The following is a 226897-nucleotide window of genomic DNA, read 5'->3' on the forward strand; positions in this document are numbered from 1 at the left end:
AGAATGGTTTGGGTTGGAAGGGACCTTAAAGATCATCCAATTCCAGCTCCCTGCCATAGGGGCTTTGGGTTGGAAGGGACCTTAAAGATCATCCAATTCCAACCCCCTGCCATGGTCAGGGACACTTTTCACTAGATCAGGTTGCTCAGAGCTCCATCCAGCCTAGCCTTGAACGGGATGAGGCATCCACAGCTTCTCTGGGGAGCCTGTTCCACGGCCTCACCACCTCCACAGGGAAGAATTTTTTCCTAATATCTAATCCAAACCTACTCCCTTTTAGTTTCAGTCCATTCCCCCTTGTCCTGTCACTCCAGGCTCTTGTAACAAAGTCCCTCTCTGAGTTTCTTGGAGCTCCTTCAGGTACTGGAAGGCTGCAATTAGGTCACTCCAGGCTGAACAATCCCAATTCTCTCAGCTTTTTCACATAGGAAAGGTGTTCCATCCCTCTGATCATGTGGAGGCCTCCCCTGGAGTCACTCCAACAAGTCAATGCCCTTCCTGTGCTGGGAACCCCAGTGTGAAGCATCCAAAGCAATCGGGGAGGGCAAAGATGTAAAATTGTCCCCATCACTCCACTGCAGATAGGCAGAGCTGCTCCCAACAGGCACATTAGACTTCTAACCAAGAGTAAAGCTTGCAAAATGTTAACTTCCCAGGGATATGCCGCTCCAAATTTCAGGATGCGATTTTGGAACAATCAAAAATAAATCAGCCCCTGGGAGAAACTCTGAGGTTTGTCATTGAGCCTCACACATGGCAGAAGGGAGCTCTGGAAGGTCAGAGCTGTGTGAACCTCCCTTCAGCACAAACACAACCAATTCTATTCCGTATCATTAAATATGGAATTGTGGCCTTTGACTTAGCTCTTGGAATGCTCCTCAGGAGGCCATTTAAATACCTTCCACAGCCTTTTATTAAAGCAGTAAAGATCTCAGAGCTTGTGACTCAGCTCTGCCTCCTCACTTACCACCAACCATACGTAGAACTTGCCATGGTACCCTAGTATTGGTTTCTCTGGGTTGGGATTGAAGGCACTTGAGGAGGCAGCTCATGTTTGGACTCAAGTGTTTATTATTTCTTATCAGTGAAACAGCCTCACAGCCATGAGTTCTGCAGCCTTTCATTAGCAAGGTACAAAATGGCTAACTAGCTCTTGTTACAAGGTCTTTTAAGGCTAAACTATCAAATTAAGAAAGGAAACCTAGATTATTTTCCCTTTTAACCCAATAACTGATCCCTCGAAGCCTGCAATGTGGACTTTTCTATCCAATTACAAAACATCACCCAAACCCCTGAAGAAGAAGGAAGAAGGTAAAGAAGAACAACCTGCCTCTGCCCTAAAACCTCCATCTTGCTTCATATTTATTACTGTATTCTAAAACCCCAAACTCTGAGTTTTCCACCCTGTGATATTCCACACTTCTAACCAACTACACACCCGTAATCCCAGGGCTATCAATCCATTTTGGAAGCCTTCTTCACAGCCTCAGGTCAAATGCAGTGTTCTCTTGTGGGTCTGTGCCTTTAAGCACAGAAAGTTTAAAATTCTCAGCATCCAGGGTTCCAACAGCCAAGGGTGGCTGGGATTGCCCCAAGTAAGGGTTGGCAAGCCGTGCTTTGGGTGGCATGACTGGTGCTCCTTATGCTGCAGCACCAGGAGGTGTTGGTGGGGTTTCAGCTCAGAAGAGCTGCTGAGCTGTGGGAAGCCCAGCACAGGCTCCCTGGGAGCCCAGCTGCTCTCCCAGGGAACAGGAGGTGCCTGTTTCGCTGAGAAGTTCCCAGCTTCTATCCCTGGGTGAGGACACAGCCCAAACACCCAACTCAAAACCCAACAAAGAACAAGGTCAAGCAAGAGCCCAGCTCTCAGTTTAGCCTTGCCCTTGGTGTTCAGTGCAGACAGGAGGTCAGGAGCAGATTTGGTGTTGACCAGAGAGCTGATGAGAGCAAATGGAGCACTGGAAGCTGAGTATGCTCATGGAAACCAGACCTTCTGAGTGAGAAACTGGAAAGGGGAAGGGATGCTGTACAAATCCACAGTCCAGATTAAATCTCATCTTTAAACCCTGAGTTCCAGTAACAGTATCTGCTTTAATGCCCACAGGCCTTGCTTTCCTCAGTAATCTCAGCCATCAGTCTCCTGTGACTGACAACAGCAGGAATGAATCTCTTTTGAAGCTGACAAAACTCACTCTGAACTGATTTTCTCTTGAGCTGTGTTTATCTGAGACTGAAGAAAGCAGCTCTGAAGCAATCACAGCCCCTATTCCCCCCAGATCTGCACTGATGCAGCAACAGTCACCAAGTGTGGCCAAGGCCACTCTTGGCAAGCGCAGCACCCGCCAGAAGCAGCCCTGCTCATTTTCTGTGCCCCAGGCCCCTTCCCCTCTGGAAGCCAAGGCTGTGCTGACATTACTTGGCTGATTCCCAAGGGACCAGGGGCAGGCTGCCTGGCAGAGAGGGGACCCCAGCCTGAGTCACAACAAAACAGTTGAAAATATTCTGGGCGTCTGTTTACAGCCCCATAAAGATTTTATGCAGTGCATTTAGCCTCATATCTCTGCATTCATCGTGTTAAATGCTGAACATTTTACTTTAATACCACACTGGCTACAAGCAGGAATACTTAATGTCAGTAAATAAGAAGTAATCACATTTTCCCAGTGAATGGATCAAAAATAGCTACTGGGAGAGTTAACCTTCTGAAGTCAAAAGCCAGGAGCTCTTGGTGGAGTTTCTAGCAAACTGCAGACCCTGCGGGGCATCTCCAGGAAAACAAAATAATTAGAAAAATAATGGTATAAATAATAAAGCTTATGCATCTTTTAATTGAGGAACTGGTCTGTAAATTGGGCACAGCACACTCATGCCCAAAAGCCAATATTATACATTCAAATGCAGGCAATGGAGGGAAGAGGGGCAGAAGCAGACGGACTAAGACTGCATTTGTGAGGAAAATCTAGCGGAAAAGCACATTAGAGCTCCTTGGAAACTGGAGCATTTCATGGAGAAACACACACACAGAGAAGAGGGGCTTCTCAAGTGAGCCCAGATTATCACAACAGACTCTCAGGCACGGTTCCTGCAGCTCTCTAACCAGCCCTGTCTGGGCTTTGGGCACATTTCTATCTACCTGGAAACTCCAGGCTCCAGCAGCAGCTGAATTCCTCTGGATGCAATCAGTCCTTCCTTGAGGTGGGCACGTGGCCAGCTCACAGCCCCACGCTGCCCCACGTGTCCCCTGTGGGGAGGGGCTCAATGTCTCATGAGACAGCAGCTCCAGTGTGGCAGCAGATTAGCAATATATTAATTATGTTTGAGCTATCTCAATTGAAATGATGCTTAACAAGAAGGTCAAAATCTACCTGAATGTCTCATGGCTTTACCTTAACTCACCTTGGCACAATGACAGGCTGCCCAGAGCAGCTGTGGCTGCCCCATTCCTGGAAGTGTCCAAGCTGGACAGGGCTTGGAGCAACCTGGGCTAGAGGAAAGGAGGTTGGACTGGATGATCTTTAAAGTCCCTCCCATCCAAACCATTCTATGATAGGTTCACATTAGGTTTCTGTCACTGTCATATTTTATGAAAAATCCCTTCACCAGGATTTTTCTCCTGAGAAGCTGAGAAGCCTCAAAAACGGAATGTAAACAATGATTATCTGATTGCTTGAATATGGTTTGGAGGTTGCTTACCAACAGGTGCATCTTTGATTAGTTCCATGTGAATTGTTTTTACTTAATGACCAATCCCAGTCCAGCTGTGTTGGGAGTCTGGTCAGTCATGGGGTTTTTATTATCATTCTTTTTCTAGCCTTCTGATGTCTCCTTTCTCTTTCTTTAGTATAGTTTTAGTATATAATAGAATAGAATAGAATAGAATAGAATAGAATAGAATAGAATAGAATAGAATAGAATAGAATTAATATAATATCAGCCTTCTGAGAATTTGGAGTCAATTCTCATCTCTCACCTCATCCTGGGGACCCTCAACACCGCAACAATTAATAACCACAATTGGTGACGCCGAGTGAGTGACACCCCAACAGGTTTCTATATTATATGATTTTCTAAACACACCTCTCCTCCACTCCCTGCCTCTCTCTAGTTCAACCTTCTCATATAAAATTGCCCCTCCCTTGTTTCTCTCCAACATTTTGTCATTATTCTACCAACCAGAAGAGCAGTTTAACTCCTTTGCATCTCAATTTAACCACACTCTCAATCTGTCACTCAGCTGTCAGCAGTAATGTTAGGAAACAACATTTCAACACCTTTCACACATCACTCCTAAGTCTGAACTATTGGCTTCTCTTGGTACCTGGGTGCATCACTCTGGTCTAAATCTAGTCCTTGGCTATAGAGAAGGCCCCCCCAAAGGGGTCTGATCTCCAGGTTACTCTTTCAAGGGCACAGGTGGTGCTGACACCAGCAAGCCTGATGCACATTCCAACAGAACTTCTTGTCCAGCAGATGAGAAGAGTGGGGCAGGCAGAGACGATGCCCAGTAGAGGATAATGCATGTCCTTATCCAAAACATCCTTCCCAGCTTGTTAGATCCTGAAACCACAAAGATACTTAAATAAAGCTTCTTCAAGGCTCAAGCTATCAGCTCCTGAAAACTTCACTATGCAGCTCTGGAAGCACAGACTGACAGGGCTGATTCACAGCTGTCTTCTACAGCTTTCCCAGTCACAGAGGAGCTGGGAATTTGGTTGTGGGGATAGAAGGTGGGAAGCTCATTTGCTTTCTCCACCTCAGCCTTTTTTTCTCTCTTGATAAGCTGTCTACAGGAAAACAGCAACTTTGAAGCTGACAGCCAGACACCAGTGCTGTCCCACAACTGGTGGGCCACCACAGAACATGACAAGATGTTCCATTTCCTTCAGCAATCACAGAACTTCCAGAAGACCCTTGATGAGAACACCTCAAGTCTACAGGATGTTCCACAAGGTCTCTTAACTGCTGCTTGCACAACATCCCCCAGAACTCCTCGCGTTCTCCCTTTGAAGTTCTGACCTGATTACCAAAAGCAACGTGCTGCAGATGTACCTCTGCAAGCCAGAACCACCAGGGGAAATGAATATATTAGTATTTATCATATTAATGCAGATCAAGCTGGGTATTTGTTCTGACATTTCAATAATAGCTTTTTCTATTTTTTTTTTTTAAGCAGCAGCTTGTATTTTCTTCTCCTTTAAATAATTCATTGTTACATTAAACTTATTTTAAATTGGGGTCCTTTTTTGATCAAACTGAAACCTTATTTGGATAGCCAAAGGGGAAAAAAGGTATAAATGAAAACTCTCATTTTTTTCTCTCCTCCATTCTTTCACTCCTTCTTTTTTCTCTCTTGTTAAAAGCTCTTAATCAAAGTGACAATCTGTCTTTCCCGGGAAGGAAGCTGGTGCCTTTGAACAGTGCTGCTCTGAGAGCTCTGTGCTTTGATGTGGGATTTAACTTCTGCCCGTAGCAATCTCCAGAGTCTGTGCACCATGCCCTGTGCCAGCGTGTGCCCGTGGGTGTTCTCGTGTGTCCTTGTACCCAGACAGCCTGACCCACCTTGTGGGCAACAAAAATAAATCAAATGGCAAGGGGAAACAAGCAAATGCCACCACCATGCAGAAGAGTGATGTGACCATGTGGAGCTACTGCTGGGCACAGCTCAGAGGGGACTTTGTTCTTTGCCTTCCCCCCAGTGACACCATCGAGCACCATCTGTGAACATCAGTGCACACAGAGCAGCCTGTGACGGGGCTGGCACCCTGCACAAGCTCAGCTGTGTCCTGGGAGCCCTGTTCCTGCAGGTCATAGTCCCTGGGCCATGGCTGCACCCTCTGGGTGATGGGACACAGCCTGGGGCTGTCATGCTGCTTGGTGTCCTTTCCCTTCCCTCCCTCAGCTGCACTCCCTGCTCTCAGCACTGTCTCCCTTCTGCTTTGGAATTGTTTCCCTCATCCTTTCTCTAGGCCCAGCTGACCTCAGGAGTGGCTCTGGGGGACAGTGAGGTCTTCACCTTGTGTCTTCTTTGAGGACAGAGCACAATCAGCAGATTTGACCTCAGGAAACACAAACCCAGGCTTGGGCAAATGGGCCACCTCAGGGGCCTGAGCCCACCTTGCTTCCATGGGTCACTGCTGCCCTGGTCACACATTCTGTTGTGGGATGAATGTCACAGAAAGCAAAACTAGAGCAGAGTTGCTGACATCTTCCCATTCCACAGGAGGAAAGCTCCCTCTCTATCACATAAGGAAGCACCATCACTTGCTGCTGTGATTTTACAGCAGATACTCATCACATCATTCCCAAAGACCTCTGCTCTACTCCTGGCAAGTGCTTCTGGGATTTCAGCCAATCCTTCAGGGATCACCTTTCCCATCAGTGTTGGTACCTTTGTCATCCTTAAGAGAAGTTCTTTGTGTGAGCCAAGCAGAGCTCTTGGTTTTGTGTACATTGAAGATTTTACAGGTGCTTCTACCTGTCATCCCCAGTGGTTTTCTGGAGCAGTAGGCCGAGTGCACAAATGCTTTACAAAATACTGAACAACACAAACCTCAGAACTACAAATCTCCAAAGCAGCTTCAAGTCAGAGAAAACAAAACCTTGACAACAACAGAATCCAGCACTACCTCAAGTTTCTTGTACCAAAAAACAATCTTTAGAGCAAATCTGGTATCAGTTCATAATGCCATCTATCAAGAGTCTGAGGGATTTTTGGAAGTTTAATGTTTCAAGTTTTCCCCACGTTTCTCCTCTTTTAAAAGCTTATACACAAACACACACACACAGAACTTTCTTCTGCTGTAAGAACTAACACACATAAAAACACATTAATTTTTTCAGGATCTTTTCTTTCTTTTATGTGTGTCCCATTCCTCACCTCTTCTAAGTAATAGCAGAGTTCTTGTTGGAATTGTCTCACATTTCTGTAAGCTGTGGGGATAGCATGGCAGGAAATAAAACTGAAATTCTCCCTACTTGCATGCTCTGGGAACCTTTGCTGAGATACTGCAAATTCCTGCAGTGCTGGGAAGAGCTCACACCTTGCCCATGGTGACCCAAGAAGGACATGGCAGAAGAGATCTTTCCAATTTCCAGTGGCTGCATTGCAAACAATGCATTATAATCAGGACAGAAAACAATGATAGTTACAGAGTAGGAGGACACAATTCCCCAGACTCCATCTAAGCAGTTGCTGCCCCTTTGTGGTTTTTGACAGAGACTCTCTGGTCAATCTCATCTCTGCTGCAGGCCTGCTTTTCTCATCTCCATGGTACTCTTAGGTTCATCTCCCTTTGCTTGGAGGATTTGTATTCTCCTTGGCTTGAATACTTTCAGTGCCCTCCCAAGGGCATTATATCCCACTAAGCACATATTGCTTTCAGAATCTTTTGTTCCCCACACCAGATCCCCTTCACTGAGTATCTGTTTCTGAACATCTTTGATCAGCCAAAACCAAGGGTTCTACCCTCTCCATGGAGGAGTGAGGGAACACAGCAGCTGACTCTTAAAAACCAGGGGAGTCTGGAGAGGCCAGTGATGGGCTGCCTACATCCAGGGATGGTGGCAAAGGACACAAGATGGGCTTCAGCTGGAGACCAGGGTCAGGCTGCTTGGGGGAGGAAACACAGAAGAGGAATAGAAGAGACAAAAAGTGAAGGGATAGTGACAGGGAATGGGAAGATGTTTTACAGTGCACATGAAGCATTTGTTTCATGTGGACCAGGAAGCAGAGAGATCTCCAGGGAGGTTTCCCAGGCATTTGTTGTAACTAGAACACACAGAGGAAATTTCCACCCCCAACTTTTGTAATGTTTGACGTGGGAGGTAAAGTCTGACAGAGGTACAGCTCTGAGCTACCACACTACCACTTCCCTGTCTGTCCTGACCCCTGTTACATGGACAGCTCAGTGCATCCCAATACCCCTCCCCTCTCAGCCCCTGCCTTCCAGGGCACAGAGCATCCCCAGCCTCCTGAGCACCAGCACGCCTGCTCAGAGCCTCAGGTTTTTTCGCTTGGGGGTTTTGTTTGGTTTTTTGGTTGTAGGTTTCTTTGGGTTTTTGATTGTAGGTTTTTTTGCTTGGGGTTTTTTTGGGTTTTTTTGTTTGTTTGTTTTTAATAATGGTACATTTGGATATATAGATATTTTGCCTGAGTTACAGAACAGATCTCTGTGCACAGCCTCGGGCCATGGGGCACAGGATAGGGCTGTGCCTCTTGCTGCTGGTGCCAAGCCCATTCCCCTGTGCTGCCCCGGGTATGGATGATGCAGCTCTGCAGTACCCAGTGCCCATGTGCTGCCCAAGGAAAGAGCCAGAACAGCACCTCTGCAGAATCCCTGTGCCATTTCTAGCAGGCAGGCAAAGCAAAAGGGCAGGAGGAGCATTTCCAGGCAAGAACACCTGTGCAGAGAGCCCTGCCAGTCCAAGGGCACCTCTGCTGGTGTGGAGACCCTGGGGGGACATTCTCTGGTCTAGTGAGACACAAGAAGCTTCCCTCAAAAAGCTCTGTTAGACCCCATTGGCTCATTCCCCTGTTCCTATGTCTGTTCCTATGTCCCTGAGCCACACCTATTCCCTATTCCCTGATTGCCTCTCATCTTTGTACTGCCCTGAGACCAGGGTCAGCCCCAGGTCCCTGTGAGAGTAAGCTCGACCTTCGGTGTGTGGGAGCTGGAACCTGATCATCTCACTGTGGGGCTGAATAAAACATCTGTGGATATTATGCAAAGGTCCTTTTTGCTTCCTTACCCTGGACTATGCTAGCAACAATTCAGACTGCTACATGTTGGTGCTGCTCCCTAAAGCCGAGCCTAAAGCCGAGCCTGCTGGCTGCATCACTGTGCCGCGCTCCACATGCCGCCTCTCTCCTGAGATTTGCCACCAGCTTAATTGAGTGCACGTTGGAGAAGGTCCCCCCGCCCCTACCCTCATGCATACCCAATCAGACCTCCTGATTATGCAAATTAAATACAGCAACATCATCGCCACCTATACACACACCGCCACCGCCGCCACCTCCCCCCCTCCCGCGCTTCTACCCCGCCCCATTCCAGCACAAAAAAGGGGGGGGTGAAGAAAAGTAACAAACCCTTCATTCATAACCAGAAACATTAATTATATGTAATGATGGGCAGTCAACTCCCTGAAGCATTTGCATAATTACTAATGCTAATGGATTCAGAGTGCCTCTCTCCTTCTCGTGGAAGAAATTTAATTGGAAAATGCATAAAAGCATGAGGAGGGAGGAGGGAGCTCTGAGCGGTCTGAAGTGGCACAGGCACAGCACAGGGGCTCTCTGGCAATGGAGGAGGAAACCTGGGCACTCCCTCCAGCTCCTGCAGCCCGGCTGCCTTTCCTCCCTTGCCTGCCCAGCATCGCCCCCATTCCTGGGGAGCAGGCACAGGACAGATCGAGGGGTAGGATTAGAGAGCACCCAGGTCAGTCACCTTGATCCCAAGGGGATTATAAAAATAAGATTGAATGAAATTAGGGAATTCTCACCTAGGTGCCCCAAAGACAGTGAGTAATAATGCATGGCACCTGCCTGGCAGGAGGATTCCCTGGGCCCTCTGGCCCCACAGATCTCCAGTAGCTGTGTCTTTCTCTGCTCCCCTACACCTGCTGGTGCCTGCTGAGGTTTCCTGAGGCAGAACTTGCTGCTTTCTCCCCACTGCTTGCAGTTATGGTGCCACAGGCCTCGGCTCCCTTCCCAAGCAAAAGCAACATCACAGCAACACAGCCAGAGCGAGAACCCCTCCATGCCCTGAGGGAATGTCTTTTCCTCCTTCCTGGCTACCTAATAATGGCCAAAGGGGTGTCAAATCTGGGACTGGGCCACCTCCTGTGATCTTCTCAGTCCCCAGGCTCACTCTCACAGTTCTCCAGGCCAGTGCATCTTCATGGCCAGAATTTGGGAAGGGGTGAACAAGAGTTCATGCAGCCATATGTTTGTTCTTCCACTTTTTCCTTGCATTTATTCCCCATATCTCTGGAGTTTGGCACTGGGTCTGGGTCTGTGCTGCAGCCAATGCACAGGAGGTCAGCTGTGCACCCACTGCCCTTGCCCTCCTCAGGGGGCTGAGCTCCTTAATGGAGAAAAGTTTTGCATTGCACTGTGAGCAGCTGGTGAGGCAGCAGATGGCTGGGAATCTGTAAAAGTTAAAAAAAATGTAGAAAGTGCCTCTGTCACAGCCCCAGGTATTGTTCACTCATTCCCAGTGCCACCAGACTCCCAGTGCATATCAAACAGGCTATGTGCCCTTGGAATCATCATCAGAGGCAAATGTGCACACCAGTGACAGAGCCACTGCAATGTCCCCAGCCAGGAGGACACGCTGTGACAGTGAGAGAGCTCTGCCTCAGCGCAGAGGGACAATCAACCCTTCATGCTGCCCCTCTGCCATCCTTCAGCAGTGGCACAGCACCCCAGGGACTGGACACCAGTCATTGCTTTATTGCACTATAAAGCACTGTGCACACCTTTGGCAGTGCATAAATAACAGCAATAATGTGCTCCCTTGAGCAAAGCAGCATTTCATCAGCAAGGAAATTGTCCTCTCTCTGCCTCCTAATGTCCCACTGGGTACTTCTGGCAGTGCCTGGCTCTGGGAGGGGTGTGCACCTCTGCTTCCCACTGCAGCCCCTGTAATTCAGGGCAGGGCTTGGCTGGATTTCATCTTTCTCCTGTCAAAAAATTGTGGTTAACTTTTAATACTTGTGAGGACCAGAGCCAGGCAAAAGGCAGCTTTGGCAATGAATCTCTCTCCTTCCAACTCCTGACTTGCCTCAGCAGCTACTCCAAGCCTGGGTCCCCATTTTAACACCAGCAGCAAGACAGAAAATCCAACTGGCACCTCCACACTCCAGAACCAGCGCCTTAGGCAAGCCTGAGATGGAAAAATGTTTCAACTATCCTTGTCCTCTTTTGTCAGCTCACCAGGGACCTCACTGGAGACCTGCTGAATTCAGTAGGAGCTGCAAGTTTCCAGCACCTCCACAAAACAAATGAACAAAACCCCTCAAGGAGTCCAGCTCGTGGCATGGACAGCCGAAGGATTGGTGCACACAGGGACAATATTTCCTACTCAGGCCTGTTTGAGTGAGTGATTCTTTCTCAGAAACATTGCTTTAGCTTTAAATGATTCAATGGTAACAAATTCTGGATTTTACCAGTATACTTTGTTCACTGTAGACCCCCCAAACCTGGGGGAGGGTTAAACTATTTTGCTTAGGAGAAATCCAAAGTCTAAGCTCTCAGGCTACATTCCCTTTACTTTGTGGTTTTTTTTGCTTGGGGGTTTTGGTTGTTTTGGGGTTTTTTGGTTTTTCTGTTTTTGTTTTTTTTTTTTTAATAATGGCACATTTGGATATATAGATATTTTGCCTGAATTACAGAACACTTTGAAATCTAGTGCACATTTGATCCATTTTCCCCATACAGTAGAAATGGACAGAAACCACAGGGTACATTTTCACTCCCTCCAGCTAATCTCAATGCAAAAGTAGCGCCCAGCATCACTTCTTTTAGAAAATATCCCTTTTTTATTCATTTATCAGTAGAGAAAGGAGAAGATTGAAACAAAGAAAAAAAACCTGCAAAAAAGCCCACAAAGCAGTGTAACTGTTGATTAAACCTTGTCTCAGTTGAGAGTTCAACCTGAACGTATCTCAAATTTTAGCAAAGTTAATCTACGCATTTCCATGGAGAGAAAAACAAAGCTTTTGAATGGCTGTGTGAAGCCTGCAGCAGAGCAGAAATGAGAACCATGAAGCTGGTTTTGCTCCATGCTACCCCTGAGCTCTGCTCCTGGCTCTGTAAGCCCGCCAAAGGTGAGGAAGAACAATTCTGCAGGAGCTCACTGAGACAATCAGAAAAGCAAACAACTGCCACACCAAGTATTATTTCATTTTCTTGCACAGATGGAACACTGTCATGTACAAAATGGGTTTGAGGGCACTCAGACTATTTAAATGGAGGCTGCCCCAGAGTCCTGGGACAATATTTGCCCAGGCTCAGCTGCCTGTGTGTGGAGGGAAGCTCCATCCCTGTGCTGGGAGTTCCTGGCTGTTCCCAGAACAACTCCTGCTCCTGCTGCAGCCCAGCAGAAATAATGAGCTCTCTTACAGCTCAGGATGAGAAAGGGACAGGAGGTTTTGGGGACAAAAGGGAGGAAGATTTCCTCAAAAGCCAGCACAGGCCCTCCCTCCAATCCTGCAGCGAGGTTAGAGCTTGGGAATGGAGAAAATCAATGAGTACAAGTTGAAGGACTGGAACTGACTGAGAAAGGTACTTCAAATGCTCACTCCCCCAGAGACTGTGAGCAGTGACTCAGGCTGTCTTGCAAAGCCTGCTTCATTTCCCCAGACTTCCTTGTTGTTTGAGATCAAGGCTTGGGTAAGTGATCTCAAACAGCAGTAGTTCATATTTGTACAATTTCCTCCAGACTAATGGACCCTAAAGTCTTCACAGATTTAATGCAGAAATCACCTCAACTATCACAGCAAGATTTTTTAAAGCTAAATTCACCCAGATTATCACATTTTCTGAGCCTGTTGATCTCTAAATATCATTTTCTCCCCTATATTTACCATGGCCTGAATCCAAAGTCCCACTGTCTGGAGGGTTGCTGGCCCATGAACCAGAATGACTTGACACAAAACTATAGAGATCTATAATAAAAAATTAATCTGAGAATTATTTACTTTCCTTTATCCTCCTCAGGTAACAACCTCAATGGCACTGCCAGCAGCACTACAGCAATAACTCACCAGAGATCTCCTGGAGATTTGGTGTTTTCTAACCTGAGCAGAGAAATTACTTTGCATGAATCATTGAAGGGACCAATAATTGTCACAAGACCCATGATAGGCTTTGCAGAAGTTTCTTTGTTGCTTGTGGTGGACTCAGATGAGAGACAGTCCACAAACAAAACCTTGTAAAGGTTAGTACAGAACATTTCTGAAATGGATTATTGCCTGCAAATCCAGAGTAACAAAGTGGCTTCTGTGAAACCACAAAGGCACACAACACCACTATTTAGTTGTTTGCAGAGATCTCTTGAATCGGTAGCAAATTAAATAATGTTGTTTCTACAAGATTAACTTGTAGCTAAAATGCTGCATCTTCATAAGGCAAAATCTTTGTTTATTGACAAAAATATATTAACTTCTTTTTCAGTACAGGAAATAAAGACATCCTAGAAAAGGACAATTTTATTTGCTCTCTCTACGCTACAACCTTTGGATATATAAAAATATTTTCAATAATCATTTATAACTCCAAAGCTGAATAGGAAGCAACCCATTGTCTTCATGATGACTTTGAAAGCAGGGCTGAAACTCCATTTGGAATATTTTTAGAAGTTAAAGATTTACTGTAATGCAATTATTTCAATATTGGCAAAGTGTCTCCACTTGTAACTGGTAACGTTCATTTGTGCACAGAGTTGTAATTCCCAAGGCCAATGGAATACAGGAATATATCATACAGCAAGTTTCCCATGGATATATCATCCTTTGATCAAGGAGGCTGCATTGCAAAGTTTTAAATCTTTTTAAACATCTCCCAAAGTGATTCAGCTTTCCCACAGGGCCCTTGCATATACTACATTTGAAAAGCTTTTTTTTTTTTTAATGTTCTTAAGCTGCTGGAAGTGACTTTGGTGCAGGGGAAGAGGATCAGATTGTTCAGCAGCAATGTTTAAGCTCTTTCAGGCTGTCCAACACAGGAAGGCACTTCAGTACCCCACACTAAGGGTCCTTTCACAGAGTGCTAAAAGCTTTTTAATGGTGGAGTTTTTAAAATTAAAACAATGGCAAAACACATTAAAGCTAAGTTACAAAATTGAGTTGAAGAGAAATTATTTGACCATAACAGCAACTTTAATCCCAGAACACATTGTATCCAAAAGAAAGGAAAGGAATTGCATTCAGCATTATGCATTAGCTCTCAAATATCTGCCTTCACATTTCAGTTAATTCTAGTGCCTTATTCCAACTCAGCCACTGATAAAAACTGTTTACTTCTCAGGAAACCATGAGCATTACTACTCCAAGGCCAAAATGTCACAAAAAGCTCTGTGGAGCTGTACCCTGACCACAGCACATGCTGAGAGCAAGCTGAAAGCAGGAGCACAGGCTTCAGAAACCCCCCACTCACAGCTGGCCAAAGTCCCTGCAGCTCTGGTCTCCAGCTCTAGCAGGGTTCCTCATGTCCTTCCCTTTGCTGCAAGAGAAATAACATTTTCCTTGGGAAACAAGCTAGGGCAGATTGCAGAAATAGTCACTCTGTTAAATTAAAGTCAATTTCAATTAGACATGTAAAGAGTTTTGTGAAATCATTTCAAAAAACAAAGTTACATTGAAATGCATTGGGACTGCTAGTAAGTATTTTATATTAGATAAAAATTGACACTTAAGAAAATTGAATTTTGTACTTGCAGACAATAGAAAGGCAAACTAGAAATGTTAAGGAAAATAGTTCTTTAAAATCTCACTTAAAACAATTAGCTAAGCAAAGTAGTTGTGCTAATTCTGTGATATTAGGGCCCAACTGTGTCTGGTTTCCAGTCAATGACAGACAAAACTGTTGTACAGCCAAAGAGAGCAGAGGACCTGGACACTGCCCAGCTTTCAGCTCCAGAGAAGCCATTTCCACAGCTCAGGTAGAGCAGAGCCACAGCCCAGGGACCCTCCTGAGCTGGCACAAGGGATTAGTGGGAAGGTCACCTTTCCTCCAGACCACTCTGGCAGAAGGAAGCTCCACAGGACAGTTGTTTTTCTAGCTGGCCTCTACTTCCAGCACTCACTGTGGGTGGCTCCCATCACACATAAACCTGTGCACCTCAGAGTGCTTTTAAAACCTGTATTTTGTCATAACATTTCAACATGTTGCAACAGCACTATAAACATTAGCTTTGATGCAAAATGTGAGGCTCTCAGCTGCTTCTGAACATCAAGGCCCACACAACAAAGCACACCAGGCACAGGACTGTGCTCTTCATCAACCTAAAACCAGAGCAATCACCACCCTTTGTGCTTCCCTGCTCAGGTTTGTGTAACACACACCCAGTGAGAGCCCAGGTACGAGCACCAACCTCTGCACCTTGTGAAGGCTCTGTCCTGGAGCTGCTCAGAGCTCTGCAATTCAGGTCAGCTGCCCCTTGGAGCTGCTCTTTGCTTCCTGTGCCTTCATTCCAGCACCCAAAGCTCCTCACTCAGACCAGGAGGTTCCCTGCAAATCCAGCTCAGAACTGCACCAGGCTCACACACACACAGGCAGCATTCTCACACTGCCTTCCTGAATGAAGAGCCTGGGTTAGATGTGTAAATAAACCCTGGGAAATCTCTGTGCCAGGTGTGAGTCCACCACAGGTGCCTGTGTGACCTTTAGGAGGTCATTTAAGCTCTCAGTAAAATAACTTCTGTATATATCTAGATATATCTATATATATAGATAGATATATATGTAAGATACACTTCTATCTGCCTTGCCTGTTTAGACCTTATAAGTAAGAGACTCTCTCTTACTGCACTGAGTCCTCTCAGGATAATTCTCTGCCTTGCAGCAATTAACAGCAACAATGCACACAGCAGTGCCTGGCACAGGGATGCACCACCCCAAAACACTGCAGAGGGAAACAGGTACAAAGCAGGAAGTTGTGGATGAGCACAACAGGAATATTATTGAATGCAAACTTATTTTTGAGCTCTGTGATGGAACTGGGAGGCAGGTTTGGGGCTGTAACGGAAGAAATCCTGTTATTAGCCACTTGCACAGCCTGACAGCACAGCCCCATGCAGAATGCATGAAAGCTTTCCCTTTCTATTATGCTTAGGGGCTGTGATGGAAACTCATTTTTTCTTCTTTTCATAAATAAAACCATAAATGACTAACAGTCTGGAAAGGCAAAATCTTGCAAGGGGGGAGCTGCTCTCATGTTTTATCAATGAGGAAGCAGAGTTCTGGGCATCATGATTTGTCTGTTTGCCTGTTTTCATTATCTTTTTAATGTTAACATTAAAGCCTTCTGGAGGCTGTATTTAAAAATCTGGTGTCGAATGACTATTTGAGTAGAGATGAAATGCACCTTTGAGAATAGCAGGTAACAGCAAGGCTTTGCTTCTGCCTGGGAGCTGAGAAATGTGCTGTAATGTCAATGCTGGGTGCTGCTGAAAAATTCTTTCCTGCTCCAGGTTCTCTGGGTTGTCTTATCTCCTTTGGCCTTTGCTCAAGAGCAGCCAAAGGAGAGCTGGGGCCAGGGGATCCCAAAGAGCAGCACTTCTGTAAGAGCGACCCAGAGGCTGCTCTGACCCACTTCAGGCTGGGAGTGCTGCCCCAGCACTGCCAGGCTGCTTCCAGGTTACAATCCCAGCCCATCCACTGGGAATGCTCTGAATACAAGGGAGGTGTCTCGGGTTTCTGTGGTGGAGATGACACCTGAGGTTTTAGAAAGTCTCTTTTTTCCCAGCCTCGCGATTGAAGAAGTCGAGATTCGTTGGTTCTAATTTTAAGGTTGTTTATTTTTTCTTATTTATTATTTTCTTTCTCTGACCTGCTGAGATCTGTCCAGCAGGTTGGGTTGTGGCACAGTGCCTGCCCTTGGGGTGGTGTTAAATTTTTATACTAAGAACTAGATGTACTTTATTTACAATAATTTTCCAATCCCTATCACCTATGTCAGACAGTCTGTCTCTACTCTAAACCAATCCAAAAGTGCCACCGTGACAGCAAAAGATGGAGGTCAAGAAGAAGAAGAAGGAGGACAGGACACACCTAGATTCTCCATCTTGCTTCTTGAACCCCCATTCTAAAACCCCAAATTTCTACTTTTTCACCCTGTGACAAATTCACTATCATGCTACTCAAACCCTTGTGGCTTGTAACTCCTCACACAAAGTTGGCAATTGTTTCCATGGACTAAAATCGAAGGCACAGGTGTTTCTGACTCTGTGCCAAGGTCTCTGAGCCCCTGCCAGGGTCTCAAATCACCCAGGGCAGCCAGAGGGACATCCTGGGTCCCCACATCAGTGCAGAGGGAAAACAGCTCTACTGTTACAGCCCCTTTTGTGCCATACACTGCAGAGCCTGAAACCCTCAGACCAGTTTTTGTTTTCTCGATTTTTAAACTTTAGTTGGTTGTTTTCATTCCTGCTCAGGGCTTTTTATTAGACATTCAGGTCTTGTCAATTCTGTTTCTCTGGAAGATTTTGTGGATGGGTAGAGAACTAATAGGTTTAGGATATCAGAGCAAGCAATAAATTGCAAAAGCCCTAAAAAATCACAAACAGATTTTTATCTAAAATGAGGCAGTTGCTTAAAGGGTACCACAAAGATGCATTTTACTAACATAACAAATGTTCAGACCAGCTTTTGCTTAGCAGGAGGTGCAGACTGCTTAGGAAATTTGCTTCACAGCCCACCCAAAAATGCTAAGGCAAGTGCAAAACGCACACACACGCGTGCTCATGTGCGCGCACACACAGGGATTTTCAACAAGGAGTAAGCAACTTTCCTGTGAATTCCTCTGCTCCTCTTACTGGTTTCTGACAGACTCTCCCTGATTTCACCAGTGCATTCTGTGCAACAGCAGCTGATAATTATCCTCTATTGGGCATCGAAGCCAGAAATGATGGGTGAGATCATTTATGCCACATTCCCATTTTTCATACACACATATATGTTGTTTATGGCACAATTCAGTCCTTTTGTCACTGCTCTGCTACAGAAATACTGGCAATGGGGAACAATTATCTGCTTGTGCCCTTCTGTCCCTCCTGATGGAGACGGAAAAAACAATGGAAAAGAGTGAAAAAGATGTACCAAACTCTCTGAAGCAAACCTGCCACCTCTGAGCCTCAGAGCAGTTATTCCCACGTGTGCAGTGTACAGATGAAGGAAACTATTTGATTCCAAAGTCCAAAACCTGACAAAATCTAAGGGAAAGTGAAAACACAAGAACCCAGGACATGGACCATTAGCTAACTGTGAGTGACAGGATGATTCCATTCCTGTGTTTCTTCCCTGCCTTCTTTACCAAGGCCCATCACAGACCCAATTCCTATCCAGGAGCAAGGGTGCAGGCTGGATTTCCACCTGACCCCACAGAGAAGCCAGATGGTCATGGGGGAGCCAGATTCCCTGTGGAATCTGTGATTAAAGATGCTGTACCCCAACTGCACTCAGGCAGGTGCTTATCTGCCCAGAGAACTCATTAAGTTGATAGTAAAACTGAAAAGGAAATCATTGGGATCTAAAGTGCAGGCCTGGAGATGAGCACAGTCCCCAGTGTGCTCCTGAATCAGGGCCAGGGTAAGCAAAGAGCAGAGAAAAGGGAATTATTTCAGCTTTTTTCCCTTCTGGATGCTCCATATGCTCCAGCCAGCTGTTCTGGGTTTGTTCATACTCATTACAGTGGGGATGTGTGACAGACTCTACCTCCCTTCAGAGTGACTCAATCAAACAGAGTCTCAGCTGGTTTGCTCCAGGCTTTAAGGCAGGTTGTGTCCCCCAGAGCTGCAGAGCCCAGCTCTCCTCCTGTCCAAACCAATGGCTCTCAGGAGTCCCACCTTGGCAGGGGTGCTTAGAGGAAGCTTTGGTGACTGCTCTGTCTGTTCAGCCATCCTTTCCTGCTTCACCCTCTGCACACCTGCCATCTTACACACATTTAGTGAAGGGGCTTCACTAAAGCAACGAAAGTTGTTTTGGGCAAATCAAATTTATAGCTGAGAAGCTGTTTGGAGGCTTGGAGCTTTCATGGTCCCAGAGCCTGAAGTGCTCACCAGTGTCACAGAAGCACCCCCAGGTAGCTCTGCCTCCATGTCACTGTCCCCCTGGGAGTCCTCAGAGGCTCCACCAGTACCCCAGCCAAGCTTTGCACAGCACAGGGCTGTGATAAATAAGTAATTATATGGTTGACTCTCATAATTAAAGGACAAATATTATGTATATGCTGAGAGAAGTTATATAGATTTCTAGGTTTATTTCCTTCCCTTTTGCATTGTTCTCATGGGATGGCCAGGGAAGCCAGGGCATTTGGCAGGGTTGGCTTATTACTATTGTCAGGAAAATTAACCCACAAACACCAGAGGTTTGTGTCCAGAAAAGAGACAGAGGACTCCTTTGACTTTATTCAAATAAAGGGAGAGGCCATGGGGCATTCCCCTGGGGCCTTTCCAATTTTTGGAGCACACAGCCTCCTTTTTATCCCAATTTCCCAGCCACATTTCCCTTCTCTCTCTTTCCCCATTGGCTGAGGTACTTGAGAGGTTCAGACTTCCCAAAACTCCTGGTACCAAAGATTCCCCTCTAATGTACAACCCTCCCTTTTAATTTTTAATTCTCATGGAATTTAGGGGTTTTCCCCATTGTTTCTTTCATCTTTCAATATCCAATTTCAATTATCAGCAAACCTACAGTTTATTTGTAAAAGCAAATATCTTTCTCCATTCATCAATCAGTGGAATCCTTCCCATTGTCTCTTTTATCTCTTGGTGCCAGTTTGATCTACCAGCAGACCCACAGCTTGTTTGGAGAGACAAATCTGCCATTCCTCTCACCATGGCAGCTCCTGACCTCCAATCAAGATGTAAGAAAGTGATCCACCATGGAACAGCACAGAAGGAGTCCATTGACCAGACTTTGGGAGGAGACAAAAGGGTTAAAAGGTGGAACATCCATTGTGTGGGTGAGCACATGGTGGGAAAGATCCTCTGCTCCCAGCACCCTAATATTTTCTCTAGTCAGTCTGCTATTGTATTTTTTATAAGAGTTTAATAAACCTTTCGCATTGTTTGAAGTGAGTATCATTTCTCACAGGGCCAAACCCTGAGCTCTGGGCTGAGGAGGACCTCAGACATCCAGCAGTGGTTGGCACATCCCAGGATCAGACCCCTCCTTGTCTCCCCAAGGAGAGGGGCCCTCTGCTAGTGGGGTTTAGTATTCTGTCATTTCAAAAACTTCCCAAAACTGCTGTGCCACTCGCCCAGAGTGGTTCTGAAACATGGTGACAGGAGAATTTGGCTGTTTTCCTGCTACTGTCCCAAACAATTATATCTCCAAAACACTTGCAGCCTTCTCTGAGCCTTTCTTTTCTTATTACTTCCCCCATTCAAACCCCAGAAATCCTTCCCCAGCGTTTTTTTTCCAGTAGATTTCTCTTCCAGTGGCTCAGAGTGGGTCCTCCCACTGTTCCCCCACATGTTGTCTCTCAGCTTTAATCAAAGTCACTTCCTTATTTCCCATCTGATTACCCAAGTGCTGCCTGGCCCTCAGCCACCCTCAGAGCTGGCATAAGCAGGTGCAGCTCTGACAAAGTGACATCAATCTGTGTGCACCCTGAATTGGAGTTGTCTTCCTGATGGAGACCTCTTGATCCCAAGCATTTCTGAAAGCTCGGTCGCATGGTTTGCACATGTGACTGAAGCACAGGAGAGGAGGCAGCTCTTGCCTCTTTAACCTAGCCGAGGATCACCAAATGAAGAATCTGCCTCATTCTGCACACCTTCTCCCTCTCTTTGAAATGTAAATGCACTCTTTTCAGCATGGCTGTTGGGTCAGAGGGATTGATGAGCCTGCTGAGATTTCCTGTGGAATCAGCAGAGCCTTCATTTACATTTCTCACAACCAAATCATTCTCTGTGCTCTCCCTCGCTGTCCCATGTGAGTCCCTTCCCAGCCAAAAGGCTGCGGTGCTCCCTTCAGCTTACTGCAAGGGTATTCTGAAAAACGCCAATCACTTGTTTTTAAAATTTTCAAAGTTTAACAGTAATAAAATGGCTATAAAAATAGCAATATAATTAGAGTAATAAAACTTTTGGACAATTTGGATTAGGACAATATGAGACAATAAAAACAAAGAGTTACGGATGGTCTGGGCAGCCTAAGCCTGAAAAAGGACCCACGTTAACAGAGGATTAACCCTTAAAAACAACAGCCTGTTGCATATTCATACACCTCATACATGATGCATAAATTCCATCCAAACACAGGATTCTGTCTGGTCAGTGTCAGCTTCTTCCTCTGAATCCTAACGGTGTCTTCATGGCTGAGCAAGGCAGGAAGAAGTTAGTTTCTTCTGATAAGAGGGCAATAAATTCTTTTTTTCTGAAAGATTGAGGTGTCCTGTGGCTGCTGTCTCGCTGGGAGTCCTTTCTTTAAAAAAAGTATCCTACATAGCATAGTTTCTATTTTAACATTATGTTATAACCTAAAACTATATTTAACCCACTACTTAAGAAAATTAATACAGCATAACTTCCTAACATAACACATAGAATATTCATTTTAATGTTTGCGAAAAGCCAATCAGAAAAAAGGCATTTTTCACAGGTGTCAAGCACACAATGAATGAATGTCTGACTTTTCTGCACTTTTCAGCATTGCACAGGCAGCAGGGAGGGCAGACACAGCCTGTCCCTGCACCCACAGCTCAGAGCTGCAGAAGGCACCCGTGCCTGCACTGCTGCAGCAGCTGTGGCCCGAGAAGAAGAGGAAATTACTGCCTCTCCTTGCTCCCAGCTGAGAGGAATAGTGGATTTGTCTTTCCAAACAAGCTGTGGGTCTGCTGGTAGATAAAACCAGCACTGGCAGATAAAAGAAACAGTGGGAAGGATTCCACTGATTGATGAATGGAAAAAGATATTTGCTTTTACAAATAAACTTTAGGCTTACTGATAAATGAAATTAGACACTGAAAGATGAAAGAAACAATGGAGAAGGAAAACCCCTAAATTCCATAAGAATTAAAAATTAAAAGGGAGGGTTGTACATTAGAGGGAAATCTTTGGTATCAGGTGTTCTTGGAAGTCTGAACCTCTCAAGTACCTCAGCCAATGGGGAGAGAAGGAAAATGCAGATGGGAAATTGGGATAAAAAGGAGGCTGCGTCCTCCAAAAATTGGAGAGATCCCAGGGGAATACCCCATGGCCTCTCCCTTTATTAAAATAAAGCCAAAAAGGACTCCTCTGTCTCCTTTTTGGACATAAACCTCTGGTGTTTGTGGATTAATTTTCCTAACACAGCTGACTGAAGAAATGCCCTCTGCAGATTCATCTTCTGGGAGCTCCCAGCGTCCCAGAGCCCACGCAGACACCAACCAGAGGCTGCTTTTCAGGAGACATATTTGTGCCAGAAGCCTTGAAAGTATTTCTAAGCTACAAGCAACACTCTGCTGACTCACACTTCCACAGAAAGCCATTCAGGTTTCAGAAGCATCAAAGATATCTGCTCAGGGAGCTTCCTCTCTTTGAGTTATTAGGTTTGCTTTACTAGAGAAGACAACACAAAATCCTGTGTTTTGGGCACCAACAGGATTTGAGCAGTGGAACTCCTTGTTTCAGGAGCTGGATGTTATAAATTCTTGTAAGCTGAGTGACTGAACAAATTCAAGGGAGAAAACCCCATCTAGAGCTACTGATTGTAGGAAATGACTTTGGCTAAGAATGCCAAATCTCTGGAGATGGAGAGAATATATTAAGAGGTGTCACTGCATGCTTATCCTGTTCCTACATTCATCCTCTATTGTAGGCATCCACTATTTACCACTGCAGGAGAAGGAACACTTGGCTGGCTGGCTGGATGCTTTTATTTGGGCTAAGGCAAGCAAAGCACCCTCAAATACACCTGTACACCTAAACCACCTGAACAAACCTTCACAAGGCTGCCCACCATCACCACATTGCACCAGGAGCTACAGCAGAGAGCCACAGTGTCATGATGAATGGTTTGCCTCTTGATACACTTCAGAGAGAGGGTCAGAGACCTGCATTTACCTCTGTTAGCTTCAACCCCCAAGGGAGGAGCAGAGAGTAGTCATCCCAAGCTCATTTCCAACCAGCAAGTTGGAGAGCATGGCCAGAAGGCCACTGGCCTCAGATGGGCTGATTTCCCTCTCTCCCTGAGAGCAGTAACTGTGACACCAGCAAACAGAGCTGCACTCACAGTTTATCTGCATTCCTCAGTTTGGATGGGATGAATCCCAACTTCAACAATGTACACAGAGAACAGAACCTGCACCTCAGTGCCCTGTGTGATGAAGTAATGCACTGCTGCAGGCTCAGTCTTCCATCAGAATTGTTTTTGAGGAATGCCAGGACAGCATCTCTGTGAACACCCTGAGAAGGGCTGCTCTCAACCCTCCTGTGTCTTGGGCCACTGCAGGCAGGTTCCTGATCAAAATAACCCCTGCATTTGGCAAAAGGAAAAGCAAACAAGCTCAGAGTCCCACTGTGATTCTAGGGAGGAGGATGTGCAAAGAAAGCCTCCCAAGGTCATGGCTGAGAAACCACATCCACAGCTGCACCAGCAGCTGTCAGGCTCTGCTGAGATGCCTTTGCTCAGAGGTCTCTGGGACATAAAGGACACCACTGAGCACAGGGACAGTGATGGTTCAGGCTCCTGTGGCCTGGGCACAGAGAACAAAGCCCACCTGCTCATTCTCTAAAGGCAGAGCTGTGCAGCAGCCCTGCAGATACAATCCAGTCTCATGCTGGAAAAACCAAGGGAGGTGCTAAAGGCCAGGGCCTCTCCTTTTTTCCTTGACAGCTCTGAAACACCAAATATACCACAGCATCTGGCTAAGCAGCCTGGCACAGGCTGTCGCTCCCTTGCCAGGGAGACTGACTGACAGATTAGATCAGACACACAGATAATGGGCTGGGACATCTTGAAGCCCCATCTCAAGCTGATTCCTGTTTGCAGCATTAATCTCCAGTGACAGAGGGCCCCCCAACATGCAGAAACCAGCTGTGCAGCACTCTAAGTAGGACATCATGTCATACATGCTAAGGGGAGCATGAGGGACTTCTGAGGTGCCTTGGTGTGTGCTAGAGCAGAACATCCCAATGAGAAACTCTGCCACTGAGAGGAGGAAAGGCTGAAATGGCTGCTGTGAACAGTGAAGTGGAACAGAAGTCCCAGGATACAGATGGGAGGGTTGAAGTCTCCCTAAAGACAGACTGTACGTAACCCATCACTAAGCTTCCTACCAGCACATGTACAAAGCACTTTCCTGTCACTGGGAGATCTCAGATATCTTTAAATGAATGCCAGAGCAGCCGCAAATTAAACCCTAATCAGGGAGGGTCATTCCCCAGCACCTGCATTGCACGTGCAGTGATCCACAGCCCTGATCCATAGCCCTGATCCACAGCCCTGATCCCACAAGCCCTGATCCCACAAGGCCTATCCACAGCCCTGTCTCTCACTGCTGGCTGCAGCCACAGCCTCTCCCGCTCCCCCACGTTCCAGGTGACCTCTGCCTGATCTCCTCTTGCAATGCTCCATCTCCAGCCCCTGTGTCTTTCCTGGTGGCACATCCAGCCTCTGCCACAGAGCTATGAATCATGATAGAATAATAAGCTCGTTGATGAGCTGCACACAAGCCCAAAGGACCAGAATAAATCGCCACAAAGCTGTCTAAGCCGATTTATTCATTCAACAGTTTTTTGCTTTGACTGCAGCCTCCTCCAACCGGTGTCCAAACATTGTGGCAGTACAACAGCAAAAACAGCAACTTTCTTTCAAGAGGTTCATTACTTTTGTCTTTTGGAGATCAAGAGATGAACTTGTAGAGGATTTGCAGCCGGCCTGCCAGCTGAATGCATCGCTGCCCTGGCTGACTGCCAGCTTGCAGGGAGCCGTGGTAACATGTAAATGAACTGCTAGCATGGGCTTGCAGCACACAGCTGGCCAGGGAAAGATACTGCCTCAACTCCAGGGCCCTCCTGCCCCCAGGGCAGTGGGTGAGGATTTAATCCTGGGCCTCTCTTGGGGCAGAAGGATTTGCAAAGGTGAACACGGCCGTTTGCTGACTGCTGGTGCAGTACAGTGTCAATAAAGGGGACTTTGCCCTTTCTTCACACCAAGCATCACTACACTCAGCACATACCAGTCCCCCAGGCAGAGCTGCAGCCATGTGACAGCTGGGAATCACTCACCATGTATCCAAACAGGAGCCAGAGGCAAGGCAGGCTGAACACACTCCAAGTCTGACTTTCTATGTAGGTACAGAGCTGGGACAAGAATCTTCAGATTCCTCCTAACTGTCCCTCACCATCTTAGCTCCCCTCTCACCTTTCACCCAAACCCTCATGCCAATAGCTCAAGTCAGCTTTGTTGTTTTTTGCCTGTCTGTCCTTCAGGCTTACCCATTCCTGGGCTTTCTCCCCCTAGGCTCCCCAGGATGCTGGTTGTAGAAGTTGTGCTTCTGTAGCTTTTCAACTTTGTCACAGCTCAGGTACAGAGAATAAACAGAGCATGTGGTCACACAGGGTTTTCCCTTTCAGCAGCCACGCACAGAAATCCAGGTGAGTATCCAAGCCTAGAGTTGCCCCTTCTTAACCTCTCACACAAGGAGTGTGATCTACTATGACACACATGACACAGCAACTGGAGATCCCTGACCTGTTTCTCTATCTGCCCTTGAATTACCTGAATGGCTCAGGTAAAAAAGTGTTTTTTTTTTTTTTTTTTTTTGAGGTGAGAAAAACTGTGCAATGACTCAATAGTTCAGCCCAGTGGAACATTCACCTGGGATACAGAAAAGGGCCAGGGTCCCATGGCAGACTCCACTGCTGCTCCCTAAGCCTGCCTGTGACTGCCAGGTGCTACATGAATGCAGAATATTGCTCTCTTACAGATGATTTGGACAGGAACTATGAGGGGAGAAGCAGCAGGGCACAGCTATAAGAGAAGTGAGCACAAGATTAGCAAGCAGCCAATTTAGTGACTACCATAAACCAGGCTGTATGAATAAGAGACATTAATGGAGCTCTCACAGGCCTTTGCTATCACTTTTTCACATGAGCATCACAGCAAAAAGGAAGTCTTGTAAGTTGAGTCCCTTGATTCATTACTCCCTCCAAAGTCCTAAAAGCCCCACAGTGAGATAGAAAGCACCAAAACAAACTGCAAGCAGCTTTCCCCTGATCCAGAGGAGTTTTACCCTTTAGGAGGTAGTTGGCCATTTGTACTGATGTCCTCCCTGCCAAACCCACAAGATTTTCTGAAATCCCTCTGCAGAACAGTTGGCTTTCCAACTGTGTTGCCTTCATGCTGAGAGTATCCCTAATTTATCTCCATGGGAATGAGAGGAGCCAAGAGAAAGGAATCCAGGTCTTGTTCAAAGGAATCCACCTTTGCTTTCAAAAAAATCCCAGGATCTCTCAGTTGGCATTTTTGTCCATGACTAAACTCTGGTGGAAGGTGTAATGTGTGGCTTAAAGGAGCAGCTCACTATCAGTACAAAAAACTGCCAGGCCCACATTGCCTCTGCTTTGCAGGACTCTGGGCTTTGAAAGGCTTTTCCAGCTCCCTCTCTTCTACATAATTAAAAGGTGATTAGTTTTGCAGTGCAGGATGGAATCACATTCAACATCCTGTGGGCAGCAAGAAGCTAAAGCAGGGGAGAGAGAGGCACATTCTGCAACCAGAGGATAAATGGCCTTCAACAAATTGTGGAGGAGGAACAGAAATTGCAAGGAAAGGAGAGGCTGGAAGTGAGAGGAGGAGCTATTCAAGTCCTGTAGGGTGCAAATTTTGGCAAAGTACTTGCTTCAAGATCAGGGTTGAGGTCCATTGAGCAGAGCAGTGGGGGAGAATGAAAACTAAATTAGCAAAGCCAAGGAATTCTCCCCTGTGTGCTCAGTGCAGGCTCAGCTCAGCACCCACTGCAGCCACTGGAAATCTTCAAAGGACTGCACTGACCCTCCAGGCCAGGCCTGGGCTGGGAATCACAAACAGGAGCTGTCCAGGGCCCAGGCAAACCTGGAGTATCCCACACACACAGGAATGTCTCAGCCCTGTGGGGGACAGGTCAAAGCCTCCTGCAGAGCAGGTGAAGCTCTGATCAGGACAGGAGAAGTGGCTGACCCCTGTGACTGCATGCTCAGTGTCCTTAGGAAGGGCAGTACCACGTCTTTCTTGCACAGAGGGAGAGCAGCGTGCCTGGCAGCTCAGGGAGCAGCAGGGGAGGCTGGCAGGGCACAGCACAAGGCACAGCTCAGTCTGTCCTGTGCTGCCACCCAGCCAGGCTCACCTTACCCCAGCATGGTGCTGGTGGAGGCTCAGCAGTGCCTGAGCTGCCCACAGAGCAGGCAGAGCCCACTTGTGCTGCCTGGGAGAGCTCCTGCAGCAAGGCCACTCCTTGCATGTGAAACAGCCAATTTAAATTGGGCCCTTGCCTGTTTTCAAGAACAGCAGCCTCAGAGTGATCACACTGTACATACAGAAAGTTTTCTTCCTTTTTTTTTTTTTATCTTTAAAGCAGCTCTGGCACTGATTTCAAAGGCATGCAGGCAGTGTGGTGCTTTCAAGAATCCCTTGGATTCAAGAATCAAGAACCTGACTGTTTTGGGACACTTACTAAGAGCCCACAAAGTGCTTTTGAACCAGGGACTTGGCTCCTTGAAGGCATTTTGCTGCTGTGGATTTTACAGCTGGATGGCTTCAAACTGGTTCCATAACAGAGATTGATCCAACACCTCATGGTATTCAGTTCAGACTTTTTTTCTCTCATTTTCACAGGCAAAATAACCACTTAAATTTGACTTTGCATCAATAAATTGCCTGAGATAATGGGATAGATGAAAAGAAAAGCTGACTAGCAGGAAAACACAATAAAAAGGTGCTTGACTGCATGAGTCAGTGCTGGCCTGTGTGTCAGCAGCACAATTAGTCCTCCCCTTGCAGGCCACATGGTTTCATGTTGTATTTGACAGACAAATCAATCGTCCCCTTCTTCTAAGCACTGTCTGATGAATAAATCAACAAGGTCACTGGTGCTGCTGCTTCGCCCTTTCGCTGCCAGGCAGCTGGGGCTGGACCTGCTGCCTGGCTCTATCTGCTGTGCTTCCAACAGGATCCAGGTGTCCTCCTGGGGAGCAAGAGGAGCAGGTAAAACACACAGCTGGGCAGCAAAAGTCCCTGGGTTTACTCCTGACTGCTGCGTTGTCTTGGACAAGTCACAGCAACCCTTAGGGCAAACAATGCATTCACTCCACAGACCTGGGCAGGGGAGCCAGTGGGAGGAGAGGGGGAAATCAAGGAACAAAAACCAAAGGACATGGCAGGGAGGGCAGGAGGACACACTGCACCCCAGCCCACCTCAGCCCAGAGCCCTCCTGCCTGGCACAGCCCCTGCAGAGCAGGCCCAGGGCTTTGCTGGAGAGCCCTCAATGTGCCATAAAGCAATTGCTGAGATGATCAGGGGCCCTGAGCTATTGATGCAATAACAACAATGGTGGCAGTCATTTACTCAGCACCAAGTCTGCTTCAAGTGCTTGCAAAACACACTGGCAGATGAGGCTGCTGTCCCAAAGCACTCCCTGTGAATGGAGAAGAGGGAGAGATTGGAAAGCACACACAGGGGGATGGCTGAGAATGGCAGCGCATCTGAGACCAGCAAGTGAAGCTTCTGGCAAACCTGTTACAAACCCAGCTGTGCTTGCTTTTTTTGTTTCACCCAAGGCTGTTCCCATGATGAATTTACCTCAGAACTCCATACAAGACCAGCATCCTCTCCACTGCTCCCCCAAGTAAAGCATTCACACTTCTGACCTTGTGGAGAGGATTCCCTGAGAGAAGAGCACATATCCCCTGCCCAGGCATGGGCAGCAGTGCCATACATAGGAGAAGCATGTCTGAGCTGGAAAATGGCTGAGGGCTCCATGTGACAAGACCCCCACCCTCAGAGGGAGGCATTTTCTCATTCATACTCTCTCCCTCATGGCCCCTGACACTGCCAGTCCATTCCCCAGCCCACCATGCCCAACACTGGCTGTCCTCCTTCCCAACCTGCTTCTACCCACCCTCCCTTTTCCCTGCCAAGTTGACAGGCTGCTTCCAGCACCCAGGGAGCTCCTCCCCTTTCCTAGGCAGTGAAGTCCCTGGAGAAAGGCCCTTCCCTTCCCTTCCCTCTGCTAGCTCTGAGGGCCTGTGATGCCATGGGAGCCAGTGGCTGCTCCATCCCTGCTTCTCACCCACACATCCATATGATTTGTGGATGGGCTGGCACACAAACACTTAGGAGAGCTGTAGGAAACTCATGCAGGGCTAACCCAGCAGCCTGGCACAGCAGGAGAGCCCTGAATACAAACAGCTGTGAGGGAAAAAAACCCATTAAGCAGAACAGAATGGAGAGCAGAGGCAGGAGGAAGAGACAATGTGGACTTGCAGGAGGAACAGAGCAGTCAAGCAGTGCACCTCAGTGCAAGGCAAAGGATCCAGCAGGAGAAAAGTAAGAGCCTGATGAAGTCCTTGGGGAAATGATCTGTAAATCAGTCCCTTTTCCTTGATATTAAAATGAGAATGACACCTCAAAGTTTGGGGCACCTACCACTAACTCTGTCTCCTGGAATGGGCCAAGAAACCCTGCTCCTGAGGGAACTTTGTGGCTTGGAGAAGTGTTTGTGTGTTCTCCATACCAAGGGGCCACCAAAGGGATAGGAGTTACTCCCAGGAGCAGCAGCAGGACAAACCCTGTGCCTGAGATGGGCCAGCCAGAGCAGATCTCTGACATCCTCCCTGAGGCATCCACAGAACGCTCCATTTAGATACAAAGCAAGAAGAGGAATGCTGCAATGCCTTCTGTGTCATGCAGCAACTGAAACCACTTCTGCTGGAGCCCAAGAGCTCTCAGAACAGCTGGCTGCCCTCACTGGCTGTTAGCCACAACATCAAAGAAAGGCCCTGCCAGCTGCTGAAGAGAGAATGCCCATCCAGTAATGAAAGATGACTAACTGTTAGGCCATTGGTACAGATATTAATTACAAATACAGCTTTCTGCCATGCAGGCATTCTAGTAATCATGTAAACAACAAGTTCAACTGCCTCTTTCCATCAAATTGATGGAATAAGAAGGCAGTCCTCTGGGCTAGCATGAATCACCAAAATGCAGCCACCCCCAGGGTGGGATGCAACTGTGTGCAGTGACAGCCCCTAATCTATAAAGGCAGAAACAAGCATGACTGTACCAGCCACAACAGGAGACAGAAGTGAAAAAGGCAGCGAGCACCAAAATTCCTCCCTGCCACAACCTTCCTAACATGAGAGGAGAGAAACCAAAAGCAGGGCTCTTGTTACTAACCCTGCCCCTGGCCTTGATGCACAGTGACCCTTGCTGGTGACTCCAAGGGCTGAAGGCACCTCAAAGGCTCACACTCCATCTTGAAGACATCCCCATTCCCAACCCTTTGCACCTTCCTCACAGGTGTAAGTGTGCCAGGGGCTGAGGATGTTGTAAGGACAGAGCAAAGCACCAGGAAGATGAGGAGCCTGTTGGACGTGGCACGAGGCTTTGCTCCACACCCTGCACTTGTACCATCCCTCCCCACACAAGCCAGGAGCTCTGTGGGAGCAGAGATGTCTGCCTGCTGCTGCCTTGTTCTGGGCTCCCTGCACTGCCTCCCTGCTCACCCAGCACTGAGGAGCCTCCTGTGTGTCAGCTTCAGCACACCAAGGGGCACAAAAGCTGCTGCCTTCTCTCCTGTGGGTCTGCTTGAACCCTGAACACCTCCCCCTCTCCTCTCTTTTACAGTCTGGGTGTAGAGGTACTCAGCAGATGCTGAGCTGTAAATCCAGTTCCAAGACAATAAAGTCAGCTTGCTGAAAACACACACTCATTGTCAGTGAGCACAGGAACCCAGGGTTTTGCAGACAGCAAGGCTATTAAATGCTGCTGTCACAACAGGTTTATTTGACTGCATCAGCTTCTGTAGATATAAGCAAAATGGGATTTAGTCCTACTTGGGATCACCCCCAGCACAGCAGCCTGGGAGTACAGGCAGTGGCCACTGCCTGCCAGCTCACAGCTGCCTGCTCAGGGGCAGAACACACAGCACACTCATCAAGCCATCAACAGAAGAGTAAAACCAGGCCCCAGGTCCATGAGCAAGACTAAGCTTTACAGCTGGTTTTTGTCCATATCAAACTTGAGAGGCAGAACTACTCCAAGTTGAAGCTCTCAAAGGAGTGTCAGGAAACAGCAAGGTCCTGCTCTCCCATAAATGCAGGCAAGCCTGCAGGCAGAGGTGTGGACAACAACCTCCCCAGCAGGAGGATATGGTCCCACAGCACTTGAGTCAGGCAGTTAAAAACACCTCTATTAATAAATCATCAGGCAAGAGTAAGATAACAAATCAGGTCTGAGGTCAGTCCAGGAAATCCAAACAAGGCTCAGTTCAGGAAAGGGCTGGAAGCAGATACTGTGGAGCTCAGGAAAGGGCTGAGGCCCAGGCCTGAAATGGTGCTCCAGGGCTGATGAGGGCGATCAGGGCAATTAAAGCCTGTTAGAGCACACTGCCCTGCCAGGGAAACACTGTGTTCTAGGGCACAGCTCTGCTGCCCTGTTCCTCAGGAAGAGTTTTCTGAAGGGAACAGAGCTGCTTGAACTTGTTCCCTCCTTCCAGAGTTGCTGTCAAAGAATATTGAGCTGAACATGATGAGGAAGCTGCAAGAGATGGCAGACTCTGAAGGAGGAAGGGAAGATGAGAGAAGGGAAGGGAAATTAAGAGCCAGAGAAGGCAGAGGACAGATCATAGCCAGTGGACAGAAGCAGGAAATCCTTGCTGCTCACACATCCCTTTCTCCAGGCCCCACTGAAGTCCCCAGTCAGCCCTGCCATGCCACAATAGCAGCTTCCTCTCCAGGGTAGACAGGACAGGCAGGCAGCTGGGGCAGCCCCTCTGTGACCCACTGATCCCATTTCCCACTTCACTCTTGGGATTAAGAAAGGGACAGCTTTAAGCAGGCAGCATACTGGGAGCCTCTATCTTGGGACCACAGAGGCAACATCTCCTCTGCTGAGAATCCCAGGAAGAAATTTTGCTGCAGGACATTTAGAGAGGTGACCCAGATCCCACAAGGATGCCGAGCAGATGCCCTGTTACAGTGACCAGCTCTTGCTGCAGATAGCTGAAGTTTATTCCTAGCAACTTCCAGGGGAATTTGAAGGAGATTTTCTTGTTTCACACAGCTTACTTCACTAAACTAGAAATAAATTGGTCCTTGTTTTCCTGGAGCATTCAAAACAAAGTCAAATTCCCCATGTGCCCAATGACCATCGCTTCACCTGCTGATCCCCATTCTTAGAGTGAAATCTGGGCTCTCTCTGGATAAAGGATTTACCTTGCAGGAGAAGCCCAGGATCAGTTTCTATCCCAGTGGAAGCCCTACAAAGCCACATCACTGCTTAGTTACACAGTGATGCAGCCCCATGAGACTCACTGCCAGGTCCTCCCAAGCTGGAAAAGCCAAGAAGTTATATCAGATCTGAGTGCAAGAGGACAATGAGAGCAGCATGAAGCACTGGACTGAAACGAGTGACAGGTGAATCAGGCCTTGCATGTGGAGGCATCACAATTTTTAGAATCTCTGCAGAGCTACAGGCAATAGAGCTGGGCCCACAGGTGGGGGGCACAAAGAAGAAAAACACTAAGCAACATGGGCAACACTTCTGACTTCAGCCAGGTGCCCACTAGACAGATACCTGGCTAAGCAGAGCACATCATCCAGCAAAACTCCTCATTTCTGCTTTTATGAGATTTCCAAAGTTGCTGGGAGGGGATTTCTAAATTCCACTTTAAATTAATGTGAATGAAGTATTGAAACCCCTATGGTAACTTGGCAAATCTCTGCTTTAATATAGAGTCTGCCTGTAATTAATATCTGATTGTGGAGCTCTGGGAGGTACTGCAAGGAGGTCACTGGAGCGTCTCTGGCATTTTCCTGAAGGCCTCAATTCAGGCTGAACAATAAGGAAATCCCATGGGGCAAGCACAGCAGTTTGTGCTTTCTAAAGGACACAGCCTCCCTCCATACCAGCTTACACAAGGAGGGCTCAGCCAATGCTCCTCATGCCCCTGGGAGCCCAGGAATTACTTTTGAATTGTATTAGCAAGCCCAGTGTCAGGGTGCAGAAGTCATTTTGCAGCATTCAACACCTCCCTTAGGAAAGCTGACAAGGTGTGCCAATCAAAATTGAGTAGGAAGACATTCTCAGTGCATGCTCCTGCTGCAGCAGCTCTGTTATTAGCCAGGCCAAGGGCCCAGCCACTGCTGTCCAGCAGAGCTGGCTTCATTTCAGTGTCTCCACACACAGCTACCACAGGATTGAAGTGCCCCATTGCCCTGCCAAAGCAGAACTGGCAGGGCACAGTGAGCCTGGCTCCTCCCCACAGCAGAGCAGCTCTCTGAGCTCCCTCCCCAGCCAGGGCTCCTGCAGAGAGCAAGGTCCCCCCAGAACTGCACGTGGGCCACCCCACAAGTACCAGGCCACAGATCTGGGATATTCCCAGGGGAAATGGTGTGAGCAAGCCACTGTCAGGTGTGCTGTGCAACTGCAGGTTACACTCACCCTAAACAATGGCTGCCTTAAATCAACAGCAAATAAGATGCTGAGAAGCAGACAACAAAACAATGAGGAGTGGATGAGGAGAGAGCAGGAAGGAGTACTTGGAGCTTCTAAATAAATCTGACAGGGAATATTCGTCTTAAATCAGGGCTGCCACAAGCTAGCTGGAAATCTGCCTGGCCAATTTTCCTGTCATCTTGCCAGTTGCTGGGGAGATAGATGAATTTGCCAAGAGTGGGTTTTTTAATATCCAAGACCAGGATTTGTTGCACAAGCCCAGACACACTGTACATGCCCAACTGCAGTGACAGCCTTGGTTCTGCTCATCTCAAACTGCTCTCCCAACAGAGCCACACAGGTGTTACATCAATTCCCAAGATAGGCCCAAACTTAAGTGGAGTCAGGAGAGCTGTGCAACTAAAGCATGGACACAGTGCGTGCTGCACCCCCTCTGACCCAGGATTTAGCATAAAATCACCACAGACAGCTCTCAGCCCCAGCCTGGACACATTTTTGTTGTGGGTGTGAGCCGAGGTGAGATGCCATCTATGCCAAATCACTCCCATCCTGGTAGCCTTCCAAAGCCTTTTCATGGTTTCCTTTCAAGAGCCACACTGGCCCACAATTGGCCACAAAGCTCCCACAGCATCTCAGCACAGAGAACCATGCAAAAACCCTGAATACACCATACAGCAAGGGAGAGCAATCAGGAAAGACTCAGGATTGCAGGTGGAATTTCCAGGATGGACACTTTTAGCAGACAGACAGCGTGACCCAGCCTAGGTACCAAGCAGGCTGTGTCTCCCCTCAGACAACTTTTAACACATGTCAATTAAATTTTGGCAATCATGCATAACCTTGTGAAGCTAAGGCAGCAGATGCTTTAAGCTCAGAGAATGGGGCCACCAGCACTGACAGCTGACCTCAGACAGCTAATCTGGGAAGAAAAGGATTTTAACTGGTCAGAAACTGATCTTTTTCAGGGAGGAATGAGATTTTTCCAAGGCGTTCTGCTCCAGCTTTATTTAGCCACTGGGAAGCCAAGATTATAAACCAGCCTCAGTAGGACCAAATCCAGATAACCTTAACATATCCAGAAATCCAAGTCCTCCCCAAAAACATGCCCAGCTCATGGAGAACAAGGGTTAAGAAGAAAACAGCAATTTTCTGCCGGGCATTTGCATAGTTGGATTCTAGCCTGGAAATAAAGGAATATAGAAAAACACTTGTAAAAATACAAACATGATGTGTTCAAATCATGCTTCCATTGACTTTGAACAGTGTTATGCCTGGAGTGAAATGGCTCTGCTGAGCTTAAGCTTGTCCTCAGAAATGCATTCTGAGTTCTCAGCAATGCCATGGGAACCACACGGGCATCTCCAAGGGAAGAATTTGGCCAACTCCATTTAACTATTTAAAATTCCAGGGTTATTTGCAGAATACAGGCCAGAGTCCCATAAAAGCAAAACAATTTGAAGAGAAAGATATTGCAGAATGACTGTGAAATGGCAAACTGCACCCTCTCCTCTCATCAAAAGGCATCCGTTTACAAAGTGATCAGCACGGGTATTGATTCAGGCAAGGAAGAGGCAATATTTACCTAAGCACCTGCACTTACGATGTGTCAACCCACCAAACAGCCTGCAAGCCCAGCAATCATTTACCATGGGAGAGGAGGCTCTACCATTTCAGCCTTAAAAGAGTCATGAAGCAGCAGATAGTGTACTCCAAAGTGTGCGTTTTGGCAACGTGGGAATAAGTCATTCTGTGCTGGAGCCAGAGCCTTCTGTTCTGAGTCACGTGGACTCCAATGAGCTGCTAACATCCATTCTCATGTGCTCTTCTCCCTCTTGTCACTGTAGTCATCTCTTAAAAATCCCTGTGCCTGGGACTTGAGCAGGAATTTCTCTCCCAACTTTCTCACAGGCAATAAAAAGCAAGCGCAGAGCTCAGCAGAGAAAGCACAAAAACCATTTATGCCTCTTCCCACACTCTTGTCATGTTTCTCCCACAGCCCCCACCTGCTGAAGCCAGCCTGGGTGTTGTGAACAGCAGAAGAGGATGAGCAGGGGTTTAAGCTCATCCTGGAAAGTCCCCAGCCCTGCACTCATGTGCTACTCAGTTCAATCCACCATTGCTAACTGAATCCTCCTATTCCCACATGCCAACCTTACAACCAGTTGTTTAACAGCTAACTCCAGGCATAAAAGAATTGGACATGTAAGGAATGAGACTGGGCCTCTCAGCAGAGAAATCTGCAATATCAGGGATCAGTTTAAAGGGCCTGAACCACCTCCCAGAGCAGATATTGATGTTTCCAGAACACGGTTTCCTGGGCTGTCTTTAATAGCATTTTCCAGAATAACATCACTCCTCTCACATGTGTTCATCAACCCCAGCATCCTACACTCCCTGCAAAGGTAAAGAGGGGTGCTGGATTTCAAACACCATTAACCCAGAACAGGGCTCACTTTGAACCTATTTTTTTGGAAATGCTTTTGTGGTGAATGGCATCTCCTCACCACTAAGAAAGCCAATCTAAACCCCAAAGAATTCTCAGCACAAGGCAAGCAGGTTCCAAAAAGCACACACTGCCTAATGGTGATTATTAGGACATTTTATGTGCCACTAGGTAGTGTTTGGAGGTTGATACCAGATAATGCACACAAACAATCCACAACCAGCACCTCCAGCCTCTGTGCTGGCAGCAGGGAAACCCAGGAATGAAGATAGCAAATGCAGATGTAAAATGTTCTATTAGTTCCCTCTTGACAGTGACTGGAGCAGAAAGGACCTCATCCTGAGAGACAAGCAGAACATTTTCCTGCTCGGCTTACACAGAACCTTTTGGATTCAGTCCCACCTCAGTTTTGTCACCATAGCAGGACTCACACAGACACACTGCAGGACATCCCCAATTTACCATTCTGCTATGCCAGGGCTGGCTCCTTGACAAGCACAGCCCAGCAGAACAGGACAGAACCAGGGCACAGCTTGTACTCCTTGACAGGCAGAGAAAGCATTTCAAGGCCCCCCAGAAGAGTCTTACACTTCATCCCCTCTCTCAGCACAAGCACTTTTCAGGGGAAAGACTGGGTGCTTCTTTCCTGCCAGCCCTGGAATGCCCAGGCTCCATCAGGCAGTGGGACAGCTGGGTCACACACAGTGGCACACAGCTGGCACCACAACAATAAAGACAGAGTCACCTCCGTGGCACTTGGTGGCAGGGATGTGTGGGATGGCAGCACAGCTGTGGCAGAGCAGGGTGCCCGTGGCTCTCAGCAGATTTGCAGCAGAGTGCAGTGGCCAGTGTGCCAGGCAGGAGCTGGCACACCCTCAGCAGGCATGGCCACGAGACACTTCTCATTCCCAGGCCATTCCAGCACACTCTTCAACAGCTCGTTCACAATTTCATGTGTTCCCAGAGCTGCAGAGTTTTGAATCATCTCTGAAAAACCTCTTCAGCTGCTTGTGAGTTACAGAATGATGAAAAGCACACTTTGTGGTGGGAAAAAACCCCCAACAAATCTCAAAAGCCTTGCAGCCAGAAAGTGTGGCTGGTGCTTGAGACCTGACACATGGAACCCCAATGAGGAGCCTCTGCTTCCCTAAATTGGAAAAGGTTGGGCTTTGATTTAACCAAGTTATGAGTGGATGAAAATTGCATACTTGGTATGCAATGTAGTAGAAGCCTTTGTGCAGTCTTAACTCTGCATTAGCATATTCTAAGTCATTTAATTAAGTGTTGCAAATTGTTTTTCTGTTAATTATTTTGGTATTGGACATTATTATTTTCCCTTTTGGAAGACAGAATCTATTTCATGAGGGTTAATAATCCTGCTAACTCTCTTTCCCTTAACTGTTCATTGCTGCTGATAAGGTTCCACATGCTTTTGTCAGACTGTAGGCTTCTAGCTCATTTATAATTGGATACATCCTGTACCCAGTATCTCTAGAAGTGCTGATATGATATCCCAGATGGTAATATTCCCTCTTTTCTCTGTGTGTAATTTCACAAAAAGGCCTACTGACAGCTAGTGTTTAAAGGAAATTCATGTAAGCAGACATGGTAGGTGATCTGATCTGCTTTCTATTAGGGATGGGTAAATCCATTCCGATGAGGAAGAAGCAAAGAAGAGTGAATCAGAGCCAGGGAGAGGCACCTGGGAGTCCTGGGCTTTATTCCCAGCACTGCCACTGATCTGTTACAGAACCATTAAACTGCTCCACCTCAGACTTCCTCATCTAAAATGGGCTTATTATTGACTGTACCTACCTGGTAGGTGCCTAGTGGGGATTAACTAATATTTGGAAACACTTTGAGAACCTCTGAGGGAAGGTACAATATAAATGCAAAGCAGTTGCACTGCTGCTCTATTAACTGTTGACAGCCTGCCCTGCTCCTTTTTAACTGCCTGCCCACAGACCTGAATCAACAATGAGTGCCAAGAATTAAGATGAGGAACAGCCCCAATCAAAAAGTCATCCAGAGGGGAGTCCCCATGTCTTTTCCAAGGAGTGTGTCTCCCATCTGCCTTGCTATTAGTACACAAAAGCAAAGCTCTTCATGCAATAAGGGGCTGCTCAGCAAACCATAAAGAGCTGAAGGCATTGTCAGGACTAAATACACATTAAATTCTTCTCCCATAACTTATTCAAACATTACACATCTGCAAAACTGAGCTGGGAATCTCAGAAGAAGGATCTTGCTCTCTGTCCCATGGTACTCTCATCTACATCTTCTCACAAAAATTTATTTGTGACCTTTTAGCTGGTTTCATTCCTGCAACCTGAGACCATTCTAAACCTCTGCAGGAATAAAAAGAACAAAAGAACAAAAACCCAGTGAGCACAATAGTTCTCAACCTTCAGACAGCAGCTGGTCCCTTCCTTCTGCAAAATCATCCACATTCCCCATACAAGAGCAACAAAGCACAGGACAGTAAGGCAGTAATTTTTCAGAAGGCCTATAGGCTGGCCCTGCCCTGAGAAAGAATAACAGACATTGGACTAGAAAAACTAATGTATTTTAACCTCAAAGCATCACATAAACATTAACCTCATCAGCTTGAGCTCTAAGATGCAATATTATTCTTTCCATTCTGTAGAACAGTCTAAAAGATTGAGGAGCACCTTGCTCTGAGCTGCACTCCAAGCAGCCAGGAAAGGCACTGCCCCTCTTCAGCCTCCTTCCCTCTCTCTTCACCCAAAGGTGTTTATCTTTCTCTTAAACTCACACACGTCCCAAAGTAAATTAGAAGGGCAGGGCAGCAGGCAGGGCCAAAGGCTAGCACATGAATTACTGCGCTGTCTCCAGTCTCCCAGCAGCCTTTCCTGAGTCCTAATAAAGATATCTGAAACAAGATGCTAATGCTGGATTATCCAGGTAATCTCCCAGAGTTACTTCCCTGGTTTGCCTGGTTATAAATAATGAATTAGGCCTTCACTTATTATTTCTCCTGCCCTTTGGGGTCGCTGTGAGGCTAGGGAAGGAATGCAAATTTAAGAATATTAGATCCATTTATTAATATCAATTTCTGCCAATCCTGCACGAGAGATGTCCCTCGCCCTGTGCGTGCTGCTGATACTCTGAAGGGGCTGGGATGTTAATGGCATGGATCTAATAGCTATGAACTGGCCCAGCCTTACTCACCATGCCCAGAAATTGAATTTTAAAAAGGCAGATGGGTGCTTCATAAGTGGAAACAGAATCATGTGCCAGTTTTCATTTCTTTTCCATTCCTGAGCACTGGGGAAATGAAGTCTCCCCACTAGCTTTGTCCACATAAGCCTGTTGGACCAATTTAGTGCCCATCTTTAGAGCCCCTGTTATTCCCACACTGGATTTCTAAAGCACCACCTTAACCCCTTCTCTGCTGAAGAGAATTCAGCAGCACCCATTCAGCTGAACACAGCCACAGCAACCACCCAGGCTTCCAGGGATCCTTAGTGTGAGAGAACAAGATCTGTCCCACAGCCCCTTCACTTTCTCCCTCTTGCCTTATTCCATCTGCTCTTTGATAGAAATGTAATTAATTCCAGCCATAACTATGAGCATGCCTGCAGCACTCACTGTGCTGGAAGTCCCAAGCTGAGCCTGTCTCAAGGGACTGGGATTAATTTCACTACAGCCTGAATGCTGCTGGGCTCCTTAGTGCACACAGCTTTTACCTCAGCCTGCCCACGGGTCCTTTGGCAGCACCAGCAATCACCAAGAGCTACAGCAGTGAGCTCACAGGTGTCAGCATTCCCCACAAACCCAGCAAAATGCTGCTCTTCCCTTCGTGCACCAGTGGGAACATGAGCACTCCTGATAGGCTCCAACCATTTAATTACCTTAATGAGTCTCTTAATAACTTCAAAGGCCTCTCACTAAAGGGATCAGTCACCAACCATCAGCTGAAGGGAGTAGAAGCCATGGAATGAAGAGTGTTAAGTTTCTATAATTTGAATGTAGATACATTTTTGAGAGCCCAGAACTGCTCAGAGCTGGGCTGGGCAGGACATGGTGGGATCACTGCTGAGCAGTCTGCATGAGCTCTCCTGCCAGACACAAACTGAGGCTTCAGCAGGGCCCTCCCCAGCGTGCATCTCTTTAGCAAGAGGCTCAAAGAGCAGGCCAGGAGCTTCAGGCACAGAGATCACTTCTGTGCTGAGATTTTGGGACAGAATTCGAGTCTTCATTCCAGTCTTCAGGGTTTGTTTCAGCCAACTCTTGAACTCCAGGCACATCCTCAGAGAGGCCAGGCCAGGAGCAGTCACTGTCCCTAGCTGTGCAGGGAGGGCACCCTTGTGAACACAATTTCCTCTGGAAGCCTCCCCTGCATCTCCCTCCTGCAACACCTGAGGCTTGCCCAGTGAATGCAGCAGCACACTCCACCACATTCTCTCTTCAGACTCCAGATTGTGCTCATGTTGCAAAAATAATTAGAAATCTCAGCCAAAATATATGAGGAAAGCAGATTTTGCAGTGCAGAGTTTCTCTAGGTTTCAAAATACTTCTGAAATCTTTGTAGAGTCAAGAAATGTGCTGTTTTCTTCCTTTCCCACTTTAATGTCGTTTCATCTATGCCTTTGAAACATGGATCTCCTTTCTTAAGTATACACACAGCTCCTCAAAGCCCTCTTATGCTTAAAATGCACTTTTCAATATCAGCCACACATTTGAAACCAAACAGAGAGTGCTGAATGGCTGCACTGGAGGTTGTTAGCATAGCTAAAGGGAACAGGCCTGAGTGATGATGCCCAAGCAATGGGCAATTGTTACTGGAGATGTTTCCCTGGAGCACATTTCACGGCCCTCAACATTTGCAGCTGTTTCCCATTTGCTCATGGACCCTCTGGAAGTCAATGGCAGAAATCAGAGACTTCCTCTCCTACAGAGTGCAAGGCTGGCTCATGAGGAAAGAGCAGGCTGCCACAGCCCTTGAATTAGGACTTGACATTGCCTTTGAAGCACAGACCATTTGTTCCCCTTCTCTCTCAGGTGGCACACCTGAGCCCCTTGGGGAGGGCTGCTAAAGGGAAGTGAGGCTGTGAGCAAACAGAAAGGCAGATGGCTACAACTGAGGGCCAAGCCAGATGCACTTCTGAATTCTGCTGCCAACTGAAAGCCCATCCCTTGGAGCCTGGGGGATTTCAGCCATGGCCTCAGTGTGAGGTCTTAACAGTGGATATCCTCTCTTTTCCAGGCCTAGGTGATGGCCACAGAGGAGCTGTCTGATCACCACACCTGAGGCATAACCCCCTAGGACTGTCTGGAGACATGCTCACCACCCATCCTGAAGGTTTCCTTGCAATGTTGATGTATTTGGGATTCCTTGAATTTGCTATGAAATTGTTACCTTGTAGCCTTCAGAATCCCACAGGAAGCTTGGGGAAGATCAGAGGGAAGTGTGGGAAACATGGAGGGCTGAACACTGTGGTGTTCATATCTTGTAGCCCAGAAGAAAGGAAAGTCTCCAGACCAGTTCTACATCTCACTGACAGCCAATATGAACGTTTTAAACCTGATGTTGATCAGCCAGAGCTGGAAAACAGTGAGAATACACATAAATTGCTGCTGCTTCTGGTGAATTTTGTATGAAATGGGGTGATCTCAGAGGCCTATGAATGATGTATTCAAAGGGCCAGTCCCAGACCCCAGAAATTCAGGAGCAAGCAGTGAGATGCCCGTGCACTTGGGAAAACAAGAGCAGGCTGAGCCTTGCCATGTTTCTGAGGCAACTAAAACAAAACAGGCAAAGGGAGAGAGATATTGAGAGAGAGGGGGCAGGAATTTCCTCACTGCACATTAGAAATACTACAGAAAGGTTCAATTTTAAACCCACACACCACAGTGTTTGCCATCATTCTTTGTGGATCACTTGATACCATCCCACCAGCCACGGCATCTGAGATCAGCCTCTGCAGAGCAGCCTGCAGCAACACCAGGCTTCCACCTTTTCACAGCCCCAGAGGTAAGGATGTGCAAGATCCCTGTCCAGTCCTGGTGGGATCCTGGTGGGAAAGGTGGCAGCTGATTATGCCCCTCGTATCACTCATCTGGAGACATTTCTCATGCAGAGGAAAACCCAAAATACAAAATACATTTAACTGCATGTTGTCTGCTCCAACTGCTCCTGGAGTAGCTACACTCAGCTCACAGCCACCCTTGTCACCTCAAACTGGCTGCAACCACTGTTGGCATGGTGTGAGAGCAGGGCAGGCCCACAGCAGGGCCAGCTCCCAGCTCCCCCTGCCAGCTGAAGCTAGTGGCATGAGGGGGAGGATTTTCTCCCTTCTGTGCCCTTCAGCCACATCATTCGTTCTCTGCCCAAAAGTGGCAATAGTGCAGATTTTCAGGCATGGCCAGTTTATCAGTGGCTGCATATGGCTGATGGAGTGATCCTTGCAGTGTAAGGTCTCTGTTCACTTCTGTAATATTGTGTCACACACTCCTCTCCTGAGCACAGGTCAGCTTTTAAACAAGGACAGAGGAAAAGCAAGTTTAGATGCAGAGGATAAGACTGAGGCAGTAGAGATTAGAGCAGGCAGAGGAAAGCTGAAAGTCATTCTGTGGCATCCCATTGCCTTCTATCTGACAGACTTGGCTTTTAAACACCCCTCCCATGTGTCACTTTGGGCAGTGACTGCTCCATGAAGTTATTTACCAAGGCAATCCAAGAAGAAAACAAAGGGAAAAAAGAAAACCAACAGGAAGTTACTCCGATTACAAGTCTGCACAATTAGAACCTTGATATTTCTGGCACTGTAAGACAGAGGCACATTAATAAATAATACTTTGCTCTTTTACAGCACTTTTCCTCTAATGATCTCCAAGCAATTTACAAGTTTTTGCTAGCTGAGCTTCACCAAACCCCTGCAAGGCAAAGCATAGATAAATTGAGTCCCTTTGCTCCCAGCCAAAGTTAAGATCTCTGGGAGGGAAACAATGTGATCCACCAAAGCAGCTCTGCCAAATGCATACAAGTACAAAAATAAGCCAAGTGCAGCATTTTTAACTGTTCAGCAATACCTAAAATACCAGCTCAAGCTGTGCTTCACCATGCTGGGCACTGCCTGACGCAGTAATGATATTTCTTGAGCCAAGGACACAAGACATGCAAAGAATAAAAGAATGTGGGGTCAGGACAGATAGGAAACCACCCAAGCAATGTGTTGCATGCATTGCAGTGCTCTAATCAACACACAGCATGCCCTGGCTGCTGGGGCTGGCATTCTGTGCAGGAAGGATATTTTCTGAACACCTGAGCTACCAGGGCCTGGGCTTCCCTCAGGAAGGAGCTATGGCAGCATCTCTGGCATCCAGGGCCCAGACACAACAGAGGCCCAGGGCAGCAGATGGCAGCAGGGCTGGGTGGCAGCCAGCTGGCTGGGTTACATGGAGCTCTTTGGGCAGCTGACCAAAGCCTCCAGATGACAGGAATGTCACCCAGGTGAGGACTGCAGAGCTGAGCAGATTCACAACTACCCAGAGGAGCCTGGAGCTGAAGTGGCTGTAGGCTTCAGTCCCTGTATCACTCTGGAGTCCTTCCTTCCACTCTTTTATCCTTGTAAAGTGTGAGATTGTCTCATGCACTCTGACAAAGGAAAGCCCTTCCTCCTGGAAGCAGAAAAAGCTGCTGGGTTGGACAGGGGGACCCCAAAGGCTGGAATGCCTTCAGGCACAACCCCTGGCTGATCCCTGTGGCCCTCACACTAACACCATGATCTCCCTGAGCTCCTGGGAGCTGCAGGAACCTTCTCTGCCTGTTTTGCCCTTAAAGTTCAAGAGATTAACCTTTGCTTATTCTTTCCCAAGCTTGTTAGAGCCAGGTCCTGAGAGTTCTGACTAATGATGGCCGGGTTTAGTGCAGACTAGGCTGTGCTGCAGTCAGAACAAAGCCTGATGCTTGTCCTATGCGAGGAGGGGTGCAAAGGCAGAGAGATCCCCATGGTTTTTTGCACAGGTTGGCTTCTCCAAGTCCAAAACTGCAGGGCAAGCACAGCAGAGGGGCACTGCACGACTGCTGGGTGGGCTTGCTGCTCACTCTCTGGCCTACTGCCAAAACCAGCTGATTTACCACCCTGTCAAGAAGAGAAATTAGATGCCCTGCTTAGAGGTTTATATTTATTGGAATAGAAAAAAAAATTCAACAAGAACCTACTTGGTGACTGCTAGAAATATGTGTAAGCCAGTTAAACACACTTTATAAAACCTTACAACAATAATACACTTTTACTGAAACAATCACAGGAGCAATTTCACCTGTACTTACTGTCCAGTCATCTGAGCACAAACAGCCCTGAGATTTATGTGCAAGTGGAAACATAATTTCTATTATCTCCCACATTAAACTTGGCAATGGAAAATCCCATGCCTGGAGTGCAAAATCAATTTCAATAACCAGAATAGCAAGAAGTCAAAGGCAGGACTTGGAAAGGACATGAGTTTTTCAAAAAGCCAGCCAGCTTTCTTTATAATGGGAATGCCACTGGGATAGGATAGGATGGGCAGTTGGACATTTTGGCTGGATTTTCTCTCTCAGCATGAAATATTGCTGTAGTTACATGAGGCAGGTTCTGGACCACAGTGGTGGCTCTCAAACTTTGTTTTTGCTGTCAAACCCCACACTTGGGGCCTACAAGACAGGAGAGCAATGACTGGGCTGCAGGATTTAAGGCTGCTTTTCACTGGACCCAGGCCTGAAATGCAGCTAGTCCACAATGCTGGCTCTGAGGCAGGGCCAGGTGTGTCAGAACAAGATGTGCTCATTCCTACAGGAGGTGATCTGCCCCCATCCCAATCCCCACTGCAGCAAAGGCTGGTGTGAGAGGTTTCCCGGCTGACAAGGGTGGGGCTGGTCCTGCCTGGGAGAGGGCAGATGAGTCAGGGAGCCTGCCAAGATCCAGGCCAAGCTGATTTGCTTCAGTCACAAGACATCGCCTTCACCCTGACACACAAACTTTATATCTCTTCCACTGTTGAGGGTGACAGAAGGGAGTTGCTGTAAGTGTAACAACTCTGCCCTCCCTCCTGCCAGTGAAGTACCAGCACACTCTGCAAGCTGGGGGCTTGTAATATTCTGCCTTAGAGGCAAAATGCTCAAAGCTCTCTGAGCCCTGAAGCTACAGACACCTGAATTCAGGGTTTGCACCAGCTCAGAAGCAATGGCAGCAGCTCCAGAGGTTTCTGAAGCCATCGTGCCATTCCTAGAAGTACCAGCTACAGATGGGGAAAGCTGCAAGTATGGGCTTAGAAGTGATGCCTTCACACACTCACGTTTATGCATTCTCTTTTAGGACCTCTTCACTGGGGACTGCTTTACAGAAAGCTGGAGTGACAGTACTGCTAAACCAAGCACTCAGACCCTCACTGCACCCTTGTGCAGACAGCACTTCAGCTGCCCCTTGCCTCACTGCCTGTGCTTTCCAGGCAGTCATGGCAGATTTTAATCCATTTCTCCACCCTCTGGGGACCAGGACAGGCTTGTACTAGGACACCTTTGCCTTGCAAAGGCAAATCTTTTTCCCTCACGTTGCAAACACTGTAGGTCCCCCTCTGCAGTAAATTCAAGATTCAAGCACAAAACCAGCATTTCAAGTTTATCAGAAGACATACAGACACAAATACCTTCTAAAAGAGGCAGTAAAAAATTAAATGCCATCTTCAGTACAAGAATATTCACAAGTCACAAAGAGCTGAGCCTCTGCCATGAGCTACAATCAAGAAATGAACCCAAGGTATGAACCTCCCTCCCAGCTCCCCTCACTCATGTCTGCGTGATAACCAACAGCCAGCGCTGCAGAAAAGGAGAGAGACTCCTGAGTGATCCTCCCTAATAGATTCGTCTTTTATCATGTTTTCATGACCTTTGTAAAAGGCAATTTAAATTCTAATTGTCCTGTGAGCGCCACAGGAATCAATTAGTGACAAGAGATGTTAATTGTGCAGACTGGGAGGAGGCATTGCTGGGCTGCTCAGCCCCAACACGGGGTTAAGAGCCCAGGGGAATGCTGGGATGGCTGGGGCTTTAATCAGCCCTCCCTTTCTAATAGTTTCCATGTTGTGCTGCAGTTGTCAAGGTCCATTAGTCTTCTGGAGCACTGAAGGAAGCAGTGGCATCGCCTCCACTCCTGCACTCCCCAAGCACATGCACAAAGGATCAGAAGGAACTGCCACTGAGAAAGCAAATCCTAAAACCTCACTCTCCTTTTGTTCTTGCTTCCCCTCTCTACAGACCTGCACAGAAATCAGGTTTTGGGCACTGGCAATCACAAAGCAAATGCTTAGTGTTGGTGGGTTGTCAGGGAGGTGAGTCTGGTCCTGTCACCTCAAGATCCCGCTTGAGCTGTGTGTGAAAAGGAAACTCTCCTGGTTTTGTACTAGGGCACAGTGCTTCTCCATGGGGACCCTGGCACTGGTCACACTGACCCCTGAAATGCCAGACAAAGGGCAGGCTGGATGCCCAGTATTTAGACTACACAAGCGTGGACAGTGAAAATTTGTCTGAGCCAGAATGAGAACATGCAGCTCAACAGATGCCCAGGCCATCCTGGCACAGGTACCTCTCAGAAAAGAGGACCTGGCACAAGGACTCAGGTGCACCCTGAGATACAGCATTTGTTACCTGCTCCTCCTCAGGGCACAGCAGCACCACCCTCACCTGTCCCCCCTGGCTGGCACAGTCACCCAGTGGCTCAGGAGTCCTCAGCATCTCCAAGACGTGTAGCATGACTTCATGCCAGGAAAGCTTGTGCTGCGCCAAGTCTGGGATGGTTAAATCCCCCAGAAATAACAACCCAACCCCTGTTTTCTATTAAACACCATCACAGGCCACTCTCACCACCTAAATCCTTCTACATTACCCACTTGGCCAGCCAGCAACCCTGGGAGCTGCCTTGGGTAGGTGCTGTGCCTTAATTGCTTCTGCTCTGCCTGAAACAGAGTAAATGCTCTTTCTTTCTCAGCAAATGTTGCTCTTGGGAATGCCCTCCCCAGGGACACAGATTGATTTGGGTTTTAATTCTATTTTATTTTTTAAATGTATCACTTTCTCTGGCCTCTGGAATAGGTGTTGGGAACCATTTTCTAAGGAGCACTAAACACAATGGGAATGTCCCATATGACACTCCATCACATATCCTGTGACATGATTGCCACTTTCTAAACTGAGCTTTAGGCACCCCACCCAGAAGAAACGAGAAGAGAGAAGACCTCAGAGTCTGTGAAAGTCTTGGTTCTGCTCCTTGGTGGTGGCATCAGAACCTTCCCTTAATATATGAGCATAAAGCTGAGCATAGCTTTAGCTCCCTGTAATTTGGAAGAAATAGTTAACCTGCTTACCAGGGATCTTACATTTTTATTGCAAATCCCACATGCAGGAAGTTTCCTGAGGGCGCAAGGCTTGAGAACACTGGGAAGATACTGGCCTAGGTCAGAAAGGTTGCTTAGGGACTAAGTAAGGCAGAGGGAGCATGTGGTGTGGCCAGGTTTGATGTGCAAGCCAGAGGGGCAGGAAGGAGCCTGGAATTAGTGTCACACTGAAATTTCTGAGACATATCCTCTGCAGGGGACCCAGAGCTTCACACCAGCACAATGGGCTCCTGTGGTGCAAACAGGAAGAAAACCTGGCAGGTGTGAAGCGCAATCCTCACATGAGGTTCCTCCCATCCCTTGCCAGAAAGTCCTTTCCAGCTGCCACATCCATTTGCCTGAGCAGTGGAACAAAGCCGGTTTCACTTCCAACAGTACAGAATTAGCAATTTCTGTACTCAGCCTCTGCCCAGCACATCTACAGAGCCTTTTCTGAATTTCCATTAAAAATAATAATGCATTTCGTTCTGCTTCACCAGGCCCATTGGTCACCTGCCTGTATCTCTTTCAGACTCCACTAGTTCCTCCTTTCTTTCACCAGCATAATCATTTTATGCTCTCATCTTTTCCTTCCATTATTTGGGTGATTGTAGACACGTTTTTATTGCTGAGATTTACAAAACAACTCAGTCAACCCTTGCACAGCAGAGCTGTCCCTGCTCTAGCAGAGGGAAGCAGTGATTGTGGGAGTTGATCCCCAGGCTCGTGAGGTGCAGCTGCTCAGTCTCACATCTGGGCTTACCTGAGCCCCCCTTGGCAGAGCCCAGGGCTGGCAGGCACAGTGCTGCACTCATGGGAGGGGGTTTGTTTGCTTCCTCTGCAAGCTTTGATGCCCTCACACAAAATTAGCAGACAGTGAACCCAATCTTTTAAAACCAAACAGGAAATAAGTGCCTTCTGAAGGGCCATGACAGAGCTAAGTAAAACAGGCTCATCCATCACAAGATTCCCTGAGGCACCACTTGCCCGTGCCTAGGGACCAGCTGAGCAGTGAAACTCCCTCTGGAGGCTGCTAATGCCTTCCTCTGCTCTCTGAAAGGGATGACAGAGGCAGGCTCACTCCTTCCTTTCCCACTTTATTCATTCCCCAGCATCTGCATTGCGTGCTAACACAGCCTGCATTATCCCTGAGCATTCAGGGAGGGCAGGAGAGCTCCAGCCAAACCCAGGGCCTCAGCGAGGGCTGCATTCACAGCCCAGCGCTCAGCTCGACAGGGAAGCCTCGTGTGGAAGCTGCTCCTGGACAGGAGCTGATATAAAGAGCTGCCAGAGGAAACATTTTCTTGGCACAGCAACCTCTAACACTTCCATAAATCCAAGGAATTAGTCTGCATAACATCTAATCTGCTAATAACATGGATATTGTATATTATATGTGCACATGCCATAGATATTAAATACAGAGGTGTTAATATTAAAAATGATGAAGTGTATCTTACACACCTAATTACCAGTCCTTGCTCCAGACAGAGCCAGTTTTGCCTCTGCCTTTATCTTCAGCATGAATTGAGTGTGCCCTAGGGGTCCCAATTTTCCTAATCCTAATCCTAAATGTAATCTTTAACCTTCCTTTTAACCCTCCAAAATTGCTGCCCTGAATGCATCCTGTGATGCTGTTACTTATTCACAGTTAAAGGCACCATTATTTCAGCAGCCCATCTACCTCTTGCTCTCCTGATTCTCTCTATTCACAGGCAGCTTTGCTTCTTTCTTTTTTCTGTTCACCTGGAATAGCCTGTAATGGCTCCCCCATGGATGCTCACTACCCACCTGCCTCAGCCCAGGCAGGACAGCTGGAATCAGGGGCCTTGCTGAGAGCAGGCACTGGTGGTTTTCATGAGCTGAACTGTGCCCAAGGTAGGTGTTAAAGCTTCACCAACTTTTGCTTTTTTTTTTCCCTCTGGTCCTGCAAGACTGGTCCTATACAAAAGGAGAGAGGCCCAAGCACAGGCACCTTCAAAACCACACCAGATCCTACACCTCAGCAACCAAACATTTCTTCAACCACACACTAAAAGGAAAGAAAGGGAGTGAAAAACAAGTAGCATGAGAACTATGCTACAGTAGCTGGGCTACTATGAGAACTGGGCTACAGAGAGTGGCCATCAAGACTGAAATTTCATTTGCCAAGTAGGAATTTTAACTTATTGGCTTCTAGTACCATGGAGTGAATGTTGACACTAATTTGACTTAAAAGCCACTATTATTTTTCAAAGCCATTTTCCCCAGCTGCCGGAAAATACAGCCACATCCAAAAGCTACAAGAAAACATATCAAGTTTCACCAACTGAATTGCAGCCAAGGTCTCATGATGGCACCTGGCATTAAAGTCAAGCCACTGAGTCCAGCAGCAAAAATGCTTCTTGTTTACTTTACTTATTTTATCTTTGTAGCACCAGCCATGCCTGTACCAAGTCCATATAGCCCTGAGGCTACAGATATAACTCAGCCTCCTGCTGCCAAAAGAAGAAGAAAATTTGGGTCTCTCAGCACCAACTCAGACCATTTGTGTCTGGGCAGGGACTGCTGATGGAGCCTGGCACAAAGTCTTTGTCTGGCTCTAATACACTCATTCCTGTGTCTGGCCATCAGGATGCTTTGGTGGAGCTGTGTCTGCCTTGCTGGGAAACATTAACATCTCCTCCAGAGCTCTGCTAGAAACTCCTGCCCTTTTGTGTTCACTACAGTCTGATGCAGAAGAGAAAGCCAATGTGTTCCCTCATTCCTGGGTGTCTTATTTCTTCCCAATCATAGAATTGTGTAGGTTGGAAAAGACCCCTACAATCATCAAGTCCATCCATTTGCCCAGCACAGCCAAGGCCACCACTAAGCCATATCCCCAAGTGCCACATCCACACAGCTTTTAAATCCTTCCAGGGATGGTGACTCCATCTCTGCTCTGGGCAGCCTGGGCCAGGACTTAACAACCCTTTTGATGAAAAAAATTCCCTAATATCCAATATAAAGCTCCCTTAGTGCATCCTGAAGCTTTTTCCTCTTCCCTTGTTGCTTGTCACCTGGGACAAACACTGACCCCCATCTGGCTACAAGCTCTCCTCAGGTTCTATCTGATGCAGGGATATTGTAGTAACTGGTCACTTGCTTTTCCCTGTTTCCTGAAACAGAATTTTCACAAGGAAAACATAACATTGTGGGCAGCAAACAGTACCTCATGGGACCTGTCCCAGCTCTGTATTATACAAACTGATGGTCTCTGGACAGCATCTGAAACAGCTTCTCCACAGCTGAAACACCCAACCTTTTTCTGGAATCCAAACTGCAAGGAAATGAAAGCACTGGGAGTTGACACAACCACAAACAGCAGCTGGCTTTAAAGGTTCCTTTACTTACATTTGCACAAATACAAGAGCAGAGGGGCTTTCTGTGTTGCTGCTGGTGGTACACCCTGCTAATGTTCCTAAAACTGGCATTCTCTATCAGTTTGAGAGTCCCACGTTTTGCCAGGCATTGCTGAGCTGGGGAAGAGTGCTGGGGCACACGAGCCCTGGCTGCAGCAGCTCCTTGGGGGGGCACGGGGGTGTCTGTCCCACCAGCTCCATGGGGAGGCACGGGGGTGTCTGTCCCACCAGCTCCATGGGGAGGCACGGGGGTGTCTGTCCCACCAGCTCCATGGGGAGGCACGGGGGTGTCTGTCCCACCAGCTCCATGGGGGGGCACGGGGGTGTCTGTCCCACCAGCTCCATGGGGAGGCACGGGGGTGTCTGTCCCACCAGCTCCATGGGGGGGGCACGGGGGTGTCTGTCCCATGGCAGGGAACAGAGCAGGCCCTTCTGTGAGTGAGCCTGCACTGCACTGCCAGGGGCAGGAATCTGTCATTGCAGCCCTGGCTGCTCTCAAAGTCTCCTGTGTCCGTGGGAAGGGGGGGACAATGTGCTGGCAGAGCAGGAACGTGGGAAAACTGGATGCGAGCTGAAGCTAATGGGAGGAAACAAGATTGTTTTAACAGCGGCAGCCACTGGGTGGTAGAGTCTGCCACCGAGAGAGGTGGCCAAGGAGGTGCTGCTGCCAGGGGCCACGGTGGCCCGCGGAGAGCAGGAATTACTAATTCAGGGGTGCCCTAAAAATCCTGGGTCAGCTCCAGCCCAGTGGTCCTGCCAGCCCTGCTCTCCCAGATCACAGCAAATCAAAGCAGAAGGAGCATGTCCTTGGGCAAAAGGAGGGCACAGGGTTACACTGAACCCCCCAATTAAACTGAGGCAAGATGGATAACACAAAAGTCAGCTCCAAGATCAATATTTCTATTCATTTACAAGCATAACAAGGTTAGAGAGGTGAGCAGAGTAAATAATTAACTCATTTACAGGATTTTGATTTTTTTTCAAACAGAGTCACTTTATTCTCCTGAGAGATTAGCTATGCAGTTGACATTAATCACAACTGCAGCAATTATTTGAAGTATTTGATTAATCAATCCAGGGAAAAAGAGAGCTAGGCCAAACTAGCCTTGCTGCACAGCCCTGCTGGTCAATCAGTCAATACACAGGTGCTGGCTCTCACAAAGGTGTCACATTTCCTGCAGGCTGTAAGGAGCCCTCTGGCTGGCTGGATCCAGCAGTAAGATGGATATCAGACTTCACATGGGGAAGATGCAGACCAAGATGCTTTCCAGCTGAATTAAAGAGTATTTATTAATGCTAGACTTGCTGCATTGGGAATCTCAACTTGGGGCCCCTCCAGCTACTCAAAGACAAATACAATGCAATGCTTGCCCAAACCTGATGATACATGTGAAAAATACCATCACAGAGCAGTGTGTGTCAGCCAACACTGGCAAGGGGCTGAAATTCCTAACTCTTTCCTTCTCACCTATAATCTGAGAAGTGATTTTAATTAAGGAATAACAAGAAGCCTAGAAGGTGGTATATATAGGTGGTATTTATAATAATGAGCATTATTATTAAAAGATCAGGTTGGAAAAGATCAGGTGTATACTTTCTTTTTCTTGCTATTTTTCCTTCTAATAAAACATTCCTGGAATTTCTGTTTACAACACCTACTCCTGGTGGCAGTGATCTTCAAACTGAATTGGAAGAAACTGCAGACTTGGAAAACCACTGAAATCAAGTTTCAGCACCTTTCTGACAATTCTCACACCTACTGACAGACAGCTGGTAATGTGCTATATTATAATACATTCTCATCTGCCTTTGCTCTGGATTAGGCTGCTGCTTTCAAAAATGCAAATGTTAACTCCCAGAACAAACTTTGCTTGATGATGTTAAGCTTATGTGTAAACTGAAATGCAGCAGACTTTCATTACAAGAGCTCAACCATTTAAAAAGATGAAAATTACAAGATGGGGCACATTTTTAAAACAAATATTAGAACATTCAACCTGTATTTTATTGATTATGTTTCCCCATCTAACACTGCTGCATATAAATGAAACTAATGTTTCTTTAACACAAATACTATAAAGGATCAAAAATCTTTTGGACTGCTACAGCTCCTGGAGGGAATTTGCCTCATGATCATGGCAATGTGAAGCTCTGCTGTGTGGCTGCTGGTTGCACTCTCTTCTGGGCACAACCCAGGTGGAAGAGAAGCTCTCCTGTGTGCAAACAGGACACCAGAGTGCCAAACTCCCAAAGCTTCTGCACACAGATCCTTCATGCACCAAGGCAGGAGGTTCCCACTCCAGGAGAGGACACACTGCAGGAGGAGAGGCAGGGTCAAGAATAAGGCACTACAGACATACATGCTTTTGGTAAGATCAACCACTCCAAGTTTTTTGTCTGCTCCTCAAGCAGCATATTCCTTACATCTGGCGTGCAAAATACTGTAATAGTGAAGAACATCCCATTTTGATTTAAATGAATGCATTTCTTTCCAAAAGGGAGACCATAAGTTAAACAAACACATTTCTCTCTTTGCACATGAAAGCATTGTTTTGTCACAGATGTACAGTATAATACATTTATTTTCTCAATTGTTTTGTATTTGTAAGGCACTGCCAGTTATTTGGATGGGTTTGTAAGGATGAAGCAAATTGCTCTGTGGGGCTCTATTCAGGGAACATAACATTCCCACAAAAGCACCATAATTCTGCATGCAGCAACACAAACTGCCACGACACTGCAGCAGCTGGCAGGGTGGATAGAGTTAGCATTATCAAAACCAGCATGACAACTCCACTCCAAAAGCCCCTTATATGCATAAATTAATGATGAATGTACATTGATTAGCCCCCACCCAGACTCCAAGGAGCCCTGCCTTCCTGCAATATAATTTGGAGCCTCACCACGGTTGCTTTGTCCACTCATGAGGCCTGGGGAGCACTGTAGCTTGTCCTTGGGTGGCACTGGCCTTGGCCAAAGCTCTGGAGCCCTGCTCACAGGTGAGCACTGGGGCACATCAGGGGCTGTGCTGCAGCCCTGAGCCACAGGGAACAGCCAAGAGCACAGAACAGCACCAGCACCGTGCCAGGAGGGGCATTTTGGGAGCTCTGCCACACACAAAGCTGAGAGCAAGAACATCCTGCCAGGGATCACGTCTGTGTTCCAGAAGCCGGGTATGAATTCAGCTGCACCTCCCCTTCTGAGAGAGCACCTCCCTTCTCCAGACATGCAGGATGGCAAACAAGCTGTCACACAAACACTTTCTGAGACTACATTTTTCATCACAACTACAGCAAGCTGGAAATGTGCACAGGCCCAGTGGACATTGCTGCCCCCAAACTCTCAAGCTTCTCCAGCTATTTGCCAGCTTCCTCCACAGGCCTAACCAGTTCCCACTTGGCACACTCTGGCTTCCTGAAATTTGACCACAGAGGCCTTCCTATCCATCTCTAAGTCCTTCTGGTTACACAAAAATGGCTTTTAAAAACCAAGAAAATATGTGTTCTAAATACAGGCTGACTATCCCACATTACTTAACTCAGGATAAAGCAGGACTAAGGCAAGGCAGGTTGACCTGGAGGCTCAAGTAAAACAATGTAGGAATTCACATTTCAAGTCAAATTGTCTTGTTTGATATTGAACCTGAATGCAAAGCTTTTAGCATGCACAGGTACATAGGTTTGTACTGAGTATATAAGACAATAATAATGATATATAGTCAGAGTAAATACCTAGATCCAATAGGGAAGCCTCCTGTTCTGCTACTACCTCTCTAAAATATCCCTGCATTTGCCTATGCCAGGTGACTAGACCTTTAGTTAAAGGCACTTCCCTCACTTCCTGGCTAGTTTCTGTGGGGCTGCTGAAGCCAGGCTGCTCCTTGCATACTGATGGCTCCTCTCAGCCCAGGAATGTGCTTTTGGGTGCTGCTGCTGTTCCCATACACAAGCTCAGCTTGAGAGAACCCAGTGCAGCCTAGTTTATATGAGCAGGTGCACTGAAATTGAGCAAGAGAGGAAAGTCTGTGTCAGCAGGAAAACTGAGAGAGGAGCAGTGCAGGGGGGCCTTAAAGAAACAACCACCCCTGGCTTTATACTCATTGTCTCCTACAAACAGCAGAGCTGGAAGTTTCATGAAGAGGTCCAATGGTGATTGAGACATTAACTTCAAGGTCCAGTCTCTACTGGAATCCTTTATCCAGAAGTTGTCTGAGATCCCATGGTTCTTCTAAGCCAATCTTTCCATCAGCTCTTTGCATACAGCATCATTAGCAGCTTGTAACAGCTCATGACCTCAGAAAATTTACTACTTAGAGCACTGACAGATAATAATAACAATGCAGAAGGGAATTTGGGCAGAAAAGAAATCTCAGCTTTCTAGTTTTTTTGCAGGATAGTGTTAGTTTTGATCAGTCAGCTCTAATGTGGAAGCCAGGAAAGAGCTGACTCAGTGAACACACAAAGTGGTGATTTCACACAGCATCCTAATGATGACAATGATGATGTTGTGGTAACTTGTGCACAGCTACTGAGCAGCACTGGGACAGGAAGAAGAGCCCTGCAATATATTGCTGTGATTCCTAATAGACCAGTAGAATTCCTGCTGTCTGAGTCCTAAGGGAGGTCTTGAACCACTGCTGGAGCTGGGAGGTGACAATAAAAAACAGTGTCAGCAAAAACCAGTGTCAGCTGAGTTCTCTAAGCTCTCTGCAAAGGTGAGTCAGACCATTATCCCTGTTTTGCACACCTCTGTTATTAGCTCTAAGTGACTTACCCCAAATGAGCACCCCCCGAGATGTCCAGCCCATCTTTTCCAATTCCCAGCCTGTCATTCATCAAGCTACAACAGATCCTTGGAAGACCACAGTCCCTGACTTTTGAAGTGGCAGTGGCTAAATCTCATAAAGAGCATGAGAGCTGAGATGATTTTCCTGCTACTGGTTGGTACCTAGGAACATTCTGGAGAACACTGTTCTCACAAACAGGACGGGAAGGCAGTGCTGTTGCAGAGCCAGGACGTATGCATTGCATGGGTGGGTTGGTCCCTCTGCCAGCCACAGCAAGGGGAATAATTACACAGAAATAACTCTGATAGGAGCAAGCAAATTATCTGTGCATTTGCTAGTAGGTTGGATAAGGGTGTTGCAGCATCACAGAAGGGTTTGGGTTGGAAGGAACCTCAAACACCAACTCATTCCAAGCCCCTGCCATGGGCAAGGACACCTTCCACTAGAGCAGGACAGTCCATGGCCTCAAACACTACCAGGGGTGGGGCATCCACAGCTTCACAGGGTCTGCCAGGCCCCAGTGCCAGAGCCTCAGCACCCCCTCAGGGAAGAATCAGGTTCATTAATGGCCTTCACCAAATTGAACTACACTGGGCCGGTGGGGAGCAAGGGAGAAGAGGAAGCCACTGTGGCTGGATGGAAGCACAAGGACAGGTCAAATACATTTACAAAGAGTTTGAAGTAGGAACTTGTCAGCATAAGGCAGCAGTTGCAACAAAATACACCAATATCACACAGCAATCAATACAGCAATTGAAAATTGTCTCAGCTTTACAAAGCACCTCCCTATTTCCAAGAGGATCATTAAGAAACAAAAAAAAAATGCAATTATTCAATGCCGTTAACGCAGCTGAATCTGTGTTTTATGTCTAGAGCTGAAGTCATGGCATGACTTCATGTCTGAAATGAGCGAATGGAAAAGCACACGTGGAAAGATGGCTGGGCTCGGGGCTGGGCGCGCTGCTTGCCCGCTGCCCGCCAGGGGTCCCCCGCGCTCAGTCCCACCCTTTGCGGGGAATTCTGTCCTGCAGGATGTTTGTCAGCCCAGCCATCCCTTCCCCCGTGCTGCCCAACCAGCCCACAGCACCCTGACAGCAGGCCACCGACACCTCCCAGCTCCTCACCAGGCTGAAAGCAGCGGATAATGACACCTCTGGGGTTTGTGCACGTAATCCCACAGCAGCCATTCCCGGGCAGGAGCCACAGCAATGAATCCACAATTTGTCTGCATGGGTACAACACCTGTACACGCCTGAGATGTGTTCACATGGGCCAAACACGCCTCACCTAGAAGCATACACATCCTTGCTTCTCAGAGGCTGCAGGCACTGCTGTGATATCAGATTTCCCGGGATGGATTTGAGCCTTACAAATCCACATGTGAGAATGCCAGTGGTTACAAAGCATGGACTGTAAGTAACTGCTGGGTAATTATGAAGGGATGTGTCCGTGTGGCTCAGGTCCAACATCAACAGAGGGAAGAGCTCTGCCTATTTAGTCACCAACAGCATTTCCTTCCAGCCCCTGGGTTTCCCGACAGGTCCCCTCTGAGCTACTGCCAGACCCAGAGTGGCTAGGCTCATAAAAGCTGCTGAGCTCACAGGGAACAGGGCTCCAGGCCCCCACAGCCAGGAGAGCTCTCCCGGCCACCACTGTGCTTCAAGGACATGGTGTCTCACCAGCCTCTTTATTACAGCAACTGAACTGAATAGCAGCAACATCCCAGTCCCAGCCAGCATAGAAGCTCCATAGATGCCTGCAAACAAGGGCTACAGGAACCACACCAGAGTTTTAGTGCCCCATCCCTTTGGTTATCCATGAGTCCCAAACTGTCCACAGCCCAAGGGCCCCCACACAGAAATGAAGTCAGCATTTCCTCTGTATTGTCATCTTATTGCAAAAGTTCCACACCTTCTCAGTGATTTCTCATGGGTAGCTCCTCACAGCGCTGACTCCTTCTTCTTCACAGCACAGCCAACAAACTCCAACTCCCTCCTCACCCAGCTACCCCACTCTTCTGTAGCACTTGTCTTCTTACAGGACACAGCTGTGGCCTATTAAGGGCAGGCCTGTTCCTAATCTTTGGTGATTAGTACAGCTGCAACTCCTCAGGTGTGAGACTACCTTCTGCACTATCTTTATTTTCTTACATTCTATCCCTCCACACCTCTGCAGGAAAATAATTTGGCTAATGAGAGATTGTTAAATTAGAGGAAGATGTTTCTTAATCAGAGACCAGATCCCATCAAAGACAGCAGAAGTGTGCCAGACCCTCACATGATCACAAGGGCAATGAATACACAGGCATTTTTATTTTACCTTTGCGGTGTGCAAGGTTACCTGAATTCTTCTACACTTAGTTATTTTCTGCTCTTTGGTGTAGACTTTTCATTCACTTTCTAGTTTGTCCTACTGCTTACTTCTGGTTTTCTTCTTTTTCTATTCCTTTCTCAGTTTGACATTTTAGGTTCTGTTTCTTCTATTGTCCCCATCCCTTCCAACAGAGCTGAGCAGTGAACATATGCTGATGTGTCTGCTCCATGTCATTCCCCACTATAACTTTCACTTAACAGATTTGTTAGCCCCATAAAATAGCCACTGAAAAGTTTCCAACAATAAGAAGGACGTAGGACTCTAAAAACCTCATCTCAGTGGATCAGGTGCCAGACCACATGAACAAGCTAAAGCAACTGGTTTGATGGAGACCAGAGGGTGTCTGCCAGGCTTCTGCAGTAAAGCATCTGCTCTGCTGCCTGTGGGCTTTCCTGTGCTACTGCAGCAGCACCTTCACATCTCTACCAGAGCAGAGTGACTCCCCAGGTCTGCAGGACATCTGAAGACATTTCTGAAGACCAGATAAGAGAAAGCTGAACAATTCAGCTTCAGAACTGCATGTATCTCTGGAACAATAAATGTTTTGAGTGATCAGCATTTCTAGGCAGTGAAACAAACGAGCGTTTCCATTCCCGGGGGAAGTGGGAAGCAAGCAAACTCCATTCCCCTGTTCTGTAGCGTGCAGGAAATCACAGTGATTGATGGCAGCAGTAGGGAAATGCACATTCAGCTCATATTTCCAATGTAAATGACTTGCCACCTCACCCTCTGCTTCCTGTTCCTTCATGTAGCCCCCACACTCCGGCTGGTGGTTGAAGCATGTGTGAATCAGGGAGGAAAAAGGAAACAGGACTTGTTAGACTGCTTCCCCCCAGCCCAATTGAAATGAGAAAGATGACATGGTAAATCAAGGGGCAAACAGCTGTTCAAGCCTGAGCTCTTCTTGCCCACAGGCCCAGGGTGGTGACATAGGGCTGGACTAAGGAATCCTGCAGCATTGTTGGCACACCCCATCTGTGCCAGGTGCAGAAGGCCCCTGCTTAGAGAACATCTCCTTGCACTACAAAGGTGAAAGCAGAAGGCAAAGAGGCTTTTTAGGATGCTGCACACCATCTGTGGGATCTGCCTGGCTGGCAGGGATGCTGAGACACAGGAAGGCCAGGGCAGGAGAAGGAGCCACAGGAACATCGCTGCGGGAGGCGTGGCCCTGCTCTTTCCCAGGCAGCTCACTGAGAGGTGCTTATTTGTACAAAGCAGCCTCTGACATCCTAAAGAACCAATGCTGTCCTGGTGCCCTAAACCAATGAGTATGTGACCTACTCATTCCCACTCTGTCCCTTGACCTTTTCCCATAGCATTCTCCAAAAGCATCACATGAAAAATAGCCCTTCTCAGCTCTCCAGAGGCTTTGGAGACAGCATCAAAGCTCTGTGCTTATAAACAATTCCAGCTAGGCCAAAATGCCATTCCAGCATCAGGGGTCCCAGGATTTCTAAGCCTGTCACAAGGAACTGGAGGCAGAGGGGGCAGGGCAGAGGCAGCATGTGTTCCAAGGGAAGGGGGAAGCGAGGGCCAAGCAGCTGCAGTGTGAGCTGAGCTCCAGGAAAGCCCCTGGGCAGGGACAGGATCTGCACACACACCTGAGGCCACACAGGATCCTTCTGCCTCCTTGCTTATTACAAACAGCTCTCTTAGCATAGGCAGAAGGATCATTTACCTCACTGATCCTTCAACCTGATCTTCTTTTCCCCCTTCTCTCACCTTGCTCATCCACTAACACTGCAGCGTCCATTCTGGAGAGGAATTCACAGCCCAGGTGAAGACACAGAACTCAACAGACTGCAGAGGGGCAGTCCTTGAGCATCAAGACCAGTTATTTGTTAACTCCTCAGGCTTTGAATAGCAGCTGTCCAACAGATACTTACAGGAATCCCTGTCAGCTCCCTCTGCTGTCTCACACCATCCTTGGCACACTCCTACCTTTAGCTGAAGAAACTTCAACTCCCAGTTTTTGTGTTTCCTGATTGTCACTCTAGTTTTTTGAAATTTTCTAAGCTTTCTGATGTTGACATTCTTGTAGTGAACTTTCTCACACACTTTCTGTAAATAAGTCATTGTTTTGCATTCCTTTCGGGAGGAGGAGAAAGTTGATAGACCGATGAGTTGACCAGTGTCATTGGAGAGGTGGCACTGTCACCCTCCAATCCGCTGTCACTTTTGTAAAACTATAAATATCAGAGTCAGAAATAAAACTTCCCTTTTTTCCTTCACCTTAAGAGCAGTGTAGTGTGTGTGTTCTTTCGTGTCCTATAGCGACACCTGATAGCTCCAGATCTAACTTCCCCTGGCAAGAGCTGCACACATTCCTTGAACACCCTCTAAAAAGCAAATGCCATAGAAGATGCTCCATAATTGAGTGAGACTTTTTCCTCAACCATCATCCTCTTCCTGTACTTTCCATTTTTTCCTGTATTTGTTCCTCCACAGAATAATAAGAGCTACAAGGGAGCCACAAGGATCCTCAGGTCAAACTGTTCAGTGAACAGCCCAGCCAGGGTGCAAACCCACAACCTTGGTGTTATTAGCATGCTCTAACCAGCTGAGCTGATGATCTCAGGGGTTTTGTCCTCCTGTTCCTGCCACAGATTACAGGCAAGGCCTTCAGTTGGGCAATCCACAGCAAAGGTTGTTTGAGGACTAATTACAGCTCCCTGTCCCTTGTTTCAGTGCACTACTTTTTGTCAGGAAAAGGGAGACAAAAAAGGGGTAAGTTTTTGTAACCATCTACCAGAACATCACTACCTCAGCCAACTGGAGCTTCACCAGTTGAGTCTGGGTCCCACACTCCCAGTGCAACCCAGCAGCTAAGGAAAACCTTTTTATGTCTGGATACGTGGAGTGCTGCTGGTGGCAGCCAAGCAGGTTTGTGTTTGGGTAGCTCTTACGTGGCAATAGGGACACTGCCCTCTTACAGGGCAATAATTTCAGTCCCAACAAGGAAACTGGGTAATTACAGAGAAAAGCAGCAGGCACTTCAATCACTCCTACTGTGCCAGGTCTTTTAAAATGTCATTGAAAAGAAATGGTGGGATAATGAATGCCTTAACTCACTTTGAAAGCACCTGGCAGGACAGACAGGAGGAAGCAACAAGGTTAGGAGGGCTCCATCATCCTTCCTGGTTCCTGGGGACTGACCCTAGAGGGTGGGAGATCTGGGACAGGATGGTGTGACCATAGGATGGCATAAAAACAGCAATACAGTCACGTGAGTTCTATTGCTGTAGACGTCTCCAGTGTAAGAGCAAACTGCCTGACTTTATTCTGGTTGATCTTGTTCATTCTGTATTTTAGTTGTGGCCCTTCTTCACCATTTCCCCTTTTATATAGCATCAGAAAAGCATTAACTCATGACTTTGTTTCATTCCACTGACATAACTGCTTAAATATCCTTCCTGATGTTTTGACATACATCACTTGGACAGACATTTAGAAATTTAAACCATGGAAGCTCCAGGACATTTTAAAAAATTAGAAAATATGTGGACAATTCTTCTGTTATTTTAACAATATGAAGACTCAACACTTGGGTAAGTCTGCCAGCAAATGCAGGGAAATATGTGCTTACCTGGCACAAATATTAAACTGAGCACATAGATTTTTAGAGCTATGCATTTACTACACACATACTCTAACCCCCACATTCACAAAAACAAATTTACAGCACATAAGGCAGGCACAGATGATTTTCAGTGCAAAGCACCTTTTTCTACAGGCAACAGGAGCATGTGTACCAAGGGAGCACACATACACTGAGCATGCAGACAAAACATCCATTCATTCCATGTAGCAAAGATTTACGTCTACCAAATGAAGAATTGCACCTGTATATCCATTTAGAATAAATTTAACATTAGCAAATGTACAATTGCTGTGAAAGGAAATAATACATCTGATGCACTCAAAAAACCACCCTTAATTGTTCAGCCTAGAAAACAGGAAAACAGAACAATCAAATGAAATGCCACACACACAGGCACTGTGTGTACACCGGGGAAAGCACTCCCCACCATAAACAAACACAGGATTCCCAGAGGACTCCTCCATACACTTCTGTTGTGCTCAAGTGCACATAGGCAGATCCTTAACCATACACTCACCTGCACAAATATGGATCAGAAGAACAAAAGCCCATTACACATAATAAGGAGTCAAAAATGCACACTTTAGAAATGAGGAACACGCTACACAAATACCCAGTTCATGCATATAAGTGTTATATATGTGCTGCACAGAAAATAATTCCTAAGTCTCAAAAGCAGGCTGCAGTTAATAATCCTCACACACTGGGGGCTGCATGTCACCCTGCAGCTCAGAGCACAGCACTCAGAGCAGTGGGGTGAGGTCACAGCTGGCCCCACACAGCTTCAGTGCCTGCAGTTCATGTGCAGAATTTCATCTTCTCCCAGAGTAAGCACCTGCACTGCTGCTGTAATTCCCCAGAGCCATCTTACAACTACATAAGCTACTGTGTCTGGACTGCCAAAATCCATTTGGAGATTCATTGGCAATTCTCCCATTTCTCCCCCTGTCTAGGGGGCCCAAGAATTCGATTTTATGGAGGGTAAACTAATGCAGCCCTCACATGGGCATCTCAATCAGCCCTGTGTCCTCTCACCTTACTACCTCTACAGCTGCAGTGGAGGGCAGCCACTGGTTCCACTACAGCACCAATCATGACCTGAGCAACAAAGCAACTGCTGGAGGTGGAGGATAAAGGCATTTTACTCCCTTTTATTGCCCAGATAAGACCTCTGATAATTTTACAGTCAGACTGTGGAGTACCTAAACAGGAACAAATGCACCTAATCAAACACACCAGCAGGCACTGCCAGAGCAGCCAGCCAGGCAGGACTGGGGCAGGAATCAAAAGCAGGAAGCAGAACAGTCTGAACAGTCTGCTGCCTGCTGAGGCCTGCAGCCAGCCTTCCACTGCAGAGAGCCTTGCACACAGACAAACACTCCTGTTCCACAGCTTCTGTCCACCACAGGCTGCATGGGAAACCCCAGGGACCCACTGGGAGACACATTCTGCCTTGCAGCTTCAACACCAGACTCTGCTCCAGCTGCTCCACATTCCAAACCTACCCCAGCTATGGACACACAAAGAAATCCTGTGGCAGGTGATTCATTTAATCTATGGCACATCATTTAAAAGTGCCCAACCTAACCCCATCATAAAGGCTTAGAAACAGCAAGGCACATGCACAGCATGTTTGTTTCTGCTTCCAGAAATGCACATTTCTCTCTGCTGTGATGAAATCTAGACTTAGATACAGCTGTCCACGTTAAGTGAAACAAAATGCCTTCCACATCTCTCCTTTGGTCCTTTCTCAGGGAAATGGGAAACAGCACTGCTCCCTTAGCTCTGCTGAAAGCTGCAGTATCTCTAAATGCTATAAACTTGCACAGTACCCCACATGCAGAAGGATCTCACCCTGCTATCACAACCTGATGGCACAGCCACAGACACAACCCGGGGTCTGCCTTGTCCCTCCCATCAACTCTGGCCAAGTAAAGGTTGGGGAAACCCAGAAAAATGGGGAGTATCTTTTCCTCCAGGTGCTCTATGTGGTAAGCAGAACAAAACAAAAGAAAAACAAAACAAATCAGGAGAGACTAATGAATAAAAATAACAGACTCTCCGCTTTTCTCCTTGTAATTTCCCCACCCCAGACAGCTGTAATGTGAAAAGTATTGAAATTTAAATCACACCTCAGCCTAACCTCAGCTGACAGGCTGCCAATGCAATAATCTCAGCCTGGCTATCTTCTCTCAGGGAGAACGACAAACCAACTACAGCAAAGTGATAAATTTTCAATTTTATTTTAAAATATACCAGATGGGAGATTTTATTGGAGTCATAAATATGTCAAAAGCAATGTTGGCATATGATTGGAGATTGCCCCCTCCAAGGGAGCAGCTCTCCTTGTTTAGAAGTGCCATCAGATTGTTAATAAGAGGCTCCAGTTCCACCGCAGCAAAACAGTCCCTATATTAAGCCAATTGAATGTCTATTTGCCAGACGTCTTTCTTCTCTTCTCAGCCAGCTCCAGCTTCTTAAACAGGAGAAATGAGGGTGCTGAGGTCAGACCCAAGCATCACCAGTTTGAGTTCTCATTTTGTTGTTGGAAAATGGCTGAAAAGTATTTGATTTCTCACCAGTATTTGAAAGCAGAATTTCATGTCAGTCAGTGAAGCTCCCTTTGATTTCCTAGAATCCCAACCAGCAGGTGTCAACCAAGTTCAGCCTCAGATTTAAAGCAAATCGAATTCAAACCCTTAATCCTAACCATGGGTCAACCTCAAATTACAGAAATAGCACTTGGCCTCAGTCCCAAAATTTCATGTGAGCTAAAACCAGTTCTAAATCCCACCAGCCACTTCCAGAAATATGAGCTGCCTTTTGTAGCCTCTGCACCTCTCCTCCTTCTACCACTGGTGCTGTGACAGATCACAGTAGTCTAACAGGAAGAAGTCTGATATTTATGCCTTTTCATCATTTCAAAGGTTTTACAGACTGGCTGTACCAGCTATGTCTCTGAGCATGATTCCCACCTTCCAGCTTACTCAGGAAATCCTCATATTCTCAATCAACTCTACCACCACTGATTCCCATCACCACAGAATCTGCCTCACTGAAACTCTGACACTGAAAACTTAATGCAAAGCAAGTGAAAAACAACAATAATCTGTTATTTTATGGTTTTTTCATGTAAATGCTTTGCAGATTTAATCTTTTAGCCACAAAGCTGTAAAAAGGGGATAGAGAATTAGTAAGAGAGCCAATACACAAAATATTACAAAATAATATCCTGCAGTTATAGCTAATCTGGCAGTAACAGCACCAAAGAGGGTAAAGAAAGAAGGAAACATAAGCCAAAAGTGCCATAACTTTGCACAGGTTAGAGGTCTGGGGTCTTTTAGACATCACTGATTCCTCACAGTCAAAGGAGTGCTAGATGCTCTTTCAGTATTCTCTCTAACAGATTGATCATTTGCTGTAGAAGGCTTTTAAAAAACTTTGTGAACATAAAACACCATCAGGTACATTTATCACAAAATATCATCCTCCTACCCACAGCCTCCAGTCCTGGACATGCCATTCATTGGTCTTGAAGCAGCAGATGCAGCAAGACAAGCTGAAGCTTTTAGCAGCTTTTTAATCTGAAGGAGCAGATTGAAATAGAAGAATCATACCCATCAGTCTCAGGCTTAAAATATTTTGACTTAATGTACTACACAGTGAGGCTGGCATTCCTCTGACTTCTGCAGTGTTTTCGATGGGGACTTGTACAATTCATCACTGATTGGCACAAGGTCAGGGAAACCTGGTGAAGTACAAACCAGCCAGGAAAGAATTCAGCTCACATTGTAATGCTTTTGACAAAACAGAAACCATGCTGGGGACATGAAAAAGGGTGGCCTGGCTCTACTCTTCTACCCTCAAGAGGACTCACTGAGAAAGCAGAATTGGCCTGTTCCAACCACATTTGAAACTATCATTTCCCAAGATTCTGTCTAACAAGCAGTGATAATGATGGAAGAGCACGGACAAAGCTGAATTCAGGAGCACTGCTGCCTTCACAGGTTAAAAGGTCTGCAAGGCCATTTCCATTACAGAACCTGTGGCACTATTTGGGGCACTAATGCCTCTCAGGGTGCTCTAATGGGCTGATGCACAATAGTACAGCCAAGCTGTGAGTCCTCCAGGACAGAGACTGCAGCTCTATGTCTGTGCAATATTTAGCACAATTGAGCTTCAGCTCTAATAGCAGCCTCCAAGTGTAACCATGCTACAACAATGGGCAGTGTTAACTTAGATAATAAAAATAACATAATGCATCAGGAGTATCTATGGCATAATTACAAGGTTTATTCAAAGCACCTAATCAAATTGTTCAGCAACTTAGCATAAACAGGGACATGGAGGCAGGTACTCCTAGATTAAGGAGCAAATTATGATTAGTGCAGGTATAATTGCCTTGGAACTCCCCACACTTTCAGTCAGGCCAAGGACTGAGTAACAGCACGTTCAGGCAAGCACACATTTTTCCTTGTGGAAGATAAACCCCAAACACCTGTTTAAGAGCAGTCTGAAAATGCAGGGATCCTTGAGTTCTGCACCTCTGAGCCCAGGAAGAACCGACCTCAGGCAGCTTGGTTAGCTTCAGACTTACTTAAGATGTCTTCAGGGCATTCTCTAGTTAAGATGGTGCACTAGTAAAGCCTATTTAATGATTTGAATAAACTTTACTATTTAATAAATCACTTAACAAAGGAGTGAACTCATTTAGGTATTGACTGGTTAACCTACCTGGCAAACAAGTAATATCCAGGCAAGTAGGAATGTTACTTCACCAGGTTCCTCAGTTTCCAGTCCTTCCAGTAATGGGCAAAGCTGCTGTCTCACTGGAAAGCTGTCCCATTAAATCACTGCAGCACACAGAATTACAAAGGTCTCAGGAGATTTTACTGTACTCTCACATTTGGCAGCCACGTGACACCAGTCCATACAGAAGGCCCTAATAGAATCTCAAGAATATAAAATGCTGACATCCAGCATCACAGGATCCCATCTAGCACAGGATACCCTCCTGTCCAACACACCACTGAACATCCCTCCGGTGCTGTCAGATGTCACACAAACTCACTTGTGCTCCTGCTGCTACGTGTCCTTCCTTTTACCTTCAGGAAAAATCCAAGCATCAATTCACATGTAGAGCTGGAGGCCACCTTTAAATGAGGCAGCAGCACCAGGAACAACCCACAGGGATGGGAAATCAGAAAAAAAAAAAAAAACATCTGCAACCAGGTCAGCTCCCATAGTCCTGCCAGGACCCCTCCTTTTTGTTTCTCTGATTCTCTTCCCATCCCAGCATCACATCAGGACCTGGACACATGAGCAGATACAGGCTTCCCTCTGGTGCAGCAGCTACCTTATAAATTATATAACAAATTAAAATGACTTTACAGTGATAACACCATCATCTGTGGTGTTCAGGGGTTAATAAATTGTGCCCATGAACGACTATGTGCTGACTCACTAACTAAGCTGCAAACAAGAGCTGTTCATCTCCTCTGCAGTACCCTGAAAACCAGCATCCCCCCTCTGCCAGGGAATTCATTTTCCTTGCTTTGGAGAGGGGAGAAGGAGGGAATTGCTTCCTCTTGCTACCTTCCCGCATTAGGAGAGCCCTGGAGGTTATTTAAATGGGAACTTCAAAGGAGGTGTATGATGGGCTGTTTACTGCTGGAGGAGGCTCATTTTACACAGATTTAAAAGCCTCTCTGACTCAGAGGCAAAGAGCATCACTTGCAGGCTTCGAGCCCCTCAGATACAGGCAGCTCAGGTGCAGGGGGCCAGCAGGAATGGGACAGACAAACAAAGGATTTTTAAAAAAATGTTCAGGAAGGACTTTCAGGCTCGTAGGGAGTGATAGGGAATGGTTCTCCGTGAATAGAGAGCCTAAATGCTCCAAATGGGGAGTAAGAGGTTGTTTGGTCTTTAGGACAGTATGGGAAGGGAATTATGGAAAGTGGTTCTGAAGCACACAGGCAGTTATAGAGGGGAAAAAAATCAGAGATTCTCATGTACTGAGCCTCCTGCACACTTACCCACCATGTCTTTTCATCAGGTCTTGAGGCTACCGTGTAAGAGCTGCAATTGGTTCCTTCCATCACTCTTTCCTCCTGGGAATGGCTGGGGGTCAGGCAATGACTTACCTTGGGAAGCCTTATTAAGCAGATTCACTAGTACAGAAGGAAGATTAAAAAAAAAAAAAAAAAACCAACCCTGCTCCTGGCACTTGGAGTGGAAGTGCATTTGTGATGTGTCTTTGTTCTCCTGAGCACTGATTTCTCAGTCTGACATTAGGGTGGATTTGGAAGGGAGATGAGGTTTGGAGATAAGGTAATTCCCCCAGCACCAGATTAGATCCAACCAGCACAATGAGCAGTCCATGTCACATCAAGGCAGCTTAACTCCACCCTTCCACAGTTCCACTTAGCTTCGGCCACTGAGAACCTACCCCACACGTGGAATTTAACTGGATAATTTTAATCATGTTTGTAGGTGTGGAGTTTGGGGTTTTATTCCTGGAAGCAGAGAAAATCTCCTCACCTCCATCTGTTTAGGCAACCAAGCACATAGAAGAAGCAGGCAAGAACAAAGAAACCATCTCCCTGGAGAGCCTGTAAGTAGAATTTGTAAATTCAGGAGCTTCTGCAGCTGGGCATAAGGACTTGTCCCTAAAACTCATGCTGGCCAAACCACAGAACTATGAATTTTCAACTAAACCTATACTTTTTTCCTCCCCACGGGCATAACTAAAATGGAATCTTCTGAGAAAAAGCCATTTAGACAAATTTTCCGACACATTCTCCCTAATACTGCCTACAGCAGGAAGCAGTAAGATTAGCATGGTAGAAATACCACCTTGTGGGAGAAATAAGCTCCAGGTAATGCCAGCACTTACATATGGTTGGCTATAACTGCTCCAAGCATATTTCAACTTCTGTCTCCATCAGGCTGGGAAATTATTGCATATATATTCATTTGATACAAAGAAAGTGGGCCCTTGGAAGGATTTTTTTTTTTTGCCCTGTGAAAAATAAAAAAGGGTTGCTTTAATTAGAATCTACTAGCTAAAAGCCTGGTTTTGGAGCAATTGCATCAATTTTGTTCCATTAGCCACCATATGGAGCCGGATCAGGAAAGAACTTGATATGTAGTTGGAAAAAGAAAGTAAATGAGAACAGAACAACAAAAGCCACAGCCTAGAAGCAATCAAGCACCCAAGAGTATTGGAGGGGATGAGGAATGCATCCCCTTATTGATGTATTTCATGCCTTTTCCCATGACTGCAGTGCAGAGGAAAGCAGAGGAATGACAGCCAGAGATGGTGGGCTCAGATGAAGCACAGGTGCAGCTCTGGTGAAAGGCTCCATCCCAGTGATCCCTGCAGCTCCCAAGCAGCCACTCCAGATCCCCACAGGTGTGTGACAGATGTGTTTGCTCTCTCCCAGCTTTACCAAAACTGTCTGTACTGAGAGCACTGCCTGGACTGCTTCAGTCTCTTGAGGCAAAACTGTTATCGTTCCACCTGCACCTCCATCAATTGCAACGTATTCAAGGGTGCACAGATCAAACTTTTCCTCAAGTTTTAGATTATTCAGGCTTGCATGTGACAATGGCTGTGTCTTCAAAGTGTTCTGAAAGAAACTAGCTGGAGGGCATGGACATGTTAAACAAGGGATTGTTTTTGCAAAAACTTTCTGTCAGTTTATTCAGACAGATGGGAAGGCTGTCCTCTGTGAAAGGCCCTGTTCTAGGAGCTCAGAGATGAAAAACAAAATGTAAATTCAACAAGTGAATATGCATAAGATGAAAACTTCACAAGACTATTTTATATTTAGAAGCCTTTGCTTGAGAACATACCTCCCAACACCAGACATTTAAACTAATGAACTATCCAGACTGACACTACCTCTGAACCTCCTCATCACACCAGCTCAGCAAATTATGTCTCTTGGGAGATCTGGAGTTGACAGGAACCCTTCCCTCTAGGGCAACAACCTAGCCAGCTCTAGATCTACCAGTGAAGCCCAAATCTGATCTGTTCTCTTCTTCAAACGTCAGACTGGGCTAATAAAACAAGATTTCTTTAGCTGAGCAGCACTCAGTGTTCTTCCCTCTCCAGTCAAACCCCTTGGGTCAGCCTGTCATTTGTTCTAAATCTTAAAAAAAAAACAGTAGAAACACATTTCACACTGACTCAAGTGAGGAACAAGACTGAAATTCAGGAGAAATTAAGTAGCACACGAAGAGAAAATATAGATTGTGGAGACTGGTAAATTTAGGACCCTGAGAAACAAATTTTTTGCAATGGTTATTATTTACTATGCACAGTCTTGTCTGTAGACATCAAACCCAGACAGGGCTCATTAGTATGCTAAATAAATAGGTTTTAAACTGATACAGTTAAATTATGTAGTCTATATAGCTACTGATTTTTATATTGGATCATTTTATTAATGTATCCACAGCAAAATTAAGAATTTTGACATAAATGTATGTCCACACAGACTACACTCTTATGGTTAAAGATGGTGTAAAATCCCACTTCCATTATACTGATAATTTCTGGTGAGGTGAACAAGCCCAGGCAGGAGGTTATTTCTGGCTGCTGCACTCAGTCATGTCATTCATTTTCTCTTATCCACTATTCTTTCCTGATACATTTTCTGACTACTCTGTCATGCAGACAAAACAGGACTGTTTTCAGAAGGCTACACAAGACCTTTGCCACCTCCTTGTATAGATACCAGTTCCACTTGTGTTCTTAAAGGTCAGAGCTTGAGAAAGAATAATGAAAATAAGATTCAACTGCAAGAGTTGCACTATTTCAGGCAGTACAGCTCAAGCAGAAAAAAGACATCACAAGGCTACTTTAAATAATAATTAAAAAGCCTATAAGAAATTACTATTTCCAACCCCAAATCCTCTTAATCATATCCAAAACTATCACTGGAGGTAGATGAATTAACAGAACAAAGCCTATAGACTCCTATTCAGTGGTAGTTCCCGGATACATAGGCTAAGACACAGCCCCCTTTTCAGGCAGCTCTGTCTGGAAGGATGATGTTTACTCTTTTCATTTGGACAATGAAGAACTGAAGCAGACCAAAACCAGCCCACTGTCCAAAAACTCTAGTCTCCATCAGTTTTTCTAACATGATCATCACTGAACTGAGTATCTTTCAGCAATTTGTTGACTGGACCATGAAGCAGAAATAGAATCTGTCACAGAGAGAGCCTGGAAAACAAACCCAGAACCTCTGGATCCAGGCTGAGTACTCCCACCTCACTCTGAGAACACCTTAATTGCATTTGCCCATGGTAGTGAAATACTGGATTCAGTGAAATTGCTAATGGAGAATTGCTTGGGAATCCAACTGAAATTTCCCATCATAAAAGCAAAAGTAGCAGCAGTGACAGAAAGTAACAGAAGTGTTTCTTTAAGTGACAGGACTGACATTTTGGTGATGTGAAGCCCTCCCACTGCTAGGATTTTGAAGTGCTGATATTTTATCATCAAATTGGAGCCCAGCTAGTAAGTATCAATAACATGAGAAACTCAGCAGAGAAACAGTGACCCCATTATATGTGAAAGAGCAGTGCTATTTTAGCTGAAGAAACATATGCTTTGTCAGCCTGGTAATACATTGCAGGAGTTCCTCCTGGATTTTCCTTAGGAAGAACCCCCACACAGACTCCTCTGTGAAGCTGCAGGATTACAGACACTGGATGAGTCTAGGAAAAGCTGGAGACACAGTTTCAGCTTCCATATGGACTGATAATCCATAACCACACATATAACTGCTGAAGACTGCAGATGAAATCCTGGCTCCAGCAATGTCAATAATTAAATTTTCATTAATTTCATAGGGGCCAAAAACTTTCCACTGAAGCTTTGGCTTTAGAAAACAGTTGATCTGATTGTGAAGTGTTTCCTACTAGACAAGTATGACAACAAACTGAACTGAGACCTGATATTTCATATTAGTTCAGGCAAAGTTGTGCTTTAGAAGTCTGCTGAAGTTACTGCAGTCTGTTCTCCAAAACACCAGGCACAAGTGACATTGTGTCTCTTTTCACACTAAACACATTCTGCCCAGTAATTTAACATCCAAATGCTTTTTAATGTTCATGAAACTGTTGTCTGTGCTTTTACCATAGGAGTTGTAAGACCACCTGTGTAAGAGGACTGAACAATTGAGCTTTGTGTCCTGAGGCATCAATGCTGATCTACACCATCCTCCCTCACCAAACAGCTGCATCTGACAGAAGTCTTTATAAAAGTCTGTCATCCTGCACAGTTTGTCCACTTTAAGATGATATTTTATCTTTGTCTTTGATTTTTCCTCTTTGTTCTGTTAGTGCTTCAGCATTAGAGGAACCCATTTCTTTAACATTATAAATGTCTTAGACTGTAATTCACTTTAGGTTCTGCTGCAGTACCACTGAACTCAACTACCAAACAGCCTCGTTTGTAAAATCTGACTTCAGAATCCATTCCTCTTATGCTTGCCTGTACTGCCAAGAACATTTGACACAGACTTGGGAACAGACCAGATGCACTGCCTATGGATCTATTTCCTCAAAGAAGGGAGATAACCCTCAAACTCAAAGCAGGACTACCAGGAAAATGCATGCAAGAGATGTGATGAAGAAAACAGAAACCCCAGAATAAGGTAAGCGTGTCCAGGCATCACTGCCAAGCTCAGCAGGTATGGTACAGAGCATACCTTCACTTCATCTGGCTTCAAATTGCTCCTTTTGCAGGCAATAAAATTACTGCAGAAATCCCAGGGAATAAACTGAGTTAACACTCCATTAAATAGAACAGACTTCCAATCCAAGGTAAGGACGTGCCCAGATTAAGCTAGCCCTGTACAAACTGGCCCATGGGTAACATACATCACTTCTACTGACTTATGGTCTGAAAGAAAGAAAGAAAAGAAAAAGCTGAGATGAATTTCTACAAGGTAAGAAAAGATTTGTTCTTTGAAGCATGCTTAAACAGCACAATGTATTCTTCCATAAACATTCTTTCTACAGCTGAATGCACACCCCAAGGGAGAAAGCCTGGAATTTGTTATTTTACATATTTTCTTTTATCAGTAATGTGATCTTGCCCCTCATCCCCCTCCCCCAGATTAGGCAGTCTTGATTTTATCCCTTCAGTTTCTTTTGTCAGTATCTGGCTTGGAAACTGGTACCAGAGAGACAAGCACTGTTGCTGGGTTGATTTGTTGCCCCTGTTTCCCAAAAGACAATTTAAAATACTTATTTCTATAATTTTGCCTTTTCTAAATACTTCAATTACAGTACTTGTGAGCCCCTCCTAAGTCCACTGGAAAGTGACATTCCAGTGACATTCATAAAAAAGACTTTATAAAAAAATCTTTCTTGGCAGAGCCACCTAAGTCAATTTTTAGATGGTTTTAAGCTGAACAGCTCAGCACAAAGGAAGAGGGGAAGAGAGAGAAAGAAAGGCAAGACATACAGAAAAACATACAGATAAGGGCAACAGCATGAAGCCAGGAGTTATATTTTGATTGTCATGTATTTACTGACAGCCCTAGGTGCTGAAAAGGAGGTAATTCTCTACAGTCTGTGCTCCCACATCAATTCAGAGTGCAGTCTCATGAAACTAGGAGCCAAAATGCAAGCAGGATACCTCCAGCAAGGAGCTCCTGCTTCCTTTCCTCTCCTCTCTGATCCTCTTGCTCACTTCACAAAAACCCTAGTGCTTGCCAGACTTCTACAGCAGCTCAGCCAGTGCACAAACCACAGACAACGTTTTACAACAACCAAAAGCTGTGTAGTTTTTTAGTATTTTGAGGCACTAGTGAAGCTCAGGGTTGGACAGGGGCGCTCCTGGCTGGAGTAAGGCCATAGAGAAGCAGCTGCCACCTTGCTGTACACCTGAGAGCTGGTGGGGCTGATGAAGTGTGAAGCTGCTGCAGGCTTCCAGAACAAAAACCAGCTCTGCAAAGACACAGTACTGTGTAAATACCAACAGCTGCAAAGCTTCCATTCCACGGATTTATGTATTCATAGCTCCTGCTAGCTCCAAGTCAGGCAGGCTGATTTTGCCAAGACACAGAGACAGCTTTAGCCAACCAGAAATCTTTATCACAGCCATCCTTGCAGTCAGAATGATGACCTCAAAGACAAGCTAACTCAGGTCACATTTTCTATGCTGCTGTCCTTGTAACACAGGAATACTTGCTAAACCACTTTCACCCTGACAAGCTCTCAAAGAGTAGTAGGAAAAGAATAATGTATCTGCATGAAACAAAGACATGAATCCATTAAAAAAAAAAAAAACAGATGCCAAAACCCTGAGAAACTGCCATATGCCTAGAACAAAACCAGGGAACTTACTTAAATTTTCACATTCAGAAGCTCTGGCCTTCACTGCCAGGCTTTCTCACTCTCATTCAGAGATACCAAGATGGATCATCAGAGGGCACTGCTCCCCCCAGGAGGAAATTGGTTAAGTGGATAGAGATTTCAGAGATTTGGAAATGCACATTTACCATATAACTGTGAAGTCCTGAAACGACAGTGCAGCTGGAATTTCATTTTACATTTGCTACTCTTCTCCTCAGAACCACTTCAAGAATGTATGGAATTTGCAGGTCTGAATTCAAATTTACTGAGGCTGAAAACTCAACCATTTCTGTACTGGCAGTAAGTGAACATTAACCTCAAGAATAAAGGCAAATTCTGTTCTTGTATCCTCTTCTTCTGTCCTTATCCTACCACGCCCCTTCACAGATTTTTAACAGGGTGAAGATAGAAGGCAATTCTTGCCACCTTCATCACAAAAGAGAAAAAAAAAAGACGGTAAACAGAATTTGTCTCTGTGCATTTACATATGTCTGAGCCACTCATCATTAATAAAGAAAATTTAACCCCTTCCTCCTGCACATCAAGTTCATACATATGCCTAAAAGCCACTACACAGAATTACTCCTACAGGAGCAGATGCTTTGCTTGGGGAAAAGCAATTTCAGAGAACTGAAATAATTGGATGACCATGTCAACACTCTCCATAACCAGCTGTTAAACACAAGGAATGCAGCCTTTGTTTTGCTGCATGTACAACATTCATCCTAAAAGCACTGCAGTCCTTTCTGGGAAAGGTGTTAGATTAATTTTCCAGAGCTTTTCACTCTCCTAGACTCAGCCAGCCTGCTGGTCCGCACTTTTGATACATTTCCTGCTAATCTGCCCCCAGTCCAAACAGTTTACTTCTCTTCCTTCAATATTCAAGGCACAAAACCAGGAATCTGAAGTGTTATTGAGAAAAAGGAACTTCCTCTGAGAAGAATCCAAATACTGATACAGTTGTTAACACCCACTTTGAAGGGGGAGGTGTTGAAACAGTGTTTGTAGGCCGTGAATTTCAGCTGGGGATTTCTTTGCAAGTGTCTTGGGCTTAAGCAGTATTTCAAATAAATTAGATGAGGGAATTCTCTCTTGATTAACACTAGAACAGATTTAATAAAACTAGAACTGCTGATATGAGATAGAAAGAGAAATCCCACAGGGCTATTGCTTCAAAACAAAAACTAGAACTCTCTCTCTCTGATTTCCAGCAAGTCAGGTATTCAGTGGGAGTAACACTGTTCCACTCAATTCAAGGAAACCAGATGGTATCTAGCAGCCCAGGAGTTGGACAGATAGAACTCTTTTTCATTAAGGTTTTAGAGTCCAAATTTATAAACAAAAAGATCACACGGACTTCAGTGCACAGACATATTTCTAGGGGAAAATGAGAATGCCTTTTGCCTTCCAGAGCATGCATGACCATTCAAGTAAACAGAACATTTAACAGCTTTAGGGGAAGAGCCATTTCATCAACAGGAAGAGACAGCAGAGACCCTTACAATTACATCTTAGAATAACTTGCATTTTTACATCTTCAGACACACAAACCATTAGTGTTTGCACAGTAAATAGCAAAAACACTCAAACTTCCACAGCACAAGAATTATAGGTTAATTAATAAAATCCATAAATCAGTTAAGTATAAATGCTATGCCTTGTATTACATAATGGATGTGGATACTTCACCACACACAGAATGGTACAGTTAATACAAAAGCCAGAGATTTTACAATTAAGATAGCAAATCATTAATATATTAACGTTTTAAAAACCTCAGTACTATCAGCAATGAAGGAGAAAGAAGCAGCAAAACTCTTGATGGTTCCCAAGCAGAAAGATTCTATGGTAAAGGAGAGGCATCAATGTACTCCTGACTCAGAAGAATTCAAGTGAAATGAAACAGAAGGTTAAAAAGACCCAATTTCAGATTCCAAATGAATCCACATTCCACATTATCAACAGGAACCTGCCTGAGCAGACAGGAAGTGATCTCTTCCTCTAAGGAGCCCGAAGGCCTCAGATCCCCCCACTTCCCTTAGATGATAATTAATCATCAGTCCAATTGCCCAGCTGCAGAGTAAACAGGGGGAACAAACAGGAACAAACAGAGGAAGTATTACACCACATTGCTCAAATTGAGCATGATTTACCACCATCTGCTCCTGGTGCCACAAACAGGAGCACAGGTTACAGAGGAATGAGGTTTTTCTCTCGTCATGAACTCACTGCTGTTCTGCTCTTACTCTTTCCTCTGGGTGTGCACCTGTCTTGCTGTTCCTGTCTCCAGCTCCAAACCAGCCAGTGTCACATGGCAGCTGATTCTCCTGTGCAGGTTTTCCCTACATTCCTTCTACTTTTCCATCTTTACCATTACACAATTAGTGGTTTAAAAAATCTCAAAAGCATTCTAAATCTCAAGATAGTCTGTCCCAGGAAGAGGACAGTACCAAGCCTGTTGGTATAGACAGACCAGGCATTAATCTGTCAACCAAAATAATGAGATGTGACCACAAAAGTAGCATAAAGACATGGCTGCTCACAGCACTGTGACCTCAGAAAGAGCATCAGCAGAGGTAGAAGTCATCCAAACTCCTCCACAGAGTACCTACACCAAGTACAAATGTCATGAAGCTACAGTTCACTTCATTCTCAGCCAGCAGGTGGGTAAAGAGAGGATAAAAATCTAGTAGGGTAAAAGAAAATCAAGTGGGGAGTTATGAATAGTTATCAATAGTTATGATACAGAAGGTTCTTAAAATCACTATGATGGTGGGAAATTAGGGAGGATAAAGGAAGACAAGGATGTAAAAAAAGGGCTGAGTGAGAGATATGACATTTTTAAAGTTAGTCAAGTTGGGGAAAGACCCTGGCAACCATTAGCTATAACCAAAAACTCTGATGCTTTCACCACTGTAAGTAATTACCTAAATTCCTTCAGCTTTTCCACAGGAAGGCACTTAGGATGGAGAGGTGGAAGAGGCACATTTCTGTTCAAAGGTTAACGTGGAATTGCCACAATCTCTGATGAGAGATCAATGTAGTAACTGTTTTTTCATGAAAATGCAGTTAAAATTGAATCAGATTGGATTCAGCGTTGAACAATTTTAATGAAGCAGTGTCAAACAAGCACATCAACTTCTTAGAAACCAAGGGGCTCCAAAGTTTAATTACAAAAACATTGTACAGAAAACTTGGCATTTAAACAGTTCCAAACACGTTAATCCAGCAAATGGATTCTGCTTTCATATATTTCTCTTAACATTTCTGCAAGTGACAAAAGCATTTTATTCCTCTCTTCTCCTTGACACCCACTTCATTTTTTTTTAATCCGTCAACACTGAAAACTGTAAACTGAAGTGACACTCTGAAAACACTGGAAAGACAAAATCCATTTTTATGGGGTTAATAAACATAAATAAGAAGCTTCTTAATGAGACAAAACATCATCTGTCACATCATCAGTGAGCAAGAACTCAGTCTTCTCCCAGCTGCTTCAAGATGGATAATCCACCCCACCTCCTTCCTTGTGGGAAAAGGCAAGAGATTTGTCAGCCCCCAGCTAATAATATCACCTTAAATTTCCTATCCCACAACACTTGCATGCTTCTCAGCTGAGATGGATGAGCAGTATCCATGAGCAGATTTCTGTAAGCAGGCAGCCTGAAGCCATCTGACCCTACTGATGGATTGGATGTGTTACAGCCTGGAACTGCATCCTACATTACATGGAATTTCTGGAGTCTTTATAGGATACAACTCCAGGTATTAGCTAGGATGCCACAGACAGAACTTCAGGATTTTGTAAATCAGTTTTTGGCTATGCAGCGCATTTTGGCCACTTCAACAGAGAGTCAAACATCACCAGTTCTAAAAAACCAAGACACATACATGAGATGAAGGTGTAGGTGCTTCTACTGGAGGCATTAACAACCTCTAGGATTTACAACATTCTTTACAGAACACACTAAAAAAGTTCATGGCAGCATCAGCTATTCTCATCCATGCTAAGGAGAGTGGAAGTCAATGCAGCAAACTGAGGTTCCTTTTTGTGAAGTCTTGAAAGCAAAACAGATAACAAGAGAAAGGAGTTTCCTCCCTGAAGGAAGACTTGATTTACATGGAAATCCTTGCTTCTTGGCTACAGCAATAACCCCAGGAGTAAGCTGAGACCTGGCATAAAGGTGCTGACCTGAAGATGGCTCCAGGCCAGCATGACGTCCATGTGTACAGTGCAGGAAAAGAAGAAACTGGTTTTTAATCTTCAAAATATTCGTGTCCAGGTACACGAATGTGATGCTGACAGCAACACAAACAACCTCCACATCACAACAGGGAATCTTAACACATGTCATGAGCAGGAGCAAAGAGATTGTCATGTGGGAGCAAGAGCATTTCAACCACTCCCATAAAGCCTAGAGATGCCCAACAAGTGCTGAGCCAAAGTCAGAACCAACAATTGGACAGGAACCAAAGGGCAGGGAAAGTTTTGCATAAGCCAGTGCAGGCAGTGGGTGCCCCAGCTCTGCCAGGAGGTGCGGTGTAGCTCTGCAAGATCAGACTCAAACATGCAGAGCTCTATTCAATGCAAGTGAAAGGCCATTTAGGTCAGCTGGAACATAAAATTCTGAATGCCATGGGCAGTACTGGACTGTACAAAAGGTGAGAGCAGAAACAAGCTGCAATGCTGAGTTCTGTGGGCTATGTGGACCTAGTTGCTAATAACCTTCTCTGCTCTAATAATTCATGCAAAAATATATGTGCTGCTTCCAGACACACTGATTCCCAGCACAGCAATTTCAGGAGGGCAGGGAGGGAAAAAAATGCAATCCCTGTGCCCATTTCTCTTTTTATAGAAAACTGCTTTCCCCATGAGATCATTCTCTCAAAAACAAAGCAATAACATTAAATTAGACTGAACAATGTATCAGATGAAGGGCAAGCTTTGTGGGTTTAGTCTAAACTGAAGAATCCCATCTTCCCTGCTGGGAAGAACTAATGTTTCACTTTCTATCTTGATTTCCACTGATCTTTGTGATAGTAAAATGCTCCAGCAAACGTTTTCAAGAGATGACAGGAGACCTTCACAGAAGAGCAGGATGCAATGTGCAAGAGAGGTGCTTGAAGAGAGGGGAGAGAAGTCTGTCTCATAGTCTGTCTCATAGTAGACTCAAGTCACAAAGCATCAACCACAGCCAGTCTCTAGCAGGGGCAAACTCACATTGTAGGAATTGCAGGCTAACACAAAAGAACCCCAGGATTTTGCCTAAGAAAAGTTCCTATAAATACAGCAGGAGGACAAGACAGTGCACCAAGAAAAACTCCCAGTTAGAGCAGAGAACACAAGCACTGCTATCCAGTACTGCAAGAATTAGGGAACAAGATCAAAAGAAGAGAACTGAAGTGAAGGAAGGTAACCCCTCTTAACAGGATAAACATGAAAACAAAATAAAAGACACTAGAAGACATTAGGCAATATAACACATCAAAGTTATTACTACAACATATACGCTGACTCCATTTCACAAGCTGAGATTTCATCTCCACAGCCAGCCAGTCCACAGAATGCAGGCACCCTCACACCCAGCAAAATCCATTAAAAAAATGTAGATTGCACAGAAGTTGCATGCTCTTAAATGGTCACACAGAGGACAGTTCCAAATGCTTAGTGGGTGATGTCCGTGGCTTCTTAACATCTCTTAATGCATTGATCTGTTTGTCTCCCTGACAAATCAACACAGGCAGGGCCCAGCACAACCCTGCCATCCTGCCTCCCACCCCAGGCTTTCCCCCATGGCTTCTTATTCCACACTGGCCAAAAAATTTTGTAAAGCTTCCCCGGGTCACGAGACCTGCAGACGAAACAGAAAAATAAGGGTTAGAAGGCTACGATCTGCCAGGACCAAACAGGCACTGTGACAGGGTTTTTGGGTGTTTGATCTGAAAACACAACACTCAGGATAGTAAAGCAGCCTCTAGAGACACAACCAAACTGAGTTGCTGTTTCCATCCAGTGCTAAATAACAAAACCCCTCCTCTTCTCCCCATATACTGTTTGCACAAAAAAGTTTTTACCATGCAGTACAGAAAAACCAAAATATTGACCAGTATAATCAAATATCCCTAAATACAATGTACAAAGCCACTGAAACCCACCTCAGATCTGTGAAAGAGTTGTTTTCAGGAGCATTATGGCACAGTTGTCTGTGGTATTGATTTGTGATGTGTCCCAACCTCAAACAGACCACTTGGCTGACAGAGATTACATTCAGCATTAATATACACATATGCACATTAACAAAGGAACACTGGTGATGACAGTTTGTTGATACAGTTTATCATGTGCCAGGTGAACCTTTTATCCAAAGCTTCATTGTTTTCCAGGGAATCTCTACCATTTTCTAGGTTTGCATCCAACAAAACCCAACCTTCTTCCTTCCAAAATTTAGACACAAAATATAATCAATGCTAAGTGAAAGTCAGTGTAATTAACAGTCCCATTAATTATTTGATCATTATATTCCATTACATGCATGTCATTATCCAGTGAAACTATGTGATTATTAATCCCATTTTTGACTGCCTCACACTGTTTTGCTGCTGAAAAAGGGAAGGCATTGGTAGGAAAAGAAAGGAAAGAAGTACTATTTTTCAAGTAGAGGTTAGAAGGAAGAATTTTAAAGCAAGAATTACTTTTTCTAATTCAATTACAGCTAAATCTAGCCTGTCCAGGAAAATTGTATCCACATATTCAGGAACACAGGAATTGTCCATCCTTTAGGAAAGATAAAGCCACCTGGCAAGAGAATGAAAGTCTAGATTTTAGTAGCTTTGTGATATGATTTTTCTAGCAAGGTGCTTAAAGGACAAATATCCATTTCTGGGCCTGGCATACCCTTCTAATAACTGATGGATGAGAAACTGCTCTCCCTGTTAGCCATTCTGTAAAACCTCCCCTCCCCATTCTCTCTCTGAGCCTGAGAACTAACTGAAAACAGTATACAAAAAGGAGGAGGTTGATGAGCTGCTGAAAAATCCCAGACCTGGATCCACAAGCTGTTCCCTTCACAAATAGCAGCAGTAAAGGCACTTCTTTATTCTGCTGGGAGCTCAGTCATCTCTTAGAACTACAGTCCGTTCCATCTGGCTACCCTCCTGAAGGACAATGATCTCCCAGCTAAAGCCACTCTATAATGGGAAATGTGTAATTAACTGTTCTACACAGCACCACAAAAGGTCAGAACCAGAAAGGATGAAAAGCCCTGTCTTCATATTTGCAGATGGCACAAGGCAGCTTTATTTGCATTTCTAAACACTATTCAAGACATGTACAGTAGATCTCTACATAATAAATGCCTGAAGAATGAAGGTATGCACTTTGTTAAAATAGAAATAGGCAAACTCCTCATGGCTGCCTAGTGCTGTGCATCATGGGGAAGTGGGGGAGTGAGAGGTGTGGGAAATGCAAAGCAGCACAGTAATGCAGAAAGACTGGTATTTACTTCTTTGTTAATTTGTTTTTCTACTCTGTTCTCTATCACAATTTTCCAAGCTGTTAAACAGCAGCAAAAATACAGAATCATGAGCTCAATAATAATCTACGCACATGCCACATAAACATTAGTCTCAGCAAATGCTATGTACAGCTTAAACCATACCTCAGTGTTCCATTTGCATCTAAGCCCTCCTCATTCCAACAGCTTGACTACAGGTGCCACTGAGTGGAGGTAAAGCATTTTCAATTTATAACAGAATTGAGTTCACCTGTAACCTCTTGAGACAAACAGAATTTCCCCATGGCCATCAGTTTCTACAATTACTACTAAAATCTTCAGATTTACTTCACTCAAGAAAGGAACCTTCTTCTAAATTAGTCACCCTGTTACCATTCTGTCAGAACTCTTACTCACCTTATACAAATACATAAAGATCTTGGAGTTAAAGGGAATTTCAGAGCCCTTTAATGCCATGGAATCCTTTCAACCCAATTTGACTTTCATTAAGACAACCTGCTCCTGCAGCTTTGAGGAAGAAACCTTTTTGATTGTACAATATGGTGATCAGCAGAGGCATCAGCAGCAGAACAGGTGCCAAAGGCAGGGAGCAGGCACCAGGAGCAGCCTGGGAGAGAGCACTCACCCTGTGACTAACGCTCCAGCCTGTTGACCACGTCCCGCACGGTGGCGATGAGGTTCTCGTTCTCCTGTGGGTTGGCCAGGATGATGCTGTGCAGTCTGTTCATGTAGGAATCGATCGTTTCCATCGTGGGGGTTTCCCCGCTGCCTACGGTCAACACAGTGCAATGAGCCACAAGGTGCTTTGGTGACCACAGCAATTCAAAAAAGTTAACACTATGCTAAGGGTAATTTGTGCCAACACACAAACTGCTATAGGAGGTGATTTTGCTATGCACCACCTCTTGTGACAGATTCTGCTAAACAATGTCCTCCTAACTCCACAAAGTGAGTAGTTCCAAGGATATCAGGACTAATGAAGCATGGCTCTCTTTTATTTGGGTCTCATAGTTGATTATAACAAACTCTTTCAGCTGGGCATTCATAGAATCTAAGTGGGTTCCCTGGCAGCTGACAATACAGACACAGCCTTTATTTTAATCAAGGAACTTGCACGTCCTGTCTATTCTATTCAGTAACATTTTCATAAAACAAGTGAAGGAGAGCCAGGACTGGATATGTGTCTCACTTTATTAGGAAGAGTAGGAGCAATAAGAAAATAAATGTCATGTTGAAATAAAGCACTGACTCTACACTTCCCCCTGCATGCGTTTTAGTATTTCATTATCCCATGCAACAAAAGCTTAGAAATGGCCAAGAGTACAGAAGTACAAAAGCAGCCTGTGGTGGTGTTCACAGGGGTCTCAGGACAAGGGAAGAGATGAGAATCTTGACTCCATGTTTCAGAAGGCTGATTTTTTATTTTATTATATATATTATATTAAAAGAAAATTATATATTGAAACTCTACTAAAAGAATAGAAGAAAGGATTCATCAGAAGGCTAGCAAGAAATAGAAAGGAATGCAATGATAATAAAATCTTGTGACTGACCAGAGAGTCCGAGACAGCCGGACTGTGATTGGCCATTAATTAAAAACAACCACATGAGACTAATCAAAGATACACCTGTTGCATTCCACAGCAGCAGATAATTAGTGTTTACATTTTGTTCTGGCTGGTTCCCTCATGGTGTGATGAGGATGAGGGTGGGGATTAGGGTGGCTTCAAATGCGATGCAGAAGAGCAATAATTCTGAGGCCGAGAAGGCTAGAAGGATGAACAGTTGAGCTAGGATTACTGTTGTGGCAAAGATTCGTTTGCGGGCGATGGGTTCTTGTTCTAGGTGGTTTTGGCTAGCTATGATTATGAGGGGGAGGAGTCAGCATGAAAGGACTAGCAGGGGGGAGGAGATTTGGTCAATAGATGTTCAGGGGGTTAAGCCTTTGTTTGTGTAATATGTTCTCAGCTTCTCACGAGAAAAAATCCTAACAAAAGGATTTTTCATAAAATATGTCTGTGACAGCAGCCCACATGTTCTCAGCCCAGAACATGACATAAAAACGAGCAGTTCCATGTCCCAGACCTACCTGGCAGCGGGACTGCAGCGAAGCTGCTGGTGAGGGCCTGCCTCAGGCTCTCCAGGTGCTGCTGCAGCACCGTGTTGCGGCTCCGTTCCTGGATCACGTCCACCTCCAGCTTCTCCACGGCCGTGCGCATGCTCTCCACGTGCTTCTGCAGCGCCGCGTTCCTCTCCTCAAACTCCATGTTGGATTTGCGCAGCTGCCGCAGCTCCGCCTCACGGGCTGCCAACATCAACCCATCCCAGAGAGTCAAAAAACTGCTACAAACATCTCTAGGACCAGCAGGCAATGAGACAGAATGTTCTGGAGTGCTCAGCTGATAACTACAAATGGTGCCGCTGTGGTTTATAGATAAAGAGCATCACATCATGGAGTGACAACAGCACCTACAGTGGCACTTTACAGGAATCATTCCTAGAGAGAGACAACTAAGAAAACATTCAAAGCATCAGAATGGAAATGAATGGGGGAATTGATCAGGGAGGAAGACTGCAAGACTGATTTCAAATGCAATCAGCATGACAAAGTTTAGCAGCTGTGCTAAGAATCCTGCAATCAAGATACCAGTTACAAAAATAATCTTCTGTTGCCCATAGAAAGTATCTGAATCTAAATTCTGTTCAGTCAAGAAAATCTTCAAGAAATCTGGCAAAAAATACTCAACTCTTGAGACACACAGATATGAAAACTAAACAGAGTAACAGAAAATATATCAGTGTAATCTTCCACATATGGGGGGAAATAAAATACTGCTAACCAGCCTGAATCACTATCAGGACACATTTTAGATATTTCTTAGTTCTATAGAACAGTAGACAAACCTTGAACTGGCTGGAATAAACACCAGAAACATTCTCAAAAAAGGTTAATTTGGGAAGACAATGCCAGGAAAAACTGCTTTTCAGCCATTGTGTATATACAGAGGTAAGGTAATAGCAGAAACTATACCGAAGTCATTATGTGAGCTGAGATGGGAGGGGTGCAAGGATTCTTCAGCTGGACAGCATTTGCCAAGAATTTTGGAAAAGCAAGGAGGAAAGTATCCTGGAAAAGTTAAAATTACCTTTACTATGATTCAGGAACTCTTCTGTGAAGATTGGGATATCAAAGACAGATCTCTCCTTGGTATCTGCTTCTTTCTACAACAGAACAAGTAATAATGTAGCTAAACGGTTTGTTTTCAGGAATTCATTTAACTGTTTTGAGCATGAGAACAAAAGGCCAAGGAGACCAAAACCTGAGGCAGCTAAAAGCTGTATGGATTAAAGACACTTCCAGCTCCTAGAAGGCCAAAGGAAGTGTCTTAGATTTTTAAGATATAGGTTTAATCAAACCATCATTAAGAAAGAACATACAACATACTAAAATACACTCTTTCATCCTAGTGGCATTATACCTGAGGATTATTCATTATTATTTTAAATTATTATTAGAATTATTAATATATTATTAGAATTATTAATACTTTTTAAAAAAGACTATCTGAATGCATTCATATTTTCCACCATCAACCAAATGACACATTCTGAAATAGTCTTTACAGGAATATCAACAAACAGGAGACAGAGTGAGCAAAATGCACAATAGGTTTCAAGGCTCTTGGCCTTTCAACACCAAAGCGAAAAAACAATAAACACTTTTAAATCAGGAAATGCTCTATAACTTAGTCAAAAAACTGTAAATAATGTCATTTAACTCAAGGCAAAAACCCCTGCTATAACATACTTCAGTCACCACTTCTAAATCAACAGGAATTAATGCTTATTGTAGCACCTGAATCATTATGAACAAAGGTAACATAAATCTGGTTTGATAAATTGCAGCAACTATGATCAACCTGTAACTTAACACAGAAATAAAGTTCAGCAGGAAAGAGTGTCTGTGGAGAACAAAAGCTTTTCACAACTCTCAAACACCATGGCTGATAATGTATCACAAACTCATCATCCAGAATTGCAGTGTTACACGTGACTGGTGTCCTCCAGCAGACAACCCCAATGTCTGACAGCTGATAAGGGAATTCTGGTCCCTGAGTTCAGATCACCACGGTGCTGTCTGCCACAGAGGGGTACCTGAATGGCAGCTGACAGCCAACCAAGACAGACAGGACTAGATGGAACTACAGTTACTCTGTTTTCTCCCTGAGGAGACAGACTGTCCATTGACTGCCTTTAAAGATAAGCTAGCTTTTATTGTGTGGCACAATTACAGCTGAGGAGCTCTGTATTTACTGAGTGAGAATTCAAACCTCACTTGGCCTGAATCAGCTGGAGACACGTGAGAAACAGGGAAGACTGGAGGGAAGGGTAACCCTTCCCAGCTCTGTGAGGCACAGTAGGATTTATTTAGGGTTTATGATCACACGTGCTTTTCACTGAAGTTTTTGTACATGCTGCTACAGGGCAAATGTCTCAAGAGTATATTTAGAAAGAGAAGACATACACAGAGGTGTGAATAATGCATTTGTTTTGTCTGAACACTGCCTAGATGGCTAAGAATTAATTTCACCCCAGAATCCAGGATCTCAACACTAATGTGCACTAAGAAATGTTGGCAGTCATGAAGCTTGGTTAGAACACTTATAAAACATCAATTTTAAACATTCTAATTCATGCTCACTGTTACTACCTGTGTGCAAAGAGCCACTGGCTTGGATCATCACTGGCTCCTACAGAATAGATGGTGGAGGAGACAGTACTGCCAGGAGAAGATATTCTCTTTGCAGTCCTAGGTTGCAAAGGTTCTTCAGATAAAAACCAAAAATATTAAGGCTTTAGATATAACTGCCCAGCTTCCAAAGGGCAAGAAATTCTACTAAGCAGAAGAGTGATCATTAAAACCACCAGCACTCTCTCATTACAAAATACATTACCCAGCACATAAAAGATCCTCTTGAGAACCCTGAAGTACTTAAGCCACTCTGAGGTTCACTGAAGATTAAAATCCTAAGGCTTTGATTACCTCCTACTGGAAAGGACCTGGTCTGTTCAGTTCACGTATCATTTAGTCATCCCTCAAACCAAAAGAGAATCAGAATTCTTTCTATCATTTACCTTAAATAAGACTGAGATGCTTCAAGAGTCAACAATTTCATCTGGTTATTAAAACTGAGGCTGAGCTCTGAAGATTCTGCAATGAATCAGGCTTGAATTCTTAGAGACTTGGTGAAGTATGGTAATGAGACAGCTGAGATTTTGGGGGGTTTAAGCTCACCTTTGCTGCCATGGTCAGGCTGCAGACAGTGGAAGGAACAGACATAATAAATATACTACTCCATTAAGTGTTTTCAGAGTAGGTACCACGAGGCAACCCCTGCTCTCCTCAGTCTGTGTGCACAAACCTTTGAAAGCTTTCCAGTAACAAGTGTAACTGAGTAACATGACGCCAGACCCACCTGGAATCAAGCAGCTTGAGGAAATAAACAATAACAGAACAATGGAGAAAAATTATCCAGGGGTTTAGTCACTACTGATGACAATAGTTCCACTGTATATTGCTATATGTGATATTTATGAAACTAGAATTTGAAGGAAGAAAAATGTTCTATTTCATGCATATAGATGAGCTCAGGGACAATGTGTGCATGTTTTTCAAGGCAGTAGCTATTATAAGTTCTCTCTCATCCTTTAGTTATATTTTATTATAATCAGTATTTGAATTGCCCATCATGAAATTCTTTAGAGGTCAACTCTACGTACAATGTTGAAAATATCTTCAACACCAACTCTCAGAAACTACATCAATAAACACTTAAGTGGAGGAAGGGAAAGGAAAAAAGCTTTCTTTGACCTTATTTTCTTATATTCTCTCAAGAAATAATTTCAGCAGCTTGTACGTGCTAATCACAAACACAGCAACAAAGTCAGTGTGGACAGGAGAAAGCAGCAAGATGACAAAGAGCTTTAGCCTCACTTCCAGTAACAACGTGAGCAGACACTTCTAAAAGCAATCTAAGCTTTTCTGCTTATTCCCCACCTACACAGGATTATAATACTTGACTTCCCAGCACAAAAGATGCAAAAGCACATCAGGTGATAAGCATGTGGGATTTTATAAATATAAAGGTGAAAAACACCAAGTAGTCAAAGGCACAGTTCAGAGTAGGATGTCTGACTGACAGACAGGTTGATGTTTGGCTGTATCTGATGAAGCTTAAATGTCCTACAGGGTGAGGAGAACTCATTTTTTACTGCATTTATGATGTGAAACATCAGCAATGATAGCTTGAATCAGAAGGGTAAGAGGGAAGACTCCAAATTTGTAGTTTGCCACCTGTATAACTTAAATGTTATATAACAGTCACAGTCAACCTAGAATTTGAAGCCTTCAGTTTTTGTACAATGAGAGACAAACTTGGATTCAGTGACTGCAGAATCAGAAAACTTGGGGACCATGCACTTCTAAAGGATAATCTCACTGCAAGCACTTCCTTTAGGAGTTAATAAAAGGCATATAAAAAACATGCTACCAAAACATTGTCCTGAAAGTGAAAGGTACTTTCCTTCAAGACCAGTAGCTGCCTCTCAGCAGTGCTCAGCCTTGTCACTATTGTAATGAACACATTAGAAGCAAACTGGATTGCTTTCCCAAGGCAAAAAGCCTCACAAAGAAAAACAGATCTTTCAGAAAGCCCTATTGCTTACAAGTGAAGAGGCTGTGTATAATCAAGATTTTTTCCCTGCTCTTTGTTTGCAATTTATTGGTAACCATTACAGAAGCACTGTGGCCCTAGGTAATACAACTGGAGAAAGCTGCAGTGTTTCAAGGAGAGAAAAACCACAGTCAGCCAGGACACACGAGATTTGTGGTAAGATGCCTGTGCTGTAGTTGATGAGCTCCAGGCATTATCACTCTGACATTATATGCAGAGGGCAAGGGAGTGCAGGAGAGGGTTTAAGCCAGAGATTTTCCAATTATTTGGTTGCTTTACCCATTTTCTTCTCAAGGAAGCCACAAGCATTTGTGTTACTGCAAAAAATTAGTATCTGAAAACAGCCACCTAAAGGTGCTGACTTGGCAGGCCTATGGAGGTCTCACACTATATTTAAGTTCTTAACATTGCATTACAAAACAGACCAACATTTTAAGTGTATACTATGCCCCATTCCATCATTTGTACTGCCCAAGACTCATCACATTTAGTTTTGTCATACCGATGAGTGCACGAATACTCAGTCATTTCTAACTTTTCAAAACCTGCATTAGGAAGAGTTCCTTCCTTACTACCCTGCATTAGTAAGGAAGAATTCACACTCAAGTTCTGATAAACTGGGTTTTGACTTCACTAGAAGTTTTTTTTTCACCTGAAAGTCTACCCACTGATGTAAATGTAGAATTAAGAGGTTTACCTCATGATCATGAGCTGGCTGTCTTGCTCCATCTGAAAAAGAAAACAAGCAAGAAGTCTCTCAAAATAAACAAAATTTAAGAAAACAAGAAGCAAAGAATTAAGGCAGTTACACAACCCTAATTACACAATAATTCTAGACAGACTTGTGCAGCTCTCCTACAAAGCCACAGAGAATCTGTGCCTAACTCTGATGCTCTTAAAGCATATCCTCCAATACAATCTAGCCACAGTTAAATTCACCTAAGTCTAATTCCCTTTACACACAGCTGAGGTAAATGCCACAGAAAGAACACTTTCACTTTTTAACCAGTCTCTAAATCCAAGGCTTTCAAGGAGTGTCAGGCTGCATGGCTGGCAGGGAATCTTCTATTGTTCTAGCTAGGCACATACTTTTGTCCCATTCAATACCTTGTCTGTGTGATTTGCCTTTTTGTCTGTCCTGTGCTTTCCTGCTGAAGACTTTGTAGGCTTCAGTCTTCTGATACTGCTCCAGCTCCCGCATGTAGCGCTCCTTGTCTCTGTCTGCTTCATCCAGGTAGCGCTGAAACAAAAAAGTCCCAGGGTTTCAGGGAGTTCCCTCCCCTTCAGGAGGAAGGGAAGAAAAACAACTTGTCAAATGAAGTGCTGATCCATTTCACCTATGCAAACAGGAGAGGAGTGAAGAAACAATGAGGTACAAAGACATAAGATCTCTGGATAAATTACTGTATTCTGGTGTCCCATTTTCTCTCTCTTTTTTATAATAACTATTCTCTTTTTTTTTTTTTTTTTCTAGGCCTAGGAGTAACTTGCTACTCTACTCAACTGAACATTACCAATATGTTACAGACCAGACACTTCAGAATTCCTGTTCTGTGGCCAGGAGGAAGTGCTGCCAAACAATAACATCTTATCAGATGATAGATCAGATGACGCTTTATGGTTCAGACCCAGAACAGTAGAGTTCCAAATATACACTTGTTTTCAGGCCCCACAGACAAAAAGCACCACCAAAAACTTGGCACACCTGAGAGGTGAACAAAACACCATGGCTATTGCAAAAAGCAGTGTAAAGATAAAAGAGTCTGGTTTTAATTGATATAATCTATCTGCATTTTGGTTAATAGAAAACTTTTTAAAATTTATATAATCCATCTGCATTTTGGTTAACAGAAACCTTTTTTTATTAGCCTGAAGGTATTTCACACATCTGCAAGACAGAATGAGCTTAGCTGGAAAATTCTTTAAGGGAACTGATGAACTGAAAAACATTTAATGAATGGTCACAAGGCTTACTAATGGGATCCTTTCAAGAAAAAAAGTCGCCTTCCCAATTTGTTCTCCAAATGAGTTTAAAATTCAATGAATGTAAGAATTAAATCAGTGAACCTCAGTCACCTGGAATTCTGTAAGCCATCATGGCAATACCTGTAAGTTTTAATGTTTTAAGTTTTTTTTTTAATGTATGATTTCCATACATTCGGAACACAGTTTTGACCTGGCTGGTGACAATAGTAACATTCTGGATTGAGGTGCAAATTTGGTGATGCTTTTGGGTTGGCACTGCTTTTGGACATGTTATTTCTCTGTAAGATATTAATTCTTTTTTTCCACCTCCAGCAATGTGTTGCTGAAAGGGCTCAGCAGTCTTCCCTTGACCTGCTCTGAGTTAGAAACTTACAGCTTTACTCAAGGACAGATTCCCTGGGGATTTAAAATGCAGCATACAGAATAGAGATTTGAACTCAATTTCCTTTTTCAGGTTAAAAATCTTCCTGAGACATGATAAGAATATGTTAAAGTGCAGGGGACAGAGGGGCAGATGTCTTGTACCCTTCTCTCGCAGCAGACATTTTCATCACCACAAGACATCCTCTCCATGGATGTAAATTTCCAACCTTACACAAGAGCAATCCTGACTTTTCTCTAAGCAACATCATTCTCACTATCCCTGCTACCAAATCAACTGCTTTGCCTTGCCACATATTTTCCATTATGGTTCAATCACAGTGCCTATGCACCATTTTATATCACCTCTGTAAGTGGTACTCTACAAGCTTAGTAAAAAGCAACAAAAGGAAATTTTGGTTTTTTGTGTCATCTCATTTTTCATTACACCCTTGAAGTATTTTTCAAAGTTCAAATATGAAGATTAAATTCATATGAGAGCATCCAGTAGCACTATGATTTAAAAACTGCTTTTCAGTAATCTAGAACTGGCAATCAGGAGTGGACAGTAAGACAGTAATACATTAATTAGTAATTAACCCATTAACAAGGTTCACTCCAGAAGGCCCTAAAAACCAGCCCAAACATGGCCTTGAGCTTCATTCACTTGTCAGATAGTGCAGAAGGCCACAGAACTCCCAGTTAGGAGACATCACATTCCAAGACTTTGGCCTTACAAGTCTCAATGTATCTGAGTTGGTACAGCAGAGTTACATCCAGATGGATCACACAAACTGTGGGATGTCTCATTAGAGCAATGCCCCCATTCTGGATGTATTCTTGCATTACCTACAGGACACAGCTCTCAAGTCACCCCTGGAAGAGATGCCACAGCCCTGCCAGGACCCATCATGTGAACCTGTGGCCCTCATTTTGAAATATCCTCCTAAACACGATTTCAACCTACAGCCTGTGTCACCTTCCTCACTAAACAACATTCCCATGTAGCAGCAAGGACAAGGAAGTGCAGTGGTACCCGCTTCTCCTCAGGGGGCAGCTTGCTCCACTCATTGCCCAGCATCCTGGTGATCTCAGGGAAAGGCACCTCCGGCCGCTTCGCCCGCAGCTGCTCCCTGCGCTCGTTCATGAAGCGCACGTAGCCGGTCAGGGGCGACTTGGGGGCATTGCTGTCCCGCAGGGGTTTCTTCCTCTTCCTCCCCTTGGCCCAGCCTCCTCGTTTGGTTCTTTGCTGCTGCAAGATGAAAACGAAGGTAATTCAGGCTGAGTGAAAATAACCCCCTCTGGAAGGAATAAAAAACTTCATCAGGAGTACATGGCTGCAGTCCTCTCCACGGATGCGGCTTTCAAACCCTACTTTAGAGATATCCTGACTGTCATCTAAACAAAGCCAAACAAGTCTCACTGTGAAAAGTAGCTTACAGCTTCTCCCAGTCCACAGGGACAACAAAATAACATTGGCATCAACTTCTGATTGTAAAATCACAGGGACTGATAATCCACAACATGATCATCTCAACTAATGCAACTGCAAATATTCTTTTATTACTTGTTTGCTTGGTTTTAGTTATTCTCACCCTCACATACCCTCCCCTGCAAGTCATTTACTTCAATAGGTTTTTTGGAGAGATTTTGTGTACTAGTTAATAATAGATAAGTAGTCATTTTGCACTTTCCAGATCTTTGTCCTTCAGGCACAATGTGCCCAAAACGTGGCTGTAAAGACAGTAAACAAGCTTTTCTACTCTCATCTGCTAAGTAGATTGCCTTTCCCAGTAACCACATCCAATGGAGCATCAAACAAACTCCAAAGGAGGGAAGGAATATTCTAAGATGCGTCTGGGGCACACTTGTGAGTTCACAGGAATAACAACATTATCACTCATCCTCTTGGCTTCAAATTATTTCTACAGCAAGCTCTGGACAACACTATTTTCTAATGCTATGTACATACAACTATTTTCAGTACTTCTAATCTTCCCCCAGATCAACATGATCCTGCCATCGTGTTACTTTTTGTTTCCCTCCTGGAATTTTATTACTCAATTAAAAAAGGACCTCACAGCTGAAAACAAACTACAAGGGAGAATATCAGATGCATCTATCAAAAAAAAACCAAACCAGAAAACCCCAAAACTACTTCCTAGTGTAACTTCAGGTCCTTCATGATTTAGTCACCAAGAATCAGTGTTGGATGGTACACAAGGTATAGTCTAAAGCAGTAAAAACATAATGGTTTTAAAGACCTCAGTTACTACCAGAACATTACAATGGTCTCACTTTGCTGGCTCACAAGAGAGAAGATAATTTGTGGCCGTTGAAGATTCAGTCCTGAATGCAGCATCAGCTTGTGGGCCCCTCTGGCTAAGCTGAGACCCATGTGCTGCTCTCTGCACTGCCAGCTATCTGTGTGCAGCTGTGCAACACAGGAGGAAATTAGGGAATCAGAAGACGAACATGGCAAATGGATAAAAATTTGTGATCCTATTAAAAATAAAATCTGAGCAGGTAAGACAATAAAATGACAAAATTCTATGCCTTTGCTTCATTGAAAAGTTATTATTATTTCATCTCACCTCCTCCTCAGGCTTCTGCTCAGTGGTTTCAGCAGCATTAGAAGACTCATTTTGCTGCTGCTGAGCCTGTGACAAGTCCTCCACCGAATCTGGGTTATTCACAGGCTGTGAAGTTCCACCACTGAATGAACTCTCCGAATTAGCTAATCTGAAAAAGCACAGAAGTGGAGAACAAAAAATTTAATCATCATTCCTAAATCATTTCCTCCCTAATCTTCTAAAACATGTAAAAATGTTGCAAATATATTCATTCTCACACTAGCAAGAAAAATGGGATTTAGAAGTGATTTTTGAAGAACTGGCTGTTCCATCCAAGCAACCACTAAAGCTACCACAGCTCCCATGGACTTTCAGACCCAGTTTGATTTTTAAAGTGGTATTTTGTTTCATTTTTAGTGAAGCATTAGATCACACAAACAACTTGCAGGCAAGTGAATGTTTGCATCAGAAACAAGTCAGCGTGAATCTATCCTTCTTCAAAAGTACCATAAGGAATTTGAAATTAAAAGTTTAATCATCAACCAAGATACACCTTTCTGGATGTATTTAATATATTTCTGCACAAATACATGTAGAGATCTGTGATGGGGTATGATCTTGGCTTGAACTTCATTCCACACACTCTCCTGTTCATACACATGGGTATTTAAACACAATTATGACTAGGTCCCAACAGGCTCCAGAATGGCCATAATTTAATTTTGCTGCAAGAGCTGTATCAATCTACCTTACTCCAAAAAAGGGCAAGATGGCTGCAGGCAAAAAAGAAGAGCAAACATACAGAAATACTTCTGAAGGTAGACTGACAGTGCTGAACACATATTTTGGGGCAACAACCCCATGGACATTCTCAGCCCCGTGCTCAGTAGGCAAATTAATGTAAAATTTTTGGACTCATCTCAGATTCTAAACCCTTCTTGAGACTAAAGAATACTTGGCCTTACCCAGTTACATTCATGAAAATTCCTTTAACAGCAGGATATGCTTCAAGTCTCCTTTGCTCATTTATTCCACTCTAAAGCTACTATGGCAAATTTTAAATGTTCAAAATAACTGTTCCTATTAATGTAGACTACAGCTATAAAAAATTGATATATATTAACAGAATTGTTATTTGAATGCTCATGGGAATATCTGTCTTCAGAGAGAACAGCATATTTTCATTACTCACTACAATCAGCAATTGTGACATAATTACTGGTAAAGACAAAAGGGCTGCAGAGATCCATGGCTGACTTTGAGACAGCAGATTGAGCTCACATTACTGACAATTAGAGAGGGACCAAGGGAACAGAGCAGACATCCTCCCCTAAGTTAATTATATTTGGTATGTGTCAGAAAGAATAGGAACAACACAGCTCTGGATTCACTGTTAGGGTTTGAAGAGTATTTCAGTTTTCCTCTCCATTCCCCCTTAGCAGAGAAGTTCTTTAAACCACACTTACAGGAGAAACTTCATGCGATGCAGCCATTTGCAGCAAACACTGATGAAAGTTCAGCCAAAATATTAACACCTCTTAAACACAAGCCTCATTTGAACATGGACCTCGTTTGGCACCAACAAGTTTGAAGTCCCAGATAAGTAAATCCAAATTCAGACCTATTTAGAGTGAAAGTGTTTACATTCATTTTTACAGGGCTTTACCTGACTGAAAAGTCTGAATTTTACGGTTTAGTGCTTTGCAAAATGGAAAAAAAGCTTTAATTATAAAAACATAGCAAAAATTCCATGTATTCTTAAAAGAAAACATCTCTTGGCAATGTGATTTTAAGAGGTCATTGCTGCAGTTTCTAAAAGCAGAGTCAGACTGACAAAAATGAGATATCAGTGTCAGTGATCAGTTTCAGACATCAGTTTCAGAGATCACTGATGAACATTGATGATATCTTTAATTGAAATCATTTACTTAGCAGAGACCATTACAGCCAACAGATACTTCCTCCCTCTCTGTCCCCTTAATGTCACTTTCTTAAGACTGAAATTCTAGGGATTTACTTTTTAAAGCTAAGAGATACTAAAGAACAGTTTGTGACCACTTCCATCAGTTCAGAAGAGTTCTGGTTTCTCCTAAACACAATCCTGTGACTTCTATCAAGGCCAAGGGAACGTTGCAAAATGGAATTCTGTCGGGTTTATTTCTCTTATTTTTACAAATTACTCAGAATGCCCTCTTCCACTGAAACTATTTCCCTGACAAGTGCAGAGATAGTATCTACCAGCTGAAGGTGAAAAAGGAGTTACTTACCCAGTTACATTAATTTCAGCACCTTCCTTAGATCCATCCTCATCTGTAAAAAGTGGAGGAAGATTGGACCCAGCTACCAAGTTCTCCATACCTCTGGGGAAAAAAAACCCCAAAGATAAAAAAGGTTAAGTTAATTTTGTCATTATTTCCCTTCAGCAGTCCTTCAAATTAAACATCATAACACAGCAGGGATTTTTTACCCCATGAACCAATTGGCCAGTCCCAGCTGATGGCTTCAGGACAGATCCTGTGCTTAGGGACAGAGAACAAAGACCATAAATGACGCTTCAATTCTGAGTTTCCATTTTAACTGAGCTCTGCGCCAGTGCCACAGTGCTGCTGGAAATCCCTGCAGTTCTGTTTCATCCCTCAAGACAAACCCTATTCACCATACTCAGCACACAGGTAGGTAGATCCTGCTCTTCCAGTCCACCTGCCTGCTCATTCCTCACAGTGCACCCTTCACCAGAGGTTTGTGCTGACCCCAGAAGAAAACTGAAACCAAATCCCCCCTGAAGTTTCAAATTAAGATTGTACTAATAATTTCTTGTCCAGATTTTCACAATTAATCTATGTGTGCATGGAACACAGCTATTTAGAGTATTTTGCCTTCAATCCCACAGAACTGTTGCTGAAGCAAATGGTTTAAGGACTGTGTATTTCTCATTAAATACAAACTACCCCCAAATTAGAAGGAGTTCCATTTGTAACCCTGCGGCCTGTCATGGGAATTTAATGTGAGAGATGAAATCTAAAACTTAATTAATTTATCCCCTTCCTTACTAAAATACAAAAATGTTGTATTTTAGTGAAAATAAAAACAAACAAAACCAAAAAGGCTTAATAAACTCACTCTACAATTATGAGTTGCCAGTTCAGGCCATTTTGAAGGGCCATACTACTTAAATTCCTGTTCCTTCAGTTTCAGAATCACCTTTGATGAGCAGCAGATACTCCACTCAATTACTGCTGTCCATTTTGTCCAGAACACTTGGGCTTTGGGCCTGGAGGGACTGAGGAGAGCCATGTCCCTGTACTGCTGTCTCCTGGGTTGGTGCTTTCCACCCAGCACTGAAATCCAAGTGATCCGAGAATAAAATCCTGCTCCATGTTTTGAATATTTGATGTGTTTTCCCCCATCCCACCCCAGTTCTAAAGGTAGATGTTTTCTACAGACAGAGGTAGAAATGCTTCTTGCATCTTACAGATTTTGCAGATCTTTATCGCAAGTACAACATGGCTGACATTCATCCTTTTCTCTTCTGCTTTTGCAGCTGCTGAGATCCTTAGAACCACCCTTAAGGATCCATTGTCCTGACTCCTCATCTGGAAAATAACTAAAGCTAAGCAGACTCCTCCTGAGTGGTACAGGCACTGATCTCTAGCAGAGGAACACCTTTACTTGTGTACAGGAAAGGTTCATGCAGGAGTGAACAAACTGAATTCCTGCTCTGCCACTACAAACCAGGGACTGGTCCAGTTTTGGGGCTCAGCCTTAGAGCTGTGGCACAGCTGGAGACTGAGCAGCAAGAGGCTCCCGAGATGCTCAGGGCTCTGAAGCAGCTGGCCTAAGGGATGGTGGGGAAATGGGCTTGCTCAGCCTGCACAGGAGCCCAATCTGATGGAGCCTAAAGGTACTGGGGGGAAGTGGGACAGGGGACAGAACCAAATTCTCCCCAGCTCTATTGGCTTTGCAGGTTGAGGCTGGACACCAGGATGTGTTCCCAGAGAGGTGGAGTCTGTCCTGGCAGATTTTAAATGCTAAAAGCTGTAGCTGACTTAAAGCAATGTTGGCAATAGTCTTGCTCTGAGTGGGAGGCTGGACTAAGATGACCTCCCTCCAGATGTCCCTTCCAAGCAACATCTGCAGTTCTATGAATCACAACTCCACATTACGGGTTTTTTTCAAATACCAGCATCTCTGACAGGAAAAGAAAGACAACTCAAATAATATAATGCTGTGAGGAAAAGTAGTGAGATACTCTGCTGAAACAAACAGGATTTAAATCCTTAAAGAAGGCAAACAATACTTCCTCACACATGGATAAGAATCTACACACAGAGAAAAGAAACTACACAAAGGCTGGGACTTTATGTATAACAAGAAATCTGAAAATTCAACTGATTAGAAAATTATGCTCTTCACTGCCCAGGAAGCTCTTTAAGCACAGCTTCTAAACATACAACATAAATTGCTTCATGCAGTTATCATCTAAGAGGGAAATTAAGTTCTGCTTCATAGTGCACAATATTAATCAGTCAAAAATCCTAAATTATGATTTTCAAAAAAGGAAGCCTAAGCAATCATACCCACTGTGACCTTCTCACCAGGTCCTGATCTGTCTGCTCACATCTGGCCCAAGCTCACTTTCAAACTGCAGGGAGGCAGCTGGACACCAACCTTAACAACATATAACCAGAACACAAACACAGGAAGCCAGGAGAAGATACACTTTTTTTATTTAACCCATATGCTTCAGACAGTAACTCTTTCAGAGGACGCAGACCCACATCCTAAAGAAAAAGTAACATCAGTGCATTTACAGTGGCTTCTAATCAGTTCCAGAGAGCAAGAAAACAAAACAGCTCCCCTAAAACTCACTGAGAGCAGATGAGAACCTACACAAGCCTTTCAGTCCCATTTCTCAGGGATAACCTCCCATACCTCTGCTCCAAAATCATTACCCACTTAATTTCAGCCCCACTGCAGAGCTCCAAGTTTATTGAAACACATTTAACTAAATTCAAGGCAACAGAAACAATGTACATTTAGTTTCCTAGTGGCTCACACATATACCCTATTTTCATTTTTAACTACATCTACCCTAATGCAAAAACTAAACTGAAACTGCAGTTAAACCCTAAACCCTACCAGCACTACAGGTCAATGCAGGGAAGTCCCTCCTCCAATTAAAACTAATTCAAACTGGAGCAGCTCTGGGTTTACTACTGCTACACTACTGGCTGTGTTGGCTCAAGAAAGCAACCAGCTACACATTAATAGAGAGACAGATTTATTCATTTACAGCAGTATTTGACAGGATTTCAAAGGTTCAACTAACACATACACGGCATTAGTTAAACCTCTATATGAGCCTAGAAAAAATCCTACATGATCAAAAAAGTGGCTTAATTTAGTTTTTCCTTTCCCTCTCTTCCCTGAGCAATCATGACTTCCTGACACAGAAAGTGGACAACAGTATTTCATAACTTTCACTTTAAATTTTTCAGCTGGACACTTTGGTTGCATGCCACAGAGATCATACTTATACAAAATGGTACAGAGTGTACCAACATGGTCTGACAGAATTACTCAGGAAATGACAGCAAAACTTTTACAGCATAAAGATTTAAGTTGCTACTACACACATCAAGGATCAAACAGTGGGTAATTAAACACCATTCAAAACCAGAATATGGTTTAAATAATCTTTCTTAATTTCTTCTCACATTACCTTTTGTAGGCCATGATATGTAATTATTATTCTAGTAGTAAAGTAGCCGAGTTACATTTTGCATAGACTGAAAGCTACCGTGTGATCAAATTTCTAATCACATTTGTACAGCAGAGAGGAAAACTCAGAAGCAGGTAGCTTTAAAATCAGGGTGAGAACAAATCCATGGCTGGAGCTACACAGAATTACTCACTTTGCCACAACATTACTGTGGCTGCACTGTTCACAGCACTCCTATAGGGCAGCACATGTAAGGACATGACAAAATTCAAGGGCCTTTTATACATGCTATAAATGAAGGGGAAAATTTGCCCACAGTCAAAGCATCAGGAACAGCAAAAATGCCATTTAAAACGCGCCAACAATTTTATCCAGCAGAGTCTGGCTGCACTGCTGGGTGTCAGGAGGCAGCTGCAGGGCCACAGGCAGCCCCTCCTGCCCCTGGCTCACCCCCCTGAAGCCTCCTGCAGTGCCTGAGCACAGCAGTCACTGCACCCCCAAAACGTTCACTGCTTCCACAAACAACACCTGCTGTGCCTGGGCAGTCACACCAACAGGGACAGGGCTGGGCTCTGCAGGGTTTGCACAGCTCTGGTCACCAATAAGTCACTGGCACTGCAGGGTGTGTGCACAGCCCTGGTCACTGGCATTGCAGGGTCTGTGCACAGCCCTGGTCACCAGTAAGTCACTGGCACTGCAGGGTGTGCACAGCCCTGGTCACCAGTAAGTCACTGGCACATGCACGCTGATTTCCTTCTCATCCCAAGGCCAGGCCAAGCCTAAGAGATGCCCCTGAACACTGGGAAAAGGGAGAACAGTCTTAACAATGTTGCCTTTTCAATGGCTACATTACAACAGATAATCTTATGAATAATAAAAAAAAATAAATTACTAAACTCTTTAGTCATCCAATTACATGGTAAGATTATTTATTATGGTTAAGCATATTTAAATATGAAGTCAGCATCAGAAATCCAACTTACAGGCTGATTATAAAACACTGCAGGAGTTCCAATTACCTCATCACCAGCTCTAGTTTTAGAAACGTTACTGCTGAGTGGAGAATTTTTCTCCTCAAGTCTCTCATCCTCCTTTGCCAGAGTAAATATGTCCAAATTTTACCATTCAGAGGCTAACGGATTACAAAAAAACAATCAATCATCTGCTACATCACAGAGGAGTCACAGTATTCCTTATCTCAGCATCAGAACCCAAGCACTTCAGAATGCAAAGAATCTAAATTCAGATTCACTGAGAGAAAAACCAAAAACCCACAGGACCATCACTTCCTCAGCCTTTCCACAAGTAACCAGAACATGAGAAAGAAAACTGAAGTAAGTCCATCTCCTATTAAAACCACAACGCTTTTGGAGCTGTCAGAGGAAGTTCAGATCCCTCTGACAGAGCCTTTTCTTCAACCAAGCTGTAGCAGAAGCTCGATATCTAAAATACTTCACTGCAAAAAATCAGATTTTACTTTTTCCCTACAGGTAACTCATTAGACAAAGGTTTTTGTGACTAGGAAAACTGCAAGCTCAACCTAATGGGATGAAGGTTTTTCTGTCAAAAAAAGTTTTTCTCAGAAAATACACACCAGAGAATAGCCAACTGCTTTTATTTTTACTTCTTGCCAGTAAAAACAAAGAAACACCACAGACTAAAATAGAGACTTGTAGGAAAAAATGCAGAGTCCCACTGCATTTCCAAGCAGCTTAAGGAAAGAAGGGAAAGATGTAAAGCTGAAGTTTATGTTTAGTTTAATTGGGTCTTTGCAGCAAACACTAACAAAGCTATTCATACTCTGACCTTAGAAACAGCTGTCAAACATCTGCAAACAAGTATTTTAAAAACACAAGTGTTCAATTCTGCAGTTGACTCTAATTTATATAAAGTTTTAGGATGAGGCACATACAAGACATCTCTCAGATACATATAAATATATAGATATATGTGTGTGTGTAAAACCTTGCTGTTCTCTGGAATGAAAGCCACAGGAAAGGAATATACTCAACTCTCCAGACAAAGGCAAGAACAGTCCCACATTGATTCTCTCCCTTCAAATACATGAGTGAAATTTTGCATTAGCAATAAACCAGCTTTTAGATCACTTCAGGGAAAACAAAAACCCACAAACAGATGAAAACTAATTGTGCCATAGATCCCTGGATAGCTAAAACCAGTAACTGTGGTTACCTCTGGTATCCAGTGGGAATGCTTTGCTATCTAGCCCTTCACTGCAGGTATTACATACCTATGGATTAGGATAGTTCATCTTATTCTGAATTAACTTTTTTCATGATAGCATCAATTGCCATTTAAACTAATACCATTAACAAATACAATTCTGCAAAATTAATTTAATTCTCATGTTACAGATCTCACATGAGAAAACAGAAACCATTCAGATAACAAAAAATAAGTCTCAAAATAAATCTTGAGAATTTTTTATTTTTCAGTAATCACTCTACCTAAAGCAAGTCCAATAGATGACTACCAGGGATGGGAGCAGGTTTTGTAATCTGCACATAAAAATGCATTCTGAATTTCCAATTACTATAGGCAATTCAGTCTTCTTCACCTGCTCTGTCACTTGAGAACTCCTCTGGGAGCTGAGGACCTCGTATTTCATGGGCCAAAGTTGTCCAACAGCTCCTTTCCCATTAAGGAGGTACAAGGGGCACCCCATAAACCCCACAAGCAGCAGCTCCAGAGTGTCACAAACAGTGCCTGGAACACAAACACTTCCCACAGCCCAGCAGCCAGAAACCACCCAGCCCTCCCCAGCAGTGAGCAGAGGTCACGTCCCTTCCAAACTGGAGCTCCATTCCTCTGATCATTTATGTCTGCAAGACTCAATCACTCACTGTTTGTGCAATGCAAACATAAAAGTGCCATAAGCAAAGCAGTTATTAAAAAATGTAAATGAACAGACTGAAGTTTTTCATGGTGTTTACCCAGTTCAAACATTTACCAGCATCACACCAGTGAAATAAGAAACAGTATTAATTAATGCTTGAGGAATACTTTGATTTAAAATGCCAAACAAGTATTCTGAACTAGAGATAACTGAATGTCAAGGAATCCTGATTGGAATTGGCCAAAGAAATGCAAAGTCACATACTTGAAAATAAAATAATTGAAGACTGCATATACCTGATGAGATTGGAAAGTCATTTTAAAGCTATTTTAGCACTTCTGCTCTTCCTCAAAGCTTTATTCATCACAGAAGTTGTACAGGAGTAGAGCACATACTCCAAGCTCACTTATATTCTGCAAGAGGAAGCTCTGGCTGCTGCCACAGAGGAATACAGATTGGAATTTTTCATGCACATACCCAGCAAAACAAGTCATTACGGCCATTTACAGAATATGGGGTCGAATACTTTGGATGTGAGAACGCACTGAGAAAGAGATTGAGTATATGCTTAAAAGAATGACTCACCACAGGCATCATGACCCAACACAAAAGCATCTACTCTGACCTCAAAAGCCACAGACAGCATGGAACTGGATATTTTAAATGCACTGATATGGGTACAGGGACAAAGGTTAGAGGAAATGAAGTGTGGGAAGAGTCAGTGATTCTCACACAAAACAAGCGACTCATTCTGCCTGTTTTCAGAGAAGATCCATCTTTAGAAAAAAATATGACATGTCAGCTTCCATACATTTTTGTTCTTATTTTCTTGCTGTTGCCATACAACATAAAACAAGTATGGCATTTTATTCCAACATAAAATGAGTTTGAACCCTCAAACCCATCATTGTAGAAGAAATCACAATTTTTAGCCTTAGTTGTGCAAAAGAACAGGCATATAAATCTGAACAACAGAACTGCTATTAGCAAATACTTTCTAATAGCAAGAATAGTGAAGAACTGAGTTGGGCTGTTTGTTTCTAATCTGGCCCTAAAACTCTCTGCTAATAGTTTAATATCTATCAGAAATTAAAGTTTGGAGGTACATCACATGAAGTGAACCAAAATCCCTTCTCAGCCAAGGCTCTTCTTGCAGTCCCACAGGGTACCATTGGTATCACAGGGTAGAATTTGTAAAGGCCTTGGAAACACTCTGATGGAAAAACTAATAAGGAAAGTGAGCACAAAGGAACAGACAAGAGGTTCATGTAAGCATCAATACATCCATGGACACTGCTTACAAAACCTTGTCTGGATTCCTGAAAAGAAAAGAAACAGAAAAGACAGCCCAGTCCTGCCAAAGCATCCTCTCCAGGAACAGCAGTCAGATTCTTTTACCACTGTTAACAAGATTTGAAAGCTGTCTGAGTTCACAGACAAAATGTGTTAAAATGGATACAAGAGGAAAAGACTACACCAATAACAAAAATTCAGGAAAATATAAAAAGACAAACTTTGTGCTCTAAACTAGGCACATTTCAGGACACCCTCTCAGCACCAAAGGGAGAGCTCACAGAAATTTTAAAATCATACAAAACCCCAGTACTTCCATGGCTCCATAAAAGAATCAACTTAAATCAACAGCAGAATGTAGACAAGTTAGAATAAAGCTTTCCCTATACTCATCTTCATCCAAAAGCAAGAGATAAAGACAATAGTTAGAATCATGAACAGAAAATAAGGGAAAAAACCAACAAAATCATAAAGCCATTGGAGTGGTCTGACTATTCTCCAGTGCTAAGCAATGCATAACAGATCCAGAGATGCATGTGAGGGATGGGAATATGCAGGCAGAGGGCACATTTTTAACACCTGTAGCATAAGTAATGAAAATAGTTCATTTTGGAGCTGAAGTAGCATTGAGAAAAAAGCATCCATGCCCGCGGTGTGCCTAAATATCCTAGGCTGAGTGCTTGGAACAACAGCAGCACATTTGCAATATTGCACCTGATCCTCAGACCATCTCCAGCAGCCCAAAGAAACTGCTCAGGGCAGTGAACTTCTCCTGCAGCCTCTTTGTGCATCTCCTGTCACAGCACAGGCAAGAAGGCAAACGAGGTGAGGGAAAAACCCAAAAGAGCAGAGTATCACAGCCTAGGGCCTGGAGCCAAAGAGCAAAGAAGAACCTGGCAAAAGCAAGTCCAAGACTTAATCTGCTCTTCCAACTCCCCTCTTCCACAGCTGCTCCTCATATGCTGGAAAAAAGGAACTGCAGGTGGGAAACATGCTCAAGCTTTGAAAACTAGAGTTGATCAAAGCACTCAATAAATTTAGCACTAAAAGAGAATGTAAATCTTCTCAAACAGGTTGATGACTGAACAGACATGAGGATGGGGGTCTCACACAACACTATGTCTTCAAGCACTTGCACTTGGAAAGATTCCTAATTTATGTTTAGTTACAAGTGTTCTGAAAGATATCTGGCATTCAGGTTTGAGTATTTACCATATTTAGCAAACAGCAGATTTATACTGCTTTTACATTTCTTTTGCATGATTTCATTTCTATATATATTTGTTAAGTAAAAATGGTTCCTCTGAGCTAAAGCAGAAATATTATCCCAATACCCCTATATAGGGGTAGAGATGCACAGCTGGTTTAAAGGTCATAAAGAAAATCTCCCAAAGGTAAGAATACAACCAAACTTCAGAAAAACTCTGAAGCACTACCAATCTTAACCTTTATTTTGGACAGCTCAACTAATTGTTAGTCTTTGCTTGGATTCTGAGATCTCAAGTCATGCTGAGACTCTGACCTGAATACACATCATGCAATTCTTACTGCAAAGAGAAATAAGAACTGAAGTCCTTGAGATCCTTGCAAAAGGTCAGCAACACTCTGTTTTACACAGCATTAAACAATGGGAAAGTGGAAAAACATTTCTATTTTCAAAAGTGCTACAACATGGATTTCACCTCAGTATAATATCATAACCTGAAGTTCATTGCCTTGAGCAGAAACAAAGCCAACTGGTGGAAAACAAGAGTTCAGGCACTACTGTCTTTTTTGATTTGTGGAGCCTGAACATTTTACCACAGAAGTGCAAGCACAGAAAAGTTACATTCTTTGATTACCTTTTGCACTCTGTTAGAAGTAAGCACACAGATTAGCTGAGGATCAAATACCACATTTAATCCCCAAAGTTAGCTCAAGAGCTTTCTGAGTTAGACAACTGCCTTCTCAGTCACCAGCGCTCCCTTTTCATTTAAAAAGACTCCTCTGAAAAAAACACTCATTTATATTTTGCTTCTCCCTACTTCTCCCAAAACAAAGGCAAAAAGGGGTGATATTGCTTTTTAAACATTATATTTTTAAAAGTAAAAGGTCTTCAGATTTTATGAAAACTTCAATCATATTTGAGCTTATAGATGTCCCAAGATAAAACATTTATTACAGTAATGGAAGCTTGTTTTTCCTGGTCTTTAACAGTCTCCAAAACCAGCATATTCCCACCCTGGAACTGTTTCCTGACCTACAGAAAGGGTCATCTATGTATAACACAGAAAAAACATGGCCAGAGCATTCCAAAGCTCCGTGGTAAGAGCACCAAAAAGAACTCAGCAGGTTCAGTTCACATCTGAACTCAGCTTTGTTTTTCATGACAGAACACTCAGAAGGAAGGATTAGGTTTGAGTGAAGCCTTACCTGGCTGCTGTAAGCAATGATCCTTCAGCAATGAGGACATCCCCAAACACACATCACCAGTCCCACTGCTGCCTGATCAGGAGCAGCAATGAGGAAACCTCAGAGCAGGTTGCACTGTGTAAATAAAGAATCCTGGCAGAAGACACTGCACCAATCTCTACTTAACACCTCTCATCCACAGCACAGCAAGCCCAGGTCTTGGAGTTTAGCATGTAGGAAACAAACAGTTTATTATTTGAAACTGTGCCAAGTAACCAGGCTGAATAGGAAATCCTGTCTGAAATTTCAGTTTGTAAAAATTGTGGCTTTTGACAATTGAAGTGTATTTCATTTACAGCTAACAGTTCAATTAACAAGAAGTAAAAACATTCATTCACTTCACAATTAAATTTTCTTCTACTCAAGTATCCATGTCTTAATCAGCATGAAGTCATTTGTATTCCTATTTAAAATGCCTTTGTCAATAACACTTGCTGACATCACCCAATAGTTACACATTTTATACACAAGTATCCCCTAAGCATACAAAAAAAAAAAAATCTGAAGATTCCAAGTAGTTTTGCTGATTAAGATCCACCCAGCCAAGCACATGCCCAGCCACCACAGTTTCTTTGTCAGCTGCCCCTGCCCAGCTGAAAGGGAAAAAATGGAAACAATGTGAGAAAGGTCCACATTTTCTGCTATACCAAATTAAACCTACTCCCAGAAATCAAGGAATACATCTCTTGCATCATTCAGATTTAGTGATTCCAAGTTTAGACTAGAAGTGGCTTCTAGAGGTCATTTGATCCCAACACCTAGTCAATACCAAGGTGAAGTCATCTTTATGGCAGACACCATGTTACACTGTCTGACTCAAATCCTGATCAACAGTGATTTAAATCATCAAATGCCCTCAACCGCTTTGGATTTTTGCTAGGAAGGTTACCAAGAGCTGAAGAATTAAGCACTGCTTATTTTCAGGACACAGACAATGATGGATGGAAGACAGGACAAAAGCAGTTGGAAAAGCCGGTAGAGTGGCCATAGGAACACAGGTGTATCAGACAACACCTCCCCCAGTCCTGACAAAGCTGGAGGGACAAGAGAATAAAACAGCACAGGAACAGAGAGAAGGTTTTTACTGTATTCATCTATTAACCAGAAAATCCATCAAGAACAACCTTAGCAAGGAATCCAGGATCTTCTCTCCAATTTGTGAAGCTAGAGCTGGACTTCCAATACTGACCCTAATCAAAGACTCCCTCAGCCTTTGAGTGAAGCTCAGATTTACTCTCAATTCTGAGTATAATAAGCAGTATTTACCCCAACTCAAACCATTTCAACAAACTAAAAAACAATTATGAGCTGCCATTTCCAAGAAAGTCCCACATTAGGCTCACTTCACAGAACCCAACTTCCAGTGATTTCAAGCAGGTTTAACTCAGTAGCAGCTTTAAACAGGTTCTTTTTCTTTTCTTCAAATGGAGAGCTTAGCTCAGGGCTGCTGTGTTTGCCACTCCACTTGTTCAATCTGTCCTTCAAATGGAAGGCACAGCAAAATGAGCTGCACACATTTTCACAAGATGATAGGGACAGATGACTGAGGGACCAAGAAGATACTGTAACATCAAGCCCTTCATCGCCCATGAGCAAAAAAAGTTCTCATTTCTAGCCTGACGGAGGATATATTGTTATCTGCATGACAAAAGGGCTTTAAATCTTAAAAGAAACAGTCAGCACTATATGAAAAATTGAAGAGGCATTCTGTGCCAAAGCTGGATTATGAATCACCAACTAACACTCCTGCCACCAGCAGCATGAACCCATCTCTGCAGTGAAACTCAAGCCCTACCTGAATAACTGCTGCAGTAGTTACACACTTGTAACCCCCTCTACATTCACCACCCAAACAGCAACTGATTTGTCAACTGTTTCACTGATTTGACACTTCTCTATTCTTTCAATAAATTGCCATTCTAAGTCTTGTCTGGTTTTGTCGATGCTGTTGTGCTTCTTTGCACTTCATTCACCTTTTAAATGCTAAATTATTTAGCAGTCTCAGGTCACAGCAAATGCCAGGAAACTCCTTTATCTGATCTGCAAAACCTCCAATTGCTCAAATTTCTGTATTTTTAGTTACAATGGTATACAAACACATCCACAGACCTGAGATGCTACAAAGCGGTTCAGAAGCAGAGACACTCAAGTCTCAAAACTACAAATATGACAGACATTTCCTATTACAGACTGACAACTGATTTGAGTAAAATTTATCTACAGGACAGACCTTTTCTAGGTTAGAATGCATTGCTGCACTACCACAATCCTGACTCATCACTTGCCCAGAGTCTTCTACTGATCAGTCACTGAAAACACCAAACCATGCACCAGAGCTAGAGAGCAGCAGGTCCCTGCATTTATAGAGCATCACTCAAATGTCTCCAGGAAAAGTATAAACACTGAGCTGACAAACATTAATGATCTCAGACTTGTGAATAAGGAATTGTCTCAATAAAGAAATTGTATCAATAGAGAAAACACACTTTTCTAAAGTAATTCACAGAAGTCTATAGTATAAAGACACTAAGATAAAAGCTGAAGGCTATCTTTTTTAAAATGTATCCAGGCTTTAGTATGCATTTGAAATCTGTCTTCCCACTCTTCCTCACTATAAAAATGCAAACTCTTTGTATGTGCTTATTTGAATACAGTACTTTTCCATGCAACAGCAATGTGAGAACAAAAACCTGAAGAACATGCTGAAAAGTTCCTTGTGATCAGTTATTTTCTGCATGCCTTGCAAATCCTTCCTGATGAATGTCTGCTCTGTAATTCCCTTCAGAAATACTTTGTTGAAATGACTTTGGGACAGAATGCATGTTTTTACAAGTGGCAATAAAATGATATAAATAACTTGCCTAAAAAAACCCAAACATGTAAAGTGTATTTCTAATAGAGAAAACTGAAGTAAGCCATCTGTAACAGAGTTCACAGCTTTTCATACTTGCAATGAACTTTAAGTTTTTTAAGGTTAAAATAATATTAACAGAAAAGATTTCTCAAGTAAGAAAAGTATCTTTGATATTTGGAAAATTTTCACATCACTACACATTCAAAACACTTCACATGAAGTCTCACAGACGAAGTTTAATATGCAGTTAATAATGCTACAGGCTTTTATATCCAAATGTAAACAGAAGAACAATCTTATGTCAAAACAAAGACCACCTGGGTTAGTTTAATACAAATACCTGCAAAGTTTTTGTACTTTCCAAGAATTTCCTGGGCTGGAATTAGAAAAGCTTATTTCCTTATAAAAAAAGCTGCCGTACAGCCACAGGAACAGGCCAGAGGGGATGAGTGTGATCACTGCAACCCATTTAACACCAGGCACTACCCTCTGCTAAAAAACAGAAACACAGAGGAGTTCAAAGCTTCATCATGGTTTTAAAGTAAGAAGCATCACTACAGCAGCTGTCCCACGTGGCACTTATGCACACAGTAAATTTGTACAACTTCTTACTGCAGCTGTCATGGAGATTTTGTTATGATTTTACAGGTTAGACCCTATAAGCTAAGAGCCTGTATCAATAAACTCTGATTAAATTGTTATTTGATAAATGTATCATTTCAAGAAGTTAAACAAAGCTGCACCTGCCTGTATTTTTAGGAGTTAAAATATGCCTTAAACTCATGTTCAAACGGATCTTTCTCCAGCGTGCTAGCAACCCTTTCTGAATTCCAAAGCAGCTGTAGCAGTGCCAGTGCCAGCTGCAGCAGACACGTGTTCTACCTTGCCTGTTCAGATTCTTCTGTACTCTTATTTATACCTAAGCCTTAGCTGCTCAAGCTTCACTAAATGCTAATGTTCCCAAGCTGGATTATCCTGTCACCTCCAACACCTCCTCATGTCAATGCTGCCAAGGAGGCTTTCCCAGCCCACACCTGTCCAGAGCTGTGCTTGTTTTAATGGCACCAAATATCAAGTCTGGTTTGCTTGAGTACATTCTTTAAAAACAGAAAGCTGAACCAGGTTAGTCAACCACAACTACTGAAAAAGCACTTGTCACATTACCTCTCCACAAATAACCCAGAGGTTTTAAATTGATGGCATTTTGTTCAAAACCATCAGCAAGCAGTATGAATCATGCACTATCTGTTACTTGAAATTGACATTTAGAAAGCAGGGATCAAACTAATATGATTCAGAAGCTTTCCTCTCACCTTCTTTTTCCTATATTCGGAGCTTTAAGAAGAAAATATTTGTGCTTCTGCATTACAAGTACATGTTTGGCGTTAGTGAACAATTTCCAGAATCCTGATGATGTCACACAATTTATACACAGCTATCAACTGACACAGAATGGGAAACCAGCAAAATACTGGTGGCCTAAGATGGAAGAGGCCTGAAAATTGTATTTCTCTAATGCTAAAGCTTTGCATATTTTGATACAACCTAGATTTTGATAGTTTACAAAGCAGTAACTTGCTGCTGCAAAGAGGAAGGTCTTGCCCTCTCCTCCTTTCTCAGCTGGTTACAGCTTATTGGACATTTTACAGAGCTACTTCACTCCCTAACTCTTCCCTTCGGGAGAATCCCAGGAAAGTGAGGAGGCTCAGCATCTCCAACTAGGCACAGTTGAAAGGAAGGGCTCAAAGAAATACCAGAGCTAACTGAAAAAGAATGTGTATGGGAACTCCCACTGCCATGTGTGGTAAAGTCGTATCAAGCTTGAAGAGCCACCTCCAATCACCCAAGATAACTTTTTGGATTCCTTCTGCCAGCAGTGGGCTGTAGTTCTCACAAGACATCAAGAGAAGCATCCAGAAAGATCCTCTGGCTACATGAAGACAAGCCAGGTGCTGGAAGGTGCAGACACCAGCTGTCCACTGCCTAAGGCTATGGTTTCACTGCAGCCTAAGCCTGTTGAGCTACCAACTACTGCGAGAGCATCATCTTTCAGCCTGGCACCTGTTCCCTGGACAAATCACATGGTGGTTCAGCATGCTGAAGAAACAGAAGAGCATTTAGTTCATTTACCAAATTAGTTTATGCCAAATGAAAGGGTGAAATGGCTCAAAGGATCCAACAAGCAGCTGGCAGAAGAAAAAGGGATGTGAGTAACACAGCCAGGAGTTAGTGATGTACATTGCTGTAACTCCACAGGCTGCGATTCAGCTCTCCCTAAAATTCTACTGCTGCCAGAAACGAAGAACATTTGAAGCTATTCCAGTAACAGAGGGCCCCAAAATAGTCTTAAGTGGGACAAAATATGATTACCAAAAAAAATTAGGGTTATATCATAAACTGACATGACTTTTTTCCCCCCTTTCCAATCTAAAGCAAATTCTCCTGATGAAAGATGAGATTCTTCCCCATAAGTCTGGAAAAAGAACTTCAATTCTACAATTCTGATTAATTTCTTCTTATTATTTATTATACTGGCTTGCAATATCTTACATGAATTTCAGCAATTTCTTATCTTAAGCTCAGCAAAGAGTAGTTGGAGTCTATTCTGTCATGTTTCCCACATATTGAAACAGTGAGGATTTAGTCAAATGTTGGTTATCTCAATTTCATTTCAGCAGCAGCATGAGTCATGTGCAATAGCAGCTACAACATACTGCAGTAAATGCACCCAGAGCCAGCACTCTGCTCCAAAAGATTTTAGGAGGTTACCTATGATAGTTACTGACTAGATGTCAGGGCTGGAAAAAAATGCATTCCAATATGCCAATATTTCAGGAGTTTTGGAGACTCTGAACATTTGCTCCTCTGCTCTAGAAATTCCACAGAATTTGTGATTATTGAGATATTCTAACAAGATGTTTGTATATTTGAAGAGATGGTAGCATTAAACTGAATAGCCTACTTCAGTAAGTCTTACTTTTTTATCCTTTAGGTATCAGAAGGTGTCTTTGTCAATGTCCTGGATAAGTGAAAATTCAACCAAGGCAGACTGCTCTTAAAGCAAGACGGGGAAAAGTGGGGCAGAAGAGCAGCACCATATCCAGGGTAGAATACAAGTAAGGAAACAACACCCCTAAAATGACAATCTACAAAGCTTGTACTCAAGCTTTCTTCTCTCACCTCCATGTGCCACTATCCTGCACTGGGTACTCCTTCCTGGCTCCCCAGTTTTCCTGGCAGAAATGCTATGTTAGCAAACTCCAGATTTGGAAGTGTGACAGAAGATTCACAGTTTACTGCTTCCAGCACTTTGCTCCGTGTTGATCTGTTTTCTGTCCTGTACAGTCTCATACTATTACCAGAACTTGTTTTGCCACAGCTCTCTCTCCACTGCTTTCCCAGCTATGGAGACTGACACTTCAATACATTGTTAGGCACAGCACACCCTCCATACTGGTGTGGGACACTAATTCTGTTACATCAGAAACTCAGCCTTTGCTGAACACATCATTATGGCCTGGACACCAGCCTGAGATTACTTAGCCTATTCTTACACAAAGTCCATTCTCCCCAAATCTTTTTCATTTCCATTACTAAATGTTTTGCCAATTATTGGATTTCAGCAAACAGTACTCCAAAGTTAAGAAGAAATACACCACCTTATATACAAGGCTTCAAAACAGCAGCCAAGGGAATTCCAAGAGGAACAAATCGTTTATTTCTTAAGTAACAAACACAAAAATTCACAAAAACCCCACTAATTCGTGCCATACTACTTACCTGAAATAAAAGGAACTACAGAACAGACACAGCCAAGTCAGACCTGCTTTAACCACCATTTGGTTAAGACTGAGAGCCCCTCCCAACAAAGCCTGGCAAGTTCTACAGATGACATTTTGAAGGGCAGTTGAAAACTGCTGAATTTCTTTTGGCTGCAAACAATCCCTCAGACACCACCATATAATTAAAGCTATGAATTTATCACCTTTTCATATTTGAACACAATAATAAAACAAAAGTAGACTTTTCCCCTGTTAAGTCACTAAATTGCTGAGAAATCCTCTGTGTTTTGCACTTGTTAGGGGAAGAAAAAAATGGAAAAAAGGATCCAGAAATAAATCCTGTCAGTCTTAAGCCTCTTGAAGTCAACTAATAACCAACACTTTGACTACCCCATTCTCTTGTGCACTTCACACATTTTTGTTGTCAGCAACAAAGCCTTCTGCCACTCAATCTTGTGACCAAACCATCCTTTGCCATTTTCATGCTATCCCAGTATCCTGAACTGCAGGCTAAGGGTGCCCACTGCTCACCTCATTACTTATCCCAGCCATAATGCACAAAAAGCACATTCCAATGTCTTAGATTTCCATTCCCTTTCACCTGAAGAAACGGTATAAACAATCCAAGTCACAGGAATTTCAGAAATAGTGAAATATAAGGTTTATTTTGCAATTCACTTTATGCCAGGAGAGATGTATGGTCCAAAAGACTGAAATCAGCCAAAGTCAGCTCTTGCCACAGCCTCCTGCAAAACAGTGCAGGATTATTTGTTTCTAGGATAAAATCATTAATGAAGGCAACATAGCACAGGCTCTTTTTAACATATTTGCTGTTAAAACACTCCAGCCAATAATGCTCCTAATGTTTCTGAAAGACAGGTTTTTTTCCAAGTACATCAGAACTTGCAAAAGTAAGGTCTAGGAACAAAAAAGATTTCCTAACAAATGTAGAGGTTGGAAGAAACTTGGAAGGTGTTCCACAGTTAAATGGTTTTGTTTCCCTGTAACACAGAATGAAGATTTCTCACAAATAAACACACTCAAAAGCAGATGCAGCTGGAATTCATCAAAAGCTGTACTTGTCAAAGCGGTACCAAGTAGAGCTTCAGAAATCAAATGTCAGTCTCAGTTTTGCCCCTAACAGCTATGAACAATGCAAGTTATTCCTTTAACAAGAATTAGTCATCTGTGGGATTAATGTGCATACAAATAGCTTTACCATATACATCCCAACAATCCCATTATGCAAGAGATTAAAACAGACTAGTGTGGTAATGAAATGCTTATGACCAGACCTGTCCCACTGGCAGTGCATGCACAAACCCACATCTGGCTGCTTTGCCCTCACAATTCCAGGTCCAGTATCAGACTACAGGTTTGCACCACAGAACATCTGATTTGGAAAGGACCACAAGGACCACAGGTCCAAGTGCAGCAAAAACCAACAGCTGCCATCAGAGCCAGCAGTGCTGCTGATGGCACTGGACAGCAAGAGCGACGCCACCACAATACGGCCAACACTGCCCATCCTGCCATGGAGCCTGACCCACAGCAATAAAGCTTTAACTTGACTGTGTATTGCAAATAGCCATCAACTAGCCTTACCTGCTTCCAGAAACCAATCCTCTGGAAAAACCAGTGGCTTCTGAAAACCAACTACACTTAGTAATTCATACCTTGTGAACACTTAAGAGTTGAAGTGTGTTTATTGATTGCTCTTCTTGTCTTAAAAATAGCAGAAGCTTAACAGCTTCCTTGAACATAAGAAACATTTTCCCTCTCTTTCTAAGGGAAAACATTGAAGTAAAAAAACCAAAAAAGCTAGAAGGAATGCAGAAAGCAACTTCATTTTGGGACTCCCAAGCCATTCACATTATAGACTGAAACAGCATTTTATTAAAAGGTACATGAACAACTGGGAAAAAAAAGACAACTTTTCTGTATTCACCTACTGCCCTCAAAATTGTAAAGGCATGTTCCCTTGAGTCACCCATCTCTCCCACAGATCACTTATCCAGAGTGTCTCCATTACTTAATTCTCTAACAACTCCTCACAGCACATGCCACAACACCCAAAAAAACCCAGCACACCTCTGTGTGCACTGCAGCCATGCTGAGCAGGAATACCTACAATTTTTCAGCCACAGCCTGGAGAGGGCAAGAAGTACAGCAAGAATTCAGAAACTTGGATGAGCCAGTAAGCTTGAGAAAAATCCCATTGAACAACTGGTCCTAAAACAATTTCAATTTAGTCAAGGAGCAGCAATTAGCACTGAAGGCTGAGCTGCTGTGGCAGGTGAGGAGACACACCTGGATACTGAGTGACCCTTCATTGAACTTCACTGGAAACAGACACCAACAAAGGTTACAAAGTCAGCCCCAACACATCCGTGCACAATTTTCTCCATTCCTGTGCCCTGACAGTAACACTGTGATGCCACACAAGCAAAAGCACAGCTCACAGTCAGGGAGCTCAGCTCCCAGCTCTGGGGCAGGCCTGGCCAGCCATACCCTGCAAGCCTGAGCTGGGCCAGGGAAATCCCCTGCCAGAGCACACGGTGTAAACAGTGAGAATCTCTCTCCTGGTGGTTCCTCTACTGCAGAGCACCAGAAATTGTTACAGGCACCTTCTAACAGTCAGGTACACACAGGAGCTGGACCCAAGCCTCAGGTACTAAAGGAACATGATTCTCTCCTCCCTTTTCTGAGCCATGAAAGGTCATCACCACACACCCTCCGTGTGCCCCACCAGGGGCAACCACAGGAACAAAAATCCATTTATAACCAGGACAGTGTGGTCAGAGCACACAATCTAACATTTTGCTGGGATCCAATATAAGAGTTAACTTAGGATTTCAAAGACTAACCCAAATACTTTAGGCACCATTTCTAAGCCAAACTTCTCAACTTCTATGTCAAGGCATGCCAGATTTCTAAGGGAAAAAAATTACCAGTTTCCCTCAATTTCCTGAACTCTGAAGTTACAGTATCTGCCACCAAGTGACATAGTTCCAGAAATAATGAATATTGCATCCCTTCTAACAGGCATATGATACTGGTGTGAAAAATCCAAGAGAAGGTAAAACAGCATTTCACTGTCTTCAAATAGGTTGTGTCCCTACACACGTGGCCAGGATTAAAAAAGAAAAGTTATTAAAAATAAATTATTTGTTTTCATCCACAGTTTATGATTACACTCCTCAGAAGTTACGAATGGTCACTTCAGAACAACACACATGTGCTCTAAGAGTGGTCAAGAGGGTCACATGCAAGGTATATAAAAAAGCTACATCTTTTGCAGCCTTATGAAATGTCCTAAATTACTGTCTATTTTACTTTTGTCTTATTCTTTCTCAATTTCTGTGTCTGAGTATGTTTCATAGCGTAGATATCCACACAGTACTACGTGCAGATAACTGATAAACAAATAAAATTACCTACATGAGAGATGCATGATAAAAAGTGTTTTTTATTGACAGCCAAAAAAGCTGGAGGCCACTACTTTAGAGAGCAGGAGTTCTTTTATTTCTATTTCCCCTGTCCTTGCTCCTTCTCACCCTAGCGCTGGTTTTCCAGAGGATTGGAATGAATGGCGCCTCGCAAGGCACGAGGCCCCGGTGTCTCCAACCCCAGGGCCGGGGCTTCTTTCTACCACCTCGGAATAAGGGACTTGGTTCCCCAGGAACGGGAAACTGAATGTGAAAACCAGGAGAGAAGTATCAGAAACCCCCGCCATAATAAATCACCTGCTTGACAAGGCAAGGTTAACGGACCTACAGAAAAGATAAATAAATAGAACTAAGGGAACCATGAAATATCGCTTTGGGGGAACCGTGGAAAGATATATAATGGAGAACACCGAAAGCCAAGCACTTAGACCCTCATCCGGTTCTTCCCCCTCACCCCCCGTGAGCTCCGGCGGCTCCCCCAGCCCCCCTCACGGCGGGCCACGGCACCCGCGGCCGCCCGCCGGCTCCTTGCCCGCCGCGGCCGAGGACGGGCGGCGGGCCCGTCCCTACTGACCTGCCGGCGGCTCTCGGCCACGGCCGGGGTCGCCGGGTCCCCTCAGCCGGGTCCCCTCAGCCGGGTCCCCTCAGCCCGCGCAGCCGCCGCGCCTGCCGCACGCGCACGGCCACCTTACAGCCCCGCCTGCTGGGATCTCTCCGCTCCCGCCTCAGCGCGGCCCTCTCGCCTCCCACAGAGGAGCCCCCCGGGAAAAGGCCCAGCCAAGTCAGGAACACTCGGGGCTCGGCGGCCGCGGTTCCGCTCCCCTCAGCGGCCCAGCGCGGGGCTGGAACTCAAACCACGCAGCGGGACTACTTCACCACCGCAGGCGGAAGCACATGCTTTCTGCACACGCGCGCGCGCGAACTGACGGAACGCATTTAAAGGCCCGCGCGCGGTGCACGCCGGGAGTTGTAGTCGTCTCTCTGCCGTTCGCCTGGCCGCCCGAAGACCTCGCCCCGCCCCGTGGTGGCGCCACGCCCGCTCGCCGCCGGCAGCCAATGAGCGGGAGAGGGGCGGGGCTTCCCGCCGCGGTGCGCGCGCGGGGGGCGGCACCCGGAGTTGGTTGTTGCGCGCGGGCGCGGCGGTCGCAGCCGCGTCCCGGGAGCCGCGTCCTCGCCGGGGCCCGGCGGGAACGGAGCCCCAGCCCGAGCCCGCACGGAGCCTCCGGGGCGCAGCCGCCGCCTCCTCGCGGGAGGCGCCGTGGGGCCGGGGAGCCCCTGCCAGGTGAGGGACGGGGGGGGGTGACGGCCCCTCACGCCGTGAGGGGAGGCCGGGGGGCGGCGGTGGCGGTCAGCTTTCCTCAGCGGGGCCGTGGCGGGGGCAGCGAGCCGGGCTTCGGCGGGGCGCAGCCGCCGCCTGCCCGTCACTCCCTCCCTTGGGTCCCCGGGCTCCCCTCGCCCCGCCGCGGTCCCGGTCGCAGCGGCGCCCGCAGAGCCCGTCTGGCGCCGGCAGCCGCGCCGGGGGCCCCCACGGGGCCGAGCGGCGCCCTCGCCCCCGGGCGCGGCGCGGGGCCCCCGGGTGCTCGCCGGCAGCCCCGGGCGCTGGCCGAGCCCGCAGCGCGGCTGGGAGCGTGCGGCGCCATCCCGCGCCCCGCTGGGGAGCGCCTGCCGCCGCGCTGACACCTTCGAGGAATTTCCCGGGATAGAGCTGCTGTGGGTGCCGGGTGGATGCTGTTCCTGGCGGGGCTCTGTCCCTGCTCTGTTATTATTACGAATTACTGACTTGAAAGGCTTTACGTGTTAGCGCGTACGTGTGTAGCTGCATTCCATCCTCTCGGCCCTTTCTCTCGAAGGTTGTTTTGGATTTGTAGGTGGGTCGGTCTGTTTGCCAGTTTTTATTGAGGGTGAAGTTGAGGCTGGGCTGGGAAAGCTGGGATTCGCGTGGGACAGCAAGTGAAACGATGTGAATACTTTGCAGTTGTCTGCTACTTGTGGAGCAGCTGATACCTGATGCAGAATGGCCAGGCTGCTCCGAGGTGAGCACAGGGGCAAGGAGGAATGTCTTCTGGGGGATCTCTGACCTTGGATTTAATAGGGGCTCCTTCTCAGATAGTGTAATTTCTGTTTACTTTAGGTCTTTGCCGTTTACTTTTGTAGAGCTCATTCTTCTTTAACCGCTTCGTAAGTGCCTCCAAAGTTTTTCCCCTTACTCGCTGTGGCTTAAAGGCTATCTGATGTCTGCTAAAACATTTTATTCCCAGATATTTACAGAAAAAATAACATATGGAGATATATGGGCACGAAGGAAAGAACACGCAGTTGTTTCAGGAACCAAGACTTTATGGAATTCCAATAATTAGGTTCTATAGTTAGAAAGTTTACTTTAACTTGCTTAAAGTTGCCAGCTGAACAACTGCCTTTGTGACAGACTGGATCTACTTCCTTCTGTGTGACTTTAGCTTGACTTACAACCTCCTCTAGACAGTCTGAATCAAGGGGTGTAGCAAGAGTGGCAAATACTTGTGGAGATTTTATTTGGTTGTTTGGACTGTTAGAGCTCTTAATCTAGCTTCATACTGGCTTAAAAGGTTGTGTCTGTAAAGTAGCGAAGTTGTTTTATCCAGATGAAGCATCTTCCTGGCAGAGTTACTGCTTAGTGTGTTTTCAGGAAAACCTTGTTTTATTCTCTAAAATACAGAACTATGTAAGAAGGAATTACCAGTTTTTCCATGAGTAACTTTCCATGATTAATCTTATGTATTCATTTCCTGATGGCTTTACCGTATTGCTAGGATATCCCATGTAGATAATTGAGTCACAGATTTCCTAAATTACCTTTTTGGACAGACCTCTTTGGCTCAACTACACTTCCCTCACCTGAGCAGTGGCAGGTGGGGCTCAGGTGATTCCTGAGCCTGGGCAGGAGGTACCAGCTGCAGAACAAGGAGCCAGCAGGCTTTGCTGCCTGCCTGGCTGCAGGTAGGCACTTTCACTCAGCTGCAGTTCATAATGGATGCAATGTTTGCATTTCCTTCTGCTTTAGAGCATACAGTTAGTTTGAAGGAACAGCATTTCCTACATATCTGCAAGTCTTATGGCTCTTTCAGTGAAAGAGAGCAAAGAGGCAAAATACCATTTCCACTTCTTGGGTAATTTGTTTCTGACTTTTCGGCTCTTCAGAAAATCCATTTCCAGGCATGTTAACTAATATATGTATTATTTCCTGTTTACTTTCCAAGTAAAGGAATTGGTTGGAATCAGAAGGGGAGGATGCTATTTGGCTAAATGACTCCTAAATGCTGACTAACTTATTTTTCCCAAACAAGATAGTAAAATATTATAACTATTGTAATCTATTGATAAGGGTCATAATATTGACAGTTATTATATCGTGCTAGCGATACTGTTCTGTATCGTGCTAGGAAAAATATGTATGTGAAAAACTTACTCTAAGTTAACTTGTATCATGTTTTTTCTACCTTGTTCCCGAACTTACACTCCTGTGTGTCTCCTTTCCTTTTCCTGTTTAGTCTTTGCTCTTAGGCTCCCTTTTCCCTCCAGCTGCCTCTCAGCCCGGTTTAGGATCGCACTATCCCATCCCTGCTAATGGCCCATGTTTTCTTTGCCCTTTTCTCTGAAGGGATCTGCAGCTTTCCTCCTTGTCACTGCTTCTCTTGTTCTGATTGCTCTCTGATGAGGTTGTGTTTCAGGCAGTGTTAATAGTCCTTTCTCTTTTATTTTTTGGATTGTGAGGCTGTTGGAGCAGAGCCCCCAAGGATTGCCAGGTGGGCTCCGAGGTGAGCCGCGCTGTCCCCTGGCCAGCCCCGCGCTGTTCCCATTGCTGTGCCGAGGAATCCTGCCGGGAATCCTGCCGAGCTGCTCCCTCCCGTGCAGTCGGTGTGTCAGAGCTGACATTCGGGTACGGGCAGGGCATTGAAATGCAAATGCCTCGGCTCTGACGAGGAGATGGTGCTGAGCTGGTGGAAAGCGCTGAGAAGGTTGTGGAGTACCTGTGGTGTGAAAGGAAACAACTGACAGGGGAACTAAAAATGTAACTTTCTTATCTTTCTGCTATTAACGCCTCCAGATGTTTTTAACCTACTTTGAGTACAAAAATAATAACTTGTAGAGCATGGTTTGGTTTAATAATTGAAGCAAAGTTCAAAGAGAGAATGCCAAGCTATTTGCAGCCATATATAGAATTTACTGGCTGTTAGTGGCAGCCAAAAATCACCAGTGAGGGAAATTCCACTCTCTGTGTATGTAAAGTCCCTTGGATTTTGGAGGAGGAGTTGTACAGCCCCAGACCCACGGGAAAAGGCTTTGAATTCTCCATGCTGATACCTGGAGGGGTGGAAGGAGCACGTTTTGTGAGTGCATTACTTGGGACAGGCTGCTGCAGGGACCTTGTCTGCAGAGCCTTACTTGGCATTACCAGTCTTCCCACCTTGCTGTGTGCTCCCACACAGCTCCTGTGTGAGGACCAGGAGTTGCACTGGGATTTACATTGGCCCAAGGCTGAAATACTTCCATTGTTTCATATGGATCAGCACAATAATGCAGAATTTCCATTACCATACACTTTTAAATCTAGAGTGGAAAAATACAGGCTGCAAACTGGAGGAAGAGTTGCTAGTTGACTTTCACTGTTTTAAAGCAGGGTGAAGTGGAGCAAGTCAGCAGTGCACACTGGGGAGAATGTGACAGCTTTAGAACCTCTACGACATCAGTGACAAGGATAAATGGCCTGGTTTTACTTGGTAATAATTCTAACTGGTTGTCCAATATTTGAGCTGCAATTTCCATAAATTGTGGTTTAGCACTGTGGGCTCTGTGTTTTCTAAATCAAAAGCAGAAATTATCAACTGTGTAAGAAATTTTCAGTTTTCCTTTTGCCTGAGATAGATAAGCAGCTGAGTGACTCAAGCAATTTCTTTTCCCATATCTCTTTAAGTGGACTGGGTTGATTTGAGATTGCCTGATAGTGCAAAATGTGGATAGAGGAAAACTACACAGTGGGTGTAACTCTGAGGTCACCTTCTTTGAACTGAATTTCTTTTGGGATGCATTCAGCTATTATAAAAGTTATCATGGTAGCTCACCAAGTTACAAAATGGATTTACCACAAATGTTTTTGAGTTTGTCTGTTCAGATGACAACAAGAACAACAGGATTTCAGAACCCCTGGGATCCTCAGTCATCATTTATCTCATCCTAGTAATCACATATTGCTGTGCAGGATGAAGACAAACTAAGTTTTGAGCCATACCTCTTAGAGAAGTGTTTTGTAATCAATCTGTAATGGATTTCCTTTTTCAAGTCTTTGGTTATGGGGAAGTGGGGGGCGGGGGGGGGGAAGTATTTTATCTACATTAAGTGTAAAAAAATATAAATATTGTCTGGGAAAGGCATTTTAAAATCTTTCCATTTGTAGACTTTATCCCATATTTTCCTTAAGAGTAATATTTCAGTTATAAAGCCTTACATGTGCTTAAATATAAATGCTGAAAAATGCTCAACTGTCTTAATGCAGTCACTGTTGACTGCAGGAGACATTTTTAGCAAAGTTTTTGAAATCACAGTAAACAAATGGATAAAAATCATGCCAGGCTAAACATTGTAGGCTTCTAGCAATACTTGTTTTAGTAACATCTTGTCTGAGATGCCAGTTCAGTGTGGTGCTAAAAAGTAAGATCACTCACTTGGTAAGTTAGTGCTATTTCAGAAAATACTGCTACTAGCACAGAATTTGCCAAAGCAACGTTATTGGTGTTCAAACAGATTTGGGTTATTGTATTGTTGGCTACAGGTTCTGTAGGAAGCTGTTTAGTGTTCACAGTTTGACCTTCCATGTTTTTGTAAAACTGATCTCAATCCTAAATGTTCCCTCTTGGATGCATGCCTATATTTACACAGGCCCCTCTACAAAGCTCCCCAGAGGAGGAAGACAGTCTGTAATGCAGGAGATGTAAGTTCTGCATGTATATATTTATATCCAGTCTTCCAGCTCCCAGGGTCTTGCTGTCAGAAAAACCTTCAAACACATTTAAAAGACATTTAAATCTTACAGTATAAACATGAACAAATATAGACATCCTTCCACACTGGCTTCATGTATATTCCCTCCTAGCATAAGTCTCTGTACATATCACAGATGCTCTTATTGTTGTCCCAGCTGCCAAATTTCCTCTTAGTGAGTGTCATTGTTCTGCTTTTATACTTGTTGGTGTCCTTTCTGGGGGCTTCTGTGGTGCAGCAAGAAGGAAGAACAGTTTTAAAAATGCGTAATCTTCCCCTCCCCAAACTGGCCAGGACATTCAGAAGCATGTGTGTGAAAGTAATAGAGACACTTCAAATTTCAGTGCTTCTGGAGCTGAAGTTGTCCTTGGGTAACTGTTAAGTCTTTTTGCACCTTTTTCTTCCCCCCAGTTCTGCCTTTCTCTCTACCTTGTTTTAGCCCTGAGTAGCCTTCTGCAGAGTGCCCTTTTAGCCTGTTTGGCATCCTGTTAAAATCACTGATTCTTTCTGTAAAGGCTCAGAATTACATCCATGTTGCTTTAATAAAGTTTGAAATTTAATGCAAATATATACAAACTCGGAGAGAATAAATATCAGTCCAGGAGTTTTCCACGGGGGAGTAAGTCATGTTGTGTAATTGTTTTTCCATTTGCTTTAAACCTTGCTAATTGTCCTTCTGGGCCTTCTTCATCCAGATTGGGTAGTTTTCCTTAAAAACAGGTTGCACAATATTCCCCAGTCTGAGACTTCTAAGGCTGTAACTATATGGTTAAGGAGTGTGACTCCTGCCATTTGGAATGATCTTTGGAGGAGCTAGTTTATTTAATGACTTTTGTTCTGTAAACTGTAGACATTGTCAGTTTTTAGAAGCAGGGAGACAGCTCCTAGTAAAGATGTGGAGAGTGGGGGGCACACGAGAGCTGCCAGTGTGATCATTTACACATGCTGTGATTGTGCAACAGCTTGTGCTATGTTGTAGTCAGTGGAAGAATTCACTGAACTTGGTGTTAAACACACATCCAACCCAAAAATGCTGACTATTTTAGAGCTTCATAGATGTAAAATTGTATTTTCATGCTGTGATTTTTTAAATTTGGAATATCAGATTATTAGCAATAAGTCTCAAACCTGCTCTGCTGCTAATGAAGTTGTCAGTAACATACATTTCAATTGTAACAACAAAAATTGGAAAGTGTTATTGCAGGCCTTGAAGTGAGACAGGTTCAGGTTTAAGGACAGTGTTTTTGGCTAGAGAAGTTTCCTTGGGAAGCCCAGAAAACAAAGGCATTTTAGGGCAAAGCTCACTGAGGCTCCTGCTCCTCTGAATTCTGCCTGGTAGGTATTTCATGTGCAGCAAAGGCAGCATCCCTGTGAGAGAAAATGTCAGCAGAAGCAGAGCTCAGAGCCTCCCCTGTATTTCACTTACCTGTGATTCTGGCAGTTCCATGCCATATCCTCATTGGCATCTTGCTCCATGAATCTGTTGGCAGGCAGGGTGCTGGGTCATGGTTCCTTACAAGTTAACCCACTTATCTTCTCAGAGCAGCAGCAGATCTCTTCCTAAGGTGGTTCTTTTAGTGAGGTGTTCAGGAACCGGTGCATCAGGAGGAGTGTTGCACTCTGGTACATAAAGTACCTGTTTTTAGCAGCTGGGAGAGAGACACTGTTAGTAACAGTTGCCATGAAAAACCTCCTGCAGCAGCATAAAGGAGAGATTGCAGAGTGGTCTAGATGGAGATTCCTCAGCCTCACTGGAGCTTTACTCATGGTGAGTTCTCCTGTGTTCTGCATAATTCTCTGTTGTTCTGCTTGTTGTGTGGGAAGTGTTTGATTGTTGCTTTCAAAGAGAGAAGCTGAATCAGGTTTCCTTCTGATGGTATTGCCATCAGCATCACAAGGGAATTCAATAAATACATTCTTTACATACACAACTGCAAATCATACTGGATTGCATAATGTTGTAAACAGCAAGAAGTGCTGCATAAAAAAAGGTGCCCAGTCCTCACCCTTCATCTTTTTTTTTCCCACAAGGCTGTAATTTTTCTCTGTAGTACTTGATAGTGATAACATTGGAGGCTTTTCTCCCACTGAGTCCTTTGCAAATTGACTTCATTGCTTATGGTTGTACATTATCTTTGTTTATCAGTGTAAATCAACAGTGCTATTCCTGAACAATGAAGATAGCAACAGACAGACCTTTTGAAGCCAAATTTGCTGAGTGAGAAGCAGTGTTGTACAGAAACATGGTGGAAAAGATAAACCAGCACAGGTTATCAGGGAGTTCTGCTCAGTCCCCCCAGAGGAGATGATGGAAATGCTGTGGAATAATGGTATTTTCTCAAGTATTCCTGCACAACTGCTGGGGCAGCTGGAAGGTTCATGCATACACTAATAATTCTTAGGAGAAATAAAAGTCAACAGGTGATATACCAAAGCAACAGCATTTAAAAAGTGGGAATTAGATTTACTAGATCAAATGTTACATAATTGGGTTTTCCCCCTGGAGTTCAGTTTCTGCAGTTCAATACTGGTCTGTCTACACAGAGAGCTAACTTGGGGTGCTTTCATTAAAAATATTTAAACACCCAAACAGAGTGAGATCTATAGAACACAGGAGGAAATACTAATCCATATAATGAATATTGTTGCTTTCAGCAGCAAGCACAGCTTACTGAGGCGGTTATAAGTTCAGTCAATAGTTGCTAAATTGTATTGCACAGATAACACATTGAATTTTTTTGTTCCGCTGACTAAAAGAGTTGGTGTACATTTTCAATCAAATAATCACCATAGAAGTTTGAAGACATATTGGAAAAATAAGCAACCAGTACTCAGTTTATAGCTGCAGTGATTGTGCTGCATGCAAATATCTGAATTGTGGATAAAAAATTACTGAACAAGTGAAATAACTGAAAATCAGTATCAGTTTCTAAACCAAAGTAAGCTCTGCTTTTCCAAAAACTACAGCTTGTCATTAGTGTAGCCACTGTAGAGGAGCCCAGTCCCATCCTCCATCTCTCTGCAGCAGATGGATGTGGCTCCTTGGGTTTCTCTTGCTGATAATGAATGAGAGATGATTGTCCATTCAAGCTGGTGTTTCAAATGAAATGGGAACAACCATAATTTAAAAACTTTGTTTCTTCCCTATTGTGAATGTGAGGCAAGAGCTGGGGGTTTTTTTATAATTTTTTGGCTTTCAGTTGCCAGTTTACGAATGTCTGTAACTTAGGGTATTTTAAAATCCGTAGATTTCAGCTCCTAAAGTTTACTTTGCCACGTGGGTCAAGGTTTCTTTTCCATCACTATTTTTCCATGACTTCTTGGAGTAATTGTTCTGCAGGCAAGGTAAATGTGTATCGGACATACAAATGTTCATTTCATGACACATGGTAAAATATCTGCCCCAGCTGCATAATCTGCTACAGAGTTCTGAAAAATGACAGCCAGGGGACAGCTCAAAGCCTGGGAAGCTCCTGGATCCTTCCTGGGACATGTGGGAGGGGATTTGTGGTCTCAGGGGTGCACTTGCACTCATCAGCCTGCACCTGTAAGTTTTTCTTGAACTTTCTTGTTGTTTTCTTGGCAGTGGGTATGTGGTGGAGCTTAGAAAGGAGGGATGTCACAGCACCCAAAGGCACTCTTCTTGTTAACTTGAGAGATGAACTAGAGTCAAGTTGTATTGTGAGAGCTTAAAAAATAGGAGAATGGACAGTCCTGTCCTCCTGAGGTGCCTTCCTCAGGCTGATAAGGAGCCCCACAAACCACAGGAGCTGCTCAGTGCTGTGCTCTGGGTGCACAGAGCAGCAGTGCTCAGGAACAGAATATACAGGGAACTAAAGGGGTGGCAGTATCAAACTTAACTGTGCTGCACCTGAAAAACCAGCACTCTGGCCTTTAGATAAGGAAAAAATATTGAAATAAAAGTCTGTCTTCTTTATTTTTACTGAGAGAGGAAAGTGAAGGTGTCCTGTGATGAAGACAACTCTTGGTGAATGCTGCTTTGCTGGTTGGTGTGCCCCTCCTGTGTCTGCACTGCTTCACAGCGTGTGCTGGGACCTGGCATAAACATTTCCCCTTGCAAGAGCTGTACACAATGTGCACATAGAGGGAACATGGTCTCTTCTGCCTCTCTAAGATGTGCTGGAATAAATATATTGTTTTGAAAGGGTTTTTTTCATATTTTTCAGATGAGCAACTCTCTTGAGCTTTGTGCTTTTTATTACATAACATTTAAGTATTTTAAGTTCAGAGCATGACCACAAGTTTTATTTTGCATTCGTAAAGTATTTACTGCATGTGGCCATGTAAAAATGGATATATTTCCCTTTATTCTAACTCTGTAACACCTCTAATGCCCCTTAGTTTGTTTGGCACCTTTAACTCTGCAGTGTTATGAGTAGAAAATATTTTATTTAGCACTTACAGAATTCAAAATCATTAAAATTTGCTTTGTATAAAATTATGACTTTCTGAAGAAATATTGGCACAAACTGTGGAAGCTGTTATGTTTTGGAACTTGTATTCAAATTACTAATTTTCTCTCCTTTATTTCTTCTTTCACCTCATTATTAAAGGCTGGTGGGCAAAGCAAACTCAGGGCTGAGGGGTCTGCTTTGGAATCTGACAAAAAGGCAGTCACTTAGAAAAGACAATATGTCTTTTGGGTGGAGAAAAAAAGTACCTGAATTGAAGAAACAATTTTAGGTGCTGTGGCTTATTTTGCTGTGTGGCTCTGCAGACCAGTCAGTTCTGGCATTTCTGTGCACCACCTTCTGTGATTTCATACCTTATTTATACAAATAAGTTTGTAGTTTCATAGGAAATAGTTATTGACAGATCCATTTTAGTATTTGTGGAAGTTAAGCTATAAATTTTCTGTCAATAGTTCAAGAGGCCTCTCTGTAAATATCTTTGGCCATGAAGATTTGGACAAATGTGATCATCCTACACTATGTTGCTCTGTACAGCTTAAAAAATATTTATATCTCAAAATCAAAATGTTGTACAGACTTTCATTCAAAGAGAAGACATTTCTTGTTTTCATCCTGAGAATGGTGTGTGTCTTTGCTCAGATTTATCTGAATGTGGATATGTATATCTTGCATATATATTTGTTTGAAGTGACTATTAATGCTGGCTTAGGAAGTGGTGTTGAAACTTCTGCTATATTCATGTTTTGGGAAGAGTCCATTTTTATTTTCAGAGTAGTACAATAGGAGGTAGGGGTGATGTAAAAACATTTCACTGTCTGGAGAGTGTGACTGAAGTGCTTCATCTTTCCAGAAATTTGCTGCATCTTTGGTTTGCTGAAGTTTTTTTTCCTTTAAAGTGCTGTTGAGGAGACTTCTAATGAGCATCCCAGCTGCCTGTGTGTTGGGAGCAGGGAGGCAGCAGAGTGAAATGGCTTTTTAAGTCAGCTCTTCTCAAAACCCAGAACTCCATAATTTACTGATTTTACAAATAAGAGAGCTGAAAGCTTGGCTTGCCTCAAGTCAATTATTCTAGTGTTTAAAAGAGGACCAAGAGCACTCTCATGGTCTTACTCGCTTTGCTAACCCAGCCTTTTGAAAAGAGCCATGGTAAATATTTATTTAGTTGCCATAATAGAGTATGGGAATGTCTTCTAACCTTAGCAGTGAGGCTGCTGCTTCTAAAAGCTTCAAGTCTTTAGTTCAAAGGTTAAAGATTTATGGCTTTACATCACAAATTGTGTTTCCAAAGGCTTCTCCTAGCACTGCTGTATTTTGTTTTTGTAACTCTGTTGTATTGTCATCTTTCTTGAATAACTTGCTGTCAAAGCACATGCCAGGTCATGTGTTACAGTCAGTTCAGAGCAAGCACACATTTTGCCAGTTAAATATTTCTCTCTGGGAGCTGCAAGAGCTGCCTTGCATTTCAGAAGCTTGCAGTCCAGCCTGCTGATGAGTATTTGCTTTGCTTGTGGCTGAATACCTTGATATGTGATTTGGAAGTCGTCTTGGGAATTAATTTCTGTATTGTTCAGCAATTGGAGAAACTTGGGAACTGGGATGATGCTTGGTTTGTTGCTCAGTTTTCAGGTTATTTAATCTAGGTGCTCTTTTCCCATCCAAAAATTGAAATTTTGGATTAAAACAGATTTTTACTGTTTTTAGAGCATGGAAGATCCTGCCTTTGAACTCCAAGCGAGAGACTGAATAAATACTTGTAAGTAAGGAAGGCTCATTTTTACAATTTCCCTTGTTGACCCCAGGATCACATTTTCCATCATTTATGACAAGGGAGAAAGCAGTCTGCTTGCAAAACAGTAAAATGCATTCAAGTCTTTTGGTATTGTCAGGCCATGACAAAAGCTTAATAAGATGAGAATGACTGGCAGAATGACATGCACCCTCTATTTTTTTAACTCTTCTGGAAAATATACGGAAATCTGAAATGGGGCATAGTGTTCTCAACAAAATGCTGACAGTGACAAAAACTTTGACAATGCAAACATTCTCACTTGTGGAGCTAAATCAGTTGGAAAGAGCAGCCAAAAAGGCAAAGTGGAAATACAGTCGTCTGAAACATTTAGTAGCAATGATCTGCATTAAAATAATTTGTTGCAATTAATTGGTGCTTCCTGCCATTTCTTTGCACAGCAGATTTCACGTGTGTACCACAGTCTTATCTTGAAGCAAGAAAATGAGGATCTTTCTGGGCTGGCTAATGGTTTATTGCAGAGATTTACTTCTTAATCTTCACTGGAGGTTTTGAAGTACTGCCTGGTTTTTAGCAGGCTGATTTAGTTCGTGTTTGATTCGACAATGTACAAAATAGGACTGCTGTAATTAAAGCTTGGTGGAAGCTTTTGGCAAATCCTGAGTTATTTGTGCAGTAGCATTGTGCTGAGGACACGATGCATTTTAGGGAGGGGAAATCAGAACAATGTGCTGATTTACTTGTGTGGGCTAATATGACTCATTTAGAATGAACTCCTTTAAAAGTTTGGCTTTTTTTTTTAGGAAAAACTGACAGGCTAACCTCAGGTTTCAAATCAGTTTTGAACTGGAAGTCTCCCTTCAATCTGCCAATCTGCAAGGCCCTAGGAATTCTCCATGGTTGGGGTCAGCAGTTTACAAACACTGCCTGGACCAATGATCTGTGAAATCAATCTTTGAGTCTTCCTGCTGCTGCCTTTGAACAGTTTCATTGATGGCAAAGTAGAAATGACTCAGGCTTTGGGATGTGATTATAAAAATTCTAAAGCTTAAAACATACAGAAGACAAAATGTTGATGCTTGGAAAGTTTCTTTACAATTGGAATGAGAGAGTTTTGGTCCTGACATTTTCTGGAGCTATGTCACAAGATCCTGAGCAGAATTACTTTGGTACTGTTGCTATTGCATAAATATATTGGAGACGTTTTGCCCACCTTTCAAATTGAAACCATGCTATGAATGAGTCAGCTGGCTGGCTGTTTGCATGCTAAAGCTAACATTTTGTGGGTTCAGATATTTAATAGCTTTTTTCTGTGAATGAATAAGATGGATTAATTTATATACCACACATCCTAGTCAGAAGTCAGTAGTTTGAAAGCCCAGTGAAGCAGTGGTTATAGATGCCACACAATGTGCTCCTCTTGTTGAAGACAGTTCTTTAAAGCTGGGCTGTCGTGGCTCCTTCACCTCAAGCTCAGTGCCTCTGTTAATCACACATGCTTTCTGCTGTTGCTGCAAGCATCTGTGACAACTGGCTTACTGTCCCACCCAGTGCCCATGGTGTCTCATATGAAGTCATTTTTTTCCAAAGCAATTGTTTTGAGCGAAGGTTCTTGCATACTGACTCCAGCCAGCATTCTTCGCTCTGGCAGTGGATTTGGATACCCCTCTGAAGGGTTCACATCTTTGATTCATCGCTCATCTTTTGCACTTGTATTTTCTTTCTTCTTTCTTTCAACACCGCACATCTCTAAAATACTGTGTGTGTTCTGGCTTGTAGGATTCACCTCAGTGTAGGTGAAAACAAAAGTGTTATGAAAATCATAGTCCTGTCTGTGTGTGCTGAAAAATTGCTGGAACCTGTTGCAAAATTTGGTGTTGTTGGCTTTTTTCCAGTTGCAGAGGAAGTGATGCTCTCAGGTCTGGGAGGCACAGGGCTGCCTCCCGTGGAGCTGGAGCTGTGTAAGAGCCAGAGCAGCTGTTGGACGTGTCCCAGGCTCGGGGCTGTGGCCATACAAGGAGCTGCTCTGTCTGATCCCTGTGTTCCATGTGTGTTAAAGTTCATGGGGCTCTGCGCTGGGGGTCAGCCACGGGTGCCTCTCATCCCTGAGGTGCCTGCAGGCATCTCTCCGTATTATTGGAGTGGGAGAAAGGAAGTGGAAAAGAGGGAAAACAGACTTACTGAATATTGCAGTAGGGCTTTGCCAAATCACATTTTGGGATTCATTTCTATTTTAAATGCTACAGTGGCTGCCAAAGCTGGCAAACTGTGATCCCCTTTGGAAGGGGGAGGAGACTCCATTACTTCTCTGCCAGAGGAGGAACATCACTTCATTTTCCTGTTGCTTTGTTTTTCCTTTTGTAAAGGAACAAAGAAATTCTGGGAGAGAAAAGTAGAAAAAGCCATTTTTCAAAGCTTTTCCAGAAATTTTACAAAAGAATGGATTTGATTTACACTTTAAATGTGGTTTCCTGTCTTCTCTCACGTCATTTGCATACCTTTAAAAATAGCTTGGTTTAACTTTATTTTGTAGGAATGTGTCTCTTCCTCTGCTAGTGCTGGTCAGGGTATTGTTTGCTTGATTATTTCTATGCATAAAACAAGAAGTGATCAAATTTAGTCACCAAACAATTGGCCAGATTTGCAGAGAGAAAAACTGATTAGAATCACCAAGAAAACAGGCTGAACATAGAATAATATTGATGCTAAAATAACTAAATCCCAGAGTTTAGGAAGATGACTGAGCAGCAAGAAAAAAAGAAAAAGCTGAGAGCCAAAAAATATCTGGGTTTTCTTCCTGCCTTTGTCATGCCTCACTTGTAGCCTTGGAAACTGAGACAAAGAGGTTAAGAAACTTGCTCATTCTTAAAATGGAGATAAGATACAGTGTACAGCTTATTTTAGTCTCACTTATTCCTCTGCAAAGTGCTGTAAGTGAACAGTGCTGGATTTATAGCTGTATATATCTATACCATGAGCGTGTTTGTTTAGGACCTGAGCCAATGAATCAGGTTTAGTTGTGTTTTCTGTGCATGCCTGTTAGTGATCCCTTGTTTGGGGTCATCTGTCAGTCTGTGCAGGTTATTTCATCCTCTCTGTCTGGAGGGAGCTGGATTTTGGTGAAGCCAGGCAGTTCTACCCCAGCACCTGGCACAGTGCAGGTTGGCTCCAGACTTCTCAAACAAGCTCTGGTTTTCCCTCCAGGTATCTAACCCAGGGACTCAAAATTGTGGCATCAAAACATTGGAAAGGGTTCTTTGGCAAATTGATCAACTGTGAAATTGTTACAAGCAAGATTTTTTAAATCTGAGAATGGCACTTTTTAGTTAAGGTCTGTTCATAGGGCTTTTGTTTTATAGGCTCTCTGGACATTCACATGCTGTTTATATTAATGCAGCTCATTTGTAGGCAGTGCAGACACTTTTAGGAATTGTAAGACTGTGGAGACATTTAATGGCTGAGGATAAATTGCACAGCTGTGGACACTATTTATACTTTCCTGTATAGAAAAGAGTCTGTGTCATGAAATAAGCATAGCTCAATGTTGCGAGTTATTTTTCATGGGTTTTTTTTTAATCTGGGAGAGGGCTTGCCAGCTCTTGGGTTTACATGTTTAAAAGTGTTAGCATGTCCATATACTAAGAAGATAGAGTTCATGCTTTACCCATTAAGAAAATAGATACTGAAGAAAAGAGAAAGTAGGTAAGTGTTTAAAAATCTTAGTAAGGAATTCTAGAAACACTGCATAAAATTTCTGGGCTGAGTAGTTCCTAAATATGCAAAGGGAAACTAAATATGATTGAAAATAGCCAGGACTTGATAGAAGGCCAAGTGAACAGTAACTCATGGAACAAGTTAATTTACAGGTTAAGGATCTGAAACTTCTGCAAAGCACACATCCTTTCCTAAAGAAAGAAATGTCCAAGCCCACGGTTTTCAGTAAAAGAACAATTTAAAGCCAGTTCCAACTTATTAAAATCTGTAAGGAGAAATAATTATAACTTTAATAATTCGATCTCAACCAAAGAACACAGAGAGCAAGTTGTTTGTTCCTGGTAGATGTGTTAATGATGGGAATCTTTAGAAGTCAACTTTAAAGGACAAAAGGACAAACACAATTATAGGATGTGTAAAATGGAAATTAGGCACTGAGACAGAAACTGAATTGCTTCAAAGATAAGAGGCTGGGATAAATTAAGAACTAGTAGATACCATCTTCGAAATACTGCAATCTAATATCTTTGACAGTTACTTTGAAAAAAAGTTTGCTGAAAGAAACCGTAGGAAACTGCAGACACTGTATAGTTCTGGGCTCCTAGTTTTTATATCATGCACGTGGACTGTGGCTAATTTCAAGTTGTCTCCATACTTTATATCTGCAAGGTTCTGTAAAATTATTCTGCCACGTAAAATACCTCTGAGTGCTTCTACATCCTCAGGAGATTCAGCTGCAGCTCTGTAGTTTGTTCCCTTCTCTCCCTTAATGCTCCAAAATCCACAGGCTTGTTCTGTCTCACATTGCTGTCTGTTATGGGAACCAGGGGATAGGGTTAGTGGGTGAATTATGAAGTAATTTGATCAAGGGCTCAGGAGATAGGATCTTTCCTCTCTTTTCTTCCCTTGTAATGTCAACACTGTGGTTTTTAGAAAATAATAACTTGCACGTATGCTCTGAAATTCCAGCTTTGGCTCTGACTTGTCCTAAGCTGTTACTGCTTTGTTTGGGTCAATCTGATTTGACAGCTCTTGTCCCTCTAAGAAACTGATTTCCAAATTATGTACTACAAAAGTTTGATCAAAAGGTAAAGCTTGAACTAATAAGATGAAGAACATACTGACATCAAAGAAAAAATGGAATGGGGCAGAGCTGAGAGCCTGGAACACTGATGTGTTCCCAAAATATTTCTTGTGGAGTTCTGCTGACCATTGTGTGTGTCTCATTGCCACTACTCTTTCTGAAAATGAGGCTATGTACTTACAAAAAAAAAAAAAAAAAAAGGTTAACAAAGATTTTTTTCAGAGCATTTTGTACATTGATAATTATATTTTTGATTCAGAAACTGATGGAGTCCTTAGACCTGCCAGCTGTGTTCCTGCAGTTCTGTTCAGGGCTCTGTTGATGCAGACTGATCAATTCTTTCTAGGTCAAGTTGGAATCCATGAAGGGGACATTGCCCCTCACCTGTCAGGCATCCCTCAGCTACAGGTGGAGCTCCTCGGTCCAGGACAGAGCTGCAACACCTCCTACTTGATTTCAGTACAAATTAAGGTCAATTTGTTTACTTAGAGATTTAAACATCTTAAATCTGAGTTGTTTTCCTTTGCACTGCAGTGAGCTTGCACAGGCATTCTCCATATCCTTGCTGACAGACAGCAGCTTGATCAATCACTCCATCTGACAAGAGCAAGTTTTTACTTCTTGACTGGTACCTTCAGCCCACTCACAAATGAGGTGGGTTTTTTTCCATTCTTCAGATGTCTGGTTATGTGAGAAAAGAATATGTGTGTGCAGTGGTAAAATGTGTCAACCCCCCTCCTTAGGGCAGAAGTTGTGAGGCTGAGGGAGCAGCAGCTGGCTGTGCCCCCCTGGGGGACAGAACCTCTGCTGAGTGACCCCAGAAGGGACCTCTGGGCAACCTCCCTGCAGTCCTGTTGGAAGAACCACTTTAGTGTGGTACCTCCATTTAACTGACACTTCCAGGAAAGATTTCTCTGAAAAACATAGATGTGTTTATACATGTGTCTCTTTCTTTGCCTGTTTAGCTTTTTCCATTCTGTGCATTTTAGTCCAGAGCTGCATGTTCAGGGAGATCAGGGCAGATTCCTGGCTGGCTCCACGGCCTGATGGGGCCCTGCTGTGGAAAACCTGCATCCTCTGGATCCTTCTGAAATTGCACAGTGCTAAGTGATTTGTGATTCCAGGCTGAAAAGCCCTACTGCTACTTTATACTTCTGCAAAGTGAGACAAACTCATGTTTTTCTTATTGCTGCCATGTTGGAGAGCCAGTGTATGAGCTGTGCTGCAAATGCAGCTCGTGACTTGAGAGCAGCAGCTCTTTAGCCTCAGTGTCCTTCAGACACAGGTAGCTGTGGCAGGGCTCAGTGCAGGAGCAGTGCTTCTGCTTCCTGAGATGACAGAGAAGATGCACCAGTGCCACAGCACAAGGTAATTAATTTTTCTTTAGATGTCTTTTACACATAAATTGTCAGCATTAGTGTGGTGTCTGCACAAATACATCAACAGAATAATGCAGCTGTACTTGTGAGGATCTGTGTTATCACACTGCAGTCTGAGCAGCTCTGGCATGCAGAACCTTTCATGATGAGCTCCTGTTTCTTGATTTACTTGCTCTGAAGCAGCAAGTGGGAATATTTATTTCAGACTTGGAGGTTTTTATTGAATGTATAGAAGGTTGCTTACTTTGTGAAAAGACTGTAATACCAAGTGTTCAAGAACTGAAAGGCTTCACTGAGTGAGGGAATTTAATAAAACTTGGAACTTGCTAGCAAAGGAAGGGATATCACCTCATACTGCACTGGCTTCCCAATCTTAAGGAAGTAGGGTGTGATGTAGCACCAGTTAAATGCAGACTGCAGCCCTTCAAATGCAGCCATAAGCTGGGCAGTCAGACTTCTACATTCTGAAAGCTCTTCATCAAAGGTTTTACAGATCATTTGGCTTGTAAGAACACCTGATCAATCTCTCTTGAGGACAAAATAACTTGGACGTGTTTGGGAGAAAATAAGTTCTTCATAAAAATATTTTTTCATAACCTTTTTTTAAATTAGGAAAAATACAAGTATAGTTCTAAAGAGGTTTTTTTTAAATGGGAATTTAAAAGGAATTTAAATTAAGAAAGGTTATCACTAGTTGCATAAAAGTGTAATTAAACATTTATGATACTGCAGAATCATACTTTCCATGTGCCTACATAAAGCCAAGCATTCTTTTTGTGTTCCTCCTGTTTCTGTTCTGAGATTTGAGGTCGGGGTAAATGAATGACTCTCATGTGTGTCCAAGCTCTCAAGCTCTGCTTTACCCTCTTCCTGTTGTGCAATCTGTTTTCCCAGGAGTTTGTCAGTCACAGTGGAGTAATGCATTTACTCCCTGAACCTGGGTTAGCCAGGACTCTCGGGGTATTTCATGCCTCCCTTCTGGAAGGTGCTGTAGTGTGATCACATACAGCCCATCAGTATTCCTTGCAATCTCTGATATTCAAGGTAAAAGGCAGTGCAAGACTCATTTTGAAGAACGCATCATGAGGAAAAAAACATATTTTTCTCTAGAAGGATTGTGTAGGCGTTTAATACCATCTCCGCTTGATGATGCTCATAGGGAAAAATGTTAAAGCTGCATATCTGAAGGAATGGGATCTATACGTGGATTATTACACTAATATTTGCCATTAGGCTGCCAGACTGGCTAAATCTAGCTCAGGAGCCAAGCCCTTCACCTTGGCTTGATTATCCCTCTGTGGTGGGTTTCAGCTGGGAATGCAAGCCCTGCTGAAGTCCAACCAGCCTTTTTTTACCTGTGTCTAGAAGTAATAAATTATGTTAGGAGTTAGATTAAGAAGAGCTTCACTGCGTTACAGTCTGAAGAATCCATAAAAGTCAATTTGCAAGATGGCAGTAAAACTTCCTTACTGCCTTCATGCTGAGCTCCTGCAAGCAGCTGAGAAATCAGAGAGGGGGAGGATTGTGTTTATGGCATGTGACTGTTGCCATGAGATTCTTGGTTGCCATCAGAAAGGTAATTTTGCTCAATGGCTGTGATCAGCAACCAGTTGAGACATAGAAAAGTGCTGCATTAAAATAGCATTCCATTAGTTCCTGTGCACCTCATCTTCTATCCCAAAGAGCTGTTCAGCTACCCAGAGCTCAGAAGCAAGAAAGCAGGGCCTTTCAAGGTTAGAGCTTGTCATGCTTGGGTAATGCAATTCAGAAGAGCCTAAACACAACAAATCAAAATCTGTGAAGTGATGCGTGGCTTCACGCTGCTGTAATTTTGAAAAAGTATGTACAGATTTCCATTCTTCCATTCCAAAGGGCCCCTGAAGTATGTCAAGTATTTATAGCTTTGGATGTCTCACTTGTACACGGAGAGTTAATGACTCACACCTTTCCCAAACAATTGAAGTGCTTCCTGAGTAGCAGAGAAAACATTCCCTCCTCTGCTCCAGTACTGATTCACATTTGTTTGTTGTGTGGCAAACACCATTTGGCATGTTTACTCCTAGGTCTTAATTAACCAGCAGCAGTACTTCGCTCTTTATGGGTCTTATTTCCTTTTCCTCTCCCAACTGTAGCATGGACCAGCAACTAAATTAATCCAAAAATAACGGTTTAGTTCTTCCTCCCATCTTTCCTCCTCTCCCCAGCTGCCTCAGCTTCTTCCCCTGCCACCAGCACCTGTGGGCCCTCCACTGAACTTGAGTCAACTTGTTCAAGCAGCAGGGAGTTACTGCAGTGGAGAAAAGGGAGTTTTAGCACTAGGTTTGCAATTCAGATTGGCTCAGTGATGAGGCTCACAAACATCAGGAGCAGCACACAGGAAGGATCCACACTGGCACCAGGAACATGGTAAGGGAGAGGGACCTGTGCAATCTCTGTATTTAACACAATGAAGTTAATTAAATTCTTCATTCTGCTTAACCATGACTTTTGTCAAGGATTTATGTTGCTTTTTGTCCCTGAAATAGCTTATCCTGAGGCATGTGAGAAGGAAGCAGAGCATGCTGTGGGGCCAGCAGAGAAGGGAATGGCTCTGGGATCCTCCCCATGTAATCCCTAGTGGTTACCCAAGCCCTCAGACCAGAGTAGTGTTTTGGCAGATGTCTGGCACAGGCCACTTTGAAGAGCTGCTTGCACCTCCTGTCCTGTCCCTTGGTTAGCACATGTACTCATGTACCTGTGTCCAGAAATGGATCCCAGAAAAAATGGGCATGAGTCAAGTGCTTGTTTGGCTGAGTTGCTGTTTACCCAGATGAGTTCAACCTGTGGCCTTGCAGAAGGATGTCAGCATCACCAGGAATGAGTTATGTCAGATTTTTTTTTTTTTTTTTGCAGCCCCTTGGCCATATTGCATTCCATCTGCTTATCACAGATCTGTTGCTCTGTCATTCGTGCAGAGAACAGGTTCATAGGGCTGTGCTGGAAAGCAGGCCAGGGAAACCTTGTGGGCCCAGCACCTGGAGAGGGGAGGTGCCTGTGGGGCAGCTGATCTGCAGAACAGCAGCAGCAAGATTTGGGAGAGCTGGGTGGGGAGGTGACAGCTTTCAGATTCGAGTTTGTCACAAAAGAAAGTAAATATTCATTACCCATACTTTCACATTGTGTACATTCTGATGCTTTTATTCAAAACATTGGAGGTATAGCCAGTAACTGGTTGTTGAAAAATACAATGAAACATTTGTGGGCTAAACATAGCCTATAGGATGTGGTCAAAATAAAGTTATTTGTAGGATTTGGGCTTTGTGATGCAGCATGCTTTGAATTTTAGGTCCTGTGGACTGTTGTAAAGGCTGTCTGTGCTCTGCAGAGGAATCTGTAGCAGCTAGATCAGATCTGTCCAAGATGGTCCTCTCTGCATGGGTTGTTACTCAACCATCCTTCATTCTCTTCATTCCTCTGCCCTTTATGCTTCTGCCTGGTTTTCCTCCTCCCTCTTACATGCTTGATGGCATTTATCTTTCCCTCAATGTATCTCTGCTATTTAAATGTACCAGTGGTACTTGTTGTTCTCCTACTCCCAAACAACACAGATTTGCTTTCCCTTTTGATAAATTTTGCTGTTGTCCAATTACCTGGCTGTGTGATTTCTGTTTAAGTGCACAAGTTAAGTATTTTAACAGGTAATCAGCACTAAAGAGAGTTTAGCAAAGCAATTTAGCAAAAACACTGGTAGGAAACCAGCAATCATCCTCTGCCCAAATAAACTAATATATAAACCCAAAGTTTCCCCTCCACATCCCACACAAATGTCTATCTTCACACACAAATAAAAATATTTGGAATGTTATGAGATTCCTGTGGGTTCTTTAAATGAAATGACCTTCTCTTGCTATCCCAGGTTTTAAAAAAACTAATCATTGGCAACCCAAAATGCTTTCCCTGAACTATTCTCTGAGTAGACCACACAGATTGCAGTTTGTGTGTCGTGAGGACAGGGCAGGGTTGTGCTGTAATGGAGTTTATTAGGGAAATCTGGAGTCAGGGCATCCATGGACTAGACAGATTAGAGAATCACAACTGGAAGCTTTCTTTCTGTCATCCTTCTCTGCAGCATTTGAAAAAGAAATTGAGCTAATAGCCCTCATACCTCGAAGCTGTGCCTTCAGGGAGCCATTATGTTCACTCCTCTTTGCACAGAGGATAAATTTATTTTATAATCAAGTGTTGTTAATGCACAGAAGAACATCTGCTTTTTAATGCTGGAAAATGAGCAGAATTTGTCTTCTGAGTATATTGCAAGTGGTGCTGCAGTTCTGGAAAAATAATTTTTGTTCAGGTTATGGGAGTTTAAAATAATTCAAAATTTTAGGAGCTTCATGGAATTAGGAGTACAAAAAAGATTTGTTTATTTTTAGAAACTTAGAAACCTGCTTCTTGGGATACTTCTGACTTGTTCTCTTCAAAAAAAAGTGAAATGTGTCAAGATGTAAAACGTGTCTTGAAAACCACTCTTTGTCCCTGGTTGCATTGTCCATCAGATGATTCTGATTATCTTGTAGGCTTGCTAATGGTCCATTGTAACAAGTGAGGCTGTAACTTGTTGCAGTATCTGGTCGGTCTAGTTGGGTTTGCATGTTAATGAAAAGCAGAATAAAAAGCCTGTCTGCTTTTCCACCAGGTTCTTGTAGAAGGAGTTTTGTTTCCAGAACATTTTGGCAGGATTATTTAGTGATTTCATTTTGATGTGTCAAATACATTCACATATTAACAAATAAATTTGGCTAGGATTGCAAGTATTTGTTTACACAATGTATTGCAGCAGCTGTATTTTGGTAACTTGCTATTCTTTTTCTTCCCTTCTTTGGTTTTTAGACATAAATAGAAATGGGTTGTCCTTTATCCATATATTGAGAAGTTCAGTTTGCACCTGCCTCCAGGTGCTAAATTGTCCTTTTCCAGCAAATTCAGTTTAGCTAATCTGGGAGATGGACTTAGTGAGTTTCTTACTCTGATAACTCAGTCCAGCCTCAGAGCCACATAAAAAATACCAGTCTGGAACCCTGAGTGTGGCAGTGACTGCATCCTTCTTGTGAGAGGCTCGGGGAAAAGGGGACAAGAGCTCTCCCCAAAAGGAGAGAGTTTCTTTAGGGACCAGCTGCTGATTTTTGGATTTTGTTCAGAGAACTAATCAAATGGGATCTTCAAAACTGAAAGCCAACTATTAATGTGGATTCAAGAGACAAGCTGTTGCCAATCTAAGAGAATTACTTCCATTTTTCTATTCAGGGTGGAAAAAAAACCAAAACAAAGCTGAAGTGACCAGTTTAAAACAGTGTGAGCATTTTTCTCCTGTGATTTTACTCTGTGTGGATAGGAGGGAGGAATTAATGAGGTAATTCTGTCAGAATTTTTTGATTAGGTGATCTGCCAATTAACCAATTCTTTTACTACACATCGATTATATTCTAAATAAGCTGTGGTGATTGAAAACATACCCCAAATTCTTGTGAAACCTTGGAATAATTCTTGCAAGAAATGTGTCCTTGCACCAAACTGCCTAATGAACTTGATGGTGTTTGATAGCCACATGCCAAATGTAGATAAATATTTTATAGTTATGGATCAGTTATCCAATCCATTTAGAGTAATGGATCTGGGCTCTGCTCAGCTGGAGCTTTTATGCTGCTGATTGTCCTTTTGGGACTTAGAAGAACCAAAAGCACTTGAGGTCAGTGGAAAAGTTTTAGTGTCAGGGTGGAAAGATTAGATTTATGGTGGAAATACAAGTCTGTTCATGTTTGGAAAAGGTGGATGAACAGTTTTTAAGTGAGAAATGTCATTTTTATGACCAAAACAATGCACAGAAGTGCATTAATTGTCCTGAGCTACTTTACACTGTTTTTCCCTTTTTTCTCCAAAGAGTTGAAATACATTTTGTTGAACCTGTTAACTTTGGATTGTTTTCTGTGGTGGTATCATTTTGGGTAAGCACAACACTGGAAAAAAAAAGCTGTAGAACATCTAATTTCCTTGAAAAAATGTTTTTACTCCGCTCAGAAAACCAGTTCTTGGAAAACTGGGATTTATGGAGGTTTTTTAACCATCTCTAAGTACAGGAGAGAGCTGAGGTTCCAATCCACTTTCCCTATGGTTCCTCATTTTCCTGTCCTGGTTTGTTCCATCACCCTTGTCACAGCCAGTGCATCCCTCAGGCCTTTTTGTCAGCTCTGCCAAGGACAGAATTTGAACTGTCAGGCCTTGCTCAGCAGACTTTGTTTACTAGATGGTTCTTTCCCCCCTGAATTTTGCAGATTTTAAGACACAGTAGTTCTAACACTACTTTTATTTGCCTGGCAGTTGTTAAGGGAGGGCGCATAGCAATAAAACTTCATTTTCTTAAAATACCAATATGGACATGCAATTTATAGAAAATTAGTCCAGTGGAATAAGTGTTAGAGTTTATTGAGGATGTTATATCATGCCCAATTCAAGTTTTTACCTAAGAATTACTACAGTTCTGGAAGAGCGTTTCTCTCAATGTGTTTCCATGAAATAACTTAAAAAAAAAAATTGCAATGATATGGTAGGAAATTAGAGTTGCCTCCTGTAAATAATCTTGACCTGAAGTAATATGAAAAGCACGAAGCTGACGTTTTCTTGTGTGTGGGATTAGTTTCCAGCCAGATTAGGGAGCACATCTATCAGGCTGATTACACAATCCACAAGCACTTCCAGCAGCTCCAGCTGCCAGAGGAGTGCAGGAATAGTCCCTTCGACCAAAAGTGCAGATTTTTATCTTCTTACACAGATTGTAAATCCCTACCTTAAGAAATGGTTTGTTAACATGCAGATGGGTTCAGGATGGCTCAGCTGCTTCCTTGCACTTTAAAGAGAAAAACAAAGCTCCAGAAGCTTTGCTTTAAATGGAGTTGTGTGGGGAGTAATCGATCATTTTGTGAGTAAACTTCTTACTGATTAAATTTGGGTGTTTTGGAGCAGAATGCCCTGTAAACAGATCTTGTTCCTTACCAAAGTAAAAGGGTTCTTCATAAAGTCTGCTACGCTGCTGTATTCCTACTGCATCAGTTTTGCCAGGTTTTAGATTCAGATTAGAAGTTCCAGACAGATGTCTAGACTTGTAAGATGCTGGAATTAGAGGTGTCACACAGTGAGCTGAAATGTGCTGGATTCAATTGTGATTTTGTTTTCAAGCTTCCTTTTTTTTTTTTAATCTAAAATAATTATACCTTAAGATCTAGTCTGTTGTTCCAGATTCTTCACTTGCATTTCAGTCGATTTTTTCAGGTTCATTTTGGAGGATGTATCTTCCAGAGCATGGGGACGGAGGTGACAAGATGCTGGTGATAGTGGCACCACTCCAAGAGCTGTGAGTCTCCTTCCTGGTTGGTAAATGTTCAGGATCAGTTTTTAAAAAGTGCATTGGTTTCTGTTCCTTTTTCCTGAGGAAAGCACTGCTTAGGCTGGACTGGCACAGAGTTCTTTTGGCTCAGCTCTTTTCACTGCTTGGCATTTCATCGTGCCAAGGCATGCTCCAGGCTCAGCATTCATCTGCTGCACTGAATAACTGAGCTGATAAAGGTACTGAGCACTTGCTCCATCAGGCAGGGGCAGGACTGTGTGCTGATTGCTGAGTGGCTGATAAAAAAATGTTTAAATTGAGAGATTATGTGCCTTTGTTTCTCAGCGCCTTACTTCTTGTACCCTGTGTAATGAACTTGTCTCATTTCCATGTGTGAAACGCTGTCTTGTCCTGTTGGATGTCAGTCTTTCACTTGGGATTACTGCAAAGACATTTTTTAATGTTTAGCTTACAACAGGTAATTGATCTTTCCTTAGTAATACTGTTTGTATTCTCCAAGCCCCTTGAGAAAAGGTATCTCATGAGTCTTGAGTGGATGATAAAGCAGTGATAATGAATAGTTTGCTTTTATGGACCTAATTGAGAAATAAATTTGCTCTCTGACATCCAGTAGACTTTACCCTGTAGTAGCTGCACTTCAAGATGATTTATTTTTTCCTTGCTTGAGATAGACTTTTGGTGAAAAGTGTCCTGTGGACCATGTCCATGTACAATCTGCATTGCCATCAGCTGCCATCCTCCTCATCCAGCAAGTCACACTTGAGGGAGCTCATTTGAGATAATAACTAATGCAGAGGATCTCCAGCCTGTGCTCAGCTTGGAGCTTGAACACAGTAATTACACACATTTTTAGCCTCTAGCGAGCATTTGCACTAGGAGAGGAACAGATCAGAACTGAGGGAACAGGCAAATCGAAACTGAGCATCCTTCTTAGGTAAAGTACTTGTAAATTTTTCATATTGCAGGAATGATCATTTAGGTGAATGTTTGAGCACTGATAGTTTGAACACTTGGGAGAGGTGCGTGGCTCAGGGCTGTGCAGGAAGGTGGGGATGCCGTGTGCTTTTCCTTCCCCCAAAAATACCAGTCCAGAATTTCCCTGGGAGCCTGTGCAAATTACATATCCACAGAGAAATAAGTGACTGCTGTGTGGAGGGATGGGGATTTCAACGAAGCATTAGTAGCTTATTAAAAATCTCCTCTGCAGAGGGTAGAAATGTTATGTTTCAGTAAGGTTTTCAGGTTGTTGGCTGCTGCAGTACTTCTTGTTCTTATCCTGAAAGTCCAAAGAAAATGATGCTGAGTTGTGACAGTGTAGCCCAGTTTTTTAAGGATGCCCTGCTTAAGGGAATATTCATAGGGCTTAATAATGTATTATTCAGCTTTAAGGTTTATTTGTGGAGATTTGAATTCAGGAAATGGCATTGTTATGCAAGAACTGGAGCAGCTAAAAGGAAAGGAGATTAATATGCTCAGATTTGGAAGGGGAAGCTGGGGTTGGAGGATTATGTTAGCTCAGGCCCTGATTTTCATATTTAACTATGAAACTTTCTCCTAAACTTATTTTTCTTCAGAGCTGAATTGGGATTCAGGATCAAAAATATGTTACTGATGCATAGAAGCTGAAGATATTTCTAATCTTTGTGCAGAACTTTTCCCACTGATTCAGGAGATCTGGGCATGCTTCACTGTAGGCATTTCTTTCCAGGGACTCATTAAAATGAATGCACAAGTAGCATCAGATCATTTTTATTCAACTATGTTATTAACAAAATGGAAAGTTGAAGTGATTAAGGCATGAAACTGTAACTGTCCCTTGGGAACAGCTCAACAATTGTACTTCAGAATGTTTCCTATTTGAATTCAGTGCTTACTTCAACAGAGGAGAGAGGCAGCAGTAGAGAGATGAGCTTGTGTGTCTACAGATCGACAGACTGGCATTTGCAGAGGAGTTTACACTGTGCTACGTTGAAAATGGAGAATTTAACATCAGATTTTTTAATCAAGTTGGTGTATATTTTATATATTTCATTTTGTTGCTGTGTACAGTAACTGCAAGTCATAAAAAATAGAAAATTTCAAAGTTCTGTAAGGTTTCATGTCATAAATTCTGTCTCAAGATACCGTTCAAAATTACAGTATAAAAAATTTGGTATCTCACATATCGCTTTCTCTTACTTCTGAGAAAAGCACAGCATTGCAGCTTTGATGTTATGTTAGTTTTTCATGGGGAGAGAAAATCTCTTTGAACAGAGGAATGAGTTATAAAGGAGTAAGATTAGAGAAAATTAATCTGTAGCAATGAAGTAACTTAAGATCCTCAGGGAATGCATACCTTGTACTGTTAAGGAAAAATAAATTAAATCTCTGCAGTTTCGAAAAGGAAAATAAAGATTGTCAATAACTTAATGAAGTATCTAATAAAAAGTTAGTGTTGAAAGCTACTGACCTGAAGGGCAGTTGAAAGAGTAATTTGTCCATGTAATCTTTCTCTCTTGTCTATAGGAAGACCTGGGGCTCTTTAGGCATAACTTATGTCCTGTATTTTGTGTGCACCTTGTAAGGTAATGTGTCCACGCTGTAACTTTCAGGACAATAAATGTGCATTGGGAACCTTTATTTCCCACTGCAACTGGACTGAGAGAGGGGCTTCTGGGCAGGTCCTGGGGGACCTGGAAGTCCCATGGCCTTTGTAATTTATCCAGCAGCATCTCAGCAGCCTCCAAACACCCACGCTGTCACATTTGTGTGTGGTCTGCAGGAAAAATGTTCTGACCTGTTATGAATGAGAAAGTTGTTCTAAAACTTTTAGTGCCTGAGGAGAGGAGTGTGTGTGAAAAATAAGGTTCCCATGTGCAGAAATCCCTGCTGAGCAGTGTGCAGGCCTGGCAAGAGGCAAGGTGAGATGCTCTGGTGAATAATTACACCCATTCTCAATAAGTGTGCATGGTGTGTGCATTTCTTCACTGCTTACACCACAAAGTGCCTGGTGTTTATGGCCCACCACTGTGTTAGGAAATGCCTCACATGACTGTGTTGCCTTACAATTTTAAATTAAAAACTTTGTAATGGGATGTGGAAATAAAATTTATTGAGGACTGAGACTTTGAGGCAGAAACCTCAAAACTTTGGGAGATACTGATTTAGAAAATTGTAGATAACATTCGCCTGTACAAATATGAATATTTAAAGTGTTAGCATAGATAATTTCTCGCTTGCAGGTTGGAAATCCTTAAAGATCTGTGACAAAAAAAACAAATGGAGAAAGGCAGCAAATCTTAGTAGCCTAATTAAAAAAAAAAGGCATTTCTGGACTAAACCTTTGGTAATTGTCATTCTAGGGAAAGCAACAATAATTTTCACTTGGTTCAAACTTCACTGCCATTAAAGAATAGTTCTTGGTTTTCTGCTGTTCCTCCTTTAGAAGTGTTTGTTGCTTTTGGCAGGTGAGGACACGAGAAAGCTCAGGATGGTTTGGTTATTTTGGAGGAGCTGGAGCTGTTTGAGAAGATAGGAATTTCTGTTTAGAATGGAAAACTGACCCTAATGGTCTCTTTGGAGACAGAATGGTCTTTCAAAAATTCTTTTACTTCTGGATATTAGAAAAGCACTTTTCTGTGGAAGAAAGGTATGTTGGGACTGAAATATGGCACCACTGAACATGTGTCCAGATAAATTACACCAGTTACTGGTTTTAATTTTGATTAAAAGTAACCTTAGTGATGTCTTCCTGTTCACAACAGCAGTGCTGTTCTGGCAGTACTTGCTTTTCTTGCAGTATTTGTACTTCATCCACTGTTCACCCCCACTGTGTGCTCATCTCATGGGGTGTGGCAGGGTGAGAGCTGCCAGTGAGCAGTCAGGAATTCTGTCAGGAGGCTGGCCCCAGTCACCCTGCAGATCATCCAGAGCTGGAGCTTTTCCTTGGAAAACAGGGATAATGTTATTTAGCCACCACTGTGTGGGGTCAGGGAGTGCTGTTTATAGGCTGAGACATTGTTTTGTTGGTCTGACAAGTTGATACATAGAGATTTTTATTGTGGAGTATTTAAGTTTTTATATATAATGAACTTGATGTAACCTCATGAAAGCCAGAAGGAAATACTGTATTTGTTAACATGCCATCTTTTTATTTTCCTTCCATGAACATACAGTGCTAATATTTAACCTTCAGCATGTCCCAGACTGAAATAATAATTTTGCCCTATCAGATCATCTTCTGTCTAAGATGGGGTTTTTTTTTACTAACCTGGAATTAGTTGTTCTGAGTTTAATTAGGTTTAAGCATTAAGGATACACTCTAATTGTGAAAGAAAGTTTGAAAAGATACCACCTTTTCCTTCATCTTTGTGTCCTGTTTCAAAACAATATGCAATATGAAACCTTAGTAAAAACTCTCTTTACAGGAAGATAACCATTATTCTTTGGATAATTTCTATCAGCACTCTTTATGGAATATGTAGTTACCTTGTTATTCCTTGTTTTTATTAATTCATGGCTCTTCTGTTTTATTTTAAGTGCTGGTTTTTCTCCTTGTAGTCCCAAAATGTCATCAAGCAGTTGAACAGTGCCATGGCCCACCTTGGAAAAGCTTTCAGGGGGTGGCTGTTGGTGTGGAAAGGCAGAGCTTTGGAAAGAACAAGTGTCACACACTTGGCTTTGGCAAGGCAGCACAGGGCTGTGCTTCACTGCCATAAAAGCTGCTGTGAGTAAAGGGGCTTTGGTGAAAAGGAAATTGTAATTAGGGAAATAGCATGTTCCTTAATTGCTGCCGTTTCAGAATGATCGACAGTAAAATGGGGCTTTGTGTCCTGGCTTTGGAAGGAGTGGGATAGGATGGGCTCTAAGAAGCACATCTGGCTTTTAAGTGCTTTTAGCCTATATCATGTAGCAGTTCTGCATGTTGATTTTGTGGCTGGAAGGGAGAGTTTACTGGGCATGTGGAGAGGGAAGGGAAGATACAGCAGCTCATACACAATGTCTGGAAAAAAATCCCTGGAAAAAACTCACATGATCCCTGTAAATGGAGTGAGAAACAAGGTGGAGCACCTAAAGTTTCCCAGCTCCTGTTCCTACACCTGCTTAGCAGAACCAGAGAAGAACATAGGGCCTCCTCCTTTCCCACAGAGCATGACTGGGTGTTCCAGCCAGCTCCTCCAGCATTTAGATTATCTCCTTTACGAAGACTTCAAAGCAGGCACAGGAATATGATAACTGAGTGTGGGATCTGATAGAAAGGGAGATGTAAGTGGAGAGCTTCCCTCTGAAGGCAAACCCTCGTGGCTGCTGGGTGTTTGTGCAGAGAGAAAAGCAGTTTTATAGCAGTAGGGTGTGTGTTTGTAGCAGAAGACACCACGAAAACCAAGCAATTTGTGTTAGCGTTGTTTCTGTTGGTTTTCATAAACTGCAGACCAAAGTGCATCATCATAATTCCTTCCCAGATACTCATAGCAATCCCTGTGTAAGCAATGTCTGGTGGGAATAGGGATGCCCTGCTTGGCCAGGTACAGAACTGAGTGTTTAGTCCCATGACAAGACCCTGGGCTGTCTTTTCCCCCACTCCTGGTTCTGTGTTGTGCTGCCAAAGTGAGTATTTGATGTTGGATGTAAGTTCTGTCCCTGGGCTCACTTGACATTTGTAGAGGGCTGGTATTTATTCTATGCAGAACCAGATTAGACTGGTTTTGTCTACTTCAAATAGCAAATTCAAAAGATCTTTTAGCATTTGCCATATTGAATAATTTTCAAACCTTTTCAATCTCATTTTCAGCAGTTTCTTAAGGTTCCTGTTGTTGTGTCTCTAATAATACAGGCTTTAAGAGATGGATGGTTCTTTGGCTGCCAGGGTGTTCCACAGAAGAACATTTGGAGAGTATTTATTGACAGATACATCCTAATGGCCTCTGAAACACTGTATCTTGGTTTGGTCTGGAAATCTGAGTAGATGCCACATTCTTTTTGTTTGTCTTTTGGGATAAGGTTAATGAGTCTTGTAAATTATTAAGGGCTATGCTCTCATCTTCCAGGCCTGATTTCTCTGGGTAGGTGCTGTGTGCTAGAACAGCTCATTAACAGATGCACTGATGGCTGCCTGGATGTATTATTGATGATTTAGTGGGAATTTCCCTGTCTGGAAGAGGGTGGTAGGCCAATAGAAATGCTTTGCATAGAAAGGTGATATTAAAATATCTGACACTTAGCGCATTTGTTTCTGGAGGTGTGTTTGGCCTCATGCCATGGATACCCAGCATGAAAAGTTGTCCTGGGGGGCAGATGAAATCCTGTCTTGCAGTTCTCTCACTGTTCTTAGACACACAGGGTTTTTGTTATAACTTTGGTATAATCTATTGCTTTTCCTTGTAAAAGCAATACAATTTTATTTAGCGTGTCTTCATAAATATATTGCCATTTCTACTACTGTTTTACCACTCAAAAATGGGCTGTTAAACAAAGCTAAAGCAATGAAGCAGAAAAGATTCCTAGAGTTGAGTGTGGCTACTATGGTATCCTACCTATTATCAAAAGCAGCTTCCAAGTGTTCCTGGCAGCCATCAGGGCCTTATCCTGCCTGAACTCATAATCCTTGAAGTTTGAATCTGCTCTTAAAGATCTAGTGAGACAAAATTTCATTGCTATGTATCCCATTAAGACAATATATTACCAGTATATGTAGGATAACTTTTCTGCTAATGTACAGGTTTAAAATGTTTTAGGGACATAAATCAATACCTTAAAATGAAAGCCAAAGCTCAGGATGCCCATTTCCTTTAAGACATGGCTCGTTCAGGATGATTAATAACTCTTAGTGGTAGACCTCCACTTAAGCTTGTCTAAATCTGGATTGCCACAACTTTATCTTGTGACATGTCCTCCATCACTCCCACTCCCTATGGCTCCTCGTGGTGGCACTGCCCTGGTTTGCAGCTGAGTCACATCTGGATCTGCTCTCTGTGGGATCATGCAAGCATGGGAAGGAGCAGAGGTCAGTGACAAGGGCAGGGCAGTGCCAGCCCAGATCTAGATTGATTTCAAGGGTTGTAGATCCACACCCTTCTGAAGCATCACTTGTTTGGAATATATTATCTTCAGGTTTCCACCGAGCCTGGAAGTTTCTAGTTGAAATGGATTTTAGATTAAGCATAGAATTTGCAAAACAATAGGGGAGAGAAAAATGGTAGCATGAGTCATGAGCATGGGACCTTCCCCCACTGTCTGCTTAGAGCTGCTGAGATCCCGAGGATTAGCTCACACAAGAGCTGTAGTTTCCAGCATCCAATCAGCCACTATGGCCATTGTACTTTCAGTTTGCTGGAATGAAAGAACCAGATTAATCATCAGAACTTAGGGTTAGCATAAAACTCAGTAGTTTATGGCCACTTTTTTGGACAACACAGCTTAGATGGTGTGCTAAATGGTGATATTTATTCAATGTTTATTGGTTTGATGTGTTGGCAAAGTGGCTGAAAGTGCCTAATGGATGTGGGGCGCTGGGGTTGGTCTGTCTCTGTATTTATCATTGCACAGCTCAGCAGTCAAATGTGTTCTGCAAAGCTGCCAGATTGCCATGATGTCCAAATGTCTCATTGGAGTCCCTTTAATGCTGAACTTTAGATGAGACCATGAAGGATTTCTGCCTAAATTTATTACTAGATCATTTCCTAAGCCTAAGTAACTCCTACCTGTGGGCTGTGGGCCACAGCCTTTTTGGGAAGCAGGGAATTATGGAAATGTTTGACTGCTGAGCTAATGGGCATTTGAGGACTCAGAAGGGCTTCCAGGCAGCTGGCTGTCCCCATCCCCTTCCTGGGGGACAGCAGCAGTCCCTGGAAATTGGGAAACCCTTCCCTTTGCAGGCTGCTGGTGTGTAACAGCCTCGATGGGCATCCCCTGCTCCTGGAGCAATTGCCAGGGTGGTGCTCAGCTCTGCTGGCACTCAGCCACCACTTTGGCATCTCTCAGAATGTTCTTGCAAACACCAAAGCATATTGTCTCCAAAAATACAGAATACTCAATTCCACACTCATCCCTGTCTTCTTCTGAAGCTGCTTTTTATTGTAAATTAAGGCATTTTCTTGAACTCTGGTGTTTAACCAAGTTGATATTTCTTTGCATGGATTTTTGGAATGATACTGTTCAGTGATGGTATTATTGACAAAAGAGATATTTCTTTCTGTACGTTTGGGAGGATAATGTGGCCAAACTTGGAATTACAAAGCCTAGAAATGTTTTTGGGCATTGAGTAGTAAATCATTAGTTTGGGCAACTTTGTATGGCCCTGTTCTGAAGACTGATATCAAATAGTATATTTGCATTGGCAAAGTGAAGTGTGTTTAAATTTTCTATGGAACTTAGAATTTGTGTGACTTGTGGGATGATTAAAAGATGTCATCTCAAGATTTAACCATTTAAATGCTGCTGCTCTGAATCTGTTCCCTACTTGTCACTGCCAAATCCCTCCCTCATCTTTAGTTTTAACATCACTCTTCCCCTCTCTTAATGTTTCTGTAGCTCATCTCAGGTGTGGAACAGGAAGCTAATTAAATGGGATTGTGTCTGTGGTGGCACTGCAGCCCAGTAAAGGCTGATTTCTGTCTTTCCTTTCCTCTCTGTGCTGTCTCCTGTGCTGTGCCAGCACACGTTGGTGAACCCAGCCAGGGAAGTGATTCAGCTGGGGAAGGAGAATCCTGCCAAAAAGACCAACTGCCAGCATAAACCCACGTGGTCTTGGGTGGTTGGGCTGGCATGGGAACAAACAGCTGGGGGAGAAAAGGTAGGAGCTGTGCAAGTTTGTTCTCCTGCTGATAAAGTTATAATGGAGCCACAGCCTAAAAATGAAGGTTTTGCCTAAAAATAAGTGATATGTAAATGAGGCACACACAACAAAAGAGACAACACCACCATCAGGATCTCTTTTTTCAGATCTCTGTGCTGATTTAGGTCAGGTCCTTACTAAGATAAATTAAAGCACGCTTATCTGAGTGATGCTGCTGAAGCTCAGGCACAGTGCTTGACTGCTGAAGTTTCATGCAGTGAGGTTTGTCTGGTGCAGCTTTTGTGGGCCAGGTTTGCAGGTTGCAGCCTCTTTGAGGAGCACTGCAGACGGTGGTGTTGGCACTGCAGGTGTTGGTCACTGGTGCCCTTTGTGCAGCCCCTGCAGACCAGGACCAGCCTCCTGACCCACACCAGCAGCTTCTGTGTCCAAGTGCACATTGCTCCACTGACTCAGCTTTGGGTCTGTCAGGGCAAATGAGGAAGACAAGGATTCCTCGTGGACCAGGCGTTCTACCTGGTTTTCCCTTTGTTTTTCTCTAGGCTAGAGCCAGGCTGGCAGCTCTGCAGTTGTTGGTGTGTGTGTACCATTGTGTGCCTTGTACAGTGATCAGTCAGAGCAGGGCAGTGGGGAGAGCACCCTCAGAGTCTCTGTAGGGGCACAGTCCAGTGCAGCTCTTGCTGCTCCTGGGGCAGTTCCTGAGCACTCTGCCCCTGCCCTTCCTCCCCAGCCGCGGTGGTGCTGCCGCCTCAGATCTCTGCAGGAGCTCGGGACAGAGCCTGGCAAGGGCACAGAGCTCCCTGCTGTGGGAGGAGTGGGTGGGCACGGAAGAGGAAGCAGAGTGGCTTGGCTGATGGCACAGGCAGGGAAAGGGCTGAATCCTGTCTTTCGTGTGTCAGGACAGCCTGTGTGACTTCACTCAGTGCCACAGGTGGTGCAGAGAAGGAGCACTGCCTGTGGCACCAGCGCTGTGTGTCACACCTTCACTGCTCTGTGTATGTGTCAGCTCTCAGCTCAGCAAACCCAAGCCAAGCTGCAGCACTGCCACGAGCTTGTGCATAGCTCAGAATTCAAAAAGGAAAAATTACTTTCCCTTTAGCTTGCAAACCCACAGCTAAGGGCATTTTGCTAAAAGGAGGAGAACCCTGATGCATGTACTGGGTGTTTTTGGTGATTGGTTTTGTGGTAAATTGTGAACCTGTAGTTTAAGTGTAACTTCTGAAACTCACCAGTAATCATTCACAATGAGCACTGGAGCACAGACACCTGATGCTTTGGTTAGGTGGCTTTGTCACAGCACTCCAAAGGTGGTTTTTTAGGGAAACATGCTGGGATAGCATTGGCCATCATGCTGCTCTCATCTCTAATGCCTCTCTTCCATCACATATCCAAGAAAAAAATAAGCTATGTTAAACTTCATTATTTTCAAGCCCCATCACAGCCAACAGTTTTCCATTGTCTTCTGTTCTGTTGGCTTCCTACAAGAGGTTCTCAAGCTGCAGTCTGCAAAAATACATTTCTCTACAGCTTCTTACTGAACAGCTGCTTTTTGGCTGCAGAGTTGGAGTGTTTGTGGCAGCCTGTGAGAAGCAGCCAGTCTGCACAGGACCCTGTTAGATCACTTCAAATACAGGCTTTAGGAAGCAATCCCATCCAGGTCATGCTCCCTCTCAGCCCTCTGGCATGGAGGTAAGTGCTGGCAAGTGTGAGGCTTTCATTCACAGTGGTATCTGGTAGAGGAAAGAGCTTCAGTTCAAAATGCATATGCAGAATTTTAACTCTTAAGTATCTCCTTCCTCAAAGATTAGGGAATAATCAGTTTGCTTCCCTTATATAAGGAAAATCACCTCAAAATTTCTTAAAATTATAAAGGGAAAGAGGATTTACCTTAGTATACATTTCTAAATATTTTTACTTGTTATATAGCTCTTTTCACACTAGTACACGCTTTTCTGTCCATAGAAAATTTGTGTAATGCTCCTAATTCTGTGTGGAAAGAGGTCTGAGCCTAAAAAGGAATAAAGGCAATGACTCTCTGAGCTATACTTGGGCTCCCAGGATGCTAATGCCTGTGTCAGACGAGATAAAGTGAAGGGAGACTGCATGAAACCCATCAGAGCTGTTAAACTGTAGCAGTGCAAAGCTGCTGGTGTTTTAAATAATGGTTAAAATAAATTCCTGTCGGTTAGTGCTGGACTATTTGAAATTCCCCTAGGTTTAAATAAAAAGGGAGAAGGAATTTTAACCAGCTCATTTGATAGAAAAATGACCTGCAGATGGGGTTTGAGAGAATAATAGGCAGCAGATTACAGTGGGGAAATCATGGCAGAGCATCAGACTTTGATGGGTTTATGCAGAATGGGCAGTGGGGAGCTGGCAAGAATTCCCACTGCAAACCAGCCCAGCACTCAATTTATTTCCATTGCCTGTAGCTCTTCATAGCAGCATCAGGTTTATGAAGTCATATATGCTGAAAAGTTTTAAAATATCAGAAGTGTTATGGGATATGCAGATATCAGTGGGTTTTCTCCTGTTTCTATGCCTATTTTCAAGAACAGTCATATGTGGAAAACCTCATGTTTCTTCCAGTCTTGACCTGCTATGATCAAGGGCAAATACCCCTTCCCTAGTTCCCAATGTCCTGAAATGTATTTAGTAAATACTGAATTTTATCAACACTTAAGATTATGTGCAGAAAATATAAACCTAGTTGGTTTTTTTTTCTTCAAACCATCATAACTCTGCCAAATTAGGAGGATTTTACAAAGAAGGCAAAAATCTTACACCTGCCAAAATTCAGTTCTAAAGTGAATTTCTAAGTGGGAAAGCTCTCAAGTACATACACAGACTAGCACTTGAATATCTTTTTTTCCTTTCCTCCGTCTTACTCTTGGGAAAATCTAAAATATACTTGGTGTAACTTAACAACAAAAAATTTGAGATTGCTCTCAATTTTTTTTTTGTAGTGGCAGACTACAAAAATTTAAATATTCTCATGAATGACACCTGCTGGGATTTTTTGTTAAATAATGGAAGCCAACATGTTTCAGGCGCAATTCACAGCATTTACAAGAACATTTGTGATCTGAAAAAATATAGTGTAAAATTCCTGTGTGGGGTTCTGCAGCCCAGGAATGCAATAGCATGGAATGTTTTGTGTGTGCCTCCTGTGGGATTTTTTATTTTGCATTTTTTGGGGTTTTTTTTTGTTTTAATAATGTAGTTTTGGGTATTCGAGATGCTTACCAGAGATTAGATGTGGCATGTTCCTCAAAAATGTTAATAGGACACTTTTTGTGGCAGCAAATAAACAATGTCCATGTCTGGGCTGACCAAAGCTTCGGAGCAGATCCAGAGAGGAGCAGGGCCTGCCATGGGTGTGGTTTGCAGCAGTTTTTAATCCAAGATGTTTTCCCCAAGGGGGATTCTACTTGCAGAGCCCTTACCTGCCCTCAGCTGGGCTTCACTGAGGACTTCTTCAGTAAAGAAATGCTGCCAGGAGCTGTGTCCTGCTGTGCCCCAGTGCCCACCTAGAGCCAGGTAGGGGTGATAAGGTGAGAAAAGCAACTTTACCTGGAACAGCAGCTCCCAAGTGCTTCAGTGGGACCTGAGGGGAGCCTGACCTGGGTGCTAGATCACAGTGCTGCTCCAGAGTTTCAGGAATATTTTGTACTTTTGGAAGTGAGTGATAAAGATCCCAGTTGGCTTTTAATACTGGAAAAGTTGAGTTCCAGGTATTACTCCAACAACATTAAAAGTGTACAATGACCAGTAATTCTTTTTCAGCCTCCTTTACCAGCACCCACTGTCCAGTTCTTTGCAATCTGTTTCCCTGCCTTTATTGCTATTCTTTCAGTATATTCATGCAGTTAGAATACAGAGGCTCATTAGTGCCTGCCTCTAGCACTGGTGCCCCTTTTGAGATGAGCTAGGAAGTTACAAACTGTGGTGAAATGCTCATTTGAAGGGGAAACAGAGTACACTGAAATTATTTCAGCTCTGTAAAGCATGAAGGCATAGAAAAATAAGCTGATTTCTACTACAAATCTTACAGTTTGTTCCCTATTTCATATCTTTTAATAATGCTTGAACGGTTCTGCTTGCAAACACATAGAATCACAGTGAAACTTTTTTATTTCCTGTGTTTTTTTCCCTAAATAAGTTTTCTCTCCCTTCAGACACGTCTCTTTGTTCTCACTGCTCTAGAATTCTTTCATCCTCTTCTAAAAAGCTTCTGAATATGACACACAGCCTCACTTGAAAAGAATGCAGAAGAGGAATGCAGGGTGGGGAGCTGGAGGTATGGAGCAGCATCCACTCAGCACAAAAACACACAACAGGACACTTCCACTGCAAGGCAGGCTGAGGGGGCCTGTGAAAGAAATCAAAAATCATTATGGCATGGGAAAAATAAATAGAGGTAATAAAGGAACCAAGTTTCTTATCTGTTTTCTTTTTTGTTTTCTGACAAGAACCTGGCAGCTCAAAACAAACGCACAAAACTGAGAAGCTGTGGAATGTCCTTCCACAGGATGTTGTGGATATGGGACTGTAAATGGGTTCAAAAGGTAATTGGATGAATTTCTGAAGGAAAATTCCATGCAAGAATATGAAGTACAGAGACCCCAGTTCCGTTACAGAAGTCTCTAAGCTGATGATGGAGTGGCAGTGAGTTTGAGGAAGGTGGTGCTGTTGGTGCCTCAGGACATGCTGGATCTGGCTGCTGGCATTCTGTAACCACTTTTGTCCTCTCTGGGGCTCTCCTTGGGGTATTTATGATCCTTCTGATCTTCTTCTCAACATCTTTGATATTTGGCAGCTTTGCTAAATCTGCAGTTTGTTACCTCTGTTGTTTCCAAATGTCAGCAGCTGAATTGTGTCCTCCCTTTTAGTCCATAATTTATCCTGCACAGATGGAAGCATTCCTGCTTTTCCATGGCATTCGATTCCTCTGTCCTTAAATTAGTGTTTAGGAGTTAAATGCTGGAAAAAGTAACTTGCTGCTTCAACCTTTCCAACTGGGAATTTTATTCTGAGCTAACATATAAAATCATTTTCTAGAGGTGCATTTAAAAGACTGCTCTGTAGCTTTGGTAACTGTTTTATTGCAGTATAACACTCACTGAGGTCACCTCACCCTGGGCAGTTGCTTTAGCACACTGAACCATGTTCCTTTGGCCCTGTAGGTCTGCACCAGCCTGGCAAATGGTTCCTGTTCACCAGCAGATCTTCCTTGTGATCAAGTTCCCCCCATTACTGCTGATGCCTGTTTCTCCTTTCTGTGTATTCCCAGTGAACTGTTTGTCAGCTGTGGATGTTCTCAAGTGTCACCATTTGCATTACTCTTCTGATAGTCCTTTACTACCCTCTTTTGATTTTTGCCTCATTTTTCTTGAAGTGCAGGATTCAAACAACCACTTTTCTCTGGCAAGTGAGTTTAGAATTAAAGCTTCTCAGAGTCTCCCTTTCCATAACAATACTTATCAATGCAAGTGCAAAACTCTTCTATTGATCTTGATACTAAATTTCAGTATCTTTTTATGCTTTTTTAAGCAAGTGCTGTTGGAGAAGTGAGGCTGCAGCAAGCTCTCCTGTGTCTAATGACAAGCCAGAACGGGAGCAATACTTGCAGTGTATTGTCCTCTGTCCTTGCCTGTTTCCGATTGCTCAGCACCAATTGTTTCCAGCTGCAGCTGTTTTATACAGCTGCCAAAACCACTAATGCCCAACCTGTCTCTAGCAAGAGAGAGTTTAAAGAAATAATCTTGCTTTTCTTCAGTGTTTGAAAGATGGCAGTGCTTTGGGTGATGCTGTGGTTTGCCTGGTGCATTCAGTCTTAGGCCGTGGTGCAGTGGGTGGATGGTTGGTGATGAGCAGGGCAGTGTGGGTGCAGCTATGTGTGCAGCTCAGGCAAGAGCATTTCACATAACTGGGGAAAAAATCTGGAGCCACTGAACACTTGCTGCATTTTGTGCTATTTAAATGCATACTCTGTATCTTAATACTTCAGAAATATTAAGTGCTACTTGAAGTTCCCTATTACAACTCTAGTTGTTTTCCATCGGTATTTTTAAACTGCAGTCAGAACAAGGGAAAATGCCTTAAGTACTTGAGGGAGAGAAATAGCCCAGGAAGGAATGGCAGAGCCTCTTTCCCATGCCCTCAGGCCTTTGCAGGGAGCACTGCTGTCACCCCAGTGCTGTTTGCCTTAAGGAGGCTTTGCAGCAAGTGGAGCTGGTTCTGTTCAATTTGTCAGTGTTCACTCAGGTTTTATATTCAGTGCACTGTGCCTTCTGACCTGTCTTCAAACTCTGCTTATTCTGCTGACTGTCCCTACGGTTCTGGCCCTTTCCCTGAGCTGCTGTTCGATTTCTGATGTTCTCTCTCACCTTCACCACTTGTTGCCTTTTTCTGCCTTCTGGCTCTTTCAACCAATTGAGTTCACTTTTTGATGTATTTTCTTCCTTTAGATTTACATGGTATATGAGTGCCTTTCTCATTGCAAGGTCAAATGGTACTTCACTGAGAAGTCAAAATGTGTGGATTGGCTCTTGTCACAAGCTTAATTTCACCATCATTTATGTTCCTGGAAGTATTCCATGTTTGATCCATTTCATTTATCTTAATACCTGCTTTTAAGCAAAACTTTGACAAATGATAGCAATATGGGGAAGATATTTTAGCATAGTCTTTTGAAAATCATTTTCCTAATATTTGAATTCTAGTCCAGACCAGACTTAAAATAATAGCATTACAAAATGTCAAACCTGGTAAAGCTATTAAAAAAAGAACAGGAACTTTGACTAATGGCCCATGTATATGGCTTAACATTTAAGTAAAGATTGCATTTCTGACTTGAGCGATGAGAAGAATTCAGCTAAAGCATTTCTCTTCAGCTTCCTGCTGCAGTGAATGTTCTTAGTCTGGCTGTAGCTGTGGGAAGAGCTCGGTGCCACGCATCTCTGGAATGTTCCAGCTCTGTGTGAGCTGCTGTTCCTGCTCTGCCCGGGGCCACAAGCCCTCCATGCTGGGCACGCTGGCTCTGGGCTCCAGAGAGGGTTTGTGCTCAAGCTGAGCTGCCTCCCTGGCCTGAGCACTTGTGTTTTGGGAGGGCTGGTGTTGGACAGGGCAGGATTGTTCTGACAGAGCCATGGAGGGCAGGGCTCCTAACTGAGAGTACAGAACTGGGCATCAAGAGATGGATCCTCTGCCTTAGCCCAGGAAAGAAGGAGCTGTGGGTGCATTCCCAGGACAGAGGTGCAGCCCATGGCAGTGGGTCCCCCCAAGTTCCAGGGGCTGCAGAGGCTGGAACCAACCAACCCCCTGCCCTTTGGCTGCTGCTGTGCCAGGAAAGAGGGTGCCATTTGTGTTGAGTTTGTCCTGGGGCTCCTGTGGCAGCTGTGCAGAGTTCTGCAGTCCCTCTGATGCTGGGCACTCTGGATTTGCCCTTCGGAATGCAGATTTCCCATCTTTCCTCGCAGGATTTGCCCAGGTTTGCCCTTGTCCATGGCATGATGCTTTCAGCAGGATTTGCCCTTGTCCATGGCATGAAGCTTTGAGCAGGCTCCCAGCAGCCTCTGCTCTCAGGAACTTCATTCTATAGGAGCAGATTCCACAAGGAGAATGCCATGCACACGTTCAATCTGCTACCTTCTCCTCTAACTCAATTCAATAAGATTTTCTGATAACCTCTGTGGTACATCCAGGAGTGGTTTTTCCTGTGGGAGGGAATATATGAGGCTGGCAGCCACAGTTTTAATGTTAGAATTGTTTGGATGTGGGCCTGCACTTGGAGCAGAAAATCCACTGCCATTTCACAGCTTTATTTGCTGAATGGAAACCAGGGAATCGACATCGCCTATTCAAGAGCAAGAAAAATGGCATTAACAGCAGGGTGTAATTTTTTTTTATAGTCCCAAGCCTTCCTTTGTTTGCAATTTTAGCTTAATATATTCATGGTACCTTGAAACAGGGGTATGCATTGAGATGGGGGTTTGAAATTGCTTTTGTGGTTGTTTCTGGCTTATATAAATGTATATATTCTCTAAAGATCAAAAGTGACTGAAAAAGAGGATTTGGAAGAGATTATTCATCAAAATGGTATTTTTTTGAATATATGGGGGGGGAGCGGGAAGAGAAATTTCAAGCTTGGTGTCTCAGACTTTGGTTTTGTTCAGCTTTCTTGCTTTCACAAGATGTCTCATTTTAACCAAAACTTCTAATAAGCCACTGGAGAGTGAAGTATATGCTAACAAAAGTAATGTTAAGTGTTTCAATAAAAGTCTGTCCTGCTAGTTGATCACAGAAGCACAAACTCTGTGGTTATTCCATTAATTCCCCTGCTTTTTCAAGAGCAGATCTACTTTTTTTATACTATTCATTGAAATATATGGATTTCATTAAATATTTTCAGGTCTGTGCTTTTTAATTTTTTTGTTTGCATATAAAATTTATAAAGTTAGATTATGATAATGCTGTTTCCAGTGTTTCTGAACATACTTTTAAAGTCTGCCTTGCATGATCTGTCAACTCAAATTATTACGTTTGCATCTTTTTTTCTAGAGCCCGTGCAATTAAAAGCACTTAAATTGTGTTTTGTGATAAAGTTCAAGGGAGAAGATAAGCCAATTTGCAATTTGTTCATGGCAGTTTTGAAATCCTGCTTAATACTTTTATTTAAACCCAAAAATGTTCTATTAGGATTGAAAGGAAAGTGTGGGAAGAAAATGGCAAATCCCAGTGTAGGAGCTGTAGAAGTCTTGTCAGAGTGCTTGAGAAACTTTCAATGGTCTTGTTTAGTTAAACAAGGAATTAGGAATTTGCTTAGGGAAGACGTGGGCTGGAGGTTGTATAAAACAGAATCAGAGAGGTCAGGGGAGATGACAGCAGGGCTGGGATGTGATGGAGAGTTAAAGGATTGAGGTTCTTGTGCAAACGTGGAGAAAGTTATTTCCAGCATTGCTGGGACTCTGGGAGACTTGAAATAGTTCAGTTCATGTCACAGATTCCTCAAATGTATGCATGTACAAGCAGTGTTTGGTGGCAGATGAATTTTGTCTGTAGTTGTTACATTTTAAACAGCAGCAACATAAGAAAAAAGAAAATGTTTGTATTAATCTAAACAGGAAAGTAGGAGTGGTGTTCCTCGAGTATTTTGTGTTCATACTTGAAGTGAATTTGCTTTATTAAGAATGTTTTATGAGAAGATTTGGAGGAATCTGGGAGAGAATTCCCTGTTAATCCTCAAAAGTGAAGGTTGTACCATTTTTCTGCAGAAACAATTTGGAGTAGAAAAATACCCAAAGCAATGAAAGGCCCAGGATTTGTGCCATTTCTCAGCTGTGCCCTGCCCTGTGCTGCAGCAGGAGCTGTCCCATCAGGATGGACAGCTTGGTGACAGCAGGGATATCTGTCCACAGAAGGGAACAAGGATCTCTAGGAGAGTTACAGTGAAAGATGGAAGCTTAAGCAGCACCATGCACCAGCTAATGAAAGGGATTGCAAAGCATGTTGTATTCAAAAACTTGTAATACTTGTATCATGTTTAAAGAAAATGATTCAAACCCTACAACTTCAGTTCACCAGCATTCCTCCTTCCCTTTGCACTCCCCTCACTGATCTTTTGCAAAGAGCTGCTGTAAGGAAATCTCTCCATTTCTCTTGTTCTGTCAGTAATAATGGTGAGCCTGAAACCCTTTCTGCAGTGGCAACTTGCAGTACTCCAGTACAGTGTGGCTTTTGGCAGATAAATAGAGTTGGTAAAATTTTTTTTGATCCCCAAAACCCTCATTTATCTTCCTATTAAAAAAAATAATATATATATATATAGATAGATATTCCAGCTTCCCTTCTTCCCCTTCAATCTGTAAAGAACAGCATATGATGTGGTTTCTGTGTTGATTTTCATGATGATTTTTAGCCTGTCAAAGACCTTCTGTCTCAACAACTTTGAAACAAAGATTTTTTGAATAGATGAGAAAGTGCAGCTGCCAGATGAACCGACACGAGAAACTAGGAGGGGAGGATCTTGCAGATGGTTCTAATAAAACTGGGCAAACAGCAAATGGGGGCGGGGGGAGAGTGGGTTGAAATGCAAATTGCAATCCCAGTGCAAGTTTTGGGGTTAGTTTGTGAAAGAAAGTTGCATAAACAGCCATTTGAGGCTTTGGCACTGGGGCAGTTTATTGTTGCTCTCAGGTTTTCCTGTTGCCACGGTGCTGCCAGCTTTTCCTTCTCCCTGTGTCCGTGCTGCTACCTGAGCTGGGGTGGCTGTGCCAAGAGCCCTCCTCTGGAAAGCCCCATTCAGCTATTCATAGGGCTTTTAGGAACATGAAATACCAGTAACAGTCTGGGTTTTCAGGAGCTGCTGAGAGAGGAAATTGTGCTTGTTGGAGCACAGAGCAGTAAAAATGGAGCAGAGGCTTGTGTTGCTTCATTGTTCCTGCCTGCTATCCCAGAGCCAAAATTGCATTTTGGCCAAGCCTTGATAAACGCTGTGTTTGAAGTTTGTACTACATGATTCATTCATAAGGATGGAGGGTGACTAGTTGTCATTTCTGTCTTTTCTGCTAATTTTCTTCTCTTATTCAATGGTATTGGGTCTGTAATATTAGGCCAACAATTAATGAATAAAATTACAGTAGGAGAGATGCAGCTGAGGGCCTGGATAGCCTCTGGTGGTCTCAAATTCAATCACTACTTCTTGACATGATAATTTGGGGTTCTTTGGTGGTTCTTCGGGCCAGAAAATCTTACTGACACCTCATTTCCAAAGCCAAAACAACTAAGTCTTTATTTTTTTTCTTCCTCTTGCTAATCTTTCCCTTCTTCAATGAAAGGAGGAGTGTTGGAGAGCACACAGGCTTTCAGCTCACACAGCAGCCCTTGGGGATGTGTCTTCATCTTGCTGTGTCAAAAGCTTTTCAAATCAGTAGTTCAGGAGCAGCAAATCCTTCCAACGCATGAGTAACAGATACTTGTTTTATTTAAGAGTCCTTAAGCATGAGCAAGTCATTAAGTACTTCCTTTCTCCCCATGAATCAGTTATATTTTAAACAGTCATCATGTATTTAGTATTTTTTTAAAGTATCAGAAGTTCTGACTTCTAAACTTTTCTGGAGTCTCTCATGTACCTCTGTGAATTTGTATTAAAAACAAATCTGTCAAGAGCTGCACATTCCCTGTACTGATGCATTCCCTTTCCCTTTCTCCTCCAAGAGTGGAAATGTTGTGTGTGCAGCATTGCTTTGCCCAAGGAGACAATTTGGAAGTGAAGAAATTATTGCTCTGAGAGCAGAGCACATCTCTCCTGGTCAATGGCTGTGTAATGCCACCTCAAAATGCCACCACCTGAGCAGCCCCAGGAGCTCAGCAGCAACCCCCAGCAATGTCCCCCTGGGGGCTGGGAGTTCCTGGGGGCAGAGTTTGCTGTGCCAGGGGGTCCCTGCAGCCTCCTGGGCAAAGCTGCCCTGCTCAGGGTGTGTGTGGGATTCCACTGAGAGGATCCCGTGGTTTAATGGAATTCTTTGCTCGTGGATATTGACCCTGTGATGCTGTCATGCTTCTCTGATTCAGTCCATTTGGAAAAAAATCTGTTTCCCCTCTCTTTACTGTATCATGCAAAAAGGATAACAAACATAAATATTTATAGTTGGGTATTTTTGCAGGGGTTTGTGTCCAAGATACAACATGCTGAGACATTAAACAGCACAAGTGTTGCCAGAATCCTACCAGCCTGGCAAATCTGACAGCCAGCTGAAGGCCAGGGTAAGCTGTTATGATAAAATCAGGCCATGTACTGAATGCTAAAGCATCACCAGTTGTTCACAGCTCAGGAAGAATTCACTTGCAATCATCAATGAATAGGAAAAACCTTTCCAAATGAAGCTTTGTTTCCTTGTGGGTTTGCTTCCATTTTTGCCTCCTTACACAGTCAGCAATCACAATTCAGATGGAGGGGTTTGAAACAACCTTCCTGTTCCTAATCTTGTGAGGAGGTGCCCCTTTACCCCTGGCTGTCACTCAGCCTGACTGGCCAGTGACAGCCACTTGGGATGTGTGCAGGGATGGTGTGTGAGCTGTGTGCAGGGATGTGTGGTGTGCAGGTTTGTGATTAATTTGTTGAGCATTCCTGCCCTTTGTGCTGCAAGGACAGCAGCAGGGACCGAGTCACATGGCCCCTCTTCACACGGGGCTTCTCCTGCCCCAGCCTCCAGGGAAAGCCAAGGGAGATGGAGAGGGACTCATCTGCAGCATCATTCACTCCACCCATGTGAATTGCCTCTTTGGAGCAGCTGCTAAAAATGATTGCACATCATCTTTATTAATTAACTTCAAATGTTTTAAATGAATCTGTAGTACTGGGCACTGGAACAGAAGGGAATATGGAGTGGCTTGAGTCATTTCTTTTTGAGTAGTAGACTGTGTTTTTCAAGTCCCTGTGCTGCTTGTGAGTACAATGACAACTGTATCTGTGATCTCTGTGCCACCTGTTGCCTTAGCTACCATTCAATGTGCACAATGCTGGTGTTAGAGATAAAATGTTTTCTGTGGCACATATAAAACACCTCAGTGATCCTCCCAAGCCACAGGAACACCAGATTTATATCCAGCTGTGGCAGCGAGTCTCTGCTATCTCCAGCTGTGCAGCTCCACAAGTGAAGGCAAAGGGCAAGGACAGCCCTTTGTACTGCTGAGCAAAGCCTGCAGAATTTTAGGACAGAAGTACAAACACCTGCATGCAACTAAAATTTAAAAATGCGTGTAGCTGTTGATATTTTATTATACAGCTACAGCTCTGGCAATGTTTCCTGGCTTGGAGCTCCCTATAGAGATGTGCCCAGAGGTGCCCACAATTTGGGAACACGGTCTGCAGGCTGGTGAGCACTAAAGGAGGAGAAATCCATCCCCCCTCCTTCCCCAGCCAGCTCCTTGAACTGCAGCGTCCTGCCTGAATCCACAAAGTTCCCAACAAAAAAACATTGTGGAAGGGGTTAAAATTTTACACAAACAACGTTTCCTTACACTGAGACTTTAAATAATCTTTCATTGTGGCCATTCCATGCCACGAAGTGTTGGCTGATTTCTCTTTTCTTCAGGGCTCTTTTCTCTATTTCAAAGAACTTGAAAATATGCAGAGAAAAAGTTTGCTGCTGTGTGAGGATCTCAGAACTATGAAGGATTGTGGTGTTCCCTTAACATTCCTTCTGGAGGCTTTGCAGGGCTCAGTTCTCATTCCTGTTCTTCTCCTGCATCCTATTTCTGGCTAATCCCATCTGCAAAAGCAAATTGATTGGTAACACTGGAGTTAGGAGAAGATTCAATCTTCTCCATCCAGAGGAAGCTTTTTCCTCATCTCTAATATCTCTATTTAGACAATGAGCCACAAGTTGAAGTCTGATTTAGTGGTGATTCCCTTACCTGCCTTCAATGCCAAGGATGTTCACCCTTCTCATTAAGTCCATTGTCAAGCACATAATGTGTGTTTTCTCTTTGGATAATTCTTATTCATCTCACTTGTTGCTGCTCATCTGCAGAGCTATTTCAGAGTCTTCCTTTCAAATGTCCTAAAAAATCCTTTTGTGGTGATAATCGTTGTCAAGGAGTTCTGGTTGTGCTGCTCAGTCTGTGCCCTCACCAGGCTGTGTTTGCTTTGCACACAAGTTTAAGTGCTTTGCTCCTTGTTATTTGTGGCTTCCCTTACACAAATTATTTGTGTTTGCTTTCTTTCTGCCAACTTTGTCACCCACAAACGTGTTCACACTTGAAGTCACAAGAAGCAGAATACCAGAGGAGGGGAAAAAAACCAACCCCACAAACAAAACCCCAGGAGAACTGGACAGAGCTGTTTCCTTGAATAACTCCAAAGAGCTCTGCTCCTTTTCCCAGGAAAAGTCCTTCATTCTTCCAGTGGCTTCTAGAGGCTGTTCCTCAGCCTTTGCCTCCAATCTGTCTTCCTTGCAGAGCTGCAGCAGTGTGCTCCTGGGGAGTGGGAAAGAAATGGGAACGTTAAGGACACAAGTCTGAGGTGCCAGCTATGCAGCCAGAATTCTGAAAAGAGTTCAAATGTATTTTTTGTAAAAAAAAATGCTCTCACAGCATTTAAGACATCAGGAGGTCACTCAAGGAAAATTTACAATAAATCAGATTTGAAATTTGTTTGAAATAATCTTCTTGTCTGTCTTTCACAGAAAATGTTGCTGCCCTGACCAGCAGTAATGAAGAGAAGGGGGTGAAGCGAATTCCTCTGGACAAGTGGGAAGTTTGAAATTTTCAGCAGGATTTATTAGCAGTGGCTGCAGGAGGTTTTGCCAAGCCAGCCATTGACATGAGAATGGATTCAGTGCCTCAGACTTAAGTGGTAACTCATTTTTCTGCCATCTTCTGATTTCCAATACAGTATAGCAGGATAATTCATATTATAGATGATACTGTTTTACTACTACCAGAGTTGAAATAGAGACTCTTACAAGAGCCAAACGTGATTTTGGCAGCTTCATTCATTAGCAAAAAGTTGAAATTTTAGTATCTGGTGCTGTATTCAGTAGTTGAAATTTCTTCCTGTGGTTCCATCCCATGTCTTCATCTTTGAAAAACAAAAAGTTTTATCCATTACTGACTGTCTTCCTACCCAATGCCCAGCAAAATGCAGTTTGGAACAGGGTGTAGAAGTAGCTCTGTCGCTGTTTTTTGTTATATTTTAAGTACTTTGTATGACTTCTGAAACCTGTGGAAAGATACACTAATTTGGCACACTAGGAAGTTTGCTTTTTTCTGCTGACATTCAATATTTCCTCAAAAGTCTTTTTCCATTTTCTTCTTTTCTTTGCTCTTCTTATTTACTTATCTTTTTCTCTGCCATTCATAGCTGGGTATTGAACACCTGAATACTTCTATGCCTGTTCTCCTGAGGTCAGTTTACTAGTCGGGAATACAACACTGTGCTGCTTTTAGAAGTTAAATTGGGAGCAGAAAGACCCCCCAGCTCTGTCTTGCTGTCCCATTTTGGGCTCTGTGCCTTTGTAACAATGTAGAACTGGCCACTAAAACCAGAAGCTTTTAAAAGGGTGGAGGGGAATTACCATATCTTTAATACCACACCAAGATGATGTTTCCATGTGTTTCGAGGCAAAAGAGTGAAAGGAGGTGCTTGTGCTCTCCTCAAAGCCTCACTAAACCCCAGCTCAGTGGAATCTGCCTTAGTTTGAAAACTGTGATGTAACTGCATATATCAAAAATGACATCTCACCACATTCCTTTCATTTGTCATGAACAAAACAAAGGAAATCTGTTACGTGCTGTGGTTTTGTTTGAAATGCTTATCTCTTATTCTACCCTCTTTTATTTAGAGGGAGAGTGAACTGATCTGACTGTAGTTCTATGTGACTGATGGTAGAAAAATTAGACCAGCATTTCTGAGCCTCACAAATATACTTGTTCTTATTTACCAGTCCAGGTGAGGTATTCACTCCACCCCTGTATCACAGCCTGTGTTAGAACTGGGAGAACAGTCGGTGCCCCAGAAGGATTCTGTGAGGTTAAGGGTGAGATTTCAGAAAATGGTCAGCATTAATGTAGCAATTCTGTCTGAAATCCACACTGTGCTCCTGTGTCTGTTGTGAGAGCAAAGTCAGAGCAGCACCTAGGAGCCTCCCAACCAAGAGCTTAGAGCCCAGCCAGTGCACCAGGTGCTCAGGAGGCTGCCAGGTTCCTCCCTCACTGAGTTCCCCTCTTTAGGAGTTGTCTGGTTTGTTGCCAGAGTTGTTTCTATACTGTGTCAGTGTCTTCTGCTGCATTGGCAGGAAGGAAGGGCTTGCAGATTCCATCTGTCTGTAGTGGTGACAAATGAAGCTCAAAAAGAACTTAAAAGAAAATGTTTTTCTTCTTTCAAGTTTTCAGATTTACTGTGCTCTCCTTAGTGCCATTTCTCTGTTGTTCCCTGTAGCCCTGCAGTCCTTTCTCTTTGAAGGTGTGCACAGATCCTCAGATCTGATTCACTCACATGTCTAATGAGAACAAGAAAAAGTTCCAGCTCTCATGTCTGTTTTGGAAAAGTTTTGGAGCTGGAGCACCTCACTGGGATGTTTGGTTTCTGTAGGGCACTTTAGAGCCACAAATATGAGCAGCACAAGTTACAGAGCAGTCCTAGTCACAAATTCTTGCCCATTCTTACAAAGGAAAATGCACCACCTTGGCTTGTCTGTATGCAGGTAGTCAGGAGGGGAAACAAACAGGTTCTAACCACCATCATTAGAGGAAACATTCCTAGGAGACTGGAAGGAAGGTGATGTTTTTTCTGCTCCCTTGTACATCCCTGCCTGGCAGAGCAACTTCTTTGTGCATTCAGCCTTTGACAAAACAGCACTAACTGTAGATCTGCTGGGGACAAGGACTTCAGCTGAGCAAATAGGTTCCCATGATTGTTTCTGCATTCAAATTACTATTATTTAGCTGATAAAAGTGACAATCAGAGGCCCAGAAACAGGGAGAACAATGCTATGGGATAGATTCTTCTGCTGGCACAGGAAGATGTTCATCAGCTGAACACCAAGAGGTTTTTGCAGTTGGGGGAAGAGCTGGGTGGGATGAGGCCTGGGAAGAGCAGGGATTGCTGCTCTGGGCAGATAGATCTCCTTCCTGCATCTCCTTCCTGCTGGAGAGGCTCTGGAGATGCTCTAGGTGGGAACTGATGGAGTGCACAAATTCTTTCTGTCTCTGAGAGCAGCTGGAGGATGTTGCCTGGGAGGTGCTCTTGGCTCAGGGATTTTAAATGGGAGGGTTTTCTCTCAGCTTGAGAACACATTTTTTCCGCTTGACTCACTGACTGAAATCTGAATGAGCGATAAAATTTCTAAAAGTAATGTTGAATTGGTTGGAAAAATAAAAACTGCATTTATCATCAGGAAGGAAGGACAAAGTAAGGGGAAAGATTCAATGAAGAGGAAGTCACCACCTTCCCAGGAACAATGGGAGGCTGTGGGCAGCTCACACACCTCAGCCTGCCTGGCTCTGCAGCCACACAGAGGATTCTTCTGAGGCCCTGTCAGGCTCCTGTCCCACACACAGGACCCACACACATTCTGTGGGATGCTTTCATTGAGAGGGCTGCACCAGGAACGTGCTTGCAGAGGTTCCCTCACTGTACAGAGCTTCGAGCATGTGTGCATGAAAGGAGACTGCCCACTGACTCCTGCAGGAGCCATTCCTTTCCAGGAACAACACCAGCCTTTGTTGCTTCTCTTTGGCTTGGCACAGAGAGCAAGGAAGGAGCAGAAAATGCTGGCACTGAAGAGGAGCCATGTGAGCTGCAGATAAAGTGAGGTATCTGCAGGGACAGGCAGGGGCTACTGGCTTAGATGGATTTTTAGGATAATAACCATAATAACATTCTTTTAATGATCTTACATTTCTGTGGTGCATTTCCTGTGTGCATTCCTGAACAGTTTTCCAGACTCCAAGTGCTGTATCATTTCTGTGTGCTTGCAGTTTGGAGGAGCTCTGGGCACAGAGCTGGATGTGCTCCCCTGCAGAACAGGCCAGCTGCTTCCCTCTCAGGGTAAACCAGGCAACACATAGGGGAACTTTTGAACTGCAATTGCACATGCACAAAAGAAAGATGCAAAATTGAGGCTATTGATCTCAAAAGAAGCTGAAGATACTGAAGGAAGGATCTATTTGAGTTGGGGGTTAAGGAAAAATGACTTTTTTTCTTCCCGAGACCTGGCTTATTCATTTGTCAGGTTCAACCAGGCTTTTCCAGCTGAGGTTTTAATGGCTGAAGGCTGATTCCAAGTGGAAACATTGACAGACTAAGCAACAATAACTTAATAATATTTTTTCCATGTCCCTATATGCACTTCTTTCCAGAGGGCAGTTCAGATTTTTCACGCTTGCAGGAATCTCTGTTTTCACTTGGACTTATCTCTGAAATGTGCCCATCACAGGTGTGTTAAAAATTCTGTCCTTGCCAGTTTAGTTGATAGAAGGCAGCTGAGGCTGTGTTTGCTTGAATTCATGCTGGTGTGATGGCTGGAAATTTCAAATAAACAGGACAAAATGGAAAAAATTATCTTGTAATTGTGTGGGACTCCTGGTCTTCATTTTGGCCATGTCCTTGTAAGTTCCATCCAAGCAGATCTGCTGCTGGGGATCTTGTAGCTCCTTTTGAGATGGGATGGCAGATTGCTTATTGCAGGAGGAGGGAGTTTTCAGTGGCTGAGAGGTGAGAGGCCTTGCTTATGGTGAGGTCTCTTCTTTTCATTTGCTCCATATTTGTAACAAATTCACTTTCCCTGAATTTCCATCATGTGAAACTTGTGTCTTTTACTCTGTCATTTCTTTAATCAGCTGCTCAGGTGATAATTGCATTGTGTTTTTCATATTGGTTCCTTTCATTTTTATCTAGTCTGTTATTATGTGATGTGGCCTTGGCAAGAAACACATTCTCATTCTTCCAAACCAAAAAAAATTCCCAAACCAAAAAAAGAAACCTGCATACACTTCAGACCCTGCTAATTAAGAAAACTATGAACTTCTAGATGAAAAAGATAATTATCACATTTGAACCTGCTGCAGGCAATAATCATTTCCATGGAATGCAGGTAGTGCCACTGTGCCAAGGTTCTGGGCAGTGCTGGATGCCCTTGGGTACTACAGCACCCACCTCATCCAGGGAGCTGCTGCAGCAGCACTTCTTATGCCCCCTTTAACTCAAAATAATTGGAGTTTTGGAGGCTTCTCAGATTCCAAAGGTTTCTTCACTTTATCCAGAATGCAGCTTTTCCTCTCAAGCATCCATTTCCCTGGAGCTGGACTAGATGACCTCCAGCCACCCCTTCACCCCTAATGATCCTGTGATTCCTTAACCCTCCCCAGGATAATTCTGAAAATGCACTCAGAACTGCTGATGGTGCACAGTCTTTCTTCCTTTGCTCTTCCAAAGAGGAGTTCTTTCATCCCAATCATCTCTATCTTAAATATGAACATTAGCATATCTATATTTTAAGCAGAAATACTTCACAGGCAAATAGGCAGGGCTTTAAAGAGACTTCAAAATATTTCCAAAAATACCTGCCTTGCTTTCTTTTTCAGCCTTGTTTTATGTATCATTCTCTATATGAGTTAACCTACTTTTTTTGCTAAGCTTTTATTTTTGTTCTGTTGCTTTCCATTTCTGGTGATATAAATTCTGTGTATTCTCTTGGGGAGAACTGCAGGTTACACTTTAACTTGCACTGTGGTGGCAGTGCTTTGTGATTTACATTACAGTGACATTCCAAAGATATTTCACAAAATTCAGACTTTTCCTGCTGAAGGAGTATGGTAGGCCATGTGCAAACATAACTGGGATTGTTTATTTTCCCATTACTAGATAAGAAGGTGTGAGGACAAATAAAATACAAAATTAGAAGAACCCCTATTCGGGATTCTTTAGATTCCTGCCTCCCCACCCAGATGTTTGGAGAGCACTGCAGGCTGCTGAGGTGCATGCTGGTTATCTGCTGCACAGCCCCACCCAAGCTCTAACAATTCCTGATTAGTTGTGTTCCTCTTTTACTGTGGCTTTGCTGCGCTGCATTGCTGTTCTTACTAACATCTTTGCCAGGTTAAAATACTTCAGATTTTTCACTGTGATTTCTTGAATTAGTAACTGGGAATAAAAGTACCACTTGATAAGCAGTAGTGACACCTTGTTTTCTCCTATCAGTGCAGCTGTAAACCAGTCAGAGGGATTGAATCTGTCCAAAAATCCCTGTTTCCAGGGAAAGCACTGCTGAAAGTGGAACTGAGACAGACAACTTTCTCTTTTTGGGACTGACTTCCTCTTTCAGCTTTTTGCTGACAGCACAGTTCAGGTACCTCACAATCTAAACATGTATTGTTCCATGCAGGAGGAGAAGTGCATCAGCAGTTCTGACTTACAGACATTTCAGACTTCTTGAGCACTACCTCTGCTGTCCCCTCCTGTAATTGTTTCAGATATATGCACAGTCAAATCAGGTTATTTGGTTTTCAGCATAGAACTGTTTGCTTTCAACATCCATACAAAGCTTACTGAGGAGGATACACACACCCACCAATTTAAAGATGCCATACTCTGAGAAATAAACAGGTATTACTCCAGTAATGCCCACTGGAGCAGTCTGGGGTGTATTTTATTACATCAATGTTGTGATTTCAGTGTATTTAAGTTTAGGGCTTTAAGTGAATAAATTTAAAGGTATTAAATGGATCAAAATTTATGAGTTTGCCTTGTTAATGTAAAAGACATTTCTTCTGCAGCTAAAGAAAGATGGCACCAAGCTCATTGAAGGAAAAATAGTCCTTGCCTGACTATGACTCTGTGTTACTGATTTTCAAGAGTTTAGCTGATAATATCCATTAAGCTTGATGCTGGTGATGGATACAAAAATTAACCTTGAATATCTGGTAGTGACATACTTGAGTCTTGCATCAGTCAGTATTCAGTTAATTATCTAAGTATCAGTGCAAAGAGAGCAGGCTCCAGCTGGCTGTAATTAGGGCTGGATTGTTCCATGCCTTCAAGACAATTTTTACATTCATGGGATCTGCAGCTTTCTGTTGTCCTCATTTCCTGCAACATAAAAGCACTTGTGTGTCAAAGAATGAAAGGGGGCAGAGAGTGAGAGAGGCTGTGCAGATAAATCTCATTAACATCCCTGACAGTTTGGCTGAGAAATAGGCATTGCAAGATCTAAATAATTTTTTTAAAAAATAAAGATGGAAAACAACCCCCAGGAGCCATAGGCAGAAAGTGTTATTTCACTTGCCTGGAAGACAAGGTGGATCCTTAGAAAGCACAGTGGGTTTTATAAAAGCTGAAATCTGCTCTGTAAATTTTGGTCTTAATGAGCGGCCACCAGGAAGGAGGTTGGATGGCAGATCAGGAGTGTGTGACAGACAGTGGGTGAGGTGCCCTGGGGTACAGCACTGCCAGTGCCAGAGGTGCCAGCCCCTTGGTGCAATGCAGGCTCTGGGGTTTGCCCTTGTGCTGCTAGTTCCCAGCTCTGCAGGGCTGCACTGGCTCCCAGGAATGTCCTGGCTTGGGGAGACACTCCTTAGCTCCCTTCAGGTCATCATGACCTGTGCAGCATCTATTTCAGCTCATGAGCAACACTGGCAAGTTTTCAAATTATTCCTCTATTTGGGGAAGAAACAGCCTTCTGTGTAGTTTGCATGTAAAATTGCATGTTGGTATTTCAGTGGGATCCAGTGGGGAAGGTTTGTGCCAGCAACTGGGGGAGGAAAGGGCAGTGAGTGTGAGCTCAAGGACTTCAGAACAGGATCTGTTCAGGCCATGATGCTGCACAAAACCTGCTGAAACCTCCCCTGGCACTTCTGGAGAGCAGAGGGAGGCAAAGGCCCAACAGCCTCTCGTGCTGGTGCTCACTGCTGATGTCCTTCACTCCCTGACCTGACAGAAATCCACCCTTCCTCCTCACCCTCGGTGGAGCTGCTGCAGTTTGAAAGCTGGGGCTGTTCACAGGCATCATGGAGGTGAGCATGGCCATCTCATTTTAGCTTATAAGTCTTGTAAGCATAAAGGCCTAAAGGAAGTTAACAAAGCCAGTAGTTGATAGGGAAAGGTGTACAAGTTAAATTCCTTCTTCATTTGATACAGATTAAATACTGCCACAAGCAGTAATAGTTGCATGTGTGTTTCTGGTCAGGTTTGGCTCTATGCAGGCATCCCCAGCAGTGCTGTGCAGGTACCTGAGCTGCATTTAGCAAATGCTTTTGCCACGTGGTCACAGAACTGCAATACTGAGCTGTGTCTGAGCCACCATCCTGCAGTGCCCTGGCACTGGCTGAACACAGACAATCTGTGTGTCACAGCACTTCAGTGGGGCAAGGCTGAAGTGTGGAATATACACTCAAGAAAATAATTTTATTTTGTGTGCTGAAAAAAACTTTGTAAATTTTCTTTTGTGCACTTGATTATTAATAGAAAATTAATGTTTTGCTGCTTGGACAAGAATGCTTCACTGACTGACCTTCTGTGAAAGTTTCTATTCTCTGAGTATAGAATTTAGAATCACAGATTCTGTTGATTGACTGAAACAAAATCTCTCAATCCTCAGTATCTCACTAATTTCCTTGAAACGTTCCCATGACAGCTGTGCAAAAGCAGCTGGACAGATAAGAAGGTGATACCCAGTGTGTAAGTACAGCCCTGCCCCAGCTCAGCCATACAGCAGAGCCATGGTTTGATGTTATTCAGCCTAGGGATGAGCTGTGAGCAAGGGCACTTGGTGAGCTGTTCTCCCCCATTACAGAATCAGAGAATTGTTAAGGTTGAAAAATACCCTTACGATCATTGTGTCCAACCACTGACACAGCACTGCCAGCTCCACCACTGACCTGTGTCCCCAAATCCACATCCACAAGGCTTTTTAATCCCCCAGGCATGGGGACTCCACCACTGCCCTGGGCAGCCTCTGCCAAGCTGGACAGCCCTTTCAGGGAAGACATTTTTCCCTAATTTCCAACTAAAGATCCCCTGCACTCTGTGTCTTCCTTGTTGTGAGGGGCCCCCATGTGAGCCCAGGGTGTGAGGTGTGGCCTCAGCAGTGCCCAGCACAGGGGGATGGATGCTCACTGCCCTGCTCCTGCTGCCACAGCGCTGCTGGTACTGCCCAGCGACCATTGGCCTTGTTGCCCACCTGGGCACACCTGGGTTCATGTTCAGCTGTGCCCAGGTCCTTCCTCCAGGGGAGCTTTCCAATCCCTCTGGCCCAGCCTGTAGCACTGCAGGGAGTTGCGAGCCAAGGACAGGACCCAGCTCTTCACCCTGCTGACCCTCATAGAGTTGGCCTTGGCCCATGGATCTGGCCTGTCCTGGTCCCTGTGCAGAGCCCTCCAGCAGGTGAACATTCCCACCCCACTCAGTGCTTCTGCCACCTGGCTGAGGGTGCCCTCAATCCCCTCAGGCCAACCCTCCTCCTTCCCTTTAGCCTGGGTTAGCACTTGGTAGCCAAAGGACAGGGAGGCACAGGGGAGGTGCCTGAATTCCCTTCCTCCCCACAGAAACTCCCTTTCCTCAGTTTGATTTCCAGCAGGGGACTTTGCTGCAGGGCCCCACAGGCACCAGTGCTGTCAGCACAGCTGGGCAGTGCTCCAAGGCTAAGCAAACGAGCAGTGGGACTGTGACAGGTTGCACTGTGTTTGCAGGACACACAGCCACAGGCTCCATTTTGCATGTCTGTATTTCAGTGGTTTCCAGAAAATCTAAAGATATGTTTTCCAGGAAATTAAGAGAATTCGGTTATGATGGCAAAATGTTAAAGGTACAACTTGCAGCAAAATCCAGGAGCTCTTGAGAAGCTCCTCCACTCCTGTTTTGTGGTTCATGAGGTGATTCATCCCAGAGATCCTGCATTCCCAACTGCCTCAGCTCATACAGAAGTTTAAGCCTGTTCCATGTTGCAACTTCAGCATAAGGGATAATGGTTCCTAATTGTTGAGTAGCACATTGAGTGCAGTAAGTGCTGACCTCTCTCTGCAGCACTGTGCCACAGAAGGAATGGCTTTCGTGTTGAAACCCAATTGGAGTAGCTGTAATGCTTCATGCATCATTTTAATGGCACTCTCAAAAAGCCTGGTATCTCGGTATGTCATTATCTCAGACTCTGCAGTTGTTGTTTCTTATTTAAATGTCCTATCTCACTTGAGATTTAATGTAATTAGAACCAGCCTGTGGAAAAATCTTTTTCTATTATGTCTTAGCTATTGTTCCAGTCAAGATGGTAAAGCAAATCAAACAGGATATAATGAAAATGATAAAACCATTTGCAAGAGGCAGTTTTCCTGAGGGAAGCAAAAGGCAGCACCACTTTTCATTTTGCTTTGTAATTCTAAACATGGCATGGGCCTGGAGTGACTCCACAGAGACTTGTCCAATACACCTGAGAGCACAGACAGGTACAGCTGGCAGGAATCTGCCTTGCCTGATCCAGCAGGGAACCAGAGCACCACAGCAATAAGCTTCTTCCACTGTTACTGCTGCTGTCCCAGCCTGTTCAGCCAGCACTGGGTCTGCTTGCCAGCCAAGGTGTGTGTGAAGGAGCTGGGCCTGCAGTAATTAACATCTGAGATTGTCATTTTTCCCTTGAGCTGCAGCATCCTGGCTGGGGAGGTGCATCCAAACTGTGAGGTCTGCAAAGGCACTGGTACCCACAGCCTTGGTGTAACACACGTCTGCAGCAGGAACTGCTGTGTCTCCTGTGGAAGGAGAGGAAAACATGGCCAAGGCTTTCTTGTTCTGGCTTGGAGGCCACATCACAGCAAGGAAGGAGCCCTGACTGCTGTCTCTGCTGGGTGATTTCTGAGCAGTTCAGGTGTTACTGTTCCACACCTCTTGGCTTTTCTATTAGGTTTATCATTTGACATCAAAGCTGTTTTACAATGTATTTTCTCTTTTGTGCACAAGCCACTTGTGAGCAGGCTTTTGTATTGTCAGCACGTGTTACAGAAATCCATATTCATTCCCAGCAGTATTGATAAATTCAGCTCTGAGAGGCTTTGATGCAGGGCTGTGTGCCATGGCCAGAGCTGGACAAGCAGTGCCTGCACGGAGGCTGGCAGGGCTCTCAGCCCTGCTGGGTCAGAGGGCATGTGTGGGATTCACATTCTCTGAACCTGAGAGAAGCAGACAAAAGAATGATCAAAACAATTCTAATCTCATGTGCTGCTCCTGTGTTGTGCCAAAGTAGAAAGCAATATGGAGATTGTTTACCCACAGTGGTAGTGGTTTGGTTCCTTGGCTTGTCGGTCAGCAACAGTCACAAGATTCTGTGCAGTTGAGTTGAGTGCTTGTGCAGATTCAGTTTAGATGTAGCGTAATATAGTATAGTATAATATAGCAAATATAGTAATTAATTAGCCTTCTGCTATCCATGGAGTCCTCCTGGTCTTTCTCCCCCTTCATCAGGGTTGCCTTGTTTCCCATAGGGATGGATCCAGTGCCCCTGGCACAAAGCCTCTGCACCAGGCAGTGCTGCTGCTCTGGTGCTGGCCTTACCTGGGACCATGGGCTTTGGAGTGCAGAGTGCAGCCAGCTCCATCTGTCTTCACACAAATGTCAGAAGCAACAGATCAGGCTTGTTTTTCAAAAGCCAATGATGTAAAAATTCAAAGGATCAAAATGCAAGTAATTCAAATGATCAAAGAAATCGTTAGGTTAATACCTGCAAACTCTTGTGTAACTTCAGATGTAATGAAAAAAGAAAATCTACCTGAAAAAAATCTCTTTTTTTGTAGGTTTCTGGGTTTGGTGCTGACTAATTTATAGATCACCTGTGCACAAGTTTCCCTCTTCTGTTACCTTGATCTCTTTGGAATTCAAGAAACAGTAGTTTCTTCCTCTCCCCTTCTCCCTGCTCCTTTCTTGTAAAGAAATGATTAAATACTCAGAGTACAAATGCTGCGCATGAATATTTATAAGAACTTTTATAACATTTAGCAAGGCAATGCTTCATGGCTGTCTCTTTCTGAATGCACATAAGAAAGTGCCATAATTTCTTCGAAGCTGCACTGAGTCCTTATTTGCTACTGGGTTGGCAGGAGCTGGAGGCTCCTCAGGGCTGCAGTCACTGATGATGACAAAACACAGAGATCATTGGGGTGTTTCCTACTTTTCTGTTAAAGCACTTGGCTTGTGTTTAATATCTCATAAAAACACATTTTTCATGCATCATTTACATTTAAGTTGCAGAAAATTGCTAGGTAGAAATCTTGTTACTGGCATTGGATAAATACCTGATTCCTGTGTTGATCCTTTGGTCTGGGAAGAAACAGAGTTAAATGTCTTCTGCTTGGAATACTGACACAGTGGGACAATTGAGTGGCCCTGGAGCACACTGTGCAAAGCACTTGGAGGGTCCTCCTGTTAATGCAGAAGTGCTTTAGCCTCCACTTCTCTGCATATTGTCTCTCTGGAGTAGGGCATCCTGTGCATACCTAATTGCCTGTGTAATGCCTCAGAGTGTTGTCACACACCCACTTGTAAAAAGCAAATGGAAACTAGTAGCTCTTAATAGCAGATTTATCCCCTTGACATCCTGAAAGAATTTCGATCAGATTAAGCACAAGAGGAGAAAGAAGAAAGGCTTTAGGAATAAGCAAAAAGGAGAGGGGGTTAGAGTTGTGATTTGTTAAAGCTGAAGATAATTTTAGAACTGGGTTTGGAAGTCCCTTGCTCATAATCCTATTGTAACCTCTCCCCTTCTCCCTTATAAAATGATTGCCATAATTGCATGTTCTCATGTCCACAAGGTTACTATAGGAATTGAAGACTTGCAGTGTTTTTTAAAGCTGGAGTGCATGGTGTGGATTGGCAGTTACCTGTTGGAGCTTGGCCCAGCATGTGTGGGTCTGGGTGAGGGGCTCTGAAATGCCCCCCGTGCTGTCAGACCCACTGGGGGCAGAGTGGGAATGAGCCCCAAGCCAGGGCTGTGACCAGAGCTGTGCCCTCCTGTGGGTCTGCTCCAGCAGGGTCTGCCTGGGTGTTACTCACCCTCCCCACTGGCTTCTCACAGGCTGCTTTCTGTGGGGTGGCCTTTAAACCATCTCCACTTTAACATCTTTCACTGGATCAGCTAGCTAAGTTAATTCTTCCTGGAATTCATTAATAGTATAATATTTCTGGTTTGTAATCATATTTTCTCAGATTTAAGTCCCCTTTTATCTGGTCACACTTACTTTAGCTTTCTGCCTAGGATGTGTGTATCTTTAGATCTCAATCTGAAGATGTCAGAATATCCCAATGGATCTGATACTGTGATTTCTTCCCTTTTGTGTGTGTGTTTATAAATATGTCTAATTTATACTTCTCTGCTACAGCACTATGCAAACTATAGAGATGTATTTTTAAAGAAGGGACCATTTATGTGACTTTAAGCCCTGAACTACTACTGTACTTAATTTTCAGACAGTGATTTTGATCTCCTTCCCAGATGTTTTGGGCACAGTAATTATTAAAATTCTTTTCATCATTAGCAAAGGACAATTGAAGGAGACTATCAACAAACAGTTTTGTTTACATTTCAATTAAAGCTGTACACTTGTGGCATTACATTTATCACCAGATATTACAATAATAATATTGAAAGACAATAATGCTCTCAGTTGAGCTTTACTTGTGCAAAACTTTTGTACCTGATGCATGACCTCTGAGCATGCCAGAGTCAGAACTTGGTTACCTCTGTGAGAAAAGTATGAACTCACCTGAGAACTCCTGGAGTGTGTTTTGCAGCAGGCATAATTCAGGATCTTGGGAAGATGCTCCCATGTTTGCATCTACTAGGAAACAAAGGTATTGTCCACATTGGTGTGGAGCAGCTCATCAAATCCAACCAACCAGATTAAAAAACCTGTAGTCCTTGGATATTAATATCTACAAGAGTTTTCAAATCACATTTTTCATAGGGAAGATTGAAATTGCACTTCCAAAAAAAATTAGTATGACAGCTCTTCCTAATTTATTTCTTTGCAGTGAATTTTCAGTAAAAATGAAGCGTGCACCAGGGAATGCATAGGCATAGCAAGTGGTAAAATTCCAGGGACCTTTAGAGACTTTCATCTGTCTCTGGTCCCTGGCATATTACAGGTTTGTGGAGATTTGAGGCAGAATTTATTTTATTACTTCTACAGAGCCTCAGACTGAAATCTTCCATCATAGACTAGGAGACAAAGGCCTTGACTCAAGCAGGGGACTTGCTGCTGGAGCTTGGTGTGTGACTGGAGAGCAGGGCTGCAGGATGCCCTGGAGCTTGGTGTGTGACTGCAGAGCAGGGCTGCAGGAATTGCTGCCACGAGGGGAGGGGAGGGATCTGCCTGCCCCTCCTTCAGCCCAGCCATTAATGATGCCTCACTTCAGCAGGCAGCCATCTCATTATCTCTGTCAAGTCTCCTCTGCCCTTTTCCTTTCTCGTTCTTCTTTCTCCAAGTTTAGCAAGTAATTAAAAGAGTGCAGTGGCTGAGGAGTGGAAAGGGAATTTTTCCAAATGCTGTTCCTTGTAAAGTGTAATACATCGCCCACACCTCCCAGGGCAGTGATTGAAGATCTCCTCACATTTGTCTTACTTGAGATTTAAGCAAAATCATCTGCTGAGCATTTCAGTCTATCCATGTGCATTACAATCCATCCAGGCTCCCTGAAAAGAAAAATGGGAAAATAAGACATGGTTAATGTCCCAGGCTTTATGTGGAGAGAAGAGATTTCACATCGGGCATTAGAGGCAGAGGCTCCAGGCTATCTCCTGACTACACAGAGCTAATTAGCATTGAGAGCCCGTCCTTTTGTTGGATTAGCCCAGCCTTGAAGAGCTCTGGGCTGGAGCAGCAGTGCAGGGAGCTGGGGCTGCCTGGCTGTGGCACTGCCGGGGGCTGCACTGTGTCCTGGCAGGGCAGGGCAGGGGCTCCTCTTGGAAGCCCCCCAAAAGCCAAGCCTTGCTTTGGCACAGCCACAGGTGAACAGAAGTTGTGCAGAGCTGCTCCTCACAACCACTGCCTCTCCACTTTTCTCTTTACTCTTCCTGTTCCTGCAGTACGATATGGAAGTAAGGAAATTACTTTGCTCTCCAAAGAAAGGAAGAAGAAACAAGTATTTTTATGTAGCAGAAATTTTGTATTAACATGTAGTTTGAAGACCTGCACAGCACAGAGCAGATCTGCTTCAGTTTCTCAGCCCTGCTGTATGAAGAAATCAAGAGGCCAATCCTACACCTGTATCCAGGCAGCTGATAAAGCTCCTATTATTAACTTCACCTTTTTGGGTTTTTTTTACATACATAATTCTGGCATCTAAACAACTCTTCTGCCTTTATTGAGTTTGACATACTGCAATTTCTCTCAAAATTAAGGCTTTGGGATCCATGTTCACATACCAGGTTTCAACAAAAGGCTTTATAAAACAGCTGGCTTTAAAAGCTGAGTGATTGTCAGATGAGAAATGATTTGTACTTGAAACAGTCATAGAAGGTGAAGTTAGTAGTGACTCATTTTCTGGTTATGCCAAAAAATATTTCTGCAAATCACTGAAATCCAAAAAATTTTAATCTTTATTCACATTACTGAGACTGGTTTTTCTGTTGAATAACTGCTGGATACTATTGCAAACAAAAGACTTGCTTTTTAAAACAGCTTTAAAATAAAACACAAATTCCTTGTGTTTGAAAAACCATGTTTCCTGTCTTCTTTGTGCCTCTGTATATTGTCTTTGCAGGTGCTGGATTTTAGTGAGGGATAAATAACCTGATTAACAAGTATATAAAAGGCTAAATTAACTTTTAAATCTAGTATATTTTCATTTCCTTTTTCTATGTTGTTACTGAGAAACCAAAATGATGAAAATGCAGTGGATGTTCTGTGGGTTAGGCCTGGCTATAGGTGACAGGTCTGAAACTGGGTATAGGTTGGAGGTGCTACTGAGCAGGATGCTCTGTATTAATCTTTGTCCTAAAATTAGTCAGGGGTTTTTATGAGCAGTCTGAAAGAAAATGTAAATAGGGAGAGAGGGAGATTTGAAAGCAGAGATGTGCACTGGAAAAAAAGATGGAGGAAATACATTTTATTCATTATGTACAGTTGTAAACTGGGAATAAAAGATTTTAGGCCAGGCTTGCCTGATTGCACTGAGAGAAGTGAAGCTGCTGAAAAGCTTGTGGAAGGCATAAGCACATAATCATTATCATCATCATGAGTTCTGGCTAACAGTCTGAGCTGCAGAGGACAGTGCCTGGCCTCCAGGTGTGCAGGGATGTGCTGCAGCAGTGGAAGGGCTGTTCTGTTGGTTGTCCCCAGGGTGGAACACTGCCCTGTGCCCAAGGGTGCTGCTCACAGTTCACAAATGGCACTGGGGGTTACAGCTTTGGGCAGCTTCATTCCCAGAGAAGGCCAGAGATCTCCATTTATTCATGTTCGTGCTTGAAAATAGCAAAGTAGAACCAGAAGTGCTGCTTGAGAAGGGGGAAAGCGATGAGTAAGGCAGCGTTGATGGCTGTCACAGTTACCATGGCAACCCCTTGGCCACCGGTCGGGATGCCATCCCTGTTTATGTAACCATCACAGAACATATGCCACCACCACTAATTAAGCCAAGGTTGAGCCCAGAGCCCTGAGATCTGCCATTCCTCTTTTTTTTCTGTATAAATTGCAGGGTTAAGCACTACAGGAGCGTGGGGCATCCTGTGTGACCATCCTGGGGACACGTGGCATCACCTTCCCCTCCTGGGCAGGAGGCGGCAGCAAGGCCAGGCTGTGCTCCTGAGCAATTCCCTCAGGCACTGGAATGTGGCGCTGTCTCCTGGGCAGCCCCTGGAGACTGAGCCCAGGAGCTCAGGGGGAGCGGGGACAGAGCTTCGCTGCCGCTGTGCAGCTCGATGCTGCTGCTGTGGCTGTTGTCTCACACTGGTTCTTGTTATAAACAATTTACTTCCAAATGCCACAATGTTGCACATGGCAGGAATAAACCTCCCTCAAGACCCTGCAAGAGAGCAGGTAATAGCAGCCTGTCCCATTTCACTGGAATGGCGGTGACAAAAGGTAATTGCCCTGGGCTTGGTGTGGTTCCTGGTTGGGCTTGCAGCAGCCCAGTCTGCTAATAAAGTATTCTGTCATAAAAATCTCGTTTGAAAGGCAAGGAATTCAGATGAGTGTGGTTCTGCTTTTACCTTCAGACCCCTGTGGACTGGTATTGAGTCATCTCAGCAGTACAAGAGTAGAAAATTCACATTGTTTTTTCTGGCTACAAAAGGCTTTTCATTCTCAGGATTCTGTCAAGCACAAGTAGCAAAATTTGTGTCTGGCAATCAACTCCTTTAGGAAAACATTTCTATCTGTAAAGAAGAACTAAAAAAAGAGAATTGAATGTTGGTGGTGATTTTCTTTCCTTTGCTAGAGCTCGTTTGCTGTGCTTCAGTTTTGTTGTTTCCTGCTGTGTCTTGCTCCAGGAGCGAGCGCTGGCCGGGCTGCAAGCTCGGCATTCCCAGGTACGATCAGCAGCGGCTGCGGGCCCGCCCGGCCGGGCAGGGGCTACAGGGCCGGGCTGGGCTGGGCTGGGCTGGGCTGGGCTCAGCCCTGCGGCCCTGAGGAGCCACCTCCGGTGCTGGGCCGGGCTGGGCTCAGCCCTGCGGCCCTGAGGAGCCACCTCCGGCGTTGGGCTGGGCTGGGCTCAGCCCTGCGGCTCTGAGGAGCCACCTCCGGTGCTGGGCTCAGCCCTGCGGCTCTGAGGAGCCACCTCCGGCATTGGGCTGGGCTGGGCTCAGCCATGCGGCCCTGAGGAGCCACCTCCGGTGCTGGGCCGGGCTGGGCTCAGCCCTGCGGCTCTGAGGAGCCACCTCCGGTGCTGGGCCGGGCTGGGCTCAGCTCTGCGGCTCTGCTGGGCCACCTCCGGTGCTGGGCCAGGCTGGGCTCAGCCCTGCGGCTCTGAGGAGCCACCTCCGGCGTTGGGCTGGGCTGGGCTCAGCCATGCGGCCTTGAAGAGCCGCCTCTGGTGCCGGACTGGGGTGGGCTGAACCCTGTGGCTCTGAGGAGCCGCCTCTGGGGCTGGGCCGGGCTCAGCCCTGTGGCTCTGAGGAGCCGCCTCTGGCGTTAAGCTGGGCTCAGCCCTGTGGCCCTGAGAGCCGCTTCTGGTGCTGGGCTGGGGTGGGCTGAACCCTGTGGCTCTGAGGAGCCGCCTCTGGGGCTGGGCCGGGCTCAGCCCTGTGGCTCTGAGGAGCCGCCTCTGGCGTTAAGCTGGGCTCAGCCCTGTGGCCCTGAGAGCCGCTTCTGGTGCTGGGCTGGCCGCATGCAGCTGCCGGCTCTGCCGGCTCTGCTGCCCCGGTGCACAGGTGCAGCGAGGGCAGCGATTTCCTGCGTGGAGCAGCCCGCTTAGGTTCGTGCTTCCCCTTACTCCTCCTTCAGCACTGGCTAAAAATTATAGTGGTTTACACACTTGATAGGTATAAACATCTGTCTGTGAAAATGCAGGCTATTTCTTTTCTCATGGAGTAAATTGAGCAAATTCCCCAGCTGCAAAAACCAGTCATTGTCTGTAAAGATAAAAACTAACACAGGATTTCTGTTGCATTTCCTTTCTGATTCTGTCCTTGATTGTATTTAATGATGCCTTCACTGCATAGTTTTCCATGTGTGGATTATTTTAAAGTATGGAATCAGATTTTGGGAATTAAAATAAATTCCTGAGGTTTTGCTGGGGGTTTTTTCCCGCCCTACATCTTGTCTCTTTTGGTAGGCTAAAAAGCTGACTGTGGGATACCCTGGGTTGGCTGTTAGTCCTTTTCTGTCCCCATGGAGGGAAAGGGCTGCACACAGAGCCCCCGCGATGTGCCTGGAACACTGGGGTGTTGTGGGCTGGCAGGCACAACACTTAATCATCAGAATAAGGAAAAAGTCAATTCTTATTATGTATGCTAAAAGCATCCAATGCCAGTACCTCCTAATTCCTTTTCTGAATTTCATCTATGCTGGTGCTTTTTATCCCTAATAACATTCTTATCGGCAGTGGCTTGCCATTTTATGGGAATGGATTTTAGGCAAAGCATAAGTAGAATAAGCAAAGAAATTATCTGTTGTAAACTTCAACACTAGTAAACATTAATATCTTTAACCTTTTGACTTGGAGCTCATCATTCATTTCATTGCTCTGGCTTACGACTGCAGATTAAAATTTCTTGCATTCATCTTGCTTGGTGAAGTAGCTTATTGGGATGAATAAATGACACCCTAATTAGAAGAGTAGCCTGAGTGAGAGTAAGCTGCTGGAACCAGCTTTGATGGTCAAAAAATTACCTGTAGCTAGTTTCTCAAGATTATCAAAGAGGCCCTCAAATTAGAATGTCTGTCTTTGATCATAGATGTGAGGAATGAGGCAAAATGAGTGCACCAAGCAGATGGCAGGGGGAGGAGATGGTTGCTGTGGAATGGAAAACTGGAGGAGTTTTTACAAAGATTCAGGCCCTTTCCAGGCATTGCTCTACCACATAGTGAATGAGACAGCAGTATAGGGGTTATTTTTATTTCTGTTTTCCACCATAAAATAGTAATGTATGTGTCTTTAAAAGTTAAATTGATTAGGTTATTTTTAAAGAAAAATCCCTCTTCTATCATTCCTCTGTAACCTTACCCTGATTTTTCTAGCCTGTAGTGTGCCAAGCTTCAAACAGTACTAATGTTTAGTAATCTCTTTCCACCTGGCCTCCTCACCTGGCTGATTCCCACTGCCTGGCCTGGCTGTGGCTGTGGGTTTGTCCTGCAGGACCTGTGGGTGTGGCACAGCCCCTTGGCCCAGGCCCCTGACAGCGTCAAACATGAAGTCACAAAAGGTACAAATGGGATGGCCCAGGACTGAGTGACAAGTCTGGGACAGAGTGACAGAGTGTGGGAGGAGGAGAGCAAGGCCTGACCTTACCTGGGAGATGGTGGCATCTCAGTGCTCCTGCACCCTGGGGTGATTTTGCTGGCTCAAGCTGAAACCACAGCAAAGCAGGATCTGGTAGGAGGAGCAGTCAGCCCCAGCCCCCAGCAGTGCCTGTCCTCACCCTGCCCAGACTGCTCCACGGGAACAATCTGCTAATGAGCAAATCCTCTTCTCCACTGAAAGGGTTAATGCTGCTTTCAGGCTCTGAAATTGGGAGCTTTGAGTTCACCCCACCTTGTACAACTGTCATGGCTCATCCCATGTATAAATGTCTGCTTGTTCCTCTGAATCCACTGACCCCTTGATCTCAGTGCCAGCTTCTTTCAGGAAGTGTTTTATGTGGAATAATTTTCTTTTTGGAGATGTAAATATGCTGCATTGGGTTTATTGCTTTTTTTTTTTGAGATAGACACTAAAAGGGAACACCCAGTCTGTCTTCTTTATGTGACAGATCATTTAATATACCATTACATTATTTTATTTGTTTCAATTCTGAACTAAACTATCCTAATCTTTTTGTTTCACTGAAGGGATGAAAAGCTTTCCATATTAAAATATTTTTGTGGCTGTTTTATGCAGCATTTCTTCCTGAGAAGTCATAAATAGAACTGAGTGCAATACTCAGTAAATCATGTCATTGATTTTCTCACACAGAAAGCATGTAATCTGCTGGTTGCTTGGCCTTTGCTGAGACACCATTTGCATGCCCTGCCATTAGGAATTGGAGAGAACTTCTTAAAAGCTTAAAATATAATTGTGCCATTTCTCTTTTGCCCATTGGTTCGTGGTTTAGTAGGAAGAGCAGGTTTCCTTCCCAGAAATGATGAAGAGCAGGTCCCTTCACCATGTGCTCATGTGCTGTACTGATGCCTGGTCCTGATAAGGGACTGTAATTTTGCACAGCTCAGCCACCTGGCTCCTGAATTTCTCCACAATTTTTGGCTCTGCACAGTCCAGCCCTGCTGTGCTGTTGCTGTAATTTATGGGTTATTTTTAATACCTCATTTTTTTCTAATGGCTCGTGGCAGTTTATTTTTAAACTTAATCCTGCCAAGTCTTTATTTAATGACTCCTAAGGTTCCCAGGGGGGACTGGGACCACTGGAAGATGCCCCCTGTGCTGCAGCCTCGGTGTTGTAGCTGGTCCTGCCCGGGCTGTGAGCCAGCCCCTCCCTCTTGAGTTACCTGCCCTGACACTTCCCTGTGCCTTTGGTTCCTGTTTAGTCACTTCTTGCCCATCCTTTCCAATGCTGCTTTGTATTTGGCTATCCACAAGTTATTTGGTAAACTGAAATGGGGGTTAGGGGGCATTTTGGGGGTTGGCACTTGTGGGTTTTGCTGCCTCAGGTGTTCAGGAGTCAGATCTCTGGAGCCAGGGTGCAGGAGAGCAAGGGAGAGAGGCTGAAGCAAACAGAAGTTGCAGAATTGCTGGACTCCACAATCCAGTGGTGATCCAGACTGTTTTCCTTCTCCAGCTGTGCTCAGCACAGGATAACCACAGCTGTTCCCAGGTCTCTGACTATAAGAGCACTATAATGTTTCTCAGGTATTGCTTTTTTGTTTATTGTGAGCAGCTTCTGGAGAGGTTTGGTAAAGTTCATTCATCTCCACGAGTGTTTGCATGTGCTTAAACAAAAGGAAAAAGATCAAAGGGCAGAATTTCAAGTGAGCCCAGGAAGGGTAAATCAAAGATAATTAGATTGGTCAAGATACACTCATACAGGTGCACTTCTAAAATGCTGTGAAGGGCTTAATTCTCATAGTTTTCCTTAAATAAAGTAGGGAGAAACTGAAATGCACTGGAATTGAGGATGCTTTTCTGAAATTATAATTATTGTGCTTTTTTTCCTGTCAGCTGATATATACATCCATAATTTGCTGCTAAATCTTAAAATGTTGCACAGCCATTTTCAGAAAGCAAACAATTTATAGTTTGGCTTACCTCATTTTTTTAAAAGTAGAAAATAAAATCAATTTTCCATGTAAATAAAAAAGTATTCCTAAAGAATATACTGTACTGCTGTGTCTGAGTGATCATCATTATAAGAATTTATATATGTCTAAATGGACCAAATAAATTTAAAATTTTATTAATGCTAAATTATGATTTCTTTTTCCAAAAGGAAAAAAAAATCTCCAGTTTAGAATGCCAAGAATTCTTATTATTGGAACACATAAGAATCCTTTTCAAATACCTGCCTTGGCTGGCCCCTTAGCACCAAAGGGCAGAGCTTGGCCTTATTACAGCTCTGTGTGTTCCAGTGTGGTGATGCAGAATCCATTCAGAGTACCTGGGCACATCCCGAGGATATTCCTTGCCTTTTCCTTGCTCTGTGGCATTATCTCTTTGGGTTAGGTAAATTGCAAAAAATGCCTGTTTTCTTCTGAAGCATCACAGATTGTCTAGCCCTGGGCAGGTTTTTTCTCCAGTTCGTTGGTTATTTCCATCAGGTTTTATCCTTGCAAGTTTTAGGGAGGAAAAAAAATCCCATATTTTTGAGCTCTTTTTAAAGGAGAGAAAATACAGTGGGAAACATTATAACAGGAAAAAAAAACTATCTGCAGCAAGATAAAACTTCTTTTTTAACAAAAGTGGTAATGCCCAGCATTTATGGAAATGTCCATCTGTGCTCTCTGCCAGAGTAAGAGCTCTGGCTTGGTACTGCAGTGAGCTGATATTTAGCAAATATCCTTCACTCTGGGAGAAAGTAGTGCCAGCCCATAGTGCTTCTTGCATTCTTTAGTTCCATGGCTTTTCCTGGCACAGGCTGAGTGAGGGGAGTGCTGGACACTCCCTGGGAGCATTCCCACAGCCACTGCCCCACAGTCAGGACCTGCACAAGGCTCGGGTTTTAAAACAGTCTCTTAAAATGTTTATGATTGCATTAAAATTTAAAAGAAACAGAAATCACATCCTGGCAGAGATTAGCCATCCCTTTTTCCCTGCTGTGTGAGACCTGCACTGTTGTTTATGATGATCAGTGACTGTCCAGATGCCTCTAAGTGGTTCAGACAAACCACAAAGCCGTGGTGGTTTTGTGGCCTTTGGGCACTCCCATATAGGAAGCCCAGGTTGAATTCCCACTGCTGATTTTTTCAGTCTGAGGACAGGCCTGGCAGTGGGGAGAGGTTTGTGGTTGTGCAGCAGCCCTGACTGGACTGGTGCCCAAGAAGGCTGATCAATGCAGTTTATTCTGCAGCATAAAAATTGCAGCCCCATTGTCAGGGCCAGCAGCACTAAAGGTAAATGGGTTTTCCCTGGAGGAGGATGAACCAAAGGAAACCTGTGCCAGGATGTGGTGATCCCAGAGGAGACCAGAGGGTGCTGGTCCCAGCTCAGGAGGGGGAGATTTCTGCAGCACACAGCATTGCAAGCACATGTCTAATAGGTGCATTCATTTTCATATGCTCTTCATTGAGCAGGCCTGATTAATTAGTGCGTGTCACCATCTGGTACTTACAGAGACTATTCATTTTTAAAATGTTGAAATTGTAGGGAATGTTGCACACCAATTAAGTTCTTTTTAATTGGATTATTTTAGTATAAAGTATTACTGGAGAAGGCCTTCACTGTGATTCAGCCAGCATGCATCCAAAGGAGACCTGCCAGCCTGAAATTACCTAGAACAAAGGCAAAATGCCTGAAATGCATGTTTATTACTATCTTCATGCACTCAGCAAAGATGATGTCAACAAATAAAAGCTCCACAGAGACATTTCTGCATTGCTCTGCAAGCTTCCTGACACGAGGGTATCTCAGCTGATCCCTGCTTCATCTTTGCACTGCAACTCCAAATCTGTCATCTTCTCCCTCTGACCTGAAAACTGAAATATGCTTTTGCCTTCCTGACTGCTTGATACCAACTCAGCAGGGCCAGGCTGAGCCCTCCTGTGCACAGCTGTGTACCTGCTGGAATGAGGGGCAATAGTCTCACGTACACAAAGAATGATTTGACCTTTAAGGTTGATAAATAATCTGTGCTGACTCAACCATTTAGTGAATGAAGTGTCACGATCTGCTGTTGGGAGCAGAAGTTGTCTGTCTGTGCTTGCTCCTGACACTGACTCACTGGGTGAATTTTAGTTCCTTAACGTCACTGCACTGCAGTGGTTCCCTCTATAAATTGTGAATAGTTCTGTTTACCAACTTACATAAAAGGCTTTGAGATACAGGGATGAAATGCAGACTGTTGATGTCACATATTTGCTATTAATACTTTTCTTTGCAAATCTGATGCTGTTTTGTAAGTAACATCTTGTCATTGCCTTGATTTTGCGTGGATTGAGCATCTTCAAATAAGGTTTGTCATCTGAACTACTCATTTCAGAAGAGCCAGGAGCTCTGCAGGGTGCACATTCCTGTTCCTTAGCAGGCACGTGGAGTGTCAGTGGAAGCAGGGAAGGTAGGGAAGAAAAGACACCAGGTCACCTGCAGCTGGAGAGCTCTGAGGTGTGACTGCCTGGATCTCTCGTTGCCCTGCTTTGTTTTGGAGGTAGTGCAGGAATCCAGCAATGTCAGGGTGATTTTTTCCTTGTCTTTGTGTGCATTTGCAGTCCCTTCGATGGCCTCTGCTGCCCCCTGCCAAGCTGCAGCTGGTGACAGCCATGGAAGCAGCAGCCTGCTGAAAGATTTCATTTCTCTTATCACTCCTAATTACTCTCACCATAATTACCACACATGATAGAGAATCTGTAGTTGAAAAAGGAATTCTTTTTAAAGGAGAGAAAAGCAGCAGAATGATTGCTTTTAGTTGTCCAGCAAGGAAGAAACTGACTTTTTTTTAGAATGCAAATGCTTGCTTCAGCATATAAAGGTCACTGTGAATTTAATTTGAAATAGCGTAGGAGTGCTTCTGATTTCAAAGTACAAAAGTAGCACAGTGTTGGAATTGTTTTGGTTGTTTTCTTAAGATCCATTTCCTCTGGTTGGAAGGTGGCTGTTTCCTCTGTGGTGCAGCTGCAGGCAGTGTCAGGGCCTGTGACAGGAACTGCTCATCCTGCTGTGCCCGAGCCAGTTGCAAACCCAGCTGGGGTTCACAGACCAGGGAGTCAGTGGCTCTTCTGTTCCAGACTGTCACAAATCATCCTGGGGTCAGGGCTGTGTTCAAACCACTTCTATTGGCTGTTGGAGACCAAGGAGCTGGGATATCTACACATGGCTTGTATATACCATGCCCAGGTTCCACAGCTGCATTTCCACAATCTCCAGGTATGTGCTTGCTGAGCTGAACTGCTGCAGACAGCACTCTGGCACAGAGGGGGGGTTCTGGGATGAAGGACAGGGCTGTAGTTGTTACTCTCTCTGGAGAACTGTGGTTCTGCTGAGTTTCCTGTAGTTCCCATTCTCAGGTTGAATGTAACCCTTCTCTGGCTTAGAGGAAGTGCCAGCATCAGTGTCAGGGCAAAGGAGAGTGACAGTTGTGACACAGGCAGTGGTGTCATCACGTCAGGATGTAGCCCCAGGCAGGTGGGCACTGCAGAGCTTCCTCAGTGCCCCCCTGTTGCTGGCAGGAAATGCCTGGAACACCCTAAAGCTGCCTGCCTTGTGATGGAATTCTAGAGCAAGTGCAGCTTATGCAATTTCAGAATCACACGGGTAAATTTTAAAACCCACACACAAGCACTAACCTTTTGTTTAAATTGGTTGCTCAAAGCTTTTATGTGATGGAGAAATATATTTTTCAAGAAAGCATTTAGTTTAGATTCCCATTAGTGTAACTTTACTCCTTCTGCTTGTTAAACACATGAAAAGAGGGAGCTAACCAGAGTATAAAATTCTTGTACGTGCTCTCTCTCTGGTTCTAGAATTATTTCTTAATGTAATTTTTCTGCTTACAATATATGGCCTTGCAAAGTGTTGAAGCAACAAAACTTGAGAGAGATCAAGAAACATACAAAGGCATTTTACTCTGTACATGTAAGATAAAGTCTGAAAGTTTGGGCAGATCTCAGTCTGGCAGAGTTTCTATCTCTTAGGTCATACAGAGAAAGCTTTTGGCAGTGGCTTTTTGGCAAAAAGCTTTGTCTGGAAACATATTTAGTCAGCATATGAAATGTGATAGCCCTGGTAGCACGGCTGTGTCTGCAGGCACTAATAGAGTTAGGCTTCAGCCCCATCTGCTGTTGGATCAGGATTGCTCTGTTGCTTTGCCAGCACAGGCCAGCCCTTGCCAAAACACAGAGCAGGACGTGAGGAGACTGACAAACCCCTCCTGGTGTCAGCTCTCCTCATGATCCTGTGTTTGCCACGCTGATGAAAGGCAGTGGTGCCCTGAGAGTTCCAGCGCAGCCTCCCTGGTGCTGCTCCCAGCACTGTTCTGTGGGGGCTGCAGCTGGACCTGCAGGGGCTCAGCCCTGCCCTCTCGGTGTACCTGGGGGAGCAGCAGGGATATCTGCACCACAAGGCCTCTGAGGATAGAGCATTATTGATTGCCAGTGCCTGTGCTTACAGAAGTAGCAGTGGACATAGAGATCCTTTCCCCTCAGTGAAATGTCTCCGATAATTTGAGTTATGCAACAGTGACGAAGAGAACAGACTTGCGGATTTGGCTCAGAAGGCTTAAAATCTTCAGGCATTAATTCATGAAACTCTCAAATCCTGGATACTCTGGTGACTATAAAGCACAGCAGATTCGTGTTTGATTTTTACTTAAGGCTGATTGTTCCAGGAAATAAAAAGATTCACTTTGAAAGAGATTTTCAGTTCTTCTTCAGTTGTTATTTCTGGAGGGGTTAGGTAGGAAAGCTACATGTGAAACAAATCAGGGACTAAAAATCCTTAGCTTTGTTTTGAGGATATCAGAATGGTTTATTGCCATTGTGGTAAGCAGAAGGAGAAAAAACACTGACTTTCTAGAAAGATTTCCACTGTATTGTTATCTGACTTTTCCAGGACATCAGAGCGGCCTATCTGTTCAGCCAAAATACCTCTCCAGTTATCATTTGACTCTGATGAAAAAAGTGCTAAAATGGCAGAGTTTGGGATTGCTTGAACACATTTTCTCACTTAAGCTGAGCTTGTTCACATTCAAAACTAGAACAAATTATCTCAATTGCATTTAGGAGAGTAAACATACTCTTGCTCTTCTCTCTCATGTTTGAGTAGTTACGGTGAAAGCGTAATGTGTGGTAATCTTTGGGTTTATATCCTCTTCCTGCATTTGTTTTATTGGACAAAATTAAAGGTCAATGGTCCTGAACTAGTCAAGAGAATTACTCTAAATTCTCAGTCATTGCCATTTTTCCCTCTCTCTGCTTTAAGTAACATAGGACTTAGCTGCCAAAGTTTTAATTCTTTATGTATGAGAAGAATTATAGTTGCAATTTGATTTTGCATTTCAGTTATATAGTTTTGTAAATGAAGACATCAGCAAAAGGCTACTTGCCCCTTCCACATTATCCCTAGTGTGAAAAATATAATGATCAAGCAGATTTTCCCCCATTCTCATCCTCTCTGTGTTTGGTGTTCTTGCAGCATGATCACTGCTCCGGGAAGTGTCGGTGCTGGGTGAGCGGAGCAGAGCCCATGGAGGAGACTCCTGCCATGCACTGAGCAGCAGGGCTTCAGGCACAGGGCTCTGGGAAAATGTCTGCTTGCAACACTTTCACTGAGCACGTCTGGAAACCCGGTGAATGTAAGAACTGCTTCAAGCCCAAGAGCTTGCACCAGTTACCCCCGGTGTCAGAGAAGAAGCCGCTCTCCCATGCCAACCTGAAAGCCAATGCGAGCCAGAGCAGCAGCCAGCGCCCGGGGAGGGGCAGCGGCAGCTTCCGCCCGCCCGTGGCCAAGAAGCCGACGATAGCAGTGAAACCCACCATGATGGTGGCAGACGGGCTCTGCGGGGAGCTGGTCACGCTGGAGCAGTGCGAGAACAAACCCCTGCCCGCGGGCTGGAACCGCAACAAGGTGGTGCTCAGCAAAAAACCACTGAACAATAACAATGAGGAGGAGATCGAAGGTTACAGCCATGTTCACAGGCCTTATGGCAGCAGCGAGGGCGTGGGGAAGGTACCCAATAACAATAATAATGGGCTGACAGAAGTTCTGAAGGAGATTGCGGGTTTGGATACCACACCTCAGCTCGCTGGGAATGAAACAAACGCGAGAGAAAGCTTCTTGGGAAGGATAAACAATTGTTACAAAAGATCCTTAGAAAGGAAGATCCCTCCGAGCTGCATGGTGGGTGGAATGAAGGACTCACAGAGTAAGCATGTTATTCTGAGTGGAAGCACTGAAGTCATAAGTAATGAAGGTGGACGTTTCTGTTACCCAGAGTTGTCTAGTGGAGATGAGAGTGAGGATGACACGTTTTTTGGCAGCATGCAGGAAGAGCACGAGAGCTGGGATGAAAGTGATGAAGAGTTGTTAGCAATGGAAATCCGCATGAGGGGCCAGCCTCGCTTTGCTAATTTCAGAGCTAACACCCTGTCTCCTGTTCCGTTCTGTGTTGACAAAAAATGGAATACTGTGCCCCTTCGGAACAAGTCTCTGCAGCGGATCTGTGCCGTGGATTATGACGACAGTTATGATGAAATTTTAAATGGTTATGGGGAAGAGACTGTGATTCTTTATGGGCAAGAGAGCATGCAGAGCATGGTATCTTCTGATTCTACATCTCCTGATTCTTCTTTGACAGAAGAGTCTCGTTCTGGGACAACCAGCAGTTCTTCCCAGAAGCTCTGTAATGGAGGGTTATCTCCTAGCACTCCTCAGGACCTCAAAGTGATTGAACCAGAATATGAAAGTCTTTGTGACAATCAACAAGTGAAGGACGTGCCAAAAGCACCCAGAAATGCTCTGAAAAGTCAGGAAACTCACAAGGCGGTCCTTGCACTTCGCCTGGAGGAGAAGGATGGCAAAATTGCTGTGCAGACTGATATGCAGGAGAATAAAAGTTCTTCAGATGTTGCTGGTCAAGCCGTGACTATTAATTTGGTGCCTGTGGAGGAGCAAGCTAAACCTTACAGGGTGGTGAACATGGAACAGCCAGTGTGCAAGCCATACACCGTAGTGGATGTATCAGCTGCCATGACCAGTGAATGTAAAGAGAACCAGACTGAAACCTCAGAAACCAAAAAGGCATCATCTAACCCAAGTTCACCAGTAACCCCAGCCACACCTATTGCATCCTCTGCAGCATCACCTGTACGTGTACACGCCAATCTGAAAAAATCCAGCGCAATCAGATACCAGGAAGTGTGGACTTCCAGCACTAGTCCAAGACAGAAGATACCTAAGGTGGAACTGATTGGAAACAGCTCAGGACCTTCCGTTCCTCCCAGGAAGACAAGCCACAAGTCAGCTCCTACTTCACCTACAGCTACAAACGTTTCTTCGAAAACCATCCCAGTTAAGTCTCCCAATTTGTCTGAAATAAAATTCAACAGTTACAACAATGCTGGCATGCCACCTTTCCCTATTATCATTCATGATGAGCCCACTTACGCTAGGAGTTCCAAAAATGCTATTAAAGTTCCCATTGTAATCAATCCAAATGCATATGATAACTTGGCAATCTATAAAAGTTTTCTAGGGACCACTGGGGAGCTGTCTGTCAAAGATAAAACTACAAGTGTGATAAGCCATACCTATGAAGAAATAGAAACTGAAAGTAAAGCCACCGAAGCCATAGGCAGCAAATCCACTGAGTTGCCCCAAGCAAAGGGGGCAGCCAGTAGCTCTGAGTGCAGGCTGGGCTCTGTGGCTCAGAAGGTCCAAGAGTTCAACAGCTGCCTCGGTAAAAGCCAGATATCCCCACAGAGAAGTCACAGTGCTGACCACAGCTCCCCCTCCAGAGTTCAAAAGGCAATGCAAGAGCCTGCAGCAAAGGCTGACGTGACCCCGGAGGGTTCTGTCGGCAGCGGCGGTGGCAGAGAGAACGCGAGCACGGTGCTCTCACAGATTGTGGCTTCTATCCAGCCTCCACAGTCTCCTCCAGAGACACCTCAGTCTGCTCCCAAGTCCTGCAGCGTAGAAGAACTGTATTCCTTACCCCCTGAGGGAGATGCTAGTAAAAACACCCTGGTACGACCTAAATCTCTGTTTACATCACAGCCTGAAGTGGAGTCCTCCAAGATGGAAAGCACTGCCATTAAAATGCAGAAGGATCCGCTGTCACAGCCAGCTGCCGCTCCCTCTCCAAAGGCAGCGCGAGCCACCCCGAGTGCCACCAGTCCCCAGGCAGAGCAGGCCCCGCCATTCCCCCCTCCACGCTCCACCTCCTCTCCCTACCATGCCAGTAACTTGCTGCAGAGGCATTTCAGCAACTGGGCCAAACCTAACAGCCCCACCAGGTCCACAGAAGCCGAGTCCATCCTGCACTCGGAGGGCCGGCGCCCCGATGCCAAACCCAAGCGCTGGATATCGTTCAAGAGCTTCTTCCGCCGCAGGAAAGCTGACGATGAGGAGGAGAGGGAGAAGGACAGGGAGAAGGGGAAGCTGGTGGGTCTGGATGGAACTGTGATCCACATGCTCCCCCCGCCCCCAGTGCAGCGGCACCAGTGGTTCAGCGAGGCCAAGTCGGAGTCGAGCGAGAAGCCCTCGATCGTGTTCATGTACAGGTGTGACCCCGCACAGACCGAGCCCCGGGCTGAGCTCCCAACCCAGCCTGGGCTGGACTCTGCCATCGCAGAGGCACTGGCCAAGGACAAGGGGGAAACACAGGAAAAGCCTCCAGAGAGCTTGGAACAAATCACAGCCAGCCATTCCTCACCACCTCAGGCTCCCAAGAAGATCCCCAGGTACCACTCAGCTGTTTTAGTCACTTACTCTGTTGTGAGCTGTCCTGTATATGCTGCTGAAAAGGGAGACACTAAGGAGTTTTATTACATTAACGCCATTTTTTCAAAGTATATTTATTTTAGGTGACTTAGAGAGTATTTTAAAATCTTTCTGCTATATTAGATACCAGAAAAGATGTAAAACATTTACTAGAAGCAGTACCTGATATTTAGAGTTTGTCTTGCAGGCTCACTCATGTGTCACAATAGTCATGTTCCATTGGATCAGATCCATTCTCTTGAATTTCTGCTTTAAGAAAGTGTTTCTGTGTTATGGGAAACTTGAGAATTTCTCAGCAGAAATAGGAGGCAACTATTGAGAAGTACAATAGAAATGAAAAGACCTGTGACTCATGGAAGGTGTTGTGCTAACTTTACCTCACATGCCCAAGAATTCAACAGATGTTAATTAACCACACTGCAGCATCACTGCAGCGCTCTCAAAATAAACCTTGTAAAAAGGTAGTAACAGAATTAGGGTACCTACAAAATAGTGTTATGTCTGTATTGCAAGGCCTTTAGTAGTGACTGTGCTTTGTCCCCTGGCACAGTATTAGATCCAGCAAGAACTGGTCACATCAGTTGCAGTCAGTCATGTGGGCAGAGTAGAATTCCCTGAGTGCTGGACCACAGCTGTGGATGTGTTAGAATTTGTCTTCCAATGTTATTACACAAACCAATTCCAAAGTAGCCTCAAACTTGAATTATTTATTTCATTATAACAACAACCTAATGGGAGGAAATAAAAAATTTTTTGAAGTGTGAGCCCCAGAAAATGTATCATGACAGTGGTTTTTAGTTTTCTTTCTCCATATTCTGTACAAGAAAACTGCAGTGTTTTTTAGCTAAAAACAGTTTTAACCTAATAGAAATCTCTGTGTGAGCTTAGTTAGAGCTTACCATAAACTGACTGCTACTTGTCCTAAAGCAAAATCACTTGGTTTTCTTCCTCCATACAAGACAAGTGCCAGAATAGTGCAGTCTCTAGATTTGCCCTAAATGAATTGGTGAGAAGTAGCTGCCTTTAGAGGGCAAGTTAAAGAATTTCAGGAGTTTGTTCCTTTACAGGAACCTGGTTTCTCTCTCCTGTCTCTGGGGCAAGCTAGAGAAAGTGAGGTTGATTTTGGTTCCAGTGCCATCCCAGCTCTCAGTGCCCAGGTCCTGTGCTCTGGTGAGCCAGGGCAGAGATCCAGGAGAGAAGGAGCTTGGCAGTCACTGCTCAGCCACAGCAGCTGGCTGAGGTGCAGGGGATGGGCAGGAGGGAGCAGCTGCCTCTGGGTGGTGAGAGGAGCAGCCTGCCAGGGATCCTTGCACTGCCCTGGCGATGGTGCTGTTGGGATGTGTCCTGTTCTCCTTCGGCCCTTCCTCTTGGAGGCAGTGAGTCACTGATCTCTCATTCACTCATTCCAAAAAGCATGTTTACTCTTCAGTTTTCTCCAAGTCACAGGGATGTTGGTCAAAATCATATCTCAGAATTTTCCCCAGTGAAAACTGGAATTTCCCAAATGTTAGAATTGGAATTTCTGACAGTATTGTTCCCCGGTGTCTACAAATTTCAAAGAAAGTACACTGAGGTGCTGAGTTGTGGGAGCACTGGACAGTGGGTGGCTTTATGCTTCAGTTCTTTTATTCTTGGTGCCTTGAGTTATTTAGGGTTTTTAATACTTTTTAATGTTGTTAATGAGACCAAGTGAAACCTTATAATGCCACATAATGAAGGGTTTTATTGTTGTTGAGGGGTTTGGCTTTCGTTTTTAATATCCTGGTGGGTGAGAATCAGGATTTCTAAATGCTATTTTTGCTCAAGCAGGAGGCATAACCCATGAGAAGCTTTGCTTGTTTTGTGTTAACCCTCCAGGTATTAGTACAAGGTTAGCTGTAATTCAGGCTAAAATATGTGCATGAAAAAGATGTTTAGAATGTTCAGTTAAGCCTGCAGAGGCTTAGAGGAGAATGGATGACCTGAAGATAGCCATCAGTGAACAGGACACTTCCCTAACTCAGAACGCCAAGAACAGCAAGCTCTCTGAGAAAACAAACTGATGCCCTGGAAAATAAGATAAGCTTTAAAAATGTCAGATTACTGGGGGGTCTCGAAAGCAAATTTAATGAAGATCCAGTATTTCCTTACTTTGCAATGGATTACAGAGCTGCTAAAGATTGATAACACAACTACAAAACAGCTGAAGGTATTTCAAGTTATCACTAGAAAGGTCAGTTTTCCCTTTGAACAGAACTTGCAAAACTATCAGTTTTTCAGAAAGCTGAAAATGATCTCTCTGTTATACAGAGGAACTTGGTTTGGATTTGTCAGTGTGGTTGTTTCTGTTTGATGGCAGGATGCACATATGCTGGTTCAAAAGGAGCTGGCAAATAATGATATATTAAATTTACTGAAATTTGTAGATAGATAATTTTTGCTAAAAATCAGCAGTCATGTCATTTTTCTCATTAATTAGAATGAGAGCACCTTTAGTTCATGAAGCAGCAGTTGTTCTCAGGTGCAAAACCTAAAACTGACCAAAAGATACCCTGGTATTTCTGGCCTGAGTCACTGTAATTGATGAAGGTGGGACAGCACAGCTGCAATGCACTCATCACAGGCTGAATAAAAAGATCCTTCAAAGGCTTTGTTATCTTATGATCAGTGTTCCTACTGGAGTTTCACAAGGTAAAGGCTTCTCCTCTCCTTCATTGAGACATCACTGCTCATACCCAGCAGCAACTTGTTAGATTGAGACATTTCCTCAAAGCAAAGTGCAGCCCAGTCCTGCTCCTGCCTTGGCTGTCTTCATAAAGCACATCAGAGCTGAACTAATCTGAGCTGGCACAGCCATCTCCATTTCAGATACAGGCTAAACTCAGGAGTTTCCTTTCACAGCTGCAAGTCAGCCATAACTTTCCTTTATGGGATCTTTGGGCCAGTCTTGGATGAAGTGAAGATAAAACTCTGTTTTTCCTGAAATACTTCCTTCAGGTAGTGAGGTCTGTATTTGATTTTGTTGTGGTTCAGTTAAGGAAACATTTCTTCATAGCTAAATTTGTGATCACCAATCTAATTTCTAAGATTGTGTTAATTTTTGCAAAGGGATTTGATCTTATAACTGATAGATCTGATCTCTGTATAGAGGAATATGAGTGTTGTGACAGATCACTCAGTGGAAACAATGGGAATCACTGTTCTACTACAATGTAGTCATACATTAAGATCAGGATTTCATCCAGAGACAGGCAGGAATAACCACCACTGCCACATTCCACTTTCACACTGTGTCTGATCCAGTCCTGCAGATTCCACAGCTGCTTCAGAAACTGCTTGGGAAGATAAGAAAATCTGTGAAATCACAGTAGGGCTCTGTTTAAAACAAAGTCCTTCCCTGTTTGGAGGGCTTCTGGTATAACTCTTAGGGTGAGGTTCTCACGTGAACCCAGAACCTTTTAGGTACAGCCCAAGTAAATTGATGAGCGTTTTCAAGGATGTTATAGATGAAAAGAAATTCCTTGCTTGAGCAAGTCTACTGAAATGGGAGAAATTCTCCCTGAAAATTTAAGGTGGATCAGCTCTTCCTTCTTGTCAAATCCATGATAGGGCTTTCCTTATCTTGGTGTCAGGAAGCTTTATCTACCTTACTCAGCAGTGCTTAGCTGTGCTTTTAAAAGTATTAACTAGCTTTCTTCTACCATTTCATCAGTTAAAAACTTGTGAGGTTTTTCTCTAGAACATTTTCCAATTCTAACAGAATTGGAAATTCTGCATGTGCATTAAGCAGTAAGTTTGGTAACGTTTTATGTGAGAACTTGTAAACACCAAGGACTTTAAAGATCCAAGTAGAAGGGACTTTACCATTTATGATTTTATAAATTTAGATTAGGAAATGGAGAATCATGTATTATTGTTCTTAACTCCTCTAATACAGTCTGTAAAATGGAAGGACTGAGAACCTAAAATGGATAAAGAAAAATATCTTCTTTATAATGCACAGTTAATCTGTGAAAGTCATTACCATTAAGTTTCAGTGACACTAAAGAGCTTAGCAGGATGTCTTTACTGGATTATCAAGTGTACTCCCTTTATCCGTGCAAACATGGCATTATACAAGATCTAAAAAAAAACCATTCTCAAGCTTCAGGACTAAGCCAGCTTCTCAAGAATCAGAATTAAGAATGAACTTCATGGCTTAGTAGTTTCAGGTTGTCATTTGAGAAGTTTGTTTCACTTTCCTCTTCAGTGATTATTGGTGATGGTGAGGAGGGACTGAAGTGCAGGAGCCGCTGGAATGTTTTCTGTATCCACAGTGCCCTGTGACTGAGACCTGGGCACTGCCTGTCTCTGCTCAGTGCTCTGCAGGAATAGAGTGGGCAGTGTTCTGGGGAGAAGTTCCTGGGTAAGGTGGCCTCTGACTTCCCTCCAGCCATTCACCTCTGCATTTTTCCTCAAGCATTATTCAGTCAGTTGAGGCTTTATGTTTGCTTTATTAGCTTAAAAGTGCAAGGCCTGAGGGCATCTCAAATAGTTCTCTTTGAAACTAATATAGCTACAAATTACACAGTTGGGTTTTTGTGTGTGCAAAGCAAAGTCCTCTTCCTTGTCATCTCCAACTGTACAGCTGCCATTGACAGCTGCTGTGCTGATGTCCACTCGGGGAGGAGATCAGAGTCTGTGCTGGCCCCAAGGCCACATCTGCTTTTCTCTGTCACTAATTCCTGCCACTGGGATTTATGTGCTGTCTTGTACAGAACTGTGTTCCCTCACCTTTACCTCTGGATCTGACCCTAATTCAGGATACACTCTCACAATCACTTCTTATGAGCGTTCCACTTTATCTCCCTCATATTCATTGCTGTTTATTAATCTCCCTAATTGAGCAGGCGTGCTCTGAATAGAGGAGAACACAGGTCACACGAGAGCTGTGATTCCAGTGTCCTCACCAAAATTAGCACCCTACACAGGCAGCTTTCTGCATCCTGCTGCTCCCAAAAGACCGAGGCAAGTTAGACCACATCATCTTCTGGCTATCCTCCAAAAACCATGCAGGAGGAGAGCCTGAAGGAAAGAGAAGCATTTGTCCCTGCAGAAAAATAACACTTTTAAGACAGTTTTGAGCCTGTGCACACGTGAATGACAAGTACATGAATTCAGTGGGGTGTTGTCTGAAGGACAGTCATTTTTATGGCAAGTTTTTTTGCTTCACATAATCTCAGCTACTTAGGAAAACAGACACATTCTCTGCATGCAGAGGGCTGCTTCCTCCACTAACTGAATAGTTATTTGGCTTCAGCCACTTGTGCCCGAGGAGCAGAGTTCTCTAAGATAATTAATTTCTAGAAGTTTGGTTTTGAAATAAAAAAAGGGAGAGAAAAAAACTTGGACAGAGGAGGCTGCACCCACTGTGCTGGATGCTAAATATGTGCTCTTATGCAAGGCATCAAAGAATCCATCCTGGCAAAATATCTATAAATATCCCAAATAAGGAGATAGCTGTAAGTATGACTTGTTACCAGTAAGCAGATAGAAAGTTACACAAAGTCAGGTTCTAATGGCTCTAATCTGAGAGAACTGCCTGTTTATTAGCTGCTCCTCTTTCCTCGAAAAACCTCATTTTAACTGTTTAGTTCATGAAGCAGCTGGGGATGTGGTTCTTGGAGCTCCCTGCGTGAGGATGGTTCCCCTTTTACTCCTCCTGTGTCCTGCCAGCACCACTGAAGGGCTGACATTTGCCCTGTGTACACAAGCTTGATCTCTCTGTTCTCAGCGTTAAGATACTGGGAAGCATTTCCCCATGGATTTCATGACCTGACCTCTAATTGCTGTGGTTTAAAATGTATTCTTTTGAGGCCCTGAATACAGATTTGAGATACTCTCTAACTCTTAACAATAGGTTAGTGTCACTTCCTGAAGCTCCCGATGAGAGCTGAGCTGTGCTTTTCCCGGAGCAGTGGGCATGAGTGAGGCCATAGCCCATTCCAGAGCAGTGATGCAGCCGAGCCCTGGCCCGGCAGGGAGGCAGGGCAGGAGTTAAGGAGGCAGGGCTGCTGTGCTGGCTGCCGGCAGGGCCCAGCCCCCGAAGGTAAACACTAAGGTGCAGTAGGTGTATCACTCTGTGCAGAGTTCAGCCCTCTTGCTCACAGCTTGCACAACTTGTAGCACACCAGAGCACTGTGGAATCAATGGCTCGCCAGAGTTTCAAGACATGATTAAAAGACTCAAGAAGGCCCTGAAAGAATTTCCTTTAATGGGGAATTGTGTGAGTGAGTACAGTGGGTGAGTTGGTATTTTTTTTCTTTCTTCCTTTCTAGCTGTTGGTTTACTTTGGCAAAATGCTTCTGAGCTTAGGTTTAGTGTATGTGCATGCATGTGTCTGGTTTGGAGAATGAGTATGTTCTTACCTCACCAAGTGATACTAAAAAGTTACTTTGAGATGTGATAATTCCTGGTTTGTGGCAATGACAGAATGTGAAGCTATTAGAACCTATTTCTTCTTAAAGAAAACATTCCTGTTGAGGAATGCAGGTATGTACATTATTTACAGCAACTACAAGCCTTCAGTTCAATTATCCTGAGAGCCTTGTTACTGCTTTAATTTTATGTCTGCTTTACTCTGAAATTACTGAGGTTAACTCTTTAATGTGGATATATTTATGGCACATGGAATGTTCTTCACACCATTCCTATGCATGGTACTAAAATGGAACAAAAACTGGTGCGCTGATTAAAGATTACATCTTTTTGAACTGACGCCATTTTTTCTCTTTTACTAACAAGTTCTAATGAGTTTGGTTTGTGTCAGCCTGCAGTTAAAATTCATGAGTCTGAGCAGAAACAGCATGTGCTCACTGCACTGTCCTGGGTCTTGTCATGCAGAGCATTGGCATGTGGGAACCTTTTACTGGGGATTGCTATGAGATTGTGTCCCAGGATTTTCAGGGGTTTGGCTTTGCCATAGACAAATACCTATCATTTATTATGTTAACTCTTTGTGGAAGTTTGAAATGCTTATCACAAAAAATAAGTATCTCTACAGATACATGATGTGCTGATTGTTTTTTGATGGAAGTGTGTTACTCCTGTCCCTAATGGAAGTCACAAGTAGTTCAAATTCTTCCTGTTGTATTTGATCAGGCTGTAGTAATGAGAGCTAGCAAGCAGCACATATGCTCTTGAGATTTGGCCTGTCATGAGTATTTGTTCCTGCAAGTGAGAGAACATAAAGGCATGGAAATATTTTTGCTCTGACATGTTTTTGTGCCATATTATTGATAATTGCTGTTATATTTTCAGTATGATTGTGGGGTTTTATTAAATCTCGACTTTTTTTCATGCATATAATGCATCATTTTTAAATTATACTGCAATAAATATATCCATGGAAACCAAATAAATGCACAGTTTTCAGAGTTCTGTGCTGTAAGTCATCACAGTGTGATTAAAACTTCATAGCTAAGAGCAGGCACAGAGGAATGTCTTCAGTGCCTTCTGCAGTTGGCCTAATGCAGATAGATTTTAATGGTGGAGAATTTTATATGGGAAGGAGATTACTGGCCTAAATGAGGCCTGTTTCCCAGAGTGTCAGTTCCCAAAATCCTACCAGGATATGAAAATGTATCATTGAAGTTTTATGCATTTATTGGGACTTAATCCTACTTCCTGTACCTGTTAAGATTTGTTTGAGGCACAATTGCTTGCACTGGCAAAAAGCACCCTAAACTCTACTGCTGTCCTGAGTCCCACTCACTTTACCCAGAATCATGCCTGCATATTTATGAGTATGGATGTTGATGGCAGTCAAGCTGTAAAACATTTTATTGTAGCTTTTATATCAAAGGCATGAACTCTTATATGCTATATATTGTTATAATCATGATAATAGTAACTGACATGTTACTATTTCAGTCACGAGTTGTTCCTTCTCACTAAGGAAAATCAAAACTGTAGATCATTGTTCTTGGAAAGGAGGGTGCAAGAACTTCCTTGTTTCCCAGCCCACCCCCGTTCCCGCAGGTGTGCCCAGGCTGGCTGTGCAGGTGACGTTGTTGTGTCTGTTTCAGTCAGGTGCCCGAGGAGCCGGCCCTGGAGGAGCTGTCCCCGCGTGTCCCCAGGGCGGTGTTTGTGAAGCAGGACAATGGGGGCAGCGCCTCCGTCATCCCGGCCTCAGCCTCCCGCGGGGCCCCGGGCCAGGAGGAGAAAGAAGAAGCTCCAAATTCTCCTGATCTGAGTACCTGCAGTGCTACCTACAGCAACTTAGGTGAGTGGACAGGAACTGGATCAGATTTTGGAGACCTTTCCAGGGTGAGAAGAGCCTTTTCTTCTGAACAGCTCAATGCATCTTCATAAGGGTGGCTTTTAACTGTTTAATATTGATTTACAGAAAATAAAGATATATAGTCTCATTCAGAGGTCATAACCAAGAAAGTGAAGATTCAACAAACTCAAAGGTTTGTTTTCCTGTAATTTAAAACAGTCTTTTCATTGCCCTTAGTGATGAACATCTCAGATGATTTTTAAAATCCAGATTGTTTTATCTCTTTGGAGGAATTTTTGTCAAAGAGGTTTAAAATGCAGAGCAAGTTACCTAGTTTCTTTAGAAGGAATAAATAAAATTCAGTATTTTCCTAAACTTCATCAAAAGATAGGGCTTTTTATTTTAGAGCATCAATAACTGCTAAAATATTTGTACCCATCTCTTGTTGGCTGAAACCGTTCTTATCCTGGTCAGAGAGTTCACTTTTGGTCCTTCCCAATGAGATACAAATATAGGGTACTGAATTCCTGACTGGTTAAGAAATCCATGGATGCAGGGCTTCTCTGGAAGATAAGGGAGCAAGATAAAGCAGCATCTCCCAGTGCACAGTATCACTATTATCAGCCTGATTTTCTAAAGCATTTTGATTTGCAGTACTGTGAATTCAGGGATACCTACAGCCAGGTTTTCTAGAACAACAAAATCTCTCATTTATTTACATTCCAGGATATCCCAATACATGTTTGTTGAACATCCCAATCCTGTACACAGCAACTCATTAAACATTTGGCCAAGAGTAGAGTGATTGTGTAGAGATGGCTCACAAGTACAGGGAGTTTGGCATGTCCACACAGGTTTCAGGGATCAAGGACTAAACTTTAAACCCTCAGGTGCCCACATTCCTTAGACATTCAGTGAAAGTGTTGCATTTTTTGTGAATTAGTGGCAAGCTTATTAGTACACTCTGCTATTAAAACATTAATTAGGTGTTGTATAAAGCATAAGGAGGAAAAATATCCTGTCCAAGTGTGATGCTAACATCTACCAAGAAATTCCTCCTCTAAGGAGGAAGAGTAAAATCTGTGTCTTTATGGTGAATTACTCATAGATCTAGTGAATTCTTTTCAATTTAGTGGGGTATGTATCTGTATCTATATTTGCTGTATTTAGAAGACAGGGACATTGCAGACAGAATCCCGGCAGTTGAGGTCTGGCTGCATCAGAACTGCCTGTACCATGTTTATCCTGTGCAGCAAAATACCATCAACACTGGAACAGCTTGCTCAGAGGAGTTTTGGAATCTCTGTCTGTGGAGATATTCACAAGTTCCAGCCCAACTGGAGAGGATCTGGACAACCTGCTCCAGCTGACCCTGCCTGCCTGTCCCAAGAGATCCCTTCCATCAGTCCTGGCCTGTATTAGTGCTGTTCCTAAGTCTGAATGTTTCTTTTTAAAAACATAAAAAAGTCAACCCCTTAGCAATTTATTCAAAACCTTCTCCTCACCGTGGGTTCACTTGGAGCTGTGCTGCCTCCAAAGTACCTTTGGTGTGAAAGGGTTAATTAGCTCTGGGGCTTGCCTGGCTCTGGCTGGGAGAGCTGCCTGCTGCTAGGAGCAATGCTTCCCTAAATGGCACTGAGCTCCCTGGCTGCCCTTCAAAGGCTCCCTGCTTTATTCAGGCAACCTCACTTTCTAGTTCAGATGGCAGCAGAGAGATTTCTAGGTAGGGACGGAGAATAATCCCTAATTGTTTTCACATCTTGCATCACCTGGGCAGCAAAACCTTATCTTTTATAGAATTAACAAATACTGGTATGTGAAACTGGAAGAAAGGATAATATGAGAAGTTACATCACATTTGACTCTTGCCTCAGCTGCAGTTAGAGCTGCATGCTACAGTTTGGAGTTTGTAAAATGCACATCTCAATTTGCAGCATAATGCACAAGGTTCACCTTTTAAACTAATCTGATACATATTCTGTGGTTTTTATTAAAAAGCAGATAATATGTCTCTACTTTGATAAATGGCTAATCTTCAGTTCTGACATGTCATGATGCCTCAGCACTCATGAAGTGTCATGCACAGAAATAATTGCAAGCCTTGGTGAATTTTCATCTGCAGTCAGGTAATAGTTTATGTCAGGTACTGCCCTCAAACATATTTGGTTCGGCCTTCCAAGACACAAACCTTACAAAACAGAGGATTCTCCTCCAGAAGTCAGGTACAACCTAAAAGAGTTGGGGCTTTTATGATGATAGGACAAGGTGTGTTCCTGGCTGTGGAAATAGGAGGAAACTTGAGTAGGAGGAGAGAAGTTCTTGACTGCCATGATCACAGTCAGGCTCTGGTGCCCACAGTTTAAGAAGAATGTTTTAAAAATTGCACAGGCTCTAAAGAAAAGCTTTGCAAATGCCTGGTATTGTGGCAAGCACTTCATAGGGGCTAATTCAGAATCTGAATCCATTCAGCTTATCAAAGTAAGAGTTTGGCTTGATCATGGTGGGGGTGCTCATGTGGTGAGCAGAACTGCAATAGGGGGACCTGTGGTATCAACAATTTAACAAAATCCAGAGGCTGCCACTTGAATCAAGATAAAGAAACAAATGTTCAGATGTGTAAGGGAGGGTTTCTTTTGTAAGGGATTCTTTTATTGTTACAGAAGTTAATTCAGGTAAGCCCTGTAACTGATGATAAGGAAGACAAAGCCTTTGCTTTACAAATCTTTAAATTGTTCTGTCTTTGTCTGAATTTGTTGGGGAAATTGACTTGATTGAATTTGCATGGCTGTAAGTAGATTAAGGTATTCTCAGTATACTCAGGATAGTTTTTCTGCCATTGAAAAAAAGAATAGGTTATTTCTGCCATTGAAAAAAAATAGGTTATTTCATTATCAGCTGTTTTTCTCTTTAAACCTAAAGAAATGGGGAAAAAAGGAGGCTGAGTTTCTAGGCTTTGTGACTGCTGACACTGGAAAAAAATCCCAATCACAGCGTCTGCCATGGGGCATTGCTTCAGTCAGTCAGTTGGACCAGGGCAGAAAACAGTGCTTTAGCCAGGCTGTAAATAAAGTAATGAGATCATTGTTGATGAAAACTGACAGTTCAATGACAGACAGTGATTATAGCATCAGTCTGGTGCATTTTGTATAGTACATAATTAGCACAGGTAATGTCTAGGGTGGTGCAATGGAGGGTGGGCAGCAAGACCTGACAAGTCGCCAAGCAAACAAAGTGAGACTTCTCTTACTGCATCTCCCAGGAGACCTGTGCCAGTCTCAGGTTGCTGCTGAGACATTGCACATGCACCACCAATGTTACTTAACACATGTTAGCTTCCCTTTCTCTAACATCTGTAATCATCTGGTAAGATTTTAAACTATTTGATGAACACTACATGTGTAAACAGTGGAGGATTTAGTGCAAATCTGTACAGGACAGTTTCATAGCGTGGTGGTGTACATGCACAGCATTTATTGGAGCTGGGGCTGTGAAGCATGCTGGTAGCTTTTGCTGTGGTTGGAAGGTACTTGATGCATTTGTGGGTTTGTTTCATGGTTTGGTTATTTTTATCAGCCAGGATAAGTGTTTATTAAGGAGTGATGTCAGATTTGATGGTTCCAGCAGCTAACATAAATAGGCTGCAATGCAAAGTCTGATGATAAATCAGTTACCCAGAAAAATTAAACTTAAATGCCTTTCTCAGATGTCTTTCAGAGTTTCAGAACTCTGCATGGTGTCTGGAGACTTAAGCATTAATATTTAAATAGTGTATTGAGATTCTATAATGGAAGATCTTATTGAGCTGTAGAATTATTTAAAGCTCTCTAGAAATCTGTCTGTAAAGAGTTAAATTTTTTTCTGTCATTGAGCAGTCTGGAATCCACTTCAAAGATCTCTCAAAGGGGTAGCCTAATATTGTCCATGTTCTTCCTTTTCATTTTGCCTCCCAAGAGTGTGGCTCAGGCTGAACTTGCAGTGTTGGAGAGTCTGTGCAGTAGGTAAGGAAGTGATGAGTTTAAGCATGCAAGTGGAGAAGGAAAGGATAGGCAAGAAAAAGAAATTAATGCTCTGCTGGTATTTCTGTGCAAAAGGACATTTTGACAGGGACAACATTTAAGACAATCTTTTTCTTGCTGGGCAATGATTTTATAAAAATTGGCCCTGTAGTTTCCTGCCATGCTTGGGGAAAGCTGAGCTGGAGACTGGCCCAATAGCAGTGAAAGAAATGTACAGTGCTGGAACTCAGCACAGAAACTGTGCACACATGAAACTTTTCAACTGGATAATACAGATGGTTAGATTTCAATATGGAAAACTTGTTCTTGTGGGAAGAAACCACACTGTAACATAGCATGTTATACAAACTCATTTTTTCTCAGCTGAGAGTACTTGAAACAGTAACTACAGAATGACTTGTACATTCAGTTCTCTGGAACCTGCCACCCCCTCCAGACATCTGAAAAAACAACTTCTGGTTATGAAAACCTTCTCCAATTCTGTTTGGATGTCACAGTGCCAGTAGCTGTGCAAAGGCAGCCCTGGTTGCAGTCCCAACACTCACCTCTGTGTGAGTGACTTTTGGAGGACAGAGTCATTACAGCAGACAGAAAACAAGAGAATGGAGCAGTAACACTGTTAAAAAATCTTACCTTTCCTGGAGAGAGCTGCTGCTGCTGCTGTTGCTGTTCAGGATGTGCATCAGGCTCTGATTTGTTTCCCTGTTTCCCTCTAGCAGCTGTGCATCCTTGGGTTAGCAAGTCCCACAAGCAAGGCCTGTTAGCAAAGTGCCTCCTGAGCAGTGTCTGTAAAACCCAGCAGAGTGGGGAGCAGGGTGAGGAGGAGAAAACAGGCAAGTGCTCTTTAGCACAGAGTGTTGCACAGAGAAAGAAGTACATAGGTCACAGATTTTGTAAGACTGAGCAGTTGTGGAAAAGGACACATGTTTGCATGAGTAAGAGAATTGGGTATCGAGTAGAAATGAACTTGTCTCAGGATTAAGCAAAAGGCATCTGGATGTGTGTCTGGCACACAGACATCAATTCTACTTTTGACTTGGACTCATACTACACTTCACCTCTGCAAAAGGAACTTCAGGACAGAGCTCCTGTAGTGCCCAGCTGGCAGCAGCATTCGATGCTGCAGCGCAGCAAACACTCACTGCAATACAAAGGAGCAGTAGGGTCCCTCCAGCCCTCCAAGAGTTACATTTTTGTCAGCAACCTTTACAATGATTTGCAGTCTTCCCTGAATATCAGGTATGTACAGAACTGATAGAATTTCCTGCTCAAAACTTGGTTTTTTAAACATTGGAATAGCCAGACTTACATTAAATCCATAAGGCTCTTCTGAGGGTTTCTGGAGCTTAAACAAAAGATGGGGATACAACTTTCATTTGGGATGCTGTCTCCTTGGAGTGACTGACAAGAGAACAATTGCTAAGAAGGCAGGGTGTAAGGCTGTTTTGTTTGTGGGTACATATAGAAATATGATCCTCTCTGATTTTCTGAAATCAGGAGGTTTATTTCAGCATCCTATCCCAGCATTGCAGGGTTTGGTACATCCTGGCCATGTGGATTTCAGGTTGTGTAGTGTTCATAAAAACTGTAACAACCTATCTTAACATGCAGAGGAAGCCAATATTTCTTTTTGCAAACTGCAAATTCATTAATTATTAATTATGGGTTGAAGTGATGTAATTCAGATCTGAATCTTAGATCCCCCTAGTCTTCCAGTTTAGTCCTCTCTTTACAAGGATTTTGTGAGCTTGGCAGTGTTAGGTTAACAGCTGGACTCTGATCTTAAAGGACTTTTCAGCCAAAATGATTTTATGATTCAGCACAGTATAAGTAGTCAAATAGTTATGGTGTCTGTTCCCTTACTAGAAAAGATGCTCAGCTGCAGTTATTCAGAGCATCCATTTCAGGTCTGCTGTTTTCAGCTGTCAGAGTTGGCTTCCTACCATACCATGACAGTCAGTGAAGCTCCCAGGAGAAGGAGAAAGCTTATAAAATAATTTCTCTGAAAATAGCAGTTGATTGGAAAGATTTCATCTTGATATGAGTAACAACAGTTTAATTGTCCCAGAGCAGTGAGCTGGTCTTTTGTATTTGTGTGTTTATTAGTTTTTATTCTCCATTATATTATTGTCATTTATTTATTCTGCATTTCCAAGGACTCTGGCACTTCTGAAACATAAATGTCCTTGATAAAAGCCATCCACAACACATGACAGGAATTTTATCTTCCCTGGATTCACACAAATGTCTGAAACTAGAAAATCCCAGCCTGTGTGTATGTAACTTGCCATTTGGGATCTTTTGAGTAAAGTCAGGTCTGGTTATCTCTGAACGTAACATTGCCAGCAAAGGTACCTGTGGCAAGTTAGGAAGGGAAATGCATTAGAGAAGTTACAGTCAGGGGGAGGGCACAAGAGTTTTAATTGCAGGGTAGAAACTATTTCTGTCAAATTATGATCCTGCTCTTGATGGCAACACACTTGTCAGCTTGAGTGAAAGTTGGCTTGACTTCCTTGATTTCACTGTGTGAATCTGCTGGGGCAGTCCTGACTGCCTGATGTGACCTCCAGAGTATCTAAACTGTTATTTGTGTCTGGCAGTTTCTGGGTTCCATTCTGAAATAGGATTTTCATGTACTAGCATTTCCCAGTTGTTTCATGGACTGTTATCCACCCTTAGTTTTAGCACATTTGAATAGAAAATAAGGAATGATATTACAGTCGGTTGACTGCAGAAGAAATTATAGGACACTGGGTGTAATTGCTGAAACTGGACTTGGCCAAAGTGTCAAATGAAGGTTTGGTTTTTGCTTGCAGTTGTCATTGGTCTGCTGGATGTAAAATGGCAGCTCTGCTAGCCCTGAAGCTGATTTGAATATATATGCCAAGGTCAAATCAAGACTGGCTGGATGTAATCAGATATATATGATGCTGATTTGGTCATTTACTTTCTAATTAGTTCATCTTTTCATATATGTATCTAGGGGTTTTTGAAATGTTGTGGGGGGACAGGTCCTAGTCAGGTTTTGGGGGGTTTTTTGCCTTAAACTTCTTTTCAGAGTGCAAACAGGAGCAGCACATATGAAGTACTTTAATCTTCTCTCACTATTATCTTATTCCACAGGGCAGTCCAGAGCAGCTATGATCCCTCCAAAACAGCCCAGGCAACCCAAGGGAGCTTTGGATGATGCCATTGCCTTTGGAGGGCTGGCAGACCAGGAGACAGTGAACAACTTGCAGCCAACACCACCTCCACTGCCAAAGAAAACAATTTTGAGAGCGAACACAGAGCCAACTCCCCGAGATCTCCAGAAGCAGGCTCTGGAGAACAACCTGTGCATCATGGCCAACCCCACCTATGACATTGACACCAACTGGGAAGCGAGCAGCGCCTGCTCCTCGGTCAGCCTGGAGCTCAAGGTCCTGGACAACGAGTCAGGAGATTCCTTGGACAGGCCCTCAGAGAAGCTGAGGGCAGCCACCTCGGCCACGAGCAGCGTGTCCAGCCTGGCCACCGGCAGCATGAAGGAGCGCTGCTCCACCAGCATGGAGTCCCTGAGCGGGCGGCGCCTGCCGCAGGCCAGGCAGGGCCGGGGCGTGCAGAAGCCGCAGAGACAGGCGCTCTACCGGGGCATCGAGAACAGGGAGGAGGTGGTGGGCAAGATCCGCAGCCTGCACGCTGACTCGCTGAAGAAGCTGGCGCTGAAGTGCGAGGATCTGTTCATGGCGGGCCAGAAGGACCAGCTGCGCTTCGGCGTGGACAGCTGGTCGGATTTCCGGCTCACCAGCGACAAGCCCTGCTGCGAGGCGGGCGATGCCGTGTACTACCCTGCCTCCTACGCCAAGGACCCCCTCAACAACTACGCCGTCAAGGTACGGGGGCTGGAGCAATGCTGACCCCCTGTCAGGGTAGGGGGGCTGGAGCAATGCTGACCCCCTGTCAGGGTAGGGGGGCTGGAGCAATGCTGACCCCCTGTCAGGGTAGGGGCTGCAGAAATGCTAACCCATTGTCAAGGTAGGGGGAGCTGGAGCAATGCTAAGCTGCTGTCAGGGTAGGGGGGCTGCAGAAATGCTAACCCATTGTCAAGGTAGGGGAGGCTGCAGAAATGCTAACTCACTGTCAGGGTAGAGGGGCTGGAGCAATGTTAACCTCAGGCATCAGTGGCAAAATGTGACAGCAGCCACTCTGCACCACATGTCGTAGTGATAGGGCTGCTGCCGGCAGAGAGGTGAGAAGGAAGGTTCCCAAGATTCAGGCTCTTCTTCTGTCCACACCCATCTGTGCCATTGGTACCTGCTGTTTAATTGCATGTTTTTATTGCAGCTCCAAAATGACTGAAAGAGAAATCAACACATCTTAGTCTTTACTATGGTCACTGCTTAATGACATTTTGAAAGAAAAGCTGTGTTCTTTTAACGTGTGTCAGCAATTTTTTGGAAACTCACAATAACAAAATCCTTTGATCCACCTGCAGAGGAAATTAAATCATCACTCCTAGTTAGGAAAGATTTCCTAAAAAATTGAAAAATTCTCCATTTTCAGAGCCATGTAATTTTAAGTGTAAATTCTAGGATAATAGACCTTTCTGTTCCCAAACAAGATCTTAGATTTTCACCAGTGCTCATTACCAGCCTTTCAGAAGCTCTGCCTAGCCATCAGTGTTTGCCCTATAAATTCTTCAGCTAACACATTAAAGAAATAAGATTTACTAGATTTACTGCTAATATATGAGTGCCTGGCTGGCAGCTATCTCACCAGATGTTGTTATTTCATGGGCTTTTATATAGGTAGTTCTTTCTGAGTGCTGTAATTCTGCATTTCTCGATGCTTATCTGGTAGGAAGATAGTGAGAAGGACAGCTGAGACTCATAGCACTGTCAGGCTTCCTGTGTGACCTTGAGTAAATCACTGAACTTCTGACTCCTCCTTGTTGAAACTGAGATAAAACATTTATTGGCTGACCCAGATGTGTGAGGCCTGAGCTGTTATTCCTTTTATTTCACATTCTCACAAGGGTAGTGCTTTACAGGAACAAAACGTTGTTACCACTCCTGCATGACTGTTTACAAGATACAAAAAACTGAAAGGTAAGATTGGTGCAGCTAATATTTTTCTGAGACCTGAGGAAGTATCTTTTAATGCAGATACCTGGGTCTAACCATTTCTATTGCGTTAATTATTAAGGACTTGTTATTGGAAAAGAGGGGAAATGAAATGTAGATGTGTTGGAGCTGCCATGAGCAGTGGTACAGAGCAGGCAAGGAGAGGCAGCCCATGAGCCTACCTGCAGTCAGCTGTGGTTCAGAATCAGCATTGGCATTGCTCATGGCTGGCTTGGAGGGTTTTGCTTTAATACAATGATGCAAAATCATTGCTTCTAGGGCCCAAAGTGGTATTTTTCTGTATTGGCAGGTTTGAGTTATCACTAATGTGATATCTCTTTGCACATCACAGATGTGCCTGTACAATATTCCCTGACAGGCAAGATCTGTGCCATTGGTCTGTTATCTCCTGTCCTCCAAAATACATTTTTCTTGTAGAAAGCCAGAGAGAAGAAAGAAAGAACAGGGTAGCATGGTCAAATAGGTGCTAAATTCTTTTTCATAATTCAGATTTCTTAAAAATAGTTCTCTGACTAACAAGGGCTATTGCCTGGTAATAGATGTGAGTGAAATATCCACAAAATATCCTTGAGGCAGAGGTCACCAGGAGCTGTTATGCTGTTAGGATGAGAGGAAAAGTTCCTCTTGAAAATAACCCCCTGGCAATTACTGTGGGAGAGGAAGGTGTTGGCCCCAAGCTGATCTTTGACTTATAAGCCATCAGTCCAGGATCAGATTTGTCCAAAAGCTCATAACCACAGATTGCTGTTTCATTACACAGAGATTTGGGGAGTTTAGCTTTAACAAATATGCTAGTTTTTACTACCATGGGTATATTTTGTGTGAGCCAAATTACATAGTAATCTACCTTCCACAAATAACCTATGTCTTCCTGCCACTTTAAATCCCTTGTCCCCAAAACAGGGTGGAAAAAGCAGTGAGATGAAAATTGCTGGTGTGCCAATTGAATCTAAAACAGTCTTCTTGTTATTTTGGATCAAGTCTTAGAAATACACTTTGAAATTGTATATGGAGCCACATCTCTGGATGGTGTAAATTGATGTGGCTCTTTTGAGTTTTGCAGAACTACCCAAGCAACGCTGGCTAACAATTCAGACAGTTCTTAAGTTTTATGATTTTAATATTAGATCTGAGAAACAACGTCATAATGAGATTTTTTAAATTATTATTCTCTTTGTAGGAAATCAGAGATTCACCCCCAAATAGTGCTAATACTCTTGATACATAAAATTTGCATGTTAATATTCTATTTCCAAAAATATAATTACAAAAGCATTGTTAAAAATTCAGCTTTGACCATTTAACTACTGCTGAATTAAATTTAGAACAATGAATGATTTGTAGAGGTGAATGTACCAGTGCACTTTTCCATTCTGGTGGTTTCACCAGTAAAAGATCCTCTGATAAATTTGGTGGAAAACGAGCACAACTCGTTCTGTTGGGGTGGATATGAGAGGAAACATTCATAGGGGTGTGTTGTTTCACAGCACTTTATTATGCTTTTTGCTTCAACTCTCACCTAATCTGCTAGTAAACACCGAGTGCAAAAATAGCTGCAGGAAGCCATGTGGAAATTATTTTGACTGAAACATTAGAAATAAAACCAGTACATAAGTCGTGATCAGAAAAGTAGTTTTTCAAATGGAAAAATAGAAGTTCCCTTTCAAGAAAGGTTTCCATAAAATTCCAGCCCCTGAGGTGTTTTTCTTTCACCTAAGTGCAGTACCACCTTCTAAGCTGTTGGTAGATCTGAGGCAATATGGATGAACATTCCCCTGAAACCACAGTCTTATCAGTAATTCCAAATATGTGGTGAAAAGGTTACACCAAAGTAAAAGCAGCACAGAGCACCAGCTCTTTGGGCACAGCAGATTGGATGAGTTCTGTTCTCAGTGTCCTGACACAAATTGAATAAAGCACTGATGTGGTAGGGACGTCTTTTATTAAAAGATAAATAAATAGATTAGATTACTCAGAAGGAATAACAGACACTATGACTACTGTGTCAGTGCCATAAACTGGTTCCACTTTCAGAATTAAACTCTCAAAGCAGACCTGTGCAGTGTCACAGGCTGACTCACAGAAGCCATGATTCAGAGTGCAGACAGAACAACAGCCATAAAGCCCAGCTGGCTCTGGCCACAGGCACATGTGGCAGTGCTGCTCAGGTGGATAACAGCAGCTGCAGAGGTACAGACAGCTCACAAGGAGCAGTTCAGTTTTATTGCTTTGATTGCTGCAGGGCAGCTGAAGCTCTCCTAGCAGTAAAACCTGAGGATTCCTGGTAAGGTTTGTGTCCCAGGTATAGAACACAGGAATGCAGAAGTAAGCAGCACTGGGCTGAACTTGGCTGGCAGCTTTGTATTGCAGCTGACAATTACTTCCTAGTCATGTTTAGTTTGTCACAGTGTGCTAAGGTGGATTTATTTGGTAATTCAGTTTCCTAGTGGAGCTTCCTGTCAGAAGGATTCTTAAAGGCTGTCCCAGAACTTCGTGCTTCAGATCAAAACAAAGCAATGTACATTCAACTTCCAGCCCATTCCCAGTTCAGTCACAGCAAAACAGAATTCTGTGTTTTGGCACATCATTAAAAAGTCAAAGCTCTATTCCAAGGCCAGATCAAGAAAATGAGGTCAATCGGAGATCAAACTGGCCTCCTTGGAAAACAAGGTTGTGCCAAGAACAAGCTATCAATTTGGGATTAGCAAGCTTTCATTCTACACAGAATTTCATTTGCAGTTGTCCCTCTGTGCAATACAACAAAGTGGCACAGATGGTGCAGTCTTTGTGATCTTCTGTGTTTCTCATTTTCAGTGCTTGTAAATTCATTTTCCACAATCCTGGTGGTGCTGTGAGTTCACTGCTGCTGTGTGAAATGCACGGGACAGGGTGGGAATGAGATTCCCTGCTGGGGAAGACAGAGTCAGCTGATGGCACTGTGAGCCACAGCACTCATAAAGGAAGAAGAAAAGCTAACACAACATTTTGTAGGAGCTCTGAAATGTTCAAATCCTGCTTCTTGGGCTGGGAGCACTGAGGAAAACTGAAATGGCAGGGTATAAAGAAACCTGTCCTGTCCCTATAAATGTGACAGATGTTTCATTCATGTGGATGCATTAAGGAAAAGACACATGATGACAGTGCATTCCAGTGAAAAGGAAGCTGGATATTTTGCATTCCTTCCTACTTGTACTCTCCTTTTTTCTCATTGTTTTCTTGCGTCATATGGAAGGGTTTTTCAACAACGTTGCTTCATCTTTTGAGCAACCATCTCTTTATCAGCTCATGAAATAAGGCTGGCTAGGCCCTTATCAACACCTTCCTTTCAGCTGTTATCACATACCATATCTTCATAGCTCAGCTGGATGTATTTCATTTAAGCAAATAGTAAATGACTCATTGATCCTGCTTTCTGTGTTAGTGTTTTAGTCAAAGTATTTTCACCTTTTCTTCCTGTGCCAAAAATCAGGTATTCAGCATGTTCTATATGTAAAAGGCAACAGGATTTCCATCTTTTTGAGTAGATTACTGGAGCAGAAAAAAGCTTTAAAAATGCAAAGGAAACTAGGCTATAGATTTTTTCCCAGCTTTGACACAGAATTAACCATCACAAGCAGAAAAGCAGCTCTGTGTGCACTCCTTTAGCAGTTCATCACCAGCAGTTGAAAATACTTGCTAGGGAGGCCAATAAATTTCACATTTTTTTCCCTAATTTTTTTCAAATGTCAATACTGACTCCAACTCAAACCATTTTGAAAGTTTAAAATCTTTGTCATTCAAATGGTAGTTTTAGGTGATAGTGGAGTTATTCCAGTACAAAAGGCTTGTGTGAAAATAATTACCCATTGATGGTATCAAACACCAGTATTTACTGCTCTATTGCAAAATCATAATATAAAGTAGACTTCTGAGTAGAACCTGCAATGTAAAAGAATCTGAATAGTGCAATGTAAAGCGCCAAGAGTTACCTGAAGAGAAGCCAGACACTTACAGGAACATCAGATAACTGCAGGTCTGTCTTCTAGAAACTGCTTTATGAATTCAGACAGGTGTCTGATTTGTTAGCACACTCTGAGTTTGGGTGCTGCCTGCAGAGCCCAGCTTTCCCTTCCCCCTGACAATTGCAGAGTGCCCAGTGTACAGATTTTAGTGTTTGTGTAGTCAGCAGTTTAATAAGCCTGAAATAACCCAGCTGCCTCTTCCACTTCTCACTTCATGGTGTTTGTAAACAAAAAGCAAGAAGCAGAAAATACATCTCAAATCAGATCTCAGCTCTCCTGTCTTTGTAGATACTGAATGCAGGTTCATGTACCCATCTCCTTCTCTGTATTAAACAAGAGGGCTGGAAGTGTCCAAAAGCCATCACTGTTGGCCATTTGTGGGATTGGAGATTTTTCCCTATATTGGTTAGATTCCTTAACAGCACAATAAGGAGGGAAAATCTCTTTTCATGAATGCAGTCATTTTAGTATCAGTTTTAATCATTATACTATTTAGTATTTAATGTCTGCTTTGTTGATAACTTAAATTCTGTTTTATTGGTATAGAGAGGAGTCTGAAGCAAGACTTCATGAAATTTAAGAACTGATTTTGGGGAAAGTTTACCCCTGCTGGGGCTTCCTGCTTTAGAGTGGACAGTGCTCTGAATGTTTTCAAGAACACAAGGAGTTAGTAACGTAACTTATTCTTCCTGCAAAGTATTCTCAGGATCATTGGACACAAAGCTTTGTTCTGCTGAATGCTGGAGAGGTCTCAGCTGCAATACTGAATTCATTATAGGTACCACTCCTCAGAAAGATCTACTACATCGGGAGAATCCAGAAACAGCAACACAAATCAGAGGATTAGGAATAAAGATAGGAGAAGTAAGGGCTGGGTATTTTCAAAAATAAACCAAGAAGATGGGGAAAGTTACATTTTCCCCAGTTGTAAACATATCATATTCAAGGATGGGAATCAGGAATCAATTCTTAGCCAATCAGCAAGGAGAAGGGCTGACACTTTAATGTGAAGTTGATTTAGGATTGAATAGTGGAAAGAAAAATTAAGAAGATAGAGAAGGAGAACTGCTTTGGGATGGGTTTAGTAGGCTGGAGAGGTCATCTCAGGGATGACCAGACAGAGGAGACTGGCCTTGCAGGCCACTGGCTCAGGAAAAACACCCTCTGCACCAACAGCTGAATGCCTTTGGATGCAGATGTGCTGGGCCAGCCATTTCTAAAAGAGAAGAAAGCACCATCACATCCATAAAGCATGGGTGAAAGTGTGCCTCTGTACTCTCACGGGTCTGGGATTGGCCATGCTTACTAAAATGAGGGAACCAAAGCTGATTCTGAGGGAACCAAAGCTGATTCTGAGAGGTGCAGATCCTATCTCCAACTTTACCTGAAATAGTAGTAAATTTGAGAATATTCTCTGAAGTAGGAAAAAGAGGCTGCCTAGGGCTAAAATTAGAAATGGGGAGAAATTCTTGATTCCTTTGCTATTCTTTTCTTGTTGGTAAGGAAAAATCCTTTCCATAAACTTTTAAAAAATCCTTATATTCACCAAACTGAGATGTGTATCTTGTTTTCAGAGCACATACTTTGTGGATTATATATTCCTAGCAGAATATCAGTTTTAGCTGACTAGTGGCACTGGAAATCCTCTGTGGATTCAGAAATAGAGTGCAGTAGCTAAGGCCAAGTGTGGTTCTCAATATTTTTTATCAGCAAGTAAACTTGACTTTAAAATTAAACTCTTTCAGAATGAGGTTTTTTGTTGTTTTTTTCTTACTAGGTCACTTAAGTATTTTTAAAAACTAAAGGCTGAATTACAACATGCTGAACCTTTTCTGCAGTTGGAATTGAGTATTCCCATGGCTGGCTGTGCAAGAAAAAGGCCATGGACTTGAAGGGCATAGAAGATGGAACAATTTTGTTTTCCTTAATAGCTCTTCTCCCAGTCAGATTTGATACACACCATGTGTGTACATTCAACACATATATATGAGTCTGTCTGTACAGCTTTTCTAGTTCTGTCTTCTGTGCAGTATTAAGTATTTAATCAATCTGGGGACTTCAGTCTCAAAGACAATCAGCTAGCATTTTCTTTTTCTGTATAATTCAAAGGTTATTGCTATATTTTTGCCTCTATAACCCTTGAGAGGAGGGACCAGGGGGCACACACGCCACTGAGAACTCATTTCACCTCTAACAGGGTAAAATACATTTGAAAATTTAAGTGAGCAAAAGCCACTCTATAAACAGGGTAAGGATCAACATTTCCTCTCATAAATAAAATTGACTAGAAAATGGATTTTTCAAATCAGTTTTGTGGGTTTGTGGCAGTTACAAACAGGCAGTTTTAGTGTACATAATGAGTAGGGAAATGTAAGTGCTTGTGAAGTATGGAAGTAAGCAGAGTCTCAAAGATAAGAAGACAATCAGAATGTTAGTACAAATTTTGTCTGAGTTCCTGTAGTTATCTGACAATGCAGTTTTCTGATCAACTACCATAAAAGATTAAATCTCACATTTATATTTCTTAACCACACAAGCATGTAAAATATGAAAAACTTATGTGTGTGTTACTGAAAGGCAGGTTTATAACTTAGCTGCAGAAGTTCTGAGAGGGGGAAAAATGAGAAACAGGAAGAAAAGTCACCTAATGCTTACATTTGGGGCTGGGATGAGATCTGGGTTTCTTGGTGGTGGTGACTGTGTAGAACAAGTGCTGAGCTTGGTATCTGGCTTTCCTTGTTCCAGAGATGAGCTAAGGGAAGCTGTAGTTTCATCTGGAGAGAAATTACTTCCTCTTTTTTCTTTTCTGAGCTTGGCACTTAAAACCTGTTGGTGCATTACAGCAAGTGAATATTTAGACTCTAACCATGTAAAAGATCAAAACATACACCTAACCTTACATGCTGTGAATGATCTCTCTGAATTTAGTAGAACTAAGGTTAATATGCAAAGGTCAAGGCAGCTGAGTCTTTGTAATTTTAATCAGTTAATGCCTTAGAAACAGAGGCCCTAATAGGGCTTGTCCAGTGACTTTTGTCAGAGGTTGGAGCTGCCAGTTGCTATGAGAGTGCAAACAATTCATAAGGATAATTACTATCTTGATATTGTATATATCAATAAGATACTTCTGGACATAAATAGAGTATATATGGCAAAAAAAACCAAACCATATTTTGGATCTTGATAATTGGTTGAAAGCAATTAAGGTACCGTGTTCTACTGATTGTCTAGTCATCACCTGAGCCAAGTCTGCCTGGCAGCAGCCTGTGCACGCACACATGCACCCCTCAGTGCAGACACACTGCTGCAGCTCATGGATTTCAGTTCCAGTTCCAATGGGCAAGGAGCAAGCATCAGTCACCCAGCTGACAGGCCTTGACTTGTTATGCCATGCTCACTCAGCCGTCTGCAAGTGTTTGGTCAAATACTTTATGCATATTTCTTTGTATCCCCTATTGCTATTGATTATTTTTATCTTGTTCAGGCTTCATACAAAGCTGAGAGAACTTGGAATAAAATGATACAGATAAACAAGTAACTGTAAAAAAGCTTTGCTGTGCAATTACCATGTATCAGCTGCTGTTCTGATTAAAAACAACAATTGTATTTTCCATTGGATCATCTGTGCAGATGCCTGCATGTATTGCTCTGCAGTTGCTTACTAGCCAATAAGGACTGTTTGGGTGCCTTAAGACAGTCTGCCAAGGTCAGTTCATTAAAAAAATGTTCATTGCTCGTGTTTAGGCCTAGAATGGAGATCCCATCAGCAAAGTACATATTAAAAATAAATATATAGAGTTTAGGAATTAAAGAATGATGTCTGTTGTCTTTGTTTTCCCCCAGATTTGTAAGAGCAAGGCTAAGGAGTCCCAGCAGTATTACCACAGCCTGTCCATCCGGCAGAGCCTGGCTATCAACTTCAACATCCAGCAGGACTGTGGCCATTTCCTGGCCGAGGTGCCCATGCGCCTCCTTCCCTGGGAGGATGACGACGCAGCGGATGTGGAAGAGGAGCGGGAAGAAGAGGAGAAAGAGCCTGAGCAGAAGAACGAGGACACTGCCTGCAGCCCAGAGGCCTCGTGCAGGGACAGCTCCAGCAGGCAGGGCACCCTGAGCAAGCCCCGCAGCCGCGTGGTGGTGATCACACGGGAGGTGCCGCAGCTCACCGTGGCCGACTTCGTGCGCGACTCCGCGGCCCGGCACAGCAAGAGCCCCGACCTGTACGAGAGACAGGTGTGCCTGCTGCTCCTGCAGCTGTGCTTGGGCCTCGAGCACCTGAAGCCCTACCACATCACCCACTGTGACCTGCGCCTGGAGAACCTGCTGCTGGTTCACTCCAGGCCGGGAGGCAGCCCCCTGAGCCCCGAGGCCACAGAGCCCAATCCCAACACTGCCTGCCCGGCCAGACTAATTGTGAGCAATTTCTCCCAGGCCAAGCAGAAGAGTCACATGGTGGATCCTGAGGTCCTGCGGGATCAGTCCCGCCTGGCTCCAGAAATCATCACTGCAACGCAGTACAAGAAGTGTGATGAGTTCCAGACTGGCATCCTCATCTATGAAATGCTGCACTTACCCAACCCCTTTGATGAGAATCCAGAGCTGAAAGAGAAGGAGTACACTTGTGCCGATCTCCCCAAGATTCCTTGCCGTTCCCTCTACTCTCAAGGGCTTCAACAACTTGCCAGCTGCCTGCTGAATCCCAACCCTTCAGAGAGGATCTTGATATCAGAAGCCAAAGGAATCCTTCAGTGTCTGCTTTGGGGCCCACGTGAGGACTTGTTCCATGCTCTCAGTACATCTTCCAACCCCTCACGGAGAGATGCTATACTTCAGAACTGGCTCGATATAAAAAGGACGCTGCTGATGATCAAGTTTGCAGAGAAGTCCTTGGAGAGGGACTGTGGAATTATTCTGGAAGACTGGCTGTGTTGTCAATATCTGGCTTTTGCCACTACAGACTCACTTCATCGCATTGTGAGACTCATGAAGCAGCACTAGTTGTAGAACCTGTTGCTTTTCATGAAGCATCCCCACCTCTGCCCCAGCCCTCACTCCAGCCTGCACTAGGGCTCACACTTTGTACAATTGTTACAAAACAGCCTAGACAACAAAGCCAGCAACTCTGAGCAAATAGGTTCTAATTGGAGAAATTGCATCCTGTACCAAGTATGACAGAAACTTTACTTTTTTGCCAGGCCTGCTAGGGATTGATCACATACACGACTGCATTTGGATCAGACAGTATGTAACTTGATTCATATCTGGCTGAAAAGGAGAGCAAGCATTGATACCACTATTTCTACCACTACAGTAAACAAATTGCCCTCCTCTTCTGGGTAGTTTCTGTCATTTCCTACATAGCAATGATTAGTGAATAGCAGTGACCATAAGCAGAGATGGATTAGTGGTGAATGTGAGATGAATTATCCACCATGCCACAAAACACTCATTTGCTTTCACTCCACATACCACACATTTCCTCTCAGTTTAGTCAGTCCCCCACAGCAGGCTCTCCTCTTTCCTTTGGTCTCAACCAAACAGGTTCTGATCTTTCTCTTACACTTTACACCACCTGTACTTTCCTCCCCAGATGTGGTTTTCCCACTGAGCATGGCAAGTGTCAGTGAGCAGTAAGCACCTGTGTTCAGTCCTCTTCCCTCCTCCTCTGCCTCATTGCCTACCCATATCCTTTCTAACCATGGATCCACGATTTTGTCAGTGCTGCCTTAATCACACCATTACCCTTAGCTTGAGACCTGTGCATTGAAAAGCAGCATATGCACACTTTATCTATCCTATTTCCTAGGCAATTTTCACCAGTCTGAACTGTTGATGTACTGTAGCCATAACCACATTAATACAAGAACAATACACCACATGGTGGACCCTTGAAATTCCCCTTCCATTGCAAAAAGCACTAAAGCCTGACTTGAAATGGATGGGATGCACATAACCTTCTCTGACAATCACTGCTATGAATCAGGGACGAAAATAAAAGCCACCTCTTCTGTTTTGGTTTGGTCTGCTCTTGTCACTTATGCCATACTGCAAAGTGAGGCTGAAATTGGCTCTGCAGGGTTGTTGGCAGGAGATAGAAATGTTTAGAGCTTGTCTGTGTGTAGCTAACAGGCAACATGGAGATACTTTTACTGCAGACACAGTTCTCTGAAGGGTAAGAACAAGGGTGCAAAAACACTGTTGTTTAATTATTGAGGGAGCTGTTAAGTTTGGCAGCCACGATCAACAGCATCATGAACCACATTCCCTGTAGCAGTGCTTGGCTGCCCATCTCTTGCCTGTTGTAGCCAGTGTTTTCTGATGTTGCTATAGACAACACCCTAAAAATGGAATGTTGTCAGAAGAGCTCAAAGAGCATCACAGACAAAGTTTTGGACTAGAGCAGGAATTAGTGAGGATTGAAGAGTCAGAATTTTTAAAACCTCAACTTGAAGGAGCTTTTTCACTTTTCGAGGCCACTGCTGACTTCCTTCTGTGCCCTAAGAGCCGTTTCCCATGGAACCTCTGTACAGACAATGTCTTTGCTCAGTATTGGTAGGCTAGGAGTTGTTTTCCAAGTTGCTCTGAAGAATGGATCTGGATGCAGAGGGAAAAAGCAATCCTGAATATTCTGACCCGGGTGATGGAAAGCAGACAGCCGTAGTTTTGAGCCTGTGCTTCTCTCCTATGGATCTATGTGCAATTCTTGTATTATTTTTTAAAGCTGTACATTACAGTGTTCACTTTACACACCAGCCTTTACCTGATGCTAGATCTGCAGCCCCTTCCTTTACTTTCCTGGCACATAAATGCACAGATATCCATGTGTTCTTTTTATGGATTGATGTTCCCTTTTAATTGTTAAAACTGTGAGAAATCAATTCACTTCAGCCTTGAAACAAATAGCCACTTTATACAACATATGCATTCTTGGACCACATGCATGAAAACTGAACAAACAGTCCTGCAGGCTTAAAGTCAGCGAGAGTAGCTCTGGATGCACGGCGTACATCGAGGGCTGACGTGTCTGTGATTCTTCTCTGGCACCTCTCAGAGCTCAGCTCAATGGCCTGTGGAAGCCTACATTGATTGTGCCCTAGGATAGACTGTCTTCGTTACCTTTCTAAAGATTGTTTTGAAACTTCTGATTGTTCTTTTGTTTGATTCACCTGTATCAGTGAAGGATCAGGCAAGGATGAGGATAATATATTTTAATGTGATATGTATGTTTTTCTTTCTCTTTTTGGCAAGAAGGTTAGGATGGTGGCATTGATGCAGAAAAACAGGACAGTGCATTAAAAGCCCAAGTGCAATGTGTGTAGTTGAAGTACTTCCTCTACATCAGGAAAGAAAGTTTCTGCACTACTGCTGAGCAGCTTGTAGAAGAACCTTTACAAAGAATCTCCTGTTCAGTGCAGCCCTGCTTCATCTGGACACAGGAGGGCAATGCTCCCATAGTTCACATCCACCGAGCATGGCAAGTCACTTGTGTACTACCTACTAGCTATTAGTGCCAGTGTGCTGAGCTGCCAGTGGGGCTTCTTGTTCTCTGTGGTCTGGTTTTGTGTCTGTTCCATGGTGTGTGTGTGCACCTGACTTCCCAGCTAGCTCACATAGGCATAGGAGTAACTCTTGGACCACTTGGCATTGCAGTGGGGCAGTCCCTGGATCCTCTGGGTGTTGCCACGTTTAGGGACACGTGTTCCCACTGTCACTGTGATGTCAACACGCACATGCAGAGTTGGATTTTGAATGTTCTACAAGCGTAGGTATTAATGCAGCTGGTCCAAGGCCTTTGTATCTCTAGCTATCTAACTTCAGTTTGTATCTTTTGTGATGCACCAATACTCATTTTAGCTCGGCAGTATAACCAAGCATGGATAGATGTTCACTACCAACCTCTTTCTTGTGCAGCACTGGGTAAACTTTAGCAATTTGTAATGTTGTGTGGTTTTTTTCTTTAAAAAGAAAGAATGGCCAATGTAATCGAACCTGATCTGGCCTGAGTTCTTCCTTGAGGAGCTTGAGGCTGACTTTGCAGATCTGCCCATAACTAATGATTGCAACTGTGTTTGTGGTGGTTCTCCATCCTGGCACCAGATTGTGCCACGTAAATACACAAGAATGTATGCATTAAACTGATTGTAAACAAATCCTAAGAATGCTACAGCATAATTGCTAAGCAAAAGGAAAAAAACCCGCTCTGTTTGTAACAGGATCCTGTGTATGGCAGGAACAAAACCCCTGGCTGTGCATGTTAGAACGTACTTGAATATGTGCACAGATCTTGAATTTTTTTTTAGCAATGTCGCACTTTCAGTTGAGCTCAAGAAATAGGAAGAGCTGCAAATCTAAGATAACAGTATTGACTGTAAATATATATTTTTCTATTAATAAAAGCTGTCATTCAAATATTTTTAACATGAACTCTAAAGATTTTTCCAGTGGAAACTAATTTCTGGAAAAATCAAATGCTTGTTTGAAGAATTACGATGAGTGGTTTCTGATCCTTTTAGAGCCATTAAAACCCTCTCTAATATTACAGAGAGAGCACAGTGATTGGATTCACAATATTTAGTGCCTTGTTGAAAACCTGAAATGTAGCTGGTCAGTGGGTGGAAATCTTATTCTTTTCATAACAGCCCTAGAAATAATACTGCCCATGTAAAGATGCAAAAGACTTACAAAATTAAATGCTGTACTTGTATGATACTGGGTTGATCTATTCCATAAGATTTGTGTGAATGGGTTCCTTTAAGTTGCTTGTAGTACAACATAAACCTGAAGTAACAAAACTGTGGGCTTTCACATTTGGGATCTGGAACAGGGAGAATACCAATGGATACCAAGGCAGTTGTTGCAGCCTGACCAGGCACAGGAGAAGCCTCTTGCTCTGACAATCTCTGCAGACACTCGGTGCTGTGCTGGCCAGGGGGGGCTGGCTGGGAGCAGTGGGGAGGGGGGAACGTGCTGCTCCTGCTGCACAGCACCCCTGGGCTCTGGTGGGAAATGCAAAGCTCTGTTCCAACAGGAGTGCTACAAGAACTGCTCCTGAGGTGATATGGAAAGTGGGTTCGTTTTGTATTTCTTAAATGGGAATTACTAATTGTCTGTCAAGCCTCAGATCTGATCCAGTCCCTATGCATAACCAGGTGACCATAAAGAGACTCTGGTGGTAAAAGCTTGCCTATAAATTTGTAGGAATGAGGGAATCCAGAATTTTCTTCTGGAGCCCCTGGAATGTCCAAATACAGAAGCCTGGTCTCACTTGAGTGTTCAGACTGATGAAATCAGAAACTCCAGCCAGGATACCATGTTGCTGCCCCACAGAGAAGAGTGCAGGTAGCATTTACAAAAGTGTTCCACCTTAAATCTTTTATGCTCCACACATCCTACCCACAAAGTATGAATGGATCATCTTGATGTGTTAATACAAGAGAATTCCTACATGTTATAGAGAAAAATATATTATTTAAATAAAATATGTGTGTTAGGGTTCAGCTACCTGCAGAATTTATTCAGTAGCTTCATACTGTAGGTCCTTAATTTTAATGTGTATTTGCTGCTGAAATAAAATGTATCTGGTTCTGAATTCTTGTGCTGAGATTCCCATCTAAATTAATTTTTTTTAATAACAAATCCTTATGTAAACATAAAATAAATTATCCTGTTTTTATTTAAATCAGTTTTAAGTTTTCTGAGGGATACAGTTGAAACTGAGTCAGACCTTTTAATGCACTTTCTTTTCCCCCTTTCTCTAAATTGACTGTTTCTCAGTACAAACAGGACTTGACTGCATGACTAGACTGTCAGTTTTACTCTGATTTTGCAGAGGTGGTGCTGGTTCTGCTAAAACTCCTGTAAGACCTGGAGCACAATCAGAGCCCTCCAGCCAGCACAAAGATGTGATTGTGATTTAGTTATGCAGTAAGAGAACATCAAAGAAGTACAGAACAGAATTTTAAATACCTCTATAAAAATACACCTGTGGAAATATTCTGTAAACAGTCATGTGGATTACAAAGACTTCAAGCAAATAATACACAAAAAATACTTTTCAAAACACTGGGGAGAAATTTCATAAGGGCACCCTCAACTCCAAAAGAAGGAGCGAGTCTTTTTCCCTGCTGTGTTGCAGAGAATTTCTGGTGGATATTTGTATGGATTTTCTTACTCACCTGGATGCAGTGTTAGAAAGATGGTGATTTTGAGTAGGTGTAGAATGTAATTTAAATAATTTCCTGTAAGTCTCCTTGCATTGGTGCTCCACTCAGAATTTACCTGGAAACCACAGAATGCTTTCAGATCAAGCAGAGTTGCCAGTGAGAAATTAAATACTCAACTTACCTGTACATAAGCATTTTACCACTCTACAGAATTTGAGAATTTGGTTTTTACTTCAGACTATACAGACTTTTTTTTCCATAAATTTAAGGGGAAGATTTCAGGGATTTAGAAGAGGTTGGACATTTTTTTTAATATGAAAGAAATATTTGTTCATAAATATATATATACATACATATATATATATGAGTGCATGTGGGCATGTTTTAATATATATGTATGTATATGAATTTTTTATCCCAAAAGTATTCTTTGCCCCTTTTTGCTTTAAAAAATATATATATTATATATTGTATATATAATATATATTTTAAGAGTGTGTAAATTTTAATATAGTAATTTCATAAATAACTCCTCTTCAAAAACTACTCAAAACTTCTGTTTCCTTGTCCTTTGGATTGTTGGTATTAGAAAGTTTTGCAGTTGAAATCCTTGGGTTTTTTTCTTTTAAAACTTAATTATGCTGAGCATTTAAGAATATGTTCTTGTTTTTAGTAAAAGGGGGAAATTTATTTTTAAATTAGGGATTCCAAAATCAGCAAACTTTTATAAATGGGATTTCTTTAAATGCCTCGAATAAGGGAATTTCTTTTCATTTCTTTTTTCAGTTCCATTCTTGTGGGTAATTTGTATTTGGAATTCCTGGTTGCATTGCTTTATCTGGTGCTTCATATTGATATTTACACATTTTTATATAAATAAGTATATAAACTTCAAGCCTTCCTTTGTGATCAGGGGCAGTTACACTCTGGTTTGCTGTGGTACTTTGCTGTGTACTCCGTGGCATTCATGTTACTGTGTAAATAAACTAGTTTTATTACACTCCAAATCAAACTTGCTGTTGCCTCCTTTTCCCCCTTCCTAGGTAATGAGACAAAACCGTGTACTTGTGAGGCAAATGCACGTGGCCAGTGCAGCTGAGGGTTTTATCCATGAGCAGCTGGGTTGCAGCAGTGCAGGTGTGGCAGGTGCCCACCTGGGTGAGGCCACGGTCCCAGCTGCAGGAGCTGCCAGTGCTCGGACACTGCCCCAGCTCCCACCTCTGGCATTGCCCCAGCAGCCTCACCATGGCTGGCACCATTTCAGCTCCATCTGGCAAGTGGCAGCAACAGCCCAAAAATAAACTGGCCACCACTGGCTGCTGTTGATTGAGCCAGTGTCTTGC

At 43.7% G+C, this 226897-nt stretch overlaps 2 protein-coding genes across 6 annotated transcripts; one reads left to right on the forward strand and one right to left on the reverse strand.

Moving 5' to 3' along the window:
- Positions 1–76844: 76844 nt before the first annotated feature.
- Positions 76845–116169, reverse strand: HMG20A (high mobility group 20A). Its single transcript, XM_030955163.1, has 10 exons — positions 115852–116169; positions 95137–95229; positions 92891–93038; positions 91333–91548; positions 89058–89190; positions 88648–88679; positions 84363–84438; positions 83306–83521; positions 81842–81985; positions 76845–79554 (listed from the first exon to the last, which is right to left on the reverse strand). Exons 2-9 carry the CDS (start codon positions 95223–95225, stop codon positions 81849–81851), a joined length of 1047 nt encoding a protein of 348 aa, XP_030811023.1. The 5' UTR covers positions 95226–95229; positions 115852–116169; the 3' UTR covers positions 76845–79554; positions 81842–81848.
- A 236-nt stretch (positions 116170–116405) lies between these two features.
- PEAK1 (pseudopodium enriched atypical kinase 1) lies at positions 116406–226557 on the forward strand. 5 transcript variants are annotated; one of them, XM_030955676.1, is made up of 8 exons: positions 116406–116559; positions 127427–127478; positions 163987–164156; positions 190707–193972; positions 200157–200273; positions 202058–202254; positions 209391–210139; positions 219235–226557. In XM_030955676.1, the coding sequence occupies exons 4-8, from the start codon at positions 190818–190820 to the stop codon at positions 220387–220389; spliced, it is 5373 nt and encodes a 1790-aa protein (XP_030811536.1). In that variant the 5' UTR covers positions 116406–116559; positions 127427–127478; positions 163987–164156; positions 190707–190817; the 3' UTR covers positions 220390–226557. The 5 variants fall into 5 exon arrangements, with proteins under 5 accessions (XP_030811536.1, XP_030811537.1, XP_030811535.1 ...); XM_030955677.1 differs by lacking the exon at positions 127427–127478 and adding an exon at positions 180714–180804; XM_030955675.1 differs by lacking the exon at positions 127427–127478.
- Positions 226558–226897: the final 340 nt, after the last annotated feature.

This window comes from Camarhynchus parvulus, chromosome 10 (assembly GCF_901933205.1).
Source record: "Camarhynchus parvulus chromosome 10, STF_HiC, whole genome shotgun sequence".
Taxonomy (NCBI): domain Eukaryota; kingdom Metazoa; phylum Chordata; class Aves; order Passeriformes; family Thraupidae; genus Camarhynchus; species Camarhynchus parvulus.

Coding starts and splice junctions, on each gene's coding strand:
- PEAK1 (XM_030955676.1), top strand. CDS start 190,818: ATGTCTGCTTGCAACACTTTCACTGAGCACGTCTGGAAACCCGGTGAA. Junction 193,973..200,156: donor GCTCCCAAGAAGATCCCCAG/GTACCACTCAGC, acceptor CACAACTTGTAG/CACACCAGAGCACTGTGGAA. Junction 202,255..209,390: donor TGCTACCTACAGCAACTTAG/GTGAGTGGACAG, acceptor CTTATTCCACAG/GGCAGTCCAGAGCAGCTATG.
- HMG20A (XM_030955163.1), bottom strand. CDS start 95,225: ATGGAGAACTTGGTAGCTGGGTCCAATCTTCCTCCACTTTTTACAGAT. Junction 93,039..95,136: donor GCTGAAATTAATGTAACTGG/GTAAGTAACTCC, acceptor GTGCTTTTTCAG/ATTAGCTAATTCGGAGAGTT. Junction 89,191..91,332: donor TGCCCCCTGAGGAGAAGCGG/GTACCACTGCAC, acceptor TTTTTGTTTCAG/CGCTACCTGGATGAAGCAGA.